Raw genomic sequence first — 288358 nt, forward strand, 5'->3', positions numbered from 1 at the left:
TCTCCACCGGGTCTTGGAGACTTTGGCTCTATGGAGGAGTTCCCATCAGGTATTTACAGTGGGACCCCGGAGAGTGGGAGTGGATTGATGCGGGGCATCGAGAGAAGACCATCCCCTTCTTTCGTTACACGGTCAGTAATGCCAGGAGATTTCAGCTCAGTAGTAGAGGTTGGAGACCCTCCAGAGTTCCTCATTGGGAGACTTTTGGTATTACTGCGGATCAGCAGAGGTACTTCTGGAGGAGGCTCTGGAAATCCCACAGGAATAGAAAGATCACTATCTTCTTTTGGCTTTCTATTCATGGAGGGATTGCAGTGAACCTTTGGAGGTCCAGATTCGGAGCCGACCCTACTTGCCCTCGTTGCCTTTCTGCTTCGGAGTCTATTCAGCATTGCTTATGGGATTGCAGACAGGCGAGATTGATTTGGATGGGGATAGCCAGGATCTTCAGTCACTTTGCCCATTCCCCACTCTTTATGACTTGGGGCTCGGTGGCTTGGCTTTCTCTTACAGGACCTCAGGTTTTCTATGAGGGACTTGACTCCTCCCGGGCCATTTCGGTTCGACATCATCGGGTTGAGCTCTGCTCATTGGATGTGGTTACACACTATCCTTTTACAGCTGTACATGCCTCTGTGGATACTTCTTGGGAGATTATAGCGAGCATAGCAGCCTGGCATATCTGGAGATCCAGATGCACAGAGGCTATGGAGGGTACTCAGGTTCATCCCTCGCACACATTGGCTAGTATCTGGACAGACATCGTACACACTCTGATGGCCGTATGGATGGGTATGCAGGGGGACTCCCGTGCAGCCTCAGCTAGGAGGGCTTCTTTCTTCAGGGAATGGAAGGATTCTCCTTTCTTCTCTGAATCTACTACAGGGTTGAGATGGCACTTTCAGCCTCAGCCTTGGTTTCTTTCCACCTCACTCTGAGGGGGTTTTTTATTATCCTCATGATTTCATGATGTATTCCGCTTTGAGCTTGCTCTCGCGGGTTTTTGTTCTTACTTAATAGAAGTCTTTTTCATGAAAAAAAAAAAACTCATCCAAAGCTAGCCAGGGCAAGAATTCCCATGAGATGACCAATTTGCAATCAAAGGTAAAGGCTTTTGCAACACTACATATCTATAGAGTAGATTATGTAAGGTTATCCCCCCTAAATGCAAACACCAAGACATCATCATCACATCTCGCATTCACTAATTGCAAGACCTAAGGCTTTTGGATTTACTGTGAACCAATGCATGCACAAAATTTTCAATGGCTAGACCTCATAATAAAATAAGCATCTTAGATTCTACACTGTTATTCTTAAGACTCCTGCAACAACTAATATGCAACTCTAACAACCATTATTTCATAATGTAATTCTCTTTGTATCTAAACACTACTAAAGTATACCTAGATTATCTGCTAAATCTATGTGTGGATTTTAGCTATGCATCAATGACCACGCCACTCAAGAAAAACCTAGCAAAAAGAGACTCTACCATCTCCATAATGATTTAGAAGAAGAGTGTGAGCATGTGCAAAAACAATGGAAGGGTCTAGAAGTAGGTGCCATGCAAAGAGAGAACATGAGGAAAGAAGGCTTAGATCATATTGATTTATGGTGTGATGGAGGCATTGATCCAAAATGTCCAATTAGAAACTCTACTCCTCCATTTTCCAGTCTGACAACATTGCTGAAGCTTGTGGGAGATGGAATAAAGGGTTGCATGGATATGTCACAACTCAATCTGCTGTTCCAAAAATGCACAAATGCTTGTCCCAATAGGAGACGGAGATGAAACTACAACAAATAGCAAAAAGCTCTAGGTTGAAAGAGCAACTAGAAAAATTTATTGAAGAACACACAAAGGCAAAGGAGAAGTTGAGGAAAGCTAGAACAAAAGCCACTCCATTGAAAGATGGACTCAAAAATAGAAAATTTTACAACTTTGTGAAATGAAAAGCCGGTAGTGGAGAATGCAAGCATAGAGTTCAAGAAACAAGGTAAGTTTTCTTTTGTTTTGCTAGTATTTTGAATGCAACACAAAGACAATGGTCACTTGATGATAACAAAAATTGAGCATAGAAAAACATGTATGCTTGTTGTAGGAAAATCCTAGAGACTCAAAAGGAGAATGTTGATCCTAATGCCCTTCCAATAAAACAAACGAAAGGTTTACTGTCAATTACAGATGTTTGAAGAGATTATTTGATGCTTTGAATTATTGCTTACAAATGTCAATTTGCTAGATGCTATTGAGCCCATTCACTTGCAAGTAAGACCTAACCTCTGTCTTTGTCATTTGAACATTATTATTTTAACGTTATCCACCAAAGAGAAAGCTAAAGATCTATTACAATGTGTATAGACACCACAGCAACAAGATGCACATTCTTATGGGTGTAGAGCATCAACCCATGTAAAGTAATAGTGGAAAATTGTTTCCAATAGAATCCACTAGAAATTGTAAGAGCCACAAGCTTTCCATTGTGAATGGTTCAATTTAGGACCAAAAATTTTGAGTTTCCATGATAGAGCTGAAGGGGGATAGTTATAATTCAAACTATGTAGATAGATTTAGAGCTAGAACAATAGCAAAGCTTCTCTATTATGCTTCATGTGCACCAAGACTGAAGAGTATGGGAGCAAAAAGATCAAGAGAAAATTAAGAGATCATGCTAGAGGAGCTGGTGCACAAGGAGAAGGTAGAGGAGGAGTTGGTGCATAAGCAAAAAGTAGAGGTGCAAGTATAGAAGGACCATCCAAGTGGTTGGCATACTTTTAGGATCATCCAAATGCATCAAATGCTCAACCTCTACCTCAGGATCCTCCACAGTAGCAGCCATTGCCTTTGAATGAGGACCAGCATCCGCTTTGAGCTACACAATAGTAGATACAAACGTATATTTTATTTTGAGGTTGGCTATTGGTCCTCCACCCACATCTGTAGTATTGAAATATTACTACAAATGTACAAAGTCATGAGGCTTGGATGATATAACCAAGCCCTCCAGCGAGGATTTTGCATTGAATTGTGCTTTCTCTCCTATGCAATAGGTGCTGCAATGTTTTGTTAGTCATGTATGATGGTGGCTGCTACTTTTGCTGGTCATCCTCTCACATTTGTATTATTGAGATACTATGAATGTACAAAATCATGAGGCTTGGATGATATAAATAGTCCCTTTAGGGGTGCTTTTTCATTGAATTGATCTTTCTGTCCATGCAATAACTATTGCAATGTTTTGTTAGTCATGTATATCACAAATGTAGAGAATGAATTGATGTTCAAACAGTTTTACCTTTTTGTTGCTAACATTGAATGAAATCTCTTTCAAATGCCTCCTTTATCTCTATATGAATGTCATGGCACAATCGTGCTATTGTACACCGCTATCTTATATCAATACTGCCAAGTAATATTCCATATTCATAAACCTTGATCTCTAATGATTCAGTTTCAAGACCAAATGAGTTAAGGCCTTGGTCCATTGGAACTAATTTCCTCCCCAAGAATTATGACTTGCAATCATATACTTAATTTTAACATTACTTTGTGCCACTACACAATAGACTTTGTTAGATGTTGATCTATCCCAACCATCATCCAAGTAGTCAACTATTATTTGCACACCTTGATCAGATACTTGTTAAATAGGTCAACAAAAACTGTGATTGGTTTGCATACATTGATTTTTACAATTCTTCTAGCAATGCATCATAATCTTTATGCCATCATTTATTAGATTCCTATAAAGCCTTGTCTTCTTTGACCATCAATGCCAAACATGGTTTTGAAAAACCAACGTTGGTGACCCTCTTATGTTGTAGTGTGTGTGACAAGGATTTGTAATATAAAGAGATATGCATAGACCTATTTATGGGTAAAGATTTGGTATGGGGCTTAGGTGAAATTTTATTAAGAGTCATACGAATTCTTAGTCCATTACGAGATATAGAACAATGGATTTAAGCTTACCCTATCAAAAATGTTTCAGTCCGCACTTTGGCAAAAAAAGGATTATCTACCATAAACCAATATGTTACGCTACTTGAAATGAAATAGAAACCTAGCCAAAATAATTATACCATCATATATTAGAGCCGTACCAAGTTTCATCTTCTTTTCGACAATCGATGTCCAACATGGGGTTATTGAAAACCAACGTTGGTGACCCACATGTGTTATAGTATGTGTGACGAGGTTCTATAAGAAAAATATCCATGTATAGGCCTATTTATGAGACGAGATTAATGAGAATTATACCAACTGTCAATCCATTACAAGATAAAGAACCATCGATTTATGGGGCCCGTACTAGATTGGGTGTTGGAGCCTAAAGAAGAAAAGGGGGATAAGGAAGAAATGGAGGCAGAATAATAAAAGGTTTAAGTGGCTCAGATTCTTTTCCAAGATTAGGAGATATGGGTGTAGGGCTAGAAGCTAGCAATGTGGCTTTGTTGACCATAGCAACAAGGGGTTCCCTAGGAGAATACTCTAATAGAAGCTTCCTTAATCCCTTGAGGTACCTACACTCGGAGGCATCATGTCCATGGATTCCTTAACCCCTTGAGGTACCTAAACTCAAAGGCATCATGTCCATGGATTTCACAAAATGTACAAGATGAGGTAGAAGTAGGTACCTTATGCTTAGAGGGACACTCCCAGTGACCATGGCCAGAACCCTTGCATTTTGTGCACCAAACCACATTTGATCTGGGATTCAAATGATGAATATACATCCGCCCTTGTTCTTTCCTTTAGCCCCTCTTTGATTTCTTCCAACCCCTTCTTAAGATGCTACCATTCTGATGAGCCCTCCCCTCTTGAGCTATTGGTAGTTGGAAGTTGCATTGGCAGAAAACTCAACTAAGATTGTTCCATCATTTGGCCTCCCTCAAGGACTCTTGCAAGGAGGTGTGCTTAGGTAGCTTGTCCACAAGTTCTATAGCAATGGTAGGTTGTAAGTCCTTTAAGAACCAGCCTTTCATGACAACATCACTAGGTGACAATGACATCTTCACCACCAAGACCCTCATTCACATATACATTTCTGGAATGCTCTCCCCTGGCTTCATAGTGTTTGTGGACAACTCTTGAACAATCATGTGCTCGAACTTTTCCAACAGATTGCTCGACTCTAGAGGAGTCTCTCCTAGCTAGTTCCTACCTACCACGTGCCAAGAGGAGGACAGAGACATGGCATCTCTCTCTCTCTCTCTCTCTCTCTCTCTCTCTCTCTCATCATTGGCATTTTGCTCGATCGTTACTATGAGTTTTGTGTTCCCATATGGTGTGTATTGTATTGTGTGTGTGCATGCATGCGTGCACGTGTGTGTGTGTGTGTGTGGGTGCACGAGTGACTATGTGCATGCATGCGTGTGTGAGTTGTGGATGTGTGCTTTGATTGAGTGTTTTGTTTTTCACACTGCATGTGTATGTGTTGTGATTGTGATTATGTGTTGTCTGTGAGTTGAGTGGGTGAGGGGGGTGGGAGAGTGGGGTTACAGGGAGATCCTGAGCAAAGCGATGAGTGAAGAGTGACGGTTGTGGGACTGAGTAGGAAGAGATTAATATGAGGAGAGACTGAGTGGGGAGATTCAAGCAAAGGAGCAAGTAGGAGAGAGAGTAGAGATGTAGGAAGAGGATCAGTAAGAAGAGGCAAGCAAAAGGCCTAGTGAGGAGGGAGAGTAGGGCTACATGGAGAGGCTAAGAGAGACGAGGCTAACTAGAGCAAAGAGTGGGGGCAAGGGGAGAGGTTGAGTAGGGAGAGACGAGTAGTGGGATGAGAAGGTAGGGAGAGTGGGATTGCAAGGAGAGGGTGAGCAAATAGGGATTGCTTGAAACACCTGATTAGTTACTAATGGAGTCAATCCACTTGGATCTATCATCAATGGTCACATGCACGCATCCATTATAACATGACAGTGGCACATATTTTCACTTTGCATGCCACGCTTGTACAGTCACACTATTGACTATTTTCTTGCTTCGATTCCTACACACATGCATCAACCTTGTAAAAGCCTCTTGGCTATTCTTGGCACATTATTGTCATCATTTTGTTACAAACTTGATATGCGTTCCATCTTTAAAAATATTTATGTGGTTGGCTTGGCTAAAGAGACATATAATCCTGTGGAATCATTTGGTCTATTTGTTGGTAGATGCTACATTGGGCACACCAAGCATGGGCATCCTTAAACAACATTTCCCACCATAACCCAGGTTGCAACACATTTTGAGTTGTTAAGTCACCAACAAAGTGACCAGTAGGTGTAGTATGCGCCTCTATGAGGACAACAAATCCCTTGTGTGGTAATACCCATTTGTGCAACATGCCATCTGCTCCTTGATGGTATAGTTTTGACCAAATTGAGCTATATTTCCAAGATTTCAAGGCCAGTTGCCTTCTCTTGTCCTAGGGCATATGCTCAAGAAAGGTACCCTAAGGTAGATACTACATTAGCTCATCGTACTCTGTGATAGAGAAACCCATTGCAAATGAATGTGTATCTAGGATCTGAGTAGCAATGCCTTGGATTATGTCCAAAGCAGGCAACCATGACTTGGATGATTGTCTTGTTGATTTTGCAAATGTAACAACGCTTCCTACTTGCATAGTAGACTGGGTAATCCAACCTGCCTCTGGCTGAGCCAAGATAATTCCAATGGCATAACCAGATGCATCAACATGAACATGAAAGATGATATATCATCTTGGAAGAAGGGCCGATTCCCCCCATTCAGGCCGATCCTCCAATCAAGGAGAGAACATAGCCCAAAGAGCTCAAAGCAACCTGATGAAGGGAGCTCAAAGCAGAAAGTAAAATGTGAAACCAACCCCCTGAAGAAAAGAAGCAAGAAGGGCTCATTCTCCAAGCGATTGGATGTACCTAAAAGATCTCCAAGCGATAGGATGTAGCTGAAAGACCTCAATGTATGAGATGTATCTATTGGCTTATTAATGAAACCACTCTTTAATTAACTCTGCCAATTTTGTCAAATGTTTGCAGCCATTCAAATACAAGTTTCCTTTATACAAATAAGTATTTTAGGATCTTCCTTCATATAAACAAGCTATTTTAGGATCGCAACCAGCACAGTGATAGTACAATATAAGTAGTCTCACAATTTAGGATCACAACTAGCAAGGTGGTAGTACAGGATAAGTGGTCACCAGTGCGGTGGTTGGTTACATACGATATATGAGGCCTTGAGGGATCCCCTTTAGGGGCAAGGGCCATATCACCATGCCCTATATGCCCAGTGGCATGTTAATATGGCCGTTGCCCCTAAAGGGGATCCCTCAAGGGCCATATCGACAATTACATTTATGCAAGCTATTTTAGGATCGCAACCAATACGATGGTCAGTTGTACATGATACATCATTTAGGATTAAATGCCACCATCATGGTGGTTTTCTTTGATATTATTACAAGATGAATGTGGTCACTAGCCCGGTAGTTATACAAGATAGGTGGTAGACCTCTTTCTTTTTAATATACCTTCTAGAATACATCCAATCATTTGGGATTACTAAAGAAGTACAGTGGGTTTGGGATTACTATAAAAACCAAGCGCACTAGTCGTAAAACAAGTTGATGGGGATTTATCTCGGATTTACTATCTAGGGTTTACAGAAAATCAACATAGTGGTTGTAAAACAAGCGTGGTGGGTTTGGGATTTATCCATTGCTCTAGAATGAGTGAAATATATTTTCTTGTACCGTTGTAGTCATCCACTACTTTAAGATACCCCATGATGTGCTCATGCATGTCTAAATCCATTTGAAAGACACTCTTGCCCTTCTTTCATCTAGGCACAACTTTCACTTGGAACTTAATATCTCTTACTAGATGAGAGTACACAATTATTTGCAGACTCTTACGTAACAGTTTGTAAATTTGGCCTCTCTTGGATGTTTTTTTTGTACTACAGAGCTCCAACTACAACATCCCACTTCTTGTAGCTTGTTCCCCCATGACCCCTAATTGCTTCCTCAACCTTATGCTTGGGCTTGGTACACTACAACACAAAGTATGGGTCATCTTCCTCATTCCCCCTAGATTTAGTGTGACAACTACAAAGTTATCCCCCTCTTTCAGACAACCACTAAGGTAATCAAAAGACTCCCCAAACTATGGTGAGTCATTGTTTGTCTCTCCATTGTTTGTCACTCCATCTTCACATAGAGTGAAAACTTAAACTATCTCCCATCTCTTCAGAGTTGCAATGTACTCACAATTGTCATGATCCCTTGTGATGCACGCACTGTAGAAATAAGAAATCTTTCTTATTTTGAGCATGTGGTTGTTTGAAAAGCCCCATATGCTATGCAAACTATGAGTTCCTTTAATGGCCTCACAATCGTGTCTATTCCTCCTTTGCAATTCCTTCACTTTCACTTCATGGAACACTCTATGTACGACACTAATCTTGAGGCTTTGCTTACTGTATGTTGATTGTGCCCCTGTGGAGAGGTTGGTTGTGAGCCATGTCACAGCACTCTTATATCATCGATGGCATCATTGATCTTTTCTTGAGGGCATGTTAGTTGGTGTTCGAATAGAGCCCCCTGAATAACAGCAACACATCCATCATATTCCCCCTTGCCATGGCTAGATCCGAAGAAATTCCACATCATATTTAAACCGATCAGGGATTCAAACCTTGAGACAAAGTAGAATCCAAGGACTTAAACTAAGAGGAAGCACCACAAAAGTTCCTCCCTCAATACTACCCAAGTTTGTAAGTGATCAAGGGAAAATTGTCTGTACCACAAGTCTATTGGATCCTCCAAAGACAATAAAAAGATGTGTAGAAAGGCATGCTCGTTCTCCACACCCTTAGCTTTACATGCCGTGAGGAATTTTCCCACATGAGCTTCTGCACCCTCCTAGAGTTGGCCCTTGAACTTCTAAGCTTTTGCATGGACTTTGTTGAGTAACTCAACAATTCTACCTCTTTCGGAAGGATTGAGAACCACCATGGTGGATATGACACTCCTACCCACTCCAAGGCCTAAACTACTCTTCCCTTACTGGATAGGCGGTTTGATTATGACACTCTAGGAAACTCTTCCTTTTCATTTGCAGATCTTTCAGCTCGTCCCTCGCCTCTTTTCTACTCTCCCTTCATTAGATTGGCAGTTTGATTATGAGACTCCACCTTACTCTTCCTTTTCATTTGCGGATTTTTCTACCAAGAAGGCATATCACTTATTGCTTCCGCTGCCTTAGATCAAGGACCATGGAAATCACTTTTTGGCATTTGAATAAGTCTCTTTTATGGTCCAGAAGTTCTCTTCAGTGCATTTGGAGCAATAAGCTACCACTCAAGCAAAGGGTCTTACTATGGCATTGTTTGGTTGGGGCTTTACCAGTGGGATGTTTCTTGGTCGCGAGGCGCATTGCTTCTTCGGCTTGCACCACTTGCTCTCATCCGTCTTACATTTGTTTTAGACCTGTACTCTGGCCCATGATTTGTTTATCAGATGTACTAAGAGTGTAGTCTACGGACAATCCACTGTGGATGTTTATCATTTCTGCTACTCTTTCTTGCATCGCTCCCTTCAAGACGCGCATTTCATGGGAGATCTTCTTGCAACATAGAGGTATTCTTTCACTTTTTTTAGCTTTCTTATACTAGTTATTCTTTATTAGAGCAGCTAGAGTATGTTTTCTTGTCAATTTTTTTAGCATATGAGTACTAGCTTTGACTGCCTACATGCACAGGATTTGGATTATCCTACCTTTTTGTCCTGTAATAGATCTCTTGATGTTGTAACTACTAGTCCCCTTTTCTTGGGAGATAGTTTCAGAGTTTCTTGTAATATAATACACATGGATTTCACCCACACACAAAAAAGTGTGTGCATGTATATGTAGTCATATGCCGACCCCATAATCACTTTAACAAGTTTTAGAAAAAGAAATCCTAAGAGGAAACGATAACCTAAAACCCTAATAGGTACAATGTGGTGAGATGCTTTTTGGTTGTAAGGGGGGATTAGGTGTGCTGAACTGCAGACTTCTTCATGAAGATTCGTCTCTCTCTCTCTCTCTCTCTCTCTCTCACACACACACATCGCCCTAAACCAAGCTTCCACTCTGCCTTTCTCTATCCTCAAGCTGGCCTATGTCACGTCGCTTTTTCTCTCTATCAGGCGATGCAAGGAATCCTAGTATTCGGCCATTCTTATCTTTCATTTTCTTAAAGGTTTTTGCTTTTTTCTTCTTCCTATTTGCTTTTGTTATGTGCAATTTCTATTGTCTGCTTATGTTCCCTTCATTCTCCATCAATTTTGCTTCCTTCAGCACATTGTAGGCAAAGCCTCATACTAGAAGAAATTGCATGACAAATGACAAGGAAAGTAGAAAGAAGAAACCCCATCAAAAAGGAAAAAAGTGAGTTGGCCAATGGTGATTCATGTTGATTCCATTCTTAATATTGATAATTGAATAAGTTGGTGCTAGCATTTTTTTACAAAGGCGACCTTATTATGATCCTGTGATTTCTTCATTACTGACATTTTGAGCAACCTTATATTTATCCACGACATGCTGAAGCTGCTTTTGAGCTTTGCTTGAGCAGTCACCCATTTTTGGGAATTTGGGTATGCACACGCACTTTTGATTGGTCTTTCCCGAGTTTCTTTAGTCCAATCACTCGTTTTCGCATTTGTGACAGTAATTTGCAACATTTCACAGGAGCTAAGGCCCGTTATGAACCGCCAAGGTTGATGGTCATGCCAAACTCCCTGGAGGCAAAAAAAAAAGATCTGATGTGCTGACAGCCACTAGTACTGAACCTCTCCTGAATAGATGAATAAAGGCACTAGAGAACAAGATCACAAAACCCGATGCTGTGAATGCCAGGAGAGAGCAGGAGGAAATTGTATTGCCCCATGGCAACGATAATAGCCATCCTCTCCAAACATAAACCGTTCTGATAGATGAGCTTCAACAATTCTGTGTTCTCCCCAATCTTCCAATCCATGCTTGATCATGATCTGCCTTGCATCGAAAGGTATACGCTTGCTAAATCGCCTGCCTCTCTTCCTGCACACCCAGATAGGATAAGGACACATCACAAATCAGAGGGCAGATGCTGGAATGAACAGAAATATGAAGCCAGAGTTTAAGATGACCAAATACCTCTTTCGATGGCTGGTGTTCATCAAGGTTGCATGCAACTGCAGTAAAAACAAAAAAGGTTAGATGCCAGCTTGATGCAAAAACTCTACTTTTTTCAGGAAACCAACATTCCTTGGTTTTTCTTTTCTTAAACTCTGAGCAATCCAATTCAAATTGACAGCCACACCGATTTCAATCATTCAGACAAGCAAAAAAAGAAGCACCAGACTGCAAGGTCAGGGCCCAATCTCAAGCAGGTTTTAGGCAGGTTTAAGACCCAATTACTCGACAGTTGGCCACATATAGTTGACCATCTAAGAACAAGGCTGCACCATCTTCCTTATGAAAGCCTTTGACACCTGCCTCTGAAGAATGATCTTCGCTGAACTAGCAAGGCATTTGGTAGATGGGTCAGACTTGCAAAAACTACAAGCAGTAACATTGGAGTCAAACAAGACTGATCCCCCTTCCCAAGTCTCTTTGGACAATTCATCAACGAATTAGAACAAAAGATGAGGTTAAACACTGGACAGGGAGTACAAATGATTGGTTATGCCTGCCTCTTACAATCATTATGATTGGTTATGCCTTTCTCTTACAGGGAGTCCAAATGATTGGTTATGCCTTCCTCTTACAATCATGTGCAACTGATTTAGTCCACTTTGCGACGATGGATAAATGTAGGCTACAAATACAGTTATATGCCTTGGGTAACTTATTTCTGTAGGTAAACATTGGTAAGACGGATTTGAGACAATTACATTTCAAGGGAAGGACCTAAGCGTCATCTCATTACATAGGTATGAGGGCCCAGAATTCGAACACAGTTATAGGTGGAATGCACCTATGGACAAAACACATGAAATCCCTCTTCAGCTTTTAGAAGTGGTTCTACAGGGATGCCAAGCGTGGGCTTCAGGGTTTGCTAGAGAACTTTGGATGAGTAGAAACTGTACAAACAAGACTCGTAATGGAAAACTGGGGGTGGGAGTGCTCGTTGACATTAATGTTATTGGAGACACCGCTTGAAGTTTGAACATGCCGGTTAACTCAATGCCGATGCTGGAATGAATGCAGATAGGATTCCTCATAACGAAATGGAAGCAGCTAAAGATAAAGGATGGTATAGTGCAAGGGTCAAGTGGATGAGCCACAGTGGCAGATGCAACAGACATGGGATTGATCACTTGGCTAAAAACAGAGATCAATCTCATGTTGGTCTATGCAAGACAAGACTTCCTCGAGGAAAAGGTCAATGTCTTCAAGAGGCTCTAAATGAGAGACGGTTCATACGACCTCTTTCTTCTTTACGCTTGTAGGATGGAATTTCTTTTGACAAGGGAATTCGAACACAGTTATAGGTGGAATGCACCTATGGACAAAAAACATGGAATCCCTCTTCAGCTTCTAGAAGTGGTTCTACAGGGATGCCAAGTGTGGGCTTCACGGTTTGCCAGAGAACTTTGGATGAGTAGAAACTGTACAAACAAGACTCATCATGGAAAACTGGGGGTGGGAGTACTGGCTGACATTAATCTTATTGGAGACACTGCTTAAACATGCCCATTACCTCAATGCTGATGCTGGAATGAATGCAGATAGGCTTCCTCATAACAAAATGGAAGCAGCTAAAGATAAAGGATTGTATCATACAAGGGTCAAGTGGATGAGCCACCGCGGCCGGATGCATCAGACATGGGATTGATCACTTGGCTAAAAAGAGAGATCAATCTCATGTTGGTCTATGCAAGACAAGACTTCTCGAGGAAAAGGTCAATGTCTTCAAGAGGCTCTTAATGTGCAACATGAGAGACAGTTCATACGACCTCTTTCTTCTTGGCGCTTGTAGGATGGAATGTCTTTGACAAGGGGATTTAATGATCCAGAAGGTGACCTTTTGTTCTGAGCAAAGGGGCTCACACAGCAACACCCTCGACACGCACAGCCAGATTTCCCTCTTGCTCGACAACACACAAGAGGTACAGAAAGCTGTCCAAGATTTGTAGAACAGAGTAGTTATGGGTGGATGGGTCCTCTCTTCCTCCCTATTCTGAGGGCTGTCTGAAGGAGCCTGAGGCCTAGAGGAAGGGTGACTCACAAATCGTGGCCTGTGGGTAGTGGCTGATCTGTCACATGGATACAACCCGAACCTATCATCATGTGGGGGTGACGAGGCCAACAATGTGCCCCCCCAGATGTGCTCCTCACCCACTTCTGCCTCAAACCCCTTGAGTTGTCCCATCAAAAGGGGTTTTGAATAGATGGAGGGCAAAGAAAAGAGGGTGCCAAACAGCAAAGAGGTCTATCCGAGGTCTGAATTCCAAGGCCCGTCTCTGAGAGGCAGAAGCTACTTCAGTAAATGTCCGAGACCAACAACATATGCTCCTGAAGCATCAGAATATCGCAGACATCCAACAAGGGCGGAACTCCTGCCATAAGATTAGCTTGCAGGGAAGGGGTTACCATTGATGAGGAGCTTGATGAGAATGTGGTGGCATCTCCAAGAGGCCTAATTCAGGCCAACCCTCCCTGCAGAGTGAAGGAGAAAAGGCAAAATGAAAGCAGAAAAATAAAAGTCGAATAGAATGAAATGGTTTTGGCCATCCTGCATCGGGTTCTCAGAGCAGATAGTAGAGGTGCCCTTCTCCTGCACCACCTGCATTGGAAGACAGTTATAGTTCAAGGCCCTGGCTTGGAGCCCTTCACGGGAGCGACACCAGCTGGAGCAGCAAGTGCTAAGAGTGGAGGTGAGAATAGAAGTAAAGAAAAACTCATGATTCCTGCTTGTGCCTCCAGGTATATGATGTATTGCCCTAATTTGCTTGGGGGACAATAAAAAAGACCATAGAGAGTAAGAGGCCACAAGTTTTAAATGTTGAACTTCATTTAATGTGGTCATAGTTGTTGCAAGAGAATAGTACATGAGCTTCACCCTGTACCGATTCCCTTGTGCATAGCTTGTAGATCCTCTCTTTTCAGCCTATCAACATGTTTCATGAACCACCCCTTACCCTGGTTTTATATGCCCTTTATGCATCGAGACTCCAATCATGGGTTTCAACTCCTTTCTGTAGAAGTCCATTTTCTATTTGGCTCAGCCCATATTTATTCATCATGTCCTCTGCCACTAGCTTGTTTATTGAAGAGCTAAAATGAAGGGAAAGGGCAAGAGGAAAACAGCAATAGAGAGGCAAAATAAATCGGAAAAATGGGGTCAAGGAAGTGGAGAATCTCCACTGAGAGCCGCCTTTGAGCAGCAAAACAGCTGGTAGGAAAGAGTGAGAATGGAAGGTGGAAGAGTCTCGACTGAGGTGCAAAGGGCAGCAAGAGAAAAAGTGGCGGCATACCAAGACCAAGCTCAGTAGGACCTAAGACAATTGGACTAGGTCACAACACCATATACATCCAGGCATGAGACATCCAAAAGGGAAGAAGAATTTTGTTAAGTACCATTATCATGAGCAGCCACAAGATGATACTCTAAGAGATCAGGAGAAAAGAAGAAACCAAAAAGAGAGGCCCCTGAATCACCCGTCTCCCAGTTTCTTACGAGCATTTAGGAATCTAGCTAAGCCAATAGCATAAATCATCACTGAGATGGCATTTGCTGCCTTGTTGGAGATATGACAATTTTAAGCTGCATGGAAGGAGTTGTTGTGATAGATCAGTCAACTGTTCATCTATGAGCCCCCAAATGGAAGGAGTTGTCTTAAGCTGCATGGAAGGAGTTGTGATAGATCAGTCAACTGTTCATCTATGAGCCCCCAAATGTGGACATGGGGGAGTGATGCCTGCATTAGTGTGGAGAGAGAGAACTTCCACATGACCTGAAATTCGGGCTGCATGGACGGCCACGGGCAGCACCTTGGCTGCCACAAAGTCCACAAGGGACTGCCACGGAGTATGCCCACAAATGGGGGTGTCCATGGGCCTGAGGCAAGGCACAAAAGGATGTCAGGGCACTGATCAGCCAGATCTGGTCGTTGGTCATGCAGTGTCTGAACGTGGGGTTGGCCCCTTAGCTTGGGTCAGCCTATTTGAGCAGGTTGGGTGTAGGGGGGCCCAGGCCCCAGTCGGCACTCCTACAGACCTGGTTGGCCAGCAACAGGGGGGGAGGGGGGGGGGACCAGACCCTCCTCCCCTATTAATGTGCGCCTTGGGGGCAAGTTTGCATCCCAGAGAGTTCAGGACCTGGGTCTCCCAGAAACAATAACAAGCCTACAAGACGCCACACAGCAGGAAGAGATAGAGCAGCAAATAGGACAGACATCCAGCCTGCAGTTTTTGTGCGAGGTGGAGCAGCATAACGTTGTGGTGGACGGCCACGGGCAGCACCTTGGCTGCCACAAAGTCCACAAGGGACTGCCACGGAGTATGCCCACAAATGGGGGTGTCCATGGGCCTGAGGCAAGGCACAAAAGGATGTCAGGGCACTGATCAGCCAGATCTGGTCGTTGGTCATGCAGGGTCTGAACGTGGGGTTGGCCCCTTAGCTTGGGTCAGCCTATGTGAGCAGGTTGGGTGTAGGGGGGCCCAGGCCCCAGTCGGCACTCCTACAGACCTGGTTGGCCAGCAACAGGGGGGGAGGGGGGGGGGACCAGCCCCTCCTCCCCTATTAATGCGCGCCTTGGGGGCAAGTTTGCATCCCAGAGAGTTCAGGACCTGGGTCTCCCAGAAACAATAACGAGCCTACAAGACACCACACAGCAGGAAGAGATAGAGCAGCAAATAGGACAGACATCCAGCCTGCAGTTTTTGTGCGAGGTGGAGCAGCATAATGTTGTGGTGCTTTCTGAAGGGTAAATTTTGTCCATTTTGGAGTCTATTTATATAGGTTTTTGGCTGTCTATTGGATGTACGTCCCTCCAGATCTGTGCATCTATTTTAGTACATGTGAAGTGGGATCCCAGCATTGTGTGTTCTGTGGGGTTTGTTTTATCTTCTGCTGCGGGTAGGTCTTGGCTAAGAAGCAAGTCTCTATCAGTTACCTAACATGGTATCAAAGCTAAGGGATTCACAGAATTGATCTTTGCTTGAAGATGAAGAGATTTGCTTGAGAGGATCTATCCACAGCTGAAAGATGAGAATCTTTGAGCAAAGGAAGGTGCCTCACATTTAGACAAAGGTATCAATTGTGAAGTAAGGATGCAGGGGTTTCATTTAGCGCTTCCTTTTACTTATTTTCAGATCTCATCTAGAGTTCTTTTCAGCTCTCCAAAAGGCTACCCTCTTATCTACCTATTCAGGTCCACATGCGTCTCCTGTCATTTGCTCATCCCTTGTGGGATGTGACTTTCTTGCATGGCATCCAATAGAGCCTGTTGTTTCTTTATGTTGTCTCCCCGTGAATCAACCTCTCATTTTCTTTTGTAACTATGCATGTTGAGAAGTGCCCATGGACTTTAATTTGCCGCCTTGCACTGATTAAACCATTCAGCACTATCATTTCTTCTTCTAGTCAAATATTATCTTCAACTTGCTATCATGACCCTGAGCAGTTACATGAGGGTACTATTTTCACCTCCACCCAGTCAATGCTCAACCTGATGGCACTGGCCTCTGTTTTTCTTTCTGAGCATGCCCCCTTCTATCCCTAGCTACCAATTTGCCTCAAATTATTTTCGCAACAGCATTCCACCAACAAGAAATCTAGTCAGCACTACAAGTTCATACTACTAGGGCAATCGCATATATCTTCCTTCAAACATTTTGAAAAGACCATTACCCACGTGAAAAAAAATCATTTGCTAAAAGATCTTGCCAGAAAGGTACACCACATGGCTGTCAAACTTCCCTCAGCTCTAATTTTGCTAAACATGCAATTCTTATTTTACTATTCATCTTAAACACATTTCAACCATAGTGCCTTTCTGCTGATCAAATTCAATAGCTACATCTCTACTTCTGTAAACAAATATGTACCCTACCTTCAATTCCTGCTTCTTGTCTTTTTCCAATACCAGACCTGCCTCCGAGAATGCATCAATTATCACCTCTAGCTTCATGAAGGAGTACAAAAAGTGAACTTAAATTGACAATAATAGCGAACTTTTATTTTTCCCAAGAAATGGAACTTTAAAACACCAACAGTAAATTTGACTTCTATATGTTCTTTAAAAATTGGTAGTCTGCTCCAACATCTTTGACAAATCTCCATTAGCAAAAAATTGCGTCCATCAAACAAGATCAATCTCATAAGGTCTGTACACATGTGATTTGATTGAAACAACAAAGAAGAGGGGGGATAGCCATGTCCTATGGATCTATACCTACCGTTGGTCATCTTGGATGATCTGATGAATCTCTTGTTGTGTTGGACACAAGAAAGGGGCATCTATATAATACTGGTATGGTCGTAAATGATAGATAGACATGACATCTGAATTCTAATGGGTACTGCACTGCTCGTCTCCCTCAGCTATGAGCTACATAGATGATGAGAGGCTTTCCATTAGCCTCTGATGACCAGCATCAAACCAGCCAAACTGTCTACCTGGATATAGAATTAGCCATCTATCTGGAAAGGTCTTGCTCTGCAAACTCTACTACAATAATGTCGTTTGGACTACATTGTTTCTTCCAGATCACGTGAGAAAGAAAGAAAGAAAGAAATTTTATTAGAGTCTTCGGAAGACCGATGGGTCTATGAGACTGAAAGAAAACATGATACAAATCACAGTAAGGGTGGAGCTACTGAAACGAGCATCATCACCCGTGCTGAACCCTAAGTCTGATCATACATAATCAAATACATCTGAATGTAACAATGAAAAGAAAAGAAAAGGACTGCAGTGGAGCGGAATCCTCCGTATGTCATGTCGCCCTGGCTGGTGCATAGCCGGTGATGGGACGCTGGCGCCCGTCAAGGTGTGCCGTGCGTCTCGGTCTCTTGGACGAGGCTCGACACAAGACCAGAGCCACCGTGACTCCCATGGGACATATCCCGGGTCTAAACAATGACGGGAGGTCCCCCAGAGTGATCTGTGTCCTCCCTCGATGCCTCGTGTGTCGTGCTGCGGTCGTCGGGTCGGGGTCTCTATCACGTCTGATGTGGCCAAGCCTCGTCGCCTGAGTAAGTACTCTCTGTGTCGGACCCCCTCGTGAATGAAGGCCGCGAGGCATTTTTGATCTGGGTAGGCGAGGAATCTGGAAAGGAGCCCGGAGCCGCGTCTCTGAAGAGGCAGTGGTAGCGACCTCGGATCTCGTAGTACACTGAAAATAAAATGCTCCTCTGACTCAACCTCCTGACAGTCGCACAATATGCATAAGCGATGCTCCCTAGGAATCCCCTCTGCTCTGCCGCTCTCTATGCGGAGACGGTGTGATGATACCCGAAACTGTCCAATGGAGATCCATAGTGAGTGAGGCATATAGCTCAGTGTACCCTGGTGGTGTGATGGATGCCTCCGCCGAAATACGAAGACAGTAATCTCTGTAGAAACTCAGCCTCGGCTCCAACCAGGTCCTAAAGGTGTGTAGCTGCAGGAGATCCTCTCAAATGACCTGGTTGGTGTGTGGCCCAATCGGGATGGTGGGTGGGAGTACCGGAGGGGCATCTAAACTGTACTGAAAAGGAGGTATCCTATCGATGTGGAACCCTAGTCTCACAAACCATCTGTGAGTCCGTGCATACCAGCATCGCTTGTCTCCCTCTGCTGCCAACCTCATGGAGGAATCGAGAGCCAACCATGGCAACCTCTGTCTCCCTGATGTGCAGTCCCCATATGATCTAACCCGGTGTAGATATGTGATGGTCTGAAAGGCTGCATCTAGCTAGAGTGGAGAAGCACCAAACTCGGCCTGAATGATGTGATGTTGTACAGACGGTTTTTCCCGGCTCATCCGTGACAGCATGAGGATCTGCAGGCGCTCCACCCGTCTCCACTCTATCTCTGGCATGTCAGGCCCCCAACAAGGGCTGCCATACATACCGGCTGGTCGGACCAAGGAGTCAAAGAGAAGAGCCTTGGTCCGAGGGTCCTGGAAGTGGGAGTGAAAGCATTGTCTCTCTAGCCGAGCCAGTGAGGCGTATCCCTTGCTTAGTCTGGCCTGCATCGCTGGTCTCATTGTGAAGATCAGGCCGGAGAAGATGACCCCCAAGTAAGTGTATGAGGATACGATCTCAATTGGTGACCCACCGAAAGTAAAAGTAACCTGCTTCCGTTGCATGTTTGCTCGAGAGGTGTTAAAGATCATGACCTTGGTCTTGCCAAGGTTGACCTCCAAATCATGGGATAAACAAAAAGCCTGCAGTGCATCCAGGTGTCGCTGGAGCCCCTTAGGTGTGGACGACGAGAGTGCCACGTCATCTGCATAAAGAAGAGTCCTGATGATGATCCCGGCAAGTGAGCAACCGGTCCCTCCGAATGCCCCCTCCCATGAAAGTCTCAAGCTCATCGATGTAGAAGCCAAACAGGGTCGGTGATAAGGGACAACCCTGTTTGACCCCTATGGTACTCAGGATCTCATATGTCCAACCTGCGCCTGTCCGAACTCGGCCTGAGACTCTCTCATACAGTGCCATGATTGCCCACATGATCTCCTCATCAAATCCCAGTGTCTGTAGGCGTGTGATGAGATGAGCTCGAGGTAATGTGTCAAAGGCTTTGCGGAAATCCACAAAGCAACAATATACCCTCTCCTTCCATGATCTGGCCTCCTCAATGACACTCCTGAGTGTGAGTATGTGATCCATAGTCCCATGGTCTCGCCTGAAACCGGCCTGACCCTATGCTATGAGCCCTCTCATCTCTGCGAACAGGCTGACCGATGCATCCAATACAGCTGCATAGATCTTGGACATCACATGTCCAATCATGATAGTCCTGTAGTTACTCGGGTCCATGGGATCCCCTGCCTTGTGGATGGGGGTGGTGGTGTTGAGTGTCCAGGTGCGGGGGAAGCCAAGGCAAACAGTTTTATTGAATAGCTTTGCTAGGATCGGGGCTAACGTGTCGATCCCATATGTGATAAACTCAGTGCATAGCCCCTCGTGATCCTTTGCTCGGCCATTGTGCAATTTCAATGTCGCATCCTTGACTCCCCCTCTGGTGAACAACGTGCAAGTGGATGAGATCTGGGGTGGGCTGGTGTGGGACATCATAAAGATGATGTGCATACGTGTGCCAGACTCTCGTGTCGGTGAGGGGTGATGGGGACCTACGCTCAAGGAATCTCCGTCAAAAATCCTTAGAGTTGCTGCTGTACAAGATGTGCAGCAGCTCCTCCTCATTCCGACGAAGAAATGCCTGCTTCTTTCGACGTATGAGACATCGGTACTTGCGTACCGTTCTAGTGTCTTTGGGAGGTGACATCTGGTTTCAAATCGGAGCTGTCGGCGATAAGCCTTGCACTCCACATCGTACTAATTGTTGTAGGATATAGAACCAAGAGGTGGTGGTCTAGTGGACCGTGTGGTGTGGGGAAAGATTTGGAGGGCAGTCTCGTGGAGTGTGCGACTAATCAGGGCAACACGGTCCTCTATGAGTGGTATGTGATCGATGTAGGTTAGGAGTCTGTTTAGGCATCCAGAGTAGGCCAGTGAGAGGCTGTGATCAAAGTGTATGTCGTGGTAGGTGTCGTGCTTCCTATGTGGTGTGTGTGGTGTGGCTAAGCATGGGGTGGCAATAGTGAAGAATAGGTATGTGTGATCAGCTCCTGGAGTGTGATGTGTGTGTGTGTGTGTGGTCTCTGTCTCTTGTGATGGTGTGTGTGTGAGAGAGGAAATTGCGTGCTAGCCCTCGTGCTCCCACGCTACAGCTGCTTGTTTCTCCCTCAGTTTGACACCCTCGAGGTTCCTTTTGCCGTCTGTTTTCTGTCCCATACGCTCTGTCAAAAAATCCGAAAAAAAAAATTTCCCGTACTGTCAAAAATCCGTACGATTTTGTCCGTACAGCCAGAAAAATCCGTAAAGTCTGTACAGTGGCGGAAGTCCGTACAGTTTGCTTGCCAGGGGAATTTTTTTTGAAAATCCGTACAGTCAGAAAATCCGTACGATTTTGTCCGTACAGTCAGAAAATTCCGCACAATTTGTTCGAACAGTCCGTACAGTTTTGTCCGTATGGTCGGGGAAGTTCGTACAGTTTGCCTGCCAGAAATTTTTTTTTTCCATACTGTCCAAAATCCATACGATTTCGTCCGTACAGCCAAGAAAACACCGTACAGTGTTGTACCTGCTGTGCTTTCCTCCTTGTAAAGCGTTGCTACTTCCAAGTTTTTTCCTTAACTCGAATGGCGGATTATTCCTATGAGAAAACCTTTCACAAAGACAAGTCGGTTTCCAACAAGAAACAAAAACAGGTGATGGATTCAGATGATTCCCTTCATGACTGTGCTGAGGCTCAGCTTGTTTATGAGGTTATGCATGAAGGGTTTGAAGACACCCGTAAAGGTTGGAAAGATCCACTTCCCACCACTGGCATTATGGTGGAAGTGGATGATATATTTGATCCAGTTAAGGAGTATGCAAAGCATGCCATTATAATTTTCTTCCCAGGACGGATGCCTGCTGCTGCAGATGTTGGGAATTTGTTGACTCGAACCCTGGGTGGTTCTTATGTCAAAAAAGTTCATTATGCAGCGAGGGGCTTTTTTGAGATCATCATGGCTGATGAGGAGCACCGTCAGGTTTTGCTGGAGCACTCTCCTCTTTTCTATGGCCACCAGATGGTCCATGTTCTGCCTTGGTCTCCCATCCGGGATTACCAGGCATTGATTCGGCATCATTGCCCTGTTTGGGTAGAAGTTGTGGATTTTCCTCAATGCTTGTCTTCTCTTCTAGCTAAAATTGCAGCTTCGCTCGGTAAGGTGGTATGTCCACCACGACCCAATGGAAATTCAAATCGCTTCTGCATTTTGTGGGATACAGATCATCCCACTCCAGCTTCATATTCGGTCACTGTGAATAATGTTTCCATGGGGAGTGCCTTTTACAAGCTCAAGTGGGGGCTGTTTGCAGGTGCTTGCTTTGAATGCAAGCAATTTGGGCACATGGCTTCACAATGCCCTTCCCAAGCTCCACGGATGCCAGTGCAAGCTGAAATGGTTCAGCCTTTGAATAAGAATGCAAATGCCTCTTTTGTGGTAAAAAACAAAGGGGTCAAACAGTTTTTCTCCGTTCAAGACAAAGGCAAAGCCTCGGCTGTCTCACATGGTAATGCTTCTTTTCCTCTGCCTTTGTCCTCTCCACCTCAGGGAAAGGGGGAAAATTTTTTGACTGATGGATGGAAACTCCTCGCAAAGTGATCTCCCCCAGGCGACCTTTGCATTCTCGGACTTGGAGTGGTGCATCCTCTCATGGGAAAACACCTGCTGAAAACTCTGGTGTTGGCTTGACCTGGGCTGCTGTGACTGCAAATCGGACCTTGTTTCCTGAAGAAGAAGTTGCTGCACTTTTGTCCTCTCCTCATGCTGATGCTTCATCCCAGGGCAGAGGCTCGGACATTGAGGTGGAAATGCAGACGTAGACAGCCCGTTAGTTGCTGTACATACCTGTCCCATAACTGTAAATATGCTTGATCATCTGAAGTGTGTTACTCTCAATGTACAAGGAATGTGTGATGGTCGCAAATGGAAACTGGTCTGGATGTATATCAGGCAATTGGAGCCTGATATAATTGCTTTGCAAGAGCATAATCAGCATATGTATGCTGGTCAAATAGGCCATTTTGCTGGTTATGATATCTTCTGTGCTGGAGAGCACTCCTTTTCTAGTGTGGCTTTTTTGGTAAAGCACGACCTTCAACCTGTTGTGGCTCTCAATGATCGCCATGGTAGATGGATTATTGTTCAATGCCTTGTTCAAGGGGAAATTTTTGAATTTGCATCGGTTTATGCCCCCCAGTCTTCTCGTGATAGAGCTTTGATCTGGGCTGCCATGCATACTTATCCATGGCGACAACATGCCTTCATTTGTGGTGACTTTAATAATGCCCCTCAATCGGGTGACAACACCTCAGGCCACACTCATATGTTGGCTTCTGAAACACAGGCATGGTCTGATTTTTTGCTTCAGTTGCGCCTGGTTGATCTCTAGAAGGAATTACAGCCCATGCTTTCGGGTTATACCTTTCAGCATAATGCTCAATCTTCTTATCGGGCACGCTTGGACAGATGGTATCAGATTGATCCACAGCATTGTGATGCCTTTACTTGTCAAATTTGGGTTGATCATGCTTTCACACATTCGGATCATGCTCCTCTTTGGTTTAGACTTTCCTTACATGAATTTCCCACTGACAGATTGCCTTGCCGAAGGCTTTTGCTGATTAATAATAGTTATCTGGAGCATGGTGACTTTAAAGCCTTGGTCTCTGATGCTATTCAGCCTCTCTCTCGTCAGATACGCATTGGTTTGGATTATTCCTGGCAGGCTTTTGTTGCTCGCATGCAAGCAGTTATTCGAGATTATGGCAAATCCTATATGCAACCCACAAGGGAGACTGTAGCACATGCCAAATTTACATGTCAAAGTTTGACTGAGCTTGCTCATCTTCGCCCTTTGTCTTCACAGGAAAGCATGCTCTTATGTCAGGCTCAATTCTCTCTTCAATCTAATGATCGCAGAAAGCTTGCTAAATGGGAAACTTGATCCAGACAACGGGCATTTTTGGATAAAGGCTGCTCTTCCAAGCAATTTTTTAAGAGTTTACACTACAAAAGACAGGCTGCCAATATCTGTCGGATCCGGATGCCTGATGGTTCTTGGTCAACATCTCGTTCAGAGCTTGCTGATTTATGTGTGCAGCACTTCTCCACTCATTTTGGGCATCTGGATACTCTTTCTCCTCGGGTCGTGTCTACACGTCAGCTTCTTTTGCAGCATGTTCATCCAATTCTGTCTGATGCTCAGGCTTTGGAACTTGAACATCCCTTCACTGAAAGGGAATTGTATGATGCAGTGAGATCCTGTGGCAGATGGAAATCTCCAGGATGGGATGGTCTCACTGTTGAATTTTTTCTTGCATTCTGGGATCTTCTTAAATTCACCTTGCTGCAAATGGTAAATACAGCATGGCAAAATCAGCAGATGCCTTTGTCATGGGAAAAGGGTCTTCTCAAGCTGATTCCAAAAAAGCAGCTATGTGATTCACTGGGTGATTGGAGGCCAGTCACACTCATGCCAGTCATTTACAAGATCATTGCCAAAATGGTGGTTGATCCGATTAAAGAATATTTGCATGATGGGTTGCATCCCTCCCAATATGGCTTTGTTCCACGTCGCCATATCACAGATAACATTGCCAATGCTTATATTGGGATTGAATATGCCAAATACACGCAGCAGGATGTTCTACTCTTGCAGATAGATATTGCAAAAGCCTTTGACACAGTTCAATGGGATTTCATCTCGCAAACTATGCGAGCTTTGGGGTTTGGACAAAAAATGCAGCAGGTTATTTACTGGCTTTACAAAGATAGCAATGCGGCTTGCATTATCTCTGGGGATATCTCTGATGAGTGGACTCTTCGTTGTTCGGTCCGCCAGGGATGCCCTCTCAGTGCTTTACTGTATGCCATTGCTACTCATCCTATGCTGCAATATATTGATCATCTTGTGGCTACAGGATCACTTCATCGCTTGGAAATGGGTGCTAATCGCAGCACGGTTGCTCAAGATTATGTTGATGATTCTTTCTTTACCCCGAAGAATACGCCCCATGATCTTGGTGCCTTGATGCAGGCCCTCTCTATTTATGGTTTGGCAGCTGGTCTTCATGTTAATTTTCAGAAGTCTAAGCTGCTCCCTTTGCATTCCAAAGACTGGCATAGTCTATTATAGCCCAGGGATGTCATTCCACCCACTCAGTTTGTTCGTCATCTTGGTTACCCTTTGGGGTGGGAACTCACTCGCCGACAACAAACTGATTGGGTTTTGGCTAAGCTTCGAAAAAAGCTTGAGTATTGGAAACTGGCAACCTGGCCTTTGCACGTTCGTCTTCGAATAGTGCAGTCCATCCTTGTGGCATATATTCAATTTTACTCGCCATTGATCATGTTCACTAAGGCGATCTTACATCTTTCATGTCTGTCTTTATGGAACTCTTCTGGCGATCCAAACATGGCATAAAAAGTCTCTGGCTGCTTTCGATGCATCACATTTGTTCTCCCAAGATGCATGGTGGATTGAACATCATGGATATTCATGTGCATATTCTTGCCCACAGGGGGAAAATGTTGCTGCAATTTCTGCAAGGTGATCAGCCTTGGGCTCTTATGATTAGGACTTTGGTCACTCATATCAGTATTTCTGCGTTTGGTCATTGGCAACTCAATCACTGGGATTTGTTTTTTGGCTGCACTGATGGCACTTTGCCTGGATGTCCTTTTGTCTCCCGCTTGCTTCTTGACTGGAAGCATGTTCTTTCTCATCTGGAATGGAATGGATGGCAATCTTTGCTTGAGAATTCTTTGAGAGCTGAAAGCATTCACTGGTCGTACGTATTTCAGCCTCCCTTGGCTTTACAGGAAGCTCGACATTCCTACTTTGTCTCGTTTAAAGGCATCACCTCGGTTGCTGATGTTATAGATGATGCTGGTACTATGCTCCCCTTTTCTCTAGCAGCCACTACATATGGATTGGGCTCTCATTATCGTCCTTTGTGGCGACAAATTACTTCTATGCTTTCACCCTTTGTTCCGATTCCTCCTTTGGAACTCCAGGACCGACTAGAAGATTGGACTTTGACTTCTACAGGGTCTTCTCGTCCTTTGAGGCTATCTCAGATTACTATACCTGCATTGTATAAAATCCTTTTGCCTCAACCTTGGGTTTTAGAGAGAGGTGATTCTGTTTGGCGAATGCATCGCCCAACCAAGTGGTGGAGAAAAAGATTACAGCAACTTTGGGCCTATAAAGTACTGCTTCGACAACAGGTTTGCTTTTGGCGAGTTCTTTTGGGAGTGTTTCCATCTGGACAGCTATTAGCTCATCGACACATTGCTCCTGCACTTTGCCATAGGTGTTCTGCTTCTTCGGAGACTGTGCCTCACTTGTTTTGGCATTGTCCGTGCTCTCGTGAGTTTTTTGATCTGCTTCGACAGCACCTGCGAGCGAGATTCCCATCTGTTCCGTTTGGGAAGTTCTTCTGGCTACTTGGGTTTCATCCATCCAGACCGGAGTTTCATCTTTTCTTCGTTTGGGTTCGCTACTGGGCACTATGGACTTTATGGACATATAGGAATTGTAAAGTCTTTGGTGATCCTACTTTCTCTCTGTTTGGCTTTTTTAGGCGTTCTCTGCAGCAATCTTTCTTTGATTGCTTGCAGACCCGCTGCATAGATCATGAGGTCTTTTTGGCATATACTGAAATTTTTCAGTTGATGTAATTGTAGAACCTTTCTTTGAGGTTACTACTCATATAATATAATCAATCAATGATTTCACCCAAAAAAAGTGATCAGCTCCTGGAGGGAGTGGTGCTACGGTGAAGTCGGTGATACATGAAGTGAAGGTAGGGGATCCCATGATGTAATCTACTACACTAGTGCCCCCCCCGTGTGAGACAAAATCCTCACTTGAGTTTTCTTTGCCCAAAAAGCGCCTGCATACAGGACTGTTGGTTGAGCTAGAGAGTCAAAGAGGATGCTGGAAATGGGGAAATGCACCCCAAGTAAACATAATATCTAACTATCTCAACTGGCTCTCTAGCAAAAGTGGAAACCTCACGCTAATGTTGAGCATCATTGGTGTTGGAGATCATATCCTTGGTTTTACCCAGGTTGACTTTCTCAACTGGCTCTCTTGCAGAAGTGGAAGCCTCACACTAAAGCTGAGCATCATTAGCGTTGGGGATCATATCCTTGGTTTTGCCCAGGTTGACCTTCATGTCTGGAATCACAAAAGGTGCAAATCTATCAGATGCATTGGTAGACCCTCTGCTGTGTCAAAGATCATCATATCATATGAGTATATATGAGGATGTGTATGACAGTCGATGCTACGAGCTTATCCTTTGGCCTCCTAGTATATCAAAACAAGGACAACTCATCAGCGCCAAAGGAGGGTAGGGAAGGAAGCACTCCTACTTCACCCTAATGGTGTTGCTCACCGCATCCAACATTCTGGTGCACACTCTGCTTCCAACCCTCTCATACAAGGCCACGACTGCCCATATAATATTTATGTGTTGTATCCAAAGCTCTAAGTCATGCCAAGAAGCAAGCTCATAGTACAGAGTCAAAGGCCTTATGGAAGTGCACAAAGCAGTAGTATACTGGAATCAGTCCTCCTCTAAGAGGGCTCTAGGGGTAAAGATGTGATACGGTGTGGAGAGAGAGAGAGAGAGAGAGAGAGAGAGAGAGAGAGAGAGAGAAAGAAAGTTTATTAAAGTCTTCGGAAGACCGATGGGTCTATGAGACTGTGAAAAACTTGGTACAAATGAGCTGTGGTGGTGGAGCTACTAAACGAGCATCCACACCAATGCAAATGCAAAATATGCAGAATGTCAGTACTAAATCCTAGATACAACATAGTCATGTCATGTCGGTAGTCAACTACCTCATCATCATCATCAAAACATCAGGGTGGATGTGGCAATGGGGGGATTAAATCAGCGATAGAGTGCTGTCGGCCACTCAAAGGTGCAGCCTTGGTATGTCTCCTGGTCATAGCTCTGCGTCTAACCAGGGCTACTGTGACTCCCGTCGGGCGAGACCTGACTCTAAACATGGAGGGGATGTCCCCAAGTGTGATCTGTGTGTCAACCCTCTGTCTGAGCTATCGGGTCACAGGCTCCGGGTCACGGTCATGTCGAGACTCCGTGATAGAACTCTGAGAGGGATCAGCCAAGGAAGAAGTCTACTCCTATCTCCGTGCTCAAAGTATCCTCTCACAGAGTCTAAGTGCCTCATGAACAAAACCTGCCAAACATCACTAGTCTGGGTAGGAGATGAATTGACCCAAAACCCCATGGCTGTCTCTGAAGAGGCAGTAAAAACGCCCGTGGATCTCATAGTAAACAGGACACCTGAAGATGAAGTGTTCCTTTGTCTCAACCTCTGCATGTCACACAAAGTGCATATGCGCCTCTCCCTGGGTAGTCGCTCTACTCTGCTGCTCTCGATACAAAGTCTATGTGAAGAGACCCGGAACTACCTAAGAGAGATCCTCAGTGAGTGGGGTAAATAAATCTGAGTGTAGCCTGGTGGGTCAATGAAACCCTCCGTTGTGATATGTAAGAAGTCTGAGCTGACAGCGTAAAGCCTTACACTCATCATCGTACCAGCTATTACAGGGTACGGTCCCAAGGGGTGGTGGGTGGGTGGAGCGGGTGGTGTGGGGGAAAGCGTGAAGAGCAGCCTCATGTAGTGAGCGGGTGACTAGGGCAGCACAATCCTCTAATAGGGGTATGAAGTCAATGTAGGCAAGAAGTATATACAGACGGCCAGAGTATGTAGGTGAGTGATCGCGATCAAAGCGTATATCATGGTAGGTAGAGTAAGAACTCAGCAGGGTGGAAAGTGCTGCGCGATGGGGAGTGGAAATGCTAAAGAAAAGATAGGTATGATCAGCCCTAGGAGGGAGCGGTGCTACAGAAAAGTCTGTAATGCGAGATGTGAAGGCTGGGGATCCCATGATGTAGTCAACAACACTGGAGCATCCCCAATGTGGAAAGCACATGAAACCACCTGAGGCGGGCCATCTGTCAAGACCATTGTAAATTATGAGATCATGCATCCTGCCGAGGTCTAATAGGCCCTGCCCATAAGATGTGAACGGTCCTCGTCTGTCAACTGAAACCCATAGCATACCTGCCTTCTCAAGGTCAATGTCTGGCGGTAGAGTGGAATCATCCCTGAAGTCGAGGAGTGGTGTGAAAAAGTCAATAATGGACTGATAAAGAGCAACAAATGGAGATGTCTCATCCTCCTCTCGAACATCTCTGGCAAAGTGGGAGGTCTCAGGGGGTCTCAGGGGGGAAGTAGCAAACAACAATAAACAGATCTCGGCTATCAATGCGCCGACGAATCCGGATCCAAAGAAACCTGGAATGTGCATCTCTCTGCTCCACTGAGATGGCCACCAAAAGTGTGGATCTGTAAAGGACTGCAACTCCCTCTGACCCTCGAATCTCTCCCGTATCCCTCGTCTCATCTCTGTAGGCAGACTCCCATGTATACCTGCTGACTATTGGTAGTGGGCGCTCTGGACTCTGGTCTGTCTCTATATAAAAGACTATGTCGTGACCTATATAGGATTCCGAGAAATTCCATGGTTCTAACCATAAGGTACCATTATAGTTCTAGATAATGCAAGATAGGGTCTCGAATATCTGAGTCTCACATACCCCTCCCCCCCCCTATGTGGGAGGGGAGGTGGGTGCCCGACGAGAGCCTATAAGGAGTCGTCCATCTCGTACTACTGTCCACTTCCCCTCCTTGCGGGCCTAATCCCACTGCTGCAACAGGAAGCGCCTCTCCTCAACCTGTAGTGAAGTGAGGTCCTCATCCATGGAGATCGCTGGCTGGTCTCGTAAGGCTGACCTACGACGTAAAGCCAAAAGTTGTCATGGAACCGTATGATAAGGGGCTGCTCTCGGTTGGGGTCCCTCCCAACCTGCCATGCTCTCTCAATCTTGTGCTCAGTCGTCCCTAGAGTAGTGGCCAGGAAGGCCGTCACATCTGCCATCGGTGTAGCCTCAATGTGTGGGATCCCACGTACTCTGATGTTGAGAGCCTTACTGGCTCTATGCTACTGCTCCAAAAGGGTAGCCGAAACGGTTACCCTTACAGATTCCCATTTGGCTACATTGACTCATCTGCTCGTCGATGGTAGATTGCATGCTCGCAATCTGTCCCTCCAAAACTAGGGTGCTCCCTGGGACTGTGTATAGCAGTGACCTCCTGTCAGAGTTGCGAGATCTCCTATCTGAGCCCCTGAATAAGATCAACTTGGTCTCGGATAGCCTGAGACTGCTGCTCCTATATGAGACGTGACTGCTCCTGGGTGAAGCATGTCTACTCTTGTGCGAAGCGAGACAACTCCATCTCACGCTCTCGGATGCTATGTACCTCCATCAGCAAGTTCTCCCAAGCCTCTAATGGGTCAGCTCGTCCGTGCCCTAGTGGAAATCGAAAGGACTATGGCATGAGAGTGTAGGGATGAGACTGGAGGCTGGGTGATGACTGTGTGAGATGGGTGCGGTATGGAGATGATAGTGGCCTGGCAGGGTGTGGGAACGTGGGCTGACTGAGAGGCAGAGGGGAGAAAAACATGGGCTGACTAAGAGGCAGAGGGGAGAAAAAGGTCGAGTAGTGCGGAACAGTGTATGACCCCTCCAAAGTAGGTGTCATAATCGGAGAGAGAACTGTAGCGGGAGAAGAAGGGAGAGATGGAAGAGATGGTGTTAGTGACAACCCCTCTATCCTAGGGGAGGGTGGAGTAACCAATGTCATGGGTAGGGGTATATCAGTGCCAGTAGTTGTAGCTGAGGATGTAGAGGCTGTGGATGGAAGTGAAGCTGAAACTGGATCTGAGGATGAAGCTGAGGCTGGCGCTGAAGATGATGTAGCTGAGACGAAAGTTGAGACTAAAGCTGAAACTGAAGCTGGATTGAAGCTGAAGCTGAGGCTGAGGTGGACCCCTCCTTTGCTTTGCTGTCAACTCCGAGTCCACTACGGTTCTAACGTGTGTTCACATCCTCGAGTTTCAGTTGTGTTTGTTTCTTGTTTTTGTTGTCGTCTTTCTTGGCGGCTTTATCCGTATCTTTGTCACCTTTTCCCATTTCTTTGTTTGGCTGATCCCGCGTTCGGTGCAGGTCTTAGTGCAGAAGTGGGAACGGGAGCAAGAGCCCCCCCCCCATGGCGGGGGGCACACCCAGCTGGGGGCTGAAAAATGGCGGGAAGCGGGAGAGCTAGAAGGAGGGGGCTGAAAGGGAATGAAGGTGGAGCAGCAGGAGGCGGAGCAGCTAGGAGGGGAGGGTAGAGGGGAGACTGGACTGGAGAGCAACAGTCGGGGAGGGCTGCAAGCAAGAGAGCAGCGCTGGGCAGGCTGCTCGAGGGAGGCGGAACAGCGAAGGAGGGAGGCGGAGCTGCAGAGAAAAACTCATGAGGCTACCAAGATAAAATTTACATATCATTTGGAGGAGGATCTAACAACACATCCTCCATTTTAAGACTATTGACTTGCAAAAGTGATGCAACGGAGTGACATCACCGTCAATAAAACAAAGCTGTTTTTTCCCCTTGTGATTCTTCTTGATATAAGCTGGCAACCTGAATTTTTGAACCACAGGGTCAAAAACCTGTCTCAACCAAGGATGAAAAGAATCCAATGAAAAGGGAACATCTGCATCCTGAACAGAAAGAGACTCTGGCACCGTCTTCACAGGCATAGGGACTTGAGTAACATCTACACACTCTGACATAGGAGCTGCAGCTGATAAATCATGACACAACATTACAGCTTCACCCTGTGCATCAGCCTGAGATGTACCATGTGCATCATCCTGTTTAAGCCCCTCTTCAACATGCAACTCCATATCCTAAAGAGAAGTATGCTGAGTATGCTCGATAATAGACTGATCCTGAGCTTCTTTAACAACAAAGGGATTAACTTGAGAAAAATCTGGCACTGAAACATCTTTAACCCGCTTCCATATCTTAACTGGTGTGGAAGATTTCTTGACTACCTGTATCCCACAAGAAGAAAAACCGGTTGCCGGAACTACTGGAGAAGGAACTGAGGTACCTAGAGCTGCAGTAGAAGTGCAGTGCCATGCAAAATGACCCAGTTGTTTGCATTTATAGCAAGCATTTGGAAAAGAAGAAAATTGCAGACGAATCCAAAAAGGCTGAGCCAAACCCAAATCCACATCCAAGCATGCAGGAATAGGCTGCTCCATATCCAACATCATACAAACATGAACATCTCTGCTAGTAACCAAAAAATCCCTCTTAGGGATAAAAAGCACTCTACCAAGAAGGGCTGCCAGAGAATGTATATGCGAAAGAAAAGGAACTAACAAATCCTTCAGTGAAACCCACACTCGACATTGTCGAGGCAGAGACTATGCCGGATCAGAAAGAAGATCCCAAGGCATCACCATTGCCAAATGACCTGCACCACGAACTCCTCCCATGCTCACCAATTGAAAAACTGTCTCAATTTTTGTACAGTGAGCATAATAGAAACCCTTTTCCAGAAAGATAAAAGAAGAAATTTTGCCAGCACCAACTGCAAATTCAGACCAAGCACGCAAAGCGGGAACTGTCATCACTCTGCCCATGAAATACAGACAAACCCCCAACTGTTGGCCCTGAGAAAGGCTGGACAGAATTGGTTGGGAGGAAAGGGCACGAGAAAGTAGAAAACCCTAAGAAGGATTACTTTAAACAGATTCAGAACACAGGCGACCAAGGAGATCCTTCTTTTTAAAAAAAAGGAAAAGCCAAAGCAGAACACTTAGGCATCTTGTCTTGGGAAACGGAGGACTGCGAGATACCATGACGTTGATAGGTCAAAAAGTGTAGTAAGCTCTTGTGCACTGTACATAATAAGGGGTAGGCACATAGGTACACTTAGCTAGCAAATGATGGGGCTTTTTTGTTCCAAGGACATTTTTCAAAAAATATATATGATGTGATGTAAATATTTTTTTAAAGTTCAATAAAACTCTGCAAGGGCCCCAATGGGAGATGATGAATCTCCAAGTGGTACACCAATCACATCAGAGCAAGGGTATCCAAGGGTCATGTGTTGGGGGTCACATGTCCAAAATTATGTGTAATTGTGGGGGTTTTTCCGGGTCACCGTGTTCATGATGGGATTATGGGGTTTTTTTATTGCCAGGTCAAGGGGCTTTTAGCCGGTTCATGTGGGTTTGCATACAGGGCAAAATTGCATGTGAAAAGTGTGTGTAGAAAGTGTGCCTAGGGGGCCAAATGTGCAATTAAATGTGCCATGGGGTGATTCTATGTAAGCAAAGGAGAGTGGTAAAAAACCTTTGGAGAAAAATGAGAATGTATGCCAAGGTTACTCTAGGCAAGGAAGAAATCGAAAATGATATGTGGGTAAAAGAATTTTGGAAACCTGTGCAATGTGGAGAAGGATGATCGACGTGCTGATTTCAGTGTTCCACCTGGGGGAAGAATCGACACTTGATGTGGTTGCTGGAAGCCATGCAATGATGTTACTGATTGTGGAAGATTGCAAGGAGGAATTGTGGGCTTGATCGACATCTCTTACCAAAGGAGGCGGCTTTTTTTCTTCACTCTCTCGACACCAGCAAGAAAGCGAAGCCATCGCGCATCATTTCAGTCCTAAAGGTATTCATCTCTTGATATGTACGTGGGTTTTTGACGAATGAAGTAGCTTGCTGGTCTGCATCAATTTGCTGCTGCAAAGAGGGCGTGAAGAACAAGAATCTAAAGGAGCCGATTCCCATTTCTTTATGTTGATCGAGCAAGTTGTACGAGAGTCAGTTGTGATTGATGCTGCTCAGAGAAAGCGTTTCGATTCTTCTAGGCTGATTGCTTCTAGTTGATGTTGCATTGAAAAAGACGTTTGGGCCTTGGCATCGTGTATCCACTTGTTGCTGTTATGTGACACCTGGCAGTCAGGAGAAGGATCGTTTGTTGGTGTGAAGCTGCTGAGTTTCCAGAATCGAAAAGTTTGATTCAGCCTATCTCTGGCTGGAGTTCTCATTTGGTGTTGACAGGTTGGAGTACCTTCAAATCTGCAAAGGATTCACTGCGTCCTGGGAATTTTGATCGTAGGAGTGGGATTCATTGGTGGATTGAGTGCTCTCTGTTCTAGGGATTGTTTTCCTGAATTAACAGCAAGATCTGTGTTGTCTTGTGATTATTTGTTGTGAGGGAGTCTTGTGGTAGTGGTGCCCGGATACCTTGCTCTGAAGTGGTGTAAGCGCTCTAGTCTTGAGAGCCTCACTTGGTGTTCTGATCTACTTCGGAAGGTTTCAATCATTCATTCCAAGGTGTACTTCGGAAGTGGCATGATATATTTATTCCTTGAGTTATGTCCTAAAGTGTTCTTGGAGTGTTTCAATCTTGTAATGAAGAGAACCTCTCTTGAATAAATCAAATGTCTTTTATCTGAAAACCTGTCACTTTTTTTCCCGTTATCTGAAGTCTTGTTAGTGAGGGAGCATTTCCTTTGGTTTGGGAGGAGTGGGTAAGGTCATCGAGCTATTCTAGATTGCTTAGGGGCTGTCCAGTTTTCCCCCTTTTCTTTTATCATCTTTTTTGGCGATCTTGCTGGGGACACACAAAAACATTGTGGGTCTTGGATTGAGATAGTGTGCACTCGAAACAAGACAACCTAGGGTTGGGTGAGACTTAATCTCTTTGTTGTGGGTTGGTTGAAGATTCTCTTCTGAATCTTGGGTGTGATTTGACGAGCTATGAAGACAACGCCTCGCATGCAGGTGATACGTTCTGAGTTATGTAGTGGGTGTGGGCATAGAAGGCAAAATTGCATTGATCACAAGCTTCGAGTGATTCGTCTCCAAGCAATAATTAAGAAAGTTCTCAAGAAGGTTGCCTTGAAGAAACAGAGATCTGAGTTAGCTGCAAGTCAGAGCACTACTGAGGAATAGAGTTATTTGTTTTGGGGTGATTGGTTGAGTTTTTTTCCTATGTACAAGATGGCTCATGAATTTCCCAGATTTTATGGGTTGCTCAATGAAGATCTTGAGAGGTTCATTGAGAGTATGGAGTTTATTGCTTTAATCAAAGACAGAAATGCTCCTGAAGTGCTTTTGCAGTGCTTGATGGGAGAGGCTCAAAATTGGTTGCAAGAGTTCCAAGCTGGTTGCCAAGATGAGCAAAGGGTTCATAGAAATCCGAGTTATGCTGAGGTGAGGGCTGCCTTTTTGGCACTGTTACGCTCTAGCCGAGGTAGCATGACCTCGGAAGAATCAGTCGACATTTCCCTTATAGGATCTATCTTTGTAATATATGTGTTTGCGCTTTATGTAAATGATCGGGAGGGATTAATGTCAAGGTCCTAGGTGAGGGCTGATAGCACCAGACTAGATAGATCTGAGACCAAGGGCCTAGTGCAAAGATTGTGCCTAGGGGCAAGGAATTAAATGCATCCCAAGAGAGGGGTGAAATGTTGCATTAGGAAGGCCCTATATGGATGACATGTGGCATCTAGATCTATCTAGGGATTTGGGCTCTGTCAAGGCTAGTGAGAGAAGTGAAGAATGGGAGATTTTTACGTGATTTTCGATATAGCTCTCTCTCTCTTGCTGGGAAGCTTTGGCAGAATTGGCTGGGTGGAAGATTAAGGTGCTACTCCCGTGATCGGCAACAGAGATTAGGATAGTAAAATCTGGTTACATTTGGTATCAGAGCACAAGGCAAAGGAAGAAGTTCGTGAACTTTGACGGAAGCTACGGACGAACAACAGGGACGAATACGTGGTTGTAATGACGAACTTCAGGGGTGAATTGCTGAGCGTGACGTCCGACGGAGACACAGACAGGGAGACACAGACAACGATGAAGATGGCGAGGTGACTGGTCGTGATGAAGGATTGCGGGCACACGACCTGTGATTGAGTGGCGTGCACGATCTATGACGATTTAGGTGAGGCGCTGCTTAATGTGAGGCGTTGCACGGTGGTTTGGAAGAAGGAGCGATTTCATAATCAACGAAGGAATAATCTGCGCCAGGAGGGACTTGAAGAGGGAATTGTCGCTCGAATTGCAGAAGACCTTGTCTTCTACGCAGATGGCTTTCCATCCTTACCTCTGGACCTCGCACTTCTAGTGACCAAGCGAAGGCTCAGTCGGAGTTCTTGACCTTTCCTCCACGAGCTCTTTATCCTTTGACAGTGTTTGACTTTTGTTGGAGGAGATCGTAACCGCCAGAGTCAGGAGCGCACGAATTCGGACTGCGTGGAGATTCCAGGGAGCAGTCCTTCTTTTTTGTTAAAAAAATTAAAATCTGAGTTTTCAGTCGAAGTTGTCTGTACACAGCAGAGGCTGTCGTCTATTCATTTCTGTGTATAAGAAAAGGGGGAAATCCATCCCAAAAAAAAAAAAAAAAAAAAACCCTCCCTTTCAACGAATGGAAGCAGAAGGACAGACTTCAAGAATAAATCCTAGCGAGTCTAGAGTACAGTCAACACAACCAATGTCACATCAGGCAGCACCTACATTGGCTGGTAGGATTTCAATATTAGAGGATGCTTTACAGCAGATTATGAACCAGCAACTTCAGGCGAATGCTGGTCAAAATGAGATTAGGGAGATGGTGCAAGCCTTGTCGGCTAGACCGTCTAGGATTGATAAGGGCAAAGCTCTAGCTGAGCCAGAGCCCAGTGTACATTCCTTAGAGCGCGCAAGGGTCAAAGTACCTAATATCGCTAATTATAGACCGGAGAAGTACGCTGGTCGGATGACCGAGCGTAGCTCTGATGTGATCGAGGTTTGGTTGCACAAGTGGGAAGAAGCCTTCGCCATTTGTGAGATTAAATCCGATCTAAAGAAAATCCGCGAGGCCACACACCTGTTTATTGAGGCAGCGGATAGATGGTGGATAAAGCAACAGAAGGATCAAGTTGCTCCAACCACTTGGGAAGGGTTCAAAGCTGAATTCAAGAAACACTTTCTCCCACCTGATGAAGAATCCCGAGCTTGGGATGCTTATAGAAATCTTCGTCAGAGGAGCTTGTCAGTGGCAGAGTACACTGACAAATTCAGAGAATGTGTCATGAAAATAACAGACCCTCTCCCTATGTCGGTTCAGTTAAAAGATTATATCTATGGACTGAACGACAAGATAAAAATGGAAGTTCGGGCTAAATATGTGACTACACTAGATGAATCTATAGCAGTAGCCCTGAACTATGAGGATGCCAGAGGCAGATCTGGTGGATTCGTGCAGGCAGGGACTCAGTATGAGCACCCGAGGAAAGGGGGATTTCAGAGGAAATGGGTTTCAAAGACAAGTGTCTCGCAGCCAAGTGGCCAAACCAAGCAGGTGAAGCCGGTTGAGGGACCAACAAAAACAAGTACCACCGTTGGGGTGAAAAGGAAAATAACTCCAATGGCAGCCCGGGCTTGGTCAAAGTCCTCGTTGACCCCTGAACAAAAAGAGAAAGCTAGAAAAGAAGGATTGTGCTTCGGCTGCCTTCAGCGACATCAGTGGAAGGATTGTCCACTGAACAAAGATCGTCGCACGGCTAATATGATAATATCTGAATGCGACGTAGAAATGCAGGAGAGTCCCAGTGCGGAACATATGCAGATGCAACTGGCGGGACCTTCTCAGAGGTTAGTACCTTGTTTGTTATGTGTATCTGTTGCTAAGTTAGTGACGAGTGCACCTGATAACATCCTATCTAAGCCCGCAGCAACGGGGTATACAGCCTTCAATGATACGGAGCTAATCAAAATGAAAGGGCAAGTGGCCAGTCATGATGTCATTGTGTTGTTTGACTCAGCGTCAACTCACAATGTGATTAACTCCAAGCTCGTGAAGAGGCTGAGATTAAAGACAAGTCCATCTGACTATGCGTACACAGTCAGGATGGCAGACGGAAGTTCAACTGAAGTATGGGACCAAAGGGTTACCCAGTTGGAGCTTCGGATTCAGGACTATACTGAGAAGCTTGATTTTGAAATGACCAAGCTTGCTCATGCAGATATAGCCCTGGGAATGGCGTGGCATTCTAGGAAGAATCCAGCCATTGATTGGAAAAAGCACGTATATCAATTCAAGATGAATGATGTGCTTTATGTCTTGCGAGGTGAAAAAGATATACCTCAGGGACCGTTGGTTTCCGTGATGGAAATCAGAAAGGCTCAAGTAGAGTTTTTGTACCTTTGCACCGCATCGGTAGAGTCGGTGAATGATTCTTCGACTAGCACTGATGTTACGCAAAGTGATGAGATGGCCAAGTTGGCTAATCTTATAACAGAGGAGTTCTCTGAATGTTTTAGGGATGAACTACCTTATGGGTTACCTCCAGAGCGGAAAGTTCAGCATAAGATTGAACTGATCCCGGGGGCAGAACCTGTAAATAGACCTCCCTATAGAATGAGTTTTACTGAAGAAGCAGAGGTGCGTAGGCAACTGGAAGAATACCTCAAGTTGGGGCAGATTCAACCAAGTTTCTCACCTTTTGCTTCGCCAGTGATATTAAAGAGGAAAAAGGATGATACGTTTCGCCTCTGTATAGATTACAGAGCATTGAATAATATCACTGTTAAGCACAGGTATCCGATGGCTCGGATTGATGATTTGCTAGATGCATTACATGGAGCCGTGATTTTCAGCAAGATAGATCTTAAGTGCGGCTATCATCAGATCCAGATTAGAGCCGAGGATGTGCATAAAACCGCTTTTAGAAGCAGGTTTGGTCATTATGAGTTTTGGTAATGCCCTTCGGACTTACCAATGCTCCAGCGACCTTCGTCATGCTTATGAACGATTTACTACGTCCGTATATCGGAAAGTTCGTAGTACATTTTATTGACGATATCTTGATATTCAGTAAAAGTGTTACTGAGCATTGTGAACACTTAAAGATAGTGTTCAGTACTTTGAGGAAAGCCAGTCTTTACGTGAATAAAAAGAAAACTATACTGTGTATGGTTAGGCTTGAGTACTTAGGGTTCATAATTACTCCACAGGGGGTAGAAATGGATCCGAAGAAAGTGGCTGCGATACTAACTTGGCCAATCCCTCAGAGTCTGACCGCGTTGCGATCATTCTTGGGATTTGTCCAGTTTTATAGAAGGCATATCAAAGGATATTCCGAAATAGTATCGCCATTGACTGATCTGACCTCAGATAAAGTACCTTTTATTTGGGGACAGAATCAACAGGAAAGTTTTAACACCATAAAACAAGCTGTGGTCTCAGGACCGGTGTTAAAAATAGTTGATCCCCAGAAACCGTTGTTCCTAGAAACCGATGCGAGTGGCATTGCGGTAGGAGCAGTCCTCCTTCAAGAGGGAAGGCCAGTAGCCTTTGAAAGCAAGAAGCTTTCTCCCTCTCAAAGGAATTGGCCAACTCATGAATTGGAGTTGTATGCTGTTATCCATGCTTTGAAAACATGGAGGCATTATCTGTATGGTTCAAAGTTTTATGTGGATGTGGATCATGATACTCTGAAACATTTATGTAAACAGCCTGACTTGAGGGGCCGCCAAGCTAGGTGGGCAGAGCTCATGCAGGAGTTTAATCTAACGATTCGGTACCGAAGAGGAAAAGACAATAAGGTAGCTGATGCGTTGTCTCGCATTATGCACAACTTGAGTTTCACGGTATTAGAGAGTGCTCTAATGACCGAGATCAGAGAAACTCAAAAGGTGGACGAGTTTGTCCAGAGCTTATGGCCTAAGGCTCATGTATTAAAACCCGGGGAAAATGAAAAGGATGACCTGGCATCCAGAAAAGGCCAAACTTATGCAAGATATACCATAAGGGATGGTATGCTAGTTAGAAATGGCAAGGTTGTAGTACCTGGTCAGAATGATCTCAGGCAGAGAGTCATTCGACAATGCCATGATAGCCCGTGTACGGGACATCCAGGAGTCGAAAAGACATATGATCTCGTGAAGCGAGATTTCTTTTGGCCAAAGATGAAAAAGTATATTCATGAATATGTGACACGGTGTTTCTCGTGTCAGGTAAGTAAGGCCGAGCGGGTGAAGCCACCCGGACTTTTACAGCCCTTGGAAATACCACTAAGTAAGTGGGAGAGCATTTCCATGGATTTTATTGTAGGGCTACCTGCAACGCAAGGAGGGTATAATTCTATCCTTGTGGTGGTTGATCGTCTAACCAAGATGGCTCACTTCATTCCGACTAGAGAGTCTATTAGTGCCCCGCAAGTAGCGGATTTATTTATTAGACATATATTTCGTCTGCATGGATTGCCTAGATCCATAGTGTCAGACAGAGATGTCAGGTTTACCGGTCACTTCTGGACAGCGGTATTTGAGACACTAAGGACTGAGTTGGGAATGAGTAGTGGGGATCATCCTGAGACGGATGGTCAGACGGAGAGAGTCAACCAAATTTTAGAGGATATGCTGAGAGCATATGTGTCATTGAGGCAACATACATGGGACAAGTGGTTGCCATTGTTGGAGTTTGCCTACAATGATCGAAAACATTCATCTACCGGGTTCAGTCCGTTTGAGCTGAACTATGGTTATAGACCAGCCAATCCGACTATAGTTGGAGTACCTCAGAAAGTGCCTAGTGCCGCGAACTTTGTAGTTCAGATGCGGGAGATGCTAGCACTTGCGAGAGCTAACATCCGCCAGGCTATGGATAGAGCCAAGGTGTATGCGGATGAAAATCGGTCTATAAGAGTATTTGAAGAAGGAGAAAAAGTTTTTCTCAGAATTCCTTCGCACTCGAAGTCGTTGACTTCAGGAGAGTGTGCTAAGTTATCACCTCGATACTGTGGGCCGTGGTTAATTCTAAAGAGAATAGGCAGTGTAGCCTATAAATTAGAATTGCCACAGGGGTGTAAGGTGCACCCGGTTTTTCATGTTTCACGCTTAAAGAAATTTTTACATACTGGTGACTCACTAATCGAAGGTGTGGTTTTGTTTCAGGAGATAGAGGATATTGCAAGGCGCAAACCAACAAGAATCCTGGACCGAGGAACAATGCAAATACGAAATCGGAAGATACCCACGGTGTTGGTTGCATGGCATGGTCAGCCTCTATCCGAAGCTACCTGGGAATCCGTATATCAGTTGCGGAGAGTGTTCCCAGACTTTATCATCGAGGACGCTGATGTCTGAAGAGGGAAGGAATGTTACGCTCTAGCCGAGGTAGCATGACCTCGGAAGAATCAGTCGACATTTCCCTTATAGGATCTATCTTTGTAATATATGTGTTTGCGCTTTATGTAAATGATCGGGAGGGATTAATGTCAAGGTCCTAGGTGAGGGCTGATAGCACCAGACTAGATAGATCTGAGACCAAGGGCCTAGTGCAAAGATTGTGCCTAGGGGCAAGGAATTAAATGCATCCCAAGAGAGGGGTGAAATGTTGCATTAGGAAGGCCCTATATGGATGACATGTGGCATCTAGATCTATCTAGGGATTTGGGGTCTGTCAAGGCTAGTGAGAGAAGTGAAGAATGGGAGATTTTTACGTGATTTTCGATATAGCTCTCTCTCTCTTGCTGGGAAGCTTTGGCAGAATTGGCTGGGTGGAAGATTAAGGTGCTACTCCCGTGATCGGCAACAGAGATTAGGATAGTAAAATCTGGTTACAGGCACGGTTCGCATGTGTGCATGATGCTGATGGGTTGTGGAGAGAGTTGTGTGCTTTGCAGCAAAACTCGCACCAGTCAGTGGATGAATACTCAGGAAGGTTTACTATCTTGTGGAATAGATGGCAGACTGCTTTGCTGCTAGAGGTGCCTCCTCGGGTGATAAAGAAGGACAGGTTCATAACTGGACTGAAGTCTGAAATTCGAATTAAGGTGGAATGTAAGAAATTGCCAACTTTTTAGGATGCTCTGAGAGTAGCCAGGGAAAAGGAAAGGAAACAAAAGAGATTGATACACCTTAGTAGTGAGCTTCCTATGGTGCAGGCTAATCCTACTGCTACATTTCCTTTGCCGGATGAGCCATTTAAGTAAGAACCCAAAAAGGAAGAATCCATGAAGGAAGAGATTCGTGAAATGTCAGAACTTATGAAGAATCTTTCTTTGAATCTGATGAGTGGTAGGGGAAGAGGTAGGGCTCCAGCAGGGAGGGATATAGGTGGTACCTGGTGGTTCAGCTCCGTGGCAAGCAGGAAGAGGACGAGGGGTTTATGCTCCCAATGTGCAATGTTTTAAGTGTGGAGTTATGGATCATTATAGTTCACAATGTGATAACCCACCTCGAGAGGGGGGAGATATTTATCCACTGCCACCAGGGCTGAATAAGAGGAGTGATGATCATAGTGTGGAGGTGAAGGAAGCAGGTCAATCGAGTGGTAATGGTAAATTCACTACTGAAGAAAGGGCAAAGGAAAGCAGCCTGGCATAAAGGGAAGGAACTTGGTGAGGCATATATTGATGGGGGAGCCCAAATGTGTGTGATGACTCAAGCATGTGCTGAGGAATTAGGATTGAAGATCTCTTCTGCTTCAAGGTTTTGGATTCGAATGGCTAACCATGCAAAAGTCAAGACTTTGGGGATTGTGACTGAATTGGATGTGGAAGCTTTTAAGGTGCATTGCAAGATGGATTTCCATGTGATGCCAGCTGGTTTAGGGGCTTGTCCTCTGATTCTTGGCAGACCTTGGTTACGCAGGGTGGGAGCAATTCAAGATTGGAAAAATGGGGTGATTACTGTTCATGCTCTTTTAGGAAAGAGAATGAGATTTGATATGGTTAGTAGGGCAGAAATTTCTGATGCAGAAAAAGGGGAGGAATCGGGTAGTAAAAGTGATTCCAGCAGTGAAGAAGAAAGCAGCTTTACGTCAGGAAGTGATGATGTTGATGTGGCTTTTATTGGTGGAGTAGAAAATCTGCAAATAGAACATAATGAGATACCTGAAAGCAGTGAAGAGGGGGAGGACAGAGGTGAAGTAATGGAGAAGTTTATGCAGCCCAACAATTCTCAAGAATCAATGCAAGAAAAGGTGGAGCAGACTACAAACCCCGATCTCACTGTAGAGGAGAAAAGGGAGTATTTTGCTATGCTCAGCAAATATCCAAATTTGTTCATTACTTCATATGAACAGATAAGAGGATTCAAAGGTAAGCCATTAAGGATTCAGCTTAAGGAGAATGCAAGGCCGATATTTCAAAAGATGAGAAGACTTAGTCCTGAGCAAACAGAAGTTCTGAGGCTGGATATAATGAAGTTGTTGAGGGCTGATATCATTTATCCTGTGGAAATCTCTGATTGGGCGAGTCCTGTGGTGATAGTACCCAAAAAGAATGGCAAGTGGAGGGTGTGTGTGGACTTCAAGCCCTTGAATGCAGTAACGAAGAGGAATCATTATCCCTTGCCTCATTTAGATGATATACTTGATAGAGTGGCTGGGCATGAGATGTATAGTTTATGTGATGGCTACTCAAGCTATTTTCAGATTGGTATTGCACCGGAGGATCAGGAGAAAACCACATTTATCACTCCATGGGGCTGTTTTAGATATAGAAGGATGTGTTTTGGCCTTTCAAATGCTCCCTCTCATTATCAAGAAAATTCAGATGCGGTGTTGGCACCGTTCCTGGATAAATTTTGTAAAGTTTTTATTGATGATATATGTGTGTACAGTAAACATAGAGAGCATTGTGAAAAGCTGAACCAAGTACTTCAAAAGCTGGATTATAGTGAAGGGCAGCTCAATCCAAGTAAGTGTTATCTGGCAAGGACAAGAATGAAAGTGTTGGGTCATATTGTTTTTGAGCAAGGGATTGAACCTGACCCAAGTAAAATCAAGGTATGCTTGATGCTCCCGCAAACACTAAACAGTTACACACATTTTTGCAAAAGGTGAAATACTTGTCTCGTTTTGTTCATATGTTATCTCAGGTGTTATATCCTCTTCAACAGGTGGTGAAGCATGAGCCACTAAAATGGACGAGTGAATGTGAAGAAGTATTTGAAGCAATGAAGGAGATGCTTGGTCATATTTCAAGTGTGAAGGTACCAGACTTCCAAAAAACTTTTTATGTGAATCCTTCGGTGGGTTCCGATGCTATTGGGGCTATACTTTTACAGCAAGGAGAGGGCTCAAGATATATGAGGCCAGTTTATTATGCAAGCAGGGTAAAAAGTGAGGCTGAAAGAGAATTCACAGCAACTCAATTGATTCTGGCCAGCTTGGTTTATGCTTGTAGAAGGTTTCGTTCCTATCTGTTGTCTCAAACTTTTGTGGTTCTCACTAATTCCTCTTTACTTCCTCATTTGTTGAATAGCACCTACCTCTCAAGAAGCATGATTAAGTGGATTACTGAACTTCAGAAGTTTTCATTTACTTTTCTTATTGAAGACTCTACCAGGGCTACGCTGGCTGATTTGCTTACTTACAAAGAAAGTCTGATTCTGGTGAAGGAAGTTGAGGAGCATACTGCAAAGGAGGAAGAGCAGCCATTAGATAATGCATATACCCTATTTTTTGATGGGTCTTTTAAGAAGAGCTTGAATAAAGCCTCAGGAGGTGTTGTTGTGCATGATCCAGATGGGAGGCAGATTCATAAATTGGGTATTCAGCTTAAAGCATGCAGTAATAATGAAGCTGAATATGCAGCATTATATGAAGGCTTGAAGGTATGTATCAGTTTGGGAATCAAGAGATTAATGATCAAGGGTGATGCATTAATAGTTGTCAAGCAAATCTTGGGAGTCTGGAAGACAAAGCATTTGCATTTAAGGAGTTGGCTGAATGTCATTAGGAAGCAGTTGAAACAGCTTGAGGCTTGGAGCTTGCATCATGTAGAGAGGAGTCTAAACTTGAAGGCTCATAATGCTGCCCAAGGGTTGGCTGAGCCACATATACAAGCAGTGAGAGTATAGGAACCTCTTTATAGGGGTAGAGAATTCTTGGCTTTGGTGGAAAAGTTAGGAAAAGTTTCTGAAGAAGTTCCCAAACAAAAGAGATATAGGTTCGTGAAGACAAGTCAGCCTTATTATTTGATTGGTGATGTTTTATACATGAAAGGAGCTGACCTGATACTCAGAAGAGTACCTTGGCATGATGAGATCCAGCATATACTGGAAGCAAATCATGAAGGCATCTGTGGTGGCCATTTTGCATTTAAGATCATGTTAAGGAAGATTTTGACAGAAGGCTATGTTTGGCCTTCCTTACAGACAGATATAAGACATTGGTGTATGTCTTGTTTTCAGTGTCAACAAATGGGAAAGAGGATCTTGCATCAAGAACTAAGAAATGTAGTGATTGATGTTGGTCCACTACCAATGACAGCGAGAGGGAATTGTTACCTACTCACAGCTGTTGATTATTTGTCTCGATGGGCTGAAGCAAAAGCGGTACAAGCAGTAAATGCAAAATCAGTTTGCAAGTTTGTGTATGAGGATATCTGTTGTCGTTATGGCATGCCCTTAGAATTGGTGTCTGACAGAGCCAAGCTTTAGGAGTGAATTAATGGATTTGCTTTGTGAAAAACTGAAAATCAAGCACAGATATGCTACTTCTTATTACCCCCAATGTAATGCTATGAATGAGCATTTTTATGGGGAAGTTTCAAATATCATGGCTAAGATGATGAGGACTAATGAGAAGAGTTGGGATCAAGCTTTACCTTCAGCTTTGTGGGCATACAGGATTGCAGTAAAAGAGGGAACTCAGTTTTCACCTTTTCATTTAATTTATGGGAAGGAAGCACTATTGCCACTAGAGGTAGAGATTCCAGCTCTCCAGATGCTGATGAAGATGGAAGAAAAGCCAAGTACAGCTTATCAGAATCGATTGCTTGACATGCAGGAAGCTCGGAGAGGTCCTCAAGATGGATGGAACTCTTGGACAATGGAGGACATCCACAACAATAGTGCGGCTCTATAGGAGCAGGCACTTAATTGCCAACCAGGAGAGAGAGAGAGAGAGAGAGAGAGAGAGAGAGAGAGAGAGAGAGAGACCCTCGTGTAGGGGGAAAAGAGGTGTCTAGGACACCTCTATGTATATAGTGTCACTAGATGAAAGAAGCTGTAGGTACATTTGAGATGGGTGGAATGGGACTAATCCAGGCTCCACATCATTACTCCTCATGTAGCTGGACCATGCAGCTGATCCATGTTATTAGTCTAAGCTGCATACAGGCATGACTAGGGTCCCATCGACATCCTTGGTGTCTCTGTAGCATGTCTGAGGGTTGGCATTGTTGCTCATGACTCCAATCTATGGGGTGGATGCATCATCAGACTGCCTGACGCTTTGATATGGTCAGTACCGTACCCGGATGGGGCATAAGAGTAATACACCAACAAGCAATCACAAACCCATACACCAACAAGCAATCACAAACCCATTCACCATGAGCTCCCAAGACATTGCTTACTTAGGCAAGCTCGTAGCTGAAGCCTCTTCTCCTCCCTCTTGCTTAATGTCATCCCCTTGTACCCTTGTACTAGATGCCATTTGGATCTGATGGCACACAATACAAGAGGGTCAGAGTAGCCTAGAGCACTCTTCTTACCGTTGCATGAGGTTGTCTGTAATATCATTGATCATAACATCCAGTGGAATCCCTGGGACACCATCCAGAAGTAGTACGAGATCTTCCATGGCCTGCGGCTGGTTCAAAGTCATGACCGAAATCTGGAGATAACCTCCTGGGGAGCCCACTGCTCGACCTAGTGACGCTCTCTCAAGGGAGTCCAGGCTGGGCCTCCAACTGAAGATCCTGACCAACATGTGTCACGTACGAGAAGGACACCTCCTACACCCTATCCAAGTGCCCTACTCGTACAAGCCCTTTGCTGCATCCTTATGCTCCCCTATAGTCAGTAGGTATGCACCTAGTTGTGCTAGACTTCTACTCCTGCAAGAACACTCCCTACTCATACAAGCCCTTTGCTGCACCCTTATGCTCCCTACAGTGAGTAGGTATGCACCTAGACTTCTGCTCCTGCAAGAACCCTCCCTATACGTGATACTGCTGATGTAGATACCTAGGTTCACTGTAGCATTCCTATTCTCCACAATGCTGGTCTGCAAGCTCGAGTGTCGATAGGATGATCAGTTCTTGACCCACGAATACTGCAAATGCCTCTCGGGGAGGCACTTATATAGGCCTTGATCTGAATGATCCAAGGACAGACTGGCCAACCAGTCTGTCAGCCGACCTGGTTTGCACCGTCTGCTAACTTGTTTAGGGTCTTCTGCTGCTCTCGACCTGATCTCCTACGCATCTATTGCATACAACCAAATTGGTCTGCTGTCCTGTTGACTTGGAGCCAGAACTATGACTGGGCCGAGCCCCCCATTGGATGCTGCTATTAGTCTGCTGCTTGTTGCAGCACCTTTAGTGTTCCGCTGGCTGTCCTCAGCAACCCATTTCTTGCTGCTGTTGTTGCGCACTGATGCAAACTATATGTACTTGCCAATTGCTATTGTCAAAGAACAAGTACAGCCCTTGAGTACACTTGAAGTTGAGGCAATAGAAGAAGTAGGGCGGTCTACAGCGGTTCAGGTAGAGCTCCTTTAAAAAAAATCACGACGTCAAATGTAGAAGGCAAGTACTTCACGAGCTATGATTCCAATTGCTATGATAGCCCTAAGTACTCAAAAAAGAGGTCATTTCTCTACAAAGAAAGGACGAAGAGAAGAGGAAGAGCACAAAGAAGTGGAGGTTCATGAAATAGACTCAAATTCAGAACCTGAAATGATGTCAATGAAGAATCTAAATCTTTGTCTAAATGAGACAGTGACAAATAATGATACAGGATACATTTGGGGCCAAAAGACTTATGTTGTAAGTGCTTCGTCAGGGGTGAAAGCGTGCATCTTCACCAACAGCATGACATTAGATAAAACATATGCTCAAAAAGATTTTTGAGGCTTTGATTGATAGAAAGAAACCAGTAGTTTCAAATGTGGTCATCTATCCAAGGGCATATTAGCCAATCAAAGGAGAACCTACTAGACCCATCACTTTCCAACAGCCTAAAGATTTTGAGATAGACTGTACTAAGTTCCTCAGAAAACAAGTTCCATCGCTTCAGTAAGGACAAAGTATAGTGGAGGATCTAGAACAATATATAAGGGATGCTATGAGAAATTTCTTAGCTCACTACACATTTGAGACCATAGACGGTCAGCACTTTGCTTATGCTTGTAATGAGCATGCTAGAGAGGCATTAAAGAAATGAGAAATTACTTATGACACCTTCAAGAAAGTGCCTCAATTCCATTACTATTCTGCAAGCATTTTGTATGTTCAAGAACAAGAAAAAATATTTGATTGAGTCGGAAAGACTTATTCATAATATTCATGCACTCTAAAAGATCCCTTCCACTTTAGAGAGATTGGCAAAAGCTAGGACCATATGGAAAACTTCTAATGTTCCTATGACAACTCTCAAACAAACTGCTACTAACGCGAAAGCGAAGAATCTTGTTGACTTATATGCCAAAGGGAAAGCAAGAAAGGACAGAGGTGATGACAAGTTTTAAGACAGTAACGGACAAGTATCAAGACTACACAAGTATGATTTTCCACTGTGATGAAGTTTTCAACCAGATAAAAGAAGACTGTGTGTGTGTGTGTGTGTTTGAGCATTGGTGTTGGAGCTCTGCTGTTCGGCCTCGCCAGGGATCCCGCGTAGCCCCGTCCGTACATCTTTACGGTCGTCGTACGGCGTCCGTACATGAGTACGATTCTGTACATCAATATGAAAACCTGCGTCAGCTCTGGTTCTCCTCTGCACAGCTCCGTACATAGCCCCATACCTTTTGCATTGTCGTACTTTTTCCTGAAGGTCTTTCCGTACGTCCGTACAGCTGTCCGTCTTTTCGTACAAACCAGTCTTCCCATGCCCCATATGTATTTTTGTGCAGTTAGGCTTCTTTTCGTACAGCCTCGTGTGTACCTCCGTACAGTCCAGCGTTGTCCGTACAGTCCCGTACTTTTTACTGTACAAGTCCCGAGTCTTGCTCTGGTGCTTTTCCATACAGTCCTGTGTCTCGCTTGTTTCATTTCATTTCATACTTCTCCATACAGTCCCTCTTGCCTTGTCGTATCCCAATCATGGCTTCAGGTTCGAATGTTTGTACATATGCTCGAAAAGAAAAATCTGAAGATGCTAAGCGACGTCCTTCACAGCCTGCAACACAAGATGATGAACTTACTATGGAAGCTCAATATGTGTTTGATACCCTAAAGGATGACTTTCAGCAGTCACGGCAGGAATGGGGCAAACCAGTTCTAGAGGTCACGTATAAATTGAAATTGCCATCCCTCGTGAATCCTCTCAGGAAGTTATCTCAAACCGCGGTTATTATTTTCTTTCCAGGAAGAATCCCAGCAGCCAATGATGTTGCACAGTGAATTAAGTCCATCCTTGGAGGATGCTTTGTAGAGGCAGTATATTTTGCATCTAGAGGCTTTTATGAGGTGCATTTATCCGATGCTTTGTGCAAACAGAGGCTACTTGAGCTTTCTCCCCTCTTTTACAGAAAGCAGATGGTACATGCTATGCCCTGGTCCCCAAACAAGGATTATCAAAGTCTTATACGACATCATTGCCCTGTATGGGTTGAGGTTGTTAACTTCTCGGATTATATGCATGAAGAATTGCCTGGCCTGGCTGCTTCTTTGGGGCAGGTCATTTGTCCTCCACGCCCTATGGGAAACTGTAACAGGTTCTGCATTCTCTGGGACACTGACACACCTACCCCTCCTTCTATTGCAGTGGAAGTTGAGGGAGTGCAATTGGGGAAAAAGTTTTTTGAATTGAAATGGGGTGTGTTTGCAGGAGCTTGTTTTACCTGCCACAAGTTTGGGCATTTAGCCTCTGAATGCCCAATGATTCTGCATCAGCCCCCTCCCAATGCCTTGCCACCCCAGACATGGGAAAAGAATGAGAATTTGCAAGCTAAGACAGCAAACAGAAATGGAGCAAAGAATGCCAAACCAATTAATCAGGTGCAATCACTCGCTGGAAAAGGAAAAGATAAAGAAAAAGAGAAGATAAAGGAATCTCCGGGAACTGATCGGGATGGTTTTCAACAGCCTAAGAAGGTAGTTGTATTGAAGCAACGCCCCTTTCAATCTCGTCAATGGGATGCTTCTTCTCCCTCACCAGGACAGGCTTCTACTTCAGCTCCTGTCCTTCAAAATTGGGTGGGGGTCTTGAAGAAGGGCATCCCTATATGTGATTCTGAAGAAGGGGAGAATGCTATTTCTTTCATGGATCATGAGGGAATGCAGCTCATGCAGGCAGAGGCTTTGCCTCTCTGACATCTTGTTCTATACTTATACTTTACTGTAAATACCTCTTTCATGCATCAAACACTTAAGTGCTTTACATACAATGTACAGAGCCTCTGCAATGTCTCAAAGTGGAGGCTTTTTTGGAATTATGTACATAAAATGCAGCTAGATATTGTTTGCTTGCAAGAGCATAATCAACACTCTAAGGTTGGTCATCATGATTATTTTAGCGGCTATGACATATACTATGCTGGTACCACTACCTACTCAGGTGTATGTATAATGGTTAGGCATGAGCTGGAGCCTCAGTTAGCATTCAATGACAGCAGTGGCAGATGGATGGTCATACAATGTAATGTCAATGGTAATATTCTTGAGTTTGCATCAGTCTATGCCTCTCAGACCTCTGCCATGAGGGCTTATTTATGGGATTCTTTAAGCAAATATCCATGGAGATCTAATGCATTCATCTGTGGAGATTTTAATAATTCCCCTCTCCCAAGAGATAACACCACTTCAAGATCTCATATGCTATCATTGGAAAGGCAGAAATGGAATAGCATGCTTCTTTCTGTGCAAGCTGAAGATTTATGGCTGCTCCTCCAAGGGTCAGTGCCTGGATATACTTTTCATCACAATGCACTTACTACATACTGGGCAAGGCTTGACAGATGGTATTTGTTTTACCCACAACAATATGCAGATTTTAGCCCTCATCTCCTCATAGACTACTCATTGGGCTTGTCAGATCATGCCCCATTATGGATGAATCTGCACCTTGGTATGCCACTGGATGATTTGCCACCCCTTTCCAGTAAATTGTTGCATGTCAATCAGGCTTATTTCCGACATCAATATTTTCAGCAAATGATCAGATTTGCAATTCATCCCTTGCCTTTGCATGCCCAGGAGGACATAGATTATGCTTGGGACAACTTTGTCTCTCGTATACAGAATGTCATTAGGGAGTATGGAAACTAGCATATGACTAAATGGAGGAATGAGGTTAAATGGGCAAAAAGGACAGCACAACAATTGACTGAATTTTCACATTTAAGGCCTCTCTCTGAATCAGAAAATGATTCCCTTTCAGATGCCCGGATTAAATTGACTGCTAATGATCAGAGGAAATTGAACAAATGGCAGATTAGAGCAAGAATGAAGCCCCTCATGGATAAGGGCTGCTCATCAAAAGCCTTTTTCCAGGGCCTGCATGCTACTCGAAAGAAAAACTCATGTCTAAGGGTAAGGAAGCTAGATGGCTCTTGGACGCACTCTTTCTCTGATCTCCAAGATGAATGCCACAATTATTTCCAGAAATTGTTCTCTGCTCCTAGTTCCCCATCAAATCAAATGACTAATGCGAGGACTGAATTCCTCCAATATGTATCTAAAATAGTGAAAATGGATGATAATCTTACCTTGGAGAGACCTTTTACTGATACAGAACTTGATAATGCATTGTTCCACCTTAGCAAATACAAGTCCCCTGGCTGGGATGGCCTTACGGTGGAATTTTATATTTCTTTTTGGGATGATCTGAAAGATGTCCTCTTGCAAATGATCAATGTTGCCTGGCAAGAAAATCAGTTACCGCACTCTTGGAAGCATGGCATAGTCAAACTTGTGCCCAAAAAACATCTGTGTGACCATATGTCAGATTGGAGGCCTATTACTTTGATGCCTGTAGTTTATAAACTCATTGCCAAAATGATTGTGTATAGGCTTCACGGGATACTGAATGCGGGCCTTCATCCTCATCAGTATGGGTTTGTGCCGCGAAGACAAATCCATGACAATATCTCCAATGCATTGACTGCAATTGAATATGCTAAGTACTCGCATCAAGATGTGCTCATATTGCAGGTAGATATTGCTAAGGCATTTGACACTGTTCAATGGGATTTTATCTCTCAAATCATGACAAAATTGGGCTTTGGTCCGAAGATAGCAAATGCAGTTTACTGGCTTTATTCTGGCTCTACTTCTCAGTGCATTCTTGGGGGTCATCTATCTCGATCATGGACATTGGGTAGATCAGTTAGACAGGGCTGCCCTCTTAGTGCTCTCTTCTATGCCATTGCGACCCATCCCCTCTTAATGTATCTTGATCATCTTACGAGCATAGGACAGATGACTAGTCTTAAAATCCCTGGGGCTGCATCTTTTTTGGCACAAGCATATGCTGATGATTCCTTCTTTATGCCACAGAATTCTCCCCGTGAAGTTCACATGCTTATGACCACTCTATCATTGTATGGATTGGCAGCGGGATTGCATGTCAATTTTGACAAATCTAAATTGCTTCCCCTGAAACAATGTGATTGGCATTCTATTCTCTGGCCAGGTCAGGTGGTGCATTCCAAAGATGTAGTCAGGCATTTGGGATATCCTATAGGATGGCATATCACCAAGAAGCAGCAGTTAAAATGGATCTTCCAAAGACTTCAACATAAACTTGAATACTATAAATTTCTACTTGGCCACTTCATGTCAGGCTCAGAATAGTACAGTCCATTGTAATGTCTTATGTCCAGTTCTTTTTGCCTTTGCTGCATTGGTCCTCTAGAGATATTTCAGCCTTTATGTCTCAAGCTATGGAGATGTTATGGAGGACAAAAACTGCTGTGAAACTGATGAAGATGGAAATGGTGTGCTCTCCTAGGATGCATGGTGGACTTAATATCCTCAACATAAGATATCATGTACTTGCAAGGAAGGCGACTTGTATGATAGCATCTATGTGTGTCAACATGAGGACTTCTGCTTATGGTCATTGGACAATTGATCATTGGGAGGTTGTCATTGGGAGATTTGTAGGGAAGATACCTGGATGTCCTTTCTCTACTGCTCTGATACTTGACTGGAAACAAGTCCTTTCCCAGGTCAAATGGACTCCTGATAATTGCTCGGGGGCTAACTCAATGAGGAAAGAAAGTATTCATTGGAGTGCCATCTTTGACATTCCACTTGCTTTACAGGAACCTGTTCGAGCATACAATCTCATGAAATTGGGAATTAGATACATACATGATGTGGTAGATGATCAGGGCTAGGTTTTATCTTTTCCTCAGGCCACTGCTCCCTATGCATTGGGAATGCACCATAGATCGATATGGAAGAAAATTGCTGATATGCTACATCCTCTTTTACCTGTTCCCCCTATGGCTGACACAGACAGGCTTATGGATTGGCAATTGCTCTGCTACATGCTCTCATCCTGTTCCTCTGCCTGCCTTGACCTCCATCAAAGCCTATAGGCTTCTTCAGCGTGCTCCATGGATTCAGCAATATGCTAATACTCTGTGGCATATTAGGAAGCCTCTCTCATGGTGGCGGAAGAATCTCCGGATATTGTGAAAGTGTAAAATGCCTTTGGAACAAAGACTTTTTCTTTGGAGATGCATAACAGGCACATTGTCAGTGGGAGTCATACTTGCCAAACGCCACATTGCCCCATCCACATGTTTACGATGTCAGGCTCCTTCAGAGATTGTCCCTCATTTGCTTTGGCACTGCCAGTGTTCTAGGAACCTCCTCAGGAGAATTTCAGATCATCTTCGGCTCCATTTTCCGAGTCACAGATTTGGGAAACATTTTTGGTTATTTGGCAGATTTATGAGGTCTTTGTCTCAATACTCACTATTTCTCTCTTGAGTGAGATATTGGGCTCTTTGGACAATCTGGAGTGAGCATAATTTGGCATATTTGGGTCGGCAGATTCACAAGTCATATGAATCTTTTCGAGCCTCATTGCGGCAATCCTTATATGATGCCTGCCATGAGGGTGATATAGATGCTTCTTGCATAGAGCTTTTCTTTTTATGTTTCTGATCTTCGGGATACTCTCCATTTTGGAGACTTCCCATCTTGTAAGTTTATGAGCATATAAATAAAGCACTGGATATTACTAAAAAAAAGAGTGTGTTTTTATTGATGGTGTGGTTTCATCACTGCATCAGTTTTTACAGAGTAATAATTTGAAGCTGGAGGACGCTGTGTTTGATCCTCCTCCAGCTTGATATGTAACTTTTTACTTGGCTGCCTCATGAATTTTGCTCTGAGGCTTTACTTGTAAATTTTTTCCTTATACTTATTGGTGGGTTTTTACCTCTTTTGAGGTTTCCCACACAAAAATATAAGATTTCACCCAAAAAATGTGTGTGTGTGTGTGTGTTTATGGTGTGTGTGTGTGTTGGGATAGCTTTTTTTGTAATATAATGACTCAAAGATTCCACCAAAAAAAAAAACTCTGTGTGTGTGTGTGTAGGAGCTCCAGCCATGGCGATTCCAGCCCTCATCCAGCCCTGTTGGTGATCCCAGCTGCCCCTACTGCTGCCTACGGTCCGTTCATCCTCCTCAGCTTGCTTGCTGCTGCCAGCCGCCTAAAGGTTTTCCCTTTTACTTGCTGTTCAGCCCCTTCTGTACAGCCCCCTTATCTCCTCTATCCACCTTGTACTTTTCCCTCACAATTTTCCGGTTTATTTTCTCGGTTATCTGTTCGTCCGTACAGCCTTTTTTTGCGTACTGTTTTGTCCCGTACAATCTGTCCATACAGATTCCATGTGTACGTACAGTTTCTCTGCGTCCGTACACCCTGTCCATACAGGTTTGCAGCGTCCGTACAAATCCCTTGCACTGGTACACTTTCTTGCATCCGTAAATTTCTAGTACAGTCGTACTTTTCTGCTTCCTCCGTACTGTTTGCACTCAATCATACAGCCGTACTCTCCTTTTATTCCGTATTGTTTGTACTGTTGGTTCAGCTCCGTACAAACCCTACCAGTTTTTACTGTCTTCAGCCAGCCCGTTCTCTCTGTTCTTTTGTACTTGCTGCTGTTCTCAGCCTCTCTCTCAGTTTTCCTTTTGTCTTTCCATTACAGCATCTCCCTCCTTTTTTTTCCCATGGAAACTGTCAAGACCTACATGCACAAGAAGAAGAAACAGGACTCGGGTCAGGATGACTCGATGCATGCCTCTCTTGAGCTCAACTGGTTTTTGATGTTATGCATGAGGGCTTTGAAGACACGCGTCGGGATTGGAAGGACTCTGCTCCCACTGTTGGGCTCATGGTGGAGGTGGATGACATCGTGGATCCCGTGCATGATTACGCCAAGCATGCCATTATTATTTTTTTCTCGGGACGCATGCCTGTTGTAGCAGATGTTGGAAATTGGCTCACCAAGACTTTGGGTGGTTGCTTTGTTCGGAAAGTGCATTATGTTGCTCGGGGTTTTTTTGAGGTTATTATGACAGATGAAGTGCACAAACAGATGCTCCTTGAACACTCCCCTTTGTATTATGGGCAACAGATGGTGCATGTTTTGCCCTGGTCGCCCACCAAGGATTATCAGGCTTTAATTTGCCATCGATGTCCGGTATGGGTGGAAGTGGTTGACTTCCCTCAGTGCTTGGCTTCTCTCTTACCCAAAATTGCAGCATCATTGGGTAAGGTGGTGTGCCCTCCGCGGCCAAATGGGAACTCCAACCGATTTTGCATTTTGTGGGATACTGATCATCCCACTCCTGACTCTTATTCTGTTACGGTGAATCAGGTGGATATGGGCAGTGCTTTTTACAAGCTCAAGTGGGGCTTGTTGGCTGGTGCATGTTTTGAATGTAAGAAGTTTGGTCACATGACTTCTCAGTGCCCTCTTGTTATGCATAAAAGCCTTTGGAAAATTTGCCTTCTCGGATGCCTACTAAAGAAATGATGGGTCGGCTCATTCTCAAACAGAAGGGTGTCAAGACTCTTACTCCAACTCAGGAAAAAGGCTAGACACCTGTTGTGTCCAATGGGAATGCCTCTCCCTCTATGCCTTCCACCTCTCAACCCAAAGGGAAAGACAAAACTTTGCAGGAGGTTTGGCAGACTCCCAAGAAAACTGTTGCAGCTAGACGACCTTTACCTTCTCGCACTTGGAATGGTGCATCCTCAACTGGTCGTACTCCTAAAGAAAATTCAGGAGTGGGTATTACATGGGCAGCTGTGACAGCCAGTCGGACTCTCTTTCCTGAAGAAGATATTGTTGGTTTGCTGTCCACTTCTCAACCAGTTGTGAAACCTCAGAGCCGGGATCCGGATCTTGAGGTTGATATGCAGGCCTGATTTCAGTTCTCCCTCTGCTGTACATAATCTCTATAAATATGCTGTCAAAACTCTTATGTTTGACACTTAATGTACAGGGTTTGTGTGATGCTTCTAAATGGAAGACAGTCTGGGGGTATCTCAATCACTTACAACCAGATGTGGTAGCTTTGCAGGAACATAATCAGCATGTGTATGCTGAACAGCATGGTCATTTTCGTGGTTATGACATTTTCTATGCTGGACAACATTCCTTTTCGGGAGTGGTCTTTTTGATCAGGCATGATCTTCAGCCCTCTGTGGCCTTCAATGATTCACAAGGCAGATGGATGGTTATGCAATGCATTGTATAGGGTGATATATTTGAATTTGCATCTATCTATGCTCCTCAATCCTCCCGTCATCGAGGACAGATTTGGGAAGATATGCATAGGTATCCATGGAGGCAGTATGCTTTTCTTTGTGGTGACTTCGACAATGCTCCTCAGCCAAGGGATAATACTTCTGGCCATACACATATGTTGGCCTTTAAGAAGTAGAGCTGGTCAAAATTGTTGTTTGATTTCAATTTTGCTGATCTTTGGACAGCATCTTATCCATTACTGCCGGGGTTTACTTTCCAACACAATGCTCAATCTACATATAAAGCTAGACTAGACAGGTGGTACAGAGTTGATCCTCAGCACTCTGATACTTTTACTACTACCTTGTCAGTTGTTTATGCATTTGTGCATTCTGATCATGCACCTTTATGTTTAAGGATTTCTATGCATGGCATGCCGGATGATCGGCTTCCACACAGAAGGCTCCTCATGGTTAACAATAGTTACTGGGATCATGATCTTTTTAAGGCCATGGTGTATGGCGCATGTCAACCTCTTTCACCCCAGAGTTTTATTGATACCAATTATGCCTAGGATGCATTTGTTGCTCGATGCAATCAGTTATTTGGGATTATGGCAAAAATTATCTCAAAACATTGAGAGATATGGTTGCTCAGGCAAAATCTACCTGTCAGTCTTTGACTGAACTCAGTCATTTTCGGTCTTTGTCTCTTGAAGAAAACACATCTTTATGCCAAGCTAGACATTGTTTGCAAAGTAATGATCATAGAAAATTTGTCAAATGGGAGACAAGAGCTCGTCAGCGAGCTTTCTTGGATAAAGGTTGCTCGTCGAAGGGCTTTTTTAAGAGCTTACATCATAAGTGACAAGCTACCCATATTTGTCGTACTCTGCTTTCTCATGGACATTGGACCTCCTCTTGAGCTCAACTTGCTAGTTTGGACATGCTGATCCTCCTTCTCCGGCAGTATTGGCAGCCCAGACTCAATTACTGCAGCATGTTTTCCCTATTGTTTCTCATGCACAAGCTCTTGAGCTTGAATGCCCTTTCACTGAAACAGAACTGACCTATGCTGTTCGATCATGTGGTAAATGGAAATCTCCGGGATGGGATGGCCTTACAGTGGAATTTTTTCTTGCATACTGGGATCAGCGCAAGCCTATTTTGTTGTGTATGATCAACCATGCCTAGGAACAAAAACTTATGTCAGTTTCTTGGAAAAAAGGGCTAGTAAAGCTTCTTCCCAAAAAGCAGATTTGTGAATCATTGGCTGATTGGAGACCCATTACTCTTATGCCTGTCATTTATAAAATCATCACCAAAATGGTGGTTGATCGTATTAAAGGATACTTGCATGATGGTTTACATCCTGCACAATATGGTTTTGTTCCTCGCAGGCATATCACTGATAATATCACAAATGCTTATGTTGGAATTGAGTATGCCAAACACACAGATTAGGATGTTCTCTTACTGCAAGTTGATATTGCCAAGGCTTTTGATACTGTTCAATGGGACTTCATCTCTCAAACAATGCATGCTTTGGGATTTGGGCCGAAATTGCAGCGTATCATATAATGGCTTTATAGTGACAGTCAAGCTGCTTGTATTCTTTCTGGGGATATCTCTGAATCATGGACTCTTCATTGCTCGATGCGTCAAGGCTGTCCACTTAGTGCGCTCTTATATGCTATAGCCACGCACCCCATGCTTCAGTATATGGATCATCTCGTAGCTACGGATAAGCTACACGATTTGAAAATTCATGACAGTAAACCATTGCTTGCTCAAGCTTATGCAGATGATTCTTTTTCCACTCCCCGCAATACAAAGCAGGATCTTTCTCAGCTGATGCAAGCTCTTTCTTTATATGGTTTAGCTGTTGGGCTTCATGTCAATTTTCAGAAATCAAAATTGTTGCCTTTGCATTCCAAGGAATGGCACTCTCTTTTATGGCCTGGAGAAGTCATCCCACCAACTCAACTGGTTCACCATCTTGGTATCCTTTGAGTTGGACACTTTCTCCTCGTCAACAATCTGATTGGATTCTCGCAGCTCTCAAGAAAAAGCTAGAGTACCCTCCTGCCCAAGTTTTCATTCAACGGAAGCGCGGTGCTTTGCCTTCTTCATCCTCTTTCAAATCGGCAAAGCTTGATCTCGCAGATGGCCCTTCTTCTTCCCTTCATTTGGATCTTCTGCGCCAGTTATGTTCAGCCTCTGTCACATATGTTCCTTCATCAGATTCCCCGTTTGTTTGTTCATTGGATTCTACCGTTCTCGTTTCAGGTCTTCGACAGGCTCAGCAGTTTGGAGTCTGTCTCTACTTTATGGGCAGGGTTCTTTCTGCCACTCATCTTTGTCGTTGGGCTGAAGCCGCAATGGGTCCAAATTATATTTCCTCCTTTGTCTTTCTGGGCAAAGGGTTTTATTATGCCCACTGTTCTTCAACTGATGTGGTGGAGTGGCTTGTCAGTCATGCTGGTGTTCCTGGGGCTGGTTTCTTTGCTTATGTGATGCCCTGGGATCCACTTTCGATCCTTCTGCTACCCTTCTGACACACTGTCCGGTCTAGATTACTCTCAAAGCACTGCCTGTGCCTCTTCTTCAGCATCTTCCTACTCTTGCGGCGCTTTTGGGGAGGCCTCTTCTTGTTCCACGACAAGAGTTCTTGCAAGCTTCCCGTGATGTTCGCCTTTGCGTTTTGTGGGATATGATGCAGCCCGTACCATCTACTCTGGATCTTGATTTGGGTTTTGCCCATCCAATGCGCATCAGGGTGCATTTTGCATCTTTTCCCACTACATGTTATTGGTGCCGACAAGTTGGTCATTTTGCTCGTGATTGCCCTTCTGCATCCAGTGCCACTCCTCCTGGTCTTTCTTCAACTGTCAAGGTTACTCTCCCTTCTCCTCCTGTTTCTGCTATGGCTTCATTGGAGAACCCTTCTTCTATTGCTCCGAAGCACTACTGGAGGAAGATAGATAAATCACAGGACAATCTTCCTCTTGCTGAAGAAGCTCAGGATCGCACCCCTGTTGAGCACCATCAGTCTCCTTCTCCTCAGGATATGGATGTGCCCCTTACAGAGGGGATTTTACAGGATGATCCGCATCCTTTCTCTCAGGTTGCGATCCCGACTGAAGCTGACATGATGAGTCCTGATTTAGCAACTCTTTTGTCATATGCTCTTTCTTCAAAGAGTACAGATATTGATCCAGTTCCTATGTTTGTAAAGACTGTGCCAGAGTCTCTTTCTATGGCAGATGTTCTTTTTCTCTGGAGTCTTTTCATCCCTTGTTGCAACAGGTTTTTCACCTTGTGATTCAAAAATTCCGGCTTCCAGCTTATATTAAGAAGAATCACAAGGGCAAAATATAGGTGGTTTTTATTGATGGTGTAGTTTCTTCACTGCATCAATTTTTACAAAGCAACAATCTGAAACTGAAGGATGTTGTGTTTGATCCTCCTCCAGTTTGATCTTGTAACTTTTTACTTGGCTGCCTCATGACTTTTGCTTTGAGGCTTTACTTGTAAAAATTTTCTTTGTACCTATTGGTGGGTTTTTACCTCTTTTTGGGGTTTGCCACATAGATATAAAAGATTTCACTAAAAAAAAAGGGTGTGTGTGTGTGTGAGAGAGAGAGAGAGAGTCTATTAAAAGTCTTCGAATGACCAAAAAGGGTCTATGAGACTGAAAGAAACTGATACAATGAACTTATGGGTGGAGCCACTAAACTGGCATCAACACCCATAATGAATATAAAATCCATAATCCATAGTCTTGCCCATAATGGCGTCGGTGCACAAAAGGAGAGTAGAAGCCAATGAGAGCGTCAATCCTAGGAGGTGTTTGTGCGTGGGTGTGCGCGTGCACACGTGTGAGAGAGCGTAGACTATGCAATCCTTGGGTTTTGGGCATCGAATGCAACATGTTATTTTCTGATTGTGTAGTGATAGTAAAGCCACATGCATCTTATCGGGAGATGTTTCTGATGAATGGACTTTATATAAATCAGTGAGGCAGGGATGCCCTCTTAGTGCTTTGCTTTATGCCATAGCTACTCATCCAATGCTCTGCTATATTGATCATCTTCTGGCTACAGATGTCTTACATGGTCTACAAATGCATGGAAGATAGCCCATGATTGCGCAAGCTTATGCTGATGATTCATTCTTCACTCTCATGAATACAAAATCTGATCTTTCGCAACTCATGAAGGCTTTATCCTTCTATGGAATAGTTGTTGGTTTGCAAGTGAACTTTCAAAAGTCTAAGCTTCTTCCCTTGCATGCTAAGGGTTGGCATAGATTATTGTGGCCAAGAGAAATTGTCTTGCCCAATCAGCTTGTTCGACATCTTGGATATCATTTGGGATGGAGCATCACTCGCCGTAAGCAAACAACTTTGGATGCTTCCAAAGCTCAAGAAGAAACTGGAATATTGGAAATTAGCAGCTTGGCCCCTTCATGTTCGACTTCAGATTGTGGAATAAATTTTGGTGGCTTGTATTCAGTTTTTCTTGCCGTTGATAATGTTTGATTAAAAAGACATTTCTTCTTTCATGTCCACTATTATGGAGACGTTCTGGTGCTTAAAGCATGGCCATAAGAGTATCAAATTACTCTCTATGCAACATCTATGTTCCCTAAAGATGCATGGTGGCTTGGACATATTGAATATTCATATCCATATTTTGGATCACAAGGGGAAAATGATACTACATTTTTTACAGGGTGATCAACCTTGGGCTGCTATGATGTCTCATTTACTTTTGCAATTGAATACTCCTGCTTTTGGGCACTGGCATCCCACTCCATGGGACTTCATTCTGGGTAATATTGATGGCAAGGTTAAAGGCTGTCCTTTTGTTCCTAAAATGCTATTGGCCTGGAAGAAGATTCTTTCTCATCTCAAATGGGATGGTCGTGACTCTCTGGATGGCAATTCCTTGCGTGCGGAGAACCTGCACTAGCCAAGGGTGTTTGATCAACCCCTTGCTTTGCGGGGTGCTCGTATTTTGTTTCATCTAAGGGCATCACTATTGTTGGTGATGTACTTCATGATGGTGGTACTTTATTGCCTTTTCCTTGGGCAGCTGCTTGGGGATGCATTATCGACCCCTTTGACACTCTCTTTCTCAGATGCTTCATTCTTTTTTATCAATGCCCACGTTGGAGCTTACGTATCGCCTGATTGATTGGTCCTTACATCGCCAGGACCTTATGCCTAGCTGATATCTCAGTGGCTGGTCTATACAGGGTTTTGATGCCTCCTCCTTGGATATCGCGTCATGCGAATCATCTTTGGTCTTTCCATGCAGTCTTTCGAGAGTCTACTTCTTCTCTATGTTCTCCTTTTCCCAGATGTCGCTCTTTTATGATTGCCTATATGTTCATCAGTTAGATTATACTATCTACTTGTCCTACAATGAAATTTTTTGATCTTGTATTTGCTGATCTCCACTTTGGAGACAACCTTTTTGGAATATAAAAACACATGGGTTTCGCGCCCCCCCAAAAAAAATGTGTGTGTGTGTGTGTGTGTGTGTGTGTGAGAGAGAGAGAGAGAGAGAGAAAGAGAGAAAGGAGTCTGCACTTTGACTGATTGAATGTCATGTATGCTTCTTACATCTCATTTGATAATCTCCTCTTGTTTCATCCTCCATTCATTTCTGCAGCCCCAATTGGAAACATTAAAACCTAATCTCTAACAAAATGGGAACAAATAGAGTGGACAATCAGCAAGGGGAAGCGATGCAATAAGAAAATCATGGAGGGAAGGGTGTGATGGCAGGAAGAGAAGAGGGGGACAACAGAATGGAAAAGAGAGGCTGAAGGCAGGAGGAGACAATAAATTAGAGCAGTGCACAACCAGTAAGATGCTGCCATTATCTTTTTGTTCTTGTGACAGGCAATCGCATAACACCTTGCAAAAGGGGTAAAAAAAGGCGGCCACAAATCAAACAATCATAGAAACATATTTCAGGTCGGATACTGCAGGCTCGAATGAGGCGATTTTCTCGATCAGCTTCCTCCACTCTCGCATACAGTACATGTGCCTTTGCAGGAGAACCTCGCATGCATTCCTGTATCCCATGAACATGGAAACTTAGTCAAACTTTCAAGAACAAAATGAGGCAATATAAGTTCATGTAGGGACGTCCAAAATTAAATGTAAGTGTAGCTATGCAAATTATAGTCCTTCTCAATATTTGTAATTTCATGCTGGATCACCAACAGGCACATCAACCAGTTTTGGGACTTCACTTAAATGCAGGTTTTAGTCAACAAATGCCCTAATGTTCTGAATTCAGAAGAAATAACATATGCATACTGGAATTCAACCGCATACCTTATAATTTTCAAGAGCAATACCTCAGAAATGCAAGGAGTGTTGTGAGCAGGATGTTCCCAGAAAAACCCAATCGACCACCAATTGATTTTCACCCGAATAACACATTACAAACTCAGAGAAACTAGCTTATGCACAGGCAACTGCAGGAAAAAAAATCTATAATGGCAAAAAAAAGCAGACAATTCTGTATTTCCAAAGCAAAACCACATTCTTAACACTTGTTCAACTTGAGACATCACATAAATAGTCACGGCCCAGTAACCTTGTTAATTTTTGAAGTGCCAATCTTCTAGCTAGCAGTTGGCTTAGCCTGAATACTTAATTAGTTTCTTCCACGGTCAACAAGATAGAGAATGAAAGGTCCACTATAGAACGCACAAGGGGTAGAAAGATCGTATGGAAGTAACAACGGATTTGCACACATTGAAACATGATACTCATGGAGAAGTGATCCACCAGAAACTCTGTTCGCTACCTGCTGTCTGTACTTTCTTTTGTCCAGAGAAAAAGAAACTTTCTATGAATGCTTAGAAAAAACTAACCACAAGGATAGCTGACAGATTCGCACACATTGAAACATGATACTCAAGGAGAAGTGATCCCTTAGAAACTCTGTTCGTTACCTGCTGTCTGTACATTTTTTTCCAGAGAAAAAGAAACTTCCTACTAATGCTTGGGAAAAAAACCAACCACACAAATCAGCTATACGTGTGCTGCTGATCATAGAAGAAAATACAATGAAAGGGTACTGTCTGTCGACCAACCCATTCCTAAAGAACGCAGCTCCCTACCTAGGGATTGTCCGAAATAGGGGCCAACAACCGGGGTGGGAGACTACATAACCAGTGAGTGCCTCGCACCTTGAATATGTAGAAAACACTTGCAAGCATGCCTTGCAAAAACAAAACCCACCTCTCAATGGTCATCTGAGAGCCCATTGTCCCTCACGCCCATATGGTGTGCAAGGTATGGATGATATCCTGGCAAATGGCAATGAGAGTGGCTGTTGGGGAGACCCGCTAGCTTCACACAACTGCAATGGCTGACCCACATGTTCCAAGCAGTAATGCTGGACACTATCTCTCAAACATTGTCCTTGGGTGAGGATACACACCGCTAGCGGCGGGAAGGAGAAGTCGTGTCCTGCACCTCGATCCAGATTACCCTCTATTCATAGATCTTGTAGGCTGGTGAAACCATGCTGGACACTGTCTCTCAAACATGTCCTCAGGTGAGGATACAGCCCGCTAGCGGGAAGGGGAAGCACCTCAATCCAAAAGACCCTCTCTCCATAGATCTAGTAGGCTGGCGAAACCATATCTATTGAGAAGGCATGAACCCCATATGTCAGCCAAGCTACCATGGCCCAAGTGAAGTCCCGCTGCATCTCTCTGCATCCTAGCCATGATTCGGAGGGCCCTTGCCAAATCTTGTGTGTTGTGGGGCAGCTCCACAAGCAATGCGGAATCGTCTCGAGGTCCCTATCTACGCATCGGTGGCACCTCCCATCCACTCGCCGACTCCAACCATAGGCCAATGGGCAATCCCCCATGGGCCACCATCCAAAAGAAATATGTAATCTTCCATGGGCAGAGGCTAAACCACAATCGCGACCAAAATCTGAAATGATCTCTTGGGGCACCTGCTACTCCACCTAACGCCACTCTTCCTATGGATCCAAGTGGACCACATCAAGCTAAAGATGACGACCGATGCATGTAGTGTGTGAGAAAAAAGGCACCTCTATAATCCTCTCTGAGCGCTCCTGCTCTGAAGTCCAGCACCACTCGCCAAGATCCACACTGTACCTCTTGGAAGGTGCAGCCTCCCACACCAAACGCCATCGTAACCAGTCCTGCCCCAAAATGACTGATACTGGGTACTTGTCCTCCCTCCGCCTAGAGCAAGATCATTGTCTGATAAGCAACCCTCGCTCTACTGTTACGAGTAACATCCAATCTTGCCCCCCGAGAGATTGCCACCAAACGCTTGAGCTGTCCCATGTATCCCCTATGAAAACACCAACACAAGGGCTTGCCTTTCTAAAGAGAGTTTCACTGAGCTCCAATATAGTAGCTTGCGCCACAAGCTCTCTACACCAGAGCTATCTGCTGCTCAGTTGAAATGTCAATGTCCAGTCCAAGATCTCCAGAATCTCATCAATTGTTGTAAGGAAGCCAACTAATTCGGTCCAGTTAATCCTAGCCCTAGATGCCTGACAATACACCTCTAGACAACCCAAACGCATGCACTAGAAAGCTTGCAAATCCAGCAATGTAGAGTCACTTTCCACACGTTTAGGGGAAAAAGTACTGTTCATTTACCTTCAATGCATAAATCTCCTTCCGAGAGACTCAAATCTCTTGGACTATACATCGACCAGCTTGTCGTAGTGGCCACAAGCAGCCCACAAGCTTTATTAATGAGCCAGTGCTCTTGCTCCCATGCTCCTCCATTCTGTCCAGCAGTCTTTCCGTAAGCAAATAATCATCTTGATGCCTCTACTTCCTTGTTCCCTGCACGCCCACCCTCCAGGCTGATCCAGGACAGGCTTGTTTTGTTTCCTCTGTCTGAAGTACCTACCCATAAGCTGCCTTTCCTGTTGCACATCTTCATCTGTTTGTTTATTCTGTACATGCTGCCCAAAGTTCTGTGGCTATGTGCTCACTCTCTCCTACTCGAAACATCTAGCTAAGATACTTCTTCAATTCTCTACTCGAAATATTTCTCCCGTGTGTTGGTCGTAATTTGCAGTGGCTTTCTAACTCATCACTGCAAGTTTCTTCTTGTCCAAGCCATTGCAGACACCCAGCATCTAGATCTGAGAGATCTAGATAGCTAATTCCAGATATTGTGCTGCATCCCCTCAAACATTGTTCCATTCCACTCATCTTCTTGTGTGGTATTGAAAGATAAACTGTGCAGATTAGCTGACCTCCAATAGCCCTACTAGCTTTCTCCCTCCTTGCCTTCCTTCTTTCCTCAGCCTGAACGCCCCTCTGCTCAGATTGTGCAAGAGACCTCTCCCAAAATAGATTCACATTAAATATTCTTCAAGGGCCCTCTTTTTCGCTTCAGTTCATGCCACAGGCTGGTTGCAGCGACCAGAGTTCTGCCCTGAAGGTGTTCTCCATCTCTACCAGAGGTGATAGGAGCTTGGGATCCTTTCTCCCGGATGGAGAGGCTGCCTATTCCTTCTTTCTTAGTGTCAGATCTGCTTCAGCTCATTGGGATTCATGCTGTAGGTTTTGACGTTCAGCTCTTGCTGCTGCTGGACCCTAGGCAAATCGACCTACTTCCCAGATTGTTTTTGTTGCCCTCTTTTTTGGTACCCACCTGGCCCAAGCATATCTCAGGTTGGGCGGTCTTCTCCTTGAGGTTTTAGACATCCCCTTTCCCATTCCGCCAGACGCCAGCCTTTTTGCCCTCTGTTTTTTGGGGAGGCCTCTTTCTTCTCTTGTCCCCTTCCCTTTCCTCTCTCTTTTCCTTCCTTCCTTCCCTTTCCTTTTCTTGATCCCTTTTCCTTCTCCCCCTTGTCCTCTCTTTTCGTCTCCCCCGCCCTTCCCCCGCCTCCTTTTTTTGTTTGCCCTCTCTGTGCTATGCTTGAGTTCTGCCCTCGAGGTGTTCTCCATCTCTACCAGGAGTGATAGGAGCTTGGGCTCCTTTCTCCCATTCTCAGGCTGCTTCCAAGCCGTCATTTCCTGGATGGATGGAGAGGCTGCCTATTCGTTCTTTCTTGGTGGCAGATCTGCTTCAGCTCATTGGGATTCATCTACTTCAGTGATTTCTCTCAAGTGTTGCTCATAATTTGCAGTGGCTTTCTAACTCATCACTGCATGTTTCTTGTCCACACCATTGCAGACACCAAGCATGTAGAACTGAGAGTTCTAGATAGCCAATTCCAGATATTGTGCTACATCCCCCTCAAACATCGTTCCATTCCACTCATCTTCTTGTGTGGTATTGAAAGATTAACAGTGCAGATTAGCTGACCTCCTGAAGGCCCGCTAGCTCCCCTCCCTCCTTGCCTTCCTTCTTTCCCCTTTTCCGCCTCAGCCTGAACACCCCTCTGCTCCGATTTTGCAAGAGACCTCATCCAGAACACAATGCTGGATGATCCTAAAATAGGTTCACATTAAATATTCTCCAAGGGCCTCTTTTTTGCTTCAGTTCATCCCACAGGCTGGTTGCGCTGCAACCTTTTTGGGCCTTTCTTCCCCCGCCTCCTTTTTTCGTTTGCCCTCCCTGGTCTATACTCGAATTCTGCCCTCAAGGTGTTCTCCATCTCTACCAGGGGTGATAGGAGCTTGGGATCCTTTCTCCTGGATAGAGAGGCTTCCTATTCCTTCTTCCTTGGTGGCAGATCTGCTTCAGCTCATTGGGTAGGTTTTGATGCTCAGCTCTTGCTGCTGCTGGACCCTAGGCAAATCGACCTGCTTCCCAGATTGTTTTGTTGCCCTCTTTTTGGGTACCCACCTGACCCAAGCATATCTCAGGTTGGGCAGTCTTCTCGTTGAGGTTTTAGACATCCCCTTTCCCATTCCACCAGCCGCCAGCCTTTTAGCCCTCTTTTTTTTGGGGAGGCCTCTTTCTTCTCTTGTCCCCTTCCCTTTCCTCTCTCTTTTCCTTCCTTCCTTCCCTTTCCTTTTCTTGATCCCTTTATCTTCTCCCCCTTGTCCTCTCTTTTCGTCTCCCCCTCCCTTCCCCTTCCAACACATTTCCCTTTCCTCCTCATGGAGCCAAAAAGGGATCCCTTTCTTAAGTCTAGCTAGAGGAGCCCTCAAGGAAGCATCCTCGACTCCCTTGTCTTATCACCTCATGCTCTCAGCAGAGGACGGAAGTAGGATCTCTATCCTGTACAGGACCCCAATGATAGACAAATCATTAGGCACCAGGCGGACCTTATCCCCACAATGTCCTAGATTGGGTTGAAGCGAGCCTTGCTCTGAAAGGTGATCACATCCAAGATGTAACCATTATAGACGTGGACTTCACTTGATCCATAGATGTGTTTTCGCCATGTACCTCGGACCTCACTTAGTTTTCTTTATACCTTGGTACCATGGGTTTCGCCCATAGATGAAATGGAGACACATCATCAAATCCTTAGGTACCCAATGATGTTACAACTCATGGGCATTCACTAGGAGTACAAGAGTATCATCTCCTCGGTCTATGCCACCTTTGGAATCATCTTGGAGCCCCTAGGACAACAGCCACAATTCTCATGGATGAAAGGATGCCGAAGGTCCGACTTGTACTCATGGACCCCTCTACCCTACCCTCTAGCATTTCATCGGAGACCCTTTCCAGAAGGATAGTAATTCAATAGGTGGAGGTCATGAGGTTCCCAAAACAATGTTATACATAACTAGTAACAAGACATCTTCAAGCTATTTGGATTCCATTTTTACGGGCAGTCACAAAAGGAATATAACTACGGGCAACTAGTGGCACTGTGCTATTGCTGGATCCACTTGGCAAGTCGATCACAGCGGCCTCTTTGCCAGCACACCTAGCAGGAACCACCACCTCGTTCGCTCCTGCGTTTGCAACAACATCCATCGATTTAGGTACATCGATAGGTTATGGCATCTTCACGCTGTCGGAGGATACGCGTGGAGAAAATTCAAAATATCTCCCAATAGGCTTCAAGAGACCCTTCACGTGTGAATCTGCTCGAGGGATTCCAAGTGAATACTCACTAGAGAAAAAGATGGCGTTCACATCACTAGCTTTGATGGAGAATGGAGAAACCATTGCCTTCCACAGCGATTGATCACACCTGCTGTCCATACCGCGACCATGAAAAGGAATGACCCAAGACCGGCACGGAATAATATTGCCCGCTCTCTAGCATTCGAAGCCTTAGTTGTAGGAAACATCTAAAAAAGTTAGGAAACCCCGTTTCCTAACATTTCCAAAATTGAGACATTTCCGAAACTTGGAAACGCCTAATCTACAAAGGTGCTAGAAGAAAATCCAACAAGGGCAGGCATTGACAATAGATGATGGAAGACTCTTGCATTATCATGGTGGGTGCATAGCAAAGGCTTTAGAAGTAACACAAGACTAGGATTAGATGATCTACATGGGTAACAACTAATTCGTCAATGCACTATATGAATCGCATCTTCAAGGATCCTCTCCTCCATGCCCTCCAAGAATCCAATTGCTCGCCTTGCGCACACGTCTAGCTTATATGGTGCATGTTTTTTAAATTACTAGCTTCTGTATGTGAGTAGAAATATACTTTATTCAACCTACCCCTGCCGTTTCCTATTAACTCAAGTGATGTTTCAAAAACGTTTCAAACCTACCATGTTTCCTGCATGGAAACGTAAAACGTTTCAAACCTACCATGTTTCCTGCATGGAAACGTTTCGTGCAACATAGTTTGAACATCCGCACCATACCTTACATACAACTCAATGTATGTCTACATAACTTCGGCACTCACATTCTTCTGGACACTCTTAAAATGCAGAAGATCGAGATCCTTCAAAAAATAACCAATCATGCCGTGAAACGTATGCATCCCCCCGCGTGTACTTTTCACATAAGGTTCCTCTCAATGCTTTACCCACTTATGGCCATCCCATAGGACCCACAACTAGTGGTACATCATGAACATAAAAGTACCTGATGTACCAAAACCACACAGATTCACAATCCAAAGCACAGTATTCACAAGAATACCACACAAAGTGAACCATTAACTTTGGCATCTACTGCCATCACAAGTATGCTCCAACATGCACTGCAAAACTCTGTTGCATATGATTTGCAGGGCCTTGGTTAGCAAACCATATACCACAAAAACTGCAATACATGAACAAAAGAAAGAATAATGCTCGCATAAAGTGCCATTACAAAAACATGTACTGTACAAATAGTACTGCAAAACGAGCAACGCATAACTAACATTGCAAAACAAGCAATGCCTAACTAACATTGCAAAACAAGCAATGCATAACCAATCTGCGAGCCCCCCTCCCTCCCTCCCGCAGCCTCTACCTCCCTACCCTCCTTCGCCTCTCTCCCTCGCCCTCGCCCCCCTCGCTCTCGCCTACCCCCCTCGCCCTCGCCGCACACCCCCCGCCTCAGCCCGCCTCCACGCCCTCACCCCCTCGCCCCTCCGCCCCTCGACCCTCGCCTCTCCTCTCGCCCCGCCCCTCGCCTTACCCCCCGCCTCTCGTCTCGCCCCTCACCGCGCCCTCCGCCCGCCCCTGCCTCGCCCCTCCGCCTCACCTCGCCCCTCGCTACGCCCCCGCCCCCTCGCCTCGCTCTCCGCCCGCCCGCCCCTCGCCCCTCCGCCCTTCCGCCCCGCCCTCTCGCCTTCCACCCCCACCCGCCCCCCACCCTCGCCCTTCACCTCCCTCCGCCCCTACGACCTCCGCCCCCGCCCTTGCCCTCCCCCCCCTCCCCCTCTGCCTCCCGCCCTCGCTTCCACCGCCGTCCCTCCCCCTCGCCTTCGACCTTCGCCTCCGCTCCTGCCTCCGCCATCCGCCCTCCACCCTTTCTGCCTTCCGCCTCCGCCCTCTCCTTCGCCTCCGCTTCCCCCACCCGCCTCGTTTCGTTTCGTATCGCCTCACCCTTCTTCGTCACACCCAGGCTCCACCCCCTCGTCTATCTCCCCCCCTTTTTGGGTGGCAGCCTCTTCTTCATCGGAGGTCTCGCAGTTTGTCTTGGCGGTATGGCGGCTCCCTGCCCGGAACCAGAGGCCCAGCCGGACCCTCCCTCTTCAGATGCCTACCGCGTTATCTTGACAGAGCAACAGTCGTCTCGGGTACAAGAGGTTGCCAATGACTTTGCCCTTACTTCCGTCTATGGCAAAGTCATTGGACACTCTCCCTCCAGATCAGCCATCAGGGACTGGCTCCAGTCCACTCTCATGCTAGAGGACAGCCACATCGAGGAGGTGGCCCTTATGGGAAGGGGCATCTTCTGGCTTAAACTCTCCACTGCGAAAGCTGCGAGCAACTTGATTGCTGGTTCCCCCACATCTGTGGATGGAAAGATCATCATGATAGTCCCTTGGTACCGTGGATTCAACGCAGCGGATTTTGATGCTCGTTTCCGCATACCTCGCCACCCAGTGATGCTAGTTTTTCCAGGCCTTGTTGCTAAGTTGTGGCCGATAGTCAGGGACCTGGGCTCCCACTTTGGCTGGGTAATGCATGACACTTTCGTCGACGCGGTTACTGTGGCAGGAGCCCCCCGAGTCCGTGTGGCTGTGGCAGACCCTGCGTCCCTCCCTGCAGTGATTGAGATCGTGACAGATGCTGGCAGCATTACTCAGAGCATGGTAGTCACTGGACAGCCAGGCCAGTGCCTGAGGTGTCACGGCTTTGGGCACCTGGCTGCTATTTGTCCACGATTCTCCAGCTCCTCTCGGCCCCCCCCGCCCCCCCCCCTCCGCCCCTGCCCCCCCCTCCGGGCAGCCACGTCAAGAGGAGCAGAGGCAGTCGGAGTCCGGTCCAGAGGTAGCTGGCGGCTGGACCGAGGTCAGAAGGAAAAGAGGAAAGAATAAGAAGATTTTTGAAAAAGGCAAGGAGGTAGAGGTTACCCAACCTGCAGCAGCGCCTCAGAGACCTGACAGGCAGCCGCCCCAGGGTCCTGGGAGAGCTTCTTCTTCGACTGTAGCCCGCCCTCCGCAGCCTCAGGTCCCTCTCTCTTCCGCTCCCCACCCCCCTTCCACTCAGCCCCAGCCCCTTCCCCAGTCGCACCCCCCTCTTCCCAACCCGCAGCATCAGCCCCTGCCTCTTTCTCTTCAGCCCCCTCCTCTTCCTACTCAGCCCCAGTCCCAGTTTCAGCCCCATCCCCCTCCCCCCGCCCCTCTCAGCTCTCCTGCAGTTTCAGCTGCACCGATGATTCCTCAGCCGCGGGCAGCCCCCACTCCCCCTCCTTCGCCCCCCCCGCTAGTCGCTTCCGTGGAGTCTGAGTTGCCTACCCCTCAGCCTCCTCCCCCTTCCCCACCCCAGGCAGGACACCCCGAGTCTACACCACCCTTGGAGCAGTCTTCCCTGTCTGCTAGCCCGACCCCCTCAGTTGCAGACTCTGGCGGGCCTCAGCTTCAGGAGAGAGAGCTTCCTCACGACTTCTACAGATCGGGCCCCTGGGACTACTTGGATGTGGCCGACCTTGGGACCTTCCTTGCTTGTCTCGACATCAGTATCTTCCTGCTTCGTAAAGGGGCGGATGGGAAGATCGCAGCCTTGGCCTCGAGGGATGGCCCTAGCTTTGCTTTCACATTTCTCAGCGACGGCACCGAGACTTGGACAGACGACTCGGTCTGGGAGGCTCTCAGAGAGCAGACGCACGCTCAGGTTTGCTCCTGGATAGGCCAGTCGGGTGAACAGCTTCTCGAGACTCAATGGTCCGAGGGTGACGTGCGCCTGCGGTGGCGCTGCGCCGCCAAGCGCTTCAGATTGATTGTGATCCTCAGGCCCCCTCTGTCGTGGCCCCTTCCCCAGGATGTCAAAGCCTGGACTCCTCAGAAACTCCGAGCCTTCTACGGGATGACTACCTCAGAGATCTCGAGTGGCTCGAGAATGCGTTTGTCCAAGGCACTAAAGGCCTCACGCCTTTGCTAAAAGTTTTGAAGAACGGGCAAGACGACCCCGCCTCCCCCTCCAAACCCTCTCCAAAGCATCAGCGCCTCCATTCTGAAATGTCGGCTTCTTCATCGACATCAGCCGCGAGCAGACAGTTGTTCGCAGCCTACCAGTCCTCACCATGAGCTTACACCTTGTCTCCTAGAACGTGAACGGGTTTCATTCTTCTAGCACCCATGGTCCTAGGAAGCTCATCTTGAGACACGAACTTCAGCCAGCAGTGATTGGTCGCTTGGATATACTTCTGCTCCAGGAGCATAAGCTTTCAGTGGCTCATTCCCGTAGTTGCGGGATGATCCTCCCTGGACGCTCTCACACTTATTGGGAGCCCTCGATTGGTGCACAGGGGAGGAGTGGCGGTGTCTGTACTTCCGTGTGCGAGCTGTTTGCCCAGGGAGTTTTTGGTCATGGTACGTTGATTCCAGGCCGTGCACTTTGGGTTGGCCTAGAGTTGGAGGGTTCCAAAATAGGAATCCTCAACATCTATGCTCCCACAGACCTCCGATGCAGGACCCACTTTCTGGAGGACACTCACAGGGATTCTCCCAGACATGGATTCCTGGATTGTTGGAGGTGACTTCAACAATCTAGAGACCTTGGAGGACCAGCAGGGCAGAGGACCAGAGTTTACAGGTATGGCTCAGGCAGAGCAGTCCGCTTGGGACTCCTTTATCTTCGCGACAGGAGGTAGGGACAGCTGGAGAGACCCGTCCTTCTGCCGTTGGCACGGGAGCTTGGACTTCTCGTGGAGCTTCCGCAGGGAAGGAGGCAGACTCCTGGAGAGACTGGATAGATTTTATGTCAGTGATTGGGCCATCAGCAGAGGTGGTCAAGCGGTTATAGTGCCAGGGACGACACTCTCCGACCAAGCGCCTGTGCTCTTATCATTAGACTCGGCAGCTCAGTCCCTTCCTCCCCATTCATGCCGGATTCCCGATTCCATCTTCTCGAGGGAGGAGGTGCGCAGTAATATCGGTAGCCTTTGGGACAGAGATTAGGGCGAGTGCGTGGATCTGGTAGATTCGGTGGCGCAGGCTTTGCAGGAGTCCAGCCAGATTTGCCAGCTCGCAGCCCTTCAGGTTCGCCAGGAGTGGTGGGGCAGAGAGAGAGCTCTTCGTAGGGACCTCACCTCCATTCAGCGACTCCAGCAGGCAGCCCCGGGCTCGGAGGAGCTTCGGATCCAGGCCCTTCGAGCCAGAGCCCTTCTTGAGGAGACTCTCCAGTGCCGCTCAGAGTTTTCCTATCACGCCTCCCTCTCATACTGGGCTCGAAAGGGCGACCGGATGAGCAGGGAGTTCTTCAGGACGCATGGCCAGAGAGCAGCAGGTGATCAGCTACGGAGTCTTAGGACAGCGGAGGGGCACATCGTTATTGATCCGGGTCAGGTCTTGGGGTTGGCTACCGACTTCTACAGGACTCTTTTTCAGCAGGAGCAGCTTGCCCCTCGTACTTGACATTCCCACGAGGAGGTGTGGAGGCACATTCCAGCCCTTGTTCAGCCCAGCATGCAGGCGACGTTGATGGCACCGTTCACTACTGACGAGATGTTGGAGGCCTTGATGGCCATCGATGGGCAGAAATGCCCTGGCGAGGATGGGCGCTCTCGCGCTTTCTTCACCTCCTTCTGGGATCAGATCCATCAGCCCCTCCTAGCAGCCCTTCAGAGGATTTTCAGCAGCGGATATATGCCAGAGAGCCTCTCCTCAGGACTGATTTGCCTCATCCCGAAGGGAGGAGATCGACAGGAGATCCGTCAGTGTCGCCCGATCACTCTCCTCACCACTGCCAAGGTGATCAGCGCCAGAGTTCGGCCTCTACTTCCTGACCTCATTCATGACACTCAGACAGGCTTTGTCCAGGATCGCAGTATCCTGGATGATGTCTTCACCTTCTCAGAGGCGACGGAGTGGGCTCAGCACAGTGGGTCACATTTAGCCATCCTACTTCTCGATTTTGAGAAGGCCTACGATCGAGTGGGCTGGTCCTTCCTGGAGGGTACTCTGGAGCGACTAGGGTTCCCAGTAGGATGGATTCAGGGTATTTCAGCGTTATACAGGACAGCTTCCAGCAGGGTCATCATCGCCGGCAGGATGGGAGAGCGATTTCGTTTGGAGAGATCAGTGCGTCAGGGTTGCCCCCTCGCTCCTTACCTGTTTCTCTTCTTCGCCGAGGCCATGACATACTACCTTCGGGCGAGGTCGACCGGGATCCGGGGTGTTCGCCTTCCCATCAGGGAGGACACGGAGCTCCTGGACTCGGAGTATGCAGATGACACAGCACTGTACGTTCAGGATGATGAGATGATGCTGGAGAGGGTGAGGCTGGCCTTAGAGGTCTTCTGTTCGGCAGCCGGTGCGAAAATCAACTGGAACAAATCAGTTGGTTTTCTCACAAACCCCGGGGCGTGCTCACAGTGGGGGAGGTTTTTGGGTTTCAGATGGATCCCGCGGGGACAGACAGCTAGATATCTCGGCTTTCAGGTCGGCCTGGCCATCACGCCAGCTCAGCAGTTTCTCCCGGTGCTAGATTCCATTCGACGGAAGCTGGCTTTCTGGAGCACTGCTAAGCTCTCTCTTGCAGGTCGTGCTCTTGTAGTCAACCAGGTTCTCCTGGCCACGGCATGGTATGTGGCCTCTTGTTGGTGTTTCTCGAGATCCAGCGTGGCACAGCTCAGGAGGTTGGTCCGGAATTTCCTGTGGTTTGGGGGGGACGGTCTCAGAGATACCAGAGCCAGGGTAGCTTGGCAGACAGTCATTTGGGATACCGCAGGGCCTTCAGTGGCGCTATTCACCACCTCTCTGGCTGTTCATTCACACTCGCCTGATCCCTCCGTGAGAGAGAGCTTTACATTTTTGTTTCCTTTTAGGGCTGCGTCCGATTTGTGAATGCAGCCCCGTCAGTTGCAAAGCTGACCTCATGTATCTTGTTTTCGAAGTAATATAATCAGCACTGTTTTTTCGGCAAAAAAAAATATACCAATGCATCACTGAAACCGGTCTTGGGGGAAACCAAAAGGCAGTGAACAGATAATAACCAGTAAATACTTAATTTCCAGCCATTTAGAGAATAATCACAACCACCAAAATAAATTCCAAACACAATGTTTAGGAGCCAGATTGCCCTTGTTCTGCACCAAACACCAGATTTGCCCTAAAACTTAGCACCCCTTTCGGGTTTCTTTTATCTTTACTAAGAAGGCAATGGAAGTCCTACCTAGAATTTTGTTCAGATGAGCAGGGGATTTCCTACAGACAAACCATCTCACAACGTATGATCTTCCATCAGCTCCATGCATTTTGAATGTGCAATCTTCATACATTTAAATGCTCAGTACATAGATACATAAAATGAAAGACAAAGGAGCATTCATACAATATTTACAGAAGATTCCAGGACATGAGCATAGTTAGCATCTTCGACAGCAAGAAAAGGGTTTTCCATTGAATAGGATGTACTTACGACGCCACTTAATCGCACTGCAACAGGACGACCCTCCAAGGCTTCTATAACTTTTGACTTTACTCCCTACAGAAGAAATCAACAGTTGGTATCAAGTTCCTATATGTGTATATCTCCCATCATTAAGAGTGAAGAGATGCTTAAATTTGTAAAAGCAGAACATATTAACACATATACAATTGAAAAACAAACAGCAGTCCATAATGAGAGAGAGAGACACACACACACACGAAATAGAAACAAGGTTTCAACTTGAAAGAATATATGTGATAGCATGCAGGGCTGACACTCATGGAAGTACAAACAAATACAACCAACTTAATCTCATAAAGTAACTTATTACAACCTCACAATTGGAAATATGTGATTTTATGCCAAACTGACTTGTGAGATACAAGACATTTAAGACCACAACTGCTCATTTGAGACAACAACTACTTATTTAAGTCCACTAGTGTTCATTGAATTCCTCACTGGCTTATACGAGCTACCAGCGGAAGAAGAGGACGAGTCAAAAGTTTAAAAGCACTGGATTCTCCTCCCTTCTCCGAATGGACATCCCAGCGTAAAGAATCTTTGAAAGGCAACAATAATCAAATGGCACACCAGAAACTTTTACAATTATGAGTCCTTCACAATTAAAGATAGAACAAAAAAATTCCTAATACGGTTCACTCTTCCTGTATTGCAAATGATGGATATACACACCTTCTATTGGGTTTGTTTGAAAGAATTTTGATGAATTGCACAGCGAAATTGAGTACAAGTAACACCTTTTAACATTGAAACTTCACTTATCCAGCAAGTTTTAAGTCTACTTCAGACTTATCACAGAAACATACAATTCTATTTCTTTGGTGTCATTATTAGTTTATGGTTCGAAACAAAGAAAAATAGCTCATCTCAGTTACTGAAGAGTGAAAATTGCATCAAAGTAGAAGTTCTCAACTGTTCAAGATAGATACTGAACAGAAATAATCAAATACACTCAGCAGATAGTACCTGTAAAACCTCAGCTGCCGCAGAAACACGCTCTTCATTCCAAAGTTTTAGCATCAGCACAGTCAAATGTAAGGTCCCAGGTCTTATAAATATCGATTTTTCAATGCCATTACCTGCATAAATACAGAACAGACACTCATACCTGTGGTTACACACAGAGCCATGAGTAATGTGGGACCACAACAAAACAGAATTCCTTAGTAGTATGTATCATTTGATTATTTTTGTTTTGGTGATGCCACGGTTTGAGCCACTACCTAGGATTGTCCTAGTTCAAGTTGTAAATTCGGTTCTAACGTCTTTCAATATAAAGTCTATCACAAGAAGCTTCACTGTTTAGAAGCAAAAAGTAGACGATGGACCCTTTACTCAATAATGGTTCAGATGAAAATTAAAAGGGAACATATTGCAACTCAAGTGACTAATCAAGCATGTGTGTGCGTGTGTGGAAGATCTCTGGTGTGCGTGATGGAAATTCCTTGCATGCTGAGAGCCTGCATTGGTCAAGGGCATTTGATCATCCCCTTGCCCTGCAGGAACCCATGCATTCTTAATTTAATTCATCCAAAGGGATTCAGTTGGTGGGTGATGTACTTCATGCCGATGGCACTTTATTATCCTTTCCCTCCACAGCCAGGCAGTATGGATTGGGGATGCGTTATCGACCTCTTTGGCATTATCTTTCTCAAATGCTTCAATGTTTCTTACCGGTACCTAAGCTGGAGCTTACTTATTGTCTAACATATTGGACTACTTTACACCGCCGAGGTTCTGCTACTCATCCATTACAGTTGGCTGATGTCTCTATGGTCAGCTTGTGTAGGATTTTGATGCCTCCAGCTTGGATTTTAGATCGAGGGAATCAGCTTTGGTCTATGAATCAAAATGCCAAATGGTGGCAGAAAAGATTACAGCAGCTTCGGTCTTGCAAACTTCCTCTTCGTCAATAGGTTTTTCTATGGCAAGTGATGCTTGGAGTTATTTCTTTTAATCAACTCTAAGCACGAAGACATATTGCTCGTGCTCTTTGTCACAGATTCAGGCTCCAAGGGAATCCTTGCTCCATCTTTTCTGGCATTGCCCTCTCAGAGCTCAGTTCCCTACTGGTTGCTTTGGCAACTTTTTTGGCTCTTCAGAATTTACCCACACCAAAGGCAAGAGTTCAACCTTTTCTTCACTTGGGTTCAATATTGGGGATCTAGACTCTGTGGAGAGACGGAAATCATAGAGTCTTTGGAGAGTCTACTTTTTCCAAGTTTCACTACTTCAGGATGTCACTTGGGCCATCTTTCTATGATTGCTTGTCTATTCGTCACATAGATTACTCTGTTTACTTGTCTTATAATGACAAATTCTGACATTATAATTGCATGTCCCCTCTATGGGGACTGCTCCTTGTAATATAGGCATACATGGATTTCATTAAAAAAAGTGTGTGACCACTAGGTGAGAGAGCTTGGAGAGCAGCCATGGTGTCCTACAGCCCCGTCTAGGGTTTCCTTAGCCCTTGCTCCCTCCCCTAGGTGTTCTGGACCTTCTGGCTACCTTCGCCTACCTCCTCCTACAGGTGCAGTTGCATGTTTGACCTGTTTGTTGCCTTGTCTTGCTGCTTGGGCCTTCCTCCTTGGCCTGGATATTTGGGTGATGAGTGAAGTACCTGGCATTATGCCTGGCTTGGGTAGAAGTAGTGGAATTTCCTCAATGGCTGGAGAAACTTTTGCTAAAATTGCAGCATCGTTGGGAAAGGTGGTATGCCCGCCCCAGGCAACATGGAAATTCTAATCGATTTTGCATTTTATGGGACACGATGTCCCCACACCTGAATTTTACTCTTTCAATGTCAATAACGTTGCAATGGGCAATGCCTTCTATAAGCTCAAGTGGTTTCTTTTTGTAGGTGCATGCTTTAAATGTAGAAAATTTGTGTCATATGGCCTTGTTTCCTGGCCTTGCACAAGATGCCTGCATATGCAATGCCCACTGTGAAGAGTAAGGATTCCCCTTGGACTTCCAAGACCCAAAGCTAAACCAAATATACCAGCTCTAGTGGTCCAAGATAAAGGAAAAGCTAAAGTTACTTCTACTGGCAATGCTAATGGTCAAATACCCTTTTGCCACTCCGCTAAAAGCAAAGGAAAAAGTTTCAAATGAGGGTTGGCAAACCCCCAAGAAGATAGGGCACTTCCACCTCATACTTGCATGGGTGCATCTTCTAGTGGGCACACCCCTGCTGAAAATTCAGGGTTTGAGTATCACGTGGACTGCAGTCACTGCTGAGCCATACTCTTCCTCCCTGAAGATGAAGCTTCTCTCGTATTGCCTGGCTCTCAGAATCATGCTTTAGATCCTAAGGTGGACATGCAGTCCTAGTTAATATTTGGGGTGTTATCATATGTACATACTTGTCCATCTGTAAATATACTGCCAAAACTACAGTGTTAGTCATATAATGTACAGGGGTTATGTGATTTCGAAAATGGAAGATCATATGGGCATGTGTTAACAAATTACAGCCTCATGTAGTAGCCTTCAAGAGCATAATCAGCATGGTTATGCGGGCCAGGCACGGCATTTTTCCGGATATGATATTTTTTATGTTGTTTTAATCACCTCTTTTTTGGAGTAGTGCTTCCAACATGCTCATCAGCCAGTTGTGGCTTTTAATGAACGAAATGGTTGTTGGATTATTGTGCAATGCCTTGGGCAAGGAGAGGCATTTGAATTTGCTTCGGTTCATGTTCCACAATCCTCTCACCATAGAGCTTTGATCTGGAGGGACATGTTGCATTATCCTTGGTGGTAAAATGCCTTTCTTTCTGGGGAGACATGGAATTTCCTTCCTGGTTACAATTTCCAGCATAAACCGCTTATCGGACCCGTTATATCATTGGTATCCATTTACTATGCGTCCAACGATATTTGCCAGGTTAAAAATTTGGATGTGGTTCTTGGACTAACTCCAAAGTACAACTTGCTAAATCTTGCGTTCTCACTTTACTCAATGCTTTGGCCAGATTAATTCCACTTCACAGGCTGTGATTCAGCATGTCAGTCCAATGTTGTCTCCGCAAAAGGCCATGCAACTTGGAATTCCTTTCAAGGAGAGAGAATTGAAAGATGCCATTAGAGCATGTGGGATATGGACAAGTCTAGGTTAGGATGGTTTGACAGTGGAGTTCTTTCTCCAGCATTGGGATCCCATTTCACCTACTTTGAAATGGACAAGTCCAGGTTGGATGGTTTGACAATGGAGTTATTTCTCCAACATTGGGATCCCATTTCACCTACTTTGAAATGGACGAGTCCAGGTTGGATGGTTTGACAGTGGAGTTCTTTCTCCCGTATTGGGATGCCATTTCACTTGCTTTACTATACATGGTTAATCACGCGTAGAAACTCAACAGATCCCTACTAGTTGGAAGAAAGGTCTGGTTAAACTATTCGCCAAAAAGCATTTGTGCAAGTCTTTCGGTGATTGGAGACCCATTTCTCTAATGCTTGTCATTTGTAAGCTGGTGGCTAAGATGATTGTGGCTCGTATCAAGGGCTTTCTGCTTAGTATGGTTTTACTCCCCGCAGACATATTATAGACAATATTGCCAATGCCTATGTGGGGATTGACTATGCCAAGTATACTAATTAGGATGTTCTCTTATTACAGGTGGATATTGCTAAAGCATTTGACATGGTACAATGGGATTTGGGGAGAAAATGCACGAACAATCGGTAAACCCCTCGGAGACTCAAGTTGTGATTGTTTTTGTCAAGTGTGTGGATGTTCTTAAGTAACTCATATCAAAACTCTTCAAGATGGAGTATTTTGATGTCAATCTCTCTATAGCATATGCCTTTGGTTTCAAAATTTCCGCCTTTTTGCATTTATCATTGGCCGTTCCACAATAATTTTTTTTAAAGATTGTATTTTTAAAAAATTAATAGAGAATGCTAAGTAGTGGGTGTGTTTAGGATGTAAATCACATTTACATCCTTGAGAGTCATACTAGAGTAGTATAAGGGACAAGCCCGAGGCAGTCGATCAAGCGAGCGATGTCAAGCGAGCAGGACCAAATTAGCGACCGAGCGAGAAAAAGCGAGAGAAGCAGAAATGGTTGGGCTACCAACACATAATCTCATTGTATGTATGTACTCATCATTAATAAAGATTTATAGTGCTTCCTCAATATTGAACATGATTATAACGTAATATTGCAAGTGCACATTAGTAATAGTGTTATATATTCTCATAAGATGAGCTTAAATAGAAATGGTTGGGCTATCAACAACATGTACTATATAGTTGAAGTGCATCACTTGAGAAAAACATAACCTCACTATATGGATGTACTCATTGTTAATAAAGCTTTATAGTATTACCACAATTCTAAAGATGACTATAACATAAGCTTACAAGTCTACATTATTGATAGTGTTATTTATTCTCATGAGAGAACTTGCATAGAAATGCTTTGGCTACCAATGAGTAGCCTTGCTCTAAATCTAGAGCAAGTAAATGGTAAAATTCCTATTAAATTCACATTTTGATGCATGAAATTTTACTAGATGGTGCAAAAGGTCATGATAGTGATCTAAATCATGCCTTGCCATTCGTTTTGATAAGTAACATGACCCCATTTGGATTGGTAAATCAAAAGATACAGGACATCGAAATTATCTTGTTTTGGTCCAAAAGAGGGAGTGCAATGCGCTTCCTCATTTGGACCAAAACATCAACTGCCAACAAAAGATCAATCAATACCCACCTTTGCTCGCAAGTAGTGGAAGGATCAATCTGATTCATGGGTTTGATCAAGATGAGGAAGATGAATAGCTCAAGAACAATCCACATGTAGTCAATGTTTGAGGTGGATGTGGATCAAATAATGGACCCGTATGTCTTATCACAAAAAGGAACCCAAGCACAAGATAGGTCTTTGACTGAGCCAAATTTCAAAGCACCAGAATCGAACATAAAAGAGCTCATTGCGACATAATAAAACTTTAAACAGGAACTTCAACATTTGCTGGGTCAAGTAGGAAAATTTTTCTGGCCTCAATCTAGGCTCAAAAGAAGATCTAGAAATTATTCGAGTAAGTTTCAAGCTAATTTTGACATTCCAAATAGACTTGCACAAGTTAGCAATATCATTAATAGACGTGTTTTCTTGGAGCTACATGGACACAAAGGGGCACTAGAGAATTTCGATGTCTTGTATCTTTTGATTTACCAATCCAAATGGAGTCATGTTACATATCAAAATGAATAGCAAGGCATGATTTCGATGACTATCATGACCTTTTGCACCATCTAGTAAAATTTCATGCATCAAAATGTGACTTTTTATTAAATTTAGCCAATTTGTTGGATTGGTGGGATGTAAGAGTGAGTCATTAGGGAGGGATGTTTTTGCAAACACAAAAATATGGGTTTTGTTCCATGCTTTAAAAACCCCATATAGATCAGCTATATCAAAAAGGACTGATGATGAATGCAAAGAGAGAGGCTTGGCTATCCTGCCGGCAATTCCAGCTCATTGCCTAGGGAATGTTCAGATGAAAGCTGATGTTCAGATTCTCTGTGCCGCCGGACAGCTCCATAAACAGTATGGGATCATCTCCAACTCCCCCTCCACACACTAGGGAATGTTCAGATGAAAGCTGATGTTCAGATGCTCTGTGCCGCCGGACAGCTCCATAAACAGTATGGGATCATCTCCAACTCCCCCTCCACACAGCGAGCACACCTGCCGTCCACCTCCATTTGCTCCAGCCAGGGACCGATAGGTAGACCCTGAAGGTACCAGGGTGTGAGAGAGAGTAACGGAGAGTTCAAGGAGAATGGAGGCGGAAATCCATGGTTTAGAGAGAGAGAGAGTACACAAGATAGAAGCAATGGCAAGTAGTACTTTATTCAGGATATGAGCATCTTATATAGGCAAGAAATTACAAAGCTCCAAACTACTCAAATCTCTCAATCAATCCCTACATTCTCTCAATCACTCACCACACTCCTTGATTCACTCAAATCACACCTACTAGAATCCTTACCCATTCTAGCACACCTACTCTCACACACTCCTAGCATAGGACTCCAAGCCCATAGGCGTACACACAATTTTTTTTTTGTGAAACCAAGATACTTATATTATGAAACATTCATTTACATCTGGGCAGTGCTCAAAAGAGAGCCAAAGCCCTATGCATCAGAAGCAGTAAAAGAAAAGTTGAATACAAGAAACATCCAAATCTTCCTCATGTAAGGCATCATATAATGACTACCACAATGAGGCTCGGAAGAACTCATATGGATGCTGAAGGGGAGAATTCAAATATGCTTGATTGCGCTACAACCAGAGGGTCCATAAGGCCCAGTATCCTATGGTGTACGCCTGTGTGTACGCCATAGGCGTACACACACACACACACACATCAATTTGCCCCTTCATTCCCCCCCACAAATTGATGACCTCATCCCTCAGCAGTAGTACTTGGGATGCTCCATGGCTTGCCCACCAGCATGTGGCAACACACATGGCCCCAACTTGTGACTCACTCTTCGGATTCTTGGTTCACAACTGGGAGATAGACAATGACTGTGCATGTAAAGCCCAATGAGTCCAACAAGGAAAAATCTCAAAAGACTAACAATCATTTAAGAATGGACTATCCATGGCAAAGAACCATTATTGACACACACAAAATATTCCTAATTTAAATATATGGGGAAAACTCCCCCCTTCATGCGTCTTCCTTTCCATGCCACAATGGTGTCGGTTCCATATATGTAAAATAAAATATTCGATGACGTCCATGTGGATGATGATGTCAATCGTGCCCATGTCGATGTAGACTCTTTGCCATTGTTGTTGTAAAGTCCACGTTTGGTATCACAGTGCTTCTTTCCACAAGTTATAACCATTTTCAACAGCGAAGAATCCGTGATTCTAGCCATGTAAATCTCAAGAAACTGAGCAACTTTGCCTTCTGTACCTCGGTCAAATTCTTAATAGATAAAGAGTTTTGAGGCTTGGAAAGTTTGATGATGTGGCAGTTCTATTTCTATGCAGAGCTTGTGCTTAAGAGGCATTGTGCTTAGCAGGAGATATCTGTGTTCACATGCAATAGAATAACTGTGCTTGTAGAGACCTATGTGCCACGTGGCTGCTGATGTGACAGCTATGTTCCTATGCAGAGGAAACTGTGCTTCACTGGAGGTTATTGTGTGCCGGGTGTCAGCAATCTGGAGGGTCTAGAAACCTTAGGATAAAACAAGGGGAAAAAACAAATTAAAACCAGATGCCAACGACGGAGTGTATGGAGGGCTGGTGTGGCTTGCTTGTTTCCAGCGCGGGAACTCTTGGCTATGGAGGTAGACGAAGCATCGAGCTCTTCGCCCCTCGTCCCTCCTCCTCGTCAATTCCTCCTCCCATCGCCTTTGCACCTTGATCTCCTAGCCCTCCCCTCCCGTGATCAAATTGACCTCAAAGCTGGACTTGGTGAGCAACCTCAATGCCGGATTTGCCTTGAATCCGATGGTGAGAATACCAATTTCATTTGTGTTTTCTTTGCTCACTCCAACAACTTCCACTGCAATTTTGCATGGATCGCGACTCCTCTGGCTTAGTGGAACCAAATTTTCATGATAAAATTGCATGCCTTCTGAACGACTCAAGTCCCATTTGAGCCAAATTTTACTCAATTATCGAAGATCCCATCATCCAATTCCGTAGCAACGTAATGTGCGGGCATCCTATGGATTTTCTTACTTGTAGTACTCAGCTTAAAGCCAGTCGGCCTTTAAAACCAGTATGGCCGAGGCGGCTAAGAAAGGTACGCAGCAAGGAAGTAACACAGAAGCAGCGTGGGCAGGAGGTAGAATTCTAGACTAGGCTCATGGAGGCTTGTAAGCTAGCTCTTATACCCCATGAAGGTACCAAGGTGTGAGAGAGAGTAACGGAGAGTTCAAGGAGGATGGGGGCGGAAATCCATGGTTTAGAGAGAGAGAGAGTACACAAGATAGAAGCAATGGCAAGTAGTACTTTATTCAGGATATGAGCCTCTTATATAGGCAAGAAATTACAAAGCACCAAACTGCTCAAATCTCTCAATCAATCCCTACATTCTCTCAATCACTCACCACACTCCTTGATACACTCATCACACCTACTAGAATCCTTACAACACAACCCAACACAGCCTTCTATACAATATCACTAAAACCTGCTACGCACCTCTAAGAGCAGCAAAATAAATTTTCAAATAACACTATCCTCCCCAAAGAACAACCTCAAAGGATCCAAGAGTCCACTTCAGGAAGACTCTCAGTTAGCCTCTAAATGCCGATCATGGAGTCACCCAATCGTATACCCATTCACATTACCTATAATCAGCTCCCTCTCATCATACACATCTACAACCATTACTTGTGAGACAGACATATAGACCCCTCCACTCCTACCTACCGTAGGGAACCACACCTCTGGTTCTCTCCCTGGGGGGAGATGACGCTGGCGTCTAACATCTATTGCTGAAAAAGAAATGCTTCTGGATCAGAAGAAAATCCACAGTCCATCCTATCATAATTCTTTGCAACTCTTGGCAAAGTATCAGATGTTGTTGCGGCGGCTGTTGCCGCACAGGTGGTGAAGTTTGTGCACATTCCAACTCACTATGGTCCATCTCATGGGAAGGAAGCTAGAGAGAATAGTGCTCACCTCCAAGTGGGAGCCTGCACCACAACCTCAGATTTCTAAGATTTCTTGGAAGGAGAGTAGTCTGTATTGGTGCGGCGGCACACCAATGGCATGATCGTCTCTAAGGAACGTGATTATTCAGAATGCTGACCCTAGAGTCACCCAATCGTACACCTATCCACACCACCCTCCCCGTAATCAGCTCCCTCTATTCATATACATCTATAGCCACTGCTTGTGAGACAAAGATACAAGCCCCTCCACTCTTGCCTACCACAAGGGACCACACCTTTGGGTCTCTCCTTGGGAGGAGATGACGTTGGCATCTAACGTCTGCTGCTGAAAAGAAATAGTTCTAGGTCTGAAGAAACTCCACAATCCATCCGACCACAGCCCTTTGCAACTCCTGGTAAAGTATCAAATGTTCCAGCTGCTACCACACACGTGGTGAAGCTTGTGCATATTCCAACTTACTATAGTCAAACTCATGGGGAGGAAGCGAGAGAGAACAGTCCTTGCTTGTGAGTGGGAGCCTGTACCACAACCTTAGACTTCCACGATTTCGAGGGGGGCTTGGAGGGAGAGTAGTCTATATCGGTGTGGCAGCACACCAAAGGCATGACCGGCTCTATGCCTACCTTCAAGGCCCACTGCATCATAAAGGATACGTCTGCCCCTAACCTAGCCGTGCACCACTGAAGCATCAAGTATGTCACCTATGTAAGTTGCTCCTCTAGCCCAAGATGTATCACTGCTACTGCCATGCCGTGTTTGGCCTATCCGCAAAAACGCCTAGCTAGAAGGTAGCTCAGTCTCCATGGGTAAGCCACAATCTATCCCCTAGGTCCCATCCACTCCTCCATCATGCGGTATATCTACTCTCCCATCATGCAATCAAACAAAGAAGGGGTCCATTTCTCCTCTACCGTGGAGGCAAATGAAAGACCCAAAAAGGCCGAATGAGGGAATCTTCAACCAACAACTCCAATAGATTCCCCTTTTTGGGGCTGTAGGATCAACCCTGTCATGTCAAGAGCCATAGGCTACACATCTCAAATCTCTAGATAGTTCCACAGTCCAAGCCTCCATAGGGTTACCCAAGGCGGGGCCTCAGACGTGAAAGCTGGGAGAACAAGCCACCTAACCCCAGCTTCTTCGAAGAAGTCGAATCCTTCATGGGAGGTGGGGGGGGGCGGGGGGGGGGGGCTACAACCGAGAGGAGGAAGCCACAGCCTAGGGAGTGGAAGATGGCTCAATCCCACCCTTGCCCTAGGGCTGGGAGGCCGAGTCGCCTCCAAGGGTAAAGCAGGAGGCGAAGGAAGTAGCTGGCACTCCTATAGAGCAAAGGAGGCAAGTAGTAAGGGTGACTGCAGCAGGGAGACGAAAGACTGCTACAGAGCGAAGGAGGCAGGTAGTTAGAGTGACTACAGTAGGGAGGGCAGCTAAAACTACCATAGAAAGAAGGGGGGAGGAGGAAAGCGGAGAGGTGGTAGGAGGGGGTATGAAGTGAGAGTACTCCGCGGCAAGGGGCGTCCAAAGGGAGGGGGGGGGAGAGGATTGGGCAGGAAAGGATCCGGAGGCAGAGGAGGGAAGGCGGGAGGCAACGGGGTTGCGAGGTGGCGGGAACTCCAAAGTCTTACAGCTGCGCAGGTGCCTGCATGCTTGGAACTCCTGTCACCATCAGGTTTGTCGACAGAGACCGTACGCCGCGCAACTAACGACCAGTGCACACACGATCGAGGTTCGACCTATCTCATAGGGGAGATCGACTGAGGCAAGGCATTACTCTTGACATAGCCCATCGGATCCAGAGATCGAGGAGACCACGTCCTCCACCACCACGGGAGACATCCCGACAGATGCAGATACGTGAGCTCTTTGCATCTCATCAGAGAGCCATCATGGAGCCTTGACACGTAGGGCCGGTCCACGCACTTGGGACTCTAGCCCTAAGCATCTTCGTGTCACTCTCATTTTGCATTTTTACTTTGCTATTCTACTTTGTACTAGTATAGTATCTTAGTACTCAGCAAGGGCCTTAGTGATTCCTTTGCCCCAGCCCACAGTGGTCTGTATGAGCTACTTGATTCCGTACTTTGTCCCATAGGCCCGCGAGGCCTCCCGCAGACGTTAATATCTCTCTCTCTCTCTCTCTCTCTCTCTCTCTCTCTCTCTCTCTCACCTCGCAGCTCCCTCTCCCCTCGCAGCTCCCTCTCTCCCCCCCTCCCCCCTCGCAGCTCCCCTCGCAGCCCCCTCTCCCCTCGCAGCCCCCTCTCCCCTCGCAGCTCACCCCTCCCCCCTCGCAGCTCACCTCTCCCCCTCGCAGCTCCCCTCGCAGCCCCCTCTCCCCCCCTCGCAGCCCCTCGCAGCCCCCCCTCGCAGCTCCCTCTCCCCCTCGCAGCTCCCCTCGCAGCCGCCTCTCCCCCCCTCGCAGCCCCCCCTCGCAGCTCCCTCTCCCCCTCGCAGCCCCCTCTCCCCCCCTCGCAGCCCCTCACACCCCCCCCTCGCAGCTCCCCTCTCCCCCTCGCAGCTCACCCCTCCCCCCCTCGCAGCCCCTTACCCCCTCGCAGCCCCTTACCCCCCCTTCGCAGCTCACCCCTTCCCTCGCAGCTCCTCCCCTCCCCCTCGCAGCTCACCCCTCCTCCCCTCGCTGCCCCTCGCACCCTCGCAGCCCCCCCTCGCAGCTCCCCCCCCCTCGCAGCTCCCTCCCCCTCGCAGCGGCTCACCCCGCTCAGACCCTCCCCCTCGCAGCTCAGCCGCTCAGGCCCCCCACTCCGCTCACCCGCTCATCGCGCATTGGCAGCGCTCGACATCTCCCGCATGCCGCCGCTTTCCCGTTTCCCGTAATTAAACATGGCCGACATCGTCGAGCATGTTACAGAAGGAGCAACAGCAGCAACATCAATGGCCTCCACGACCGACATGCTACACTATAGTAGAAGAGGACTTGCATCCTCTTCAAAGGACAGAGCAGTACCCGCACTTGCCGCACTCCCAGTCGCAGGTACACCGGTTTCAGCTCCACTATCTCATCTTCCGCCCAGCGCAGTGCCCGCACTTGCCGCACTCCCAGTCACAGGTACACCGGTTTCAGCCCCATTATCTCATCTTCCACCCATAGCCACCTTGTACCCGCAGTTTTTTTCACCCCTCCCCTCTCAGATCCCTTCTTCTTCTACCCCTTCTCCAACTTTAGCCTTCCCCTCCTCTCCATCCTCGGTACCCGCTTTCTCTCCCCCTCTCCAGCCTTCTCCCTCATCCCCGCTACCCACCTTACCGGTTTCCCCCCTTTCTCCCTCTCTTTCTCCTTCCATGCCTTGCACTGTTTGTCCTTGCCAGCACATCCTGCCAGAGCTCCAGCACTTTCGGACCCACCTCCGAGATGCCCTTCAGATGCTTCACAGGAAGGACGAGACCATTGCTCTACTTACAGCTCAGGTTGCATCTCTTACTGATCGAGTGACACAGCAGGACCGGGAGATCTTGTCTATTAGAACAGATCTTCAGGTCTTACAGGCGACTCATAGGACTCTTGCTGGAGAGATTCATGGACACACAGAGCGAATGCAACAGATTGAGACTCGCGTTCAGCACTTAGACACATCTCCCACTACAGCAGTAGCAGCGGTTGAGGAGCGTTTGACCTCCCTTCAGACAGAGGTCCAGAGAGCCACAGAGTGGGTAGATGTCGTCCGCCGTCAGCCATCACAGCCTCAGAGATCGACTGTATCAGCTACATTGGCCGAGTCACAGCAGAGGGCCACAAAGGCCCTCAACATTCGCATTCGTGGTATCTTGCCCTCGGAGACAGAGTCCATGATGACACAGGCTGTGACCTTTGTCTCTCAGACATTGGGAGTACAGGATCATGGCATAGTAGGAGCGTATAGAGTCGGGAGAGATCGTACTAGAGAGCAGCCCCTCATTATCAGATTCAGAGATGCCCAGGCACGTCTAGCTGCCCTCAGGAGGAGAGGGACACTCAGAGACCACCCACAGATTTCCATGGACGAGGATCTGACTCAGATACAGGTTGAGGAGCGCAAGGCGCTCATGCCTCAGAGAGACGCGGCCCGAGCTCAGGGCAAGTGGGCAGTGATCAGGGATGGCAGACTCATCACAGGCACCTTGAGGCGTGCTCCCACAGTGCCTAGGGATGACAGACCAGCAGATATGGCCCCACCTCCACCTCCACCTCCTGCTCCGACCGCCTGACGGGACAGGGCTCATGGGACACACCACCTGTCAGATAGTCTACGCATCGCTGTATGGAACTGCAATGGTTCTTTTACAGCACAGCCAGGCAATCTACGGGGGGCTTTCTTTAGGAGAGATATCATCTTTTTCACAGAGACACACGAGAGTCCAGAGAGACCTTTGCCACGAGTGACAGGATATACATGGAGATCTGCCTTCAGACAGCACACTCGAGCATTTGGAGTGAGAGGATCTGGAGGAGTGGCCATTTTGTACAGAGAGCATCTCGACCGGATCATCACAGTGGAGAGAGCGGATTCACATGCCCGATTCTTGTGGGTACGCATACACCGCAGAGCCCCTCAGCGAGATCTCTTTATTGCAGTTTGCTACTTCCCCCCGGCGCAGTCGTTTTATTCTTCCACTGGACCAGGCCAGTCCATATTTGAGGATCTCTCAGCGGATATTGCAGATTTTTCACATCGCGGAGAAGTCATCCTCTTAGGAGACTTCAACGCGAGGACCTCAAACAGACAGGCCCTCACTTATGACTTCATGGAGGATCCGGTCATACTTCCGGCATCTCACAATGATAGCCTCTGTCGGACTTCATCAGTCTGCACAGTACAGCCCACAGATCAGGGACGTCAGTTACTGGAGCTCCTCACCTCGCACAGTATGGTCATTTATAACGGCTTGTCCAGGTGGCCACAGTCTTCCATGCCTACATTCTCTTCTGCTTCTGGGCGTGGCACTAGCGTGATCGACTACATCATAGGTCCCCCGACTCTAGTCCCGTCCATCCATAGCCTTACTGTTAGCCCCTTCATGCCCTCTGCCGACCATGCACTCATCCACTTTACTTTGACTCATGTCTCCCATGACCCACCCCCCCTTCGTCATCACGACCGCCAATCCTATTATGAGGTTCATTTCGACCACCAGTTCGATGATGTATATAGCCAGAACCTCAGCCGCCTACTCCGTCCTCATCTATTAGATGCTCTACCATCCACGCAGGACCGGTGGGAACTTGTACATTCTTCACTCGTTTCTGCCGCCCACATGTCCTTCCCTGCCACGTGTCATTCGTCTAGTCCCCCACCGGTTGGTCTTGTTCCTTGCAACGGTTGGTATGACGAGGAGTGTAAGGAACTCCGCAGGAAACTTCACCTTGAGACCAAGGAGAAGTCTCCCCTCCTTACCGAAACCAAGAGAGACTACAAGTGGTTGGTTAGGCGCAAGAAACGCCAATTTCTAGCCCAGAATGAGGAGAAGCTGAGAAGCTTGCTTTTCAGCTGTGACTCCAAGGAATTCTGGAGAAAATTCCTCCGCTCGAAGTCTCAGAGCCCCCTTACAGATCCACGTGTCTGGTCGGCATATACTTCAGCTCTATACGATGTTCCAGATCAGCCAGCCATCGATTTATCCCATTCCCCTAGGCCAGCTTCATCTATTCTTTTCACACCAGAGAGTGTCCGTGCAGCAGTCCACCGATTGAAGAACGGGAGAGCTAAGGATCATGATGGATTGCAAGCGGAGTATGTAACCCATGGGATTGATGCCTTAGATTCTGTTCTTTCCCGTCTCTTCAATGAGTCTGTTTGTACAGGCCTACCACAGTCCTGGTTAGGCAATACCATAGTACCTATCCACAAGTCGGGGGACCCTATGGAGCCGTCGAATTACAGGACCATCATGATCGGCCACGTTATGGCCAAGATCTTTGCATCAGTTTTGGAAAGCCGTATAAATGACCATGCCGAGACGACAGGACTCAGAGCCAGAGGGCAGGCTGGATTCCGTAGGGATCATTCGACACTTGACCACATCCTCACACTTAGGGCACTGGTGGAGGAGGCGAAGTCACGAAGGCAACGGCTTTATTGTTGCTTCGTGGACTTCAGGAAGGCATTTGACACAGTTCCGCGATTCAGATTGTTTCAGAGGATTCGCCAGATGGGCTTTAGTGGAGAGATACAGTGGGCTATCATGGCTTTGTATGAGAGGGTCACTGGTCGGGCTCGGACACGTGAGGGGCTCTCAGAGGAGGTATGCAGCACGATTGGGGTGAAGCAGGGCTGCCCGCTCTCTCCTACTCTCTTTGGACTATATATTGATGAGCTAGAGATGTTTGTACAGATGACAGGCGGTGTGGGCTCTACTCTCTCAGGATCCTCCATTCCTATCCTCCTGTATGCGGACGATGTGGTTCTCATTTCCTCTACTGCTCAGGGCCTCCAGGCACATATTGAGGCACTCCACAGGTTTTGCCAGGACAGGGGGTTGACCGTAAACCTTGGCAAGACCAAGGTTATGGTTTTCAACACCTCTGATCGTATTTACAGCACGGATGAGTTTTGCTTCACTTATGACAGACAGCCCATTGAGCTTGTTAGAGAGTACACTTATTTGGGGGCAGTTTTCAGGGGACCGGTCTTCACCATGACATATGCAGCACGAGATAGGATTAGTAAAGGGTATGCTTCGTTGGCTCATCTTGAGCGTCAGTGTTTTCAGTCCCACTTTCAGCATCCCGATACGAAATCCTTGCTTTTTGATACACTGGTGAGACCAGCTGCGATGTATGCAGCTCCTTTCTGGGCAGGAGACCTCGGCGCTGCAGATTGGAGACGAGTAGAGAGGTTACAGATCATCATGTTCTCTCGGCTCATTAGGGCCAAGGCTACAGTTCCGCACGAGATCATGCTAGCAGAGTTTGGAGCTACTCCCCTTGCATTGGATGCAGCATTTCAGTCGGTCATGTATCTGCACAGGGTCAGGGAGTTTGGAGACTCAGCAGCAGGCAGAGCTCGGTTGCCATGGTTAGCACTTGCATCTTCTATGGAGTTGGCACGATCAGGGACCCGATACTGCTGGTACTTCAGACTCACTAGGTGGCTCACATCCCTTGGACTAGACATGGATAGACTACCTCCGTTCCGATACAGCATAGATGCCCCTCATCTCGAGTTGACTCGCCACGAGCTTAGCCAGGTCACGAGAGCAGACTTGCTGCAGCTTCATACGTATCGCACTTGGATTTATCCCACGCAGCTTCCGGTGAAGATGGCCACATATCGTGACCACTTCCTTCGGATCTCAGAGGATGGATTTGTCATCCCACCAGGCTATACAGGTATCCACATGTCCCACTCACTGAGGATTGCCCTCGGCCAGCTTAGAGTCTCTTCGCATCAGCTCGAGATAGAGGCTGGTAGGATGCGACGCATGGAGGATGGACGGCGACCAGGACGAGAGACCAGGATCTGCCCTTGTTGCACCATGGGAGAGGTGGAGTCAGAGGAGCACTTCATTTGCAGATGCCCGTTATACTATGAGATCAGAGGTAGATTCCACTGTCTCTTCACGGATGGCTTTGGACCTCTCTCACGAGTGATGGACTACGAGGATCAGCATTGCCTAGCCCTTTATGTCAGGGAGGCCACTATGCTTCGGCGTGACTACCTCAGAGAGCACAGACCGGAGCGTGATAGAGCCCAGCCTCATAGAGCTCAGGCACACGCCATACCAGAGGACAGAGACCAGGAGGAGCACGAGGACAGCAGAGCTCACACAGGACACATGCCTCCACCATGTGGATGTACATATGAGATGGTTTGTAGACGCCGCAGGATCTTGTTACATAAGGGACGTACTCGCCGCTTCATCTCCAGACGATCCAGGATGATGGCAGCATTTCGGAGGAGACTTACTCATGGAGATCTCGCCCCACCAGCCGCTCACCTCACCTTTGCCCAGATTTGTACTCTCATAGCAGGAGGCAGAGTCGATGGACAGGATTTCCAGTATTATTTTGGTTCTCAGACTCCGTGACACCTGGACTTGTATCTTTGCATTGGCATATTGTGCTCATCCCCCCATTTTGCACCCGGGGGCGGTTTCCTTGCATCTAGTCTACTCTGTATTTAGGCTCAGATTTGACATTATGTACTTCCACTTGCATTTTATTGCGTAGCACTTAGATGATATTCGACGATGCCTCTTATTTGGGGCACGTTGATTTTGTGCTATCTTGTATGCAGAGTTCTTGATGTCCCATGGGCCCATTTTGGCCTCTAGTGGACAATAATACACTTTCTCTCTCTCTCTCTCTCTCTCTCTCTCTCTCTCTCTTTGTGCAAACACACTAGGACACCAGACTAATTGCAAGCTAGACCCCCCGAAGGTCTTTATTCATTCAAGCAAATCTGAGTACAAAGAGAGATCAGCGTAGAGCTGTTCTTACAAAAATCAATACGTGAGTGAATTTACAAAGAGCTCAAGGCTCATTCATTTGGCAACATGCCACTTGTCAATTCAACTAACTAAAATCTAGTTACATGCCACAAAAGGGCAAAGCTCTAGGGTCTTCGTAGCCCTTGGTCACATGGACACCTTCTGGCTGCGCGTTGAGCTCCATAGCGCTTGGGTTTTCAACCCTGCTTGGTACCTGCAATAATTAACTAAAGCCCACAACCATGGCGCCCGTTAATGGTTAGCGCTTTGCATGCAAATAAGAATCTATGGACTAATCCTAGTCACTGTGGGCGTCCCCACCAAGCAAACATGTGCACATAACGTAGAACAAATTCTTTGGTCGACCAAGGTCAACCCTCTTCGTCGTAATTAAGGGCTTGATCCTCAGTCGAAGTGCCTTAATTATGGCGAAGTTTGTCCAACCGAGGTTGGCACATCTTGGTTAACCGAAGCTAACCCTCTTGGCGTAAGCCAAGTCTTGTTGACCGAAGTTCCTTTGGAGTCTGGGGGTTGCTTGCCTTCGACTGCTCCCTTTGTGACGGGGCACAACCACCCTTTCTACCCTCCCATGCTCCCGTAGTCTGGCCCAATGCCTGCAATTGAGCTTTCTTAGGCTTCTTGCACTCCACCCTAGCCCAAGTCCCTTTGGAAGGCTCAACCCATGGTGTCTAGGACTCCATCTGTTAACATGTCGTGTGATGGCCTCTCTCCGGAAGTGCTGCATCCTGCTCCTAGTGGAAATGAGGAGCTCTGCCCGAACTCCTCTTACAATCACATGCCAAATGTCCGATCTGCATACATCGTATGCACAGCAGCCTTGAGATCTCAATGCGCTGCTTGAGTTCGCCTCCATCAAGAGTCTCAAGAATTATCTCCTTTGGCAGGGTACTCAGCTATCAACCTGAGGCGACGAACACCATCATTTGCTGCCACTGACGCTGCTATCTGGAGTCAAGACTCAAGCATTGTGCCAAAAGCCCTCCCAATGGACTAAAGGATAGGGTAGTCCTGCAAACTGCACACAAGGCAGCCAAAGGCACTTGGAAAACCCCACGAACTAAGTGCAGCTGCTCCACCAAAAGCAGCCCAGCAGCTGTGTGAAATGAGGTGCCTTGTAATGGCACACCCATGACCTAGATCCAAGCACCACATGCAGTCGAAGGCACCCGACAGCATCAGCAGCTCAATCAAAATCTCCAGCTAAGGAGCGAACGCGCAGCGAACAGAGGCGTGGCTAAAGAAAGGCAAAAAAGGTGAGCTAGGGGGTGGGGAGGAGAGGAGATCAGCGGCGAAGGTAAGGAGGAGACGAGGAGCTCAGGTGGGGGGAGGGGGGCAGCAGGGAGTGAGCAGGGAGCAGTTCGTTTCCTTTGACATTTTATGTACCATCTATCATGCAATGGATCTTCTAATATAATCAAACGTCCTACTGTTTATCTTATTTTTTTTGCTCATTACTGTTTTGGACCATGTTTGGGGCTAGATCCTAGAGGGGACTCTACATGAATCCCTTGACAATTCTGGTTCTGATTAGTTCATTCCGATGGCTCCTCAACCCGGATCAGTATCCAGTTTCTCTACTACCAAATGATCAAGACCAATCTCAAACACTTCATCACAGACGATCAAGATAGCAGCTCAACTGCAATTCAGGCTACTGAGAGAAAAAGATTATTGCTGTTATTGTGTTATATGTTGACGATTTATTCATTGCAGGTTCAAGTGAGCACGTTCTTTCAGCGATCAAAGCAAAATTTCCAATGATGGATCTTGGTCACCTTCATTATTTTCTTGGCATTGAGCTATGGAGATCTCACTCTCAGATTAGCTTGGCACAGTCAAGTATGCAACAAATGTGCTTACAAAGTTTCACACGCTTGATGCAAAGCCCTTTGATACCCCCATGGAATGTATAATAAAACTGTCTTAGTTTGATAAATCTCCAGATACAAACGTAACTCAATACCAGCAGCTCCATTGGGAGCTTGATTTATTTAACCATACCCAGGCCTGAAATTTGCTATCCATTTGGTGTTCACAGACAATATACCAGTCTCGCTTGTTTCTTTCAGCATTTACTGACGCAGCTTGGGTTGGAAGTATTGATGATGGGAAATATGCAAGTGCTTATGCATTTTCTCTTGGTTCAGTAGCAATCTCATGGCAAAGCATGAGGTGGCCCACAGTGGCTTTTCATCTACAGAACTGAATACAGAGGTACCACGAATGCACCTTGTAAAGCTGTTTGGTTCCTCGGCTACTATATGAGTTGGATTTGCTGATGGCTCAATTGGTCCACATTTACTCAATAATATGAGTGGTATTAAGCTAGCCCGGAATCCTGTTTTACATGCACGCACTACAACCAGATCTTTTCCTGCAAATCCGGATCCTAGATTTCCATTCAGATCCCGGATTTCTACATCCAGATTTCCCTGGATTTCTGCATCCGGATATTTTCTAGATTCACCGCATTTTCATATCCAGATTTCCTGAATTTTCATATCCAAATCTTTCTCTGGATTTTTCTGCTTTCTGTTTTCTACTACCTCAGACACATTGTACCATTTCAGTCTCCACATGTAATTTAAGAGGGAGTGTTGTGAATGTAAATGACACTCGTATCCTTAAGTAGTATAACAGACAAACCCTAACCCTCTAGTATATATTGTATGTGCTCTTAGTTCTAATCGAGGCGTGCTTATATTGTATAGTACATGTGAGTCTCTCTCTGTCAGTCAGTTATGCATGCTTCATCGACCTTCCTTCCTCCCTCAACGATAGCAGGGTGAAGATAAAGCCTAAAGTATCCAGTTCAAGGAAGAAATGCAAGGGGAGAGAACTGAAAAACGCATACATAGGAAGGTTTCACACTATGATGCACTGAAAAAAAGTAAGGTTTTCCTTAAGCTTCCAAAAATTGCCAACAAGACAATCATCCTACAGGCCAAGATATGCACCTAACACAAGGAGTGTTGACAACTGCCTCACGGTTGTGTAGACAGAGAAACAAACATCTACAGACCCAGATACTTCAGAGCCAAAAGACAGGCTACTGCTCTTTCCTGCAGCAGCTTGCATTAAGCGATTTGTATCTTCTGTTACTAGGTTATTTAATCCTAAAATGAAGTCAAAGATACTGTCACTATAGGAAAATTTAAAGCCAAGTCTGAGAGCTCACATTGTACTCAATCAACTAGATCATCATTTGGAAAAACTTACAATGATTTGAAGGCATGCCCGGCTTGTCTTCATCAAGTTGAGCACCATCATTTAACTGCTCCTCTACATCATCCCCATCATTCTTGCATGCACCATTCTCATTGGTTTGTTCATCATCATTCGTGGATTTCTCTTTGAGGTCTCTCTCAGCAACATCTACTTCTCCCATCATAGTGCTATTCTTCTTCGTTGTCTCTAAGTGCGAGTTAAACTCGACCTCACCAGTTGTAGGCGTTTCTTCCATAACATCACTATCCTTCCCAACTGTCTCTGCATAGATGCTTGAAGCCTCAATTACCTCTGTAGGAAGCACGGCCAGCACAGAATGCTGGAATTTTTCCACTTGCTCAACAAGTGCTGAATGTAAAGCAAGAGGTAGAGATATAAAATGTGAATATTCCAAGTTAGGGCTCGCTGTTGCCTGTCATACACCCATAAGGCCACAGTGTCAGTTCAATGAAGTAATAACATGACCATGGATTTTTCCTTCTTAAACCCAAAAGCTTGGTTAAAACTTAACATTTGGAAACCTATAGCTTCCAAAATTCTATATCAGCACTATTATTTTGTAACCCATAGTCATCCTCAAGTATCATACTAATGAATGCAGTCAAGTTAGCCTAGTCTCTGAGATCATACCACACTCTAATTTTGTATAAAACTTATTGAATATCAAACCTGTTTCGCACCAATTTCTGGGCTACAAATTTTGACAGACACAGAAAAGCCCACAAGTCCAGATCACATGTTACATAGTAATGATGCACAGTTCTACATACTCAAGTCTTCAATCCACCACATAAGCTATCTTATCTGTACATGTGACAATGTCAAACAGGTTGCATGCCATCCGCAGGGATCAAGATCCAAAGAATATCTCAACAGAACATTTTAGAAAGTAAGAAGAGGACTTTGCAAAATTATAGTCAATGCATTTCGTGTTCTAAAATCCCACTTGATGACCATGTATTCAAAGTGCTTACTCACAAACAGACACTCGCAAGATGCAAATGTATGTATTTTAAAAGAAGAAATCACAAGTTTACAAGAATGGGCAGGTAAATATATTGCATGCAGCTACATACATTTCTATCTTGCTCAGATATTTTATTTTCTTTCAAAAAAATTACTTCATTAAGTATGAATGAAAACCGCAAGAGCAAGCTCTAATACGGGAGTACATCATGCTCTGCATGAGAAAAAAAACCAGCTCAAAAAGAGCTAACCAAAATCCAGTATCAAGTCAGGGAGTACGGGGATTACACTTCGGGGCGTAGTAGACTACCATGGCTAGCATTGTCCTCCTCTATGGCACTATCAGCAGGAGGTGACCAGAGATGCTGGTATGCACGCACAGAGAGATGGTTTGAGCAATTGGGGCTCCACATGGATAGACTCCCTCCCTTCCAGTACAGTATGGATGCGCCGTTTTCTCCTCTCCTGTCACACAAGGTCAACTAGGTTATCCGTGAGGATCTCTTACAACTGCACACATTCTGCACCTGGCTGGGACCGAGCAAGATTCTAGTGAAGCTCAGCTTCTACAGGGATCACCGCTTGCATATCACAGAGGAGGGCTTCAGTGACCCACCAGGATACATGCCAATCCACTTACCCACTCAACGAGGATCTCTATTGGGCAGTTTCGGGTCTCTTCACATAGACGTCGTATCGAGAGCGACAGAGCACAGGGTGTACCCAGGGAGAGGCACATATGCACATTATGTGACATACAGGAGGTTGAGACAGAGGAGCACTTCATCTTCAGGTGTCCTATTTACTATGAGATCCGAGGGCATTTCTACTACCTCTTCACAGATAGCTCTGGGATTTTGTCCCGATTCCTCTTTATCCATATCAGAGATGCTTGGCGGCTTTCATTCATGAGGTAGTCAGGCACCGCGTGAGGCTACTTCGATCACGGAGACAGGAGCAGACTTCTTCCTTGGCAGATCCCTCTCAAAGCTCTATCACGGAGTTCTTCCAGCTAGATCACACGGACCCCCACGGTATGAGGCCTCGACATGATTGTGACCCAGAGCCAGTGACTCGACAGCTCAGACACAGTTTTGACACACAGATTACACTTGGGGATATCTCCTCTCTTTTTAGAGCTAGAGTCTGGCCGATAGGGGTTACTGTAGCCCTTGTTAGGCATAGAGCTATGACCAGGAGATGTCACAAGGCCACACCCGTGAGCAGGTGACAACATCACTGATTTCATGCCTCCATTGCCTCATCCACCCTGATGTCCTGATGATGATAATGATGATGATAATATTGATATGTAGTTGACCATTGACATGACTATGTTGTACTTAGTACTATCATTTTGCATTTTTTGCATTCTGCATTGGTGTGGATGCTCGTTTAGTAGCTCCACCCTCACAGAATATTTGTACTAGGATTTTCACAGTCTCATAGACCATCGGACTTCCGAAGACTTTAATAAACTTTCTTTCTTTCTCTCTCTCTCTCCCCCTCTTTTTTCTCCGCATCTAATCCTATCCTGCTCTCTCTCTCATTACCATCTTGTCCCCTCGGCTAGCCCCTCCGCTCAGCCTCTCCACCTCAGCCACCCCTAACCCGCTCCGCCTCCCCTCCACTCAGCATTCTGCCTCAGCCCCCCATCATCCTACAAGGTGTCCCATCACAGTTATCAAGTATCAAGTACAAAAATAAACCCAAAGTTTCCATAAGGAGTAGTGAAAAAGCCAAAAATACTATTTTGGTGGCTCAAAATCTCCATGGTAAAAAGTATTATTATAATAGTTCTTTCAAATTTTGTTCAACATCGTGAAGGTGTGCAGTCTCCAAAAACCAGGCCTTGAGCCATGCAGGATCCTTCAAAATGTCCTACCACAATTATCAAGTGGAAAATAATTAGAACACTTTCCTTGTGGTTCAAATTCCTCATGGCAAAAAGGATTATTATAGTCGTCCTTCATGAAGCTCACTATATGCGAGACAATGCTTGGAAAATCAAGCTTGGTGAACAAACATTCCACCTCTCTCTCTCTCTCTCTCTCTCTCTCTCTCTCTCTCTCTCTCTCCTCTCCCTCTCTCTCTCTCTCTCTCTCTCTCTCTCTCTCTCTCTCTCTCTCTCTCTCCGCAGCTCCCTCCTCAGCTTGCAGCTCCCTCCTCCGCCCCTCCACTCTCAGCTCCGACTTTAAAATTAAAAAAAAAACCCCCGCTCTCCTCTCCGACTTTAAAAAAAAAAGAAAAAAAACAGAGAAGTAGCTTCGACCTCCTACAATCCCTTCTTTGCCCACTGTTGTTTCCCCCATAATGAAGGGAACAGGGGGATGAGGACAGGAGACTAGGCGGGAGACCCTTCGATCCAAATCTACATACGCGTGGAGATGGGGAAGGGGAACGGTGACAAGGCGAAAACACAAAAGCAACTCAGTCTAGAGGACTTCAACAAACGCAGCAACCGGAGCGGTTTGACAGTGGACAGCACCGCGGCCCAGAAGAAAGGGGCCCACCCAAAGCCCATGCCGCTCACCACATCCTCGACCTCTATGGTTACCACCACTATTTCACCACCATCATCCACCTCATCATCTACGCCACCTCTTTCCTCCCCCTCTCCTACATCATCATCACAGGTCTCCTCTCCAGTAGCCTCACCACTGGCCCCACTAGCCACAACTCCACAGTACTTTCCCCTCGTAGAGCAGCCCCTAGTCATTTGCTTCAAAGATTCACATGCTCGACTAGCGACACTCCGACGCCGAGCCTCTCTACGAGAGCATCCCACCCTGTCCATGGACGAGGATTTGACACCACTACAGATTGGGGAGTGACGAGTCCTTCTGCAGCAACGGGATGTTGCCCACAAGGAGGAGAGGCGCATATGCACACTATGTGACATGCAAGAGGTTGAGACAGAGGAGCATTTCATCTTCAGGTGTCTTGTCTACTATGAGATCCGAGGGCATTTCTACTGCCTCTTCAGAGAGAGTTATGGAGTTTTGGCCCGTTTCCTCTCCTACCCAGACCAACGATGTTTGGCTGGTTTCATTCATGAGGTGCTCAGACACCATGATAGGATACTCCGAGCACGGAGACAGAAGCAGAGTTCTTCCTCGATTGATACCTCTCAGGAAAGCTCAGACAGAGGGTTGACTCATAGGTCATACTTGGGGACATCCCCTTCTTGTTTAGGGTCGAAACCTGACCGATGGGGTCACAGTGGCCCTGGTCAGACTCAGAGCTACGACCAGGAGACGTACAAGGACTACACCCTTGGGGGGGCGACAGCGCTCTATTGCTGACCTCATGCCTCCACTTCAACAGCCTCATCCATCCTGATGTCCTGCTACTGTTGATGATGATGATGATGGTTATGATGATGTCGACGATGATGTTGAGATTGATATATATATAGTCGAGATATGACTATGTTGTACTTAGGATTTAGTATTGTCATTTTTCATTTTTTGCATTCTGCATTGGTATGGTGCTCGTTAGTAGTTCCATTACCACAGCTCATTGCATCAGTTTTTTCAGTCTCATAGACCCATTGGTCTTCCAAAGACTTTAATAAACTTTATTTCTTTCTTTCTTTCTCCACGTCCGTACCTCTCCCGCCCGTACAGCCCCATCCGTACCTCTCTGTCCGTAATTCTCTGTTTGTACAGCCCTTCGCTTGTCAGCACCAAACACACTAACCCTAACCCCGAGTTGGGCTAAACCCCCAACCCAACCCGGCGGTTAGGTTCAGCTAGGGGGTTCAACAAAAAGCCAATTATGGACTGGCCTACCCTCTCCTCCAAGTCCCCCTCAACTCCTTCAACCTCCATCAGGACTCGGTACTCTACAGTTGCAGCCATGACACCCTCTCCTTATGCACGGAATTACCAACAAGAAGGCTCAAAACGACCCATCCTCGGGCAACAAGATCAGATTTTTTATCTGCAACAAGTAGTGAGAGAGCTACGATTGGAACTGGCAGAAGTAAAGGCTCGACTTCAAATTCTGGAAGGGCTTGGTAAGCAGGCAGTAATTGATGAGGATGTAAAATCTTGTAAGGATTCCCCCCCTACCCCGCAGCTAGTCTCTACAATCAAAGATCTTGTTCACATTGAAGTACAAATTGCTAAGAAGGAAGTGATTGTGGAAGTGGACACCAAAGCACGTAAGTCTAATATTCAAGCAGAGATCAAAGAACACGAAGCTAGAAGTGATAATGCGCTGAAGATTAAAATAGGGGGACTTCCAAAAGATTGGTACAAAGAGGAGGACACAGTGTGTGAAATATTGACAAAGATCAAAGCAAGCTTGCCCAACATTGAATGGGTGGATGATGATGAGCAGGATGATGACGACTCCAGGCCAACTTCTATTATGCACTATAAAGGTCGTGCAATCCTTACACTGAAGTCAAAAGATATGCAGATCAAGCTTCTTCGACAATCATACAAGCTGAAGGGCACCAAAGTATGGATAGCAGAGGAGCTTACACAGGCTCAACTCAAGAATAAGGCAACTGAATTAGCTAAAGTTAAGGCTGCCAGAAAGGATGGAAAATGGGCACTTTACTGTGAAGGCGTAGCCCTAATCAGAGAGTTTAAATTAAAACCAAAAGACTCTCAGTCTTAAACTGATGTATGGCTGTTTACTCTTTCAGACTATTATGTAGGCACTCCAAAATAATGAGGGTTGCTTTTTGCACTCCTTGGGAGCTGCCATGTGCCCTCCCTAAAGCAGATGTACTAGAGGGTTTCTTGTTGTCCCATAGACCTTTTGGTCTCCAGTGGACGTTAATAGACTTTCTTTCTTTCTTTCTTTCTCCTCCTTCCTACTACTTCATGCCTACAGTCTCAGTCTCTCTCTCTCTCTCTCTCTCTCTCTCTCTCTCTCTCTCTATCGTACGTCCTCTCTTGCTCCCATCCCTCTCCCTCTCCCGTCTGTCCTCCTCTCCCGCTTTTTTTCTCTGCCTAGCGCCTAGCGCCTCCCGCTCCCGCTCCTCGTCTGCTGTAGTAACAGCAGCACATCAACTGAAAAGTATGTGGAATGTCAAGAATGAAGCAAGAAGATTTACTTTGAACAATAAGCTCAATGACCTGTCCATGCTGGAAGGTGAAACTATTTCAGAGCACATTGCTAAGATTACTGATATTCGAGATGAGCTAGCAGCTGTTGATGAGGACATAGAAGACAAGAAATTGGTCTCTATCACCCTCAACAGTCTGGTTCCTTCATATGGCACATTTGTTACCTCCTTGACCATTATGCTCAGGGCTGCTCCACTCACTTTTGATGAGTTATTTGGCTTGCTCTTACAGGAAGAAACGAGGACTCCCAATGCTGGCCGTTCTTCTAGTTAGAGGGAGCAAGCACTTGCCACCCATGGACAGGGTAGATTTCAGCCTACAGGAGGTCATTTTTAGAAAAAGACCAGCCATGCCCATCAGCCCACGAAAGAGGGAAATGCAAGCACAAATGCAGGAAATGCAGATAAAGGTGCAAAGGTGAAGAAAGGAAGATGCAATTATTGCAAGAAGCCTAGTCATCACATTGCAGAGTGCTAGAAACGGATTGCCAATGAGAAAAAGAGGCAAGGCACAAGCAGTAATTATGTTCCACCAGCTGAGAATGTGAATGCTTCACCATTTCATGCACATTTTGCAGAAGAGGGAAAGAATTTTGTATTAAATGCATTTCAGGACAGTTTTGGTACCAGGGGATTCAGTTGCATATGATGCTTCTCATACTTCATCTAGTGATTCTTCATTTGTTGCCATAGATACTTGGTATCTAGATAGTGGTGCATCGAAGCACACGACTCACAAGAAAGAGTGGTTTGAAGAAATCAAACATGTTCATGGCAGACAATTTACTTGTGTAACTCAGGACATCACAGGAGTGGGAGATGTTCCCATCCTTCTGGATTCAGGAAAGAAGAAGCATATCCGTGACATCTGGTATATTCCAGACTTGAGGAAAAAACTTGTTTCAGTTCCATCCATGGCCCATGATCAGCACATGCTCGTGGAATTTCAGTTGCATATGCTTTGGTACCGGCTCAGAATCCATCCAAGCTTGATGATAAGAGCACTAAATGCATCTTTGTTGGGTACAGCACTGAAAGTAGAGGCTTCAAGCTTTATGATCCAGCCACAAGGAAAGTAATCATAAGCAGGGATGTTTTATTTGCTGAGCATGATAGCATGCAGCCCATCAATGAGCATTTGCCTCCATATGATGATGATACACCTAGATATTGTTCAGTTTGAGGATGATGCTTTTTAGTCGTTTAATTGATTTGGGTTCTCCGGTGGATATTCCCTCTACCTCTCAGACTCCAGCTAAGTTGCCACATGTTGAGGATGCTTATCCCTCAAATGTCTCAGATTTGCAGCCAGCTCATGGAGAGGGACAGCCCAATATTTGGAAGCACTATCACCGTCACGAAAAGGATGCAACTTTAGGTGCACTTCCAGATGCTATTCCCAGTGGTACATGTGAAAAATCAATTCCAAGATGGGCTAGGTTGTAGATGCCAGAGATCAGCCCACTTTAGGGAAGGCCAGCACCAAAAGTGATGGAAGCTGAAAATGAACCTCAGCGTTTTGAGGATGCACAGGGACATCCCGCATGGCAGAAAGTCGTGGAATCGGAAATTAGATCCATTGAGAAGAATGGTTGGTTGATCCTCCCATAGGCAAGAATGTTGTTGGCACCAAATGGATCTACAAGGTCAAGTATCATGCAGATGGTACTATTGAGAAACACAAGGCCCGTCTTGTTGCCAAGGGGTATGCTCAGGAAGAAGGAATTGACTATGAGGAGACTTTTGCTCCAGTAGCCAAGATGACTACCTTTCGTTGTGTCATTTCCTTAGCTGCAAATTATGGTTGGCAGTCTTTCAGATGGATGTCAAGACTGCCTTTCTGAACGGGGATCTCAAAGAGGAGGTCTATGTGCAACAACCCCAAGGCTTTGTGGTGGAGGGATAAGAGCACAAGGTATGCAAGCTGAAAAAGGCATTATATGGGCTCAAGCAAGCACCTCGTGCATGGTATCACAAGATAGATCAGTTTTTTCTGTCCCAAGGCTTTGTGAATACACATACGGAGCCCAATCTCTATGTTCTACAAGAAAACTCAGATTTGGTCATTCTTGTGCTATATGTGGATGACATTATACTCACTGGCAAAACTTTGCAGAAAACTGCAGCAGTGAAGTCCGTCTTATGTTAGACATTTGACATGACAGATCTGGGGTTTCTTCACTATTGTCTTGGCATTGAATTTGGGCAAATCCAAGGGGGGATATCTATGTCACAGACAAAGTATTCAAAGGGCCTCTTGTAGAAATTTAAAATGGAGAATTGTAAACCTGTGACCACTCCATTGGAAAAGGGAATCAAGCTGAGTAAGCATGATGAGGCTGAAAATTTTGATGGCACACTCTACAGACAGCTGGTGGGTAGTCTTATCTACTTATGTTCCACTAGGCCAGACATTGCCTATGCCACAAGGTTACTCAGTCAGTTCATGCATTGCCCCACAATCACGCATTGGAACGCAGCAAAAAGGGTTCTCAGATATGCACATGGTACACTCTCTTATGGGCTGTATTATGCTCCAGATGGTAACATATTGCCGAGTGGTTTTTTAGACTCAGATTGGTCAAAGGACATCAATGACCGTTCTCATTGAGCTCCGTGTGTTTATCGCGCCTCAGTAAGAAGCAAAGCCACGTCTCTCTCTCCTCCTGAGAAGCTGAATATAAAGTGGAAAACGCAGCCACTATGGAATGTATGTGGTTAAGGAAGCTACTGCATGATTTGCATCATGCTCACGATTGTGAGGCATCTCCGATCTTTTGTGATAGCCAGAGTTGCATCACCATTGGCGACAATCCTGACTCTCATGCTCGCATGAAACACATTGAGAATCACTATCATTATGTGCGGGATTGTATTCAAGATGGCTTCATTGATCTTACATATTGTTCCACTGAGGACAATGTGGCGGATATCTTCACAAAAATCCTATCAGCGCCTCTCTTCACACGTCATTGACATCGCTTGGGGATCAAATACATTCAACCAATGTCAAGGGGGGTTGTAAAATGACATTGTTTTTCTTTGTACTCCCATAGGTTGCTATATCCACATGTGGATCAATTTGTGCAACCATGGTACTTTAGGTACTTCTGAGATCATTTCAGATTACTTCAGCCATATCATTGAGGGGGGATTTGTAGAGATATACAATGATATGGTGGTGTAGGATAGATTAGGACTTAGTCTATTTTGTGTGTTAGTACTTGGACTATATATCAAGTACTTGTACTTCATTTGGTTGAACATTTCAGTTGGAGTTCACTGATGCTCACTTCTTGTTCTCTTGTGTTCACAATCTATCTCCATTCTTGTTTCTACATTTAGAAGGACCAGCTCTTACTTGGTATCAAGCCCTTGCATATGACATTGAGAATGATTGGACACCCTTGTCAACTGCACTAGAGGCAACACAGCATCTTTTGCAGCAACGGCAAGGACTTAATTAGATATGTTAGGGCTGTTGTTAGGAATGTGCAAGGGGCAAATGAGAGGCCTCTTGTTGGACTCGAGCACTTGAACATGAGTAAGTTCATGGCTAGATTGGGATAATCAAAACCATGTACCTGTGCGAATCCTTTTGCCACGAGCCGAGCCTTGTACTTATCCAATGTGCCGTCGGATTTGGCCTCTTGCTGGACTCAAGCACTTGAACATAAGTAAGTTCGTGGTGGCTAGATTGGAAATAGTTTTGAAGGCAAAGGTTGCTAGATTGAAATCGGTTTTTTTGAAGGCAAAGTTCTCAGTTAGAGGTCCAAAGACATATCACGATGCACTTGAGATTTTGATCAAGAAGGAGACATCCACTAAGGTGCAACAAGGGAGCCTACAGACACCGCAATATCAAAGGAGAATCTGAGAGTCAAGGTAAACTAGGTCGTATTGATCTTAGACTTTAGATGGTAAAAGCTAAGTATTAGAGAAAGCCACTACAGCAGTTATAGAAAGACGATGAGACTTGGAGAATGATATTTGATTTGAATGCTAGGAGCGAGGACATGTAAGAGCAAATTGTCCTCATCATTGGAAGAAGCAAGCAAATGCCAATACACGAAAGGTGGTAGAAAGTTTACTAAGACGTGAGGTGGTTGGTAATGAGAATAGGAACCCAAAATCGTTAGGACTAAACGGACCAAGACTTCCTTAAGCCAGGATGAGGATATGGACAGACCAATCAAAGCCAAGCATATAAAGAAATTGAAGAGGAAGGTAATGGACAAGGTATTCCATCATATGATTTGGTAAAGAACTTGAAATCAAGAATAGCTAGCTTAACTTTACTTCTCTATCCCAAGGTTACACTGGGAATGGAGCAAGATACACGATCTATAAAGGAGTATCTCATGCCTTATGCTCTTGGAGGCGTTTATCTATGATCACGAGAGAGAGAGAGAGAGAGTTTCCTAAGAAAAACTTGTGTGAATAATTTGCTAATTGCAGACCCATTACACTTATGCATGTCATATCTAAGCTAGTTGCTAAAATGGTAATTAATTGAATCGAAGGTTTCCTACATGATGGTCTACATCCTACCCTTAAGGGTTCATTCCCTAGACATATTTTGGATAATATTGCCAATGCTTATGTTGGATAGAATATGCAAAGTACACTCGGCAAGATGTACTCTTGTTACAACTGGACATTGCCAAAGAATTTGATACCGTACAATGGGATTCCCTCTCGCAGACTAAGCAATAATTGGTTTGGGAAAAAAATGCAGCACATCATTTATTATACTGTGACAGTAAAGCTGCATGCATTCTGTCTTGGGATCTTTCTAATAGACGGATTCTCCATCATTGTATATGTCAAGGATGCCCTCTCAGTGTGTCATTATATACAATAGCCACTCATCCGATGCTTCAATGCATGGATCACCTCATAGCTACAGATAGCTTGCATGGATCAGCATACATGTAAGAAAGCCAATGATTGCGCAAGCATCAGCTAAGAATATTGAGAAGGATCTTTGGCAACTCATATGTGCTTTATCATTGTATGGTTTAGTTGCTAGTGTGCAGGTGAACTTTCAAAAATCTAAGCTTCTACCATTGCATGCAAAAGAATGGCATCATCTTCTATGGTCTAGGGAAATTGTCTCAACAGTGCAACTTGTCCATCATCTTGGTTATCGTCTGGGGTGGATGGTCACTTACCACAAGCAAACAAAGGGTCCTCACTAAGCTGAAAAAGAAATTGGAATACTTGAAGTTAGCGACTTGGCCATTGCATGTTTGACTCCGCATAGTCCAATCAATTTCGGTTGCAGATATATAGTTATTTTTGCCTTTGATGATGTTTGGCAAGCAAGACATTACACTCTAGGCAGTGGAGTCAAACAAGGCTGGAAAGTAGACCAACAGACTGGGTGAAGGCTAAGTCCACTTTGCCCATAGTCTGTTGAGTATTGTCTCTCTCAGTATTGTATACACAAAGTGGCCTGCCTTTCCAACTAAGTATGAGAATCGCAGCAATGAATTGGCTGTCGGACAGTACATCAGGATTCAGCTCCAAGATGTCGTCAATGGCGAGCTCTCATACGAAATTCGATGTGCTTCGTCTGTGCATGAAACACTGGGTTCTTCGTGATGGCTATGCAACTCTGGTTGTCACACATGACCATTGTCGATTCCTCCTGAAGCACGTCCATATTCTCAAGTATCCACCTGAGCCACAACATCTTGCATGTTGTAGTACACACAGCTTGATACTCTGCCTCTGTAGAAGAAAGGGTGACTGAGGGTTGTTTTTTGCTCAGCCAGGAAATGGCCCCCGATGTAAGCACAAAATAGTACCCTGAAGTTGAATGCCTGGTGTCGCTGTCACCTGCCCAATCTGAGCCATAGAATCTGCCTAAATCCCTGTGGAGTATGCAATCCCGTATGTGCGAGTACCCTTAAGATACCTCAGCACTCATAGACCTGCCTTCCGGTGATTCTCCCTGGGTTTCGCAGAGAGCTGACACAACAGCCCAATGGCAAAGGAGATGTCTGGCCTGGTGTTGGTTAGATAAATCAGACTACCTACCAACCGTTGATACCTGCTAGAATCTACCACTTATGTAAGCGGTTGAACATTGCTTCCTAGCATATGATTCCTATGGAAGCTGCCACCACCTTCTTTCGTGTAATAAACAAGTCGATTCACATACAAAAATCAAATAAATTCCAGGACACAACCCTTAGCCCACACCACTTGCCATAAACTAAATTTGCATGGTAGCCACAAAACAATACATATGGCGCAAAGTAATTCACTTCCTTGCTGACCGTACAAACATTCATCATAACCTCTATTAAACTGGAAAGATACACCAACAAGATTCCACGATCTTTTTTAGAAATGCCGGATTTGTACTGATACAACCACATTTTCCTGAAAAGGGCATAGTTCTCATGCAAATTTTCTCATGTTCTAACTTTAGGAAGACCTACTGTGCACTTCATGACTGTACATATAATGATTAAGAAACTGGAAAACTAAGTAGCACTAATCATCCATGGAATTAAAGGGAAAAGTCACTTAAGAGAACAAGAAAGGAAAAGATACACTCTCAAAGTGAGGAAGCATGTGTGACCTCTTGAAGCACATTCTGAACTCGAGAAACTGCTGCATCGACTTGTTCTTGTGAAAGCCCTTTGATGACTGCCACAAAGTCTAAGTCAATATTTCTTGCCATCTCAAAGCTACTGATAAAAAATACATGAAAGCTCTATCTTTGATGAAATGTCACCTTTCTCTTTAAGAGTCTGATTATAAAAAGAAAGCACCTTTGCAGGTCCTTGCAAAAGTCAAAAGAAACCCTAACCTTTTCTTTCAAAGGTGAAACACTTATCAACTCGCAGGACAAGCAGGACCAGTAACTTCCCTGTGAAAAAACTCTTGCACAATTTGCCATTCTGCACACTGCTCTTAATTGCATTAAATAGAAGTGCTCAATTCATTATAACACAATTCTGTTGCTAGTGGTTTACTACTGTTGTTTACTTTCTGTTGTTGTATGCATTCTGCCTTTGAGAAAAGGAAGTCATCTAACCAACCCTCACTAAATATCCATGGAGGAAGTCTTCTCTAGAGGTTTTAAAGCTCTAAAATCAGGGTCACTGAAGATAAAACTCCAGATTTTCAAAGTATATGGATGACATTGTCCAAAAGATGGCATTGATGAATACGTCAGGTGTGTAGCATATATTAAGACCTCATAACTATTGCACTTGGATGAATTTACGAAAGCCCTATGTTTTCAAGGGTAAAAAATAACCTCCCCATACATGAATCATTCCTTGGATATTTGCAGAGGGACCAATATCAAAGGACTCCCAGTAACAAGTATTAATACTGATAATAAATATAAATATAGACATAAAATAACTAAACACACACACAGACTTGTTTTTTTGGGGGGGGTGAAAGAACCTTTCATTGAGAAAAATGTACATTCATAGCTGTCTCAAACACACACACACACTTTTTTGTTTGTAAAAGAGATATTTCATTCAGAAAATTGTACATTCGTAGCTGTCCAAAGTGAACAGCTAGTATGAAGGAGAGAGAATGAGTGAGAGCAAGAGAGATAGAGAGTGTAGGGAGCTTGGAAGCTGAAGACGTAGTTGCAATAGAATAGGATGCAAAGAGTATTCCACAAAGTAAGAAGGATAAGGTTTTGTCCTAGTGACAAAACCTTAGTAGTCACTAACCATAGTTAGTGAACTAACTGCAGTTAGGGGGAAAAACCTCTAAAAGAGGGAAAAGTGCCCCTAACTAGCTTATTATATTACATTGGTCACTGCTGAATTATATCTATAATTCTAACACCCCCCTGCAGTGCCAATGTCATGTACAAGGTTGATCAATCACCAAACGGATATAAGTTCAGGGCACTGCGAAATGCCTCAAACTTCTCACGTGGTAGCGCTTTGGTGAAAATATCTGCAACGTTGTCATGTGTGGACACAAAGATCATACTGATCTCTCCTGCATGCAATTTCTCTCTGACGTAGTGATAGTGAACCTCAATGTGCTTCGTGCGAGCATGAAACACTGGATTCTTTGCCACTGCAATGGCACTCTGACTATCAGTGAGAATTGGAGAAGGACCCTCCAAAGACAGATGAAGATCAGCAAATAAACGTCTCAGCCAGACACATTCAACTGTTGCTGTGAAAGCTGCCCTGTACTCAGCTTCACATGATGAGGTAGCCACTGTAGATTGTTTCTTGCTCAGCCATGAAATGCAAGATTTTCCCAAAAAGAAACAATTGCCACTAGTGGACTGCCTAGTGTCATAATCACCAGCCCAATCTGAATCACTGTAGGCATGCATCTGCAAGTCACCCCCCCTGGGAAATAGTAAGCCAAAAGACTTGGTGCCCTGCAAATAACGGAAGATGCGCTTAACTGCCTGCCAATGCATAGTTTTGGGGCTGTGCATGTACCTGCTCACCTGAGATACTGCAAACTGAATATCAGGTCTAGTATTGCAGAGATATATGAGGCATCCAACAGCTTGACTGTAAAGTGTGGCATCAACTGATTCTCCTGCATCATGCATTGTGAGTTTCAGCCCCGGTTCCATAGGAGTGGAGATGGGCTTACACTCTTGCATGTTAAATCTGTCCAAGAGTTTCTGAACATACTTGGACTGAGACATAACAGTGCCACGTCTCTCATGAGAGAACTGGATCCCCAAATAAAAGTGAAGCAGCCCCAAATCTGACATGTCAAAGTTGGTCTGCAAATCAGCTTTGAAATCTGCAATTTTTTCCTCATTGGACCCTGTGAGCAGTAAGTCATCAACATAAAGAAGGATGACTAAGATTTCTCCCCCATCCATCTTGATGTAGAGGGTGCTCTCAGTAGGACTATTGTGCAGCCCCTTGCTGGTCAAAAAGGCATGTATCTTGGCATACCATGCACGAGGGGCCTGTTTCAGCCCATATAAAGCTTTATTAAGCTTGCAGACTTGAAGTGCATTTGCTGTAATTTCAAAACCCGGAGGTGGTTTGACATACACCTCTTCCAGCAAGTCCCCATTTAAGAAGGCTGTTTTTATGTCCAACTGATGAACATTCCACTCAAAATGTGCAGCCATTGCAATTACGGATCGGATGGTGGTCATCCGGGATGTAGGAGCAAAAGTCTCCTCATAATCTATGCCCTTCTTCTGAGCATAGCCCTTAGCAACCAGCCTGGCCTTATATCTGTCAATGGAGCCATCGGGCTTCCGTTTGACTTTAAATACCCATCGTGTGCCAATAGCATGTTTACCATGTGGCAAGTCCACAACAACCCAAGTCTGATTTTTTGCAATTGACTGCAACTCATCGTGCATGGCATTCATCCAATGCACATTACCTTGTGCCTCTTCAAATGTGGCAGGCTCCTCTTCATCAAGGAGAGTACCTGCATATGCTGATTCCACTGAATTAGCACCTTCCATGTGCCTTGCTGCACTGCGAGTCCTGCCAGGTAACGGAGCATCAAGTTTACTCTCCCTGAGAGTCTGTAACAGCCAGTTTGGGACTGTTTTTGCTGCATGTATGTCTGTAATTTCCTGCTGTACCACCTGTTCCATTGCCTGTGGAGGAGGTAAGACATCCTGTGGCTGAACTGAAGCATTTGAAGGTTGCTGTAAATTCTGATTTGGATCAGATAAATCAGCAGAGGAACCCAAAGCAATGGGTAGCAACCCTTGAAATACATCCTCTGAAGATGAAGGCATTTGAAATTCAGCCTGAGTGTGAGCTGAATTTTCAGAAAATATGACATCTCTACTTACAATGATTTTGCGTGTAGCAGGATTGTAGAGACGATACCCCTTGCTTTCTGCACTGTATCCAACAAATATGCATTTGATGGCTTTATCTGACAATTTGTGCCTAAATTCAACTGGCACATGTGCATAGGCAAGGCATCCAAAGACTCGGAAGTGATCCACTGAAGGCTTCCTGTCATTCCAGACCTCAAAAGGAGTTTTAGTTTTTAAAGCCTTAGTGGGAGCCCTGTTCAAAATGTAATTGGCACACATCAAACCCTCTAGCCAGAATTTATGCGGCATGTGTTTGCTTTTCAGCATACATCTGTCCATTTCCATGAGAGTTCTCTTCTTCCTCTCAGCTTTGCCATTTTGCTGAGGGGTCAGCCTGACTGTGAGCTGATGCACAATACCCTTTTGCTTCAGAAAAGCATCAAATTCTGCTGATAGGTATTCCCCACCTCTATCCGTGCGTAATGTCTGTATCTTGAGTCCGGTTTCATTTTCAACCATGGCTGAAAAGTGTTTAAACACTGTGAACACTTCAGATTTCTTTTTCAGCCCATAAACCCAAGTAAAATTGGAGTAGTCATCAATAAATGTGACAAAGTAGAGATGACCACCCAATGACGGAGTCCTCATGGGACCACAGACATCACTGTGTATAAGCTGCAATTTGCGAACAGCTTTAACTGAACCATCCTTTTTGAAGGGGAATCTATGCATTTTACCTAAAATGCACCCTTCACAGGCATGTGGAGGAGGTATCTCAAGAGGTGGCAATGCATCAACCATTGAAAATTTCTGAAGTGTCATTAAGCTGTTATAATGCATGTGGCCATATCTGGCATGCCATAATGCTGCATTTTGCATGGCAGTTGTAGGGGTAGAAACTGCCAGAGCATGGGTTGCTCTTTTCTCAAAAAAATCAAGCTGAAAAAGCCCACGCAGCAAAGTACCAGATAACTTTAGGGCATAGTTAGCTTCCCTGTCTCGGACAGCACATTTGTCATCCTCAAAGATGACCTGAAATCCCCCTCTGTTAAGAGTGGACACTGAAAGGAGATTTTTGGTTATGCCAGGCACATATAAGACATCTGAAAGTCTGAAAATTGAGCCATCAATTGCAGTGAGCTCAACTATTCCTGTGCCACGTACTGAATATGAGGAATTGTTGGCACAAGTGACTTTCTTACCAACAGGAGGTGGATGCAACGAAGCAAAAAGACACTTCCTAGAAGTGATATGCTTGGATGCACCGCTGTCAAAATACCATGTGTTCTGTGTTTCATTAACACTGAAAGCAGATGCATCTGTAGAAGAGTCAAAGCTGCAAGTCAAAAATGCATATGTATCATCATTGCAAGAGGCTGTACTATCCCGAGCATCTGGAACAGCCAACCTAGAATCTGAAATGCAAGAGAAAAAGGCATAATCTTGACCAACAAAGTTGGCTGAAGCATCCCCACTGTCAGATGCACAAGGGGCTGAATCTGAAACAGCCATTCCTGTGCTGTTTTTCTTTTCTTTTGCAATCCTTTTCCTGCATTCTGCTATGTGATGACCTGGCTTTTTGCAGGAGTGACAAAAACCCTTCTTTTTGGGCTTGCTTGCATCACTTTTAGCCTTTTGTGAAGGCTGTCCTGACCCACTGGAAGGCTGATTTGCTGCTGTCTTTGCCTGTCCCTTTGTTTTTTATTTAAATTTTGAGAGCATGGCTTGTTCACCTACACGTGAAGCCAAATTTTTCCTGGTCTGCTCTTCCTGAAGCAAAAGTCCTATCAACTCATGAAAAGAGAGAGGGTTTGCACCCCCCCTCAATGATAAATTCAGCGAAGTGTGAAAGCTGAGATAAGACTCAGGAAGAGAATTCAGAGTGGTTGTAATCATCTCTGAATCAGGAATAATTTCATCTATGTTTAACAACTGCTCTCTGAGATCCTGTAGCTTAGTGAGGTGGACTGACATGGAGTCACCCTCCTCCATATGTGTATTGCTCAACTCTCTTTTTAAAAAAGATACCCTGGCATCATTTCGTGCTGCATACATGCTTTCCAAAATATCCCACGCTGCCCTGGAGGTCTTACACGACCGGATATGCGGAATGATTGATCTTTTCACTGAAAGAGAGATGCATGACAAGGCTAAGGCATCCCGTGAATCCCATCTCTTTTGCTCAGGAGTATTGACTGTAGCTGCACCAACAACTTGTCCTGCAGCTGCACCTTGTGCACGACCTCTTCCACCTCCTTGCTGAGGAGGGGTAGCAGGTGCAATATCTGCTGGTCGGATTTCATCCCCATTGACATAATCCCATAAATTGCGAGAAATCAGAATATTACGTACCATGAAACTCCAGAGGGAGTAGTTGGTACCATCCAATTTGTCTTCCTGTGAAAGACCACCGCACTGAAACTCATTCTGATTTTGATGGGCCATATCTGAGAAAGAGATTGAAGCAGATACAAAGCTGAATTCCCTTACTGGGAATAAAATGCACAACTCCCAAAAACACAGCCAAGCACGGGCTGTATATGCAAAACTTAGATTTCTGCACTTGAGCTGTCAGAAATCTGTCCAAGCATAAAACACTCTCCAAAATCTGCCAAAAGTGTTCCAAACACTCCAAGAAAGGCAGTATGTACTGAATACTCCAAAAAATGCTCTCCCAACACAAAAGCCCCAATTTGTGGCTAGAAATTGCAGCCAGAAAGGGGCAAAATTACAAAAAAGCCCCAAATCTGCAATTTCTGAACAAAAGCCCCAAATTTCAGACTAGATCTGCAATTTTGCTCTTGATATAGCTCCAAACTTGCACAATGATTGCAATGTCTGCAATCTACAAAATGCCCCAAATTTACTCCAAACAACTGCACCACACTGTAGTTTTCTGAAGAATGAGCCTGTCAAAGAACACCCGAGGCTGACAGCGACTGGTGCAAGATCTGCAAGGACAGACTGTACGAACTGTACGGTCAGTGTGTACGGCAGTACGGTGGAGTGTACCGATGCTCCTGCGACAGACACGACACCCTGTACGACGCTGTACGGTCAGTGTACGGAGATGTACGGACGCCTGTACGGAGATGCACTGACGCCTGTATGGAGATGCACGGACGCCTGTACGGAGATGTACGGACGCCTTTTCCGAAACGTACGGACGTGGTACGTCGACTTGTACGGAAGCAGTACGTAGGCTGTACCGGAGCTGTACGACAGGCGAAACTGTACGGCGAGCAGATCTGTACGGCCAACGTACGTCAGGATTCTGTACAGTCGTACAGACTGTACGGACAGGTTGGAGCAGGCTGACAACGTGAGGCTTAGGGGTGCCACACAGGGAGCAGGGAGCCCGAGGGACTTGAACCCGCTCTGATACCAAATGAAGGAGAGAGAATGAGTGAGAGCAAGAGAGATAGAGAGTGTAGGGAGCTTGGAAGCTGAAGACGTAGTTGCAATAGAATAGGATGCAAAGAGTATTCCACAAAGTACGAAGGATAAGGTTTTGTCCTAGTGACAAAACCTTAGTAGTCACTAACCATAGTTAGTGAACTAACTGCAGTTAGGGGGAAAAACCTCTAAAAGAGGGAAAAGTGCCCCTAACTAGCTTATTATATTACATTGGTCACTGCTGAATTATATCTATAATTCTAACATAGTACTCAAAACTAGAAGCAATAAAAAACGACTTCTAAGTGGCCAGAGGAAGGTCACCAAGGGAATGAGCATCCTAAAGAGACTAATACAAAGAAGATTGAAAATAGGGAATGCATACACTGAAGAGTGCTCATACAATCAAATGGTATGAGCACAATACAACGACCAGAGAGCCCAACAGCGACACCAGGAGAAGAACTGATCATAGTGCGGCATAGCAGCATGTCTGCCAAACAATCAAGACTGCTTGCCAAACGAAATCCTGTGAAAACGAGCACGAATGGTATTGTCTTGGATTCCATTAGTTAGACCCAAACGCCCTATTGTGATTTAATGCATGGGGGAAAGGGTTTCAAACCTAGCAAAGACTAGGAATAGTATTGGGGCTTTCTAGAGAATTGGGGTCATGGAGTCTAATCTGTGTGTTTGACGATTGGACACCCAAGATGGGCATTTTGAACGCAGCAGAAGTGTTGAGGCTCTATGCATTTGGCTGGGAGGAGACGTTGATCTCGGGCTCCTGCAGGTCACTTGTTCAGGCAGAAGAATTAGTTTATTACACAAGGTATGAGCTGGGTGGACCTGGGTGCCATCAATAGCCTCCGTGCATCTCCGAAAAACTAGTCACGCTTGGTAATCTAGTCTTCCAAATCCCATAAGAGAAAATTGTGCAAATCACAAACGTTTCATGGTTTGTTTTACTCCTTTGAATAAAACATGCTTGTTCTTACAACATAATTTAAGGAATGAAAAAGGATTTATGAATAATCTGCATAAGCAGAAAAAAGTAAACATTGGATCTCCGTCACACATTAAAAACATAATTACAGTCATTTTACTCTAGACAAGACACCATTGAAAATTAAGATAACTCCTAACAGTAATCATTACAGACAATGAGTAAAACTAGAAAGGAATACACTACCCAGAAAAGAGCCTTTCTTGACCTCGTGTGGGAGGGGCACAAAAAGCTGTGTTTTTGTCTCCTTCTCAATTTTCTCCTTTGTTTGGCCTCTGCATATTTGAACTACGAAGTATATTATCAAAACTCTGGCAGTGCAACCACCTTTTTAGTCAAAAGTACAAGCTCACAAAAGCTGAATTTTCATTTGGTAGACAATTGTGAGGCATAATAATCTCTAAAGTAACTCAAACAAAAAAGTACCCTTTTCCTGTAATGAATCGGAGAAATGGTACATCAACCTGCATGACATCAAAATTTTGCAATTTATTTTGGATAGCTCTCATACTGACTTTTCTTACTCACCAACAAAATTTTGAAATTTATCTTTCAACTTGACTTTTCTCACTCACCACAAAACAAACCAGCCCATATAAATGCAAAGAAAATGTACATGCTGTCAACTTTCAATGCATAAGTGGGTCCTTTAACCATTTAAAAATGTATTTATATACCGTATTCTGAAAAAATCTGGTCATCAAAGCCTAGAAGAGATCCATAATGTCTCCTTTATTGTTAAAATACCTTAGGTGGATGAAGTTGTATCATAATGGATAGATGAGCACTATGAAAGCAAAAGACTCGACCCACTTTATTCCAGAGTGGTGGCCTTTAAGTAGGCTTGAGAATACAAAGGAATGACATCACATGTGATCTCATAATAGAGCATCTAGATCTGGCTTCTTCTCATCAACCTTCCTTGATTCCCTCAACCTGCTTACATGGTAACCAACTTCAATCACACTAACTAATCACACCACAAACACACTCGCATGTTTATTCATATGACTCCTAGCCTCTAGACTCAAGGCACTCCAACCCAAATACATCAATTTGATAGAGACTCTAAGACACACAGCAAAAAGTCTCGGTGAGGAGATGGGGACTGATACTAGAGGAAAGGATCCTCCTCCAAAACCATCTCCAACTTACACTGACCGTACACATGAAGTGACGCCTCCCTTCATGCATGGATTCTCTACGGATGATCATCACAAAAATGATTTCTGGAATCCTAACGTAGACAGTATTGCTCGGGTCACTTCTGTCCACTTTCCTCCCTTGCTCAATACGAACAACACTCCCCTGAAAGAGTATGAGCTGCGAGGCACTAGCATTACGCTCTCCCAGTTGCCAGATACTGGCAGTAGACTCCCCAAGTCGACAGCAAGGCCCTCTTACGCGGGCGTGGTCCAAGAATTCAGAGGATGTTTATTCACTCCCACGTTCACGCGTCGTTCTTTTGGCGCTGCCAGCAACGGTGGACAAGGAGAAACAGAAGAGAGACTTACTCAAAGGACAGGTGGTTAAAAAAAGGGTCTGTACTTAGAGGCCCTGTACTTCAACATTGGGAAGACCTCAAGGAAAACCTTCAAGTGGTTGACATAGGATTACCTGGCATTTACACTTGGTGCAATAGACAGATAGGTGATCTAAGAAGAGAAGCAAGGCTGGACAGAGTTTATGTGGCTCAATCTTTGGTAGATCAAGCTTTGGGAGTCAAGCAAAGAACCTTTTCCTCTCTCACTCTTTCAGATCATAAGCCAGTACTAGCTTGGATTGACTTGGGAATAGGACAAAAGGTAATTCCTGGTTTAAAGCAAACCCCTCTCTATTCAAACTCCAGACTGTGCAGAAACAGATTATTGAGAGATGGAATTTAGCCTTCTTTGCTGCAGATTCTTGCTCCCAGGGATGGCAAGATGCTGTAGCAAGTGTGCAAGCAATTTTAAAAGAGGCCAGAAAGAGCAGAGCTGTCATCAGGGCATGGAGGATGGATAAGTTGAAGAATGAGCTGAAACAACTTGAACAAAGGGCAAGAATGAAGGACAGCAATGCCCAGCAGCAACTTTTGGAGAAAAGAAAGTAAATCAGAATCCAGGAACAAATTAAGATCCATAATGCTAAAATATATTTCAAGGAATGGTGGGCAGGAAAAGTTGATAGACCAACCAAAGAAAATTTTATGAGGATCAGAGAAAAGAGAAACCAGGAGGAAATCCCTCATTTGCACAAGGAAGATGGGGTTATGGTCAGAACAAAAGAGGAAAATGTGGAGATTATTATCAGTCATTTCAATAGTTTACTAAGTAAAGTTGACCCAAGTGATGATAAGGTTCTGGAGGCTAGAGACAAATGCCGAATAGTCAGACAATGTAAAGTTCCTTGCTTGGACAAAATGCAACTAGAAAATGACCTTTCTGTACTTATGGAGCTTATGTGTACAAAGCTTATGATCATAATATAATCAAACTTTTTTTTTCTACCCAAAAAAAAAACAAATACATCAATTTGCCCAACATACCCCTCAAATTGATGACCTCGACCCTAGAAGTAGTCCATGGGAAGCTTCAAGATTTGTCCACACTCAGTGACAACATACAAGACCCCGACCTAGAACTCATTCTAGTTACATTGGCAGTAGACTCATTTAGGCTCACTAGACCTCCCCCCCCCCCACCCCCCCCAAAGAAAGGAACCTTCTATTAATGCTTCAAAGACTTCATACAAAACAGCAGCCTCGAAGGTGCTGAGTATGGAAAAAAACGGGAAAAGGCTGAAAGAAAAGACCCGCCTGTTCCAGAGAAACCCAGCTCACTGCTTAGGGGATCTCGGGTACTGGGGCTAATAGCCAGGTGGGGGGGCTATACAACCAGCAAATCCCTCGCGGAGTGAAGATGTTAAAAACTCCTGCAGGCCAAGCCTTGCAGAATCGAGCACACCTCTCGATAGTTGCCCTAGAGCCTGGAGTCCCACGCTCCCAGGTGGAGCGGTGTGTAGATGATATCCTGCCAGATGGCAACCAAGGTAGCCAAGGGTGGAACCGGGTGCTCACCCATCATGAGACTCCAGCGAGCCACCCAAATGTTCCACGCAACGATACTGGCTACCACCTCCCAAACGATGTCCTCCGGAGGAGGAGGAGCTAGGCTATCAAGAGAAACTGCCTCATGGAGTGCTATCCTCTGAATGCTCTGACCCTGTATCCAGTAGGCTGGGGAGATCTCATCAATCTAGAGCGCGTGTCCTCCCTCAGTCAACCAGGCCACCATCCCCCAGGTATAGTCCCTCTGAAGACTCTGCGTACGGGTCATGATCCTGAGGGCTCCGATCCACATCCTCGCTACGCTACAACAGCTCCAAAGGCAGTGCTGGATCGTCTCCAAGAGACCAGCAGAGCAACAATGGCACTGCCCCTCCACTCGCATCTGCTTCAACCACAATCCGATGGGCAAGCCTCTGTAGGCGGCCAGCCAGAAGAAGTAGGATATCTGGCTCGGCCACAAACTAGACCATAACCACGTCCAAAACCTAGAACGGACATCCCGGGGCACTCTCTGGGCCACCCAATGCCTCTCCCTCGAGGGGGTCCAGCTCAAAGAGTCCATCTGAAGCCTCCTGCCAATCCGTGTGGTGTAGGAAAAGAAGGGCACCTCGTCCACTTGCTCGGCTAGGCCGCCCCTGGAGGGCCAGAACCACTCTCTCGGATCCCACTGGACCTCCCTCAAGGGTCTACCCTCCCACAGCCAGAGGCGCCATCAAGGGGCATCCTGCTCTGAGATACTGAGAGGGTCAATGTGCCACTCCTTCCCCAAACGTCCCACCACTCTGATCATTTGCCAGTGAATCACATCAACACTCCCATCCATCTCAGGGTCTCTCTCAGTGAGTGGCTGAAGTAGGCCTCCAAGTCCTACACGGAAGAAGCCGGGGTACGTGCTCTCGATGCATCATCATCCTCAAGGGAACACCAGTCCGAGAAAACTGCCCCAACCATCTGATGTCCCTCCATACGCGAAGTCCCTCCCACCAGGACTCAGGGATGGCTAGGTCAATCTCTCTCATCCACTGCCCTGCCCCTCGCAAATGCGCTACGGCATCAAGCCTCGCCTCACCTCTACCTCCATGGGTAATCTACTCCATCTGCCAAAAGACTCGGCCGGGGCCCCTGTCCCACTGTGCCCAACCAATGTGAGTCCGCTGTCCGAGCATACATCCCTCCTGGTCTCAGATCTCTAGGTGCCACATAAGGGGCTGACGCTCAAACTCCTCTCTGCATCTGGGCGGAGCACGAATGAGACCCCCTGCTGGTCTCTGCCAGACCTTGTGAAGGCTTCTTGTCAAGGGGAAACCCTTCCCCATAAGGGGGGCCTCTAGAAGATCCATCTATGTGAAAGCTGCCACTACCTCCCAGTGCGTGGGGTAAGCCCTTGCTGTAAGAGGAGCTTCCAAGGCTCTGCACCTGGGGTGAGGCCGCGAACAACCAACTTGCCCAGGAGGACTTTGCTCTGCATCTCCGGATCAATGATACCCAAGCCTCCCAATGCCTGCCTACCAAGCGACCCAGGCTCTAGTATTCCTCATGCCGTCTGAACCTGCCCAAAAGAAGTTCTGAACCAACCGTCGGAGCTGCCCAATGCATCCTCTGTGAAAGCACCAGCAGGAGGCGATATACCAGCCCGTGGCAAGGACTTGGTTTGCCACTAAGGCACGACTTGCTAGGGAGAGTTTGGCCGAGCTCCAGTAGAGAAGCTTGCGCCGAACACTCTCAAGGACCAAGGCGATTTGTTGCTCTACTGTAATGTCAATACCAACCTAGCATCCAAGGTATCTCGCTGTCTGGCCCCGCGGTATCCATCTGAAACCAAAGTCACCCTCCCACTCACGAATCTCCTGTGTCTCCTCATAGCCTATGAAGAAACCTATGGACTTTGTCGAGTTGATCCGTGCACCCGAGGCCTTGCACTAAATAGCTAGGGTGCCCTTGACTCTCTCCAAACTTGCTCTGCAAACTCCGAGTCAAGTAGCTCCTCCTGTCTGATTGGGAGCCTCAACCCTATGAGGCCTGTCACCTCTGATCTCAAGTAATAACCCAAATCATCCGCCACGAACAAGAAGAGGATGGGCAGCCTAGGCGCGCCGAGCGAGAGAGAGGAAAGGCCTCGCCCGTGTGTCCTCCGATAAGCATCTGACTAGAGCTCCCCGCATAAAGCGCAGAAAAACAAGAAGGGCCACTCCACCCTGTTGTAGGCCTTCTCAAAATCCAAGAGAAGGACGGCCAGCGGCTGTGACTCCTCCGTGGACCAATCCACTGCTTCCCAGAACGTGAAGATGTTGTCCAAGATGCTACGCTCATGGGCGAACCCGGTCTGCGTGTCATGGATGATGTGAGTAATATGGGGCCGTAACTGCAAGCTCAAGACCTTGGCGAGAATCTTGTATGCAGTATCAAGCAGAGTGATCGGTCTCCATTGCCGGATGTCTGATCTATCTCCCCCTTTCGGGATCAAACAAATCCACCCCCTGCTCGGAACTGAGGGAGGGAGCCCGTGTCAAATATCTCTTGGCAAGCTAGTCGGAAAGGGGTGGAGATAATCTCCCAGAAGTTCCGGAAGAAGGCTTGAGTCAACAAGCCATCCTCACCGAGACACTTCTGGGTCGGGAGAGCCTTGAGGGCTTCCTAGAGCTCCTCATCTGTGAAAGGCTCCTCCAGTCTGCTGCATAAATCCTGCGAGACTACTGTCGGAACATGATCCCAAACTACCTCTCGGGCCACAAGACCAGCAAGAGTCATCCTCTCCGTATGAAAGAGCTGGCTGTAAAAACCTGTGGTCAAGTCTAAAATCTCCTACGGGTTAGTGTGCATGATGCCCTGGGGATCTCGGAGACACTGCAGCTATGTGCTTGCCAATCAGGGTCTAGTGGTCTGAAAAAATTGCTTCATCATCCTATCCCCCTGCCACCGGGTCCGGGAAGAGTGATAGGAGAACTCAGCCCGCCAAATCTCCATGTCCTGAAGCTCAAGGCGAGCGCTCTCGAACCTGTCGCTAAGCCACTGAGAACCTGAGTCCTACTCCCTGAGTCCCTCTATGGAGGCGAGGTCTCTCCTCAAAACCTGCTCGCGCTCCTGAAGAGTCCCCCTCCGCCTAAGGGCGTGAGCCTGCAACTCCTCACTACTCCTCTGGATTGCATCGGCCACCCATGAAGCCCAGCCCTCGCACGGTGTTGTCTCTGATTGCTCCCAAATCCCTACCATGACCTATTCGATCTCCTCGTACTACAGGAGGTCCTATGGAATGCAAACCCCCTTCTGGAGAAGACCTCGGCGGGGCTGATCTAAGTGAAGTACTACTAGAGAGTGGTCTAACATCGTGGTACCTGCCAAAATCCCGGTAGAGCCGCCTCTATGGAGTGCCCAGTCCCCAACGTAGAAGCAGTCTAGTCTCTCAAGCAGTCCATCATGTCTCCTCTGTTCGAAGGAGAAGAGGAGGCTGCCAGGTTGTCATGTGCACGGATTGGTATCTGACGTGTACTGGGTACACAAGACTAGCTCAGGTAGCTTGGGGAGGCTTAGAGCTAGGAAGGCTTGATTCTCGGGTTGAGTGGCAAGGATACGAACCAGTTTGAGGTCTTCGCTATTTTTGGCGCTTGGGGCCCGAGTCTATAAAAGGGGCCCAGGGGTTCAGTTCTCAGGGAGCCGATGGGAGCAAGTTTTGTTCCCAGGTGCTAGGTCTGATCCTGGATTGAGTCGCGGACACGCGCCTGCATCTTAGCGTAGCCCAAGGCCCAGTGGCACATCCCAGGCTTCACAGCGCCACCTGGTGGTATGGGACACCAGGCTGGTTTGGATCTGGTTGGGAGTTCGTGCCAGTAGCTCAGCTCGTGGCTCGGAGGGGACTCTCCTGATTCGGGATCACATCCCGTAGATGTCATGGTTGGGTGGTGAGCATCCTGCTCAGTTTCTCACGTTGTGTGTGTTTGTTTTGCAGATCAAGCGTTTCAGGAGCGCTGGGACGTGTCAGTTGGTATCAGAGCTAGCTCCTAAGGTAGGAATTTCTGATGCAAATACTTTGGACGATTTCTTCCTCCAGGTATGCCCTAAATTCGAAATTTGCTGCTACAAGTTCTGGTTGGTTCTTGGGTTATCAAGGGTGGTCAGGATGTAAGGAAAAGGTAGGAGAAAGAGAGAGCGAGATTCGGAATTGCTGAAGGGATAAGGTGAGAGAGGGTTGTGGCGTAGCTAGGAGAGTGCAGGTAGGAGAGGCGATAGAGGAGCTGAGTGGCAGGCATGGAGTTCGAGGCTGGTCAGGGCTGCGTAGGGCTAGAGGACGCAGAGGCGTGTGACTGTGTGGTGCGCTAGGGCTGGAAGGAATTTCGGCCAGGGTAGGGAGGTGCGCAAGGGGCTGGAACAGGGTGCGGCCACTCTGTGAGAGGTGCTACTTTTTTCAAAAAAGCACCACCCTCCAAGTTTGGGAGGGTGAGCTTTTCCTGGAAGCATGGCTTCCTAGATTAGCTACCCTATTCCCTATATAGCTTGGCAAGGTCCCAAGCTCAGCCATAGCCTTGCGCAAGAAGCCCTCCTTGCCCATCGACTTGATTGCGCCATCAGGATTCCGTACAGCCCGCGTCAGCTGCCGTACAACCCGCGTCAGCAACCGTACGGACTGCATCAGCATCCGTACAGATCGCATTAGCAACCGTACGGACTGCGTCAGCAACCGTACAGCCGCGACAGGCATTCGTACTGTTGCGTCAGTGACTGTACGGCCAGCAGGAGGATTCCGTACAATATGATCTGCTGCAGATTTTCGTACACTGCAGCCTGCAGCGAATTTAGCAAGGGAAGACTCCGGGATTATTTGTGCCCGCTGTTCGCTAGTTTCCAGCATCTTCTTTCGTCAGCATCTCTTGGGACGGTTTTTCTCTACTCCACTCTCCTTCCAGCTTCGATTCCCCCAGTTATTTCTCTCAGTTTATATTCGTTTCAAATCAGATTTCAGATATGTCTGATTCTGCAAATCCCGAGTTCACCATGGGAGATCAGGATTTGGATTACACTCCTGTGGGAGAGGAAGACCAGGGTCTTTATGACGATCTGATTACGAAGAAGGCCTTCAGTGAATTCACCACTGCTCTGGATGGAAAATTTGAGCAGGTTAATGCGAATCAAACCGGGTTGACACAGCAACTCCAAGGGATTCAGGCGACTCTCACCCTTCTGACTAGCACTGTGCAGGCACTCACGCATGTGGATGCCATGGCTTCAGTGCTAGGTCCGAACATAACTCCAGACCCTTTTCCGGGAGATCAAAAGTCTCGAACTAAGGAGGTTGTTGACACTTGGTTACACAAGTGGCAGGTACACTTCCAGTTCCACCCGTACCCAGATGAAAAGAAAATACAGCTTGCAGCCGGTTTCATGTCAGGAAAGGCTTTGCTATGGTGGAAGGAACTCCAACCTAAGCCGGTTACATGGTTAGATTTTGAAGGGGTCTTCAGGAAGGAGTTCCTGAAGAAGGAGGACGATTATGATATCGTTGGCAAGCTCAAAGCCCTCGATATGTCAAAGCTGAACTTGTCATTTGAAGTGTATCTTCAAAGGTTTCGAGATCTGCAGACTAGGGCCACAAAGATGGATCCAGTGACCTTGTTAGGTTTCTTTGTGGATGGTTTGCTAGATTCGTACAAGTTGCAAATCAAGAACAACAAATGTACAACGTTGCAAGAGGCCATGAATTACGCGCGTATTTATGATGATACCATGGCCGGAGCAAAAGCAACTACAGTTTCCGACACGAGTGGAAAGAACAAACGGAAGTTCTTTCAGCCTACGACTGGTACTGGGGAGACGAAGTCTACAGACAACGCCTCCAAGAAACACTTGACTCAGGAAAAGAATGGTCGAGCCCGTTTCCTTCGCACATTGAAGCTTAAGAAGGAAGGACGATGCTTCTACTGCGAGGAGCGGGGCCACACCAAGAATGAGTGTCCAAAGCGCAAGAATCAAAAGTTAGCGCTTGGACCGAAGCTCCAGGCGGGTCCAAGTACCAAAGCCAAGGGAGCCAACCAAGTTTCGATGACAGGTATTTCTCTAAATATCATTACCTGCCCACTTTCTTGTAATTGCACTTTCAATACTTCGTTGTTTGGTTCCCATGATCTTTTCTGAGTTTATGGAGAAGTTAGGGACCAACAGGTTCACATTCTCTTTGATCCGGACAGCTCTCACAACTTTGTTAATTACAAATTTGTGCAGAAGATGGGGCTGTCCACGGTACCTAGCGATCACACCTATGAGGTGCAGCTTCCAGCTTGGAAGTAGTTTTGGGATCGCAAGGTTGAAGCGCTTCCTATCCGGATTCAAGCTTACACAGGGGCTCTCACGTGTTATGTTATGCACCTGGAGCATGTAGACTTGTTAATCGAAATAGAGTGCTTTAAAACGCACAATATTCAAATTGGATGGACGGAGCATACACTTTCTTTTGTAGATAAGGACACCCAATTTTGTATTCAGTGTGATAAAATTCCCTCTTCTTAGGGACCTATTGTATCTGCGATGCAGCTTCAGAATATATTAAACACTTCTCATTATGATGTCTATCAGTGTGTTTTGATTCCGCTTTCTTCATTTGTTGTCTCTGTAATTAACAAGAATGATTTAAGTGTGTTGGAACACCGTGAATTGAGAATGTTGTTAGATAGTTTTAAGGATGTATTCCTTGCTCAACTGCCGGAAGGTTTACCTCAGAACGGGCAGTAGATCATCGCATAGACTTAGTCCCAGGGGCTCAACCTATTAGTGTACTACCTTATAGGATGAGCCAGCTAGAGGAGGATGAGTTAGCTACCCTGCTACAGGATTACCTGAATATGGGCTATATACGCCCAAGTAAATCACCTTGGGGTGCACCTGTCCTCTTAAGAAAGAAGAAAGATTCTACATGGAGAATGTGTATAGATTATAAACGATTAAATAAAGTGACAATTAAGAATCGATACCCTCTACCTCGTTCCGATTATCTGATAGACCGTTTGGCCGGAGCGAAGTATTTCACTAAGATTGATTTGCGTACGGGTTAAAACCAAATCCGTATCTATGCTAAACACATAGATAGAACCGCATTCCGAAGTAGGTATGGTCACTATGAGTTTCTTGTATTACGTTTTGGTTTGACCAATGCTCTTGCCACATTTCAGCAGATGATGAACGATTTGTTCCGAGATTTTTTGGGCAAATTTGTTGTAGTGTTCTTAGATGACATCTTGGTATATAGTCGAACGCTTGAGGATCACATAGGACACCTCCGGATTGTCTTAGTGATTCTAAGACAGCATAAGCTCTATGCCAAGATAAGTAAATGTGACTCTTTATGAAGGAGATCATTTACTTAGGACACAAGATTTCTTCTGAAGGTATTAGCATTGATTTGGACCGTATCCGAGGGGAAGTATGTCATGTGCACGGATTGGTATCTGACGTGTACTGGGTACACAAGACTAGCTCAGGTAGCCTGGGGAGGCTTAGAGCTAGGCAGGCTTGATTCTCGGGTTGAGTGGCAAGGGTACGAACCAGTTTGAGGTCTTCGCTATTTTTGGCGCTTGGGGCCCGAGTCTATAAAAGGGGCCTAGGGGTTCAGTTCTCAGGGAGCCGATGGGAGCAAGTTTCGTTCCCAGGTGATAGGTCTGATCCTGGATTGAGTCGCGGACGCGCGCCTGCATCTTAGCGTAGCCCAAGGCCCAGTGGCAGATCCCAGGCTTCACAACGCCACCTGGTGGATCGAGGGCTCCCAATAAGTGTGAGAGCGTCCAGGGAGGATCTTCCCGCAGCTACGGGAATGAGCCACTGAAAGCTTATGCTCCTGGAGCAGGAGTATATCCAAGCGACCAATCACTGCTGGCTGAAGTTCCTGTCTCAAGATGAGCTTCCTAGGACCACGGGTGCTAGAAGAATGAAAGTTCACGTTCCAGGAGACAAGGTGTAAGCTCATGATGAGGACTGGTAGGCTGCGAACAACTGTCTGCTCGCGGCTGAGGTCGATGAAGAAGCTGAAATTTCGGAATGAAGGCGCTGACGCTTTTGTGAGGGTTTGGAGGGGGAGGCGGGGTCATCCTGTCCGTTCTTCAAAACTTTTAGCAAAGGCGTGAGGCCTTTGGTGCCATGGACAAACGCTTTCTCGAGCCAACTCGAGATCTCTGAGGTAGTCATCCCGTAGAAGGCTCGAAGTTTCTGAGGAGTCCAGGCTCTGACATCCTGGGGAAGGGGCCACGACAGAGGGGGCCTGAGGATCACAATCAATCTGAAACGCTTGGCAGCGCAACGCCACCGCAGGCGCACGTCTCCCTCGGACCACTGAGTCTCGAGAAGCTGTCCACCCGACGGGCCTATCCAGGAGCAAATCTGAGCATGCGTCTGCTCTCTGAGAGCCTCCCAGACCGAGTCGTCTGTCCAAGTCTCGGTGCCGTCGCTGAGAAAGGTGAAAGCAAAGCTAGGGCCATCCCTCGCAGCCAAGGTTGCGATCTTCCCATCCGCCCCTTTACGGAGCAGGAAGATACTGATGTTGAGGCAAGCAGGGAAGGTCCCGAGATCGGCCACATCCAAGTAATCCCAGGGACCAGATCTGTAGAAGTCGCGAGGAAGCTCTCTCTCCTGAAGCTAAGGCCCGCCAGAGTCTGCAACTGAGGGGGTCGGGCTAGCAGACAGGGAAGACTGCTCCAGGGGTGGTGCAGACTCAGGATGCCCTGCCTGGGGTGGGGAAGGGGAAGGAGGCTGAGGGGTAGGCAACTCAGACTCCACGGAAGCGACTAGAGGGGGGGACGGAGGAGGGGGAGTGGGGGCTGCCCGCGGCTGAGGAACCACCGGTCCAGCTGACACTGCAGAAGAGCTGAGAGGGGCAGGGGAGGGGGGATGGGGCTGGAGCTGGGACTGGGGCTGAGTAGGAAGAGGAGGGGGCTGAAGAGGAAGAGGCGGGGGCTGATGCTGCGGGGCGGGAAGAGGGGGCTGCGGCTGGGATAGGGGTTGGGGCTGAGTGGAAGGGAGCTGGGGATCGGAAGAGAGGGGGACCTGAGGCTGCGGAGGGCGGGCTACAGACGAAGAAGAAGCTCTCCCAGGACCCTGGGGCGGCTGTCTGTCAGGTCTCTGAGGCGCTGCTACAGGTAGGGTAACCTCAGCCTCCTTGCCTTTGTTAGAAGACTTCTTATTCTTTCCTCTTTTCCTTCTGACCTCGGTCCAGCCGCCAGCTACCTCTGGACCGGACTCCGACTGCCTCTGCTCCTCTTGACGTGGCTGCCCGGAGGGGGGGGCAGGGGCGGAGGGGGGGGGGCGGGGGGGGCCGAGAGGAGCTGGAGAATCGTGGACAAATAGCAGCCAGGTGCCCAAAGCCGTGACACCTCAGGCACTGGCCTGGCTGTCCAGTGACTACCATGCTCTGAGTAATGCTGCCAGCATCTGTCACGATCTCAATCACTGCAGGGAGGGACGCAGGGTCTGCCACAGCCACACGGACTCTGGGAGCTCCTGCCGCAGTAACCGCGTCGACGAAAGTGTCATGCATCACCCAGCCAAAGTGGGAGCCCAAGTCCCCGACTATCGGCCGCAACTCAGCAGCAAGGCCTGGAAAAACTAGCGTCACTGGGTGGCGAGGTATGCGGAAACGAGCGTCAAAGTCCGTTGCGCTCAATCCTCGCTACCAAGGGACTATCATGATGATCTTTCCATCCACCGATGTGGGGGAACCAGCAATCAGGTTGCTCGCAGCTTTCGCAGTGGAGAGTTTTTAAGCCAGAAGATGCCCCTTCCCATAAGGGCCACCTCCTCGATGTGGCTGTCCTCTAGCATAAGAGTGGACTGGAGCCAGTCCCTGATGGCTAATCTGGAGGGAGAGTGTCCAATGACTCTGCCATAGACGGAAGTGAGGGCAAAGTCATTGGCAACCTGTTATACCCGAGACGACTGTTGCTCTGTCAAGATCACGCGGTAGGCATCTGGAGAGGGGGGGTCCGGCTGGGCCTCCGATTCCGGGCAAGGAGCCGCCATACCGCTAAGACAAACTGCGAGTCCTCCGATGAAGAAGAGGCTGCCACCAAAAAGGGGGGAGATAGACGAAGGATGGAGCCTGGGTGTGACGGAGGAGAATGAGGCGAGGCGAGGCGAGGCGGGCGGAAGAAGCGGAGGCAATGGCGGGGGCGGAGGGCGGCGGTCGGAGGCGAGAGCGGAGGGCGGAGGTCGAAGGCGAGGGAGAGGGGCGGCGGCGGAGGCGAGGGCAGAGGGCGGAGGGGGGAGGGACGAGGGCGAGGGGTGAGGGCGGAGGGCGGAGGGGCAGAGGGGAAGGGCGAGGGCGGAGGGCGGGGGGGTGAGGGGCGAGGGGCGAGGCGGGGGGCGGAGGGGCGAGGGGCGGAGGGGCGAGGGGCGAGGGCGAGGCGAGGGGCGAGGCGAAGCGGAGGGGCGAGGCGAGGCGGAGGGGCGAGGCGAGGCGGAGGCAGAGGGGTGAGGCGAGGGGCGAGGGGCGAGGGGCGGGGCGAGGGGTGAGGCGAGGGGCGAGGCGGAGGGGCGAGGCGAGGGGCAAGGCGGAGGGGCGAGGCGAGGGGCGGGAGGGTGAGGGGCGAGGGGCGGGGCGAGGGGCGAGGGTCAAAGGGGCGAGGGACGAGGGCGTGGTGGCGGGGCGAGGCGAGGGGTGAGGGGTGTGAGGCGAGGGCGAGGGGGTGAGGCGAGGGCGAGGGGGGGCGAGGGCGAGGGAGGGAGTCGGAGAAGGGTAGGGAGGTAGAGGCTACGGAGGGAGGGAGGAGGGCTCACAGGAGCAGCTGCTGGGACATCAGAATCTTTCCATTCCAGACCTCATAGGGAGTTTTTGTTTTCAAAGCCTTAGTGGGAGCCCGATTTAAAATGTAGTTGGCACACATCAGACCTTCAAGCCAGAATTTGTGAGGCATGTGTTTGCTTTTCAACATACATCTGTCCATCTCCATAAGAGTTCTATTTTTCCTCTCAGCTTTGCCATTTTGCTGAGGGGTCGGCCTCACTGTGAACTGATGCACAATACCCTTGCCTTTCAGAAAAGCATCAAAATCTGCAGACAAGTATTCCCCACCTCTATCTGTGCGCAATATCTGTATCTTGAGTCCGGTTTCATTTTCAACCATGGCTGAAAAGTGTTTAAACATTATGAACACTTCTGATTTGCGCTTCAGCCCAAAGACCCAAGTGAAATTGGAGTAATCATCAATAAAGGTAACAAAGTAGAGATGACCACCCAATGATGGAGTCCTCATGGGACCACAGACATCACTGTGTATAAGCTGTAATTTGCGGGCGGACAGCTTTAACTGAACCATCCTTTTTGAAGGGGAATCTATGAATCTTGCCTAAAATGCACCCTTCACAGGTATGTGGAGGAGGTATCTTAAGAGGTGGCAATGCATCGACCATAGAGTGCTTCTAAAGTGTCATCAAGCTGTTGTAATGCATGTGGCCATATCGGGCATGCCATAATTCTGCATTTTGCATGGCAGCAGTAGGGGTAGAAACTGCAAGAGCATGGGCTGCTCTTTTCTAAAAAAGATCAAGCTGAAAAAGCCCACGCAGCAGAGTACCAGATAATCTTAAGGCATAATCATTTTTCCTGTCTCGGACAGCACATTTGTCATCCTCAAAGATGACCTGAAATCGAGCTCTGTTAAGAGTGGACACTAAAAGAAGATTCTTGGTGATACCAGGCACATATAAGACATCTGAAAGTCTGAAAACTGAGCCATCAATGGCAGTAAGCTCAACTTCTCTTGTGCCACGTACTGAATATGACGAGTTATTGGCACAAGTGACTTTCTTACCAACGGGAGGTGGATGCAAGGAAGTAAAAAGACACTTCCTAGAAGTGATATGCTTGGATGCACCGCTGTCAAAATACCAAGTGTTCAGTGTTTCATTGACACTGAAAGTAGATGCATCCGTAGAGGAGTCATAACTGCAAGTCAAAAATGCATATGTATCATCATTACAAGTGGCTGTACTATCCCGAGCATCTGGAGCAGCCGGCCTAGAATCTGAAATGCAAGATAAAAAGGCATAATCCTGTCCAACAAAGTTGGCTGCAGCATCCCCACTGTCAGATGCATGTGGAGCTGAATCTGAAACAGCCATACCCGAGCTGTTTTTCTTCTCTTTTGCAAGCCTTTTCCTGCATTCTGCAATGTAATGACCTGGCTTTTTGCAATAATGACAAAAACCCTTCTTCTTGGGCTTACTTGCGTCATTTTTAGCCTTTTGTGAAGGCTGTCCTGACCCACTGGAAGGTTGATTTACTGATGTCTTTGCCTGTCCCTTTGTTTTTGACTTAAACTTTGAGAGCATAGCTTGTTCACCTGCACGTGAAGCCAAGTTTTTCCTGGTCTGCTCTTCCTGAAGCAAAAGTCCTATCAACTCATGAAAAGTGAGAGGATTTGCACCACCCCTCAATGATAAGTTCAGCGAGGTATGAAAGCTGAGATAAGACTCAGTAATCATCTCTGAATCAGGAATAATCTCATCTATGTTCAATAATTGCTCTCTGAGATCCTGTAGCTTTGTGAGGTGGACTGACATGGAGTCACCCTCTTCCATATGTGTATTACTTAACTCTCTTTTCAAGAAAGATACCCTTGCATCATTCCTGGCTGCATACATGCTTTCTAAGATATCCCACGCTGCCTTCGAGATCTTACACGACCGGATATGCGGAATGATAAATCTTTTCACTGAAAGAGAGATACATGACAAAGCTAAGGCATCCCGTGAATCCCATCTCTTCTGCTCTGGAGTAGTGGCTATAGCTGCACCAACAACTTGTTCTACAGCTGCACCCTCTGCACGACCTCTTCCACCTCCTTGCTGAGGAGGGGTATTAGGTGCCATACCTGCTGGTCGGATCTCACCCCCATTCACATAATCCCATAAAATGCGAGAAATCAGAATATTGCGTACCATAAAACTCCAGAGGGAGTAGTTGGTACCATCCAACTTGTCTTCCTGTGAAAGACCACCAAACTAAAAGTCATTCTGATTTTGTTGGGCCATATCTGAGAAAGAGATTTAAGCAGATACAAAACTGAATTCCCTTACTGGTAATGAAATGCACAACTCCCAAAAAAACACAGCCAAGCACTGGCTGTAAATGCAACTCAGATTTCTGCACTTGCACTGTCAGAAATCTGTTCAAGCATCAGAAACTCTCCAGAATCTGCCAAAAGTGCTGCAAAACACTTCAAGAAAGGCAGTATGAACTGAAATCTCCAAAATTGCTCTCCCAACACAAAAGCCCCAAAATAGGCCCGAAATTGCAACCGGAAAGAGGCAAATTGATCAAAAGCCCCAAATGTTGCAAGGATTGCGCTCTGTCTACAAAAGCCCCAAATTTCACTGCGAAATTGCAGTGTAATTACAAAATCCCCAAATCGCTTCAAGAAATTGTACTGCAGAATCAAAAGCCCCAAATTTCAAGCTTGAAATTGCAACCAGAAAGGGGCAAAAGCTCGTAAAGCCCCAAATTTTGCAATTTCAGCAGAAAGCCCCAAATTTCAGACCAAATCTGTAGATTTGTCTGCAATGTTTGCTTCAAGTGCAGCCCCAAATTTGTTCAACACCTGCAAATTGACCCTTGCAAAGAATCCTTTGTTGAAAAGGACCCTGCAACGAAAACAACTGATGCACGAGGCAACTTCAGCGTTGTACGGGCCTGTTGGTACCATTGTATGGATGGCAACGTGTACAACTGTACTGAATGTACGGTCAAGTTGTACGGACGAACGCTGTGTACGGTTGTACGGACGACCTTGTACCACAACTGTACGGTTGTGCCGTCTACGAGCTGTACGACAAGCTGTATGGACGACAAAGTCGACACGTACAGGTACGGACGAGCTGGTACGGGTGGTCGACACGTGCAGGTACGGATGAGCGGTGAGACAAGCACTGGTACGGCGATGCAGATCAGTACGGGATGTACGGAAATGTACGGCGGGAAGCAGTACGGCAATCTGTTGTCGCTTGTACGAAGGTACGGCGCAGTTGTCACAGATGTACAGCTACAGTAGTACGGCGCTGTACTGATGTGTATGGGCGTCGCAAGTACAGTACGGACTGTACGAAATCAGTCCGTACAGATCTATACGGACGACACGGCAAGCTGGCACGGGAGCTTATGGGCTGGAGCTGGAGGACAAGAAGGAAGGAGCAGGGAGCAGGATCGACCTGCTCTGATACCAAATGTGAGAGTTTGGGGAGAGAGAGAGAGAGCAAGAGAGAGTGAGCTGGAGAGTTGAAAGCTTGAGAGCTGAGTTGCAATAGAAGAGTGTAAAAGAGTACAACTGAAGGAGTGAGAGATAAGGTTTTGTCCTAGTGACAAAACCTTAGTAGTCACTAACCATAGTTAGTGAACTAACTGCGGTTAGGGGGAAAAACCTCTTAAAGAGGGAAAAGTGCCCCTAACTAGCTTATTAAAATTACATTGGTCACTGCTGAATTATATCTATAATTCTAACAATCCTATGGAGGCAAACTAGAATCTCCAAACGGGGTGTGTCTGAGAGCCACTGCGCTGATCTAACCCCCCTTCCAGGCTGCAGGACCATAAGCGTTACCTCCAACGGTAAAGGATAAGAGTCCGGAATCTCCAGATAATTCCAGGGTCCCAACCTCTAGAAGTCTCGCGGTAAGGGATGCCCAAGCTGGAGGTTGGGAGCTGCTGATTGAGAGGATGAGCCCCGTCCCTCTGGCTCCCTCTCCGAATGGACATGATGCTGCGATGAGGAAACAGAAGGGGACATCGTCTTACCCTTACCTGCTGGTAGGGGTGTCAAAGCGGGGGAGGGGAGGGAGGCTGAGTAACCTTCTATGGAGATGGAGAGGGCGGTGGTGGGGGAGAGAGGAGGGAGGGAGGGAGGCGAGGGGAAGGGGGCGGGTGGTGAGAGTGAGGAGGGATGAGGGGGGGGGGGGGGGAGGGGGAGGGGGAGGGGGTGGGGGGAGCCCAGGAGGAGGGGGGAGTGGAGAGGAAGAGGGGGAGGGATCTGGAGGGGGAGGGGGGGGAAGAGGGATGACCACAGGCCCCCCTGCTGATCAGGCTCGCCCGGGCTCTAGATCCGCTCCTTCTTAGCCACTGCCTGGTTAACATCCGCCATCGCTGCATCAGGAGATCTTGGGACTCGCTACTTATGCAAGGGTGAATGCGGATGCTGAATCTCCAACACGAGAGGATCATCTGACTAGGCGGAGGCCCCTTCTGCTAGGGGAGGTGGATCTCCACGTAAGGGCTCCTACTGCTCCTCCTCCTCCTCCTCAGGTGCCTCGTGGACAACCCTCTCTCTCTCTCTGCGTCTGGCCCTGTGCCTACGGCACTTGCGAGCCTGTTTTCTTGGTTTCTTTTTCTTTTTAACCAGGGTCCAGTCCCCTTCTGAGGGGGTCACCCAAGGGGTCTAAGACTCATGTTGCTCCTGTCTGAGGGGGTGCTGGACTTTGGCCTGCTGGCTCTACCTGCTCTGCGGGGGTTGGGGGGGAGGCGCTTGGCCATGGCCACGGGGGCAATCTTTAGCTAGGTGACCCATCTATCTGCACCGAAGACACTGGCCTGGTAACCCAGAAATCTCCACTCGTCGGCGAAGTGTGCCCCCTTTAAGAGTCTCTAGGAGGATCAACTCTGGGAGGGACTCTGGGCTCTCAACCACCAGTTTGATCCTAGGGACCCCATCATCTGCTACAATTGTGGCGGCCGACTCGAGATCGGTGCCAAATGCCCGAACAATGGAGGGGAAGATGGTGCGATACTCCTTTGGGAGCCCTGAGAAGTGGAGCGTAACCAAAAAACGAGGAACATGGTGTGTCGTGACCATGTCCTCCACTGTAAAGCCATGGTACCAAGGAAAAAGGTACACTAGATGCGAACCAAGGAGGATGGGGCTCTGCTCCACGAGTGTCGTGGTAGTGTCGAGGGAGCTTAGCTAGATGAGGAATACGCCTCTTCCATAGATGGTGACCTCCTGGATATGGTCACCCTCTAATGCCAAGCTCGTCTGGATCCACTCTCGCACATGTCTCCTGGTAGGAGTGAGGCCCATAATTCTGCCCACGATTGCCTTGTCCTGGAGGGACTGAACTGCCTGTTGTACCTGTTGCTTGTCAGCTGGGGAAAGAAGAACCTTAATGGTTGTGGGATTCGAGGGTGCCACCATAGAGCCCCTCTGGCCAAGACCAAGGGTCACCACCAAGATTTTATTTCGCCTTAACAAGCACAAATGCTCCCGCGGCAGGGAGGAAGAAGAAAAAAGGGGGGGGGGTTGAGGAGGAAGGACGTCAGAAGGGGAGGCGGAGACGAGGCGAGGCGAACAAGGACAGGCTGGGTGAAGGAGGGAGAGGGCAAGGAAGGACGTGGAAGAAGGAAGAGGAGGGGCAAGAAAGAGAAGGCGAAGAGGCGCGGGAGAGAGGTGGAGAGGGCGGGAGGGAAGGCAAGGAAGGCGAGGGGGGGATGATGAAAGGCGGAAGAGGGGAGGGGACGAGAAAGCGAGGAGGTGGAAGAAGTGGCGGGGCGGCGGAAGAGAAGGAGGGAGCGGAGGAGAAGGTGAAGGAAAGAACGGGGGAGGAGAGAAGGAGAGGAGGAGGGACCTTAGGAGATGGAGAAGGAAAGAGAAGGAGAGGAGGCGGAGCGGCGGAAGAGGAGGGAGCGGAGGAGAAGGTGAAGGAAAGAAGGGGGGAGGAGAGAAGGAGAGGAGGAGGGAGCGAAGGAGATGGAGGAGGAGCAGAGGGGAGAGCCGGCGAGGGAGAGAAGGAGAGAGCAGAGGAGGAGGCGGAAGAGGCCGGAGAGACGGAGATGACCGGGGAAGGCGAGATGGTGGGAGGGCGCAGCTAACGGAGGGGGAGACAAAGGGGCGGAGTGCGGCGGGGAGACGAAGGGGCTCCAAAAGGAGTGGAAGGGGCGGGGCAGCAGGCCAGCCAGGGAGCAGCGGCAGCAGCTCCAAGAGCTCATCCCGAGTTACCCCTGGTTTAGACAAGTATGATGATGATAGGTTACTAGACCTAACATGACCTCACTCCAAATTTGGTCTATTGGTTTGCAACACAGGCAATGGCATCATGAACATAGGGATGAGTCCTTAGCCTAAAAGGCCCAATCATGCTCAACAAAGTTGGCCACATCTGTGGCCTTAGTAGCATCTGTTTCTTCTTCACCTCCATGATCTTCGATAAGATTTGCAGAAAGTATTTTCTTTGTGTAACAATCCTTCTCAAAGTGGCCTGGTTTCCCACAAAAATGGCAATTCATATTGCTCTTGTCCTTGGAGAAGGTCTTCGATGTAGATCCCTTGAAAATCCTCTTAGTAAAGTAGGCTTCCTCATAAGAATAACTTTGTCGTAGCTTGATCTTCTTCTCTTCTTCCAAAAGAGACCCAATTATGTCAACCAATTTAGGTGTAGGGAGATTCGCCAAAGTTGTGACAATATTTCCATAGTCCTCTTGTGGTAGACTTTTCAATAGCACTGCTATGCAAACATCCTCATCCATGTCTACTTTAACTCCCACAAGTTGGCTAGTTAAACTCTTCATTCGATTAAGGTGGGCTGGAAGTGGATCCCCCCTTTTTAAATTAAGCTCAAAGAATTGCATCAAGAGACTAATCTTTGAGGAGTGCCAAAGAACTTCTCTCATTCTTCCCATGCTTCAAAAGATGTGTCCTTTCCATCAATGTGATGGATGAACTCATCACTTAACCCTAAAGCAATAATGGCAAGAGCTTTCTCATCCTTAGCAATCCATATGGCTTCAAAATCCCTCATTGAAGGCTTCTTCTCTTTCCCATTCGCAATACTCCAAAGTCCCTTCTTCATAAGGATGAATTCGACTTTTGTCTGCCACGTATGGAATGCATTTCCATCGAACTTATCTACTTCAATTGAAGTGCTCATGGTAGGATTATAGGAAGGTCTTATCATTGAGAGTGGTTCTCAAGGCAGTGTCTAATGCTTTACAAGAAAATTGCTTCAGAATGAACCAAAAAGCAACTATTGTGACATGAAGGACTCCAAAATACTTGAATATTTGCTGAGTTTGTAGTTGTGACAGAAAGATAATACTGAGCAAAACTTACTGCATGCTGTGTGATGGACAGCCCTGATCCGATAGTTCTTCTCTACAATAACCACTCACCACAGTGTGCACGAGTGTAAGAAACCTTCAATAGATAATGAGCAATGAGCACAAGAGTAGTTTGAGTTTCTAAAACTGTAGAAACGTTGGTAGTAACTCAAACTTTACATTTCCAGCTACTCGAGCATCAAATAGCCAGGGATGAAGTGCCAACTGAATTATATCTCTCCCCTACTGATCATTACACTCTGCCTTCCAATGAAGGCTCCATATAGGTAGGAGTTATAGCTCCAGCGTGGCCGTATCCTACCTCAACCTTCCTTGATTCCCTCAACCTACTTACATGGTAACCAACTTCAATCACACCAACTAATCACACCACAAACACACTTGCATGTTTATTCATACGACTCCTAGCCTCTAGACTCAAGACACTCCAACCCAAATACATCAATTTGCCCAACACTTATGTCAAAAGCTTGACATTTGTTTTACGAGGAGAAACCATGCATTTCACAAAACATTTACAAATAATCAAAATAATAATATTCAATAGTGGAGAAGTATGTCAAATATCACATCTTTGATCAGTTTCTTTGCACCAACCCACATGCTGACTCCCAAAGTAGTACCATGGACTAAGGTATCTCCTGCATAAGTTAGTTCTGTTGGGGAATGGTAAATTTGTTGGAAGTATGTCAAAATATCACATCTTTAGCGAGAGTTTTTGCACCAACCCAAATGCCGCCTCCCAAAAGTAGTACCATGTACTAAGTATCTCCTGCATCATCTACGGACGCAGTGGCATGCTTCCTCCCTGACTGAGTGATGCAATCAGCTAGCATTGACCATTTTGTGATCCCATGGGCATTTGTGGGCCAATGCATAAGTTAGTTCTGTTGGGGTATGGTAAATTTGTTGGAAGTATGTCAAAATATCACATCTTAGCAGAGTTTTTGCACCAACCCAGATGCTGCCTCCCAAAAGTAGTACCATGGACTAAGGTATCTCCTGCATCATCTACCGATGCAGTGGCATGCTTCCTCCCTGACTGAGTGATGCAATCAGCTAGCATTGACCATTTGTGATCCCCTTGATGGGGCATTTGTAGGCCAATACATGCATAAGTTAGTTCTGTTGGGGGTATGGTAAATTTGTAGGGTTCACTTTGGAGTCCAAATGCAGCTAGAATAGTGATTGCATACACATAGTGGCTTTGGAGGTATATGAAAGGGTAAAACCTGATATCGCCATAGGTATTGGGTAAAATCTAATATCACCATAGGTATTGGGTGTGTGAAAAGTCAACCTAGTTAATATGGCAAATCTATTGGTGGTGGCATTCACAGCAGGTTTTAAGCTATCCATGCTCTAGACTCGTTTGTATGAATTTGTGAGGATCACAATGCTTCAATTCGGCTCTCTTCTAGCGTTCATATATTGCAGTTCTTTCTATGCTTTTGAATACCCTGATCGTACAATTTCAATTGCTATCACAGCACACGTTAACCTAGAGGACCTGTAAAGTGCACACACATGAATCAAATGGAGACATCCGCAGACAGCACTTTGGAGGATTACAATGGCAATACTTTCCCATCGGCAGTTGGGTGTTTGCCTCTATTAATGGAGCACAGATTTTAAAGGATATTTGGAACTTGAAAGAAGCCTGCAAATAATCAGGGTCTCATAGGATCAATCTAAAAGAAGAAAAATAATAATAGTGCTGTTGGAATATTAGGGAGAGCTCTTGGAAATGGATACTATCATCATCCGGACCTGTTGAAAACAGCAGCAGAAATTTTGGCTACAATATGAAGACTCCAAAGTTTTGTTGGAGAAATCATTTGGCTACAGTACGAAGACTCCAAGTTTTGTTGGGGAAACCATTTGGGTACAGTATGAAAACTCCAAAATTGTACTCAAGCAGGGATTACGAATTGAAGATGGTGGAGGTACCAGTTTGGGCACTCAAGTCTGTCACACTAACATCTCCATATCCAAAAGGCCCAATCTTTGCCCTATTCACAGCTAGCACATTTCTTATAGGCCACTTAATCCAAGAAAAGCAATGCTAATCTAGAAAGGTAGCACTATTCTGGGAGAAGCTTGGCTTTGAGGAGAAGTAGGATATTTGGGGCATGACTTCTATAGTTGAGTTAGGTGCCGAAGATAGCGGGAGCTCAGCTTATAAATACAAGCCAAGGGCTCAGTTCACACATCCTGGATGATAGATTCCACAAAGACTGTATGACTTGTTGGCCTTAGGGGTAGTAGGTGGGAGGCTGAGGCATGTGGTCTAGACCTCGGGCTAGGGGTTGTTTAACCTATGGCTTGGTGGCGAGCCGCCAGCTCTCCTTCTTATGGTTTGTTCTTAATAGAGCGTATTCTCTATTGTTGGAGTCGTCGTTAGATTCCCATGCTGTCTTGTGCAGGCGCCTTGACAAGGCATGGATTAGCTGTGGATCAAAGTGGAGCGATTCTTACTCAAGATGTGGTTACACCAAGTATGACACAACATTGGCATCAGAACTCATTAGTGAGTCATGTGGTCACTCCAAGTATGGGACGCCACATTGGTATCAGAGCTAATCTTGATTCATTAGTGTGTTGAGTGGTATGAGGATCTACCTTGTCCTCGTGATAAACTACAGATGTAGCTTTTAAGATGTATGGAAGCAGTGATGGGTCTGAAAGCTTCTTCCCAAAATCTTCAGAGCTTGAGCAGGTATGTTAGATTTTGGATTGATTGCCCTGTCAGTGAATTAAGGTAGCCCTAATTGCTCTAAGGAATTGCAATTCACCTTAGGGACAGGTGGAATTGTGCATGCTCTTGAGCTTGGCAAATTCAATTCAGCATATGACAATTGTGGCCCAAAAGCATGGTGACTAAGCTTGTGTTTGGCCATATACAAACTTCTGCCTGGGGTTGAGACAGAACCTCCTGCCCATCTATGGCAAAGGGTGAGGCAGCCTAGAAGACAAATGCAAACGCCATGGAAGGCGTTGGGAAGTGGCCTTTGCGTACAATGAACAAACCACATGCTCTACAAGATGATCTTTGGGGATTTGATGGTAAAAGGGCCGGCTGAATGCTGGATGTGGCAAGGCCTTTGGTTTGAAGTCGGATAGATCCCTAGAGGAGTAGGATTTGCAGATCTGGAGCTTGATCATTCAAGCTTTTAATGACCCGGGAGTGGCAGCTAGCTCAAGGACATCTTGGTTGTTAATAAGCAGGCCATGGAGCCTGAAAGGCAATGGGAAAAATCCCTACAGAGAGCTAAAGGATGGCCTCCTCCAGCGATGGCAGTCCGGGTAAGGTTTCCCCCTCTAGCTATGGCAGCTCTGATAAGGCTTCCCCCTCTAATGCCCCAGAAGGCTTCTCTCCTCGTCCCACCAGCCCCCGTCCCATCAGTCTAGTCCCAATCAATCTTGAGTCTAATCAGGTAGTCATCAGCAGTGCTTTGGATACTGTCATGCAGGATCCAGTTCATGATAAGAGTGACGCCTCAAGCGACATACTAAAGGAGGCAAGGAGACAGACGCTCTTCGTAAATTTCTTGCGGAGTTCAAAACTACGCCGCCCACCAGCAACTTTTTCACTAGCGGTCAAAACAAGGACAAGGCTCAGAAGCCTCGGTTTGTCGCCTTCGCTGCAAAAGAACTTTGCCCCAATGGCGCCCCCAAGCCCCCAGTGCACCAGGACCCGAAAAGGGAACACCGTGTCGGAGTTGCCAGAAAGCACCTATGCCGGTGCTGTCACTGGAGGAGGCAAAAGCCTTTTCGAGTCCCCGGCAATGCCGAAACAATCTACTTGGGAACAGCTTACCTTATGGGCCACGAGAATCTTCGGCGAACCCGCAGCCACAAGCACAGGACCAACAAAGCTCTCTTCCTCCTTAGATTCAAACCGTACAAAGGCTCCAGAGCCTAGCAAAGGTAAGCTCCTGACAGTCAAGGTCCACAACGGGTTGCTTAATGAAACGACAAAGTGGTTGTGTTCGTGTGCGGTAGTAGGCTAGATTCATGGTCCCAAACCACCTGCATTATTCCTTGAAGGCTGGGTTCGCAACTTTTGCTCCCGCAAAGGGTCTAGTAGTCATGACCATTCGTTTTCTCAGAAATGGATACACTGTTTTCATTTTTGAAAAGCCTAATATGGTTACAGAATTGCTCCGAAAAGGAACTTGGATGATTAGGAATCAACCCCTCTCAATCCAGCTCTAGGAACCTGCTTTTAATCTAGACTCTCCTCCTCCGTCCAAAGCCCCTATCTGGGTTGAATTCCTTGACCTTCCGCTCTCCGAGACCCACTATTCCCCGATGGGTCAATTCCTTGGAGTAGAAATAGAGAATTTTATCAGCCCAAGAGGCAACCCCCAAGCTTGTGTACTGATGGACCTTGCCTTTGACCCCCCTAGTGCCAGATCCTTGATGGAGATGGTTCAGAACTGATTCAAAAAGTTTTCTTCAAAAACATTCCCAATTCTTGCTTCCTATGTGGCATGGGAGGCCATTTCATTAAAGGTTGCCCTGCTAGAAAGAATCGCATGGAGGAAAGACCAGAGCCCACTCAGCAGGAATCGCAGAAGCCTAAGGAACTCCAGGCCCTAACTAAACAACCTGATACTGTCCCTCCCAGAGAACGTAATGGGGAACAAAGCAAAGAAACCTGAGACCAGAGGAGGTGAAGTAGAAAGAAAGGATAAAGAGATCACTACTGACACGGAAGATAAGATGGATGATAGCTCGGGAGAAGAAGAATTTGTTGTCGCTACCCAAGATTTTAAGGCGCAACTAGAACAGGCAGAACATGAAACTATTGAGAAGGAAGGTCCTCCTTTTACAATTGTCAAAGGTAGAAAAGCTAATGACGTCTTGGCTCCTTGCATGCCTGTTGGGAGCAAGGGCTCTTGAAGCCCTTTTTAAAAAAATTTAATGGTTTTCCTGGCACGCAGCAAGGGCTCTTGAAGCCCTTTATTATTATTAGTATTTAATCTTTGCATTCCAAGTGCATGCTAACCGCATGCCATAACATTTGGCGAGCTCACATCTGAGTCAATAATCTTTAATAATGACATTTGGGAGTTCACATCTAAGGCAATAATATCGCATTTCTAGGCTCACATCTAAGGTGGCATTCTCTCATTTGTGGGCTCACAAAAAAGGCATGATTCTAATAGTGATACATATACAACTTTATATTCATTTCCTATTTCATATTGAATTTTCCTTTGAAATTCTTGCATGAGTTCAGTGTATCTATCTCAAAGTTAGTTATGTTATAGCATTGTTTGGAAACTTTCTACCTCATGCGAAAGGCAAAACCCCTGGTGAGGATGGTCTCCCAATTGAATTTTACCAAATGTTTTGGAACACAATTGGCCCCTGTCTTCTTCTTCTCTGGCAGGAATCCAAAACAAAGGGGTTCCTGGACCCACGGATCAACACAGGCATGATCAAGCTTATCCCCAAAGGTGGTACCAAGGAAGTCTTAAAGAACTGGAGACCATATGGGAGGGTAGACCCCTGAGGGAGCTCCAGTGGGACCCGGGGGAATGGTTATGGCCCTCCAGGGGCGGCCTAGCTGAGACGATCGATGAGGTGCCTTTCTTTTCCTACACCACACGGATTGGCAGGAGACTTCAGATGGACTCGTTTTGCGGCCGAGGAAGATTTCATACTTCTTCTGGCTGGCAGCCCATGGAGGCTTGCCCATCGGCCCGTGGTTGGAGCAGATGCGAGTTGAGGGGCAGTGCCATTGCTGCTCAGATGGTGTCCTGGAGACTATCCCAGTTGCGAAAGGCTCGAAACTATGGAAGGGCATGTGGAGAGCTAGGGAAATTATGAGACCGTATATTAAGTGGAAGGGATTTTCTAGAAAAATAGGCACATTCAGCAGTCAGGACTCAATTTGGTTTTCAGTTATCTACAGTTCTAACTCACCAAGAGAAGATCAACTTAAACTAGACATCAGACTAAGTAAGAGAGGGATCAAGGTATGGGGCGATTTATGGGACTGTGGTCAAGGCAAGTGGTATGATGACAACACTCTCTTGCACATGTACAGATTAAACAGATTCGACCTGCTCTTAGTCAAGAAACGTCAGGGACTTTGGGCTAGAGAAAACCTTCCATGGCTAGGCCTTCCTGCTACGAGGGAATTTAGGTGGGTGGGTCAACTAAACTTAACACCGGTTCCAATAATCCACGAGGGCCAGGAGTGGGTTTATGATCACATAATCAACTACACTTGACCCCTGATTGGTTTTACATGTGTAACCTTCATGTTTCAAAAATGCAAGGTATCATACAAATGCAGTCCAAAGCATCTGCATAGTGTGAGGAGTTGCCTTCCCATATGGGTGATTTACCCGGCATCTTTTGATGTCCTTTTCCCACCTCTTCTTTCTTTATTGTCCAGCTCCATTTCTTCCATCCATATAAGGTAAATGCACAAGGGGATCTTCTCGGGATATGTGGCTGTTGTTTTTGTAGATGGGTGACTGTGGTGCAAAGTAGCACACTATCATCCTCATATTCCCCTCCTTCGCCACATATATTGTTTATGTGGGTCTTCTTTTACGACCTTTGCTGTTTTTCCCCATGCCATGCTGATGCAACATGCTATCCCACCAAACCCCCGTCCTCATATGTGTGATTTTGTTTTCCCCACATTGATGTTTTAAAGAAACCCTGAATTTCTGAAGATGCATTCCCCTCATGCTCCCATGTCTCCAAAAGTTCCTATGCTTGCTTCGCTTCCCCCTTACTTTTTTCTGTAATGACAGCTTTCCGTCTTTCGTGTATGCATGTTTGGCTCCCTTTTGTGCCATTTGACTATTTCAAGCTCCTTGGGATTTTAGGAATACTAGCTTCGTGATGTAAGGTCCTCATTAATCCCCATTAAGGTGATGCTCGTGGTTGAGCACTTTGACCCGGGATTGAGTGTCCTGAAACTTTACAAGTATTTGCCTTGGCTTTTCTCCTTTCCTGCCCACCCGAAAGGCTTCCTGCCATTTAGTGGCTGATATGTGCATTGTTTTTTGAAAGACGTGGGTGAGGACTTCCTCCATGTCCTCATCCTCACTCTCTCAATCCAGAGATTAAGTGGTTTTTCCTACTGTTCTAGCTGCTCTTTTATTGTGAATGCTATCTCATCCATTTTACTTTTCACTAGAACATCGATAGTGTTGATGATATCATGTTTTTGTGACCTCTCTGGAGTTGGCATTTGATCCTTCTCTCTCCACTATTTGCTCCTGCATGTGCCGTTCCATTTTTTGTTCCATGCTATTTAGTCTGGCATAGCTTGTCTCTATTTTCTTCTCCGTTTCAAACATTTTTCTGGTACATCTCATCCAGTTTGTCTTTCATCTGCTTTGCTTCTTGATTAGCATTGTATTTTCATTCTATAATTTTACCATCTCGAATATTTCCCCCTTTGATGATATGTAGAAACTAAGATAGGGTGACCTAGTATTAATGGGGGGTTGAACATCTTTTCTAATTGCTTTTTACCCGTACCCAGGTTGGAGCTTATGTATCGCCTTACTAATTGGTTCTTACATTGCCAGGGTTCTCCTACTTGCCCCTTATGCCTAGCCAATATCTTAGTGGCTGGTTTATACAAGGTTTTGTTTATTCCTTTTGGCCAACTCTTGGCACGTAGACATATTGCTCCAGCTCTGCGCCATAAATGTTTGGCTCCTAGAGAAACCTTGCTCCGTCTTTTTTGGAATTGCCCTACCACCCGTGACTTCTTGCTATTTCTTCAACAGCGCCTCCAGGCCCGCTTTCCCACTGCTTGCTCTGGCAAGCTTTTTTGGATCTTTGGCATTCACCCGATGAAGAGTGGGGTTTGATCCATTTTTTTCATGGGTTCGCTATTGGGCACTCTGGACTCTGTGGAAGGACGAAAACCACCGAGTCTTTCAAGAGCCTACTTCTTCCATTTCTACTTTTTCTAGATGTCACTCAGACAACCCCTTTATGATTGCATGTCTCCTCATCGGATAGATTACACTGTCTACTTGTCTTACAATGAAATTTTTTGATCTTGTATTTGCTGATCTCCAATTCGGGGACAGCCTCTTGTAATACAAAAATGCATGGATTTCACCCCAGAAAAAAGTGTGTGTGTGTGTGTATGTGTGATGCCACCCATTACAATTGTCTCATATTACATTTCTTCACTGTAAAAAGTTATTTTGCATCTTGCCTTGGGCTTCATAGAGGGCAAATAACCTTTGGCATATTAATCGTCCTATCACATGGTGGCGAAAGAGATTGCGGGGGATTTGGCATTCGAAAATTCCTCTTCGACAATAGGTTTTCTTGTGGAGCGTCTTGCTAGGAGTTCTTCCATCTAGGCAGATGCTAGCATGCAGAGATATAGCTCTGGCTGTTTGCCACAAATGCTTGCTCCGTTGGAATCAGTACCTCATCTTTTTTGGCATTGTTGTCATACACGTGATTTTCTTGGACTTTTGAGACAACGCTTGTGAACCAGATTTTCAAGTGCCACTTTTGGAAAGTCTGTCTAGTTGTTTGGGAATTCACCCACAAAGACAGGATTTTGATCTATTTTTTGTTTGGGTTCGATATTGGGCACTTTTGACTCTATGGAAGGACAAAAATCATAGAGTTTTTGGTGATCCATTTACTCTGTTTTCAAGCACTCTTTGCAGCAATCTTTTTATGATTGCTTGCAAATACAGTCTATAGATCATGAAGTATACTTGTCATATATTGAGATCTTTTCTTGATGTATTTGGGCACATCCCACTTTGGGATATTGACTCTGTAATATAATGCAAAAAACTTTTTCACCAAAAAAAAAGTGTGTGTGTGTGTCTGTGTGTCTATGTGTGTGTGTGTGTCTGAAAGGATCGAAGAAAACTCGTCTTTGAATGTGTTGCGTGTGAGTGCATGTGTGTGTGTGTGCGCACGCGCGCATTCACTGGGTGATTGGAGGCCAATCACGCTCATGCCAATCATTTACAAGATCATTGCCAAAATGGTGGTTGATCGGATTAAAGGTTATTTGCACGATGGGTTGCATATGGCTTTGTTCCACGTCGCCATATCACAGATAACATTGCCAATGCTTATATTGGGATTGAATATGCCAAATACATGCTGCAGGATGTTCTACTCTTGCAGGTAGATATTGCAAAAGCCTTTGACAAAGTTCAATGGGATTTCATCTCGCAAACTATGCGAGCTCTGGGGTTCGGACAAAAAATGCAGCAGGTTATTTACTGGTTTTACAGAGATAGCAATGCGGCTTGCATTATCTCTAGGGATATCTCTGATGAGTGGACTCTTCGTTGTTCGCTCCGCCAGGGATGCCGTCTCAGTGCTTTACTGTATGCCATTGCTACTCATCCTATGCTGCAATATATTGATCATCTTGTGGCTACAGGATCACTTCAAGACTAGGAATTGGATGCTAATCGCAGCATGATTGCTCAAGCTTATGCTGATGATTCTTTCTTTACCCCGAAGAATATGCCCCATGATTTTGGTGCCTTGATGCAGGCCCTCTCTATTTATGGTTTCGCAGCTGGTCTTCATGTTAATTTTTAGAAGTCTAAGCTGCTCCCTTTGCATTCCAAAGACTGGCATAGTCTATTATGGCCCGGGGATATCATTCCACCCACTCAATTTATTCGTCATCTTGGTTACCCTTTGGGGAGGGAACTCACTCGCCGACAACAAACTGATTGGGTTTTGGCTAAGCTTCGGAAAAAGATTGAGTATTGGAAACTGGCAACCTGGCCTTTGCACGTTCGTCTTCGATTAGTGCAGTCCATCCTTGTGGCATATATTCAATTTTACTTGCCATTGATCATGTTCACTAAGGCAGATCTTACATCTTTTATGTCTGTCTTTATGGAACTCTTCTGGCGATCCAAACATGGCAGAAAAAGTCTCAGGCTACTTTCGATGCATCACATTTGTTCTCCAAAGATGCATGGTGGATTGAACATCACGGATATTCATGTGCATATTCTTGCCCACAGGGGGAAAATGTTGCTGTGATTTCTGCAGGTGATCAGCCTTGGGCTCTTATGATTAGGACTCTGGTCACTCATATCAGTATTTCTGTGTTTGGTCATTGGCAACTCGATCACTGGGATTTCTTTTTTGGCTGCACTGATGGCACTTTGCCTAGATGCCCTTTTGTCTCCCGCTTGCTTCTTGACTGGAAGCATGTTCTTTCTCATCTGGAATGGAATGGACGGCAATCTTTGCTTGGGAATTCTTTGAGAGCTGAAAGCATTCACTGGTCGAAAGTCTTTCCGCCTGCCTTGGCTTTACAGGAACCTCGACGTTCCTACTTTATCTCGTTTAAAGGCATCACCTCGGTTGCTGATGTTATAGATGATGCTAGTACTGTGCTCCCCTTTTCTCTAGCAGCCACTACATATGGATTGGGCTCTCATTATCGTCCTTTGTGGCCACAAATTACTTCTATGCTTTCACCCTTTGTTCTGATTCCTCCTTTGGAACTCCAAGACCGACTGGAAGATTGGACTTTGACTTCTCCAGGGTCCTCTTCTCGTCCTTTGAGGCTATCTCAGATTACTGTACCTGCATTGTATAAAATCCTTTTGCCTCAACCTTGGGTTTCAGAGAGACGTGATTCTACTTGGCGAATGCATCACCCAGCCAAGTGGTGGAGGAAAAGATTACAACAACTTTGGGCCTATAAAGTACCGCTTTGGCAATAGGTTTTCTTTTGGCGAGTTCTTTTGGGAGTGTTTCCATTTGGACAGCTATTAGCTCATTGACACATTGCTCCTGCACTTTGCCATGGATGTTCTGCTTCTTCGGAGACTGTGCCTCACTTGTTTTGGCATTGTCCGTGCTCTCATGAGTTTTTTGATCTGCTTCGACACCACCTGCAAGCGAGATTCCCATCTGTTCCGTTTGGAAAGTTCTTCTCGCTATTTGGGTTTCATCCATCCAGATCTTTTCTTCGTTTGGGTTCGCTACTGGGCACTATGGACTTTATGGACATATAGGAATTGTAAAGTCTTTGGTGATCCTCCTTTCTCTCTGTTTGGCTTTATTAGGCGTTCTCTGTAGCAATCTTTCTTTGATTGCTTGCAGACCCGCTGCATAGATCATGAGATCTTTTTGGCATATACTGAAATTTTCAGTTGATGTAATTGTAGAACCTTTCTTTGAGGTTACTACTCATATAATATAATCAATCAATGAATTCACCCAAAAAAAAAAGTGTACGCGCGCGCGTGTGTGTGTGTGGGGGGGGGGATTTTACTCCCAAAAAAAAAAAAATGTGTGTGTGTGTGTGTGTGTGTGTGTGGGGGGGGGGTGGAGAAGGAGAACGATGGAGACCCCCTCCGCCCTGCCAGCCTTGTCTCCTGGCATCTTTCCATCCGTACTGCCCCCCTTTACCTCTCTGCAGCCTGCCTTGTCCTCCGTACAGCTGCTGTCAGCTGTACGGCCTTTCGTACAGCTACCGTCAGCTGTACGGCCTTCCGTACAACTGCCGTCAGCTGTACGGTCTTCCGTACTCTTGCCCGTAGAGACCCCCATACAGACGTCCCTGCAGCTTCCGTGCCCCCTAGACCTCCCCGTACAGATATTCGAGCCTGTTGTACAGTCATCCGTACAGGGTGTACGGCCGTCCGTACAACCTGTACGGAAGTCCGTACAGCCTATACCTTGACATTTGCAGCTTCGCTCCTTCGTCTTCTCCACCTCGACGCCTCCTTCTGCCACTACTCCTCCCACCCGTGTTTTTCTTCAGCGGAAGCTTGGAGGATTGTCTGCCCCTCCCTTCATCAAATCGGCAAAGCTGGATGTTTCTGATGGCCCTTCTTCTTCACTCCAGCTGGATCTTCTTCGCCAATTGTGTTCTGCCTCTGTTACAGAACTTCCTTCATCGAGTTTCCCGCTTGTTTGTTCTTTGGACTCTGCCCTTTTGGTTTTTGTTCTTCGACAGGCTCAGCATTTTGGAGTCTGCCTCTATTTCATGGGAAGGGTTTTATTCTCAGCTCAGCTCCATCAATGGGCTGATGTTGCAGTGGGTCGGGATTGTATTTCTTCCTTTGTTTTTCTCGGCAAAGGATTTTACTATGCCCACTGCTCTTCGACTGAGGTGGTAGAGCGCCTTGTCAATGATGCTGGTATTCCTGGAGCTGGTTTTTTGCTTATGTTATGCCCTGGGACCCGCTTTTTGATCCTTCTGCAACCCTTCTAACTCACTGTCCAGTTTGGATTACTCTCAAAGCACTGCCTGTGCCTCTTCTTCAACATCTTCCAACACTTGCAGCTTTTTTGGGAAGGCCTCTTCATGTTCCGAGACAGGAGTTCTTGCAAGCCTCCTGTGATGTTTGTCTCTGCATTTTGTGGGATTATGATGAAGACTGTGCCATCTACTCTGGATCTTGATTTGGGATTTGCTCATCCGATGCGCATCAGGCTCCATTTTGCATCTTTTCCCACTGCATGTTATCGGTGCCGACAGGTTGGCCATTTTGCACGTGCTTGCCCTTCTACTTCCAGGCCCATACCTCCTACTCCTTCAACTGTCAAGGTTACTCTCCCTTCTCCTCCAGTTTCTGCTATGGCTTCTTTGGAGAAGCCCTCTACTGCTCCGAAGCACTACTGGAGGAAGGTTGATAAATCACAGGCAACTCTTCCTCTTGCTGAAGAAGCTCAGGATTGCACCCTTGTTGAGCACCATCAGTTTCCTTCTACACAGGATATGGATGTACCCCTTGCAGAGGGCAATTTACAGGATGACACGTATGCTCTCTCTCAGGATACTGCCCCTGCTCATACTCAGATTGATCTTCCGAATGAAGCTCCAATGCTGACCCCTCCTTCATCAGATGTAGCCTTCATCGGAAGATACGGATGTTGATTTAGCTTCTCTACCTTTGATGCCTGTGCTAGAGTCTTCTTCTGTCAGGGATGCAGAAGTACCTTTTTTACTAGAATCTTTTCATCCCATGTTACAATGGGTTTTTGACCCTCTGATTCAAAAATTTCGGGTACCAGCCTACATCAAGAAGAATCACAAGGGCAAAAAACAGCTTGCTTTTATTGATGGTGTGGTTTCATCACTGCATCAGTTTTTACAGCAGAACAACTTGAAGCTGGAGGATGCTGTGTTTGACTCTCCTCCAGCTTGATATGTAACTTTTTACTTGGCTACCTCATGACTTTTGCTCTGAGGTTTTACTTGTAAAAACTTTTTTCCTTGTACTTATTGGTGGGTTTTTACCTCTTTTGAGGTTTCCCACACAAAAATATAAAGATTTCACTAAAAAAAATGTGTGTGTGTGTGTGTGTGTGTGTGTGTGTGTGTGTGAGAGAGAGAGAGAGAGTGAAGGGTGTGGGGTGTGTGAGAGAGAGATCCCGTGCTAGGCCTCGTGCTCCCCCGCTGCAGCTGCTTGTTTCTCCCTTAGTTTGACGCCCTCAAGGTTCCGTTTGACGCCCGTTTTGTATCCATACGCTCTGTCAAAAAATTTGGGGAAAACAAAAACAAAACAAAACCAAAAAAAAAAACCATACAATTTTGTTCGTACAGCTAGGAAAAGTCCGTACAGTTTTGTCCATACAGTCCGGGAAAATCCGTACAGTTTTGCTGTCAGGGGGAAAAAAAAATCATACTATCAAAAATCCGTACAATTTTGTACCCGCTGTGCTTTCCTCCTTGTAAAGCGTTGCTGCTTCCAAGCCTTTTCCTTAACTCGAATGGTGGATTATTCCTATGAGAAAACCTTTCACAAAGACAAGTCAGTTTCCAACAAGAAACAAAAACAGGTGATGGATTCAAATGATTCCCTTCATGACTCTGCTGAGGCTCAGCTTGTTTATGAGGTTATGCATGAAGGGTTTGAAGACACCCACAAAGGTTGGAAAGATCCACTTCCCACCACTAGCATTAAGGTGGAAGTGGATGATATATTTGATCCACTTAAGGAGTATACAAAGCATGCCATTATAATTTTCTTTCCAGGACGGATGCCTGCTATAGCAGATGCATGCGAGCTTTGGGGTTTGGACCAAAAATGCAGCACGTTATTTACTGGCTTTACAAAGATAGCAATTCGGCTTGCAATCTTTCTAGGGATATCTATGACGAGTGGACTCTTCATTATTCGGTCCGCCAGGGATGCCCTCTCAGTGCTTTACTGTATGCCATTGCTACTCATCCTATGCTGCAATATATTGATCATCTTGTGGCTACAGGATCACTTCATGACTACGAATTGGATGCTAATCGCAGCTCAAGCATATGCTGATGATTCCTTCTTTACCCCGAAGAATACGCCCCATGATCTTGGTGCCTTGATGCAGGCCCTCTCTATTTATGGTTTGGCAACTGGTCTTCATGTTAATTCTCAGAAGTCTAAGCTGCTCCCTTTGCATTCCAAAGACTGGCATAGTCTATTATGGCCCGGGGATATCATTCCACCCACTCAGTTTGTTCGTCATCTTGGTTACCCTTTGGGGAGGGAACTCACTCGCCGACAACAAACTGATTGGGTTTTGGCTAAGCTTCGGAAAAAGCTTGAGGATTGGAAACTGGCAACCTGGCCTTTGCACGTTCGTCTTCGAATAGTGCAATCCATCCTTGTGGCATATGTTTAATTTTACTTGCCATTGATCATGTTCACTAAGGCAAATCTTGCATCTTTCATGTCTGTCTTTATGGAACTCTTCTGGCGATCCAAACATGGCAGAAAAAGTCTCAGGCTGCTTTCGATGCATCACATTTGTTCTCCCAAGATGCATGGTGGATTGAACATCATGGATATTCATGTGCATATTCTTGCCCACAGGGGGAAAATGTTGCTGCGATTTCTGCAAGGTGATCAGCCTTGGGCTCTTATGATTAGCAATGCGGCTTGCATTCTTTCTAGGGATATCTCTGACGAGTGGACTCTTCATTATTCGGTCCGCCAGGGATGCCCTCTCAATGCTTTACTGTATGCCATTGCTACTCATCCTATGCTGCAATATATTGATCATCTTGTGGCTACAGGATCACTTCATGACACAAGATCACTTCATGACTAGGAATTGGATGCTAATCGCAGCATGGTTGCTCAAGCATATGCTGATGATTCTTTCTTTACCCTGAAGAATACGCCCCATGATCTTGGTGCCTTGATGCAGGCCCTCTTTGTTTATGGTTTGGCAGCTGGTCTTCATGTTAATTTTCAGAAGTCTAAGCTGCTCCCTTTGCATTCCAAAGACTGGCATAGTCTATTATGGCCCGGGGATATCATTCCACCCACTCAATTTGTTCGTCATCTTGGTTACCCTTTCGGGTAGAAACTCACTCCCCGACAACAAACTGATTGGGTTTTGACTAAGCTTCGGAAAAAGCTTGAGTATTGGAAACTAGCAACCTGGCCTTTGCACGTTCGTCTTCGAATAATGCAGTCCATCCTTGTTACATGTATTCAATTTTACTTGCCATTGATCATGCTCACTAAGGCAAATCTTACATCTTTCATGTCTGTCTTTATGGAAATCTTCTCGCGATCCAAACATGGGCAGAAAAAGTATTTCTGCGTTTGGTCATTGGCAACTCATCACTGGAATTTCTTTTTTGGCTGCACTGATGGCACTTTGCCTAGCTGCCCTTTTGTCTCCCGCTTGCTTCTTGACTGGAAGCATGTTCTTTCTCATCTGGAATGGAATGGACGGCAATCTCTTTGCTTGGGAATTCTTTGAGAGCTGAAAGCATTCACTGGTCGAAAGTCTTTCAGCCTCCCTTGGCTTTACAGCAACCTTGACGTTCCTACTTTGTCTCGTTTAAAGGCATCACCTCGGTTGCTGATGTTATAGATGATACTGGTACTGTGCTCCCCTTTTCTCTAGCAGCCACTACATATGGATTGGGCTCTCATTATCGTCCTTTGTGGCGATAAATTACTTCTATGCTTTCGCCTTTTGTTCCAATTCCTCCTTTGGAACTCCAGGACCGGCTAGAAGATTGGACTTTGACTTCTCCAGGATCCTCTTCTCATCCTTTGAGGCTATCTCAGATTACTGTACCTGCATTGTATAAAATCCTTTTGCCTCAACCTTGGGTTTCAGAGAGACGTGATTCTGTTTGGCGAATGCATCGCCCAGCCAAGTGGTCGAGGAAAAGATTACAACAACTTTGAGCCTATAAAGTACCACTTCGGCAACAGGTTTTCTTTTGGCGAGTTCTTTTGGGAGTGTTTCCATCTGGACAGCTATTAGCTCATCGACACATTGCTCCTGCACTTTGCCACAAATGTTCTGCTTCTTTAGAGACTGTGCCTCACTTGTTTTGGCATTGTCCGTGCTCTCGTGAGTTTTTTGATTTGCTTCGATAGCGCATGCGAGCGAGATTCCAATCTGTTCTGTTTGGGAAGTTCTTTTGGCTATTTGGGTTTCATCCATCCAAACCGGAGTTTCATCTTTTCTTCGTTTGGGTTCGCTACTGGGCACTATGGACTTTATGGACATATAGGAATTGTAAAGTCTTTGGTGATCCTACTTTCTCTCTGTTTGGCTTTTTTAGCTTCTCTACAGCAATCTTTCTTTAATTGCTTGCAGACCCGCTGCATAGATCATGAGGTCTTTTTGGCATATACTGAAATTTTCAGTTGATGTAATTGTAGCACGTTATTTTGAGGTTGCTACTGATATAATATAATCAAACAAAGATTTCACTCAAAAAAAAAGTATGTGTGGAAGGATTGCAATCATACAGTCTTTGGTGATCCTATTTTTTTCAATTTCTCTTTCTTCAGACACTCTTTGCAGCAATCGCTTTTTGATTGCTTGCAATCTCGTGTCTTTGATCATGATGTATATTTGTCCTACAGCGAGATTTTCTCTTGATGTATTATAGCTCTCCCTTTCTGAGATAGCTTTTTTTGGAATATAATGACTCAAAGATTCCACAAAAAAAAGTGTGTGTATGTATATTTTCTAGCGCCTCTTTTCTGAGGTGACTATTCTTGTAATATAATCAATCAAAGCTTTCACTAAAAAAAGAAGTGTGTGTGTGTATGTGTGTGTGTGTGAGGTCTCACTGTTGAATTCTTTCTTGCATATTGGGATACCAAATTTGCTACGTATGCTCAATTCTGCTTAAGAAAATCAACACATGCCAAATTCCTTGAAAAAAGGGCTTGTAAAACTTCTTCCCAAGAAGCAAATATGTGAATCCTTGGCTGATTGGAGGCCTATCACTCTCATGCTTGTTATTTATAAAATCATCACTAAAATGGTGGTTGATAGTATCAAAGGGTATTTACATGATGGCCTTCATCCCGCGCAATATGAGTTTGTTCCTCGCAACCATATCACTGACAATATTGCAAATGCCTATGTTGGAATAGAATATGCCAAATACACAAAACAGGATGTCCTATTATTGCAAGTTGACATTGCCAAGGCATCGACACAATCCAATGGGATTTTATATCACAGACTATGCATGCATTGGGTTTTGGCCAGAAATTGCAGCATGTTATTTATTGGCTCTACAGAGACAGTAAAGCTGCTTGCATACTGTCTGGTGATATTTCTGAAGCATGGACTCTTCGTTGTTCGGTTTGTCAGGGCTGTCCACTTAGTGCACTTCTATATGCCATAGCCACGCATCCCATGCTTCAATACATGGATCATCTTGTGGCAATAGACATGCTGCATGGGTTGGAGATCAATGGAAGCTGCACTTTGGTTGCTCAAGCTTATGCTAATGATGCAGGATCTCTCCTCCCTGATGCATGCCGACCAAAAGGGTCTATGAGACTAAAAGAAGCTGATACAATGAACTGATAGGTGGAACCACTAAATGGTCATCAACGCTCAGGACAAATATAAAATCCACGATCCAAAATCCTGCCCATAACGGCGTTCAGTAGATAAAAGGGGAAAACTCTCTGAGAGGAAGCTAGTGCGAGTATCAACCCTAGAAGGGGGCCTTTGGTGTGCGAGGTTGCGGTGGTGGTAGAAAGCATGTGATAGGGCGCTAGCGGCTGTCGACGTGTACAGCCCACTGAAGTCTCCTAGCTATAGCCTTGCGGCGAACAAGTGCCACGGGGGTTGTGCCTCTGGTCTAGTAAGTGAGGTCTTCTAGCATGATCTGTGCCTCCCTACCCTGCCAAGTCTAGCATGTCTCTAACTCTCGGCGCAGCCACCACCTCTGTGAGTCTTGCTGGTCAATACTATCTGGCTGGAAAAACTCAATATGAATGTGTGTCATGGTCTCCCCTACATGCCCTAAGCAACCGCCCCCTATGTCATACAGCCTCATGAACGAAGGCTGCTAAGCATCTCTGGTCTGGTTAGGATAGGAGACTAGGTAGGGAGACGAAGCCATCTCTTAAAAGACAGTGGTATCGACCTTTCATCTCGTAGTACACCGGGCAATGCTCCTCTAACACGATCTCTCGGGAATCGCACAAGGTACAAATTCGTCCCTCTCCTGTAGGTATTCCCTCTACTCGACTACTCTCTATAGAGAAGTGGTGTGATGAGACCCGGAATTGCCCAATCGAAATCCATGGCATCATTTCATGTGTTTAGGAGGTGGGGACCACGTGGGGACAAGGACACATGTCATCCTTCCATGTTTTTGAATCCCTAAAAAGAGGAACCCATTCTTGTTGCCAAGGTCTAGAGGCCATACTCCAAGATTGGAGATAACGTGGCTATTTCCATTCTAAATCCATCGTAGACCACTTGGTCTAGGATGGGAGTAATGATGACAAAAAGATTCCCATGCTAGCCCCACCCATGTGCTAAGGCCCTTAGTCTAGGCGTGGAGCCCTAGAATATGTGTAAATAGCTTGGGATAGCGTGTCACCTGGTAGAGACAAAAGCACAAACATGGTCCAACTCGTAGAGGCAAAAGCACAAACATAGTCCATCAGAACGTGCGCTGGCTGACGAATTGGATGGTAAGCGACATAAGCTGCTGATCCTAGCTAGGTTGACAACAACGTAGCGGAAGGCATTGAGCTTTCGACTGCATGCAGCTGAAACTAGCAATCATGGACTAAATTATCTTCATCTTTCACTGAACTTATGATCCTCGGCCCAAAAATTCTCGACAGTAGCTGTGAAGATTGCGGTATAAGAACCTTGACAGAAGCTGTAAATTCTGGCGGCTGAGCTGACGTTGCTGCCTCTACAGCCTCACTCGGAGAATCAATCTCCATAGGTGAGGTTAAGTTCGTTGCATCGCCTTCCATAGTTCCCCTCCCCGCGATTTCGGCACACGATGCGGAATTCGACTCGCCGTTTGCCTCTGAAGTAGCAACACAATCCCTCAATTGACAAAAAAACAATCGAGTGATCATGCACAGGTGCAATTGGACTAGGAGAGGGGTTACCTTGTTCCTGTGATGGCAAGCCAATTGTACAGCGGGGAGCTAGGATGCGATTGTATATATAATTCGTGGATGGCAAGAGCAATGTCTGAAGCTTGGGGAGCTGGAGATGATGAAATCTGCAAGAGAGGCTTTCAGAGTTAAAAGCTCGAACTGTCAAAGGAGCGTAAACAATTCCATAGCTTTGCATACACACTCTCCTCATTTTTTTCCTGCTGAAATTTTGAACGACGCCCACGCCCAACGTGGCATCCTACTTGGCGTTCCACCCTCCCACCCAATCGACACACACAATGACATGGCACATGAGTCACGCCCATGCAAAGGGAAAGAGCGCGGTAACGGCGAGAGTGTCGGGTGCTTGTGAGCCAAGCCTACCAGTCTGCCACTCTTGCCTCTCTTTAAAAGTGCGGGCATATGTGGACTCGGTGAGGGGTGAGGGTGAGGGTTTTTAAAATATATTTAAAAGAAAAAAGGGATAAAAAAGGGAAAGTCGCTCAAAACCTTGTCCGATGGAATCCTGCCAATCATGATCCTGTCACAAGGCTTGACAATCCAACCACCATACCAACACCATTGGATGATATAAATGTGTGCCATTTGTATTTACTCAAAGTCATCCGCCTATGTATGAAACCATGAACAGACAAACATCACGGGAGGGCCGACAATGCATTTCTTCATCACTCCTATCCATGCTTGTGTGTGAAACCGGCCTCAAATCCACCCTTCTCCTTGATGGAGAAGATGGATGACACCTACAGTTTGCCACAATAGAGCTAGGGAGACTCCAATTTGCCACAAGTAGCTAAGGGGCCACTTGACCTTGTCTACCTCCTCATATTTGTGTCAAATGGGTAGCTGATGGCAATGTGCCAAGGATATACCTCCACCCAAGGTCATGGGTACCTTCCATTGTTTAAGCATGCCAACATAAACAAGTGAAGATTAGTCAACACCATATTGACTAGAAAGCATTAAGTTCTGCTTTATAAAAAACCATGCTTCTAAAGGCTAGCACCAACAAATCGCTTCTACTTTCACGCTAATGTCATGCTAGCCAATAGACCATCCATGATACACAAGTTCAGACACTTGGGGGCAATCATGGGGTGATAAGTACGCCTATCAGGCCATGCCATGCCTTTGTTTTGTCTCTACCAATGCTGATGTAGTTGTGGCCACATGTTAGAAGAGACACCTTCATGTATGAGATTGACTTTTTTCTTTGCCCTTCCCACAAGGTTTGTACTTATTTAGCAAAATAACAAAAACTAACTGTGAGAGGATGGGCAACATTCCAAGAAGGGAGGACACAAAGGTTCCTCATTTTTCTTTCTTGATGATCACATTGATTGTGCACCATCCAATTCAGCACACAACTAACGTTAGTCACATGTGTACAAACACATATAAAACCACATGAGTATACAAACACTATACTCTAGCAAACTCTCAATTGGAAGATCCCACAACCAAGACATCTAATCTTGAAATAAAAACATTAAGTAGCACACATGAGAATGGGTTTTTTTTTTCACATGACCCATGATACAGTAGTATGCATCAACTTGCCTCTTAGTGAACTCATCCACCTAGTTATGACATATTTGGTAGAAATTCTATTTTTCGTGTAAGGTAATTATGATTATAGTGTTCAAATGACATCCACGATATGGAACTAAACCAGATGCCGCAATAACTCATTTAGATGGCAGCATTGAGGGTGATTCAATGTAATAGATTTTAGATGGGAATGCCTAGCTAAGCAAAAGGAACAGGTGGACAATGCTCGAATGTTTGTGATTTACCATGCTAGATGGTCAACATTGTGGGTGATTCCATGTAATAATGATGTCTAATTAGTTACAACAAAAAAAGCCACCTTATTGAAGCAATTCAAACTTGAAAGCTTCTCTATCGAATAAGAGTTGGACCAAAAAAAACACTAGCTAATAGTATAGCTTGAAGGCTAAAGGCAGCCATATATATGAGTAACTTTGAATAAAAGCAACTTGAATCCAAGCACGTTTAAATGAAAACTAAAGGCAATAACATAAGAAGACTATGCAAAATGAAAGCAATAACATAGGAATGCCATGCAAAACTTAAAAGCAATAACATAGGAAGACCATGCAAAAAGGAAGCCAAGCATCTCTCTATTTAAAAAGAGAGAAAGAGAGAAAACCTCATATGGCAAGGGTAAAGATACCTTCTCTTCAACCTCTGAGCTCTCTAAATACAGAGAAAGAAAAACCTCTTCGCTTCTAAAAGCCTTGAAGGATGCAAGACGAGGTCTACTTGTATTGCAACTTGAAGCTAAAGAAAAATTTAAGCTGCAAAGCAACTAGGCAACATTTGAAGAGCATGCAAGTAGATATGATGCAAGCTACTATAGGCAAAACTCTCTCTCTCTCTCTCTCTCTCTCTCTCTCTCTCTCTCTCTCTCTCTCTCTCTCTCTCTCTCTCTCTCTCTCTCTCTCGTAATATTCTCTCATAATAGAGATATATTGCTAAAAAATATTTTACAGATGGCTACATGGCTGCCATGTGAAATCCAAGATTCCCCTTTCTAAGGCCTCCGAACCACTATGGTAGCTCAAAGTAATGTCATCCAACAGATAGCCATGTCATTCTCCACCAAATGGATTATCTTTAATGAAGAGACTTGCCACAATAGTGACCCCCCTGTGTATGACCTATATGAGCTTGAGTATGTCACTAAGATGTTGAAAATTTGGAAATTCCTATTAATTTGTTGTGGGGAAAAGAAGAGGGTTGAAAAGAAAGTTGGAAAGGCCATGATTAACCTAAGGGATAAAGGGAGTAGGGAAGGAGTTTCAATCAAAGAATAATGGAGGTAGGGGCATTAAAGAAGGAGCCACGTGAGGTGAGATTGGGAAGGGGGGGAGGGACCACTTAAAAAGGAGGCATTAAAGAGGAAGGGATATTTGAAGGGGAATAAGGGACCATTTATATATTATATTTATCTTTAGGTATGCTATACTATCTATAGCTTAATGATAGAGCTCAAGTGTGTGAAATAAAAAATTATGGGTTTGAATCCCCTCTTGAATTTCAAATATAATGTGCACCCCTCTTAGACATAAGCTTAAATGATTAACCTAGGCATAAAACATATTAAACCATGGACAAACATAGCTTAGTTAGTCTCCATGGGCCAAAACAAAGTTGAATTGAGCGAGTATGTCCTCATGACATTGATAAATATATATATATATACATGTATCAATGAATATGTGTGTGTGTGTGTGTGTGTGTGTGTGTGTGATTGATACAATTTCACCCCCAAAAAAAGTGTCATTGATACATGTATATATATACACATTTATCAATGTTACATATAAAATAGATAATAGATGTTTTATATATATAGCATTAATGAATAAATATATAAATATACATATATTTTTTTATTTTTTTATTTATTTATCAATGTTATATAGAAGGTAATAGATGTGTCTTTTGATCTACACATCATGTTCATTTGGTCTACACACACATATTTTTACCTTAATTTCAACTTTTGCATCAACTATGAATACCAAATTTTCATCAATTATGAAAGCATACAAATGTCCCACAAACCTATCCATCTAAAAAAATTAAAGAAGACCGAACAGTCAGGGTTATTCAGCCCATGTGAGAACTTGCTAAAAACCCAGTCTTTGACCAATATGGGCTGATTGGTCATTGGAGTCCATAAGAAAAAAATGAAATCCGCACCTATGTTGCAATCGGACATGACATGAAAAGATGCGGAGGCATTTCCAAGAATGTAGTACAAAACACACAATTATTAGGAGCAATCCTTTGCTTTCACAATTAGTCTCTAATGGGACACCTCCCACTATAGAAACACACTATTCAAAAAAATTGGACTTTTTTTAAGCATATCCCCTCCACTCAACATCACTTGGTGAACTCTAAAATTGCATATTTTGGAGGTCATATTTGTGTGAAGGTGACCCATTTTGTTGCAACTTTGCCCATCATGATGTATGGAGTGGAGGTTACCATTGCTCTGCTTCTTCCACATCTATCATTGCATTTCTATCCAATGCGGATCCTGGGGACTCAGCCTATTCTAGCCAAAAAGACTCGAAGTATTCAATGCTCATTAAGTTTTCTTATTTCTTTAAAGATTCGATAAGTGCCTCAATTGACTTGATTATCTCCAAATGCAAATTTGATTTCAAGAAACTTAATCCCCATTTGATAGTATTATGGACCTGTAGATGAGATGCAGTATTATAAACTTGTAGATGTGGCATACTATCCATTGCATTTTCAATGATGCTTGCACTAGTCAGCTTAATTACCTCCACCATGAAAGGAAAATTTTGAGCATAGCCCTTATATATGCCAACTGCTAAGACTTCTCCACAACAACATAACATCTTAACTCTTTTCCCTTCAAAATAGATTTTCTTGATATCTTGAAAGTATATCTTTTGAACTATTTCATCTATTTCTAAAGCGTTCTATGTGCTTGCATATCCAAAATGTCACATTGCAAGGTATCACCCAATGTTTCAAAGTCCCCATGTGGATATTTTAAGTGTACGTTATGACTAATCATATTGGTGATTATTACTACACATCTTCTCTATCCACAACATTGGAAATGACACATGTTCATAGGATCAAGACTATGAATTTGTCCAAAGGCAACCACTTCATTCTTCTCGTATAACACCACATCTATGCCCTTTGTAAGGGTGAATACCCATTTTAGAAAAAATAAGTTATAAACTTTGAAAAAGGTCAAAAAAATCTCACACTTGTAATTATTGCTATTAGAAACACTTAATTTTTGTAACAAATTGAGCAAATAAAACGTTACCAAACCTAATTCCTAAACTATAGACCGTAAACCCTAGATCTTAAACCTTAGACCAAATCCTAGCCCTAAGCCCTAAACCTTGGACCCATGACCCTAGATCCTTGCTGTTGCATGTAAGACCCTAAAACCTAGGTCTTAGATCCTAGGACGTAGATCCTAAACCTTAGACCCTAAACACTAAACCAAAGATCGTAAATCCTAAACCCTACCTAAATCCTAAATTGCAATCAATAATTTATAAAATATCTTAATTTGTGCACCAGGTTGGGGGTGCATACAACCTGTTGCACAAATCAAGAAATTTGATGATTCTTGCAACAGGTTGGGTGCACCCAACCTATTGCATGAATAAAGAAAAATATGATGATTTGCGTAATAGGTCCATGCACCCCAACCTGTCGCATGTGCAATGGGTTGGGGGGGGGTACATACAACATGTTGCACAAATCATCAAATTTTCTTGATTTGTGCAACAGGTTGGCCAATCTATTACAAAAATCAATATACTTTATAAATTGTTAATTGTAATGTAAGGTTTTGTTAGGGTTTAGGATTTAGGGTCGAGGTCTCGGATCTAAGTTCTAGGGTCTAACATCTAGGTTTTAGGGTCTAGGATGTAGACACAAGAGTCTAGGGTCAAGAGTCTAGGATTTAGGGTTTAGGGTTTAGGATTTATAGTTTAGGGTTTAGGTCGTATAGGGTAGTGTATAAGGTTGAGAGTTACAAGACTAGAATCTAGGGTCTAGGGCCTAGGGTATAGGGTTTAGGGTGTAAGGTTTAGGGTCTAGAGTTTAAGGTTTAGGGTCTAGGATTTAGGTTTACGGCTTATGGGTTAGTGTATAAGGTTAAGAGTTTAGAGTCTAGAATTTAGGATTTAGGGTATAGGGTTTAGGCTCTAAGGTGTAGGGTTTAGGGTTTAGGTCCTAGGGTCTAGGATTCAGGGCCTAGGATCTAGGGTTTAGGCTTATAGTTATACTATATAAGGTTAAGAGTTTAGAGTCTAGCATCTAAGGTCTCAAGTTTAGAGTATAGGGTCTAGGTTTTAGGGTCTAATGTTTAGGGTTTAGTAAAAAATATTTGAAAATGCATTTTAAACTATTCAATTGATATTCGATGGGTATGAGACTTTCCATAGACTTTAAACTAAGTAAGTTGAAGGGTTCAGTGCAAAGTGACGGACAAGAATGTGGGCCAAGAGCACACACGATGCATATTTTTTAACACTCATGCATGATGCATGATAAGAAATAAGAAAATATGCATTTCAAACCACGTAAATGATATTTAATAGATATGATAATTTACAGAGGCCTTAAACAAAGTGATTTTACAGCTTATACAAAGTATCATACCCATCGGAGACAAGCATATATGCTAGTAGTGCAACAAAGCATATTTCCCAAGGATGACGCATGGTAAGATACAAGGATTCGATCATATCATTTGAAACCATGAAAATGATACTTGATGGGTATGATACTTTGTATAGGCCTTAAAATTACATAGTTTAAGTCCTAAACAAGGTATCATCCCCATTTGAGTCAAGCACTTGGGATAGAACTACACCGATCATACTTGTTTTCAACACTCATGCATGATACATTGTAAGACAAGGAAATATGCATTCTAAACTACACAAATGATATATGATAGATATGATTTTGTGCACAAGCCTTAAAATAAGAAAGTTTAAGTCTTTTGCAAAGTATCATACTCATAAAAAATAAGCACATAGGCTAAGAGCACACTGATGCATATTTAGAACACTTCCAATCAATAGTTTATGATCTTATACATAATTTTCCTAGTTTATGATTCTCTAATATTCTACCCCCATGAGGTTATGGATGATCGTAGTTTTCCATTGTCCATTATGTTCTTTCTTGGCTATCTTTTAGGAAGTTAGCTATCGCTTCACAAGCAAATGTAGCTCTCTTAGAATTGATGCATTCCACCCCAAAATGTCATCCATATGACCATAATGCAATGTACTTTTTAAACTACAAAGAAAAATAATCAAAACAATGAGGATACATTATTTTATAGCGCTTGTGACAATGATAAACGTAAGCAAATCAAATATTAAGAAACTTACATGTAGACCACATCCTTGTGCAAACTCCTGCTCTTGCTTTGTTACATGCTCTCCATCATTTTGGGCTTGAAAAAGAGCTGGTTGTAGCCAAGCATGTGACATATATTTGGGGGAGTAGAGCAAGGCCTTATAGATATGGTTGCATCAGCCTATGCAAGGCTCCAAATCCCCTCCTTGAATTTGCTATTTTTATTTTGACTCTTCATATATCTAAATCCACTTTTACATGGCATTGTTCTTGAGTTAAAAAAAATTGTTGATTTTCTCCCTCATCTCTTTATTCATCTTTCTTTGAATCCATTTTCTTTGAGCAACCATGGCAACGATATGATCATCATCCTTGTCAAAGAGGTGGTTGTAGCCAAGCATGTGACATATATTTGGGGGAGTAGAGCAAGGCCTTATGGATATGGTTGCATCAACCTATGCAACGCTCCAAATCTCCTCAAATTTGCTCTTTCTATTTTGGCCCCTTCATATCTCTAAGTCCACTTTTGCATGGCATTGTTATTGAGCATAAAAAATTTGTTGATTTTCTCCCTCATATCTTTACTCATCTTTCTTTGAATCCATTTTCTTTGAGCAACCATGGCAACAATATGATCATCATCCTTGTTATGCCAAGCATGTGACAAATTAGGATCCATAGATGCAAAAAACTCAATGATATATACCAATGACTCTTGCACAAGCCAGCCCTCTTCCATTCTTTTATTAGGTCTTGCTTTTTGCCTTACAAATACCTTCAAACTTGTCATAAATTGTTTAAGGAAAAACATCCAATGACTATAAAGAGTTTTTGCAATGGTGATCTCCCCTACCATTGTATAAGCAAATGCACCTGAGTTGTCATAATGCTTGAGGGAAAGTGCTTTCCAAGAAGAACATAGCTTTGATGGATTCCACCCTAGCCTTCTTGAGGCAAGGAGCTTCTCAAGCTCAAGGGAAAGTGTTTCTCAAGCAAGCCTTGATGCTCTATAAGAAGATATCTTTTTGAGACATCCATCTATTTCACATGCTCACATAAGATTCAAAATTTGCTACTCATTCAAAATGAAATAGAATATAAGGTGATGTGATTATCATAAGAATATCTCACAATGCCGGTAATCTTGTAGTTCACTTTTCTAACATTTTTCTACTAAGCATCCTTTCATAGTAATTGGGAAGGTAAACCATCCAAGAAATAAAGGAGTTATAGCAATCATCACAATCATACCTATATTAATGCACCACAACCCTAAGAGCGTTCTCATATTAGTATCAATTTAAAACATGTAGTATACTTGAAAGAACTTGTGCCAATCATGGGCCTTGAATCCACTAATCCTATTGTCCTTCATAAACAATCCTTTAAAGCAATGCATGTGTCTCATTTGTGTCAAAAAAGAGGCAATGTCATTCCTCATTATTGCCTCCTCTCTCTTGAAAAGAATCCATGGTGCTTTCAATATAACAACCTCTATGACCACGTATTGGGCCACAACTCTTGAACATTCTACCCATTTCCCTTAAGTCTTCTTATTCTCCCTGTGTGGCTTTGTCGTGAACTAAATGTGTCCAATTTGAAGCCTCAAAATTCTGAAGATATGTTGGGATCCAAAAGATGATTGATCCAATGATCCCATCACATGCAAGATGGTCATGTGGAAGGTATCACATGTGAACTCCACAAATGATTTCTTTAGATGTTTGGAGTATCATGCCTCCAAACGGTCACCATAAATAGTGCAACCATGATATCCACGTTTGTGAAGACCTATGCATAAACACATCATGAGGCATGCATAGATCACACCATAAAACACGTGCAATCATGTACTAGAGAACCTCCCATATCCTAGAAAGTCATGTATGGTCCACATCAAAATTTCCCTAATCAAAATGTCATTGGTAGCCTTGGAGCTCTACAAATATCAAAGAGATGTATGCCTCTCCATAGGGTATGGAGTACCTCTCTCAACTGTTTCATGTACACATCCATATTCATTACCTAGGTGTACCTTCTTATTGTCAATCATGGTGGGATGTTGTAATTCACCAAAACTATGGGCCATGTTTACCAAGACGTTGAGCATAACCTAAAAGGATTCATGCCTTCCATTAGAGACTAAGATGTAAGTTACATGGCTCCATTGTAAAGTATGGCCACATGTTCTTTATGTGCATCCAAGCAACACAATCCATAAAAAACCTCAAATTATCATCACTAGAGTGGTGTGTAGCATGCCATTCATCAACTCTTCCATAGACTTGCACATAAACATATTATGTATTCTTGCGATGATCGAAAAGTGGTTCAAGACCTATACTGGGATGGTTTGAACTTGCAAGTCCTACCTATAATAGTGTGTCCCACACTCAGAAAAATTAACCATCTCATTATGCTCATGAAGAAAGAGAATACAATCATTAGACAAGTGTGGAATTTGATAGTGTTATAGTCAATCCTAACACTTGTCAATATCTATTTCCCTTCATACCTTAATGCGGCATGGTATTGAAGAAGATATGTCTACCAAATACTCATTGGACACTGAATGATTTTTAATTTGAGTGTATTCTTTATTAAAAAAAAGAATCCATATCTCTTTTTATTACTCAATTATTTCACTTTCTTTTGAATGAATATATAATATTTTTTTAATAGAATGTGAATGAATAATTTTCAATTTGAGTATATTCTTTCAATAGAAATGAATCAATGTCTTAATTTTTATTATTTATTCTTACAGTTTTTTTAAAATGAATATTTTATATTATTTTAAAAGAGCATGATTGAATAACAATTAATAGATTGCATGCTTGAACACGTTTTCAAAGGATATGTGTTGTTTTTTATAAAATGTGTATTGCAATATGTTTCTATTGTATACTCAAATTAGTTTTTTGCATTTTGTTAACTTCAAAAGCATGGTACACTGCAAGCCTCTTATCTAATTCTACTGGTCCTTTTTTCATATGTTGCTAATAGTGAAGAGAGAGTTGTCACTTTTGGACTCTCGTTCCCGTCCCGGGTTGCTCATGCATTGTCCTACTTGATCTTCACTTGTTATCAGAGCACTACAGTTGCATTGGGTCTATAGCAAGCATGTAAGGAGAGCTTCAAATTGAGGCATAGAGACACCTTGCAAGAGGGTGAGCTACATTTGACACCCTGCAAGAGGGCAAGCTACATTCAACACTTTGTAAGAGGGTGAGCTTTATTTGCAGTAGTAATAGGAAGAGAAGAAGCATGAGGATGCCATTTGCAACATGAAGGTGCAACCATCATAGAGCACCTATAGGCCATTAGCAAAGACGTGGTGTCTCAATAGTAGAGACACAAAGCTTGACATTTGGTGCCAATGTAGGAAATCAAGAAGAGCCATTATAGGGATGCAAAAGGGATGAGTTTTTTAAAGTTTGCAAGCATTATAGAGCAAAGTCATGCCAAAATTCATGAAGGTAGATAGCTTGATATATTTGCAAGGTTTTGCCCATAAGATTGATAGAAATTTTTGGTTAATAAAGGTTTTGAAGCATTGGAAAGTGGAGTGAAACCTCTCTTCATTTTCACCCACATTTTATTCCTCAGAGTAAAAGAATGAACTATTTTCTTTTGGCATCTCATCAAAAGTGGCTTGTTGCTCACCACCAACCCCCTGCTATGTAGTAGCTATTGCCATCTGATACACTAGCTGCATCTGGCTGTATGTGCCTATTGGCAGAGCGATGTGATTCCTTGGCACGGACAACACATTTGCAAAAAGTATGCAATGCATTTTGACCAACAAGATAATGTCTAGTGTGTGATTGCCTTGTTGGACATTTCTTTATTGCTTTTTTAGTCTGAGTGCCATTTTGGATATTTAGAAGTGGCAATATTTGCCATATGGATGCTTGGATAGTGATTGATAGTTAAGCTCATTGCGATTGGTAGTGTTTGTAGCACTTGACACTTGGATAGCAATAAATAATTCATGTGATTGTGATTGATAGTGTTTGTTATACTTGATGCTTGGATAGTGTGATGAACATATGCTGAGTTGTGGGAATGCACATGCAATGATGGCTTATATGCCGAGTTGTGGGAATGCACGTGCAATGATGGCTTATATGTTGAGTTGTGGGAATGCACGTGCAATGATGGCTTATATGTCAATTCATATATGATACTTGGAGAGCAGCAAGATGCAATTTTTTGCAAGATCTTGACACATATTTGTGTGATTGCCATGTTGGCATTTTCATTGAAATACAGGCTGCCATTTTGGGTCTATAATTGTGGCATTTCTTGTTGTATTACCAAACGTTATAGCAAATAGCGATTCACAAAGTCTAAAAGGTTCAATCCTAGAAATCACATGCGATGGCATAATATTGATCCACCTAGCCAATCTCTATGTAGCATGAATACATGATCATCGCACACGTCCAGGCTCTTGCATGCTAATCCTGAAAGCCCACAAATCCCTAGATGGATCTAGTCTGCCACATGTCATCATTCTAGGGTACCTCTTAAATGCATCATTTACCCCTCTTTGGGTCACATTTAATTCATTTGTGCCTAGGCACATTTTTCACATTTAATGCATTTAAGACCCATAGCCTTAGACCCATCTAGTCCTACAATGTCACCCTCATCAAGGACCGGTCCACACTTGAAGCTCAAAGCTTGCAAGAAGTTGTAGCCCCAGATGGCCCTATGGGTAGTGAAGACTTATAATGTAAGCTGGATGCCTAAGGGTTGATATTTCCTCATTTGTTATCTTAGCATATACATATAAGATTTAGCTCATTTGTTGGATGGCATGAACTCCTCCACATGAAGGTGAGAGAGCTACAATTATGCTTGCAAGGCCTACAAGCGAGCAAAACAAGTGGGACATGAGAGATGGTTAGGCCATGTTTGTTATCATGCGATGTTGCAAATGGCATATTGTTACTCACATCTAAGTCATGCAAGACTAGAAGGGATTCCTAGGGGACATGCTTGTTGAGATATCGAGCTCCACTCGCGATATGCCAGGGTGACTGTTGTGCATTTATGTCACCAACTTGTTAGCTGGAGATGCGGTTGGTACACCGCCCACGAATAATAGCTGGATGACAGCTATCCTTATCTACACTAGTTCGTGGCTCAGTTAGTGTGCCACCTTAGTTAGTTGAGTTTGGTTTGAGACCCACATATAGGGTTCTTCTATTTCTTTGTACTAGAGTTCTTTTGGCTTTCACAACTAAGAAGAGGAAAACTGTTTTCAGCCTCCACCTTTGTGTGTATTCCCCCATTGTGCATGTGAGAAAGCCGCAAGTGAGACTCCTTCCCTCTCTCCCACAATCTTCACAATGCTAGCATTCATGTTTCATATAAAAATGAGGACAAGATCATGTACTTGTGAAACAAGTTTTTCAAAGACACTCACATACTTGTGGTTGATAGTATGATCACGGATTATGCTACAAAAATCTGTGATGTGGTTAACCAAATGGCTTCATTGGGTGAGAATATAGATGGCTTCCATGATGCTCAATAAAATTGCAAAATCATTTTCTACCTTTGTGAAAATGGTCAATCTTATGGTGATTCCAAAGGATGATAACACAAAGAGCTTTGATCATGTGGTTGGATTGCTTCTACCAAAAGTACAATGCATGAAGAATCTTGATGTTTCCCATGAGGAGGGAGAACAAGCTTATGCAAGTAGGTACAAAGGAAAAGGCAATAAATCTTTTTTCGGGGTTATGGAGATGCATCATGTAGTAGCGAGAAGGGTGATGATTCGATGGGATCACAAAGAAAGGAGAAAGTTAGCAATAAATTTAGGAAAAGTAACCATTGTGGGAAGCCAAGTCATTGGGCTAATGAGTGCTATAAGAAGCTTGCAGAGGAGGGCAATTGATTTTACCGCAAGAAAGATGGACACATGAAAAGAGTTTCTAGGAACAAGTGGAAAGGCAAGGCATAAGGCAATGCAATTGAGGATGTGGGGAAGATTACAAAATCTAATGCATTCCAAGATAATGAGATTTGTTCGGTGTTTTTTGTTTAGCCTTCGAAGAGTGATAAATACTTGGCTACATTCATAGTTGTGTCTCGGTACATTGACAGCGGGGCTACAGAGCATGTAACACCATGTAGACATCTATTCTATAGTATGGATGTGATTGATGACAAAAATAGAAACGTATGATGTGCGAATGGATCCCTACATGAAATTAAGTAGAAAGATGAGATTTTATTACCTCTCATGAATGGGAAAGAGTTTACATTGAATTGTATGTACCACATTGATTAAAAAAGAGGTTTCTATGAATGGCTTGATGAAGGAAAAGTTGCAGGTATACTTTGAGGACATGGATAGATAGAGATACGCTGACTCTATGTTAATGATAGACTCATGATAAATGATGACATGATGCAAGGTTTGGTCATTTGTAGAAACATGCAAAAACATGATATGGTAAGAGGGTTAGCTAAACTCTTGCTAGAATGTGCAAGAATATGTGATGAAAACATGAGATAAAAAATGCGTAGATTGCCATTCTTAAAGCTAGACAAGGAAGTGGACGTAAAAGTTATTACAACTAGTACACAATGATGTTGATGGTTCATTTTCAATGTCAATTAGAGGATCAAAGTCTTTTGTGACATTCATCGATGATTGTTCCTGCTTTACTTGGTATTTTTTATCAAGAACAAGTCAAACTATCGTATGTGTTTCAGGTTGGATCTAATTGACTCACACCTAATCTCAATAAGAATATCTTTCATGCAGATTCAAGAACTAAACTAAGAGGTAGCATATGGTCTTTGTGGGAGCATAATTTGTAAGAAAACAGTACAACGTCTGTGCTCAATAGATAACAGGATCTCGTATGCAAGAGAGAAAACCAAATAGTATAGAGAATCAAAAATTTGATTACTGTAGAACTAATACAATAGATGGCGCTACCTCCCAGCCGTGTGCTCCTGTGAAAGAAGCTTTGATGGCGAGTTGGAAACAGTAGAGGACGGAGGCTGGATGCTAAGGAATCAGGGTTGCTGTAGGCAGTGATGAAATGGGCTTCAAGGGCTTGCTCTTATATAGCCACCAGTCATAGTCGATTAGACCCAATTTGGTGACCGACCCAGTCCGCCCAAATCAGCTGACTGGGGGTCAAAATAGGCCACTGACCACACGATAGAACCGATGCGCAAAATAGAGCAACTAACCTACGGTTACTATTCAGCCCAGAGCCATCCGAGATCATCTAGGGCACCAAACGGGCCTCGCAACCCGAGAGTGGGCTGCCCCAGGAAATGCTCTATCTACCCTCAGTGCGGTCAGTCATGGGATGCCTTCCCACACTTGCATGTAGCCTAGTTGGTAGTGTGCCAACTCCATCCAGCCATCATGCCACACATGGCCCCCATCTGGTGTCCAAACCAGGACCTACCGGATAACTGAGCTACTCAAATGCCTTCTCCTCATATGGGGGGATTACAAGTAGAGTTAGCTGGTTCCCGCATAGTTACACGAGAGTGGAGCATTGATATCTAACATAATTAACGTCATGGCAAGTGTTGAGAAGGCTTAGCAAGCTTTGCTGAGCAATGATGCCTACATGTTGTTCGGCATCAAGCAAAAACTAGAATACAAACACTATTACATTAGTGGCCTTGTCCACCCATTGCTAATAATGAAAGCACTTCATAAGCTAATCTCATACCCTCTATATGTTGAAAATGACATAGCACTAAATCACAAGTGGATTGACCACATAAGGGCATTGAAACAAAGTGACCAGGTAGAGTCCACATCTTATAATCTTGCACACGATGCCCCCCATGATGAAAACCTCAATACAAACACGCTGCTCCATGGCTTGTATGTTGCAACAAGTTGTTGACCATAGTAATTCGGCCATGCATATTGCATCATCTAAAGGCCATTTGCCCCTTAGCTTGTTCAAAATTCCTTAGATGAGGAGATGTCTTTCCCAACATTATTCTTCAAGCAGTGAAGAGTGTATTATGGGCTATCAAATCAAGATTACGACAAAAGTATAGAGTGGGAATTACTAAGTGAAGATAGAAGATTTGCAAGAATCATCGAAAATCTATTTTTCAAGATGATGAAGATAATGATTTTGAAAGTTCTATTTTCAACTTGGGTGTGACTGCAAAAAGGATAGCTATGAGGGAGGCAGCTAAGTGCACGTGATATACACCAAGACACAAATGTTGACTAAGTGCTATATTCATGAATATGATACAAGGACTTGAAAGCTTTGTGCACCTCAACTGACTACGAGGAAAGAGCTGAAGAAGAATGTATTCACAATCGTATGACAACATAGGCCACCTATGTTCTTCGTCACATTCTCATGTGCTATAAGAAAATTGTTAAGAGTGTCTCCAGACAAGTAAAAAACACAAACACATCTCCACTCCTGACAACAAGGTGCCAACAGTCGGAGTATAAGACTATCACGAGATGTAAAGAGGACAGAGAGGAAATCCTACAAAAGGTAGTATGCTTCTTGTATATTATGTTTTGATAGAGAATACATCAACTCAACAACTCCAACTCTTAATAGGAGCTGATACAAGTTTTTATAGCCATCCGATATCAGTCTGACTGTTGTAAGGCAATAGTAAGCTCCAAAATGTAATAGTCCTAGTCAAAAACATTATGTGGTGGATCATAGTAAATGGATCCCTTGAAGTGGCATTCTTGATTGAAGTTCTGGCAGTGTTCTAGCTCGTGGTTCTTGATCTCCATGAAGAACTGTACAAGGTCACTGTCATATATCTTTGAATCCTGCTGACCATTTAGAAAAAAGATATTTTGCATCAATATGCTTATCATTAAATTGAAATTCATTTTTGGAGATCCACACAAACCATACTATGAGAGTGCTCTCAATGGAAGCAAGAACAGAAGAGGGAGAGAGAGAAACAGAGAGCCACACAAGTTTTGGTTGGTGCAAAACACCCTAATCTTCTTTTTCATTCATTCATATATGTGTTTGAGTATTGTACATAACCAGGGTAAAGGCACAGTGACCTTTAACCCCCACAACCTCCCACTTAAAGGACAATGTGCCTTTAAGGGAGAACAACCAGTGAGCATACTATCCAATGCCCATCAACACATGACAATACTCAAACCGCTGACTAGGTAGACTCTTCGTCAGCATATCTGTAGTGTTATCATCTGTATGAACCTTGACAAGCTCTATGGGCTTGTCCTCAAGTACCTCCCTGATGAAATGGTACCTGACCTCAATGTGTTTGGTCTTTGCATGAAAGACCAGATTCCGTGCTAGCTGAATAGCACTCATGGAATCACTATGCAATGTCGGTACACCTGTATGAATCCCCAAATCTCCCACTAGCTCATTAAGCCATATAGCCTCCTTGCGACCCTTTGTGGCTGCAACATACTCAGCCTCTGTGGTAGACAAAGCAATGCATTGCTGTGCGCGAGACATCCACGACACTACACCTACAAAGGTGAACACATAACCAGAAGTGGATCTCCTACTATCCACATGCCCTGCATAGTCTGAATTGTGTACCCAAGTACACGCATGTCTCCTTTACCAAAGCAGATGCACATCTCCTTGGTACCCTTCATGTACCTCATGATGCACTTAATTGCCTCCTAATGCCTCTTTCCTGGATTAGCCATATACCAGCTAACAACTCCCACTACAAATGCAATGTCTGGTCTAGTAGCTATCATAGCATACATAAGACTCCCAACCGCTGATGCATAAGGAACCTTGGCCATCATGGCCCTCTCCTCATCTGATTTGGGACTATCTGTATGACTTAGTTTCACATATGGAGGCAATGAAGTACTCACTGCCTTCCCCCCCTCCATATTGAAACGCTACAAGACTTGTGTAACATACTCCTTCTATGAAAGCCAAAGGAGTTTCCTACTCCGATCACGCATGGTGCGCATACCAAGAATATGACCTGCAAGTCCCAAATCCTTCATATCAAAGGCCTCATGCAACTTGGCCTTTAATGCATCTAGCTCATAAGTATTCTTGCTAGCCAGTAGCATATCATCCACATATAGTGCCAGGATTGTCAGGCTATTATCCTTAGCCCTTTTAGTGTAGAGGTAGTGATCAATTTCACTCCTTCTAAAACCCTGGGACCGAATGAAAGCATCAAACTTCTGATACCATTCTCTAGGCGCTTGCTTAACACCATAGAGACTCTTCTTCAGCTTACAAACTAAATGCTCTTTGCCCTTTTCTTCAAAGCCTTCCAGCTGCACCATGTAAATTTCCTCATGCAAATCCCCATGCAAGAAAGCTGTCTTGACATCCATTTGCATGAGCTCCATATCCTCTGATGCCACTAGTCCAAGCATGCATCTAAGTGTGGTCATCTTCACAACTAGAGAGAATATCTCATCAAAGTCCACACCCTCTCTTGTTTGAACCCTTTAGCGACCAAACGGGCCTTGTACCTAGGCACATCATCACCTGTGACCTTCATCTTGTGGACCCATTTACATGGCAATGCTTTCTTTCCATGTGGCAAAGAAACCAAGTCCCAAGTCTTATTCTTCATAAGTGAACTCATCTCTGATTGCATAACATACTTCCACTTGCATTGATCCTCACGCATCATAGCCTCTCTGTAGCAAGAAGGCTCCCCACAATCAGTAAGCATCACATAGTCTACCCCTAGAACAAACCTATCAGGCGGTCTAGACACTCTAGATGATCTTCTCAAGGGCATTTCAGCTTGCTGTCCCACCTACATATCAGCCACATTTGGCTCATCATTTCCACCAATAGATGATCCATCATCTACCCTTGATTGTATACCTGTGGAAGTATTTGGTGGTACCATTTCTTGCACATTTGGTGCATGGACAGCTTGTTGTCTGTCAACATATGCAGGTGGATTCACATCCTGGAAAGTGATTCTCCTCATTTCAACATCCCTCATGGGTGCCTTATGCATCTTCTTCTCATTGAAGACTACATCATGGCTATGTATGATCTTCTTTGCTTCTGGATCCCAGAGACGATAGCCCATCTCTCCCCTTTCACCATAACCCAAAAAGATGCATTTCCTAGACTTAGGATCTAGCTTCTTTCGAAGCTCTTTTGGCACATGTGCATATGCCTCACACCCAAATATATGCAAATGAGAGTAAGAGGGCTTCATGCCACTCCATGCCTCTTCAGGAATACCACCATCCAAACTCTTACTAGGTGATCTACTGATCACATGCACTGCAGTCTTCATTGCCTCAGCCCAAAAACCATCAGAAAGACTTGCATTGGAAAGCATGCATTGCAACCTTTCTTGAATGGTGCGTTTCATCTTTTTTGCAACTGGATTTTGCTCTGGAGTACGAGGGGATGTGAGCTCCCTCTTAATCCCACGTGTATCACAGAAATGCTGAAAGTCATGAGAGAGATACTCTCCACCATTGTCAATCCGTAGGCATTTAAGCATTCTACCTGACTGATTCTCAACCAAGGCCAGCCATTTTTGAAATACCTGGAACACATCACTCTTCCAAGCTATAGCATAAGCCCACACTTTCCTAGCTGCATGATCAATGAATGTCACATAGTATTCAGGCCCACCTAATGACCGTGTAGGCATGGGACCACATACGTCTGAATGCACCAAATCAAGCCTTTTCAAACTCTTTCTTTCCCCTTCTTTTATGGGCTGATTTAGTCTGCTTCCCATAGAGATAATGCTCACAAAATTCAAAATCAGAGAAACTCAAATGCAGTACATAAGCCAAATGGCATAAGAGTTTCATTCCATTCTAGCTCATGTGCCCCAACCTGCAATGCCACAAAGAAGTGCATGGTTGCTCGGTTATTGCAACAACATGATCAAATACCCTTGATACATGTAAGGGATACAAAGTCCTACACTTGGCACCCCTGGCCAAAAGCATAGAGCCCTTTTGAATTTTCCAACTCTGAAAGCCAAAAGTGGTATGAAAACCACCATCATTTAGCTGACCCACTGAAATAAGACTCTTGGTCAACTTAGGCACATGTCTCAAATGTTTCAAAATAAATGCAGACCCATTTGCAAAAGAAAACTTTATGTCACCTACTCCCACTATGTCACATGCATAGTCATTTCCAAGATGCACACAACCTTTCTTTCCATTATCATAAGTGGAGAACCATTCCCTATAGGGAGTAACATGGAATGAAGCACCAGAATCCAAAATCCAATCCTAAGAATATGCATCATCTGAAGTGGTAAGCAACTCTGCAGATAAACTAGACATGAAGAGAACGTCATTGTCACTATCATGTGTGACTGCATTGATCTCCTCAATCTTCACTTTTCCTTTGTCCTCCCTTGGACTCTCTTCCTTTTGATTTGCACGCTAATTTGCATTCTTTTTCTTATCCTTTTGCTCTCTTTTCAGCTTGTAGCAATCTTTTTTCATATGGCCCTTCTTGCCACAGTGGTAACACTCAATGTTCCGTGCCCTGGATTTGCTACGAGACTTCCCTCTTTCTTGGGACTTCCCCCTGAACAGTGATCTGCCCCTTTGCACATTTAAGGTTGCATCCTGCTTGTTGCCATCCATAGACTTTCGTCTAATCTCCTCGGCCAACAAGCTACCCACAACATCATCAAATTTCAGTACTCCACTAGGTGCAGAGTTACTGACAGCTGTACGGAAGGTATCCCATGAGGATGGCAACGAACATAAGAGAATATTGCCTTAGTCTCCGCATCAAAATTCATCTTTCTGAGCCAGAAGCTGTTGGCTAAAAATAATATTGAATTCATTCAAGTGAGAAGCAATGGAGACCCCTTCCTTCATCTACAACTTAAACAACCTCTTCATGAGGTAAACTTTATTAGAGGCAGTTTCCTTCTCATAAGTGTTACATAGTTTCTTCCACAAATCTTCCGTAGTCTGCTCATTTACTACTGTGAAATAAACTGACTCTGCAAGATGAAGTCTACTAGTAGACTTTTCTAATGCATCCAATTCATTCCAATCATCCTCAGACATATTTGCAGGCTTAGCTTCAATACCTGCCAAGGGTTTAATCTACTTCTTTTGAATAAGCACATCCTTTATCTGTTCTTTCCACAAAGAAAAGTTTGTCCCATCAAACTTTTAATGTTGAAAAACTCCTTTTCAGACATGGAAGAGGATGCCATGATGCAAATAAAGCAAAATCCCAAATGCTAGTGCCTATAAGAGAGAATCACACCAAATACGAGGTGCACCCCAATGTGTATGTCACAATAGACTGAAATATCACCAAAACTCAAAGCTCAAAGCATCAAAAGATGCAGCTGACTCATGTGCATGTACTATGCATCCATATGAGTAAATCTGGCCCAAAAGAAAATGCCAATTGCAATGGCAATCCAAAATGCCAATAAGTGCCCAATGGCTCAAGCATAAACACCGTTCATGGGCATATGCATCAATAATATCTCATCCAAGAGAGCATAACACTATCAGTGCATCACTTGCAATGTGTCAAAGCTGTCCCTCAGAATAATATAGCATCCATGTGCAAAGCGTCCATAAAAATAGTATCCCACAAGGCAATTTGGGCCTATCAGCGCATCCAATAAGGATTGCAATGCATCCAAATGACCTATAAATCATTCATTGCAACCCAATGCACACCATGAATGAGCGCACATGGCTCAAACTGCAACCAGAGTGATCTGCATAAGGTATGCTCAAGAAATCATGGTCCCACAGAAAAGACCGCTACTGAAAATAGAACCTGAGATGCCTCAACACATGGGCACCATTGCATAATCGGACTCAACAAGAAAATCTGCAAATATCTCTCTTCTGCCGAAACTCTAAAATCCCAACTGATGAGTGAGAAATGGGAGTTAACACTTATCCACTGCCATGCGGCATAAATCTAAGGTTTCAAAACCTTAGAATGAAAAATGCATAACAGAGACACGAAATCGAATACACAGAGATCTATAACTCTGAAAATACTCGACCGAATCGTGCAAGAACTGACAAATAAGGGTTTTTGGGCGTCCGAAATGCAATGGGACAGACGGTTTTGGAAACCGTGGTCTCAATCACTGGGTCCAACACACGGACTGAAAAACGTTTTTGGAAACAGAGCTGTTTGTAAACTCCACCGGAGTGCGAATGATGAGCAACATAGAAGTTTTAGGACCTCCTAAGTCCACTAAAACTGACAAATCTACAAATGGTTGCTCCAAACCTGAGTTCCAACACCCGAGCAGAAAAACGCAGAAACTGACAGAGTCAGAAATCCAATGAAATGATCCCAGATTCAAGAATGAAGGCGTTTCCAAGATCCTGAAGTAAAGTGGACACCAAAAGTAAGCAATAGTTGCCTCTACAAGTCAATACGGAGTCTTTGTCATCAAACGGAACAGGGAAAAGCTCAAAAAACGACTTTTTCTTTAAAAACATTTAACAGGCTCTCAAAACCACTTCGCAAAACCAAAGTGACTTTTTCAAAGGTTCCTCCAAGGTCTCTACACACTCGGATGCAAGTAAAGTCACACACAAAGCTTCCCACAGAGCTTCTCCTTCCTCCCACAAACTTGTTGAGCTTCCAAGCATTCACGCACGCTCAGCTAGATCACCCGGGCTCTGATACCAGTTGAGAGTGCTTTTAATGGAAGTAAGAACGGAAAAGGGAGAGAGAGAAATAGAGAGCCACACAAGTTTTGGTGGGTGCAAAATACCCTAATCTTCTCCGGAATAGCTTTGGTCGACATCTTCTCCGGAATAGCTTCGGCCCAATTATAATGGAATCTCCGCTTCTAGCAAAGTGTAGAGTCGGAGGTGTTCCAGTGGGAATTTAATATATCTTCAATAGAGTCATAAGGTGTAGGAACCGGGAGCCAATGAGGAGAGTGTATCCAACTAAGCTCTAATGCATAGTTAAGCATTGAGCCCCCCTTCCACTGTGTATCACCTTCCCAAAGAGCTATTCTATCAGTGACAAACATAGCATCTTGATTGGTCAATCTAAATTCTCTTTGAATCTCTAGCAAGGCCTTCCATATGAAATGGTATGTTTGCCACAGCTGACCTCGAGATTGGATGCCCTTGTTGAATAAGAAGCAGGCTCTAATAAAATCAGTCTTGCTAAGTAAAGCATTTTTGTGTATTACTGACGCCCAAATAGAGTCCAGTTTCATAAAGGAACCTTTATCGGAGAAGCGTAGTTGTGTTTTAATTGATTCTAGTGCTCTCTACATGGATTTCCATAAATCACAGCCCTTAGTTGTGTATGGTTTTGGACAGAACACCCCAAACAGAATTGGGTAATTCTTCCATCTCTTTACCCTAACAGGTTGAATGAGCTTGAAGTTTTGCATGAGGAGTGTAGCCCAATCCAGATCCAGGTTAAGATGAACTTTGAAGATCCATGTCGTAGCCAATTTGGCCTCTGCCTGTTTTATGTCAATCACTCCTAGCCCTCCTTCTCTCTTTGGGTCGAGTGTAGAAGTCCCATCTCACCTTGGCAATTCAGTTATATCCCCCCACAGAAAGGATCTGCATTTGGAGATAAGTTTATCCATTCCGTTTGAATTAGATGCCAACAGGATAAGTAGAAGATAGCTATGGGATATAGGCAATGATTTAGTACCCTCCATTTTCCCGCCAGGTTTGATTGAAATCCTCTCCACTTTTCCCTTGTGCTGAACCTCTTAAGTACCGAGTCCCATCAATCTATCATAGACACCTCAAAGCCCATGGGTATGCCAAGCAGTATGAAAAAAGTGCCTTTTTGGATCTGTTGATAGCCCGGATGATCTAGCTCAGCTTGAGCTTTTCCACTGAGTGTGCAATAACCTGTTTTGCTATGATTGATGAGTGAGGCAGAAGCTAGACAACATGTTTCCAGGCATTCCATAACTTCACTCACATCACAAGTGGAGTTTCTAGGCATAAGATTGGTGTCGCTTGCAAATCGTTGCATCACCATCCGGTTGCCATTAGGCAACTCAATTCCTTTTAATGAGCCCTCAGACGTTTTTTCTATGAGCAACTAGCCCAACGCATCTACAGAGCTATAGCATATAGGAGGAGAGGGGCAATAAAGTAGTTTTGCCTAATGGATCTTTTCAACTAGAAAGGTGAAGACATCTCACCATTGATGCACACCTTGGCTGAGGTGTTGGAAAGCAACAATTTGATCACGGCGATGAAATTCGGTCCCATACCCATGTCTTTCATGGATTGCATAAGAAACTCCCAATCAAGCCTATTGTAGGCTTTATCAAAGTCTATTTTGATGAAGCAAATGTCTTGCCGAGACTCCCTAGCATGCTCAGAACCTTCCCATATATTAACAATAGCCTCTAAGAGGTGTCTCCCTTTTATGAATCCCTTCTGTTCCTGCAAAATCCATCTGTCCATCTTGTGTTGCATTCTTAGTGCTAGTGCCTTGGCAAAGATTTTGTAACTGCAATTAAGCATCGTTAGAGGTCTCCAGTTTTTAATTAAATCTTTTCTCCCGTCCTTTGGAATAAGTTTAACTATTCCACTATTTACGTGATCAGGGAGAGAAGAGGAGGAGATACTTTCTTGCCATACCTCCATAAGTCTGGGGCCTATCCACTCCCAAAAGACCCTGTAGAATTCAATGGGTAAGTTGTCTTCTCTAGGGGTTTTTCCGTCTTTCATGGCCAACATTGCTTCCTTAAGTTCACCCAAGGTAAGAGGAGCTTCCAAGCTTTGATGATCAAGACCTATGACAACCCTTTGTCTTGCAGCCTAGCATCTAAGTCTTGCACGAATACTCTATCATCTTTCTGCATCGTTCTTGACAAAAGGTTCTTAAAGTGTTCGCAAATGTACTCTATGTTTTCAGTGTTTGATTGTGCCCAACTGTTTGTATTGACTTCAAGGAGTGGAATTTCCTCTAACATTCTCTTCTTGCGTATAATCTTGAAAGTTTCTTTGGTGGGCCTATCAAGCTTACCCGACCACCATCTTCTAGTGTATAGCTTGGTTGATGAATATCTTATGCTTTCTAGTGTGGTTAGTTCGCTCTTAGCGAGGCAAAGCTCGACTTGTGCTTGAGTATCATTGTTACATGCCTAGGCTTCAAGAGCATCAACCTCTTTTGGATAGTGACTATTCTTTGTCGATGACTTTATCTCTGAGCTTTCTGGCTTGCTTGAAAACTTCTCGCATTTTAAGGACATTTCTAATTCAAAAGTCAGCTGCTGACTCATCAATGAGTCTAGGAGCAATCCAAAGCTCTTTCACTTGATCTTGTATAGTCCCTAGGTGGAAAAGGCTAGGATCCACAACCTTAAACCGGGATGGGGCTCTTGTACGTGACCCAAAGTCACACTAAAGGAAAAGTGGTTTGTGATCAGAGAATGCAAAAGTGGAATGGACTATACTTTTTAGATTAGAAGTATCTTAGAAGAGAGTTTGAGAAAGATAGGCTCTGTCTAAACGTGCTTCTCTCCTTGTATTCCCAATTTGCCTGTTGGACCAAGTAAAATCTCCTACACCGATCATGTCAACCAACTGAAGAGAATCTTTGAGGTTGCTCCAAGAGCACAGTTCGGATCCTCTTAAGGTGTTACCTTTTCCCAGCCATCTGTCAGCACTTTTTTCAACCATGTTAAAGTCTCTTATTAGCACAACATCGTCCCCGAGATTGGATAAGGACTGCCAAGTAGTGTGCCTCTCATGACAGCTAGTAGGTGCATAAATTGAAACTAACGAGAATGTAACGCCCTTGAGTAGGCATTTCAATAGAATCCATCGGTTGTCAGTGTCAACAACCACATCTAGGACGCTTTGAGAATAATGAGACAAAGTTCCAATTGCACACCCCCCCTCCCTTCCCCATGGGCGGTGGAAAACCAAGTCCTCCTCTTATCAACACTTCTGAGTCGAGCATCTAGAGTTTCACCTTTTGTTTTAATTGATTATCTCTTAGCCAAGTGGCCAACATACCTGCCCTGTTGGGGTCTGTAAGACCACGAACATTCAGAGACAGAAAAGAAATGGGTTTACTTACCATTCTTTTTCTGCCCCTTTTTCATAGCAAGAGGACTGTCTACAACCAAAGGCCCTTCAACACATGCAAGTGGTGCACTAGCATATTGCACGTCCTCCATGACAAAGACAAATGTAGCCACAACAAGAGTGCTCAAAGAAATAATATCAACATAGTTGATGGTTTGCGAAAGATAAGCAATACCATGATAGACACACAAGAGCTAAGCTTATAACAAGTTATGTAAATTGCTCTTTTGCTACCGCTAACTAGCTCGTCAAGGCAATTTCTCTTTATCAATATGAACTTCCAAGAGGATAGAACACTCGTGCTAAACAATAAAGTAGTCTTGTAGACACTAGGTGATGATGATACAAACATATTCTTTGAAGATATCATTCAAAAGTACTGCAAGTGACAATCTACATTGGATAGCATTTGCTTAATTAAATACACAAGCAAATACAAAACAATCAATGTCAAGAAAATAAAAAGAAAGAGTGAGTAGATAATATGATTTGTCCACTTCAGCCACACAAAGGTCCGACGCGCTTCTATCATGTTCTATATCCCCTTTAAAGACTTTGAGTTTACTATATTGGAAACACATGGGACATGGGGATACGATGAAAACATGAGCATCATCAAGGAAAATAGAGACGAATTCACCAAAACAATAATCCCAACCATCAACAATGAAAACTCGTTGCAAACATCTACCATCCTTATCCAATCAATTCAATCATGATATTAGCTTAGACATAGCACAATCAAGAAGCCAACCAACAAACACTCATTCCTTCCACAAGACGTACAAACTAATACCAAACGCTGAATATCATAGTGCCATCAAGAAGCTAAATGCCAAGCATCACCTTTTACATGATGACATAATGTTGCACATATGATTAAACCCTGCAGACTCCATACACCAATTTTTGACTAGTGATTTTAGGAGAGGGAAACATTTACACTGCATATGATTGTCCAAGGATTGGTTCACCATCATGCGCAAGGAATCCAAAGCAACATTGACCTCCCACAGCCCTACTAATGGTCTACATAGGAAAAGCCGCATTGAACATAGGAGGGACAACAATAACTCATCACTATACCTCCAACTAATGATGTACACATTGACAAACTTGGTAGTAGAAAAAGTTTACACCCTCGGTACGCAATACAAAAACTTAAAGCTAGTTATTTTTGACAAAGCATCTCTAGTTGGCCAAAGCATGCTAAAGTTAATGGGCACTTGCCTTCATTCAATCTAACACTCACGCAAAAGAATTTGGCTGTCACATACTACATGCAATTGACAAGAAAAGCAAGATTGTACCAAGCAAGAAACCTCCCAAGGACTCATAAGCGACAACAGGCTTGCATGAGACGTTGACCTTAAAGTAAGGAATGATAGTGGAAGTCTGTGCAGGAAACATAGACATTCTGATGGTTTGGTCAATGGTCCCGATGGCATATTTTAGCATATAAGTATTAGAAATCATCAAACAATAGCTTGGATAGGCTTCCAAAATAAATAGGTCGACTCAAATTCACATTACGAAAACCAACATCTATATGATAAACCTATTTCTCCAACATGGACACATTTGCAACAAATCACGAAAGAATTCCAAGTAGGCAAGAACTCTTTGAACACAATCAGTCGAAAGCAATTCCCCAGCCAATGCAAGAACAACACATAGATCGCAAGGGCTAACAATGGCAAGTGTCGCCTTGGACCCACAAAACGTCAAGGTCTGGGGGTGGCTAGAACAAAATCCCAACTGTTCAATTGAAGGGTTTTCTTTTTCAAAAGTTCCATCATAGCATGCAACAAGTCGCTGTCAAATTTTTGAGCTTCTCTCATCACCATCAAGCTTGCAAGATGGTGTAGAATGAACAAAAATTGATGTGGCAGAGTGAAATGAGGAGTATTTCTCAATCAATGTCATTTTTCAAGCTTGGTTCCATGGCACTTGATGCACAAAAAATGCCCTTGGTTGAATTTTTCTGCAATGGAAAATGGTTTGTGGTGATTGATGCCACTCACCATTTTTCATTGTAGGAAAATGCTCCCATGGGCATTTCCTTAGGAGAATTCGGATGCATGGACTAGCTTACACAACTCTTTCATGAATCTCTTGCATTGACACCTACTCCTACTTAAAGATTGGATAACTAATGCTCCCATGGGCATTTCCTTAGGAGAATTCGGATGCATGGACTAGCTTACACAACTCTTTCATGAATCTCTTGCATTGACACCTACTCCTACTTAAAGATTGGATAACTAGGTGAAGATTTCACTTGGCATGCCAAAGGAGATTTGACAACCTTACCCTTAGATTATGACAACCCTTAAATCCCCTCTGAGGTTACACTTCTATCATAGCATTCATTTAAGCTCCTTGCACAATTCCTATAATAGGAGTGTAAAGAATAAGGGAGAGAGATAGGAGACTCAAGTTCAGCTTTCTTCACAACACACAAAAGAGAGAGGACACAAGGTTGGAGGGTGAAGCCTTTCTTCACTTTTGCACACAACAACAATACAATAGAAGAGGGAAATACCCTATATGTCAAAACCTAGAATACGTGGTTCATATGTGAACCCAAACCAAAAACATACGTGGTAGTCTAACTACACCACGAGTACAACTAACATAGGCGGTGACATAAATGATAGTCATCCAGGAGATATGTCGGGGATAGAGCTTGATATCTCAACACTCCCCCTCAAGCTCAAATCCATCTCACGTACACCAAGCAAGCTCCTAAATCTGCGAAGCTTCTCGGTACCCAATGCCTTCGTAAAGATATCAGCCACCTGCTCCTCAGTGCTGACATAGACAAGATCAATCTCACCAGCTAGAACCTTCTCTCTCACAAAGTGATAATGCACCTCAATGTGCTTCGTTCTAGCATGATAAACTGGGTTATTAGCAAGCATGATGCTGCTAATGTTGTCACAATGAATGACAACTGCTGCATGAACTGACTGTCCCATATCTGCAAGTAGCTTCCGTAACCAAGCTACCTCACATGCAGCCATTGCTGCACCCCTGTACTCAGCCTCTGTGCTCGACAAGGCAACTGTTGGCTGCTTCTTGCTGCTCCAACTGATGGCACCACTCCCAAGGGAAAACATAAAACCACTAGTAGATCTCCTGTCTGAGACACTACCAGCCCAGTCAGCATCTGTGTATCCATGTACCTGTAATGCACACCCAGCTTCATAAAACAGTCCATAATGCAATGTGGACTTCACATACCGCAGTATGCGCCTAGCCGCATCCAAATGTGGCTTCCTCGGTGCCTGCATAAACTGACTCACCAGTCCCACAACATAGCTCAAATCTGGTCGAGTTATAGTCATGTAAATCAAGCTACCTACTATGCGCCTGTACATAGTAATATCTTCAAGAAGCTCACCTGACTCTGCATTGAGCTTCACATTCTGCTCCAATGGAACAGAGATAGGCTTACAGCCTGTCATCCCATATTTGGACAGCATGTCCAAACCGTATTGCCTTTGCAACAGCCATATCCCACTTGGGGATCTAATAACCTCAATGCCCAAGAAGTAACGCAGCTCTCCCAAATCCTTCATCTCAAATTTCTGCTTCAACAGCAGCTTCACTTCATTAATGTCTGCATCACTATCACCTGTAATAATCAAGTCATCAACATAGATGACTATAAGCACAATCCCTCTGTTTGTCCTTTTCACATAAAGTGAAAAATCTGAATTGGAAATCTGAAATCCAATAGTGACAAGATATTGCCCTATCTTGTCTGACCATGCCCTCGGCGCCTGTTTTAAGCCATACAAGGCTTTGCGCAACCTGCATACAAAATCGGGGTGTGCTTTATCCTCATAACCTTCTGGCTGCATCATATAAACCTCTTCCTGCAAGTCACCATGCAAGAAGGCATTTTTCACATCCATCTGATGCAAAGACCATCCCTTTGCAGCAGCCATAGCAATTACTGCTCTCACGGTTGCCATCCTTGCAACTGGGCTGAAAGTTTCCTCATAGTCAATTCCATATGTCTGTGCAAAACCTTTGGCAACCAATCTTGCCTTGTACCTGCTAACAGACCCATCAGCATTGTGCTTTACTTTGTAAACCCACTTGCAGCCAATAGCCTTCTTATCATGAGGCAAAGGCATCAAATCCCAAGTGTGGTTTGCATCCAAGGCAGCCATCTCTTCATCCATAGCTGCTTCCCAATTTTTATGCCCTGCTGCATCCTCAAAACATGTGGGCTCTGGCTCCTCTAGAACCTTGACCATATAAGCATAGTGATGTGCTGTATACCCATCATATCTCAGCCTGTCAACTGGATACTTAATACGAGTGGACCTCCGTACAATTGGATCAGTTGCAGACGTCTCTAAATCATGCCTGCTTTTCCTTGCACCAGGTGTAACAACTGAAGGAATCCCAAGTTCCTCATCAAGGCTCATTTCAGAGCCGCTTGACTCTCCATCAACATGAGAGCTACCAGCAGACACATCAAACACTGGAGTATGGTCCACTTTTTCTTTTCCCTTATGTGATACCTGCACAACACTATCTGGACTGCCATGTGACGATTCACTAGATCTCAATCTCCCTGTCCATGCATTAGATCCACTAGTAGAGGACTCTCTGGGTCCACTCAAGGCTTGAGATTGCTGCTCTACATTTATTGCAGCATTCCCATTTCCTGCATCTGCATCTCCTACCATAACAGTTGGTGCATACCAGCTGCTCATTTCATCAAAAACAACATCTCTGCTCACTTGCATTTTGCGGGTGGAAGGGTTATAACAGCGATACCCTTTCTGGTGCTGAGCATATCCAATAAAGATGCATTTTTCTGCCTTTGGATCCAGCTTTGTTCTCTTCTCATCAGGAACATGAACATAAGCTATGCAACCAAATACCTTCAAGTGAGAAATATCTGGTTTTTGACCTGTATACATTTCTTCAGGCGTCATGCCATGGACAGCTGCAGTGGGGGTTCTGTTCATAATATAAACAGCAGTTGCTACTGCTTCAGCCCAAAAATAATCAGGCATGTTTTTCTCATTTAGGATCGCCCGTCCTACTTCTGCAATATGCCTGTTCTTCCTTTCTGCAACCCCATTCTGCTGAGGGGTAGACCTGCGTGAGTACTTCCTTTGAATTCCCTGTTCTTTCAGATATTCACAAAATTCTTCTGAAAAGTACTCTCCCCCTCCATCAGATCTTAGCACTTTAATATGCACACCTTTCTCTTTTTCAACCATGGCCTTAAAAGCCTTGAAATGGTTGAACACTTCACTTTTGTGCTTCATAAAATAAATCCACACCTTCCTAGTGTAGTCATCAATAAACGTCACATAATAATGGCATCCACCAATAGAAGCAGCTTTGGTTGTCCAAACATCTGAATGGATCACTTCCAAAGGTCTTCTGCTCACCTTAGCATTTTTAGGAAATGCATGTCTGGCCTGCTTACCCATTTGGCATGCTTCACATACCTTTTGCATTCCCTCAACTCTGAATTTAGGCAAACCTGCAACAATGTTTTTCGTTTGCATAGATTTCAGCCTTTGTATATTCACGTGCCCAATGCGCTTGTGCCATATCTCAATATCTGCAATGACACCTCTCCCATGCGCAAACATAGCAGCTTTCACCTCAGGCATATCAACATCCAAGGTGAACATTCTTCCATTTTTGTTGCCTTTCGCAACCAAGCGGCACTTATTTTTCAAGTCCTCAACAAAACATCCATCAGGATTAAATCTAACCTGCAGACCTTGCTCAACCATCTGGCCAACTGAAACCAGGTTCTTAGTGATTTTTGGAACATGAAGTACATCTGCCAAGTACTTTGTTTTGCCATCCTGCATAGCCAATGGCACTTTACCAACCTGCGTAATTGGGTGCGCAGTATCATCACCTGTTTCAACATAACCTGGCTTATCCAAATTTCTGACATCATGAAACCACTCACTATGACTGGTCATGTGGTTAGAGGCACCTGAATCAACATACCAAACATCATTGCAAGCTGCAGCATCTCCTGACATGGAGTTAACCATATGCTGCATCACAAAAAGGTGCTCATTTCTGTCATCACCATGCCCACTTGATGATGCATAGTTGCTTTGCTGCAACTTTCCACTTTTGATGTCATTCTGCTTTTTATAGCATGTATTCTCCTTGTGTCCAGGCTTTCCACAATAATAGCATTCTATGCTGCTATTTACTTGCTGGTTCCTTTGCCATGAACCACGGCCTCTTTGGCTCCCCCTGCCTCTAGAACTACCACGTCCTCCTCCATAGGACTGGTTTTCCTGTTGTTGCTGTTGGTTCTGATTTCCTGCACGGCCACCAGAACGGCCTCTTCCTCTACCCCTGCCTCTACCTGTATTCGAGTAGAAAGCAGTCTCTTGAGAAGTTGAGGTGGCTGAACCACCATTCCTTTGCTCTTCACTCAGCAAGAGAGCAATAAGTTCCTGAAAATCAGGAAATGTTTCACGGACTCCAATGGATGTCCGAAATTGTGCATAATCTTTCCCAAGACCATTCAAGGTCACGGACACTAAGTCCTCATCATCAACAGGTGCTCCAATGGAGGCAAGAGAATCTGCAAGGCCTTTCACCTTCAAGGAATACTCATTTATATTCCGATTTTTTCTTTGCACATTGTGCAACTCCTGCTTTAGCTGCATCTTTCGTGCTTTGGTATTTGTGCTATACAGCTTCACCAATGTATCCCATGCCTCCTTAGGCATCTCTAGATCCTGTATATGCACAATCATAGAATCTGAAATGCTAACGGACAGCCAATATAGGCATTTTCTGGCTTTTTCATGCCATTCTTTAAAGGCCTTCAATTCAGCAGGAGTGGGAGCAGCACCCAAAACTGGTTCTGCAGTTTCACCACTGATGTAATCCCAAACTCCCTTTCCCATAAAGAAGTTTGTCATCCTGAACTTCCATGCTTGGAAGTTGTTCTTGTCAAGCTTCTCACTGACAATGGTAGACAGATTCTCAGACATTTTACAAATCACGAATTGCAACAGCAACCTGTAAACACAGCAAATGCCTCAGAAGGGCAAATAGCAAAACTTCTGCAAAGAGCCTCACAGGGGCAGATCTGCAACACTGACGAAAGTGGTATTTCACCACACAGTCACTTCCTCGTGACGATTTTGCATCAACAGGCAACAGGCATGAATCTGCAACTCCCAATATCTCTGCACATAGGCATACGATGCAATTTCTATGGCACCTTTCCACCGACTAGCCGCGCGGTGGTCGCACAGCAAAAACAGGGCCTTTTTCTGAGTGCCTGCGAAGAACTTCCGCCTTCAAGACGGGCCCCGAAACGGCCTCAAATCAAAAAAATAAAGTCACCAAGGGCTTTGCCCTTTTCCCGCAGCATATACTGCGCTCTCGCCGCACCGCGAAGGGCCTCTCAATCTGAAGCAGTGCACTCCTGCACTTCTGGCTGTGCTACCTGCAGAGATTTGCTCCCAAACTCGAAATAGGAAAGCTACACTGGTCCTCTTACCAGGACACCACAAACTTGGCTAGCTTTCTTGAGCTCCTTACCACGAACAAGGCTCTGATACCATGTAAAGAATAAGGGAGAGAGATAGGAGACTCAAGTTCAGCTTTCTTCACAACACACAAAAGAGAGAGGACACAAGGTTGGAGGGTGAAGCCTTTCTTCACTTTTGCACACAACAACAATACAATAGAAGAGGGAAATACCCTATATGTCAAAACCTAGAATACGTGGTTCATATGTGAACCCAAACCAAAAACATACGTGGTAGTCTAACTACACCACGAGTACAACTAACATAGGCGGTGACATAAATGATAGTCATCCAGGAGATATGTCGGGGATAGAGCTTGATATCTCAACAAGGAGAACCCAAAACAAATGCTATGGCTTTGCCTTTGGCATGCCTAAAAAGACATCCAAGTCGGTGCAAATATCTTGAGAGAAATCTCAAATAGAACCGAGATGGAGCAGTTTTCAAAGGACAATGCGAGCATACATCACTTCTCACATAATCATAGAATCCTTGAATGTTGTCTCGTTCAATGCACAACACTAAGACTTGTGATGAACATTGACCTCGCAAAACAGTAATTTTTGGAACAAAGCGCTGCTACTAGCCAGACCACTCAATGACTTACATTCTACCTCACAAGGACACACCCTAAACCATCAATCACTATTTCTTCATATCCATACAATAACTAAGGTGGCCCTATCCGGTGCTCCAAAAATAGCCGCTCCTTTGGAGATGAATTCCATACCTAGTGTCTTAGCAAATCGCACTCGGATACTCCCCCATAAGTTTCGGACCTAGGGGCATCCCCAGTCGGTGAGGGTTTTCACATAGCATTTACACAATTTGCATCTGTCATCCACGTGGAACCAAGGGACGTGACTGCCAATAGGAAAATACCCTCCACAGATTCTCTAAAGGAAGAAATTGATCTTGTTGTAAGGTGTTGACTTCCACAGTCGAGTGAACTTGCCACGCCACATCACTTCAGAGTCATCCCTTACTCAACGGTCATTGAGCTTTTGGTACCAACCCTCTTTGTAGGCAAGGAACTTATCTAGTGATTTAACAGTCAACTTGGAAAGGGGAGTATTCGCCCCCCACACCCATTCCTTTGGCACTCGGCCTTCAAAAGGCTGCACATTGGTAGGCCACTCGAAGGGCATCTTGTCCATAATTCTACTGATAAAACCTATCTCTGCCTGAGACAGTAGGAATTTAGCTCCAATCTGGAAGGGGGATAGCCAGTCACGTTCATGTGCATCCTAGAGATCCTCCCATGAGTGCACCCCTTTGGTATCAATCTGACTTGCAATTCTCTCATTGCCCACAGCAAAGAGGCCGCCGTTAGGCCAGGCTGCTTGCCACCAGATAGACATCCTAAGGAAGAAGTCTTCCATTCCTACGGGAAGGCCCTTCCAGGCGAACATAACTAGACCCTCTTTCCATGCCACCACCAGCCTGCTGAAGAAGCTCCCCCTCAGACACAAGGGGGCAACCGAGAACACCTTGGTCCACATATCTAGCGAATTAAAATGCTTGACTTTGCCATTATGAAATTGCATCCACAATTTCATGAGGAAGGAGATGGATCTTCTTCTCAAGTCTGGGACCCCAAAGCCCTCGAGCTTTTTGGGTGCACACAATATGGACCAGGAGAGCCATTTTATGTAGTCTTCTTCCAAATGAAAGCTCTTAGATGTTTTTCAATCAACAACACATGGCTTTTGAAAAAAGCACAGATAGAAAGGATATAGGATGAGGCCAGCGCTAAGATGTGTTTAACCACAATGCAGCTGCCCCCAGCAAATTCAAGGGGACACCTTTGACCATGCATCGATTTTAGCCTTGAACTTGGGCTACCACCACATAAGTCTTTGCCTAATGGAAATCTCAACGCCAATAGGGATGCCTCATAAGAGCTTTGCTAGCTAATGCCTCGGTTGCAGTCTTTATCAATGGTTCTGAGGTAGGGTCTTTCGAGCTCAAGAGGTCCATTAGGCAGGGAAATTGATTACAAGAGGTTCCTTGGATCCCATGAGGTTGTCGGGGTCCTTCGACTCTGCTCCTTCGGGCTCTAGGATCCAGTGGGATAAGTCAAAGGCTCTATTTGTGTCCAAGAGAGATCCACCGGACTGGATGAGATCCATTGGATTGCAATGGGTACCAAGAGGCCTAGTGAAATGTTCAGCGCGAGTTGTGTATTTAGGTTGGTGAAAATTAAGGCAGTGCTTGTTGATAAAATCATCACAGAATTAAGTCTAAGCGAGCCGTAATTAATTACGGTGAAATGTTGAGCGTAATTAAGTACTTGTTGATAATCATCACAGAATTAGTATCAAGCAGCAGCTAGCGAGCTCACGAGGCAGACTGCACTCTCAGCAGGATGGTGGGCTTTGCGTTGTGGAGGCGTCTACGACGAATTTTCACCCCTGCTCAGCCTCGTTTGGTGTTTCCAAGCTTACGGAAAGATGGTACCAGACATGGCTCTGGCGACACGGCAGGAGAAAGCCAAGGTTTCTAGCTTTGCCTTTTCATTTTGCCTTTGAAAGTCGGAACGCTGGCCATCAGCTCGCGACAGTGATTAAATTCGAGCATGCCCAGCTGGGATAGATTGCGGGTGCAGCAACAAGTCTTTCAACCCACAAGCTTGCCCTTGCCAAGTCCAGTCGCTTTCTGCCTCACTAGCTCATGCTCCATTCGTTAGTCAATGCCTCTGTCTCATCACGTAGGTAAGAAGAACATTGACTAATATGTTTAAGTAAAACAGCAATGTCATCGATACGTGATTAAGATTCTGGGGAAATATGCATTTGGCTTGTTTTACGCTCCTAGGTAGATGTTATTGGATCTTGAGCTTGATTGTTATCCTGTTTCCGAGCGGGTATTTTGTTCTGTTTGGTCCCGAGGACGTGTCAAAGGTATCAACCAATTCAGATTTGACCAAGGAAATGCGTGGCTCATAATTTATGGGCCATTTCGTGGTTTCCATATGGGCATTCAGTCAATCTCCTTTAAGTTCTGAGACGTATGTGTGGTAGCCGCATTTTGTGCATGTACTCGCTCCTTCTAGCTTTGGCTTTGGCTTTCTTTTGTATCACCTTCCTTTTTGTAGAAAAAGGGATGTGCTGCCGTAGGGCTAATTTTCTTATTGACTTCCAACTTTTTGAAGGAAAGGTCAGCGCTCTTACGAGTCACATTGTGAATCCCACAATCTATGGCTGGTGGCCCTATGAGCTTCCAATGGTAAATTACACGTGTTAGCATGGTGGTGAAGATTTAGATTTACATTTCTCCAAAAGAGTTTGAGAAAGAAACACCACATGCAAGAAAGTTAGTGTTGGCCTGATGATAGATTTAGGGGTCTTCGCGTTGTCCCTAGCGGAGGTGGTGGGTCCCTACGTTGTCGGAGCTCTTTTCCGGTGCCGGCGTGACCGGAATAAGTGCTTATAAACATATATTTAAGAATACACCTCTTTTGTGCATAAGCGTGTGCTTGTCCTATTGGTAGAGCTCACAGATGTCCATGAACTGGTCGTGGGTTCAATCCCCAAACGTGCATAGCCTTTTGTACTTTGGTTCATTTAGCTTTTCAGGTTGTCGGCGGGTGGGTCCTAGCCTCTTGAATGCTTCAGATAGGACAAAGCCAAAGCCTATCCCCAGGCTTAGTGTTGGTAATGGCAATGTTTGGGAACAGACTCAGAGCCATTGTGTTGTACTCATCGAAACACCTGTACAGAGTTTCTTTGTTTGTTGATACCGTGCTACTCTTTGTAGGGCTAATGCTCTTATTGACTTCCAACTTTTCGAAGGGGCTTTGATTGAAGTAAAGATCAGCGCTCTCACATTGTGAATTCCACAATCTATGGCCCTTGTGGTGGACCTTTGAGCTTCCAATGGTAAATTACATGCGTTAGCATGGTGATAAAGATTTAGATTTACATTTTTGCAAGGGAGAGAAAGAAACACCACATGCAAGAAAGTTAGTGTTGGTAATGGCAATGTTTGGATTCGGTGGTAGAGAGCATGGGCATGCCATGAGATGAGTTTTAAGGAAAGTTTGGCAGCCACCTTGGGAATAACACAAGCACCTAGGGTCTTGTGAGGTTCTCCATCTTGGATTGTGACTGTCCACTTGCTGACATGACCAATTCGAGGGCTGCCTTGATCGGGCCGTAGGCAGCCATAAGGGCTATATAAGAGACGCTTGCTCAGCAAGAGGCACATATTTGAAGCAGCAACCTCTACCATATATGTGGTTGACCTCACCATTGAGGGCGTAGTGTGAGGCTTCAAGTCACAGAAATCTTAAATATTCCAAGAAATAGGTTTTTGGAATAGGAGGGAATAGGAGAGAATACTCTACAAATAGATGAAAATCCAAAATCCTTGGAACACTTCTAATGGGAAGAATAAAGTACCACCCCACCACCCTCATGCTTCACCTCCGGATTTGCAATCCTAATTTGGAGTCACAATCTCAGTCTTAGTTGGAGGTGGAATCACAATCTCAGTCTCAATCATACGTGAGAAGATTTCTTGAAATCTCTTGTAGAAATCTGATCCAAATCAAACTTTGGCTCAACCTATCCCCGGAAGTCACCTTGAATCCGTGGCTCAAAAACCTCAATCCAAGCAGCGTCGCAATCTTGGGCATGGTGTGTATATCGGCCTAAAACAACAATTGAAGTTCGGAAGGACAAAAATCTCCAAAAAACTGTGAATTCTGCAAAAAGATGTTTTTTCCCAAAATCGTCCTCTTTCAATCCCCCTCTAGAATAGATCGCTTTTCCCAAACATTAGGTCTGCTTGTTCAAAATAAATATCCCTTTTTGATTTAGAAAGATTTCTTCAAAAATCATAAAAAATTTCAAAAAGTAATTTGTGAAGGCATGAGGATTTCTGCCCCCTTCAGAATCTCGTGGCTCTTGAATGGTGAGCAATCTAAAAAAATATTATAAGGCAGTGCATGTCATCTTTTGATGATCTAGAAAATTTGTCGTCAAATCTTGCGTGGAGGCCATTCTATGGGCTATCCATTGGTGCTACTCGTTCCTTGGTATGTGCATTGTAGGCCTAGTTATAGGCACTTAAGACAGTTGGTACAGTTAGTACATGTACCAGTTAGGACACTCAGTCAATTTAGGGCACCCTGTCCTAGGGTTTTGTTATATTGGGTGTCTCTTGTACTGTCATAGCAATTCATCACAACAGCTCGTTTTTGCCTCCATTCCTTGTTTTCTTGAGCTTCCATTGCTTGCCCTAGCCTACAGTGGTATCAGAGGAGGTCAGGGTTTCACCCTCTAGCCATTTCCAGCCACCCGGAGTCCTCTTGGAGCCATTGGGAGCTGTTTGGCAGCCCGGTCTGCTCATTTCTCAAGGTTTTCTTCACGTGTGTGAACACCCAAAACTTCTCCAAGCATTTCTGTCGCGGAAAGTCTGCATTTTGCACGGGAAATCTGGATTTTGGAGCACCTACTGCAAAATTCGGTGCATTTATTGCTGCTGCAGTTGCTGTACAGCCTGTACCGCCTCACACATGTGACTGTACAGAATCCATGTAGTCTGTACGGACTGAAGGTGGCATCATTTAATGCTGGTATGGTGCAGTACGAATGCAGGATTTGACCATAGTACGGTGCATTTAATGCAGTACGGACTTGTTGCAGTGCAATTAATGATGTACGGACCTGCCTCGGAGGTTGTGCCAGCAATTTCAAGCCTCTTCTCAGCAGATTTATTGATTTGGAGGCTCGTGCTTGGTGTTTGGAGCCATTTGAAGCTTGCTGCTGCCATTCGGAGACCTCTCCTTCAGCCCATTTCCGCTCTTTCAGTGAAAAGGGTTATAATCCCTCATATCCAGTCTTGCAAGACAATTAAGCTAGCATGGGATCAACTTGCATCCTTATATTAGGTGCGGAATGAGGCGAGGGTTGCCTATCTTCGCAAGCAGTTGAAAGATTTGAAGCTTGAAGAGGGTGGTAATATGGATGTTGATCTTACCAGTGTGAAGGATTTGAAAGAGCAGTTGGCCAACATTGATGAGGTGGTTCTTGATTCTCAGCTTATTTCTAATACCCTTGATGGGTTGCCTGACTCCTACCAGGGCTTTGCTACTACTTTGAGGTTGGTTGCAAGTGGCAATGCCAACCATTATTCCTTTGACGAGCTGGTTGCTCTCTTACTACAGGAGGAACAAAGCCGTGTAAATAGAAATGCTTCTATGGCTAGTGATCAAGCCTTTGCTGCGCAACATAAAAACATTTGCAAAGGCAAGGTTTCAGCTAATAAGCCCTCTCATACACATGCTGGTCACTCCCAGGATGCCTCTTCTTCTGGGGAGAAGAAAAAGCGATGCAAGTATTGTAGGAAACCTGGGCATGATATTTCTGAATGCAGGAAGGAAATTGCGTCTAAAAAGAAAAAGGAGTCTAGTCTTGCAGTTTTGGTTCTCCTATTTCAGATGATCGACATGAGTTAGCTAATTTTGCACATGACCGGCATTGGGCTTTTCTTGTACTTGTCAGTGTAATCCTGATGTTCATGATGCCTACATGACAGTTTCTGATGTTCTGATGCCAAGTTCTTTGATAGCGGTGCTAGCATTCTGTCGGAAGTTATTCAGCTCACTTAAGCATGCATCAAGGGGGGGACAGTTACATGTGCCAATAATGCATCATATACAGTGAAAGGCATTGGGCAAGTTGCCATTACTTGTGTTTCTAGTGGTCTAGTTACTTTAGACAATGTACTTTATGTACCAGGTATCCGCAAGAACCTCATATCCATTTCAGCCATAGCTACTTGTGGATATCAGGTTCTCTTTGATGGTGTTGGGTGTGCGGTCTATGATGCTACACATGCCTTTACCATGGTGTTGGACTAGAGGGCTCTATAAACTTCATGCATATGACAGATGCTTGGATGATGCTGAACTTGCAGATGCAGATGCCTATGTTGTTGATACTTCTACCATGGGAGATACTCATTTGTGGCATGAGAGGTTTGGACATCTCAAATTCTGGGCTCTGGTGAAGTTACAAAAGGATGGTATGGTTGTTGATCTTTCTAAAATGCATATGCATGTATGTGAAGCTTGCTTGCTTGGCAAATGGACCGATCCGCATTTTCCAAGGATGGGAGAGTTGGTGCTTTACGCAAGCTGTATTTGATTCATAGTGATGTTTGTGGACCCATCCGGGTTGCAGCTCTTGGGGGATTTTACTATTTTGTCACCTTCATTGATGACTTCACCAGCTATACTTGGAATTTTTCCTTGAAATTTAAATATGAAGTTTTTGCATGCTTCAGACATTTTATTGCTTTGGTAGAGAATGAAAGCGGGCTGAAAATTGCCTGCATTAATACAAACAGGGGGGTGAATATATGTCAAAGGAATTTGCTGATTTTTTGGCCTTACCTGACATACATCATCAATGCACTGTGTCTTACACTCCTTAGCAGAATCCCGTGGTTGAGAGAGAATTGATCAGTCATGGAGATGGCCAGGTGTATGGTTGGATGCCATTATGTGTGCAAATTGCATTTTGAACATATGTCCCACAACGGCATTGAAGACTCACACACCTTATGAGGCTTGGACAGGTCATAAGCCCAGGGTCTCTCACATGAGGAATTTTGGATGCTTGGCATATGCAATGTGCCTTCTGAGACACGCACAAAGTTGGATGATATAGCTGTCAAATGCATTTTTATTGGGTATAGCTCAGAGAGCAAGGGCTACCAGCTTTACCAGCCCTGCATGGATAAGGTTTTTGTCAGTAGGGATGTTGTGTTTGATGAATCTTTCTCTATGCCTTTGCTGGATTGTCGAAAACAGCCCATTATTTGTTTCCGTCAGACTCTCATGATGATGTCCCATCTGAGGTTGCTCCTTCTTCCTCTATTGGTCATTTGCAGCCTCATGTGCAATCTGAAATTCAGCATGATTTACAGCCTGATATGCCTCAGCTTGATCAGGATATTGTCCACAGGGCTATTGATCAAGAGAGCTGAAATACAAGAGCCCAAAAAGGTCCCCCGTTGGCTCCTTGACACTCTAAAAGACAGCAAACAAGATGCTCCTCTGCCAGCTCGTACTAGAGTAGCTGTGCGGAAAGAACATGCTAATTTGGTTGCTACAGCATGCAATGAAGAGCCATTATGCCATAAGGATGCCTTTCAAAATGAATGTTGGTTGAAGGCTAAGCAAGCTGGAATGGATTTTATCTATCGAAAAAACACTTGGGAGTTATGTGATTTGCCTCCTGGCAACAATGTCATTGGGTTTATAAGATTAAATGGAAAGTTGATGGTTAAGTGGACCGTTACAAAGCCCGTCTTGTTGAAGGGCTGGCTATGCACAACAGCAAGGCATTGACTTTGAGGAGACTTTTGCCCACTTCCAAGATCACTACTATCAGGATTGTTATTGCCTTTGATGCCCATTTTCATAGTGAGGTACATTAGTTTGATATTAAGACAACCTTTCTTCATGGGCACTTGCAGAAAGAAGTCTATGTTACCCAACCTCCTGGCTTTGAGGTTGAAGGTTTTGAAAGGAAGGTGTGCCGCTATTGAGGCTACTCTATACATCCGTAAGAGTGGGACTGATTTGCTGATTTTAGTACTCTATGTGGATGACATGCTTGTGATTGGAACACATGCTGAGCAAATTACAGCCTTTAAGCTCGACTTGCAGAATACTGTTGCTATGTCTGATCTTGCTCTTTTGCATTATTATCTGGGCATTCAATTTGCTAGCAGTGAGGGGGGTATTTTGATGTCACAATCCATTTATATTGGACAACTTTTACAGCGTTTTCAGTTTGAGGATTGCAAGCCAATATCCACATCATTAGAGCTTGGTTTTCACTTCTCATCTGAGGATGGCAGTGGTGCATGTGATGTCACCCTCTATCACCAGGCAGTTGGTTGTTTGATCTATTTATGCCATACGAGACCTGATCTTCTCTATGCTGTCTCAGAGTTGAGTAGATATATGCAATACCCCTCTATGCACCATTGGCAGGCTATGAAGCGTGTCTTTAGGTACCTCGAAGGCGCTCAGCTTTTGGGTCTTCTTTATGAGGTCGATTCTTCACTTGTTATGCATGGATTCACTAATAGTGATTGTGCTAGCTGTTCGAACACCCGTGTGCCACATAGTGGCAAGTGTTTTATGCTTGGTACTTCAATGCATCTCTTGGTTCAGTAAGAAGCAGAGTACAATTGCAACTTCTACTTGTGAGGCTCAGTAAAGAGCAGCTTTAACAGCTACAGTGGAGTGTGTTTGGCTCCGGAAGTTACTTGCAGATCTTCATGCATGTCAGACTGCTCCTACCGTCATCTTCATTGATAGTCAGAGTGCTTTGGCTATTGCACAGAATTCAGTTTTCCTTGCCCGCACAAAGCATATTAAGGTTCACTATCACCATGTCAGAGAGAGATTATCAACAGGTGATATTCAGTTGTCTTATGTTCCCACTCAAGGCAACTTGGCAGATCTTTTTACGAAGGCTCTTCCTCGACCTAAGTTTGAAGCTTTCGAGCAAGCTTTAAACCTTGTACCTTTTGTGACTTGATCTGTTATGCTCTGTACAGTCATAGGTTGCTATATCCCCGTAGGATGAACATGTGCAATCATGACATTGGTTTTTTTTGTATTCTGAGACGTGTTTAGGATACTTCAGCCCATACCATGGAGGGGGATTTGTAGGCCATTCTATAGGTGCCACTCTTTCCTTGGTATCTGCCTTGTAGGCCTAGTTATAGGCAGTTAGGACAGTTGGTACAGTTAGTACATGTACCAGTTAGGACACTTAGTCCAGTTAGGACACCCTCTCCTATGATTTTGTTATATTAGGTGCCTCTTGTACTCTCTCATTTAGTTTTGCAGCAATTTATTACAGCAACTCGTTTTTGCCTCCATTCCTTGTTTTCTTGAGCTTCCATTGCTTGCCCTAGTCTGCATTGCTGCCAAAATCCATCGTCTTGAGTCGCAAAGTTGCATTACAAAGTCTGACACAGATGCCCATGGCAAAACTAGTCCAAAATACTATTTTCTTGTTTCTTTTCCATCTCATCACTCTCAAAGCCATGGAATCATGAAAAATACAAAAGACAAAAAATGTAGCCTATGAATAGATCAACAACTCTATCATAAGACTCTTTTTCAAAAGATGATGTCTTCATATATGCTAATCATGTCTGAATTGTTGTTCCATGGGAATGGCCACAAGGACTTTCCTTGGAGGAACACTCCACGTAAATGACAACCTCACACTCCTCTCTCCTCGCGCTCCACATAGTAGAGATTTTTCTTGAAAATTCACTTTATTTTTTTCAAAATGTAGCTTCATTCAGTTGGAATTTTTGCCTAGAAATCTTGACTCTGGTTTGGGAGGAGGAGGGGGAAGGGGAAGAGAAGGTTCTTCAAACCAACCTTATGCCTAAGGTTTTTTTGGCCCTTTTAAGAATTTATGGAAAGTCTGTACTTTTTGTTGCTCATCTAGTCATGCTCTTTTTTCTTTTCTTTTGTTCAAGTTGAAGCACTTTCAAGCATTGAAGGTGTTGGAATCACGTGTAGTCTCTCGATGGATCATACTTTGCTCCTCAATGGTGTAAGTGCAAGCTGTTAGAAATCGACCAACAGAGGGTATGCACAGTGGAAGATTGATAGAATAGCCCGGGAGCTCACACAGTGTGTGTGGGAGTGGAATCACAAACTTCTTAAACTTATGTGCATCAAATAGATGTGCAATGAACCAGCCAAAAGAATATATATTTCCGTCCAAAGCTCATCAGTAGACAATGAACCAGCCAGATATAGAAGCTACCAAAGAATATATATTTCCGTTCAAAGCTATGGACACAATACAAATCCAAAGTTTCACCTGAGCGTGGTCCTTTTATCTAACCACCACGAACTTTTACTATTTGTCGGATATCTCTAGACTTGAGCCCGCATTCTCCACCTCGAGCGTATGTAGACTCTCTACAACCGGAACTGATCGGGGGAAATCGTGGGAAATATACAATCGAAACTGAATTAAAAACTGTCCACAGCTCTCCCTTCTCCAAAGCTCTCCCTCTCTCTGGACAAACACTAGGGCCCAGGACAAATTGTCGGGCTGGACCCCCCCGAAGGTCTTTATTACTTTTCAGAAATTCTGTTACAGAAGTTCAGCATAAGCTGTCACGTAAGTCTCTCATAAAACCTGAAAAGAATTTCCTAACTTACAAGAGCTTCAAGCCCCATTCAATTTGGCAACATGCCACTTGTCTAAAATCTAGACTAACTCTTATTACAAGCCACTTAGGGCCATTCTGGAGTCTTCCAGGCTCTCGGTCACACGAACCGCTTCCTAGGTGCTTGTCAGGCTCCCATCTCGCTTAGGAAAATAATCCTTCCTAGTACCTGCAACAATTAATTAAAGCGCACCACCATGGTACCCATTAATTGTTAGCGCTTTGCATGCAAATAACACACTGTGGACTAATCCTAGTCACGGTGGGCGTCCCCACTGAACACATGTGCACATCTAAACAAATATATATATAAATAAATATATATATATATTTTCTCTGGTTGACCGAGGTCAACACTCTTGATTATAATTAAAGAGCTTCGACCTAAGGTCAAGGCGCTTTAATTATAGCCAAGTCTCTCCAACCGAGGTTGGCACATCTTGGTTAACCGGGGTTAACTCTCTTGGCGCATGCCAAGTCTTGTTGACCAAAGTCAACATTCTCTGACCGTAGTCAGGTTTACTTGACTGGAGTCAAGTATCTTTGACCGTAGTCAATCCTTTGACCATTAAAATGACTCTTTGACCGTAATTAACACATATAGAACTCTTCAATTAAGATCAAATAAATGGTCAACTGTACTTTGACTTAGGATATTTACATTGTGGTGACATCCCCTCGGCTTCTATTCAGTTGACCTCAACTGAAAAGCTTCCTTGTAAACATCCAAAAGCTGTGGATGATCGGATAACATGTTTTCGTCCATCCACTTGGCATCTAATGCCGTATAATTCTTGAATTTTACAAGATACCTGTAAAATTCTTTACCCTGAGGGCCGTTACGTACAGTATGGTACACAATTTGCTCTGGCTGAAGGACTTCCTCCAGCTCATCCACTTCTGGTGGATCTTCTAATACTGGTTCTGTAGGCTCTGGTCCTTGAAATTTCTTTAGAAGACTCACATGGAATGCATTGTGAATCCTCCAATGCTCTGGCAATGCTAATCTGTATGCAACCTCATTTATTCTTTCTGTAACCCTGAAAGGGCCATAGTATCTGGGAGATAACTTTGCATACACTTTCTGTTTGCCTTTAAACTTGCGGAGCCTAGCTTTTTCAAACTTTAAAAGTACCCAGTCCCCTTCCTTGAGATCCAACTGTCTCCTATGTTTATCTGCAGCCCTTTTATGTTTCTCTTGAGACCTTTCAATTGCTGTCCGGACTTGGCTGTAAGCTGTCTGGAGGTCTCTTACAAACTGATCAGCGGCAAATATTTCATCTTTAGTCCTCAATATAGGTGGCAAAATCACCTTCCCATATATGATTTCAAAAGGGGCTTTCCCTGTAGAGCTATGTACTGTATTATTGTAAGCAAACTCTACTAACGGTAGGTACTTTTCCCAGTCTGAACTTTGGTCACCCACGTAGCATTTCAGCATATCCAAAATGGTAGAATTTGCTACTTCACTTTGACCATCTGTCTGGGGATGGAAAGAAGAAGAAAAATTCAGATTCGTCCCCATGTTATCAAATAAAGCTCTCCAGAATAGACTGGTCATTCTGGGATCTCGATCACTAACAATGGACTTAGGCATACCATGATGTTTAAAGATCTGTGCCATAAACAACTTAGCCATATGATCTGCCTTTATGGTTTTGCGAACCGGAAGGAAATGAGCTTGCTTGCTGAATCTGTCTATGATAGTCCAAATCCCATCATTCCCAGACTTTGATCTCGGCAAATCAAAAATAAAGTCCATTGTAATATTTTCCCATGGTGCCTGAGGCACGGGAAGAGGCATAAGTAGGCCAGGTGCCTTTTGTCTATCATACTTCATTTTCTGACACGTAAGGCATTCAGTAACAAACTGATGTATATCTTTCCGCATTCCTGGCCAAAAGAAATACCTCTCTAGAGCTAGAGTTGTTGCTGTAATTCCTCTGTGTCCAGCATAGGGAGGTGCATGGCATTCCTCCAAAATCTTTTTCCTCATCTCCTGGGTGATGCATAGACAATCATCTTTCATTAAATACCCATCTTTCAGGGAATAGTGACTGGTGGATTGCCCTTCTTGCATCTGCTGTAAAATTTCACCAAAATCAGAATCATGAACATATTGTTCCCTCATGCCTTCCAGGTCCTGATGATAAGCAATAGTTACATTATTGACCTGGGGTCTTCGGGACAAGGCATCTGCCACTCTGTTCCTAATTCCTGGAGTATGGACAATCTGAAAATGATACATTGACAGCATGTTTGCCCATTTCATATGCTTCTCTGAAAGCTTGGTCTGAGTCAAAAAGTATTTCAGACTTTGGTGATCTGTTTTGACAGTAAAATCTGCACCCAAAAGATAGTGTTTCCATGTATGGATAGCATGAATTACAGCCAATAACTCTTTCTCATAGATTCCTAAATATCTTTCCGCATCCCGAAGTCGTCTGCTTTCATAGGCTACTACATGACCATTCTGATGCAATGCAGCCCCAACACATTCTCCACAAGCATCACAATCCACATCAAAAGACTGATACAGATCCGGAACTACCAGAATAGGCTCTGTAGTCAACTTTTCCTTGAGTGTATTGAATGCTTTCTTCTGTGATAATCCCCAGGTGAAAGCTGTATTTTTCTTAGTGAGGTCATGTAATGGAGCTGCGATATCAGCAAAATGTCTGATAAATCTTCTGTAGTAAGAACACAAGCCTAAAAAGCTTCGAACTTCATGCACAGTTTTCAGCTCTGGCCATTCTTGAATGGCACGGATCTTCGCTGGATCCATTTGTATCCCATTCTTGGATATTATATGCCCCAGATAATGGATTTCTTCCAAGAAGAACTCACTTTTCTTGCTGTTTGCATAGAGCTGATGATTTCTCAGCTCTTGAAACACTATAGCAAGATGTTCTCTGTGGTCTTCATCTGTCTTAGAAAAAACTAAGATATCATCAAAGAAGGTACCGGTAAAATGCCTGTACTTCCGGAAGATGCGATCCATCATTCTGTTAAATGTGGCTGGAGCATTTGTCAATCCAAAAGGCATCACTAAGTATTCATACAACCCGAATGTTGTGCGGAATGCTGTCTTATGCACATCCTGAGGCTGTATCCTCACTTGGTGGTAGCCACTCTTTAAGTCTATCCTGCTGAAAACTGAAGCTCCATTTAACTGATCCAAGACATCATCAATACGCGGAATAGGGAATCTATTCTTGATGGTCATTTTGTTCAGTGCGCGATAATCAACGCACATACGGAATGAACCATCTTTCTTCTGTACTAACAGTAGAGGGGAACAAAAAGGAGACGAGCTGGGCTGAATCAAGCCTTTGGACAGCAAATCCTGTACTTGAGCCATAATCTCCTCTCTCTGAGTCGCACTGACTCTGTAAGGGGGTCTGTTTGGTGGCTCACTACCAGGCATTAACTCTATCTGATGATCTTCTGGTCTCTCTGGGGGTAACTCCCCTGGTAAAACATCAGAAAAGCAATCTTTAAAGTTTACCAAAAACTGAAACCTATCTTTGTCTGCATCATTCATTTCAGCATGCATATCAGTCTCTTTTTCTTTTACAAAAACCATGTACGCAGAAATTGCAGACTTTATTGCTTTACTGCATGAAACATCAGATACAATGGGGATAGTGTCCCCTTTATTCCTGGCAATTACACGCTGATTTTTCCCCCTATGTACAAATTCCAGCACTCTTTCAGGAAGAGTCAACTTCACTGCCTTGCGGTGAAACCAAGGCATCCCCAAAACTACATCATAATGTTTCAGTGGAGAAATGAAGAAGTCTTCCTGATCCACATAACTCTGAATATGAAGACGGAGCTTCCCTATCAAGGGAGTAACTGGCACAGGATTCCCACAAAACATTTGATCGGCATCCAAAGCCCTGCCTAGCTCTTCCGTCTTTATTCCCAGCCTCAGGGCTAGATCCTCTGATATGAAATTATCAGTAGCCCCTGGATCAAATAAAATCAGCGCTTGCTGGTCTCTAACTTTGCCCCATGATAGCAGCAATTCTCGTTCTTCTGGGTTCAAAGCATGACCCAGTATATCAGGAATACCCCCTGCCATTGGCTTTTGCGGTCCTCGTGGCTTCTCTGCCTCTTTTCCCTTCGATGATGAAGGCTTTTCTGGGCACTGGGCAGCCACATGCCCCTCTTTACCGCACCTGAAGCATTTCCCATCTCTATGGAATTCTGCTATCTGTTCAGGGGTAAAATTAGATTTGCCTTTATAGGTCTTTGAGAACTGAGTACCCCTCGGCTTCTGAGACTGAAACCCTTTCTTTTCAGCCTTAGGGGACTCTTTCTTTTCTGATTTTTGAAAATCAGATTTCTTTTTATCAGCACGTCCTGCATGCAAGGATGGCACTGTAGATGGATCTTGTAGCGGTACAAGACTCGCTACTGAGGCTGAATGCATAAGATCTTGAATATTCTTTGCCCCCAAAGCATTCACTACTGCCTGAATTCTTGGAGTGAGACCTGCTCTGTACTTCCTCATCTGGGTACCTTTGGAGATCTTTTTGAACGGTGCAACCTGCAAATAAGCATCCCAGAACTTTTGGTTGTACCCATCCACTGTATCTCCTCCATCCATGTGCAAGCTGTCCCAGTCTTGAAGAACATGGTCTCTGAACTGTTTAGGCATGAACTGCTGGTAGAAGGCTTTCTTGAAGCCCTTCCACTTTCTTGGGGCTGACCCATCTGTAGTCAGTGCACTCCACCATGCACTAGCCGTTGCTGTTAAGTGTAAGCTGACCATTCTTAATTTGGAGGATTCTGAAAATTTCTCTGTACCAAATGCAGCATCAAACTGTCTGATAAACTGCAATGCTTTGTCTGTATGACCATACTGTCCATTGTAGGTCATAAACTTGACAGATTTTCCTCCCTCTTTAAATTCCTTGGTCGCTTTGGAAGACTTTCTCTTCCCAGACTTCTCATGTTTCCTTCTTTTCCTGGATGGTTTATCTGATAAAGAAGAAGAAGACACAGAAGTCGAACTCGAGGTAGACGGTGATGGACTAGGAGATCGGTGACGATGCCTCGATCTCTTTTTACTATGGGACCGTCTCCTATGAGATCTACGAGATCTCTCTCTCTCAGACTGTACACGGGAGTGTGCCTCTGGCATTGGCACGTCATATACTGGATTAGGCATAGCCTCTGCTGGAAACAAATGCTGAGCCCTGGGATCCCTTTTAAGATTTTCCAGCTCTTGTATACGAGTGCATACCATTTGTTCAAATTCTTGTTGAGTTTGTGGCACATTCCTCTGTCTTGGATGCACATCCCTATCTTGAGAATCCCACTGGATAGGTGATTGATCCATATTCTGAGATCTGCAGATTTTCTCACACAGTGCAAGTAACTGATGCACACTACCTTTGCTTTTTCCAACAGAAAAGGTACCTCAACAAGAGGTGTTTTGCATTCACAATCTATGCCAGTACTGGCTGTCAGTTCAAGGCATGTACCCACACAGTTGCCAAAGCATCATCAACTATGTTGCCCTGTTCTGGCTGTTGCAGATGGCTTCAAAAGGCATCTGTTTTTCCCTCTTTTTACTGCTCAAAGGCATGCATTCTCCTTTTTCTGCAAATCTCTGTTTTCTCTGCTTTTCTCTGGTTTTCTGCTACTTTTCTGACAGTAAAAACCTGACAGGCAGGAGAAAATTGATAGTCAAAACTGTCTCTGCAACTGTCTCTTTTTTTTTTTTTTTTTTGTTTTGTTTTGTGAAAACAGTAACCAGATGGAGTGACTGTTAGTTAGTCTAACCAGACTAACTGGTTCTGGTTACACCAACCAAACTGATCTGGTTAGGCCAGATTAACTGGACCAGAGTTGAACTGACTGGACACTGGTTCAACTAACCAGAGTTAACTGACTGCAGTTGACTTAACCAGGGTTTCACTAACCACAGGTCAACCAACCAGGGTTTAACTGTACCAGGGTTAGCTTAACCACTGGTCTGCCAGGCTGGCTGCCACGTGTCAGTGTGCCACGTGTACTGCCACGTCATCAGTCTGCACATGCTGCCACGTCAGCACCCACGCGTACCTGCCACGTCAGCTCTGTGTATGCCACGTGTGCTGCGCCACGTGTCCCGTGCCACGTCAGCGCCTGCAAACCTGCCCAAACTTTGGTCATGGTCTGTTCGTCGTCGCGCGTCGCGCCTTGGTGACCATCAGTAGTAAGTTCGCACAGGAGTGGTATTTCACAACTACCTCCACGCCTCTTTTCGCAACGCACGCTACAGCGCCTCTGTCACCTGCGAAAATCTCCACGGCCAGACCATATGTGGCGAAACTACATCTCCTGATAGTTTGTACTTGCAACTTGACGCATAGCATCGGAAGCTCCAGGCGATGGACAAAATCTTCTGCTCACAACGAGTTCTCCATATAAAATCCCGTAACTAATGCTTGCGTCGATTGCTTGTACTACTAAAATCAGATTCGCTCAGGCTTTTTTTTTTAATTTTCGTCAATTTTGGCGACTGATATACTTGCGCCTGCAAGTCACGCGTACCCCGTACCAATACAAGGTCACGGTGGGTCCATGATTTCTTTCTCTCCTTGTCTCTTGGATCGTCACAGTTTGAAGAAACTGTGAAGCCAAGCTCTGATACCAATACAACCGGAACTGATCGGGGGAAATCGTGGGAAATATACAATCGAAACTGAATTAAAAACTGTCCACAGCTCTCCCTTCTCCAAAGCTCTCCCTCTCTCTGGACAAACACTAGGGCCCAGGACAAATTGTCGGGCTGGACCCCCTTGAAGGTCTTTATTACTTTTCAGAAATTCTGTTACAGAAGTTCAGCATAAGCTGTCACGTAAGTCTCTCATAAAACCTGAAAAGAATTTCCTAACTTACAAGAGCTTCAAGCCCCATTCAATTTGGCAACATGCCACTTGTCTAAAATCTAGACTAACTCTTATTACAAGCCACTTAGGGCCATTCTGGAGTCTTCCAGGCTCTCGGTCACACGAACCGCTTCCTAGGTGCTTGTCAGGCTCCCATCTCGCTTAGGAAAATAATCCTTCCTAGTACCTGCAACAATTAATTAAAGCGCACCACCATGGTACCCATTAATTGTTAGCGCTTTGCATGCAAATAACACACTGTGGACTAATCCTAGTCACGGTGGGCGTCCCCACTGAACACATGTGCACATCTAAACAAATATATATATAAATAAATATATATATATATTTTCTCTGATTGACCGAGGTCAACACTCTTGATTATAATTAAAGAGCTTCGACCTAAGGTCAAGGCGCTTTAATTATAGCCAAGTCTCTCCAACCGAGGTTGGCACATCTTGGTTAACCGGGGTTAACTCTCTTGGCGCATGCCAAGTCTTGTTGACCAAAGTCAACATTCTTTGACCGTAGTCAGGTTTACTTGACTGGAGTCAAGTATCTTTGACCGTAGTCAATCCTTTGACCATTAAAATGACTCTTTGACCGTAATTAACACATATAGAACTCTTTAATTAAGATCAAATAAATGGTCAACTGTACTTTGACTTAGGATATTTACATTGTGGTGACACTCTCTGTTCAGATCTCAGCACCTTACTCTGCCCTGGTAGACAGCCTAGCTCTCAGCCAATGTAGAACTAAGTATGCAGCACTCATGATCCTCCTTGACCTCCTTGAAGTAGGTGTCACCTGGCTGGAAATATTCCAAAGTCAAAGCACAAGTTGACCATTTATTGATAATAATTAATGAGTTCTTTATTTATATAATTATGTTCAAAGAGTTACTTTCATTTGGTCAAAGATACTTAACCTCGGTTAAGTAAGCTAGATCTTCCTAACCCCGGTTAGGAAGATTTGTCTTCGTCCAAGATGGTTAACCATGGTTGCAAAGCAAATAGTAAGAGTGTACGCTTATGACGACAATAAGAGGCCCATGTTTTGGCGTTTTTGCTCATTGTAGTATTGTGCACTCTCACCTTTCTCAATGTGAAAGCTTAACAGTGCATAATTTTTGGTTTGGATTTTCTTCACTTGTGCATAGTCATTCGTCCAGTGGCTATCATCTTAATATTGATATTCAAACTTAGATTTCTCAATTTGATTATGTAGCATGATGTTCCCATTCTTGGTTTGTAGAGATATCTCACTTTGTTTGTATCATGATGATTCACTTGTTGCCATTGTTTGTTTGTTGATATTGAGCTTCGGGGTGAATTTCTATGCTTGTCACCATAATAAAATGAAAAAAGAGTGAGCTTTTCTTTTGATCACATTGTATGGTCTGAGGACTGAGTTTTGTCGTGGTTCCTCGTTTCAAAATGAACTTTTCATGAATCTATAGTTGTTTTGTCCTCACTTTTTATTTTTCTTCCTTCTCCAGGAAACATCTTGCTGCCTGGGGCAACAATCGCCACACTGTTGATGCTGGGGGGATTGCATGCAAAACGCCTTTATGAGGACAAGAAGGCAAGTCTTATTTATATGTTCTTGGTTCATAATTTATTTTCTTTAAAATTTTCAAAAAAACTATTCCCTTCATTTTCCTGCATACTACACCTAAGGTGTTGTCTAAGTCTTATTTTTTCTGGCCTCGCAGATTGAACAAGCAAGGCAACAAGGTATAGAACCAGACTTTGCTCCCGATGTGAAGGTAATTTTTTACTTTCTTGTTCATTGTATTGGGGGCTTCTTCTCTATTCTCTGGAAATTGGAGATGTTGAAGGTTTTTTTGACACACTGGTTATATCATCAAGTTTTTAATGATTCCTACATAGGTGATTTTATCCTGTGCCGCGACCCCTAGTCCAAAGACAATCAGGTACGAGCTGCGTAGGTCAGTCTCTCAACCTTCGGTCAAGTCCTTGTTCATTGGCACTCACTGGAGAACTCAGTAGGCTAGTGTGTCCTTCTTAAATCAGCTAGAACTAGGTCATTGCCTGGGCTAGGAGCCCCAAAGGGAGCCCAAGGGTCAGTCAAATAGCTGCCACAATGGCTGGCAATAGGCATCCTCAGCCGCCTAGGGGATCGGCCATAATGGCTGGCCCAAGGTGGCCAACCAGCCAACCAACCTAGTCCGGTTGACCGACCAGACTGGTTGGCCACTTGGTTGGCTAGTTGGCTGGTTTCCCAGCCACTATATTTTTTTTTGCCGAAAAAACAGTGCTAATTATATTACTTCGAGAACAAGATACAAAAGGTCAGCTTGTAGCTGACGGGCTGCGTTCACAAATCGGACACAGCCCTAAAAGGTAACAAAATAAATCATACTCTCACGGAGGGATAAGGCGAGTGTGAATGAACAGCCATCGGGGTGGTGAGTAGTGCCACCGAAGGCCCTGCGAAGTCTGCTCGAAGAAGAGGCCCTGTGTGTCCCAAGCCCGGAGGAAGCGTCTCCGCTTCTCCCGGCCGGCCCGGGAATCTCCCTGAATCTGGTCCCACTGGCCTCTGAGGGTATGAATAATCTTGCTCCAAATCTCCGTCATGATCTGGGCAGTCGATAAGGAGGTGCTACCGAGGATTTGCGCGCAGCGCGAGGTCCAGATGTGCCACCCTGCAATGCTGCTAATAATCTCCCAGACTGGCTGCCTCTCCTGAACTCCTGTATCAGCCTCTGCTAGGTGCTGCGGGATACCCTCGAGCGGCCCCCACGTCCCCTGTGTGATAAGGAAAGTGGGGTCCTGCTGGCATGCCTCGAATAAGTGATGAAGACCAGGTGCGGTGCTGCACCAACAGAACGCGCCCCAAGTGATCAATCCTAGCTCTGGTGCTGCGCAAGTAAGAATCCCGAAAGTCCACCTCCACACTTCCTGGGCGCGAGTGCAGCTCCACAGGCAGTGTTTTGGTGACTCCTCATCCTCATGGCAAATCTGACAGCATCTGTCCTGGCCTATCTGCCGCAACTAGCTCCCCACTGGAAGACCTTTGTGGGCAAGAAGCCACAGGAAGTAGGAGATCTTCCGCGGCCGCCAGCTCTCCCACAAGGCCTTCCAGAAGGCCTGCAAAAAGAACCTGGAAATACCCTGTGCATACCAGCTGGGCCGCTGGGTGGGGGGGCGGCTCTGCATCCTCCCAAGAACTCGCCTGCCCAGAGTCGTGCTGTAGGCGAAGGAGGAGGTCGGCCCCTGTCCTGTCACAATCTCTGGCCACCACCACTCACCTGGGTCCTAATCAAGCTCTGACAAGGCCCGCCCCTGCCAGAGCCAGAGACGCCAAAGCTGCATCTGATCCTGCTTGATGCTAGGATCGGTACGCCAGACCTTTCCCAAAAGGCCTACGACCCGAACCCTCTGCCATGGGAGTAGGGGGTCGATGAGCACATCCTCTCTCCTGAGTCGTCCATCCTCCATAACCGCGAAGAAGGAAATAGAGGAGTCATCCATACGTCCTGCGACCACCAGTGGGATGCCACGGGGGTGAACTGTCCCAGCGAGCGGTCGTCACCAGGCACGAGGATCTGAGGCTCAGGTGGAATCAACCAATCAGCTGGGATCGCGCCGTCGATCTCCGTGCGTCTCGCCTGGGCTCCATGTGCACCTCCAGCTGCGTCTGCAAGATCAGCCGTCTCCAGATGTCTGTACGTGTCCCTCCAAACTCAAAGGGACCGGGCTGGCCCCCTCATCTAGCCATCCCACCTGATATGTGATCTCTCCCCCAACTGAAGGCCCTCGGCATCTCTGACCTGACCGTTCCACATAAGCGGTTGGCGATCGATCTCCTCCTGACAGCTAGGAGGGGACTGAATGAGACTGAGGCGGAGCCGCCTCCAAACCATGAGGAGGCTACGAACAAGTGGGGAACGGGGCTGAGTGAGCGGGGCGGAAGTGAAGATCCACCTGAGGGACGGTAGCCACTCTCCACCTCGGCGCGGGGCACAAGAACCGACCCCCTGCTGAAGTAGCATCTTCCACGTCTGCCCCCCCGGGGTCAAACCGCGGATGACAAGCTTGCCTAACAAGGCCTGACTCTGAAGCTCTGGATCGATGACCCCCAGGCCACCCTCAGCCTGCGGAAGAATGACTTTCTGCCAAGCAACCCTGGCTCTGGTATCTCTGAGGCCATCCTCCCCGGACCAAAGGAAGTTCCGAACCAGCCTCTTGAGCTGTGCCACGCTGGATCTCGAGAAACACCAACAGGAAGCCACATACCAAGCCGTGGCTAGGAGGACCTGGTTAACTACCAGGGCACGACCTGCAAGGGAAAGCTTAGCAGTGCTCCAGAAAGCCAGCTTCCGTCGGATGGAGTCTAGCACCGGGAGAAACTGCTGAGCTGGCGTGATGTCCAGGCCAACCTGAAAACCAAGGTATCTAGCTGTCTGTCCCCGTGGGATCCATCTGAAACCCAAAAACCTCCCCCACTGAGAACACGCCCCGGGGTCTGTGAGAAAACCAACCGATTTGTTCCAGTTGATTTTCGCACCAGCGGCCGAGCAGAAGACCTCCAGGGCCATCCGCACCCTCTCCAGCATCCTCTCATCGTCCTGGACATACAGGGCTGTATCATCCGCGTACTCCGAGTCCAAAAGCTCCGTGTCCTCCCGGAGTGGAAGGCGAACACCCCTGATCCCTGTAGACCTCGCCCGAAGGTAGTAAGTCATAGCCTCGGCGAAGAAGAGAAACAGGTAAGGAGCAAGGGGGCAGCCCTGACGCACTGATCTCTCCAAGCTAAAGCGCTCACCCATCCTGCCTCCAATGATGACCCTGCTAGAAGCTGTCCTGTACAAAGCTGAGATACCCTGAATCCAACCTGCTGGGAAACCTAGCCGCTCCAGAGTCCCCTCCAAAAAGGACCAGTCCACTCGATCGTAGGCCTTCTCAAAGTCGAGAAGTAGAATGGCAAGGTGTGAACCGCTGTGCTGAGCCCACTCCGCCGCCTCTGAAAAGGTGAAGACATTATCCAGGATACTGCGATCCTGGACAAAGCCTGTCTGAGTGTCATGGATGAGGTCTGGGAGTAGAGGCCGAACTCTGGCGCTGATCATCTTGGCGAGGATTTTGTAGGCAGTGGTAAGGAGAGTGATCGGGCGCCACTGACGGATCTCCTGTCTATCTCCTCCCTTCGGGATGAGGCAAATCAGTCCCAAGGAAAGGCTCTCTGGCATATGACCGCTACTGAAAATCCTCTGCAGAGGTGCAAGGAGGGACTGATGGATCTGGTCCCAGAAGGAGGTGAAGAATGCCCGGGATAGCCCATCCTCACCTGGGCATTTTTGTCCATCGATGGCCATCAAGGCCTCCAGCATCTCATCCGTGGTGAACGGTGCCAACGTTGCCTGCATGCTAGGCTGGACCAGGGATGGAGTGTGCCTCCACACCTCCTCACGGGCACGTCGAGTACGAGGGGCAAGCGGCTCCTGCTGGAAAAGGGTCCTGTAGAAGTCAGTGGCCAACCCCAAGACCTCCCCCGGATCCGTAACGATGTGTCCATCCGCTGTCCTGAGACTCCGAAGCTGATCACCTGCAGCTCTCTGGCCATGCGTCTTGAAGAACTCCCTGCACATCCGGTCACCCTTCCGGGCCTAGAAGGAGAGAGAGGCGTGATAGGAAAACTCTGAGCGGCGCTGGAGTGTCTCCTCCAGAAGGGCTCTGGCTCGAAGGGCCTGGATCCGAAGCTCCTCCGAGCCCGGGGAAGCCTGCTGGAGTCGCTGAATGGAGGCGAGGTCCCTCCGAAGAGCTCTCTCTCTGCCCCACCAATCCTGTCGAACCTGTAGGGCTGCGAGCTGGCAGATCTGGCTGGACTCCTGCAAAGCCTGCGCCACCGAGCCAACCAGATCCACGCACTCGCCCCAGTCTCTGTCCCAAAGACTGCATATACTGCTGTGCACATCCTCCCTCGAGAAAATGGAGTCAGGAATCCGGCATGAGCGGGGAGGAAGGGTCTGAGCTGCCGAATCTAATGATAAGAACACAGGCGCATGGTCGGACAGTGTCGTCCCTGGAACTATACCCGCCTGACCGCCTCTGCCGATGGCCCAATCACTAACATAAAATCTATCCAGCCTCTCCAGGAGTCTACCTCCTTCCCTGCGGAAGCCCCACGAGAAGTCCAAGCTCCCGTTCCAACGTCGGAAGGACGGGTCTCGCCAACTGTCCCTTCCTCTTGTCGCAAAGATAAAAGAGTCCCAAGCTGACTGCTCTGCCTGAGACATACTTGTAAACTCCGGTCCTCTGCTCTGCTGGTCCTCCAAGGTCTCCAGATTGTTGAAGTCACCTCCAACAATCCAGGAATCCATGTCTGGGAGAATCCCTGTAAGTGTCCTCCAGAAGGTGGCTCTACAACGGAGATCTGTGGGAGCATAAATGTTGAGGACTCCAACTCTAGATCCCTCCAGTTCCAGGCCTACCCAAAGGGCACGGCCTGGTATAAGCGCGCCATGACCGAAAACTCCCTGGGCTAGCTGCTCGCCCATGGAGGTACAGACACCACCACTCCTCCCCAGTGCGCCGATCGAGGGCTCCTAATAAGTGTGAGAACGTCCAGGGAGAATCTTCCCGCATCTACGGGAGTGAGCCGCAGAAAGCTTGTGCTCCTGGAGCAGAAGTACATCCAAACGACCAATCACTGCTAGCTGAAGTTCCTGTCTCAAAATGAGCTTCCTAGGACCACGGGTTCCAGAAGAATGAAACCTGTTCACATTCCAGGAAACGAGGTGTAGGCTCATGGTGAGGACTGGGAGGCTGCGAACAGCTGTCTGCTCGCGGTCGAAGTCGAAGAAGCTAACATTTCGGAGTGGAGGCGCTGACGCTTATGGGAAGGTTTGGAGGGGGAGGCGGGGTCATCCTGCCCGTCCTTCAACACCTTCAGCAAAGGCGAGAGGCCTTTGGTACCATGAACGAAAGCTTTCTCGAGGCAGCTCGAGATCTCTGAGATGGACATGCCATAGAAAGCGCGGAGTTTCTGAGGGGTCTAGGCTCTGACATCTTGGGGGAGGGGCCAAGACAGGGGGGGCCTGAGGATCACAATCAGTCTGAAGCGTTTGGCGGCGCAACGCCACCGCAGGCGCACGTCACCCTCGGACCACTGAGTCTCGAGAAGCTGCCCACCGGACGGGCCTATCCAGGAGCAAACCTGAGCATGTGTCTGCTTCCTGAGAGCCTCCCAGACCGAGTCGTCTGTCCAGGTCTCGGTGCCGTCGCTAAGGAACGTGAAAGCAAAGCTGGGGCCATCCCTGGGGGCCAAGGCGGCTATCTTCCCATCCGCCCCTTTGCGGAGCAAGAAGATACTGATGTCGAGGCAAGCAGGGAAAGTCCCGAGGTCGGCCACATCCAAGTAGTGCCAGGGGCCAGATCTGTAAAAGTCGCGGGGGAGCTCTCTCTCCTGAAGCTGAGGCCCGTCGGAGTCTGCCACTGAGGGGCTAGTGGACAGAGAAGCCTGCTCCGGTGAAGGTGTAGACTCAGGGTGTCCTGCCAGCGGAGGGGGAGTGGAAGGAGGCTGGGGAATAGGCAACTCAGACTCCTCAGAGGCGATTAGTGGAGGAGGAGGAGGGGGAGCGGGGGCTGCCCTCGGCTGAGGAACCGTCGGTGCAACTAGCTCTGCGGGAGAGCTGAAAGAGGCGGGGGGGGAGGGATGGGGATGCATCTGGAACTGGGGCTGAGAAGGAGGGGGAGAAGACTGAGGAGGACGAGGAGGGGGCTAAAGCTACGGGTCGGGAGAAATGGGGTGCAGATGGGGGGTGGCCTGGGGCTGAATGGGAAGAGGCTGGGGAGAGGAGGAGAGGGGGACCTGAGGTTGTGGAGGGCGGGCTACCGTCGAAGAAGATGCTCTCCCAGGTCCCTGGGGTGGCTGCCTGTCAGGTCTCTGAGGTGCAGCTGCAGGTTGGGTAACCTCAGCCTCTTTGCCTTTATCAGAAATCTTCTTGTTCTTTCCTCTTTTCCTTCTAACCTCAGTCCAGCCGCCAGCTAACTCAGGTCCGGGCTCCGGCTGCCTCTGCTCCTCCTGGCGTGGCTGCCCGGAGGGGGGGGAGGGGGCGGAGAGGGGGGGGCGGGGGGGGGTCGAGAAGAGCTGGCGAAGCGTGGACAAACAGCCGCCAGGTGCCCAAAGCCGTGACAGCTCAGACACTGCCCTGGCTGTCCGGTGACTACCATGCTCTGGGTGATGCTGCCGGCATCTGTCACGATCTCGATCACTGTCGGGAGAGTCGCAGGATCCGCCACAGCCACACGGACTCGGGGGGCTCTTGCCGTAGTCACCGCATCGACGAAAGTATCGTGCATAACCCAGCCAAAGTGGGAGCCCAGGTCCCTGACAATCGGCCGTAGCTCAGCGTCAAGACTTGGAAAAACTAGCGTCACTGGATGACGAGGTATACGGAACCGAGCATCAAAATCCGCTGCGCTAAATCCGCGGTACCACGGGACTATCATGATAATCTTTCCATCCATAGTTGTGGGGGAGCCAGCAATCAGGTTGCTCGCAGCTTTCGCGTTGGAGAGTTTGAGCCAGAAGATGCCCCTTCCCATAAGGGCCACCTCCTCAATATGGCTGTCCTCTAGCATGAGAGTGGACTGGAGCCAGTCCTTGATGGCTGATCTGGAGGGGGAATGTTTAATGACTCTGCCATAAACAGAGGTAAGGGCAAAGTCATTGGCAACCTCCTGAACCCGAGATGATTGTTGCTCTGTCAGGATGACGCGGTAGGCATCTGGAGAGGGAGGGTCCGTCTGGGCCTTCGGTTCCGGGCAGGGAGCCGCCATACCGCCAAGACAAACTGCGAGGCTTCCGATGAGGAAGAGGCTGCCACCCAAAAAAAGGGGGGGGGGTAGATGCGGGAGGGTGGAGCCTGGGTGTGGCGGGAAGGATGGAAGGCGGGGGGCGGAGGAAGCGGGATGGGGGGGCAGGAAGCGGAGATGGCGCGGGGTGGAGGAGTGGGGGCGGGGAGCGGGGGAGGTGGAAAGGAGGCGGGAACGGAAGCGGGGGCGGGGGGGGGGCGGGGGGAAGGCGTGGGATGAAGGGGCGGGGTGGAGCGAAGGGGCGGGGGGGGCGGGGGCGGAGAGCGGGAGGGGGAGACGGGGGTGAAATGGAGGGGCGGTGAGGCGAAAGGGGGCGGGGGCGGGAGGCGAGGGGTGGGTGGGCGGAGCGGGAGGCGGGGGGTGAGCGGAGCGATAGCGGGGAGGGGTGGAGCGGAGGGGCAAGGGGAGAGGAGACGGAGCGGGGGGGGTGAGCATGGCGAGGGGGGGCGGAGCGAGGCGGGGGGGGTGAGGCGGGGTGAGGGGGTGAGGGTGGGGTGAGGCGGGGTTGCGAGGAGGGTGAGCGGAGGTGCGAGGGGGGTGAGGCGGAGGTGAGCGGGGATGGCGAGGGAGGGCGCAGCGGCAGCGGGTGAGGGGGAGGTGAGGTCGAGGCGAGGAGGAGGAGGGCTAGGGGAGGTAGAGGTACGGAGGGGGAGGGGGAAGCTCGCAGGAGCTATTTTTTCCCAGCCACTATATATGTGGGCCCTTTGCGCCCTTGTTCGTCATTCACCTCACTTGCCTTCAGCCTTCAGTCCAGCCCTTGTGTATACGCCTTCACAGCCGTATACACAGCCTGTCAATGCAACACACAGCTCGGGTCTTGGACCAGGAAGGAGCTCTTTCCAGTTTGTTTCACTGCTCTTTCAGTTTGCCTTTCTCTTTCAACTCTGAGCTTCGCTCAGCTCGTCTCTCAATTTCTCAGCTGCATATGTCAGCGCTCTTAGTTCTCATATTCACCTCACTTCATCTCTCTCACTCACGCAGTAATCCTGCGTGCCCGTGAACAGCACTAGCCTCATCATTAGCCTCGCATAATGGTCTACAACGTCAGTATGGGCAGCATTGAGACCTTGTTTGTGGTTGAGTAACTCATTCAAGCCTCTATGGATTGAGGCAAGGGCACACTAGTGAGTGCCATACTAAGAAACTCAAGAACTAGGACTTAAATTTCAAAACCTAGATATCTTGAGAGAGAATAGGAGGTGTGATCAACTATCAACGATGATCTTGGTGCCATGGAAATCGTTCTACGGGATTTGAAGATACCCCGTATCTATCTCTGCCGGGTGGTCTCTCACTGTGGTGGGAGGCGTGGCCTTCATGATCTCTGTATCCGGTAGGCTATCCATCGTGCGTGGTTTGATCAACCTCTACCTTGTGTGTGGTATCTGTGTCTCTGAGTCCACAACTCCATGTCGTCTCGTTTCACTAATCTACTCTGCCCTCATATTAGCTAGCTCCTCCTCCTCCACTCCATTGTGTCCTGGGGCTAACTCAAACGTGTAGAAATCTGTGACGTGTGTCTAATTTAGCTGTGTCTCCAGTGTCACCATCATCTCTCGTTGTTTGATCTATCTCAGTGGAGTATCTCAGTGTCGCCGTATCTTAATCAAATAGGGACCAATGCAAACGTGATCATGAAAGTGTATTTGTGACCCAAAACGGCGCCCCTCCTGAAAAAGGCAATGATATCATCCATGAATCCCACAGTATACTAGGCATTTACATAAGAAGTGCTCCTCTGTCTGCACATCCTCCAATCTGCATAGCTTGCAGATCCGTTGCTCTCTAGGTGTGCCTATGGCTCTTGCTATCTCGATTCTCAGCTGGTGGGATGAGACCGACAATTTTGCAAGGGTCAATTCTCAATGCATGTGAGACTGCAGCTTGCTTGCTTGGCTTTCTTCAATCCACCTGAGTCCAAGCTCGAAAGGCTGAACACAAGATGTCTGAGCTCATACTACTGCCTGTCTGAGTGTGGACTGCTTGCATGGCCCTCCCTTTGTTGTTTTGCACGAGGCGTCGGTGGGCAGTGGCATGACCTGTGTTGCGCCAGCAAGCTCTCGCAAGGTGCCCCATCTGTCTACAGCAAAGACACTACCTTGGGAGTCTTGAAACCTTGACCCTTTGATGGAATGAGCCCCCATTCAAGGTCTCGAGAAAGACCTCCTTGGGCAAGGAATCTAGGTTGTCTGCTATCACTGTGAGTCGAGGAACCCCATCATATGTCAAATTGAGGCTGCTATGGGCAGACACTCTAGCACTGTCCAAAACACTCTTTGATAGAAGCCAAAATGGAGTGATATTCCTTCAAAAGGGATCCCGAGGGTCACTGGAAAGTGTGGCACATGGTGTATAAAACCATGCCGTGGAGCGATGGTGACCACGGAATGAAGAAAACTAGATGTGGGCCAAGGAAAATCAGGCTTTGCTCCACAAGGTCTTGGTGATATTGGGGGAGTGCAATTGGAGAAGAAAGACACCTCTCTTAAAGATGGTCACCTCGTGGGATGTGGTCACCTTCTCGAGTGAAAACTTACTTGGATCCAATCTCTAATCTGGCTCCTCGTAGGTGTGAGGCCTATGATAGGGCCCACCAACGCTTTGTCCTGCAAAGACTGAAGTGCAATTTGGACCTGCTGCTTGTCCTCTGGGGAGAGGGATATCCGAATGGCTGTGGGACTTGAGGAAGTTGCCATACGAGTCCCTCTACTAGACCAAATAATCACCACCAGGATTAAGGTCCCCAAAAAACAAACAAGGTAAACTGCTGTTGCGACCAAGAGGGAGAGGCGGGAGGGGGAATGGAAAGAGGGGGAGAACGGATAGGTATTAAGGGAAGGAGGAGGGAAAGGAGAAAAAAAAGGGAGGGGGGGATGCTGATGAACAGCCCCGAAAATGCACAGCCAAGAGGTTCCTGAGCAGGAGAAGGATCCTGCCTCAAGATTCCACAGCAGCTGCAAAAAAACCCTACTGGTGTGCGCCCAGCAAAGCCTCAGGAAGGGCTCAAAGCCCGACGAACAGCAGCCTCTCTCTGACATAAATATTTCTAAGGACGTAAATATCCAAGGAAGGGGAATAATGTTTACATCCCTAATTAACCTAGGTCAGCTAGTGACTCAACTATGTTTCATGTTTCTAAGGACAAATTATGGCTTGGATAGTGGCTACATATTCCCATAAGGGACTTAGTGTTGGGATACTGATAAGTACCTGGATGGTGGATCTTGCTAGTGGCATGGCTGTTCCTAGCAAGCTAGGTCAATGCATGCTTAGTGGATGTAGCTTCCCTGGTATGGCATGTGGAGGTTTATTGCCCTAGAGTGGGGCCATGTGTCTTCCCGGTGACGTCCAGTGCTGGGAGGTGAGCTGATGGCACTATGTTTAGGTGGTGAATTCAAGATAGTGTAGTCATTGGTTTGGTCCCTAGCCCATGGTTTGTGAAGTTGATCTTGGAAGCGGACTCAAGGAAGAAGTCGTCTTATTGTAGGCCTTGTAAGATGCACGTGACTCTGTCCAACCAAGTATCTTTTAAATGTATACTTGTATTCTCCAAGAGGAGAGTGGTCTGTTTTGTCGCTGAATCTCAACCCTAGAAAGCAAATACCTTATCAAACGAATACTCCCTGACACGTCCCCAGCACTCCTGAAAACCTCTGATCTGCAAGCAAACACAAGAACACACCAACATGAGGTAACTGAGCAGGCTGCTCACCACCCAACCATGACATCTACGAGATGTGATCCTGAATCATGAGATGTCCCCTCCGAGCCACGAGCTGAGCTACTGGCGCGAACTCCCAACCAGATCCTAACCAGCATGGTGTCCCATACCACCAGGTGGCGTTGTGAAGCTTGGGATCTGTTGTTGGGCCTTGGGCTACGCTATGATGCAGGCGTGCGTCCGCGGCTCAATCCAAGATCAGACCTAGCACCTGGGAACGAAACTTGCTCCCATCGGCTTCCTGAGAACTGAACCTCTGGGCCCCTTATATAGACTCGGGCCCCAAGCGCCAAAAATAGCGAAGACCTCTAACTGGTTCATACCCTTGCCACTCAACTCGAGAATCAAGCCTGCCTAGCTCTAAGCCTCCCCAGGCTACCTGAGCTAGTCTTGTGTACCCAGTACACGTCGGATACCAATCCGTGCACATGACATACTTCCCCTCCTCTAAGAACTCACTCTTGAGTTCGCGAAAAAACCCGGGAATGTCCTCTGGAGGTTTTGTAATGTCTCCTATGTTGCATCCTCCTCAACACGATCCTTCCACTTGATCTTGTATTCCGTGATGGTTCTATTACGAATCTGTCTGTCACGAAATTCAAGAATACACTTAGGTTCGTGTGGAATAAAAGTCAAATCTATAACTTCTATTATTTCTTGAGGAGAAACAAGTTGATCATCTGCACCCAATACTTCTTTCAGTCTACTGACATGAAATACTGGATGTACTTTAACATCAGGAGGCAATTCTAGTCGATATGCAACTGGTCCAATTCTTTCAATAACTTTGAACGGACCACAGTATTTGGGAGATAACTTCGGAACCAAACCAGTACTTAGGCTCTTGGATTCCTTGGGAATTCGCAAATATACCATCGTTCCTTCAGAGAACTCTCTAGGTGAACGATGTCTATTAGCATAAAATCTGTCTCGATCTTGGGCACTTCTAATAGACTCCTTGGCAAACTGCAACATTTCTTGCATGTCTAGCAAGAAGGTCTTTGCCGCATCATTTTGGATTCCCTTTAACCCAACCATAACTGGTGACTTAGGTTGAAACCCGTACATAAGCATAAAAGGACTGTAACCAGTACTCGAATGCTTTGCGCTGTTATAAGCAAATTTTATCATAGGTAGATAATCTTCCCATGAAGGCTGTCTCTTAGAAACATATGCCCGAAGCATATCTTCAACCAATTGGTTGACCTTCTCTGTACTACCATCAGTTTGTGCATGATCTGAGGAACTCATACTTAGAGTAGTTTCTAACTTCTCAAAAACAAGTGTCCAAAAGTTACTTGTAAACTTCGAGTCCCTGTCACTGACTATGTTAGAGGGCAAACCATATAGCTCAAATAAGTGGTCCACAAACTCGTGAGCCAGTTGAACAGTTGAAATAGTTGTTCTAGTAGGTAAGAATCTAGCCATTTTTGTCAGTCGGTCGACTATGACCCAAATGGACCCATTTATTACTTGGAATTTGCAATGGCTGTAATAAACCTGCGCTTCTAAGGCGTTTTGCCTTAGTAACCTGACAAACCCGACAACCTACCACTAGTTTTCAATAAATGCACACATTTTAGGCCAATAAAAGGTATGCTTCACAAGAGACAGAGTCCGATGTATACCTGGATGTCCAGCACTAGGAGCATCATCACACTCCCAGAGAATCTTGGATCGAAGTTCCAGAACATTTGGCACACAAATCTTTCCATCTGGAACAGCAAGCCGTTCCTAATCATCCATTGACCTCCTGCCGCCTGTACCATAGGGGGCACAATCCCTGAGTCTTGGTCAACCATGGAGCTCCCATCCTGGACTTTCTGCCAATAAGAACTGAAATGACTATCAGTTGCGGAAAGCCCTCTCAAGGATTGAAATAGGTCTGAGGATATTTCTGTAAATGACATAGAATTTACAAACTTGACTCGACTTAAGACATCTGCCACACTATTCAACGAACCCTTGCGATAATGTATTTCAAAATCAAAATCTTGAATTAATTCTGCCCATCTAGCTTTCCGTCCCCTCAATTCAGACCCATCACACACATACTTGATTGACTGATGATCGGTCAATACAAGAAACTTCGAATCATACAAGTAGTGTCTCCAAACCTTCAGGGCATACACTACTGCATAGAGTTCTTTTTCTAGTGTGGACCAACGATAATGGGTGTCGTCTAGCTTCTTACTCTTAAAAGCTACAGGTCTGCCCTCTTGGAATAAAGCTGCCCCAATCGCAAAATCACTTGCATCGGCCTCTAAAACATAAGGTCGGGTAGGATCGGGTAATGCAAGAACGGGTGCTTCCTTGATAGCTAACTTCAAGGTTTCAAAAGCCTTGTTCAATGCATCATTCCAAGAGATCGGTTGGGTAGACTTGCGTTCGTGTCCATCCAATATGTTTGTCAGGGGTGTCGTGATGTGTGAATAATCACGCTCATGCTTCCGTAGAAATACCGTAAATCCTAGGAAAGAACGAAGTTGTTTCACAATCTGAGGGATAGGCAATTCTAAAACCTTCTGGATACAATCCAGATCAATGCTAATACCTTCAGAAGAAATCTTGTGTCCTAAGTAAATGATCTCCTTCATAAAGAAGTCACATTTACTCATCTTGGCATAGAGCTTATGCTGTCTTAGAATAACTAAGACAATCCGGAGATGTCTTATGTGATCCTCTAGCGTTCGGCTATATACCAAGATGTCATCTAAGAACACTACAACGAATTTGCCCAGAAAATCTCGGAACAAATCGTTCATCATTTGCTGGAAGGTGGCAGGAGCATTGGTCAAACCAAAAGGTAATACAAGAAACTCGTAGTGGCCATACCTAGTTCGGAATGCGGTTCTATCTATGTGTTTAGCATAGATACGGATTTGGTGATAACCCGTACGCAAATCAATCTTAGTGAAATACTTCGCTCCGGCGAAACGGTCTATTAGATCATTGGAACGAGGTAGAGGGTATCGATTCTTAATTGTCACTTTATTCAATCGTTTATAATCTATACATATTCTCCATGAAGTATCTTTCTTCTTTCTTAAGAGGATAGGTGCTCCCCAAGGTGATTTACTTGGGCGAATATAGTCCATATTCAAATAATCCTGTAGCTGTGAAGTTAACTCATCCTCCTCAAGCTAGCTTATCCTATAAGGTGGAACACTAATAGGTTGAGCCCCAGGTACTAAATCTATACGATGGTCTACTACCCGTTCTGGAGGTAAACCTTCCGGCAGTTGAGAAGGGAATACATCCATGAAATCATCTAACAACGTTCTCAATTCACGGTGTTCAAACACACTTAAATCATTCTTGTTATTTACAGAGACAACAAATGAACATCATAATGAGAAGTGTTTACTATATTCCGAAGCTGCATCGCAGATACAATAGGTCCCTGAGGAGAGGGAATGTTATCACACTGAATATAAAATTGGGTGTCCTTATCCAAAAAAGAAAGAGTATGGTCCTTTTATCCAATCCGAATATCGTGGGTTTTAAACCACTCTATTCCGATTAGCAAGTCCACATGCTCCAAGTGCATGACATAGGACGTAAGAGCCGTTGTGTATTCTTGAATCCGGATGGATAGCGCTTCAATCTTGCGATCCCAAAACTGCTTCCCAGTTGGAAGCTGCACCTCATAGGTGTGATCGCTAGGTATCGTGGACAGCCCCATCTTCTGCACAAGTTTGTAATTAACAAAATTGTGGGAGCTGCCCGGGTCAAAAAGAATGTGAACTCGTTGGTCCCTAACTTCGCCATAAACTCGGAAAAGATCATGGGAACCAAATAACGAAGTATTAAAAGTGCAATTACAAGAAAGTGGACAGGTAATGACATTTGCAGAAATACTTGTCATCGAAACTTGATTAGCTCCCTTAGCTTTGGTACCTGGATCCGCCTGGAGCTTCGGTCCCGGCGCTTGCTTCTGGTTCTTGCGCTTAGGACAATCATTCCTAGTGTGGCCCTGCTCCTCGCAGATGAAGCAACGTCCCTCTTTCTTTAGCTTCAAGGTACGAAGGAAACGGGCACGACCATTCTTCGCCCGAGTCAAAAGTTTCTTGGAGCCGTTGTCTATAGACTTCGACTATCCGGTACCAGTGGTAGACTGGAAGAACTTCCTCTTGTTCTTCCCACTCGTGTCGGCAACTGTGGTTCCCTTTGCACTGGCCATGGTATCATCATAAATGCGTGCGTAATTCATGGCCTCTCGCAAGGTGGTACACTTGTTCTTCTTGATCTGTAACTTGTACGAGTGAGGCAAACTATCCACAAAGATATCTAACAAGGTCATTGGATCCATCTTTGTAGCTCTGGTCTGTAAATCCCGAAACCTCTGAAGATAAACCTCAAAAGTCAAATTCAGCTTGGACATATCGAGGGCTTTGAGCTTGCCTACGATATCGTAATCTTCCTCCTCCTTCAGAAACTCTTTCCTGAAGACCCCTTTGAATTCTATCCATGTTACAGGCTTGGGTTGGAGTTCCTTCCACCACAATAAAGCCTTCCCTGACATAAATCCTGCTGCAAGCTGTATTTTCTTGTCATCTGGGTAAGGGTGAAAGTGGAAGTGTACTTGCCACTTGTGCAACCAAGTGTCAACAACCTCCTTGGTACGAGACTTCTGGTATCCCGGAAAAGGATCTGCAATGATGTTCGGACCTAACACTGAAGCCATGGCGTCCACATGTGTGAGTGCTTGAACAGTGCTAGTCAAAAGTGTGAGTGTAGTTTGAATCCCTTGGAGTTGCTGTGTCAACCCTGTTTGATTCGTGTTAACTTGCTCAAACTTTCCATCAAGAGCAGTGGTGAATTCACTGAAGGCTTTTTTCGTAATCAGATCATCGTAGAGACCCTGGTCATCCTCTGCATGGTAGTTCATATCCTGGTCTCCCATCGCAAGCTTAGGGTCTACAAAATCAGCCATAAAGGATGTGGAGTGAAGGTGCTCTGAAGGCCAAAGGGAAAGGAGAGGGAGTTGTGAGAAAAGGAGGGGCAGCAGAGAAAACGGAATCCGAAGCAGGCAGCAATCAACGATCTGTCTGGAGATTTCGTTAGAGGGGAGAGCATTGAAGCAGAGGAGCAGCAAGGTGGCGAAGTGGAAGGCTATGAGAGAAGGGCTGTTCTGACTCAGAAGTGCGATATAGCAGCCTGAGCTAACAGGTGGTACTAGGTGAGGGCGGGTGGATGGTTGGCTATGCGCACTCATGGACTGTAAACTAGAGCATGCGAGATGGCTGCCTGAGCAAAGAGCGCCATACTCCAGGCTTATAGCAGCCTACATGCCAAAAAAAAAAGACCCCTACTTTTGGTAGGGCCTTTGCTTTTTTTAAAAGCTTTCCAAGCCTAATTTGGATGCAGCTTTCCCTTGCCTGATTCACATCCAAGCCAGTCCCTCGAGACTGTCATCTGCTGCGCACCTCCATCCTCACTCCAGCCATCAATACCCGCTGCCTAACTCTCATCCTGAAGGTTGCCTGCGGCCTTCCATCCCGTCCTTGCTCTCTGCTTTTATTGTGAAACTCGCTCCTACTTCTTTCCTGCGCCAACTCCTACAACTAACGAACTGCTCCCAAGCTCTTCCCCTTACATACGACCTTTCTCATGGCCTCTCTTCCACTCCACCTTGCTTCTTGCGAATTCACCCTTTCTCTCTGTCTCTCCTTCGTTCTTTCCCCATCTAACCGCCACCCTTAACCATGAACCATAAGGCACGTGCAGGGTAATAAACATGAATTTCGAAATTAGGGCATACCTGGAGGAAAAAATTGTCCAAAATTCTTGGAATAGAAGTTCCTATCTCAGGAGTTGGCTCTGATACTAACTGACACGTCCCTAGCACTCTCGAAAACCTCGGATCTGCAAGCAAACACAAGAACACACCAACATGAGGTAATTGAGCAGGGTGCTCACCACCCAACCATGACATCTACGAGATGTGATCCCGAATCATGAGATGTCCCCTCCGAGCCACGAGCTGAGCTACTGGCACGAACTCCCAACCAGATCCTAACTAGCCTGGTGTCCCATACCACCAAGTAGGCGCTGTGAAGCTTGGGATCTGCTGTTGGGCCTTGGGCTACGCTATGATGCAGCGTGCGTCCGCGACTCAATCCAGGATCAGACCTAGCACTTGGGAACGAAACTTGCTCCCATTGGCTCCCTGAGAACTGAACCTTTGGGCCCCTTATATAGACTCGGGCCCCAAGCGCCAAAAATAGCGAAGACCTCTAACTAGTTCGTACCCTTGCCACTCAACCGGAGAATCAAGCCTGCCTAGCTCTAAGCCTCCCCAGGCTACCTGAGCTAGTCTTGTGTACCCAGTACACATTGGATACCAATCCGTGCACATGACACTCCCTCAGGGGTGATGTGCTGATGTGCATATATTAGGGCCAACCCGCCTCTATTCTTGACATAGAAACATTTTTAGCCATTCAGTTTCCTTGGACTTTTCATCAAATTATTTGTTACATGGAAAAATCCCTTGATAATATTACTACCCTTGTTTGAAAGTATAACAGTTTTTAAGCACACCGTGTCTATGTTTGCAAAAATATGCTATTCTCTTGGAGAAGGTAGTTTTTGTTGTCTGCATTTTGGTGGGCGACTACCAATGGTTCATAAGGGGCAGCATTTGCATAATCCAAACGTAGCATGGTGCCCCTTGTGTCCACCTCTAATGATTGCCCATGCGATTCTTGTCATCAAGGATTTATGATCCTACTCGATCACCAACTTTGACATGGCCCGTGTTTGTGTGGCACGATTCTATCCCAGTTGTGTGCCATTGACCATGACTGACTTGCTATTTGAGCAAACTCTCACAATGCTTATGCCTTTTTATTTGCAGAGGTTGTGTCTCGCCCCTTTTTTTGCGATTTCTCCCATCCATCCATAGTGGTCCCTCTCCTGTATTCAGCCCCCTCCTCAGTACTTATTTGGAAGGTATTCCTAGATAGATGGCATAACTAAACAGCCCCCTCTTCAGTACTTCTTTGGAAGGTATTCCTAGATAGATGGCATAACTAACCGGCTTACATGGGCTGAGACATTTTGTACATGGGCTGAGACATTTTGTAAGACTGGTTTACTCAAATTTATCCAAATTTGACTTTTTCGAAGCTCAGGACCTGAAATATCAGGATATGACTCGGCACAAGTGGATATGCCGCATCCTCTGCTCACCAGCCTATGTACCCTAAGTGCACAAGACTAAGGACTAATGTTGCAAAAAAAAAATCTCCTCTTATTGTGAATATACAAGGATGCATGAGTAGGTATGTCATCTCTTAGTTTGCTCCTGCCTTGTGTCTATAAAATTATTTTAGAAGCAATGTATTTAATTCATTGTTATTTGGTATAAAGTACGGTTATGGAAAAGGAGTGATTATTTACAGCTCTTCCAAATGGCTAATGCTCATTATTTCTTCAAAGCTAATTGGAGATATGTATACATGGAAATGAAGCAAAACACATTAAACAAAGGCGGGATCATTGTCAAATAGTCCTTAATGACATTTGCAAAAGCCATGTATGAGGTGGAAACAAGTCTTGGTTCCTGTAATGGATGATGCTTAATGTTTTTGTGCAGGCAGCGTTTCTTCAAGTTCTTCCTCTACGACTTATTTCACGTGCATTTGGCATGATAACCTCAGTGGTGCGTATGGAATTTTCCAGCCCTAGATCCGTACAAAAGTTGTTGCTACTTTCTACCGTGTCTAAATTTTACACATAATCTCTGAATGGCTTTGCTTTGCGTTGATTTTGTAAAGTTTTGATGATATGATCTTGTAGGAACTTCCAGTGTGGGCTCGTCCACATGTTTACAAGGGATATTGTCGAGCTTTCCATGCAAGTACGTGTTAGCATCCATTCTGTTTTTCATGCAAAAATAATAAAGTGACTCATATCATAGTCAGCTTTATAGGATCAAGGCTTTTGCCGCATCGTATAAGGCCTTATGCAAATTGCAAGCTACTTGATGTTTTTAGTCAATCATCTGCACATAACGCGATTTCTTTTGGATCAAGGAGCCTTTGCAACGACAAATTTGTTAGGCCTGTTTCCTTTGTTGATGGCGTACACTAACCCTTTTGCAATGGCCTCTCCGATTCTAGTGCATAAAAGTTGGATGTGGGTAGGAGAGTCTAATAGAGATTTAGCAAATCAAAATTTGTGCAAGCAAGGTATGCATATTGTGCGTTTCACATTCCAAAAACAACAAGGGAATGGACTTGGCTTGCCTTTCTTGTACCTATCAGTAAGGTAGCAATCTTGGCCTAATCTTTGATGAACTTGCGAAAAAAGCCAGTAAACCCTAGAAACCGCTTTACTTTCCAGATAATTCTAGTTATCGGGGAATCCCAAGTTGCTTGTATTTTTTCTTCATCTATTGAGTCCATCAACAAATATGATGCGTCTAAGGTAAAGCAATTTCTGCTTAAGGAATTGACATTTTGATTCCTTAGCATACAACTTACAAATTCATCAAAACAATTTGGAGACGCTGCTCGTGTTCTTCCAATGCTTTACTGTAACTGAGTGTATCATCAAAGAAGACCACCATAAAATTTCCTGAATTCGGATGGAACAAATCATCCATCATTTGTTGAAAGTTGTGGTGTGTTAATCAGACCAGACTGGGTAATCAATAACTTGTAATGAGTATGTCATCAAAGGGAAGACCACTAGAAACTTTACTGAATATGGACAAATTTTGGGTTCCTCCCCTAACCACATATGAGTTGTCACTTGCTTCGATCGGAATTTTTCAGCTTTTGCACCAAACAAGAATCAATGAAATTGTGACTTGAGCTGTCCTTTACAACATCTGCACTGGTTTTCCTCTGAAAGACTAGTTACAGTTGGCGTCTGCAAGCAAAACTCCCTTAGATAGATCGCAATCAGCAGCAAAAGATTAACTGCTCATGCAAAGGGTGATCATAATATACAATAGCAGGAGGATTGCGGCGGTTAGCACCAACTGCGGTAGGATTTGTAATCTAGGGCAGAACTGTGACCAGCTGGAGATATATGATGACTGATAGCAGATGAATATGAGCGGAAAAACAGTCACAAAGTAAGAGTATCCTCCAAGAGATGCTGTCCGCATCAGTCCGCATACATCATTGTGTACCAAGTGCAACTTCCTGGATGCACCAACAGTCCATTCTTGGGAAAGGAGAACTAAAGCATTTCCCCCAGCAAGCAGCCCTCATAAGCATGTTTTGAAAGTGCGTTCATTTGTGGAAGGTTTACCACCATGTCCTTTGAATAAATTTTGACCAAACTACCATTGTTAGATGCCCAAGTCTTTCGTTTCGGGGGCATGTATCAGCAATTGTGGAATCAGCTGGTGCATTTGCCTCTATAACAGCCCCTTCGTCATAAGAGTCCAGATGATACAGCCCTTGAGAAAGTGTTCTAGTAAGGACTATGTTGCTATCATGCTAGAAGTCATACACGGCACATGATAACCATAAAAAATCACTCTATAGCCATTTGTTTTTTCCCCCCAAGAAAAAGACATCGATCAAGGATGAAAGAAACTTGCAAGACCAAGCCTGAAGCGGAAGTACATCTTGCATGGAAAAAAAAAAAAGGACCACCTAAAATGGGTCAACATAAAACCTCAGTACAAACTGGAAAGAAACCAAGGAAGAGGCTGGAAGTGCCACCTCAATCTTGCTATAGAGTCTGAGAAGAAGGGAGGGCCACTCCATTCCCTAAGGAAAATATCCCTTCTAGTAGAGGCTGCCTCAGAAGGAACCCTGCAAGGTCGCCCAACTGGCCATCAAGAAATGTATGGTATCAATCCAAATACTGGCCATGGTGTGAGAGGGATGGACCTCAGTGTGAGAGGGATGGACCTGAGATCCAAGGTACTGAAGATCCTAGAAATCCCCTTTCAAATATCCCTTGCTTGTCTGTACCTCAATAAGCAATGAATTGACTCCTTGGCAGCCTTGCATCGAGGACAAGTAGAGTTTGCCCTGAACCTAGACCTTCACAGGTTCACTGCAATCCTTTCATGAATAGACAGCCAAAAGAATATAGAGTTTGCCCTGAACCTGGACCTCCACAGGTTCACTGCAATCCTTTCATGAATAGACAGCCAAAAGAATAGAGTTGTTTTTTATTCCTAAGGGATTTCTAGAGTCTCCTCTAAAAGACTCTCTGCAAGTCAACAGAAATATGAAAGCTCTCCTTGTGAGGGCTCTAGAGGGTCTCTAGCCTCTACAACTGATCTGAAATTCCCTGGGAGACTCTTCTCTTTGTGCCCTGCATCAATTCACTCCCACTCTCCGGGATCCCATTGCAAAAACTTAATGGAGATGCCTCCATATAGCCAAATCCTCCATGAATCTAAGAGAGTAAGACGTGGGCTCACATCTAGGTGCCACTCTAAATATTTGCCATGCTCCACATTCCCTATGATCTGAACATCTATAGCCATTTGTAGAGATGGCTGAAATAAAAGTTGGATTTTTCTTTATACTTGGAACATACAAATTTTTTGAAAGAGTGGCTGCATCTCCTGAAACTGAAGTGGTTTCCACTTGACTAATCCCTCTCACGGGATAAGGTGCATTATTGGCACATGTGACTGTGCCTCCCTAAGATGCATCGTCCAAGGATTGAAACAACTTTTTGCAAAATGTAATGTGCTTGGAAGCACCAATATCAATGTACCAATTGGACATGGAATTTGCATCATACTTAGAAGGATTGCAGTGGCATGTGACAGCAAATGCCAACTCATCATGAGCCATATTTGCTGCCTCATGGCTATGCTCACCTATAGTAGGAGCATCTCTAACTGCAAGTCCTTGCTAATGCTTCTTTTTCTTCGAGGCAATGCGCTTTCTACACTTTGTCATTTTGGGCTCCTGCAACTGTTGAATCTCTTTTTTTTTTGCCATCACCTTGGCTAGAACAAGACGAGGTCCTAGGAGCAGGTTTAGGCTTGCTGAAATTCTTGCCTCCCTTTTCTTTGCCTATATAATCCATGGCAAAAAGCCCTGTTTGTATGGCTCTGCTCCTCCTCCAAGAGCAAGGTGACAAGCTGTTGACAGGTGTAGCGGTTGGGGTTACTCATGGACACTAACCTCAACGTTGTAGTGAAGCCCCTGATAAGAATTGGGAAGGCCACTCAGTGTAGTGGACACAACTTGAGGATCTGGCACAATCTCATCAATGTTTATGAGCTGCTTTTTATAGTCCTCGACGTTTGTCAGATAGGCATTCATGCTGTCCCCTTCTTCCGTCTTGACATTATCTAGCTGCTTGTGCAAAAAGGCAACTCTAGCCTCACTCCCAATATGATAAAGATTAGCCAATTGATCCTGTGCAGCCTTTGCTGTCTTATAAGATTAGCCAATTGATCCCATGCAGCCTTTGTTGTCTTGGAAAGACCGAATACGAGGTATAATGAATCGCTTCACAGACAACGCAATCAAGGCATGTGCTTGCGCTTCTCTCTAATCCCATTGGACTTGATCCTGAGTGTGGTGGTAGTTGCGGTATAAGATCCTGAAGTGGCTATAGTACCACCACCCAAGAAAGCAAGTGTAGTGGTTGTGGCTGCCTACGAGGCAGGTTTGACCTCTGTTCGTGCAAAGATACCCAATTTTTTTTGGCAGCCAACTAAGTGGCACACCATGTATGACCACATTGGATAGTTGGTACCATCAAGCTTATCCTCAGCTGAAAGCATTCTAAGCAAATCATTGCTTGCCATTGCAAAATCTCCCAAAAAAGAAATGTGCCCTGGACAAATGCAAATGCCCAAGATCAAGGCTATCATTGCAAATGAGCTTGCTGCCTGCAAAAAGCTAACTGCAAATCTGTAAATGTCAGTCAAAAGGGACAGCAAATGTCTGCAAATGTGATTGCCGCTCAAATCTGAGCCAAATGCACTGGCTCTGCAAATGCTTGCCTGCAAAAGGCTGGCCTGCAAAAGTTGGTCTTGCAAAAGTTTATCGAAGAAAACCTTGTCCAAGAGAACTCTGGCCAAGAAGACTTTCCAGCCTCTAATTAAGGGAAAAATCTGCTCAAATGTATATAAAGTAGAATCCCCATGGCACACAGGCCAATGCAAGGTAATGGGAGCAAAAGCCCCAATTTCTGGCAAGCCAATTGTGAAAAGGAGCAAGGCCTTACTAGACACTTTGAGAGCAAGAGGTTGCAGATTTATCAAAGCCCAAATTTGTGGAGGGCAACTGAGCTAAAAGAGGGCAAAGGCAGAAGAGCTCCAAATTTCACAGCAAGTCCCAAAATTCTGAGCCAATGTGATCTAAAGCCAAGCTAGCTGCTGTGGTTGCAAAATCTGAAGCTGAATTGATAATGTGCTGTATGGACAGAAAGTGCCATACTGTCCGTATGACTGTACGAATGCCCATATGGTTTATGGATGGGATTTGGGAGCTTTATGGATTGAAGCTGAATGCAGGTGGTTGTTTGTGACAGGATTTGGCGATGAACTGGTTTCTGGAGTTGGTATTGCTCTAAAATGGCACAAATGTATGGCAGTTTGGCGGGGGGCTGTCTGCTGCTGTAGGCTGGTGCTTGCTTGAACAAGTGCGACGCTGGAAGAGCACACAACTGCAACTTGAGCTGGTCGTGACTGCGATGACAAGTTGTGGCAGCATAAATGCAAGGCGAATGGTGGCGCAGATCTGAAGGCATGAGAAATGGCATCGGGGGAGCTGAATTTGCAAGCCATGGGTCTGTAAATAGCTGCTGAAGCTGGTCGCAGATAGTGGTGAGCTGCTGAAGGGAGATGGTGGGCAGCAGAAGCAAGTGTGCACAAAGGAATGGGATGCAGGCTGCTCTCATACCACCATTGGATGGGAAGCAATGAGCGGGAAACAAGCTGACAAAGCAATGGAATGTACTTGCAAATGGATAATGAGAAAGTACAAGAGTGGCTTTGTTGCCACATCCCATGGTATGACCGTTCTAGGACCAGTTAGTACAATTAGTATTAGTCCTAGTTAGTACAGTTAGGACATTTAGTCCTAAGTTTGTTGGGCCATACATTGGCCACTTCTGTACTTTCTCATTATCCATTTGCAAGTACACTCCATTGCTTTCTTGCTTGTTTCCTGCTCATTGCTTCCCATCCAACACTGATGAGACAGGGAGGATCTTCATGCTTTAGATTAAGTTTAGAATCAATTGTTCACTAGGATGATGGACGAGATGCAATACATGGCTACCTCGTCATAGTGATGGTTCTCAGGGATCCATTGGCGGCAGTTGGTGGTCACAAGGTGGGCAATAACTAATTGGCCATGCTTGTGATAAGTAAGCTTCCAAAGAACTATAGAGGGTTGATGACGTCCATCACAGCTAGAGAACGATCAAAGACAATTACTTTCAACGAGTTGGGCGCATCTTTGCTTCAAGGGAAGCTTTAAATGAAGTAGCATGATGGAGATAATGGCAATGAGAATGCCTTTTGTTACACCAGACAAAGGAAATGGCAACAACAACAACAAAGGCAAGCATGGACAAGGTAAGCCGGAGAAGAAAATCGATAGTGACTCCAGATGAGGGAGGGGACTCTTCAGAGAGCAGAGGCAAGAAGAAAAGATAAAAATGCTTTAGCAATAAGCTTGAACACATAGTACGATATTTTAGATTGAAGAAGGCAGATCAATAGGAGGACCAAGCTCAAAGGACGAACTGAAGGCGAATGTTTTGATTGAAGGACTATTCTTGGTGGTTGCTCTAAGCATGACAAGATACACAGGTGGCAAGGTGACTGCGGATGTCAAACATTGAGCATTGGTGCACAATAATACATTTCTTTGTGAAAGTGGAGGATAGCATGGGTTTGTATACACCCAACCCTCCAACTGTATGTCCGACCAGGTCAGGTCAGTCTATTGGCCCCAACCAGCCCCCAGGCAGCATATAATTAGATGCCTTGACTGGTGCTTTCCTGCTTACCATTTTCTGATCTGTATCTACCCTACTCTACTGCCTCCTTGTCCTCCTCACATGGGGGTTCACAGGTGGGTCAGTGACTTATAGCAGGAGGAGCCTTGCTCTCAGGTCTGTTATATGCCTTTTGTTGTACGCTGATGATATGACTACTTTCCACCCTCCATAGGGGATTGAAAGCCAACATTGTTTATCTCTGAACTTAGGTCATTTTCCAAGGTGTCAGCTATAGTTTCTTACAAATCTTTCACAGGGTTTAAGGGATTATACGTGCGTTCTGTTTTAAGGTAGAGCCACAGTTAATTTCAACATTACATTTATTTTGGGATACAGTTCTCTGGTCCTGTCTTTAGCTTGCAGCCTGTAACTAGAGCATGCTTAAGAAAGGGGGTTGCTACTTTTATGCAGGCTTGGTATTGCATACATATTTTGCCCTCTGCATTAAAGGGCTTTTGTGACGTTGGGTTTGGATTTCAGATCTCGATGAGGTTGCTGAGGATTTGCAGAACTACTCCTCTCTTCGACATTTTTTTGGAAGAACTTTGAAAGAAGGCTCCAGGCCTGTTGAACCTGATTCTTCCTGTCTGGTAACTGGTATCTGTCTAGTAGCCAACTTTTGTAACATATTATTCTTTTGCTTGAATTGTGTAAAGGTGTATTTCTTTTGAATGCATGTTTTGTACAAGGAGAGCATCTTGTCGATGAAATTGAAATTCTTGAAACTCTTGATTCAGTTCCTTTCAGGATTGGTGATCGATTCATCTTTAACATGAACTTTTAGTGCTTGCTTATGAAGATATGCGTATTATATATCACTCAAATGGAGTTGGCCATTGTTGTGGTGAAGATAATCAATGTTTTATTGTGTTTTTGCTAGCCTTTGTCATGATTGAGGCTGCATTTTGCCAAGGGAACTGATAGAAACTTAGTGCTAGTGGTAAGTAAGAATACTACGGTGGATGCATATTTATACGTTTCCTTTGCACCTGAAGAGAAATGTAGCATGTTGCTATATGTGATGGAGTTTATAGTTTTCAACCTCGTGATTGATTATCATGGAGTTTATAGTTTTCAACCTCGTGGCTAGGTCAGCTATCAAGTTTGACTTAAAAATGACTTAACTCTAATCGGGTGTCATAGTAGCTAGTTCTTGCTATACGTGATGGAGTCTATAGTTTTCAACCTCGTGACTGATTGTCATGAGATTGAAATTGCATTATTTGTTGTGTTTTTAGAGGATGAGTGGCATGTTCTTGGATTCATCTAGATATATATTGATTAACTGTAAGGGTAGAGCATGGTTGTTAGGTACATCAGGATGAGATGTTAGAAGGGTTTCAGGTTCGAGTATCTGAAGTTCCTAAACTTAAGAAACATTATATATACATGTGTGTGTGTGTGTCACACACACACAATCTAACACACAAGAAATAGGCTTCAATTAAGTATGAAAGACCCTCCCTGAAAATACTCAAGGGAGCAAAAGCATCATGCAGTACATGAAATTGTGAGAAGTGCAGCGGAAATGAATGGGAGAGAGAGAGAAAGATAGCATGCCTCACACAAGAAGGAGAGAAAGGAGAGAGAGGCACAGGAGAACTGCAAGTGATCTCTGGAGAAAACCCTGCTACAACTGGGGGAAAACCTTGGAACCAACAGGCTGCTCGAGAGCTCTGACAAACAGCTTGACAACCACAACAAACGAAGGCATAGAGAGTGGATGAACTGCACCACACCTTTGCCCTTGGACTCCTCTACAGGGCAGGCACAGCTGCTCCAGAATTGCTCAACTGAGCTGGCTATGCTGCTCCACTGGATGCTACAAAGAGGGCTGAGGGGGGGCCTATATATAGCCCCCCAGCCCCTCCCTGGTCAGGTACAGCAGGCTGGCCGACCAGCCTGCATAGAGGCCGACCCACCAGCTGACTAGAGGCCTCTAGGGTGCCGACCCCCAGACCTATAACTAGGGCTGCACAAGGCCCTTGTATGGGCTGCAGCCCTGCCAGAGAGGGCCGACGGCCAGGCCCCTAGAGGGCTGACTGCCCTGCCCTCCTCCATGGCCGACCAGCTCTTCAGGGAGCTGACTCCCTAGGCGCCTCTGAAAGGGCTGCCACGCGGCAACACAGCATGCCTCCACGTGGCCAGCCACTATGGCATGAATACAGGTCAGCATGGGGTCAACACCTATCCTCACAGGGGGCGGGCACACCCAAGTCCCTAGGCGCCTTTGAAGGGGCTGCCACATGGCAACACAGCATGCCTCCATATGGCCAGCCACTATGGCATGAATACGGGCCAGCACGGGGTGAACACCTATCCTCACAGGGGGTGGGCACTCCCACAGCTCAGGCCCTCGCTTATCTACACTAGCCTCTCACTGGGCGGGCACACCCACAAGCAAGGACCTCTCTCTCTACATGGTGACATAAGGAGATGACCTCTAACAGAAATGCACCCTAGATGTGCCAGAAATAAACTCCTATATCCATAGGTATGTACTATGTATGTATATATGTAAATAAAACTATCCAAGGTAAATACATTGTATGATAGAGATACAACTTACATCCATTGTACATACTATTTGCTCAACTTTGATGCGGCGATCTTCATCTATGAGGACTGCAATCACCTTTCTCAGGCCACCCGTAATACAGTTAGGGTTTCATAATATTTTGAAATCCCTTCTTCACTAGATAAAGGAACATCCTTCATGTCGTCTTTGTTGACATTTACTTTTTAAGTTAACAAGTTGTGGAAAAATGGAGTCTTAAGCTCATTCATTTTCAGACTAAAGAATTCTTGCTTGAGAAACACCTTGAAATTGTTAATATTATTACCAAATAGTTTCTCTAGCTTATCCCATACCTCCTTGCCTTTTTTTCAAAGGACAATATCCTGATAATTGGGGCATATCCATGCAGAAGGTATCAAGGTGAGGGATGAGGAGAGGAGCTTCAAGGAATTGAGATGGCAGGAGAGTGTGCACAGGAATGGGAGTGCTTAGGTGCTGGAGCCAGAAAGCGCAAAGGAGGGGTATCAAGGTAAAGTTTGGCTGAGATCAAAGTGTGAGCTGAGATGGGAGAGAGACATGGGGGAGGGCAACGAAGAAGAGAAGGGAGCTGACACAGAAGGGTGCAGTCACGAGGTGTCCTGCAAAGTGTGAGGTGAAATGGGGCAGAGGCATGGGGAACGGCAATCAAGGAGTGAAGGGAGTTGACACAGAAGGGTGCAGTGATGAGGTGTGCTGCCACAAGACAGCAACACAATAGAGGAAGGATGACAAGGAGGGCAGGATGTGAGGATACAAAGAGGTGGAGCTGTGCAGAGGAAGCAGAGAGAAGAGGATGCAGCAGCAAAGGAGGGAGAGGCAAAAGGTAGGGGCTAAAATGTTGTGCAGCAAGGTGTTCTGGATGGAAGAGTGGTGGAGAGAAAAACAGCCTTAACCACTCCCTATGTATTATAAATAGATTAACTCGTTTGATTACTGTTTGGTTCCATTTTTTTTGTCACTGGGTGGGCTGTCTGTGAATGTAAAGGTAAAAGGCGAGTTTGGGCTCTACACATTCTAGAAAGTATGGGAAGCGGTGGATGTTCTGTTGAGGAAGCATCGATGATATGAATTAAGTTCAGTAAAAAGGAGGAATTCATAAGTAACTGCCAATATTTGAAGTGAAATATCAGGCCTTCTTATCTGGTTAAATGCCTGAGATGCCACACATCGAGCTGCTTTGTATTCATACAAGTTTTTTAAGTTTTTGGTCTTTCTGTTTTTCCGGCTTTTTTTGGGGTTCTGGTTTATTTTTCATATTTTCTCTATATGCTAGAGTGGGTGAAATGTGTATTTTTTTGGCCTTGGGGAAAAAGACATGTACAAGAGATTGTCTTGCCACAAGACAGAAATTGGAAAGGTATTAGATGTTACAATTTTGCATTCCAAATTATCACATAAGTTTAAACAAATTTAAGGGAATGTGATTTGTTTCTGCTTTTAGCTGCATGTGCAACAAATGATTTTTCTGGTTTTAGGGGGTGTGTGTTAGAAAAGATCCTTCTTTAATTGTTATCAGTTAAATTGAGAAACACACATCCCTTATTCATACACTCTCAGCCTCAGCCATAGCATCCGAGGGGGAACCAAACCATACTGAAAAGACATGGTTGCACAAACGCTGGACCCTGTGGGTCCAAGCAATCTGCGGCTTTTAGCTGTCCCTATTAGAAGACATCATAACCAAAGGAAGAGGTACAGCATGCCTTTACCCGCATGTTTTATGGCTTGATATTGTAAAAATGGGATGGACACTCAAAACCTCTATTAGTGTCTGATTTATCCATGTAAATGACCTTATCTGTGGCAATAGTTTATGCGAATGAGGCATAGAATGGATGTTTTTTGTTGTTTACTTCATTATTTATATGTATGCACCAAACTTGTTGTGCAAAGTCTTGTTTTGGCTTTTTGAGTCTGTCTCTATAAGTGATTGAAAATTGTGTTGTGTTCCTGCTTTTCATTTGTTTTGTGAAGTGTATCGATGCCGACTTGGTGCTGTTATGAATGTCTGAGATGTTTCTTCTTGTTTCTTTTTATGAATGAGCAACAGGTTAGTCCTGTGGATGGTGTTGTGCTGAGATATGGGCAAGTAAGAGGACCTGGCCTTGTCATAGAGCAAGTTAAAGGGTTCTCCTTTTCCCTTAAATCGCTACTTGGAGCAGAACCTCCGCTTTTGCCAGTTTCAAAGGACTTGGTGCTGCAAGGTGCTGGAACTGATGAAGTAAAATATCAGAAATTTCAACAAAAAGCATCTAAGAGTACTGGAACACCTGTTCAGCAGATAGCTGCAAAGCTGTGATCTTCTCTACCCTTTGCTTTTCTGAAGAATTAACTTTCTAGAACCTTGCGATGCAAAATAGAGTGGATAGACTCTCTCTCTCTCTCTCTCTCTTTTTCTGTACGGTTTCCAAAGATTTTGTAGAATAAGTTTTTTTGTTTGCATGTTTCAACTACATAAATAATGAAGGCATTAGTGAATTATGAACTAATGCTCATGCGCCCATGTGTGTGAGAGAGGGAGAGAGTGTGTGTGTGTTCTCTTAGTGTGTGAGAGAGGGAGAGAGAGTGTGTTTGTTCTCTTAGTGTGTGTAGTGTGATATTGTTTGTTTGCAAGAGCATAATCAACACTCCATGGTTGGTCATCATGGTTATTTTGGCGGTTATGATATATATTATGCTGGTACCACTACCTACTCAGGTGTATGCATACTGGTTAGACATGAGCTGGAGCCTCAGTTAGCCTTCAATGACAGCAATGGCAGATGGATGGTCATACAATGTAATGTCAATGGTGATATTCTTGAGTTTGCATCAGTCTATGCTTCCTAGACCTCTGCCATGAGGGCTTCATTATGGGATTCTTTATGCAGATATCCATGGAGATCCAATGCATTCATCTGTGGAGATTTTAATAATTCCCCTCTGTCAAGAGATAACACCACTTCAAGATCTCATATGCTATCATTGGAAAGGCAAAAATGGGATAGCATGCTTCTTTCTGTGCAGGCTGAAGATTTATGGCTGCTTCTCCAAGGGTCAGTGCCTGGATATACTTTTCATCATAATGCACTTACTACATACTGGGCAAGGCTTGACAGATGGTATTTGTTTTACCCACAACAATTTGCAGATTTTAGCCCTCATCTCCTTATAGATTTCTCATTGGGCTTGTCAGATCATGCCCCATTGTGGATGAATTTGCAGCTTGGCATGCCTCTGGATGATTTGCCACCCCTTTCGAGTAGATTATTGCATGTTAATCAGGCTTATTTCCGACATCACTATTTCCAGCAAATGATCAGACTTGCAATTCATCCCTTGCCTTTGCATGCCCAGGAGGACATGAATTATGCTTGGGACGGTTTTGTCTCTTGTATGCAGAATGTCATTAGGGAGTATGGCAACTGGCATATGACTAAATGGAGGAATGAGGTTAAATGGGCAAAAAGGACAGCACAACAATTGACTGAATTTTCTCAGTTAAGGCCTCTCTCTGATTTAGAAAAGGATTCCCTTTCACATGCTCAGTTTAGATTGACTGTTAATGATCAGAGGAAATTGCACAAATGGCAGATTAGGGCAAGAATGAAGCCCCTCATGGATAAGGGCTGCTCATCAAAAGCCTTTTTCCAGGGCTTGCATGCTACTTGAAAGAAAAACTCATGTCTAAGGGTAAGGAAGCTAGATGGCTCTTGGACGCACTCTTTCTCTGATCTCCAAGATGAATGCGAAAATTATTTTCAGAAATTGTTCTCCGCTCTTGGTTCCCCATCAAATCAAATGACTGATGCTAGGATTGAATTTCTCCAATATGTTTCTGGAATAGTGGAAATGGATGATGCTCTTACCTTGGAGAGACCTTTTACTGACACAAAACTTGATAATGCATTGTTCCACCTCAGCAAATACAAGTCCTCTGGCTGGGATGGCCTTACAGTGGAATTTTATATTTCTTTTTGGGATGATTTGAAAGAAGTCCTCTTGCAAATGATCAATGTTGCCTGGCAAGAAAATGAGTCGCCGCACTCTTGGAAGCATGGCATAGTCAAACTTGTGCCCAAAAAACATTTGTGTGACCATATGTCAGATTGGAGGCCTATTACTTTGATGCCTGTAGTTTACAAACTCATTGCCAAAATGATTGTGCATAGGCTTAACAGGATACTGGATGCGGGACTACATCCTCATCAGTATGGGTTTGTGCCGCGAAGACAAATCCATGACAATATATCCAATGCCTTGACTGCAATTGAATATGCTAAGTATTCGCATCAAGATGTGCTTATATTGCAGGTGGATATTGCTAAGGCATTTGACACTGTTCAATGGGATTTTCTCTCTCAAATCATGACAAAGTTGGGCTTTGGTCCCAAGATGGCAAATGCAGTTTACTGGCTTTATTCTGGCTCTACTTCTTAGTGCATTCTTGGGGGTCATTGGTCTCGGTCATGGACATTGGGTCGATCAGTTAGACAGGGCTGCCCTCTTAGTGCTCTCTTCTATGCCATTGCGACCCATCCCCTTTTAATATATCTTGATCATCTTACAAACACAGGACAGATGACTGGTCTTAAAATCCCTCGGGCTGCATCTTTTTTGGCACGAGCATATGATGATGATTCCTTCTTTATGCCACAGAATTCTCCCCGGGAAGTTCACATGCTTATGACCACTCTTTCATTGTATGGTTTGGCAACGGGATTGCATGTCAATTTTGACAAATCTAAATTGCTTCCCCTGAAACAATGTGACTGGCATTCTATTCTTTGGCCAGGTCAGGTGGTGCATTCCAAAGATGTAGTTAGGCATTTGGGATATCCCATAGGATGGCATATCACCAGGAAGCAGCAGCTAAAATGGATCTTCCAAAGACTTCAACATAAACTGGAATACTGGAAGATTTCTACTTGGCCTCTTCATGTCAGGCTCAGAATAGTACAGTCCATTGTAATGTCCTATGTCCAGTTCTATTTGCCTTTGTTGCATTGATCCTCCAAGGATATTTCAGCCTTTATGTCTCAAGCTATGAAGATGTTATGGAGGACAAAAACTGCTGTGAAAGCATTGAGACTGATGAAGATGGAAATGGTGTGCTCCCCTAGGATGCATGGTGGACTTAATGTCCTCAATATAAGATATCATGTACTTGCAAGGAAGGCGACTATGCTGCATACTTTTTTCCGCCAACAACAGCCATGGACTTGTATGCTAGCATCCATGTGTGTCAATATGAGGACTTGTGCTTATGGTCATTGGATTACTGATCATTGGGAGGTTGTCATTGGGAGATTTGTAGGGAAGATACCTCGATGTCCTTTCTCTACTACTCTGATACTTGACTGGAAACAAGTACTTTCTAAGGTCAAATGGGCTCTTGATAATTGCTCGGGGACAAACTCAATGAGGAAAGAAAGTATTCATTGGAGTGCCATCTTTGACATTCCACTCACTTTACAGGAACCTGTTCGGGCATACAATCTCATGAAATTGGGAATTAGATACATACATGATGTGGTAGATGATCAGGGCTATGTCTTATCTTTTCCTCAGGCCACTGCTTCCTATGCATTGGGAATGCATCATAGGTCTATATGGAAGAAAATTGCTGATTTATTACATCCTTTTCTACCTGTTCCTCCTGTGGCTGACATAGACAGGCTTACGGATTGGCAATTGCAACCCTCTGCTACATGCATTCATCCTGTTCCTCTTCCTGCCTTAACCTCGATCAAAGCCTACAGGCTTCTTCAGCCTGCTCCATGGATTCAGCAATATGCTAATTCTTTGTGGCATATAAGGAAGCCCCTCTCATGGTGGCGGAAGAATCTCGGGATGTTATGGAAGTGTAAAATGCCATTGAAACAAAGACTTTTTCTTTGGAGATGTATGACAAGCACATTGTCAGTGGGGTTCACACTTGCTAAACGTCGCATCGCACCATCCACATGTTTAAGATGTCAGGCTCCTTCAGAGACTGTTCTTCATTTGCTTTGGCACAGCCTGTGTTCTAGGATCCTCCTCAGGACAATTTCAGATTATCTTCGGCTCCGTTTCCCGAGTCACAGATTTGGGAAACATTTCTGGCTCTTTGGCAGATTTATGAGGTCTTTGTCTCAATACTCACTATTTCTCTCTTGGGTAAGATATTGGGCTCTTTGGACAATCTGGAGTGAGCATAATTTGGCATACTTGGGTCGGCAGATTCACAAGTCATATGAATCTTTCCGAGCCTCATTGCGGCAATCCTTATATGATGCCTGCCATGAGGGTGATATGGATGCTTCTTGCATAGAGCTTTTCTTTTTATGTTTCTGATCTTTGGGATACTCTCCATTTCGGAGACCTCCCATCATGTAAATTTATGAGCATATAAATATACTTCACTGTATATTACCAAAAAAAAAAAAGTGTGTGTGTGTGTGAGAGAGAGAGAGAGAGAGAGAGAGAGAGAGAGAGGTGCGATGGCGAGTTCAGCCCCTCCCTCACCCGTCCCTGTACCTTGCCCGTAGCCCGCTACTGCTACTGCGCCTGCATCCGTACCCCATTTGTCAGCCCTTGTACATCTTTCGTATGCACTTGCCCCTTCCTTTGCTCCTGCGCAGGCCGTACCTGTTGTACGGTCATCCGTACAGGCTATACTATTGTTCGTACAGGCTCCCCCTTCCATACAGGCTGCTTTACCCGTTCTTTTTCCTTCTTCTGTACTTGCTCCCATGTCCGTACAGCCAGATTCCGCACCAAATTCATCTTTCCCTCTGTCTCTGCAGCCTTTTGCTCTTCTTATGCCGGGTCTTGTGCAGTCTTTTCCTGATGTCTCTTCCTCCCTGCTTCAGCCCCCCCTTCTGCCTCTGCTCGTGCTGCACGTGTCTTCTTTCGGCGGAAGCGTGGTGGTTTGCCTCCTTCCACCTTGGTTAAATCGGCAAAGTTGGATATCGCGGATGGTCCTTCGTCTTTCTTCAACTAGACCTTCTTCGCCAGATGTGTTTTGCTTGTGTCACAGATATTCCTTTATCGGGTTTACAGCTTGTTTGTTCTTTGGACTCTACCGTTTTGGTTTCTGGTCTTCGACAGGCTCAGTAGTTTGGGGTCTGTCTCTACTTTATGGGCAGGGTTTTATCTGCAGCTCAACTTCGTTGTGGGCTGAAGTTGCAGTGGGTTAGGATTGTCTTTCCTCCTTTGTCTTTCTGGGCAAAGGTTTTTATTATGCTCACTGCTCTTCGACTGATGTGGTGGAGCGACTTGTCAGTCGTGCTGGTATTCATCGGGCTGCTTTCTTTGCTTATGTGATGCCCTGCGATTCACTATTTGATCCGTCTGCCTCTCTTCTAACTCACTGTCCGAATCCTACTCTTGCAGCTTTTTTGGGGAGGCCTCTACATGTTCCGAGACAGGAGTTTTTGCAGGATACTCGGGATGTTCGCCTTTGTATTTTATGGGATATGATGCAGCCCGTGCCCTCTACTCTGGATCTTGATTTGGGATTTGCTCATCCGAGGCTGTATTGTCTCTTTTCCTACAGAATGTTATCGGTGCCGGCAGGTTGGTCATTTTGCACGCGCTTGTTCTTCGGCTTCCATGGCCACTCCTCCTACTCCTCCTTCAACAGGAAAGTTTACTCTTCCTTCTCCTTCGGTTTCTGCTAAGGCTTTACTGGATAAGCCCTCTTTTATAGCTTCGAAGCATTATTGGAGGAAGGTAGAAAAATCACAGGTTAATCTTTCACTTGTGAAGAAGTTCAGGATCCGACTCCCGTTGAGCATCATCAGCCTCCTTCTCCTCTAGATATGGATGTGTCCCTTGTAGAGGGGATCATACAGGATGTTGCACATGCTCTTTCTTAGGTTGATCCTTGAAGTGAAGCTGAAATGCCGAGTCTTGCTTTATCAGATGCAGCTCTTTCGTCGGAGGATACAGATGTTGATCTAGCTCCTTTGCCTCTGATGCTTGTGCCAGAGTCTTCTTCTGTTCGGGATGTAGAAGTGTCTTTTTTACAGGAATCTTTTCATCCCATGTTACAACAGGTTTTTGACCCTGTGATTCATAAAATTCGGGTACCAGCCTATATCAAGAAGAATCACAAGGGCAAAAAACAGCGGTTTCATCACTGCATCAGTTTTTATAGGGCAATAATTTGAAGCTGGAGGATGTGTTTGATCCTCCTCTAGCTTGATATGTAACTTTTTACTTGGCTACGTCATGACTTTTGCTCTGAGGCTTTACTTGTAAATTTTTTTTACTTGTACTTATTTGGTGGGTTTTTACCTCTTTTTGAGGTTTTCCACACAGAAATATAAGATTTCCCAAAAAAAAAAAAAGTGTGTGTGTTCTCTAATGTAAGCAATTCCTATGTTTCCTTCTCAAAGGGTGAGTTGAAATACTTATTTGATTTGAGAGATGAGGGTGTATGCGCATGCTTGCATGTAAGTAGATAGTTAGTCTAAAATGAAATTCTATAGTCTTTACAAGCAATTCTAGCTTGGATGAAGAGATTGTCAGAAAGACATCACAAAGACTTTCAAGTGTGCATGGGTAGATATGTATGTCTCAGAGCATGTGTTTATCCCATGGTCTATGCCAGTTGTAGCTTGAACGAAGAGAATGTGAACTACTTTTTGATTAGCCTTCTCCCTTTCTCACGGCTGAGTTGTCATGGAGGATGACCCTCTATCAATGAGTGATGTCTAATTTGCTTAGATAGAGTTTATAGCTTTGTTTGTAACAAATGGTTCACATGAAATCAACATAGATGTGCTGCTTTTCCTTCATAATTTAAATTGTACAATGGCTGGCTTGGCTATAACTGATTTTAGTTTGGATGTGCAGACCGGTCAATGGCCTTTTCTTCTGTGTGCTGTACCTGGGGCCAGGAGATTACCATCGAGTTCATTCACCAGCCGATTGGCACGTTTTTTATCGCAGACATTTCTCTGGTAACATACCCTCTACTTGCAGATGTATTTGTTGTAGTCCAGAGAACAGCAATATTGTATGTGAAAATATCCTATTAAATTTATGTGATATGCTACTGTACTTCTTGATTCAATGTTGCTATGATAGCTGGGTACAATAGACATGGAAGGTTTACACCTTGTTCTTATCTAGATATAAGTGTATTGGCATGGGAAAAATTGTATGAGAAATAATTCTAAACGAAGAAGGCAGGAAAAACATCCAAATGAAGTGACACAATATGTGAGGATCCTGAGCCATCTTAGGCTATATATATTTTTCCTTTCTTGTTTCAAAATCATTGGTTCTGATTTGATTTGACTGGCCACCAAATTGATAAGTGGTCGACATGTATTGCTTGCAGGGCATCTGTTTCCTGTGAACGAGCGTGCTACACAAACAATCAGAAACTTATATGTTGGGAATGAAAGAGTAAGGCTTAGTTTCAGGGATCTAGGAACTTTCTACGATCTGCCACTGCTAGCGAGATATCTGAAACAAGCTGACGTTGCAATCAAAGGAGGCTTTTGCCTATGCAGGAGCTCAGATACTGCATGTTTTTGCAATCCTGTTAAAATATCAACCTAATGTCTTTCAAATGTGTTAACTTGCACGCATTAGAAAATGATTGTTAAATTTGGCTTTGATTGTCAATTGCGATTTAATAGAGGCTGTAATTAAAAAAGATTGCATTATTTGTTTATGTACTCTCTCCTCCAAGTTTATATAGCCAAAATTATACTAGGGAGGGACAAGTCCAGAAAACAGGCTGATCTTGCAATAGATGAAATGAATAGCTCTAAGTTTTTTCAAAGGGAGTTGTCACAATCTAAAATGCATTGGATTCAGGCCTAGTTCTAGAAAAATTACTAAAATGCCTCTTCATTTTTTCTTGATTTGCATGTTCCCATTTTCGCTGAGCCATAAAAAGCAACTTAAGCTGTTTTTTTTGGCAGATACATCATAGTAATTTTTCTAAGAACTTCATGAGTTACAGCTAAAGAAACATGAATTTTCTAAGAGCTTTACGCATCAACTGCTAAAGCGACATGAATTTTATAACAGCATGCTTGCTCTTTTATGGACGGATGTATGCAATGTGTCTAAATTGGCACGTCCTTTGCCCAGAAAGAAGAGGTGATGAGGTGCTAGGGGTTGTTACAATGTGGTCTCTATGTCTCCTCATCGGCAAAAATGTACATACGTAGGTGTAATGTCGAAAGCTAGCTGGGCCTAGGGTAAGGCTAGGTATCGATTTAAAATTGGACTCAAGCAGTTGAGGACATAAGAACAGACTGCTACTTAGAAGTCAATAAGGGTTTGCTTTAGTACCTAGCAAAATATAGCAAGGAGATGAGGCTTTAACAAAGCATCATTTCGCTATATATAATCAAAGGATAGATTCATTATTTAGGGTAATGATTTATTCAGGCTGGTCACGATGTCTTGGTGGTACGTTGGTGGTACGTTGGTGGTATCGAACGCCAAAGCTCATTGCTTGGTAGCTCTACCCTCAGTGAGACCATGTCTTCCAGGTTGGGGGTGAGCTTGGCCTAGCTTTATTGTTGGGTGTCAGATGTTAGATGTCTTGACTCCATGCTCCACTACATGATTCTTCTAAGTAGAGATGGTGAGTTCATGAGTTAGTGGTGCGAGGGACATAGTAGACGTCTTGACTCTTATGCTCCACTGCATGATTCTTGTAAGGAGAAGTGGTTAGTTCATGAGTTAGTGGTAAGGACATAGTAGAGGTATCATAGCTACTCTTGTTGCCTCCCGTTGAAGGTGGACACGAAGCTTCTGCTCTATCCGAGAAATAAGTTTGTCAATTACCCTGAGAACGCTTGCAACCAATTGATTGACGAAAGATGCAATGGCTGTTTGGTGCTGCAGATTGGCCAAATTAGGCTGATGCCATCTTGTTTGGAAATCTCTTCTTTTCTGGTGCAATTGTGGCTGCTTTGGGGGCCTGGGCTATTTTAAGCTAGGACAGGCTTGAAGTAAAGTGGTGTGCTCCTTTGGCCTTGATTGGGGTCTAACAGGGGCTAGCAATTGAGAATGAAGGAAACTAAAATGTTTTTCTTGATTTGCATGTTCCAATTTTGGATGAGCCACAAAAAGCAACTAAAGCTGATTTTTGGGACAGCTCGGCTAATTTAGCCATATGAAGGGTCGAAACTAGGGATAGCTAAGTCCCAAACCGCCAGATCCTCCCTTCTATGTGAGATTTCTGTGGCTACATCTGTTGAGTCACAATCACCTCTTGCATTTGTATCCCCTTCTCCAGTGAAAGAAAATTGGCAGGTTGCACAAAATGCCCAGCTGTTGTTCCAGCAATGAACAATATGTGGTCTGATTGGCTGATAAGGAACAGGTGGTTCAGCAACATCATCAACAACAAGAAACTATTCTACCCACTCATTTGGGGGGGGGGGGGGGGGGGGGGCGGAGCGGATATTCCATCCATGCATGTTCCTTTTTCCTATCGTTTGATTGGGAATAGCGCAAGGAATTTCACTCGAATGGCTGGTATGTTATGCTTTGAATTGCACAAGTTTTGAAAAGACGGTGGGTTCAGTTATGGAGATCAAAACATGTTTTGTATGCACACAGTAAATTGCAGTGCTAGCTGTTTATGTGTGTGTACACAAACTTTTTTGGGGGGTGAAATCTTTGATTGATTATATTACATGAGTAGCAACCTCAAAACAAGGTGCTACAATTACATCAACTGAAAATTTCAGTATATGCCAAAACGATCCCATGATCTATGCAGCGGGTCTGCAAGCAATCAAAGAAAGATTGCTGTAGAGAACGCCTGAAAAAGCCAAACAGAGAGAAAGTAGGATCACCAAAGACTTTACAATTCCTATATGTCCATAAAGTCCATAGTGCCTAGTAGTGAACCCAAATGAAGAAAAGATGAAACTCCGGTCTGGATGGATGAAACCCAAATAGTCAGAAGAACTTCCCAAACGGAACAGATGGGAATCTTGCTCGCAGGTGCTGTCGAAGCATATCAAAAAACTCACAAGAGCACAGAATGCCAAAACAAGTAAGGCACAGTCTTCGAAGAAGCAGAACATCTGTGGCTAAGTGTAGGAGCAATGTGTCGATGAGCTAATAGCTGTTCAGATGGAAACACTCCCAAAAGAACTCGCCAAAAGAAAACCTGTTGCCGAAGCGATACTTTATAGGTCCAAAGTTGATGTAATCTTTTCCTCCACCACTTGGCTGGGAGACGCATTCGCCAAACAGAATCACCTCTCTCTGAAACCCAAGATTGAGGCAAAAGGATTTTATACAATGTAGGCACAATAATCTGAGATAGCCTCAAAGGACGAGAAGAGGACCTTGGAGAAGTCAAAGTCCAATCTTTCAGCCGGTCCTGGAGTTCCAAAGGAGGAATCGGAACAAAAGGCGAAAGCATAGAAGTAATTTGTTGCCACAAAGGACAATAATGAGAGCCCAATCCATATCTGGTGGCTGCCAGAGAAAAAGGGAGCACAGTACCAGCATCATTAATAACATCAGCAACTGAGGTGATGCCTTTAAATGAGACAAAGTAGAAACATCGAGGTTTCTGTAAAGCCAAGGGAGGCTGAAAGACTTTCGACCAGTGAATGCTTTCAGCTCTCAACGAATTCCCAAGCAAAGACTGCCGACCATTCCATTCCAGATGAGAAAGAACATGCTTCCAGTCAAGAAGCAGGCGGGAGACAAAAGGGCAGCTAGGCAAAGTGTCATCAGTGCAGCCAAAAAGGAAATCCCATTGATCGAGATGCCAATGACCATTGTGTGTGTACACAAACACCCACACACGCATGCCTGCACATATGCACGCAGACAGACACACAACACTTGTCTCTGATGCCTATTGAATCACATGAATGCCAACGCACAACAGAGGGTCAACAGCAAGTAGATGGCCAAAATCTCATGGATACTGCGGCGGACACTCGTGGAGTAATTGTTTTCCTAGGACAATTTTAGTCGTGTCACAATGCTACCTAGAAATGAGTGTTACCTAAGAATTACAAATAGAGGGTACTTGGAAACTGCAATAAGATTGCCATGTTTATGTTCAACAATAGTCTGCATCTGAACTCGTCTGACTTCTGTCTGATATATAGGACAAATCACCATGAAAGAAAAATTAGTTTATATGATGTGCCATCTTTTGCAGTGGGTATGCTACACATATAATAATGAAGAAGCTTCAGCTCTTTAACCTTAATCCAATCCTCTCCCTTGCTTAAAGCAGCACCACATTTCAAATTGTTATAAAGTTATTAATCAAGCTTGCATTTGAGAAAATTACAATCCCAAGCTTCCATATGTAGACGTGAGCGATTGGCTTTAATACAATTTGTTAGGGTTGGAGAAAGTTACTTTAGTTATTGATATATGCGTAGATTCATTGGGCATTAGCAATTGTAACTTTCATATTGTGCTGATAGTTACAACATGGATTTCCAGGTCGTACTTGAAGGCAAGTGGTCACAAGGCTATATGGCTCTAGTGGCTGTTGGTGCACTAAACGTGGGTTCGATAGAGGTAGCAATGTGTTCTCTTGAGCATGCTTAGTTTTTTGGATAACACAAGTATATACTTTGTAGTTTTGTTTAGAAGTCATGAATATGGTTTTTTTTGTATCGCAAGAATAATGATTACAACCCCAAACCTAAACAACCCCTGCTCCCACCTCTTTCCCATACCTTCCTGGCTTTCTCTTTCTCCCATTTTTGCTGCTGCTTCTTCATCATCATTTGCCCCCCCCCCCCCCCCCCCTTCTCTCTCTCTCTCACACACACACACACACACACACAAAATATGTGTCATGAGTGATTTTGCAGCTCAAAATAGAACCTGATCTAAAGACCAATTGTCGAAGACCAGTTCCTTTTACTGTGGGCTCGCCGGATGTACGGATGTATGGCAAAGAAGGCTCAGGGTATTTTATTCAAAAGGGTGCTGAGGTACTGGATTGGCACGATTATCACACAGTCACACAGGAAATGTTAAGTTTGGAAATATGTGGATCTTTCCTTCCGTGCATACGTCATAAGGATGGCCATATGAGTTTTTTCTAAAATTCCCTTTCATATGCCCTTGCGTCATGCCTTGCAGTGGTTGTGAGTCTGAATGCTGGAGCGTATGCTATGTTTAGACAATTGGATATATGTAGAGCATACACTTATGCTTTTGATCAATCCCTGACCTATTATAACATTTTTGAGGGATTCTGGTGGTTCTCTGGATATAATGGTGAAGGCAAATGGCACTGCGCTAATAGAAATCATCATCGTAGGCGAGGGTCTACATTTTTATATATTCATAGGACTATTCACAATTCTTGCCTTGATATATAAAAATGTCTGCAACAATAATGCCCAGCTACATACAGAATGTATTGTTTAAGAGGGATTGATTTACACAAACGGGGGCAGTCAACTTCCTCTGCATATGGTGTATTTGCACGACACATGGACTTTCGTGGGAGACATAAAATCTAAGATCATGTCTGTTTGACTCGCATGTTTTGGGCAGAGGAAGGGTGGCACGGACGAATCTTGTAAGTGGTGCCAGTGAGAGAGAGAGAGAGAGAGAGAGAGACTAATTTGGTTTCCTCACTGCTCTTCAGGTAGCTACTTTCAACCTGGGCTCCACAGTAGTACTTGTGTTTCAAGCTCCAGCTTCTGTGTCAGGGCAGAATAATGGAGTACAAACAGATCCAGTCAGCAACTCTGGATTCTCATTTTGTGTTCAGAAAGGGGAAAGAGTAAAAATGGGCCAAGCAATAGGAAAGTGGCAAGAGTGAGCTTGTTACCTTTGCATAAGCACGCAGTTGGTTGCTGCGGTGTTACAGATGCATGGATGGGGTGATTTCCTTTTTTGCAGTCTCTCCCAGTTTTGTATGTTACACCATTATTCCAATTCATCTCCTGCCCCAATTATTTTGGTGATATGCTTCCACGGGGATACATAGATGTATTATACTCTTCTTTGTTCCTACGATCCAAATTGTTGGGCATAGGACTTGTGCGCCCTTTCCAACACAGTTAGGATTAGGGTTAACCTCAAGAGGTTATCATTACAAGATTCATTTTATGAAAACCCAAATTTTGGGAATTCACGGAATAACATACCTTGTAATCAAATGGGTGATTAGTAACAAAATATGCCACATTTCCAGTTTCGATATGCAGCAGTTACAAATGACTTTGGCTTGTGCATTCTGAGAATTTCTTTGAATTTTTTCGGGGTGAAATATGTTGTATGATTGCACTCTCTCCAAACCATTCACTAGACAAGAAGGAATGACTACTTTCAAAATCATTAAAAAATTTCTGCAAGAATATTACCCTACTTTCATAACGAAAGCTTGAGTATTGGCTTTACCCAAACAGGTGGTTCTTTAGCTGCAAATACATTGAGTGGGTAAACAACCTGGGGCTCATAAAGCACTAAGGTGGAGGTTGAAAGTCCCACCTCCAACTTGTGGAGGAAAAAGGGGAGCAACTTCACTTTGAGGAGGATAGTCCGCTTGGGAAGACCCTTGCATGCTTAACCAAATGGCGATCAGAGTGTGTAATATACCAATGTGTGAGGAAAGTGGACCTGGGAGCCATCAAGTGCCTCTAAGCATTTGGATCTCCATATGTACCATGCCGACCAGGTCAGTGCACACTGCAATCCCTCCATGAATAGAACAAACAATATGTTCTTTCTAATGTTATCATTTGAAAAATTTCTCCATATAATATATTTTCCTACTTGTTGAGGGCCTCTAATAGGTCCAAGCTAACAAATTCAGAAAAATGGAAAAGTTTTGATCGTTAAGAAAAAGAATTATAAGGAATGGAATAGGACACAGATGCACGCACGCACAGACGTGCACATACGCACACTTATGAACATGCGTAGCGATGTATGTAAGGATTTGGATTGAAGGTTTTTGTATCTTAAAAGGTTTGGGCTTTTCAAATTTAGGGTGGATACAACCTTTGGGCTTTTTAAATCTATACGCTAACCCCAAGATTGTAAAAATCATGACCATTGCCAAAGTTTTAGAAACCTTGAATGCACACGTGTGCATGTGCATGTGGCATGCTTGTAATATTTATTTGTTTTTGTACATTTGTACCTACTTGAGCAAGCACACACAATCTTTAACAAAAGATGAATACATTTACAAATTAAAGTTAGCAGAAGTTCAAATGCATTAAAACTCGTACGCAATGCCCTAACGCTACACACAACACCAAAGCTCAAGGGCTTGGTAAATCATCCAAATATGAATTCTCAAAATAAACTAAGATATCAATTAAAAGACATTACTATTTCGATGTTAAAAAACATGTGCACACAATTAACAACAAGCTCAAAGACTTCAAAACACATCACTACTTTAGATAAAGCAATTTTTGTTCATGTGCATTAAGAGGAAATGCAAACTATACTTTCATACAAATTGCACAATTCCTTAAAAGGGGCGTGTTCCCCACTATTCCATCAGGAATTATATTTACCATGCCCTCACCATCAACTAGTACAATAGGCCATCGCCGGTCTAAATTGCCCTCGGGAATGTGTATGTGTTTGGAAGCACCATTGTCCACAATCCACTTTCGAGATTCTCCAATGGCATGACTTGATGCCTCTCCACTTGAAGATGGGTCTACTTTGTCCATGATCTCCACGTTTACAAATGCTATGTCACGGTTGCTTGTTGATTAATCGGTACCCTGGTTGTAGTTCCGTGGAAGGTGCTTTCTCCATTATTGAACCTTTCTCACCACAGTGATTACATGACTAGCTCGCCTTCAAGGCCCCATGGTTCGCATCAGAATTCTTTTCAAAAGACTTTCCTTTATTTTCGTTGTCCTTGCTCCACCCTTTTTCTTACTGCAGGGCAACCAAGGCTTCCAATCCTCTTCCCTGTGGGGGGTTGCAAAGAAATCTCCTTCCCTACTTGAAGGATTTTATGTGAAAGTGCTTGTAACTTGTTTTTCATGTGCTTCTCATGACTGATCACTTGAAGGGTAATTTAGGAAGATGATGCACTCAAGAATTGACCCGGTGCCATAATTGTGCCAAGATCTCCCGCTCCCTCTGATTCATGATGCCAAGATCCTCCTCTTGCGGATCCAATCCAACTATAATAAAATCAGCAATGTTGTATGATTGCACCACTGACTCCATCATCACTCTCCACTCTCTGTAATTATTTTCATCCAACTGACGGTCTATCTGTAATGTAGGTAAAATACGGATTGTCACTCGCTTCTCAGCCATTTCAAGCAGACTTGCCATATCAGGGGGAAAAAGCTTGCTCTTATGAAAGGGAGGGTGAGTGGAAAAGATGAGAAACTAGGGTGGTTGGGAAAGAAGAGAAGGGGGGCGGGTGGGAAGAAAGAGAGAAGCAGCTCCTACAATGACACCTCCTTCAATGAATCTTCATCTCCCTTTTGTCCACACCTGCAATACACCTTCTTTAACAAGTCATCTTCTTTTGGAACTATCCATGCCTTCAGAACAGCTTCATCACTGTTATCCTTTTGCCCAAATTGCCCACGCCTTCAAAAATCAACATCAACTTTTGTGTTCCTCGTATGCTCTCTTGGTCCAAGGCTTTACACAACCTTGAGCTCTGATACGATGTCCAAGTGCAGCAAAATATGCAAACGGAGAAGAGCAGGAAGATATGTGAGCTGAGACAGCAAGAAATACGAATGCAAAGAGATGGGAGATGCACAACAAACTTCAGGAAAAAATCTGCCTTGTGATTGAGAAAACCTCCAAAAACTTGGTACACCACTTTAGACTGAACTGTGCCATTGGTAGAATGAATTCAGTCTAGATAGAACTGCAGCTCAAATTAACCATGTATAGAGGAATTGCGCCTATATAACTTGTAGAATACAAGGCCAAGTGACCCTATTTATAGGTAGTAGATTGGTCGTTGACCCATTGACTTAGCCGACTGACTTAACTAAGTTTGGTTGGATGATCGACCAAGCCTAGTTGGATGACCTGACTTGGTCTGGTCAGGTTAATGGAACCCTTGTAAAGTCGACAGTCAAGGCCCTTTCTTGCCCCATCCTGGTTGGTCAAATCTAGCCCTCACTAGCCCTTAACCCAGGCGTAAAACCAAGCCTACCACCTCAGCTATTGACCTTGACAATGTGCTCTGGCCAACTCCCAACTAATTTGCAGAAATGCAGTGAGAAAGGACACAACTACTTCACCTCTCTCTGGGCGAGCACACAAGGCCAAGTGACCCTATTTATAGGTAGTAGATTGGTCGATTGACCCATTGACTTAGCCGACTGACTTAACTAAGTTTGGTTGGATGATCGACCAAGCCTAGTTGGATGACCTGACTTGGTCTGGTCAGGTTAATGGAACCCTTGTAAAGTCGACAGTCAAGGCCCTTTCTTGCCCCATCCTGGTTGGTCAAATCTAGCCCTCACTAGCCCTTAACCCAGGCGTAAAACCAAGCCTACCACCTCAGCTATTGACCTTGACAATGTGCTCTGGCCAACTCCCAACTAATTTGCAGAAATGCAGTGAGAAAGGACACAACTACTTCACCTCTCTCTGGGCGAGCACACCCACATAGGGCCCTCTCTCAGACAGGAGCTAACTAACTTTAACCGTTGGAAGCTAGTGCATGATGTGGAATTCGCGCCAATTTAGTTAAGAGTCCCTACTGGATTGCCGTCCATCTACAATTAAAATTATCAAAATTTGTATGAGACTTATGATGCTTTAAAGACACATCCCCAAGGGTTTCCTAACACTTGTTGGGTCTCCAATGGTATATCGTGGCATCTTCCATTTGGGTTTGGGGGTGAGTCTTGGTGTGTTGGGCAATGTTGCTTGGCTTAATGAGGGTAGATCAAGATCTAGTAGTGTTTAACCATGAGGGGGATGTGATCTTTAGCACTCACATGCACTTAGCTAGAGCACATCGAGGTCTAAATATCGGCTTTAATTTGGGTAAACCTTGAGTTGTCTAGATCAAACCTAGGATTGCATTTGTTATGGGCGTACTGGTCTAATTAATTGTGTGCATGGGTAGAGGGGTCATGGGGCAAAGTTTTCAAAGAACCTAACTAAAAGATTAAACTAACTAGTAAACACTATTCTAACTTGCATTAAATATTACAGCTAGATACTAAGATATTAGAAATCATGTTAAGCTATTTATAGCTTTTCAAAATTGCTTTATTAGAACTACCTCGTTAGAGATAGTGCTGTAGTGGAGATTTAGAACTCCTTTTGTGATTTACCATGTGGGCTAAAAAAAGAAGAAGAAGGTGTAAAGCTACCTAATAGGAGGCTTTTAATGGCACAAAAAGCTCATGCAACAGGGAACATTTGATAGAAATATTGAGCTCTTTAGCTGATCATTTTTTCACATGTCAAACTTTGAGCAATATTACGATTTGTTGAAAAGCTTCTAACAGTGGGGACCTTCTATTACCTGAGGAGCAAGGGGATTCCTTTGCCAACAATCTATATTTTGGCCTTTTGGTTGTAGTCAGTGCTTAGCACATCATCGTTCCCATTGGGAGGCTGAGCTCACTCGAATTGTATGTCCCCACGCCTCTTACAAAGTTAGGACATAAAGGGCCCCTCATTTGGTGGTGTTTCCTGTGATGGTTACAAGTCGCCATAGAACTTAGATATGGATCTTTGTCTTGGAATAGAGTGAGACAATGGACACTGCGGTGGGTATGGACTCAGAATCAGATAACTCGATTGAAATAGAACAAGCCCATGATTCCATATTGGGAATGAAGGACAATGATAAAAAGTTGGCAAGGCTTGATGCAAGCTGCTTGTTGTAGTATGGGTATGCACTTTGACTAAGCAACTAATATGAATGTCCAAAGTTTCAAGGAACTGTTGTGTTTGTCTTGGGATACAGAGGGGATCTTGTTTCTCAATTAAAGGCTTGGGTAGTAGGAATAGAAATCTGGACTATCTGATCTAAAAGTCTTCAGAATTGGCATTCAAAAGTGACGGTTGTCATCCTATAACATCCTCTCCAAGCCTTTGATGGTTGGGAAAGGTGAGGGAGTCGCCTTTCCCCACTCAAAAAATGGCTCGTTGGATGCTCGCGCGCTTGCCATTTTCTAAGGGGGAAAGGCTTCAACCCCCCCACTTTCCCTACTCCTTTCAGTCGTTCTTGTTTTCTTGGCTGGTTGACTGGAAACCTTTGCATTTTTTGGTCCATTTGAGCATTTCAATGGCTCTCTAGATCATAGATCTCTTCACTTTGTTACACGTAGAAAATGTTATGAAAAGTTTCAAAGAAACCTTAAGGTGATGAAAACGAAACAACTATTATAGAGTTTGGGGAGAAAAAAATGCAGATGAAAAGGACTTCATAAAGTTCATTCTAATATTTAAAAGAAGGTGAAGTAACTTCAGTGGGCCTGCCCAGGAAGCTTATGTTTAGGTTGTTATTTGATGTTGTCCAAGTATGAATAATGTTGTGTGGAGAATGGAACACTCCCTTTTTTTTTTGTGGTCATTTCTCCCCCCCCCCCTCCCCCCCTATGTTTGTATTGTTGTGTAGAGTAATGAATGGTCTGACCAATAAATGTAATTTGTGCCGTATTTTGTATTTTTTTCTATTGAGTTGGTCCAGATGTGATCAATAGTTGTTCCATGTATTGTTGCAGCTACTGTTATCTGTTGTCGCATTCGGTAGGTTTGCATTAGTTGTTTGATTCTCAACATTGGGGCTACGTTGGAGTTGTAGTCGATGTTGAAGTCACCTACAATGTTTGTTGTAGTATCATGTTTAACATTGTTTCGATACTTTGAGTTAGTGTCTGTGTTTTGGTTCTTGGTGATTTGTATGTGTTGACAATTGCTAATTCTTTATACGATTTTGTTTGTAATATTAAAAGCAGGCATTCACAGCCTTGTTCGTATAATCTTTTTTGTTGCAAGAGAGCTAGATCGTTTTGGAAATATGTTGCTAGGCCTAGGCCTATTGATGTAGCGATGCTATTAAAGAATGACAGGTTCATTGCTGACTCTATTTGTGTGTGTGTTTCTTGCAAGCACAAGATGGTTGCATATAGGATTTTTTTTGAGTTCAAGATATCGTTCTTGTGAAATTGAGATGACCATGTGTTCAGGCTTTGCAATGTTGTGCCAATGTTGTTACTTTGTCAGAAGTTGATCTGTTTGAATGTCCAATTGGATTCCGCTCGTAACCTTGAAAGTTATTGTAAAACTAGTGGGTCAATTTTTATTTGTTGCTTTTCTAATTTGGAGAGGAAGTAAAGATTGGCCAGCTTACGTACTCTTGATAATGTTGTGTAGACAAGCCCATGTGTTTTGATTCCTATGAGATCAAATGCAAGTGCTTCCATTGTTAGCCCTTGCGAGCGGTGTATCAGTGTTCTACCAACTGTAGCTTGGATCGGGAATTATTTTCGTGTGATTGTGTTTACATGGTTGTTACCAACTTAAAATTCACAAGTGATTTGTAGCATTGGTGTCCAAGATGTTTGGTTTGTTGTTATCGTATACGTGTTTGTTTTCGTTAGCGAGTTTGTGCACTTGTGTTTTTGTCATTGAATTCTACCACACAAGAAATGGCCTTCTTTTGATATCGGAGTCTCTGAAAATTCCATCTGCACCATTAACAATGCCATCATTAATGTCAAGGTTTCCATACCATATTTCAATGATCATACTAGGTTTAAGGCATAGCTCACTGTGTAGCCCACACATTTTCCTGGGGTCCACTGGGATAGTTATTGTTTTGTTGCAAGTCCTTTGTCTAACATTGGTTGATGGGAGAATGTGTGGACGATTGGGTAGGTTTTCGACGAACACGGATTCATTGTGCTTGTTCTTTGTAGAGTTTGTGTAAAATAAGTGCGGGACACTATTTTTATCTACTGGGTTCTTTAAGTGCATTCTATTTAGTTTGTTGATATCTTCATCACTTTGTGTTCTTGTCTTGATCCTGTTGAGTACTTCCAAGAATGCTATATTTTCTTGGCGCATAGATTGTTCTAGTTTGTAGTAGTTGACATGTGATCTCCAAAAAGAACCCAGCATAGTTGTCGATTGCTCGATGAAGATCCATGAGTCTTGGATTTACCTGGCAAAGATAACCACAGAGCAACACATCAATAACATTGAAGGGTTCATTATGGTTATGTTTTATCTCTCTATTCCACATGTCTGCTGGATGGAATGTGTTAATTCCAACCAATAATATTTCATCTATCAAAATCGCTTATGCGTCTTTATATTGTGCAGCTAGAAGTGTGCAGCTAGAAGCTGTCATTTTTTTGTTGAAAGGCTTGTGTACGAAATTTTTAAAAAGGCAATTGAAGGGGTGCATGTATCGTGCTTCCACCAATTGTTCATGCTGCCTTTCTAGTGTATGGTGGCAGCAAGACTTTTGGCAGGTTGACGTTAATTGTGTTTTTATGCGAATAGTAGCGATGCAATGCTTTTGCTATTACTGTTGCAGCAAAGGTCTTACCTACTCCTACACTCCTTGATATGAACATGCAAATTTGTTTACATGGGTCTCTTCTTTTTTGAGCATAATGTCATCTAAAATGAGCCGCTATTCAGGGTTCATGATCCTCATAATTTTGCAGTACAACTCATTTGATGGAGTTGTTTGTTTAGGTTGTTGGAGTGTGTGGAGGTTGTTTGTCTTTTTGTAAGAGTCCATGTCATTAATGAGGTCAAAATTTTTTGTGGACATCACAGGTTGCTCGTTGCTTGTGAGTGTGAGGAAGCTGTTGTTGCTGGTAGTCGATGTTGTTGGACATGAGATGATTTTATGAAATAAAGCTTATTGAAAGTCAATGATTTCTTGGTGGTGTTTGTACATGTCTTTCCAAGTTTGGAATGTATCATCCAATGTGTGCTCGGTGAAATGAAATGGCAAGTATTGCTGACAACATAGTTTCCTATGATGGTTTTTTGGCTCTTTCACTTTGTTGTAATTATTGAAGCATATTATCCTGTCTTTTTTTCTTTTTTGGGTATTCCCTCTTTTAACTGTGTAATTGCTTGCGAATGAAGCCAACTAGATATGTTGTAGGTCTTCTTGTCTATTGGCATATTTTGTGATTATGTCATTGAAGAAGATGTTAGTGCTTTTTGGATGGATTAATTCAAGTTGTGCACGTCATTTCAATAGCAGTGTCTTGTCTTCAGGCGAGCTTGTGTTTATGTACATGGACTCTTTTGTTGGACTTGTGAGCAGGAGTGAAAGGCACAAGTATACAACTTGTTGTGCATTGATGTGTTGTGTATTTAAAATTGCATTGCCGACTTTTTGAACGCGTTCATTCACAAGTGCATTTTCTTTGAAACTTTGGACAATTTCATGCTTTACAGCATCATTGGTTTCTTTGTCAATCTTAGGATTCAGAATGAACTGTATATCAATGTTTGCTCCCCAAAGCCTTGTCAAAGTTGGATTGAAATCGTTAGTATAGATATCCTTCGGATCGCTTTTCATGAAGATTTTTGGTTGAGAAATGCTACTTCTTTAGTGCGAGTTTGTACTCCTCATCAGAGATAGAAATTATTTGAGGGAACGCATCAAATGTCAGCATGGTGATTATTTTTTCTTGCAATGCTTGTGCTACTTTCACAAAGTTTTTTTTGTGAATGGTCCTGTTAGTTTCTAAGAGGTCTCAACAAGAGAAGCGGAATAGAAGAAGGTGAGAGAGAGGGAGAGCTATAAGAGAGCCACACAAGTTTTGGTGGGTGTAGAACACCCTCAACTTCTATGTCATCCATATATATATATGTGTGTGTGTGTGTGTTTGAGTACTGTACATAACTGGGGTTAAGGTACAGTGGCCTTTAACCCCCACAACCTCCCACTTAAAGGCCAATGTGGCTTTAAGGGAGAACAACCAGTGGACATACTACCCAATGTCCATCAATACACAACAATACTCAAACTATTGACTAGGTAGAGGATTCGATTGTAATTTGCCAACCACTGCCTAGGTTATGGAAACATTAATTATGCTTGCCTATTGTGGCTATCCACGGCGAGAAAGTAGATGTTGCAACAGCATTCACCACTTTGTCCTACAAAGAAAACAAAAAAGACAAGGGAGCTTAAAGACCTTTAAGTGATTGGATGTAGCTAAAATACCTCAATGTATGAGATGTATCTGTTCAGTTACTAATGAAACCACCCTTTACTTATTGCCAAAGTTATCAAAAGTTTGCAGCCATTGGATTACAAGTTTTCTTTTTACAAACAAGCTATTTTAGGATCTTCCTTTATACAAACAAGTTGTTTTAGGATTGCAACCAGCACGGTGGTAGTACATGATAAATGGTCTCACAAGTTTCCCTATACAAGCTGTTTTAGGATCGCAACCAGCACAGTGGTAGAACATGATAAGTGGTAACTAGCGTTGTGGTTGTTTGCATATGATATATGGGCCCTTGAGGGATCCACTTTAGCTTTAAGGGCCATACCAACATGCCATATATATACATGCATAAAAAGGTCATTATAAGGCATGCATAAATCACATCACAAAAGCATAAAAATATCATTAGGAATGCCCAAATGTCCAAGTAGGTACCTGAGCACTCCCCACATCCTGGCAACTCATGCATGGTCCACATCAAAATTACCCTGATGGAAATATCTGTGGTATGCCTCAGAGCTCTAGAAACGTCACAGACATGTATGCCTCTCCATAGTGTCTGGAGCTCCTCTATCAAAGGTGCCATGTACATGTTCATATTCTTAGCCTTGTACTTTCATGGAACAAGTAGGGCAAGCATGAGGTGTCTCTTCTTTATCGGTAGCCATGGTGGGATATTGTAATTCACCAAGACTATGGGCCATGTTGACCAAGACGTCGATTGTAAATCCAAAGGGTTCATGTTGTTCATTTTGAGCCTGAGATGTACGTTGTGTGGATCCCTCACAAAGTCCAACCACATGTTATCTATGTGCTTCTAAGAAGCACAATTTGTAGGAATCCTCAAAGTGTCATCATTGACCGGCTTATAGTATGCCATGTCATCAACTCTACCACGGACTTGCATCTGAACACATGTATTCTAGCAAGATGACGGGAAAGTGTGTCAAGACCTTTACTGGGATATTCTCACCCTACAAATACTATCTATAACACTATGTCCCACACTCCGTACAACTAACCAAATGCCCATGCTCATGACGAAAGAGAATACAATCATTAAAAAAAGCGTGGATGGTGTCATAATCCATCCCAACCATTGACAACATCTTAAGTTTGCTTCATCTCTTGATGTAGGCAACATCTTTTGGAGCAGCCTGTTGCAATTAACATATGCAAAAAATATTAACAAAGAGATACTAGTAATTGTTAAAACAATTAAGATCCAAACATTGATTGATATGTGCTAGCCTCATTATGGCCAACACACTTTTGTTTGACCAACCGTACTTTACTTGCAAATTCAAGATCGAGAGACAAGCTTGTAGTTTTGATATTCGAGCACCATCATACAATATTGTTGATTCCAACTCCCACACCATGGTCTTAGACTCGAACATCACATGCACATGTGACATCGTGACTCTAAAAATAGAATCCATCATGTCCACTATACCCTCATCATCATTTGGCACATCAGGGAGACTATCCTCAGGTTCCAAGTGTGCAATTACATGTGCTCCCTCGTTGCTCTTTTCATCTTGCATAATGGTTTTGCGTAAATACAAGGTTAGGGTGTGTAATACGCATACAATATTAATCACATGTTAGATATACTCAATGCCCCACCCTCCTAGTAACCACCAATGGTCCAAGGTGCTCAAGTTGTAAGGCCCCCATATGAGGAGAAGCCATGTGTGAGCCCGGGACACTGGTTTATCAAATGAGACCATTGATGGTAGAAAGGTGATTGTGTGAGAGCCCCTTATTCTTGCTAGGGCCTGGGGGCCCCAGCTGGCTTCCATTGCTAGTGGGGGTTTGGGGGCGAGAGCCCTTAAGGTGACGGTATAGGGAATATTCTTTGAATATTCCATGGATGACTAGTCGGTTCCACTGACTAGGTTGACTGGTTAGCTTCATTGACTAGGTTGATTGGTCGGTTCCACCAACTACGTTAATCCGACTACCACCTTCTTAGCTATAAAGAGGCAACCTCCCCAGTCCATTGCATCAGATCATATCTTCGAGCAGAGATCTTCCAACTAGTAGCTCTTCACCTAGTATCTATCTAGATCGCCATCTAAGCTCCACTGTGGGAGTGCATGGGTGGATGGAGCCATCATCTATACTACATCAGTATTGAAGGAAAATTTTGTTCATCTCCAAATTTGCTGTGTACTCTCTATTCTTTGCTTAGTTTCTGTTCCACTGCACCATGTAATTTAACATCACAATCTAAAATACCATTGACTTATTGATGATCCACTAGCACCACCAACAATCGGTGGTACACTTGCACATGCCATATGACAATACGTTGTTGATGTTGAACTTATCGCTTGCAACATGTGCAAGGACAAGGAAACCTCTCCTTGCTCTTGGGCCTTGGCCCCTCATCCAAAGAGCTTCTCCTCACCCTCGCCATCAGATGCAGATTTCTAAAACCACAACTCGAAACCAAGTCAAGACCCAAAAAATTCAAAGATCACCAAAGCATCCATAAATTTTAGGAAAGTGTCCTATTCTGTTGGTATATATCGGTTTTAAAACTCATTTCCATTGGTATGTGCACAAATGACCTATCCGTCTCGGTATATACTAATGCCAAACCCTATTTCCTATTTTCCTCTATCTATTTTTCTCTTTCACTCTCACTCTTCCTCTCTTTCTCTCCCGCTCTTCCTCTCTTCCTATCTTTTCGTTTCTTTCCCCTTCCTCTCTCTCTCTCTCTCTCTCTCTCTCTCTCTCTCCTAGTCTCTTCCTCTCTTTCTCTTTCTCTCTTTTCCTCTATTTTCTCTTTCTCTTTCTCTCTTTTCCTCTCTTTTCTCTCTTCCTCTCTTTTCCCTCTCTCTCTTTCTCTCTCTTTTCTCTCTCTCCTACTCTCTTCCCCTCTTTTTCTCTCTTTTCCTCTCTTATCTCTCTTCCTCTCTTTCCCTCTCTTTTCTTCTCTTCCTCTTTCTCTCTTTCCCTCTCTTTCTCTCTTTCTCTCTTTCTTTTTTTGGGTCTTCTGCTCTTCCTCTATTTGTCTCTTTCTCTCTCCCTCTTCCTCTCTTTATCTCTCTTTATCTTTGCCTCTCTTTTCCTCTCTTCTTCTTTCTTCTAGTTCTCTTCTTTCCATCTCTTTCTCTCTTTCTCTCTTTTACTCTCTTTCTTCTTTTTCTCTATTTTCCTCTCTTCCTTTGTTTCTCCTACTTTCTTTCTTCTTTATTTCTCTCTCTCTTTCTCTCTTCCTTTCCTTTCCTCTCTTTCTCTTGATCTTCCTCTCTTTCTCTCTCGCTCTTCCTCTCTTCCTCTCTTTCTCTCTTCAAGTTTTTTATTTAAGCATTGATGCCCTTTCATGCCACACCCTCGTGTCACTTCTACTCTTTCTGCATTTTCCGCATTCTTTCCACATTTTCACATTCTTTTTGCATTTTCACATTCTTTTTTGCATTTCCACATTATTTTTGCATTTTCTCTTCGCGTTGATGGAAAGGATCGAATGCATTTTCTCTTCACATTGATGGAAATGATCGAATCCACGCATCTGCAACCGCTTCCTACAGCTACTTTGAAGGTATCTTCTTTCTTCTTATTTTTTCTCTCTTTTTGCAAACGTTGGAAAAGTGTCTTTTGTTGCTGTTTTGATACCATGCCATTTCTTTCCTCGCCCCACAATCTACCTCCCTTGTTCCATGACCAAGCTTTTCATCTTTGCTATCTTGCAACCTTTGTTTTCTTCTCTTACAAGCCATGATAAGCTACATCCTGCCATCAATGCCATGGAGATGATCATTGAACTGCCACCAGAGAAGTGACTAACTAGCTTGTGAGATGAGTAAAGAATAGAAGACAAGTTACCAAAGTAAAAAAGATCATGTCAAACCAAAAGAATGAGGTAACGTCGAGCTAACTTTGCATGGGGTAGGTTGCAAGGGGTAGAAGGAGGATGTAATTTAATATTCAAAAACTTGCAAGGCAGGAGGTGAACAAATTTGAAATTGCATGACCATAGCAAAAGTTTCAGCCCATTGTGATTTTGCCCCTCTAGGATACACATAAGCAAAAGTGGAGAATGGACAAAATTTTGAAGTTTTTGAATAAATTGTGATATCCTATACTCTTCAAGGATGATGCCTCACAAGCAACATAACATTTGTAATGCTTTAGTGGTCTCATTCCAAATCTTTATTGCCTTTTTTTTTGGGGGACTCATGTTCAATATTGGAATGTATACTACAACTTAAATACAAACTTTGTCTAATTCCATTGAGCTATGCATAAGTCATGGGTAAAAAATGGCTACACTAGGATGTTAGAGAGAGAGAGAGAGAGAGAGAGAGAGAGAGAGAGAGAGAGAGAGAGAGAGAGAGAGAGAGAGAGTGAAAAGAGAGAAAGGGAAATAGAGAGAGGGAGAGAAAAATAGAGAGAGACAGAAAGAGAGAGAGGGAGAGTAAAAGAGAGAGAGGGAGAGATGCCTGTTTATGTATCGGTTAGGCTAGGAGATGATCCACTTCAGCCGATCGGATTTGCCTCACCTTACTTGATGTTTATAATAGTAAAGATCGAAGCTCGGTGATGGCTCGTATTTGCTGCCAGTCGGTTCCCCCATTTTTGATCTTCTTATATATCATATCTATCTATGTACAGAGGTGTGAGTAGAGCCGTGTTTTATCCAGATGATGGGCCACTTTTGCCAGTCGGTTCATTCCAAAACTCTTCCCAACTGGATGTGTGATTGGCAAAGCTAATCTAGATCATCTTGGTTATGTGATGCTATTATATGTTTCCTGTTCTTGCCTCCACTAGCTGATAGATTGAGACTCGATAGTGACTTTACAAAATTCGCTCTATAATAGTAGATCACGTAGTGATTGCTAGAGTAGTGGATTATGTCACGAGGAATGAATTACTTGACATAATATACCATTGCCTTGGAAAGTTAGTAGTTTATTCTATGGATTGGAAGTCGTGTTAAAGTTAATTAGAAATGTTAATGATGTTGCAATGTTGCATGTTGCCTTTGAGTGGTTTAGTTTACACTAGCATTGCAAATTTGCATGTGTATTTTGGATGTTCTTTATTTTGAAGTTTGGGCGCTTACAAAACGATTTTTACATGCATTAGATCACTACACACCCATCCTTAATGGCAACACAAGTGCAATTGAAGATCGAGAATTAGATGCTTGTCCATAAGACAATGATTGAACACTTAATAGGATTGAGTGACAAAGATATCCATGCCCATGCAAGCTCAAAATTTTTATGCGATCAAATGGTATCCCAAGTATTTGACCTTATGTACATGAGTAGTTGTGGTCGAAAGGCACGGTCAGATGTTAAAGTGGTAATTTATCCCTCGAGTGTTTGGAGATCCCTGGTAGGACAAAGAGAATTATATGCAAAGGTGAGCAATGAGCTGGCCTAGTCATGGTCGAATGTTAAAGTCATACTTGATCAATCTATCCCTCGAGCATTTGGAGATCCAGTAGGTGTAATTTGCATGAGCATGTTATAATTAAATGTTTCAATAACACGTTGCTCACTCAAATTTTGCATGGTTGTTAGATCTTCTCTCGTCGTTCTCTCACTCGCCATGGCATCCATGTCACAACTATCAACATAAGTTGCATATGCCTCCCAAGATCCAAACGTGAGGGGAAAGCAAGCAGGGCGTAATCATGATTGAGTGGACCAAAAAGTAGTGTCCATGGACACTGCTATGAGGGAATAATTTAGGATGCCCAAAGCATAGGTGGACAAATATATTGTGCTTTTAATCCTCCTTTTATTTAAAAAGCACTAGAAGCACTATTCTTTTTGCCAATGGAATTTCTTAAAGCAATATTAGGGAGTGCTTTTTGACTACTAGCAAAGCTGTAAAAGCATACCAACCAATCATACTTATAGCCAACAATGAAACACATAATGGACATGGCTGATGCTACCCTCCTACCGATAAGAATAGATGAGGCGTGCACAATTGCCAAGGCAAGCGTATTTCATGATCCGAACTATTGGAAGTACAACCACATCAACACAATGGTCTCTAATGATGACATAGCAGCTGTGTGGGATTGTGAGACGATGCCTCACATGGACGATGGCCCATAAAAAACTATTGCCACCCAGCTATGAGGGAGAATGCATATTATATTTATTGCACGATCAAGTCCGAGAAGCCTCATAGTGGAGCCATGCCACTTTACTTTGCAAAGATGTTGTATGCAAAGTTCATGCTCAACGTGCCTATAGACTTTGCCTCCCGACCCAAGACATACACCAAAAGGCCAATGCAACCAAGGACGACTAGCACCACCGCTTACCCCATTGTTGCAACACCACCTACTAATGTGGGAAGCCCAACTTTAGGTGAGCGAAGTACATGCCATTTTGCTCGATCTGTGCTCATATAAATTGTTATATCATACATAATGTACTCATTAACCATATTGTGCATTTGTGTAGTTTCTATGACAAGCTCTAAATTGTTTATGAATGTGCATGAAGTCGTGAGAGATGAAGGTGTAGAGGGGGGTGACAGTGCAGAGGGTCCACACCCTACATCGTGAAATGCATCGCAGGAAGATCTCACCTTTCCGAGCATCATAGTGTGTGATGCTATGTCTGAGTATTGTTTGGTGATGAGTGAGAATGAGCGCCTACTTGCTGAAGTCAATCGCCTAAATGCAATGCTCCAACAAGCTAAACAGAGGCAAGACCTTGAAAATGCCTATGAGGAGCAATGCTACATCTTCATTGCGTATTCTCAGCAAGCGTGAGATGCACAAGTCGCTTTTTAACACATTGAAAAGAATTGCATTTTAAATAAATTGCATTTCAAAGGATTTCATGTTAAAAGAATTACAATTGTAGCATTTCATTTGATGACAAAAAAGAAGTGTGAATTGCAATGTCTCATTTGCATTTTACTTCCAATTGCAACATTTATCAAACACAACCATACATCACAACAATGTCTCTTCATTTGAGTCACTAGAATTTGGTTCAAGGTGTGTAAGTATAAGGGCATCATGCAAGGGACTTGGAAGATCTGTGTGTACCCACTTTGGCATATCCATCACTGCATACCCCTTTCACATCATCCCACACCCTACCATTCACATAGAGGTAAACTAGCTTCTCCAATCTTCCTAATGTCAAGCGGTTCCTTGTGATGGAATGCACAAACTTATAGTTACTCTAGTTTCGTTTGTGAAGATAGTGGGAGAGAGGGAAGGAGTCTCACTTGTGGCTTTCTCACATGCACAATGGGGGAATACACACAAAGGTGGAGGCTGAAAACAGTTTTGCTCTTCTTAGTTGTGAAAGCCAAAAGAACTCTAGTACAAAGAAAATAGAAGAACCCTATATGTGGGTCTCAAACCAAACTCAACTAACTAAGGTGGCATACTAACTGAGCCACAAACTAGAGTAGATAAGGATAGCTGTCATCCAGCTATTATTCGTGGGCGGTGTACCAACCGCATCTCCAGCTAACAAGTCGGTGACATAAATACACAACGGTCACCCTGGCATATCGCGAGTGGAGCTCGATATCTCAACACTCCCCCTCGAGCTCAATCCCAATTCCTGCACACCAAGCAGGTCTCTGAACTTGCGCAGCTTCTCTGCGCCCAATGCTTTCGTGAATATGTCAGCTAGCTGATCCTCTGTGCTGACATAAACTAGATCAATAAGACCTAGTAACACCTTCTCCCGCACATAGTGATAATGCACCTCAATGTGCTTTGTTCTAGCATGAAAGACTGGGTTCTTTGCCAAGTGTATACTGCTCATGTTGTCACAATAAATGACAACTGGCCCATCTATAGACTGATGCATATCATAAAGTAGCTTATGCAACCAAGCTACCTCACATGCAGCCATTGCTGCACCCCTGTACTCAGCCTCTGTGCTTGACAAGGCAACTGTAGGCTATTTCTTGCTGCTCCAAGTGACTGTAGCACTCCCAAAAGAGAACACATATCCACTGCAGAAATACTACTAGCCCAATCAGCATCAGTGTATCCATGCAACTGTATGTGAACCCCAGCCTCATAAAATAGTCCATACTGCAATGTGGACTTCACATACCTGAGTATGCGTCTAGCTGCATCCAAATGCGGTTTCCTTGGAGCCTGCATAAACTGACTTACCAACCCAACAGCATAGCTCAAATCTGGCCTGGTAATAGTCATGTAAATCAAACTTCCTACTATGCATCTGTACATAGTAGGGTCTTCCTGAAGCTCACCTGCATCTGCGCTCAGCTTCACATTCTGCTCCAAAGGAACTGAAATAGGTTTACAGCCTGTCATCCCATATTTGGACAGCATGTCCAATCCATACTGCCTCTGCAAGAGCTGTATCCCACTTGGTGATCTAATCACCTCAATGCCCAAGAAATAATGCAGCTCTCCCAAATCCTTCATCTCAAACTTCTGCCTCAATAGCATTTTCACATGAAGGATATCTTCATCACTATCACCTATGATGATCAAATCATCAACATAAATGACCAGCAGCATAATCCCTTTCTCTGTTTTTCTCACATAGAGTGAGAAATCTGCCTTGGAAATCTGAAAGCCAATAGTGACAAGATACTGTCCTATCTTGTCAGACCATGCTCTAGGTGCTTGCTTCAAGCCATACAAGGCTTTCTTCAACCTGCAAACAAACTCAGGATGAATAGCATGAACATAACCTACTGGCTGCTCCATAAAGACCTCTTCTTGCAAATCACCATGCAAGAAGGCATTCTTTACATCCATCTAATGTAAAGACCATCCCTTTGATGCAGCCATAGCAATGGCCGCTCTTACGGTTGCCATCCTTGCAACCGGGCTGAAAGTTTCTTCATAATCAATGCCATATGTCTGTGTATACCCCTTGACAACTAATCTTGCCTTGTATCTATTCACAGAACCATCTGCATTGTGCTTGATCTTATAAACCCACTTACAGCCAATTGCATTCTTGTCTTTAGGCAAAGGCACCAATTCCCATGTAGCATTTGCATCCAAGGCATCCATTTCTTCATCCATGGCTTTCTCCCATTTTTCATTTCCCATGGCTTGCTCAAAAGAAGTGGGTTCTGGTTCCTGTATCACTTTGACCATATAGGCATAGTGAATGGCTGTAAATCCATCATATTTCAGCCTATCCATAGGATACCTAACCCTGGTAGACCTGCGCAAAATAGGCTTACTTCCAGGTGCTCTCAAAACATCCCTGGTCTTCCTTACTCCAGGTGTAACAACAGAAGGAATACCCAACTCATCATCAATGCTCTGCTCTGAGCCACTGGATTCACCATCCACATAAGAGTGACCTGCATTCACATCAAACATGGGCTGATCTACCTTCTCTTTTCCTTTTCGTGATACCTGCGTACCACTATCTGCATTGCTATGAGGAGATTTTCCTGATCTCAATCTACCTGTCCATGGCAAAGTATGTGAACCACTGCTAGAGGACAATGTAGGTCCACTGATATTTTGTGATTGCTGCTGTGAATTTTGTGCAGCATTACCATTTTGTGCATCTACATCAATCATCACATTTACTGGTTTATACCAGCTGCACATCTCATCAAAAACAACATCTTTGCTCACTGTGAACTTACGTGTAGAAGGGTTATAGCATCTATACCCTTTCTGCTGCAGAGAATAACCAATAAAGACGCACTTCTCAGCCTTTGGATCCAACTTGGACCTCAACTCATCTGGCACATGAACATAGGCAATGCAACCAAAAATTTTCAAATGAGAAATGTCTGGTTTCCTACCAGTATACATCTCCTCTGGCATCATGCCATGCATTGTTGCAGTGGGAGTCCTGTTCATTATATAAACTGCTGTAGCAACTGCTTCAGCCCAATAATAATCTGGTAGATCTTTTTCATTTAGCATGGTCCGAGATACCTCTCCAATATGCCTGTTTTTCCTTTCTGCAATTCCATTTTGCTGTGGGGTATGACTGCATGAATATTGCTGCTTTATGCCATGCTCCTGCAGGAACCTTGCAAACTCATTTGAGAGGTACTCTCCCCCTCCATCTGACCTTAGGCATTTTATTTGCAGGCCTGTTTCTTTTTCAACCATAGCTTTAAAAGCTTTGAAGTGCCCAAACACTTCACTTTTCTTTTTCATAAAATACACCCAAAGTTTTCTGCTGAAGTCATCAATAAATGTGACAAATTAGTGACAGCCTCCAATGGATGCAGCTTTAGTAGTCCACACATCAGAGTGGATTAATTCCAATGGCTTTTTACTCTCTTAAACATGCTTAGGAAATGGTTTCCTTGCCTGTTTTCCAAATTGATAGGCTTCACACACCTTATGCATTTCTACAACCTTGAATTTAGGCAATCCTGCAACAATATTTTGGGCCTACATTGATTTAAGTCGCTGTACATTAACATGACCAATGCGTTTGTGCCATATATCAATATCTGCAACTACACCGGTCCCATGTGCAAACATTGCTGCAGTCAATTCAGGCATGTCCGCATCCAGTGTAAACATCCTGCCTTTCTTCTTTCCTTTTGCTATCAAGCGACCATTATTTTTCATATCCTCAACAAAACATCCATGAGGATTGAGTTTGACCTGCAAGCCCTGCTCGACCATTTGACCAACAGAAACTAGGTTCTTGGTGATGTTCGGGACATGAAATACATCAGAAAAGTATTTATTTTTCCCATCCTGCATAGACAAAGGAATTTGCCAATCTGCACAATAGGATGTCCAGTATCATCACCAGTCTCCACAAATCCTGGTTTTTCCATTTCCTTGCATCCTGCATCCATTCAGCATGACCTGTCATGTGGTTTGATGCACCTGAGTCAACATACCACACATCATTGCTTTCTTCTGCACTTGTCATAGAATTTGTCATATGCTGTACCATAAACAAATGTTCATTTCTATCATCACTCTGTCTACTAGAGGATGCATAATTGCCTTGCTGCAATTTTCCATTCATAATGTCATTTTGCTTTTTGTAGCAGTCTTTAGCCATATGCCCCATTTTACCACAGTAGTAGCATTCAACATTGATGTTTGCATTTTGGCCTCTCTGCCATCCACCACGACCTCTTTGGCTCCCCTTGCCTCTAGAGTTACCACGTCCTCCTGCATAGGACTGGTTTTCTTGAGTTTGCTGCATATTCTGATTTCTACCACGGCCTCCAGATCAACCTCCTCTACCTCTGCCTCTACCTTTTCCAGCATTTGAGTAGAAGACAGTTTCTTTTGAGGTTCCTCCTGAAGAAGATGCACCACCATTTCTCTGCTCTTCAGAAATTAGAAGAGCAATCAACTCCTCAAAATCAGGAAATTTTTCACAGACAGCAATGGATGTCCGGAACCGTGCATAATCCTTTCCTAGACCATTCAAGGTCACAGAAACTAAATCGTCATCATCCACTGGCGACCCAATGGAAGCAAGTGCATCCGCAATTTTCTTCACTTTCATGTGGTAGTCATTGATGCTCATATTTTCTCTCTGCACATTGTGCAGCTCCTGCTTGAGCTGCATTTTCCTGGCTTGCATATTTGTGTTGTACATTTTTGCCAAAGTATCCCATGCCTCCTTTGGCATACTTGCATCCTGAATATGCACAATCATGGAGTCCGAAATACTGATAGACAGCCAGTACATAACTTTCTTGGCTCTCTCATGCCATCCTTTAAATGCCCACATTTCCTATTGATTGGGAACATTAGGAAGAACATGTTCTTCTTCATTTCCTGTAATGAACTCCCAATAGCCTTTTCCCATAAGGAAATTCGTCATTCTAAACTTCCATGCCTGGAAGTTGTTCTTGTCAAGCTTTTCAATAACAATCTGAGAAAGAGAATCAGATGCCATTTCAGAACACCGCAAAATATTCTGTCACTGCAAAAAAACACAGCTTTTGCCTCACATGGGCAGATCTACAAAACTGACGAAAGTGGTATTTCACCACACAGTCACTTCCTAGTGACGATTTTGCATCAACAGGCAACAAGCATGATCCTGCAACTCCCATATCTCTGCACGCAGGCATACGATGCAATTTCTGCGGCAACTTTCCACCGACTAGTTGAGCAGTGGTCGCACAGCAAAAAGAAGGCCTCTTCCTGAGTGCCTGTGGAGAACTTTCGCCTCCAAAACGGGCCCTGAAATGACCCCGCAGCATATAATGCCCTCTCGCCACACCACGAAGGGCGTCTCAATCTGAGACAGTGCACTCTTGCACTTCCGACTGTGCTACCTGCAGAGATTTGCTCCCAAACTCAAAAAAGGAAAGCAACACTGGTCCTCTTACCAGGACACTGCGAACTTGGTTTGCTTTCTTGAGCTCCTTACCATGAACAAGGCTCTGATACCATGTGAAGATAGTGGGAGAGAGGGAAGGAGTCTCACTTGTGGCTTTCTCACATGCACAATGGGGGAATACACACAAAGGTGGAGGCTGAAAACAGTTTTCCTCTTCTTACTCTTCTTAGTTGTGAAAGCCAAAAGAACTCTAGTACAAAGAAAATAGAAGAACCCTATATGTGGGTCTCAAACCAAACTCAACTAACTAAGGTGGCATACTAACTGAGCCACAAACTAGAGTAGATAAGGATAGCTGTCATCCAGCTATTATTCGTGGGCGGTGTACCAACCGCATCTCCAGCTAGCAAGTCGGTGACATAAATACACAACGGTCACCCTGGCATATCGCGAGTGGAGCTCGATATCTCAACATTGTTTGCTAGAGGAGTTGCTACAAGGTTGTGACAACACCTTCATAGCCAAGGCTTGCAAATGAGGCATGGACACTCCACACTCTTCCCACCATCTCCATGCTGGCATATCCTTTGCTAATTCTTTGATTCTTGGATAGGAAAAAAGTCCTTCTCTATTTCAAAAAGTTGAGAGTTCCTTTACAGTGAAAGCATACTCTATCCTATCCTCAAAGAAACATCCAAGAATATCATGCCTTGACTGCATAATCTGTACATCCATCTTTGTACGATATTCCCACCATTGCAGATCTAATATATGGATGGCATAGTGCAAAGAGTTGTGAACTTGATTCCATCGTTTTTTCACCATCTTTTGCAACGTGGTCCATTTGGTCATGTTGTATCCACCTTCGCCTGGTCTTGCATCTTTCTTCAAAACATCCCTCTCAGCAGTCCACCAAGCCATATAAGCATTTTCCATGCTTGGCCCTTTCACATCCAACCTACGAATTGCAAGTTAAATTGGCTTAATGGCTTCCGTTGCATCAGATACCCTCTTCCAAAATGCCGAATTATTAACCAATGCCTTTAGGTCTCCAAATTCGTTATGAGAATTGTTTGAGTGTGCCTCGACTATCCACTCATAGCTTCTACACTGAATAGCATCTTGGTTATGAGGGCTTGCTGCTTTAACAACCGCTGCATCATTATATAGTTTCTGCCAAAATGTGTTTGACCTGGCTTTAGAAGCTCTACTGGGTGATTCGTAGGCTGATGATTTCTGAATATACCTAGTAATTGTTTATGGTTAAGAAAGTATAGCACAACCTTCCCAGCCTCATCCACAACAACTTTGAAGAAGTTTGTCTTAGGTGTTTTGTACCAATCCTCCAAGATTAGGTCCAGTCAGTGGCACGAGCATGGCGATGCAAAAATATGTCGATATCTATGATTTATAATTTTCCCAGCTTTTTGACTGTTCTTAGCATTATCAGTAATCAGTTGAATAATATTGTCAAGACCAATGTCTTCAATACATCTACTTAACTGCTCCACAATGAATTCTCCCATTTTAGCCTCATTGCTTGTATCAATCGGTTGTCAAAAAGTCTCCCATTTGAACGTCACAACCATGGCATTATTCAAGGGCCACCTGCTTACATTCTTCCATCCATCTGATACGATGGTGCAAGCTATTTTCTCAATGCCGTCATAAACACTTGCTGCATCTCCTCTTTCATCCTATTGTAGTATGCATCCAACATGCTGTTATGGAGGACGGCATCATAACTAGGCATTGTGAAACCTAGGCTAGCTTTAGAGATAGAGGCCATGGCTTTTTTCCAATGTGGGCTTCGCACCATGCTCAATGGATATCTTGTGTGACAAATAGCTTCAAACACATCTTATTGTGCCTTCTTGATATGTTGTGCTTTGAAGGAAGCTTCCAAGGATTGTTGCTGCACACATACACAAGCATTCGAACGAGGCAAATTACTATCTTGTTCGAGTAATTTGCCAATTGTGCAAGGGATCCTGTGCCACTACTGTGTGCGGTTGCACTCTGCGAACAAATTTCCATAGTCGTCGAATATTGCTCGCCCGGGGTTTCAAGATCCATGGTTCTTTCTTCAATTACAAGTTAAGGCTGGTGGTGTGCGACTATTTAATCCACAATCGTGTCTGCACTTGTGGATATTTGACCACCCAAAATGGCTACCACCCTTTCCAATCCCGGACCCTTGCACTTTCCAATCCGTCTTTGAGGATCGCCTAGGAAATGTTTCCACATACGAGTTACTAAACCCGTATACTCTTCATGGCAGATGTTATATCTTCACTTTGTGGCAGTTATGAGTGTAATCTAATCATGGGCTTTTGTAAGGTTTCGGCTTCGTTTCTTTGGAGCCATGTTCATGTCTGTATGCATGTACTAATAGATCAATAATGTGCAGAAGTTTTGGAAGCAAAATTATCAATTACCACATATATTCAAAAACATTTGTCGAGTCTTGAATAATTTTATTTCCCGAATATATGTCTTGCATGGAACAATAACTTCACTCACTCTTATCCTACCAGTGCTTAGTAAGTGTGTTAGACCTCGAGGTAAACCAACCATCCAATCATCTTGCCCCCTCCTAACATAATTGGATGGTTATAGACGTGGTAATCTACCTAGGAACCTAGGTGTGGGATGGAAAATCGCCTTTTCCACACCCCTCTCCTTCTTGAGTAAGCATCTATCTACACTATGATTTTTCGCGACATCATGCTTTGTATGTGAAAGTTAGTATTTCACACATGCTAGTGCAATAGCTAGCATTGTTTACATTCACATGGCAGTTCTTTCTCTCACACCCTATACTTTCAAATCCAAACCATATGACACAATTATTAAAAAGATTTAAAAGCATTCGTTCATTCTACAAGTAGTCTTAAATATCTTGACTCAAATAAATATGTAAGGAACTAGTGATTGACTAATTAATAATACCCATGGTCCAAATCAATGTCAAATTCCATTAGAATACTTCAACATAGTAAATGTTCACTCATTTAAATCTTCAGCTTGTACACAGGTAACTCTACTCTCTGCATGGTTAATGCCTTGTAGGATGCCACCAATGGATTCGACACGTGGTCCCTCACATCTCTTTATTAGTTTTTCTTCATTGCCAATCAAATGTTTTCTTATTCTCATGGCCGATCCTATGAAGACTTGGTTGCAAAAGTTGCACTTCCACTTTTGACAACCTAACATTGTAACAAAATCCTTTGATTTTGCAACGCTTTGGCCTCTTCCATGAGCCTCGTTTTGCGATTGATGTTGGCCTACCCTATCTTCTCTGTCCACCATGATTGCTGTACATGTAAAAGAGAAAAACCATCTCAGTTCATTAATATGTTTTTAGCAAATCAAGACAATGTCACTAACATGTCATTGAGAAACAATGTAAGTTTGCTAGACCTCAAGAGAGAGCAACCATCCAATCATCTTGCCCCCTCCCGTCGACATAACTAGATGGTTATAGATGTGGTAATCTGCCTATACAAATAGGCATGGGATGGCAAGTTGCCTTTTCCCATGTCCCGCTTGCAGTAGTAGCCAGCAATATCAACATGTGCACTTACCAAGACTCTTTGTTTGAATCTACGAAGTGAAGGATGCTACCTCGGTTAGACATACCTCACGTGAGTTTAGACATATATATCATACCTATAGAAGATCAACTAATTTTTATGATAAGATAGTATTACTATTTGCATATAAATGCATAGTATGGAATGACACAGATTTCATCTTACAAGTAAACTAGTATAGTTCGTAACGTTCTCTAGCGTGTAATTTGCGGGTTGATACAAGCTAGCAATTGCGAGCTACACAAGTGGTTAGACTTTCAACGGGTTGTTATCATGCGGGCCACAACTAGTGAAAGCCAAGTATTTTTATCTTCCTAATAAGTACATATAAACTATAATATATCATTTACAATTTCACCTCCATGTACGGGTAGTTACCATATGCGGACCACCCATTGGCACATGGTTCAAAGATATTTTGTATCCATATGTGAGTAGTTACAAGTCGGCATATGCGAACTCTCCACTGGCACATAGATACTTATATTTAATACCATCTATATTTTTAACTATTTTTTTATAACTTATATAGCTAATCACTATCAAATAAGAAATTTCTTTATAGGTTTGTAAATACCAAAAACTGTAAGATTTCACTGAATTTTAAATGCTAATATCTATGAAAACAACTTTCTTTCTTATATTTTCGTGAAAATATCTTCAAATATATTTGAAAAAAACATTCTTTATGAAAATAATCCTTTCAAATCACAAATGATAAACCATAAAATGAGAGCTTTGCATTTATCCATTGTGCATCCTAGTGTGGGTAGATATCAGTTGGCTTAAGCGAGCCCACCATCGACATTACACTTTTTAAAAGGATATAAAAACTCACAAATTAGTTTGGAAGCTTTCTTTATCCATTTTTTCTTGTCCTTCTTTGTTTTTTGCGAGACTCCAAGCAGAGCTAGATTCTTGGGAATGCAAATAGTACAAGGTGGGCACACTATATATATAAGAAATTGTACCACATGGTATGTCACAGTACCGCTTGGTATGTACAACAAACCGGCATGGTAGTTGTAATAAACCATGTGGTATATGTATCACCACACGGTATGGATAATTACTAGGTGGTATACCTACCTTCGTACTACACGGTAAGTGGTTTTACCATGCAGTAACGGATTGCAACCGATCTTGGTAAAAAAACATGGTGGGACTGGTTTAATCACTCCAAGGGGGGCCAACAAACATTTAAAATGTTTTCATCCCTCGATTTGAAATGCTTGTTTTAATTCCCTCCCAAATCCCTATTTATTGTTTACATTGACTATACATTCTAAAAAATATCGTTGTTTACTTCCAAATCTGTTAAATGCAAAAAATATTTTGACATTTTGCATTTAATTTAAATAAACAAGCATTGAAAATTGACAATGCGCCATTATTCATTTCTATAACATATATGAATAAAAGCTAAAAAAATATAGGGTACAAACTTTGACATGTCTGGTAAATCATTATTGTGTATAAAAAATCCAAACTTTTGAAGACTTCATATGTCTATTTGGTTGTACTTGTTTTTTGGTGTTGAGATCTTCCTTGAGGTCTGATTTATAGGTGATGTGCTTTTTGGGTAGGTGTGATGGAATTTTTCTCTAGTAGTAGCAAGAGCTGTCTTCCTAGATGTGTTCCCATCTTTCTTATAGCTTATGTCATTTGAAGATGATGATCTTTCACATGCATCCTCCAAAGCATAAAGAATCTATTGTAAGAAACACCATGTATTTATGAGTTAGTATATGAAACCTTAAATTTTATAGTTTGAGCAAGTTTGTACTAGATCGTTGATATATGAAACCTTTAATAGAGGCAAGAATAAATGAATATGCCATATCATGGATGCTTGGTAAGAACAAATAAAATTAGACTAAAAAGCACCTCAAGTTTAGGATTTATTTCATCAAACCTTATGACTAATTGGAGCAATTATTCTAGAGCTTTAATATATGCAATCTTCAATCTCAGAGAGGGAGAGAGAGGGAGGGAGGGAGGGAGGGAGAGAGAGAGAGAGAGAGAGAGAGAGAGAGAGAGAGAGAGAGAGAGAGAGAGAGAGAGAGAGTCTCAAAAAGGTATTACCCGATCATGCATTACATGTAGCCTTCTAAAACATTTAATACCCCCACAATAGTATTGAAAAGAGATTTAATGTATTGCCTAAAGAAACCAAGAGAGGGAAGGCATAAAAAAGGTATTACTTAATGATCATGCATTATGTATAGCCTTCTAAAACATTAAATATCCCCCAATAGTATTGAAATCTTGACCAGCCTTATGCTTTAATTCATGATAGAGAGATGAATGAAGAGTGACAGGGATGAATTGAAAAACATGCAATAATGAAGATATTGCTTGCCTGATACATTGTAGGTCTCTCAGAAGGATCCTTCCTGGTACACATGCAGGCTGCTGTGACAAGGCAGTGGAGCTCATAGTGATTGTATTCCAACTTGAGCCTTGGATCTAGAATATCTTTCACCATGGCTGAAAAGTCCTCCAAGATCCTTGTCTGCATAAACATCTACGTCATATTAAAATTTGAGGCATTCACTCTTTACAAGTGTAATACAGCAAGCATGTGGTATCACACATAGAAGATTAATAATCACATGATGTGTAGGGTATAAGGGATGTTTTCATATGCATCCTCTAAAGAATAGAGCGACGGGTATCTAGGATAAAGGAGCCTTCATTTAGGGATAAGGGGACGTTTTTACATGCATTCTCTAAAGAATGGAGTATGAGAGGGAAGTGTGTGTGTGTGTGTGTGTGTTTTGAGCCTTAATGTATACACATAGTAGAGCCTTTTTGTATGAGCTTGAAAATGTTTAGACAAGCTAGGCCCCTTATGTAAGAGGAGCTTTTACATATGAAAGGAGTTTAGTGATAGCACATCAATATTGAGAACCACACAATAGACATTGAGACATATCCTTCCACAACACCCCCCTCACCGCCCCCCTCCCCCTCTTCTCTCTGACTCCCTCTCTCCCTCCCCAAGATTGTCAATTACGAATTAGATGATTATAGACTATATGATGCTTGAATCATCAAATGCTTTACATCCTTTTAAAAAAATCTTGCTCTTTCTTAAAAATAATTCAAGCTTTTAACATCACATCGCACCACCACATTGTTTCTCTTAAAGGAAGCTTTGCTACTTAAATAATTAATAAACATGCCTTGCTTCTTCTCATAAATTAATTTAACCTTTTAAGGCAAATATATAGCATGCGTGACCTAGGCGCATTTTTTAAAGAGTCGTCTATTTTCTTTTCTTTTCTTTTTCAAAAGAGTGATGTAGGAGCCTAATGAAGGCAACTTATAGGAGAATTTCTTGAAGAGGGATGGAATATAAGGCCTCTATGCAAATAACAGGAGCAATTGTTAACAAGTGGCATCCAAGGAGTAAAACTAAGGATAGCTTTCCATTTAGCTCTTTGATCTCCAGCAAGTAACTAAGGATAGCTTTCCATGCAACTCTTCATCTATAATAATATGTTTAGTATTTTACCTTCTCTATCAGACAACATTGAGCTTGTGGACTCGCCGCACTCACCACCAATTTGCGTCCCGAAATCAGCTCCAACAGCAGTACTCCAAACGAATACACATCCACCTTCTCTGTCAGCTGTCCAGTTTCTACATACTCTGGTGCAGTGTAGCTGTATATCATGTTTCATTTCCAATGTGATCTTCCAAATTAGCTTTCCATTATTACGAGGTTGTAAACTACTATCAGTGCACAGACTTTCATTCCTTACCCTGGCTTGCCCACTACAATGGTCGTTTCTGCTTCTTCTCCCCGGTATATCCGTCTTGCAGCGGCGCCAAATCCAGTAATCTGTTGAAAGATCGACTCATAAGTGAGACATGCAAATTCTTTGCAGTCATTCAAGCCTGGATTACATAGCAACTAAGTTTGGCAAACATACTCAGGCAACTTACCACAGGCACAAAGTCATGAGTCAAGAGAATGTTTTTTGGCCTGATGTCACGGTGAACGATACAACCCCTTTGGCGGTTTTCATGAAGGTAGTGCAGTCCCCGTGCAATTTGGACCGCGATTAGCCTTCTAGCTGCCCACGGCAACACATTGGGGTTGCGGCCTGTAACATTAACATAAAGTATACAAACAATGATATAATCAACTTCATAGCCTTGATTTGTGCTTGATCGATGCTAGATGTGCATGCACTACTCACGACAATTGAAAGAATGTCGAATAAACCCACAGGCCGGTTTGACAGATTTAAGAAGCTTCGCTAATAGTCATGCCTCTTGCATACGAAGCGCAATTTATGAGAGAGTTGCTGCATTTAGGGGGTGAAATACCTGAAAGGTGCCAATCTAGGGTTCCATTGCAGATAAAGTTGTACACAAGCATCGGTCTCGCATCTTCAATGCAGTAGCCAACCAAGGAGATCACGTTAGGGTGACGGACTGAGCTCAGCAGTTCAACTTCTCTATGGTAGTCTGCATTCTGCTGGGTGCCAACCTTTACAGCGACAGTGCTATTTCCATTCTCCAGAACTCCTTTGAACACGAAGTTCCGCTCTCCTTCCGCTAAGAACCCGTTCTGTGCAAAGTTCTTTGTAGCGGTCCGAAGCTCCGCGTATGTAAATCGTCTGGGCGGCCTCTCGGTCTGAAAAGGCCTGTGACAGACGGAACACGAGGGCGGCATCTGCTGTCGAGGAGAACGCGACTCTTCATTCACCCCCCTAATATCCGTTTTTGGACGCCGATCGAGGTTGCCTGAGTGCGATAGCTGCGCATGATTAGATCTTAGCCTGCTAGGAGCAGCGGGTGATCTGGTGTAGGGAATATGAACAGACTCATCTTCCGGTGAACTGGGCATATAGAAATTGCTAGCCATGCTGCAAGTACTAGTGAAGGTGACCGCGTCGATGCATGCCACTGCCACTATGTTGTTGCGGCTGGTGCTGCGCGATAGCTTAGTGTTGGACGACTGCGCTTTTGACTTATAGACTAGCTTCGACATTTTGGTGGTGGAAGAAGAGTCTAACAAAAGCGTCGGAAGGAGAGCTCGCTTATTCAGCCACTCAATTTCACCGGCAGCACACCATGATATAAGAATCACGGTAGCAACGATTCAAAGATAGCCCAAAGCTTCATGGCGGCCAGCAGAAGCTTGAAGGGGGCTGGAAGCTCGATTTCCATCTACGTCTCAACGTCCTGCTGTCGATCTCAATCTCAGACGACGCTCACGTTGAAACGTAGAGCTTGTCAATTGAGCTGGAGAGGGATGGTGAGGGTGAGCTTGAAATAATCAGATGAAGATCAGAGTGAGAGTGAGAGTGAGATTGAGGCTGAGCAAGGGAGTGAGATGGAGAGGCATGAGATGGGCTGCAGGATTGGCCGATGAATTAAGAGGAAGGGTGCTTGAAAGTGAATGACAAAATACGGCCGGCTCTTGCAGTATTGGAGTTCTCGTCACCTTACACTAAGAGATAAAGCAACCCCCACATTAAGACATTCCCTTACTTACGGTCTTAGCACACGTGAGATATCATTCCATGCTTTTATTCCCTAGACACATTCTCAACGACTGTGAGGGTTATTATTTGCGAGCTCAACCATGGGGACATAAAAACTCTTTGTCATTGAATTTAAACAATTGGAATGAGATAACCTTCCAATCAGCAGCCCCATTTGTTGAGTCGGAAACACGAAGCTACAACATCGGCACTTATTTATCAGTGCAAGAGAACTAATCGACTGCTAAGGATCAATGGAGACTCAATATCTGATCTAGCAAGATGTGTTCACGCTAAGCTTAGAAACTTCTCTGTTTTTGGGTGTTTGTTCATACTATGGTAGGGAAGGACACGTTTATTGGGATGTTAAAAGCTTTTGTTACAATCAATTGTGTAGTTATCTTTTTTCAAAGAGAGCCTTGGTTATTTGTTTGGAATGTAGATTCTTCATGGCTGCCTCACCTATGATACATTTCCTCACCTCTTAGCATCAACACCCAACATTTGGCATAAGAGTTCATCAAATCAATGTGCAATGCTCCTCATTTGGTCCCTTTTCTACTAGCCACCTGCAATGGGATCACACATATGAGAGACATCCTTTCCCCCTGGTTGTTTGGAGGGCCCACATTTTATCAGGACAGGCTTTCAAATTTCATCAAGATTTAAGGGTGAGCAATATCCCAGATAATTCCACAAATTTCAAAAAGGTGTCAAGCAAGTAAAACAATACACAACAGATGCTGATGCCTCATGGTGGAGCAATTGCATTATGTAATTTTTGAACATGAGGCTCTTTTAAACTTAACACATTTAATATTTTCATATTTTTGACTATCCCGTTGCAAATGCTTGTAGGTATTGGTGTTCATATAGTCATAATGAAGAAAAGGGTTCTTCTTTTTCCTTTTTGAGATAGAGGATATGGCCTAGAAGGCTCTTCACCATGCTCTCTGGACCATAAGGCATCAACCTCTCTATTTAGAGTTTTGGTCTCAGGACTTCAATCCTGACAAGCCTAGATCCACGTTTGTCCCTATTTGGGTAGAGCTCCTTGACCTTCCCTTCTCTTTGGTGAATCAAGTTGCTAACCTTTGCAGAAGCTTAGGACAACAAGTTATAGATGTAGAAAAGGAACAATTCATCAATCCTAGAGCTCACCCCTAGGTATGTGTTTGGTTAGATGTTGCTGAGGAGCTTCTAGAGACATTGGTGATAGTCAATAGAAATGGGAGTATCTATATGAAACAACCTCTGGTTTACAAGAACCTTCCTAATTCTTGCTTTCTGTGTGGGTTATCATCTCACACAGTTAAAAGTTACCCTCTGAAGAGGAATGGTTCCAAACAGATTCAGGACCCAGCCCAACAATAGGCCAGAAGCCCAAGTGGACTGTCAAAGGAAGACCAAAGAACCAGGTTTTGGGAAAAAATGTAGAAACAGGGGAAGATAAGGGTACAGTCAAGGAGGCAGATGGTCAGAGGAAGCTTGATATTCAACAAGAGAAGGAGAGAGTGACATTTCCACTAGCCACCAACAATGCTTTTGAGGCTTTCATTGACCAGGAAGCAAAGAAGTGGATACAGGATGCACAAATGGAGGAAGATGATATCAAAGGCTGGTCCAGAGAGTTTGAGGAGGATGTTAATCAAGTAGATGCTAGCATGAGTGAATCAGATGTGGAAGCATAAGAGGAAGAACTCCCTCTGGCACAAAAATAGGATAAGATTGCTGAAGCCTCTGTCAAACCTCAAGCCACTACTATGAATAAGAGAAGGATCTCTCAAGTCAAGGGCCAGAGTGCCCCACCCAAAAGCCCAGCCCCCAAGGCTAGAAAGGGCTTCTAAGAATGGTAAATAAACCATTCACTTTTCTCACACTCAATGTATGTGAGTTAACTAACCCTTGGAGGAGTCAAGAACTAGCCAAGTGGCTGAGGGATAGCTCTTTGTCCCCTACTTTTCTTGTTTTACAAAAGGTTGAGGTAATTAATGACAATCTAGAAAATAGACAAAAAGATGTTGACAATAGAAGAATATGTTATTTTACAAATCATGATAAAGGTAGAGGAGGCACTGCAATTGGGATACTTTCACACTACAAGGATTGTGTCATCAAGTGCATGCAGAACTTAAATCATAGATGGCTTGCTCTAGAATGCAAAATGAAAATATTTTCTTTCACAGCTGTGCCAGTATATGCCCCAATAGGATCCATGGAAAGAAGAGCTACATGGGATTCAATGTTGAATTTGGGAAGTGACTGTGTCATTATGGGAGATTTCAATATGGTGGAGAATTCTAAAGATAGATGGATGCAGAAGGGATCAGTAATTAGGGCACATGAACAATCTAAGGAGAGAACTAGACATAGTAATGTATACTGCCCAATCTCTGATTGACCAGGCTCTAGAAGCCAAGCAATCAATCTTTTCCTCTCACCTTATCCGATCACAAGCCTATGTTAGCTTGTATTGATTTGGGGAGTGGGAAGAAAGGAAATTCATGGTTTAAAGATTACCCTTCCTTGTTCAAGCTACAGACAGTCCAAAAATAGATTATAAAAAATGGAAAATTTCTTTTTCAGCAGCAGATTTATTTTCACAGGGTTGGCAGGATGCTATAGAAAGTGCCCAGACAATTTTAAAGGAAGCCAAAAAAAACAAAGTTGCTATCAGAGCAAGGAGAATGGACAAACTTAAGAAGGAGATTGAAGTAGTAGAACAAAGAGCAAGGATAAATGATCTCAATGCTTAGCATCAATTACTAGATAAAAGAAAAGAAATCAGGATACAGGAGTAGATCAAGATACAAAATGCCAAGATTTACTTCAGGGATTGATGGGCAGGCAAGATAGATAGACCAACCAAGGAGAATTTCAAGAGGATTAGAAAAAAGAGACACCAAGAGGAAATTCCTTTGTTGCAGAAGGAAGATGTTGAAGTGGCTAAAACATAAGTAGAAATCGTGGACATCATTGTCAATCACTTCAAAAATCTTTTGAGTACAGTGGACATAGCAGCTAACATAGTCCCGGAGGCTAGAGATAGATGTCAATCAGTTTGACAAATCAAAGTTTCTAACTTAGATAGAAACCATCTGAAAAATGATCTCTCCCTACAAGAATTTAAAGAGGCTACCTTTTCAATAGCTGATGGCAGTGGACTACCTGTAGAATTCTACAATTTTTTTTGGGACACTATCGGACCCTCCTTACTGGTTGTTTTGAGAGAGAGTGCTAATCAGGGATTTCTTCCAGATCACTTTAATGAAGCGGTAATTAAGCTTATAGCAAAAGAAGGGGACAGGTCAATCCTAAAAAATTGGAGACCTCTCACTATGCTAAATTGTTTATACAAGATTTATGCCAAAGCCATTGCTATAAGATCGAGATCCAAATTGAACAAGTGGATTCTGGAGAAACATAAAGGTTTCATAAAGAAAAAACATCTTTTGGAAGCAATCATCAACTTATGGGAAGGCTTCACACATGCTGAAGAAAGCAAGCAAGAGATCTATTTGATTAAAATAGACTTTGATAAGGCATATGACAGACTCAATTGGAATTTTCTGCTATAGTCGCTTAATAGTTTGGGGCTGGGAACTAAATTCACCTCTTATGTAACTCTTCTACTCTCGAATGCCTCTGCAAAGGTGTGTGTTAATGGAGAAATGTCCCAGATCTTCATGTTGAAAATATCCATAAGACAAGGATGCCCATTGGCCCCTCTCTTATTTGCTATAGCCACCGTAGATGCTTTGGGATGGCTGATAAAAGGTTAGGTGGCAATAGGTGAAATCAATGGTATAGAGCTCCCTTCAAGAAAGTAGCTAGTAAACTAGCAATTTGCCGATGATACTATTGCATCTAGATTCAAAATAAATCACTCAAAAATGGGTTATGCACTGTTATTTGGAGACCCCCAAAATCTTCTGGAACAGATGGGTTGTAAGAGAATTCCTCATGGCTAGATTTTCACACTGTTGGGTATCCCTATGGGTTTCAATGTTAAGATGAAAGACAGATGGTATTGGTTTCTAGAAAGATTCAAAAAGAGAATAGATAGACTCAGAGGTTTGCAGGCAAAGTTGGTAGGAAGAAGGGTAGTACTAAATCATTGTATATACCCAATTGCTATCTTTTATCTCTCATGCAAGTGTCCTTCCACAATAGGCTTACAAAAGTTTATAAGAATCTACAGATCCTCTTGTGGGGGGGAGTGACACTAGAAGAAGAATAGCCAAGGTCAAGTGGGCTTTCTGCCCCAGACTAAGAAAGGAAGGAGGCTTGGGTGTTATAAATATACAGCTAGCATATTATAAATTAGCTACCACTTGGATAATAAAAGCCATCAGTGCTCTTGAAAGTGATTAGGCTAACCTCCTCCTAAGAAAATTCAAGTATGTTAGGCCTCACAGAGCTCCTAGATGGAAGGACTATCCCCTTGTCTCAGCCATAGGGAACCCTGAACCTTGCACTACCAAAGGCAGCCAGCTTTGGAAAACTCTATGGGAAACATTTGAGCAGATAAAAAGCCACATTATCCTCTCTAAAAAAGGGACCTTTATGGCTTTAGATTCAATCTCGGTTTCTACCTTTTTCACCAAACAACAGCTAAGTAATGATGACTTCCTGAGGGCATGGCACTTGGTAAAGAAAGGGTTATCCTATTGGGGGGATCTATGGGACAAGACCAACTTCAGGTGGAAGACATGGCTGGAGATAAGAAGAGAATTAAGATTCAACAAAGAACATCAAGAGTTGATTATGAGCAGAATACAATTGTGGGAGGGAGACATCATTTGGAAAGGGGGCATAATCCTCAACTTCCCTAAAGAGCTTGGCTGAGTAGGTAGCTCAACCCTCTTACCTATTCCAACCCCATTTGAAGGTATAGAAGAGATTGTGACTAAACTTAATACTAGATGGAACATTTCTGATAATGAAAGAAAATGGGTAATCAGATTTGAGCTGATTTGGGACAGAAGAATCCCATAGAAAATTTCCATGTTGTTATGGTTAATCCTACACAAGGCTATTTTGACTAACTGCAAAAGCCTTAGAATTGGTAAGGGAGATGGTACATGCAAACAATGTGTGGGTATCAAGGAGGACATCTTCCATTTGTTTATAGCTTGCCCCAGAGCAAGAAAAGTCTAGAAATTTGTGCAGTCAAGAATAGGGGAACCAATAAACTGGAGG

General features: G+C 44.5%; 3 protein-coding genes across 6 annotated transcripts; 1 reads left to right on the plus strand and 2 right to left on the minus strand.

The window, feature by feature from the left end:
* Positions 1 to 10415: 10415 nt before the first annotated feature.
* On the minus strand, positions 10416 to 158268 carry LOC147885470 (uncharacterized). The gene is made up of 13 exons (XM_087396762.1): positions 157926 to 158268; positions 157674 to 157840; positions 117866 to 117903; positions 117626 to 117714; positions 109867 to 109934; positions 97211 to 97631; positions 76845 to 76957; positions 75843 to 75908; positions 62407 to 62497; positions 17067 to 17134; positions 11161 to 11198; positions 10863 to 11064; positions 10416 to 10763 (listed from the first exon to the last, which is right to left on the minus strand). Exons 1-13 carry the CDS (start codon positions 158125 to 158127, stop codon positions 10476 to 10478), a joined length of 1851 nt encoding a protein of 616 aa, XP_087252888.1. The 5' UTR covers positions 158128 to 158268; the 3' UTR covers positions 10416 to 10475.
* A 34528-nt stretch (positions 158269 to 192796) lies between these two features.
* Positions 192797 to 252800, plus strand: PSD1 (phosphatidylserine decarboxylase 1). Of its 4 annotated transcripts, XM_087396326.1 has the most exons (12): positions 192797 to 192967; positions 210090 to 210175; positions 210306 to 210359; positions 228759 to 228824; positions 228962 to 229022; positions 235595 to 235704; positions 239722 to 239966; positions 246495 to 246601; positions 246985 to 247052; positions 251100 to 251177; positions 251477 to 251599; positions 252265 to 252800. In XM_087396326.1, the coding sequence occupies exons 1-12, from the start codon at positions 192838 to 192840 to the stop codon at positions 252439 to 252441; spliced, it is 1305 nt and encodes a 434-aa protein (XP_087252452.1). In that variant the 5' UTR covers positions 192797 to 192837; the 3' UTR covers positions 252442 to 252800. The 4 variants fall into 4 exon arrangements, 3 of the variants coding, with proteins under 3 accessions (XP_087252452.1, XP_087252453.1, XP_087252454.1); XM_087396327.1 differs by lacking the exon at positions 251477 to 251599; XR_015543417.1 differs by lacking the exons at positions 246985 to 247052; positions 252265 to 252800 and having other exon boundaries at positions 251477 to 251523.
* A 19136-nt stretch (positions 252801 to 271936) lies between these two features.
* LOC147885472 (proline-rich receptor-like protein kinase PERK3) lies at positions 271937 to 282534 on the minus strand. Its single transcript, XM_087397043.1, has 7 exons — positions 281994 to 282534; positions 281607 to 281767; positions 281423 to 281502; positions 281173 to 281323; positions 280015 to 280179; positions 279318 to 279363; positions 271937 to 272022 (listed from the first exon to the last, which is right to left on the minus strand). Exons 1-7 carry the CDS (start codon positions 282532 to 282534, stop codon positions 271937 to 271939), a joined length of 1230 nt encoding a protein of 409 aa, XP_087253169.1.
* Positions 282535 to 288358: the final 5824 nt, after the last annotated feature.

Source organism: Dipteris shenzhenensis, chromosome 25 (assembly GCF_047967505.1).
Source record: "Dipteris shenzhenensis isolate YYH24624 ecotype China chromosome 25, Dip_SZ_1.0, whole genome shotgun sequence".
NCBI lineage: Eukaryota > Viridiplantae > Streptophyta > Polypodiopsida > Gleicheniales > Dipteridaceae > Dipteris > Dipteris shenzhenensis.

Coding starts and splice junctions, on each gene's coding strand:
- LOC147885470 (XM_087396762.1), bottom strand. CDS start 158,127: ATGAGGAGAGTGTGTATGCAAAGCTATGGAATTGTTTACGCTCCTTTG. Junction 76,958..97,210: donor GGGCATGCCTTCAAATCATT/GTAAGTTTTTCC, acceptor GTATTTATGCAG/GTAATGGCATTGAAAAATCG. Junction 10,764..10,862: donor CCTGGCATTCACAGCATCGG/GTTTTGTGATCT, acceptor TTTTGCCTCCAG/GGAGTTTGGCATGACCATCA.
- PSD1 (XM_087396326.1), top strand. CDS start 192,838: ATGGTGGGCTTTGCGTTGTGGAGGCGTCTACGACGAATTTTCACCCCT. Junction 228,825..228,961: donor TTGGCATGATAACCTCAGTG/GTGCGTATGGAA, acceptor ATGATCTTGTAG/GAACTTCCAGTGTGGGCTCG. Junction 239,967..246,494: donor CAGCAGATAGCTGCAAAGCT/GTGATCTTCTCT, acceptor TTGGATGTGCAG/ACCGGTCAATGGCCTTTTCT.
- LOC147885472 (XM_087397043.1), bottom strand. CDS start 282,534: ATGGCTAGCAATTTCTATATGCCCAGTTCACCGGAAGATGAGTCTGTT. Junction 281,768..281,993: donor CCTAGATTGGCACCTTTCAG/GTATTTCACCCC, acceptor TTAATGTTACAG/GCCGCAACCCCAATGTGTTG. Junction 281,324..281,422: donor ATTGTAGTGGGCAAGCCAGG/GTAAGGAATGAA, acceptor CATGATATACAG/CTACACTGCACCAGAGTATG.